The 264,332-nt window shown below is 46.2% G+C and overlaps 4 protein-coding genes, 1 non-coding gene and 1 pseudogene across 8 annotated transcripts; 5 read left to right on the top strand and 1 right to left on the bottom strand.

Annotated features, from left to right (window-relative positions):
- Positions 1 to 32,690: 32,690 nt before the first annotated feature.
- Positions 32,691 to 32,832, top strand: LOC135269874 (U4 spliceosomal RNA). Its single transcript, XR_010338113.1, has one exon. It is a non-coding gene; the product is annotated as a U4 spliceosomal RNA (small nuclear RNA).
- A 33,106-nt stretch (positions 32,833 to 65,938) lies between these two features.
- On the top strand, positions 65,939 to 106,090 carry DNAJC27 (DnaJ heat shock protein family (Hsp40) member C27). 3 transcript variants are annotated; one of them, XR_010337894.1, is made up of 9 exons: positions 65,939 to 66,134; positions 70,733 to 70,815; positions 73,570 to 73,639; positions 79,722 to 79,886; positions 80,832 to 80,954; positions 86,820 to 86,980; positions 90,422 to 90,557; positions 101,593 to 101,704; positions 104,322 to 106,090. XR_010337894.1 is itself a non-coding variant. In XM_012453312.3 (8 exons), the coding sequence occupies exons 1-7, from the start codon at positions 66,048 to 66,050 to the stop codon at positions 90,552 to 90,554; spliced, it is 822 nt and encodes a 273-aa protein (XP_012308735.1). In that variant the 5' UTR covers positions 65,939 to 66,047; the 3' UTR covers positions 90,555 to 90,557; positions 104,322 to 106,090. The 3 variants fall into 3 exon arrangements, 2 of the variants coding, with proteins under 2 accessions (XP_012308735.1, XP_012308734.1); XM_012453312.3 differs by lacking the exon at positions 101,593 to 101,704; XM_012453311.3 differs by lacking the exons at positions 101,593 to 101,704; positions 104,322 to 106,090 and having other exon boundaries at positions 90,422 to 94,501.
- Positions 106,091 to 118,537: 12,447 nt separating this feature from the next.
- Positions 118,538 to 224,509, top strand: ADCY3 (adenylate cyclase 3). Of its 2 annotated transcripts, none has more exons than XM_021677049.2 (22): positions 118,538 to 118,607; positions 119,102 to 119,978; positions 169,514 to 169,663; positions 200,155 to 200,285; positions 200,847 to 200,958; positions 201,127 to 201,254; positions 202,783 to 202,941; positions 204,105 to 204,282; positions 205,954 to 206,082; positions 208,046 to 208,188; positions 208,335 to 208,496; positions 211,294 to 211,381; positions 212,275 to 212,391; positions 214,869 to 215,128; positions 215,413 to 215,475; positions 217,099 to 217,180; positions 218,637 to 218,795; positions 219,784 to 219,930; positions 220,508 to 220,627; positions 221,798 to 221,924; positions 222,620 to 222,744; positions 223,322 to 224,509. In XM_021677049.2, the coding sequence occupies exons 2-22, from the start codon at positions 119,304 to 119,306 to the stop codon at positions 223,502 to 223,504; spliced, it is 3,438 nt and encodes a 1,145-aa protein (XP_021532724.1). In that variant the 5' UTR covers positions 118,538 to 118,607; positions 119,102 to 119,303; the 3' UTR covers positions 223,505 to 224,509. The 2 variants fall into 2 exon arrangements, with proteins under 2 accessions (XP_021532724.1, XP_064219973.1); XM_064363903.1 differs by having other exon boundaries at positions 221,801 to 221,924; positions 223,322 to 224,508.
- A 1,187-nt stretch (positions 224,510 to 225,696) lies between these two features.
- Positions 225,697 to 248,301, bottom strand: CENPO (centromere protein O). Its single transcript, XM_012453314.2, has 7 exons — positions 248,233 to 248,301; positions 247,794 to 247,906; positions 240,449 to 240,618; positions 229,217 to 229,334; positions 227,936 to 228,195; positions 226,902 to 227,073; positions 225,697 to 225,868 (listed from the first exon to the last, which is right to left on the bottom strand). The coding sequence occupies exons 2-7, from the start codon at positions 247,837 to 247,839 to the stop codon at positions 225,732 to 225,734; spliced, it is 903 nt and encodes a 300-aa protein (XP_012308737.2). The 5' UTR covers positions 247,840 to 247,906; positions 248,233 to 248,301; the 3' UTR covers positions 225,697 to 225,731.
- LOC105717896 (zinc finger CCHC domain-containing protein 9-like) lies at positions 235,050 to 235,924 on the top strand (annotated as a pseudogene).
- Positions 248,302 to 248,380: 79 nt separating the features above from the next.
- Positions 248,381 to 251,834, top strand: PTRHD1 (peptidyl-tRNA hydrolase domain containing 1). The gene is made up of 2 exons (XM_012453315.2): positions 248,381 to 248,632; positions 250,802 to 251,834. Exons 1-2 carry the CDS (start codon positions 248,381 to 248,383, stop codon positions 250,970 to 250,972), a joined length of 423 nt encoding a protein of 140 aa, XP_012308738.2. The 3' UTR covers positions 250,973 to 251,834.
- Positions 251,835 to 264,332: the final 12,498 nt, after the last annotated feature.

Raw genomic sequence — 264,332 nt, 5'->3', positions numbered from 1 at the left:
GTACCCAGTACCCAGTGCCTGGTGCGTAGGAGGTGCTCAGCACATACTCATCGAAGGAAGCATCTTTCTCCCTCTAAGCCTCAAAACAACCCTGTGAACTAGATTGGAATTAGGAAACGCATTTTTAAAAGAGCCATTTCCAGAGTCACACAATAAACGGCAGAAGCAGGATTCCGGTCTAGGGCTGCTTTTCTCCAAGCTCTCTTCTCTTTCTTCTGTTTCTCACCAGATTGCAAGTAGCTAAGCCGCAGGTTGGTGATGTGGCAACAGACGAGGCAGCAGATGAATCTGGCCAATGTCACTGTTCAAAGAAGGTCGCTGGGGAACTGAAGGTGATTCACAGAGGGCTTCCCTTCAGCTTGTGCCAGCAGCTCATGGGGAGCTCGCTACAGGGCAGATTCTTGAGCTCCATGGAAGAAGGCTGGGTTCTGCAGGGAGAGGGAACTGGCGGACGTGGCTGGGAGGAGTTGAGAGTGGGCAGCATAAGAGACCCAGACTATAGAGCAAGGAGGAGGCTGTCACAGGATAAAGATGGGGAGTTTCCTTTAGTGGTGGTTAAGGGGACATCGCTAAGGGGCAACAGAAATGCGTGCAGCATGAGACTCTAGAAAAGGAGATGGGAGCTGGTTTTGTAATAAACAGATGAGAACTCGCGGCACATCTGAATATAATGATGAGTGTGTGGTTAAGGGCAAAGTAATTCACAACTTCAATTGACACAGTAACTGTCAGTGAAAGAAGCCAATGGAGGAGGTAACTATTCACAATGGGAGTCTCAGGCATTGGGGAGTACCAGGGGGACAGAGTGTGTGGATGTTGTCACACTTTCAGAGGACAGTATTCACATATCTCCGGCTCAGGCTTGGCCCTCGTCTACTATGTTGTACTCACACTTCTTTGTTGTGTTGTGTTTTTTTGAGACAGGGTCTCACTCTGTTGCCCAGGCTGGAGTGCAGTGGCACGATCTCGTCTCACTGCAACCTCCACCTCCCAGGTTCAAGCGATTCTTGTGCCTCAACCTCCTGAGTACCTGGGACTACAGGCACATGCCACTACACCCAGCTAATCTTTTTTATTTTTGTATTTTGTAGACATGGGGTCTCACTATGTTGCCCAGGCTGGCCTTAAACTCCTGGGCTTAAGTGATCCTCCTGCCTTGGCCTCCCAAAGTGCAAGGATTATAGGTTAGAGCCAGTGTGCTGGGGCTGTACTCACCCTAAAAGAAAATGCACCTTAAAATAATGCGGATGGTCAGACTGAAGCCTGGGAAAGGAGTGCTCAGGGAGCCTGACTTTGGCAATGAACCTGAAACAAACACCTTTCTGGGGGACAGACATCCCTGACCAGCAGACCCAGGTATTTCAGTCCCATTGCCAGGTATGTTCCCATAGATGGATGCATCAGATGATCAACCTTAATACCTTTAGATAAACCTGCTAATTGTCTTTGTTCTTTTCCCTGGTTCACCACGATCTTCTGGTTATATTTTAGCTTCTCTATGTGGCTGGCAAGCCAGCCAATTTGAACATTTCAGTCCTGTATGTAGTTATATTTCTAACTGTACGTGGGCACTCTGGAAACATCCGTTTCTTGTGAATCTGCTTGATATAGCCCCAAGAGTGTAGTCACACCTGTCCACTGCTGACTTCACTGAAGCCTACCCCCTGAGGATGTCCTGACTTTCAAATATTCAACTCTATTTCCTCTACTTCCTGTTTCTGTCTCTCTAATGAAGCAATAATTACAAAAAGGGATCTTGATGAGATATGAGTGTGATTCAACTCAAAGAAAATCAGATGAGGGATTCCTTATATCTTGTTTTTGAAGATGGAGTCTTGCCCTGTCACCCAGGCTGAAGTACAGTGGTGTGATCTCTGCAACCTCCACCTTCTGGGTTCAAATGTTTCTCCTGCCTCGGCCTCCCAAGTAGCTGGGATTACAGGTATGCGCCACCAAGCCCAGCGAATTTTTGTATTTTTAGTAGAGGTAGGGTTTCGCCATGTTGGTCAGGTTGGTCTGGAACTCCTGACCTCAAGTGATCCGACCACCTCAGCCTCCCAAAGTACTGGGATTACAGGTGCGAGTCACTGCACTTGGCCAAGAGTGTAACTTTTGAAAACATTTCTGACCAACTTATCGTAACTATGGAAATTCTAGAAACATTTACTTACTTATTTATTTTTTGAGACAGAGTCTTACTTTGTCACTCAGGCTGGAGTGCAGTGGCATGATTTCAGCTCACTGCAACCTCTGCCTCCTGAATTCAAGCTATTCTCATGCTTCAGCCTCTCGAGTTACTGGGATTACAGGCACGCAGCACCATGCCCAGCTAATTTTTGTATTTTTTAGTAGAGACAGGGTTTCAGCATATTGGCCAGGCTGGTCCTGAACTCCTGACCTCAAGTGATCCACCTGCCTCAGCCTCTCAGATTGCTGGGATTACGGGCATGAGCCACTGCACCTGGACCATTTTACTTTCTTCTTCCCCAAACGTCTTGCTCCAAAGTGACAATATCATTTCTGACCAACAGGGCATTAAAAGTACCTCTTCCCCAAAATTATTCTGCAGTCTTGTCCCAAGTCACTTGCTATACAACCGGACACTGCCAGACACTCACTGTAAACTCTTACCTCAAGTTATCAATTCTTCAAGACAAAGTGGACAGTGAGATGGGCTATATGCTCTGCCCACAGAGAGGATGCCCTTTAGAACAAATCTGAATGGGGTTGTTAATGGATGTGGCTGGTAGGATGCTCCACATGAGGCCACACGTGCGGGCTGAGGAAGCGGCAGGAGCTGGTGTATGAGACGTGTGAACAAATTCTCTTTTATTGTGCCTCCAGGACCTACTTGAACCTGTTCTCACTGCTTTCTAGTAAGCTGCTAACCACACTCAACTTTACGGCCCTGTGGCTCAGACATTACCAAGTCCACGATGGGTAACTCAACATCTCACCGGGACCGGATGCTCCGTGGGTGACATTCCATCTTTTTCAAGGCTCACTAGCAGGCCAAGAGTATCTCTTACAAAGGTAACAGCTGCTTACTGAAGAAGTCACAGATTGACGCAAAACAATAAAGGTCTCCACAGTGATTCTCTTCATCAGGCTTGCCACAAGCTATGTTCTGCAGCCCAGTTTGCCATTGTTAACTCAAGCACTATTTGGATCCACTGGGTTGTTAAGGTCAAGTGGCTGAATCACACATGCTGCAACCTGGAGATTTTCTTTCTCTGGCCCCTGCTGAAAACCGGGAAGCTTTCAAGTCATTTGGCAAATGGATTGGAGACGCATACCAAACTGTGGTATGTGTTACCTGGACAGTCTAAAACGGATCTGGCTGGGCGTGGTGGCTCACACCTGCAATCCCAGCACTTTGGGAAGCCATGGCAAGTGGATCATTTGAGGTCAGGAGTTTGAGACCAGCCTGGTCAACATGGTGAACACCCATCTCTACTGAAAATACAAAAATTAGCCGAGTGGTAGTGGCAAGTGCCTGTAACCCCAGCTACTCAGGAGACTGAGTTATGAGATTCGCGTGAGCCTAGAAGGTGGAGGTTGTGGCGAGCCGAGATTGTCCCACTGCATTCCAGTCTGGGCGAGAGAGTGAAACCCTATCTCAAAGATAAATACATAAATAGGGCTGACTCTATGACTCACGCCAGTAATCCCAGCTCTTGGGGAGGCCAAGGGAGGAGCATTGCTTGAGCCCAGTTCAAGATCAACCTGGGCAACATGGTGAAACCCTGTCTCTACAAAATTACAAAAATCAGCCAGGGATAATGGCATGTGTCTGTGGTTCCAGCTACTTGGGAGGCCGAGGTGGGAGAATTGCCTGAGCCTGGGAGGCTGAGGCTGCAGTGAGCTGAGATCACACCACTGCACTCCAGACTGGGTGACAGAGGTAGACCTTGTCTCAGGAAAAAAAAAAAAGTCTAAAAAGGCCCAGCAAAGCTTGTACCTCCTTTTTATCTCCCCTTTTTTTTCTTTTTTTGAGATGGATTTTGCTCTGTTGCCCAGGCTGGAGTGCAGTGGCACGATCTCGGCTCACTGCAATCTCTGCCTCCCAGGTTCCAGTAATTCTCCTGCCTCAGCCTCCCAAGTAACTGGGACTACAGGCCCCCACCACCACACCTGGCTAAATTTTTTTTGTATTTCTAGTAGAGACAGGGTTTCACCATGTTGGCCAGGCTGGTCTCAAACTCCTGACCTCAGGTGATCCACCCACCTCGGCCTCCCAAAGTGCTGGGATTACAGGTGTGAGCCACCGCACCCAGCTGCTTATGCCTCTTTCTTAGTGAAGAGATTAAAAGGTGCTCAACCTAGTCTTCATTTTGTATGGGGTGTTCTGATGGGAGTTAGACCCCTACAACCTCTAGAACCATCACTGAGGTGACAGACGCCTGCGTCTTCTTAGAATCTCTCTCCTTCCCATCCTCCTTTCCTTACTCTGGCATGTGTTTTATCAAGGTATTTTGGGTACCTGGAACTTCCAGATCTTCAGATCCTATCATCATGGTGTAGGATCAGTCTTGTAGACTAGCGTGATGCCTAATGGGATAAAAAGACAATCAGTGTCCTGTGAATTTCATTCTTGTCCAGAGACAGAGAGATGATAATACCGAGGAAGATGGCGTGTTGCTCTAATATTTCTCTTCCAGGTGAAAACAACCTTGTTCCTGGCGTTTTCTAATTCCTGAGATAGAGAACAAAGGCATTAGGGTTATTGCAGTCTTTCAGGTGCCACAGGCTCTATTAGGAGACCCCATCTGGAAGAGCAGATACAAGAGCACTGAGGACCCATGTGATTTTTCAAGATCCAGCCAGTTTCTGTAGCAGCCAAACTAAATAGTTAATGGAAATGTAATATAACTCTGCACCTGGCGCTTAATAAGATCCTAGTGATGATTTCCCTGGGGATGTAGTGTTGTTTTGACTGATTTTGGATAGGTAGGGGGAAGTACAGTACTTTCAAATGGCCCTGTTTACATATAGGCTTATTCCACAGGTCAGGAGGCCATTTCTGTGATTCCGAGGATGTCTAGTGGCTAATCATTTGTTTTGGTACTGAGGCCTCATGATCAAAAAGCCTTGAAGGGGCTGGGCATGGTGGTTCATGCCTGTAATCCCAGCACTTTAGGAGACTGAGGTGGGCAGATTGTTTGAGCCCAGGAGTTTGAGACAGCCTGAACAACAGGGCGAAGCCCCATCTCCACCAACAAATATGAAAACTAGCCAGGTGTAGTGGCTTGAGCCTGTAGTCCCAGCTACTCTCTGGAGGCTGAGGTAAGAGGATCACTTGAGCCCGGGCGATGAAAGCTGCAGTGAGCCATGATTGTGTCACTGCACTTCAGCCTGGGCAACGAGCAAGATCCTGTCTCAAAAACCAACCAACCAACCAACCAAAAAAATAAAAAACAAAAAAACACCCAGAACCAAAAAACAAAGAGAGGCTTGAAGGCCTGAAGTTTCTGATCACCATGCTGACCTTGCTGCCTAAGAGGAAAGTCACATCCACGCCACCGGCAGTTAAGTGCCACCATTTAGCCTCTGCTGACCTGGGATCTATCCACTGCCGTTAAAATAAGGGGAACCATGGCAGCTGCAGCATCTCCCATCGGCATTCCTGGCCTACTTAGACAGTCACTAAAGCATTCTCAAAGATGCTGATATTTTCTTCACTGGCTTTCTGGGCCACCTTGGGGACATAAAAAGAGGACATATGAACGCCCTCCAGTATCTCTGTCTTCCCGCGCCTTCGAATTCCTTCCTCAGCGTGACACCACTTTGTACCTCCACTGCATTTGGCACTGTCCTCCCCAGTGACTAGGTTTCAGGCAACCAACCAAGAAAATATTTAGAAACATTTCCAGCTACTTGAGTCAACCTGCTAAATCTGAATTTCTAGAAAGTATATCTGCATTGATACATTCAGCCTGAATCTAAAATTTTACTTTTTCCCTCAGAAGATCCATTCCTATGTATGTTCCTCCACATTACTGTAAATTAGCAAATCTTGGGTGTGTGTGTGTGTGTGTGTGCACGTGTGCGTGTGTGTGTGTGTCTTGTCCAGTGTATGCTAATCATTAACTCTCTGGTTGTACTTTATAATTGGCCCTCCTGGACATGCCGGTACCTAATTCTAGTTATAAGTTTGGAGATAATGAGGAGTGAGGGGAGTCAAACAGGAAGATAATTGGCTTCCTTTTGCAAGATAACTCTCTTAGGTGCATCTTCATGTAAAGCAATAATAGCCTCATTACACATAGGGGCAGGCTGTGTTTTGGCTGGTGATGAAGGCTTAGTGAGGCTTGGGGGCTCAGAGTTCCCTGAGTTTTTCAGATGTCCTCCTATTTTCTCATTCCAGTTCTCGAGCGGTAGTGCGGTCCCAATCAATGCTCTAACTTTCACATATGGGTCCTAGTGAGGCTAAAAATTCAGCTGACTTTGTAATTTGGTAATTCATGGAGTTTGGCTTTCAGTTACCTCTGTCCTGTAGCTGTGAGAAATGAGATTCTCTTTAGTATGATCTTAGAAAGTGCCTGTGTGTTCATCTGTATTATGATCTGAGAATTTAAGGAGCTGAGCTTGTCATCTATTTTTGTTGAAGCAGACTAGAGCCAAGAAAAGGAGTTAACACCACTCTGAAGGTTTCGAATTTCTTTTGACTTTCCTATAGTTTGCAGGGACAAATAATTGCTTTTCATAAACAGTGATCTGGAAAATATCTTTTAATTTTTTTTCTACTACTATACAATATCAAGCACATATTATGCCTACATACTAACTAAATTTTTACTGCTCTCAGTCCTAAGTAACTAAGTAGCCAGCTCAGATTCCCTCCCTCATCCATTTCTCCAGGGTTCTGTCATCTGCAACCATCTCCTTCTACCAATTTCTCTGTACCAGTCAAGGTTTTTGGTCCAGATATCAGAAACTGACTCTTACTAACTTCAGCACAAAAGAAATTTGCTGGAATGGTGTAAGGCAGTACACAGAATCAAGGGGAAGTCCACAACACCAAGATCAAAACCTAGCCAGGGGCCAGGTGTGGTGGCTTAGACTTGTAATCCCAGCACTTTGGGAGGCCAAGGTGGGCAGATCACCTGAGATCAGGAGTTCAAGACCAGCCTGGCCAACATGGTGAAACCTCTCTCTACTAAAAATACAAAAATTAGCCAGGTGAGGTGGCAGGCACCTATAATCCCAGCTACTTGGGAGACTGAGGCAGGAGAATCGCTTGAACCCCAAGGGCGGAGCTCGCAGTGAACTGAGATCGAGCCACTGCACTCCAGCCTGGGCAACAGAGTGAGACTCCTTCTCAAAAACAAACAAACAAAAAAGCCCCATCCAGGGACCAAGAGAGGTTAGGCAGCCAAATTCTATCAAGGTCCTGCCACCAGAATAGGGCCACCATGGCTGGAACTTCCATCAGTGGCTACTGGTCCTTCTACTTTAGGTATCACTGGCAACGGATGCCCACTCCCACACTCCTCTCCACTCCTCTACTGCTGCAGTGAAAAAACGCCCACCTTTTTTGTCTTTACGTTATTCCCCCAATATTCAAAATCCTGATTGACCGAGCCTGGGTCACATGCTCTGTTGCTAGAGGACAAGGAGAGAGAATTTCTACCCCTTTGGTTTTCATAGCGGGAGGTGGAGCCCTGTCTCCACATATGTTTGGACTCCCCCTCAGATAAGAAGGGTGTTTAGATGCTAGGCAGTCCCACTTTTCCCAGAAAAAATCGAGTGCAGTCTTCAAACTAAAAAGCCTTAGGACAAACATTGCAAAAAGAGGATTCAAGCCTACAGTAGGTGAAGCAATTTATTTAAAGTAATTATTTTAATAAATAAATAAAAACCTCATGTCTAGACAAATTTATTTATAAGAAGCTAAGGGGACTTGGAAAAGGGATTGCAAAGTAACTATCAATAAGCTTTAAAATTTCATGAGAAACTAGAAAGGAATTGCAATTGAGTTGACCTTGTATGAAGGAAAATAGTGGGTTCTGCTCATCACCAGCTTGGTGTTGAGTATTGACAATGAATAGGATCACCTGGTTAAACAGGGTTGCTTGTTGTGAACACCCAGAAAATAATCAAGTGAACTCAATGAATTTATTAAGGACAAATCATAGTAACCGTCTTTATTTCCTTTTTGATTTGACCAATAGGTTTGTAGATTACTGGTAGACAACAAACAAATGTTATAGGACTGTGTCTTCATAAAGTTAAAAATACTCCTATTTGTATTGAATATAAAAATAAAACACGGTAACTCCAGAAAAGGTAGAGATTTCTACTGAAATAATGAACCTAACTATTATCTCTACTTCCTTCTCACTAAAAAACACTAAAATCATATGAAAGGAACAAGAAAGATAAAAATCTGCAGATAAAGAGATTAGGAGAGGAGACGACAGGGCCAGCAATGACAAGGCATTTTTGGAAGGTGGAAAATAAATGGATGAGTGGTAACTGACTTGGCAGAACAGAGAAAGCCGGAAGCAAGTGACTACAAAAGGAGATGCCAGCGGAGGAAGACGATTTGGGCAACAGAACACCAGGAAGTCTCAGGAATCCGAAGCACCAAGGACCTCAGAAGCAAGGAGGTGGAATTGAAAAGAGGAAAATTGGGTACAAGCCCTGCCCATGTACATTTCTGATAATCATTTTACTGGGTTGCTTTTAAATAGAAACTGAGAGCCAAAAATCGTCAGACATTTGGAGAAAGCTTCTAACATGAAAGACAGGACAACACACATAACAAACAATAAGACTTGCAGGAAATAACAAGTGAACTCTTTACACTTAGCATCACCAGAGAGGAGAGGAGGCATTCCATTCTTGAAAGGTGACTTCGACTTTACACTGCATTCGTAGAGCTCTGGGAGTTTATTGTACAGGTAAGAGGTGGCCAAATGGATAGACTAGCCACGTGCAAGAGCACTCTGTTTTTTTTCTTTATTTTTCTGTTTGGGTTTTTTGTTTGTATGTTTTTGTTTTGTTTTCTCGAGACGGAGTCTTGCTCTGTCACCCAGCCTAGAGTGGCATGATCTCAGCTCGCTGCAAACTCTGCCTCCCAGGTTCAAGCAATTCTCCTGCCTCAGCCCCCTGAGTAGCTGGGATTACAAGCATGCACTGCCATGCCCAGCTAATTTTTGTCTTTTTAGTAGAGACAGGGTTTCACCATGTTGGCCTAACTCATGATCTGCCCACCTTGACCACCCAAAGTGCTGGGATTACAGGTGTGAACCACCATGCCTGGCCTGTATGTTTGTTTTTTGAGTCAGGGTCTCACTCTGTCACCCAGGCTGGAGTGCAGTGGCACAATCTTGGCTCAGTGCAACTTCTGTCTCCCGGGCTCAAGCAATCCTCCCACCTCATCCTCCTGAATAGCTGGGATTATAGGCACGTGCCACTACCTCTGGCTAATTTTTTTTTTTTTTTTTCCGCAGATATGAGGTCTCACTGTGTTGCCCAGGCTGGTCTCAAACTCTCAGACTCAAGCAATCTGCCTGCCTCGGTCTCCCAAAATGCTGCGATTATAGATGTGAGCCATTGCACTTGGCCTGCACTCTGTTTTATATATTGGAATTTGAAAAGCAGTTCTAAAATATATTAAGGGACTTCACTAAGCCAATTAAAGTTTTTTATCATAAGCAACAGAAACTAACACTGGATGATTTAAGCAAAATGCCCTTCATTGGGAGTTCACCACATCAAAGGGAGAGACGGAAAATCCAAATCAGAAAGAGCGGGACACGGGGCAGCTCTGGGCTCTGGCAGCAGGGATTTACAGCCAGTTGGATCAGGGCACAAATGCTGTGACACATCAGTTCCAATTTTCTTAGTTCTTGAAGTCCTTGAAGAGACAGGTCAATATCTTAGCTTGGGCCGAGTATCCTCCCTCTGGTTAGGGAAACAAGAGTTGCTTTATTAGACAATTTCACTAGGGGTAACCCAGTGAGAAAGGGAAATTCTCTCCACCCAAAGAAAGTTAGAGTGATATTACCAGAAGAGAGAAGGAAAACTAGGGAACTAAACCCCAAATAGCCACACTATCTATGGCCAAAAATAAGTTTAGGCAACATGAATGTACAGAATTTTAATTTTTTTTTGAGATAGAGTTTCACTCTTGTCACCCAGCCTGGAGTGCAGTGGCGTGATCTGGGCGCATCGCAACCTCCACCTCCAGGGTTCAAGCCATTCTCCTGCCTCAGCCTCCTGAGTAGCTGGGATTACAGGCATGCACCACCATGCCCCGCTAATTTTTGTATTTTTAGTAGAGATGGGGTTTCATTATGTGGTCCAGGCTGGTCTCGTACTCGTAACCTTGTGATCCACCTGCCTCAGACTCCCAAAGTGCTGGGATCACAGGCGTGAGCCACTGCACTCGGCCAGAATTTTAATTTTTTTATAATGCAAAAGCTGTCCACTGAAAATATGTACAAACACGGATGCAATCAATCTATTCTTGTTGGACATTAAGGTGTTTTCTGTTTTTTGCTGTTAGGAACAAACACCCTTAGAGCCCATATTTTTCAGACATCTTTAAGAAATGGTAATTTGGGACCTTTATCATGATATCCGTATAGACAGAGATAAGGAATTGCAGGCTGAAGGACTGCATGTGAAGAATGTTGCTGGACTGTTGATTGCTGTTGACTTGAACAGGCTTTGCTAGAATTATGTTGCTTTTGTCCTTGGCCTCCTTCTGTTCAGCAACTTTATGAATGAGTTAGGCCGGGCGCGGTGGCTCATGCCTGTAATCCCAGCACTGTGGGAGGCTAAAAAGAGCGGATCCTTTGAGGTCAGGAGTTCAAGACCAGCCTGGCCAACATGGTGAAACCCAATCTCTACTAAAAATACAAAAATCATCTGGGCTTGGTGGTGGGTGCCTGTAATCCCAGCTACTTGGGAGGCTGAGGCAGGAGAATCGTTTGAACCTGGGAGGTTGCAGTGAGCCAAGATCACACCACTGTACTCCAGCCTGGCCAACAGAGGGAGACTCCATCTTAAAAAACAAAATAAAAAATATTTTTTAATATTGATTGCCCAGATACAGGAAGGGTAAGTGCTATTTGGACAGAGAGTCACACTAAAAGGTCTGAGGGGTTTATTAAATGCAAGGTCGCTATGACTCCACAGTATGATACGGTTGCTTAGAAAAAAAAGTCAGTGTAATTTTAGACTGCATTAAAAGAAGTAAAATTTCTAGATCTAGAGCAGTGCTAGAACCCTGTACCTTTTGCTCTGTCAGACAAAATAGTTTTGGGTTTAATTTCGACCAGTTACACTTTAAAAAAATATTAACAAACTGGAGTGCATATAGAGAGATCTATCTGGAAGCTATAACGATAATATACTCAGCACTTACTATGCCAGGCACCATGCTGAAAACACTCTAAAAACATCTATGAAGGGCTGGGCACGGTGGCTTATGCCTGTAATCCCAGTACGTTGGGAGGCCAAGGTGGGCAGATCACCTGAGGTCAGGAGTTCAAGACTAGCCTGGCCAACATGGAGAAACCCTGTCTCTACTAAAAATACAAAAATTAGCTGGGTATGGTGGCACATGCCTGTAATCCCAGCTACTTGGGCTGAAGCAGAAGAAAACCCAAGAGGTGGAGGTTGCGGATTGCAACACTGCACTCCACCCCGGGCAACAAGAGCAAAACTCCATCTCAAAAAACAAAAACAAAAATTAGCTGGGTGTGATGGCACATGCCTGTAATCCCAGCTATTCAGGAGTCTGAGGCAGGAAAATCGCTTGAATCTGGAAGGTGGAGGTTGCAGTGAGCCAAGATCGCACCACTGCACTCCAGCCAGGGCAACAGAGCAAGATTCTGTCTCAAAACAAAGCCAAACACCTATGAAGTAAGCATCATTTTTTACCAGTTTTACAGATAGGGAACCTGAGTCGTGGGAAGCTAAATAACTTGCTGAAGTCTAAGTGAGAAAGCTGGGATTTGAACCCTGGAGTTCAGTCCTTGCGACTATGTGGTCAACTGCCACATGACATTGCTTGTCTGAGTAATACGAAGCCAAACAGGTGACTTCACCACCTAAGTGTGGTTTGAGGGACTCTGAAAGGATCCTCTACAGAGAAATATCTCACTGGCCAACTGGACCATACAAACAGGCCAATTATGCATTTGCTTTATATAGTTCATTTATATCTAGATGCCTAAATACTCTTCAAATTGAAAGTCAGGCCAGGCATAGTGGCTCACGCCTGTAATCCCAGAACTTTGGGAGGCTGAGGCAGGCAGATCACCCGAGCTCAGGAGTTCAAGACCAGCATGGTCAACATGGTGAAACCCCCTCTCTGCCAAAAATACAAAAATTAGTTGGGCGTGGTGGCAAATGCTTGTAATCCCAGCTATTTGGGAGGCTGAGGCAGAAGAATTGCTTGAATCCGAGAGGCAGAGGTTGCAGTGAGCCAAGATCATGCCACCAAACTCCAGCCTGGATGACTCAGTCTCAACAACAAAAAAAAAATTCAGCTGAGAAAACATTTTTGTAACAGAGATTTTGATAAATATTATCCCAGGGACTAGACAGTGGGATTCATTCATTCAATAACCATATACTGAGTTTTACATTGTCCTTGGCACAGTGGTAGTCCCTGATAATATGATGAAAAAGTCTGTTTTCTTGCCCTGGCAGCGTTCTCCAGTGGAGGGTTGAAAATAATTAATAAAGCACTAGCAGCAAGTATGGGAAGTGATAAGGAACAAAGGGGAATTACGGAATCAGATGGGAGGGAAACCTTCCCCAGTCTAGCTGGGTGGGAGTTTAGCGGGTGGAGGTGCAGTTCCTTCAAAAGTGAAGGCCAAATGGAAACTTGACATTGAATCAGAGTTTGCCCAGAGAAGGGAATGGAGAGGAGGGGGAGAGTCTGGGGGCCACATGTTCAAAATTCTAGATGTATGAGATGAGAGGTCATAGCTGGCTCTAGGGGCGAAGCATATCTTGACACGAGGTGTGCATTATGGACCAGGGAAAGGTTCAGCCCTGGCCGTAGGTAGGACCTATCCAGAAAAGGCCTCGAAAGCTATTTTACCCAGGCCATTACAGATGCTCCTTGATTTACGAAAGGGTTGCATTCTGATAAACTCATTGTAAGTTACAAATATCATGAAGTTGAAAATGCATTTAGTCCTCCTAACCTCAGAACACTTACAGTATCCTGCAGTTAGGCAAAACCACTTAGCACAAAGCGTATTTTATAATAAAGTGTTGAATATCTCATGTAACTTATCAAATACTTCACTGAAAGTGAAAACCAGAATCACTTACTGTTCTTCCCAGAGGCTCATTGTACCACATTTTGCCAGCAGAGGAAAAGATCAAAATTCAAAGAATGATTTCTACTGAGTGTGCAGAGGAGTGGAATGTGTAATACAATGGAATGTGTGTCGCTTTTGCACCATGGTAAGTTGAAAAGTCCCAAGTCCAACCATAGTAAGTCGGGGATTGCTTATAAAGTTTTAAGCAGGGACATAACATGATCTGGTGTTTTAAATTCCAATTTATGCACTGCTCACAGTTTCAAGAGGCAAATTGTAGCCTGGGCACGGTGGTTCCTGCCTGTAATCCCAGCACTCTGGGAGGCCGAGGCAGACAGATCACTTGAGTTCATGAGTTTGAGACCAGCCTGACCAACATGGTGAAATCCTGTCTCTACAAAAATTGAAAAATTAGCTGGGCATGGTGGTGCATGCCTGTAGTCCCACCTACTGGAGGGTGGGGGGCGGGGGGTGAGTCTTGGAGGGGGCTGGGGGGCATTGGGGAGCTGTAGGTTGAAGCAGGAGAATCACTGGAACAGTGAGCCGAGATCACGCAACTGCACTCCAGCCTGGGCGACAGAGTAAGACTCAGTCTAGTAAAAAGAAAAAAAAAAAGAGGCAAATTGTTTCATACTCTTACTTCCTCCCCACAGCCAACCACTTTCAAACACTTCAGCTTTTCAGTTTCAGGTATCTCAAACATGGTTTTCCAGTTCCCTCATTATCCAGTCACTCCTGCCATGGAGATGAGCACTGGCCCCTTGCAGCCTCTGACCTGTTCTCACTTCCTGTCCCCTGCTGTTCACATGCTGGGCTCCAGACTGCAGTCAGCCCCACCCTCCCTGGGGCCTATTCACAGCTGAGCCGTGTCATGCACTGTAATCACTTTTCCTATACAGCATTCTGTCTGGAGTTAATGACTGTTATTTTATTGGTTGTCCACTTTTCTGTGTGCTAGCACAAATTTGAGAATCCTCTGGTTGTGGAAAGCTCCTCTCAATGTGTGTTTTGTTTGTTTTGAGACATGGTCTCACTCTGCCACCCAGGCTGGAGTGTAGTGGTGCAATCACAGCTCACTGGAGCCTCAACCTCCTGGGCTCTAGTGGTCCTCCTACCTTAGCCTCCTGAGTAGCTGGGGTGACAGGCATGCTTCCCCATTCCTGGCTAATTTTTTAAAATGTAGAGGCCAGACATGGGGGCTCATGCCTGTAATTCCAGCACTTTGTGGGGGCCAAGGCAGGCTAATTACTTGAGGTCAGGAGTTTGAGACCAACCTTGCTAATATGGTGAAACCCCATCTCTACTAAAGATACCAAAAAAGCCAAGCAGCTCGTATTGTGGCTCACACCTGTAATCCCAGCACTTTGGGAGGCCAAAGTGGGCAGATCATCTGAGTTTAGGATTTCAAGACCAGTCTGACCAACATGAAGAAACACCATCTCTACTAAAAATACAAAATTAGCCGGGTGTGGTGGCGCATGCCTGTAATCCCAGCTACTCAGGAGGCTGAAGCAGGAAATCACTTGAACCCAGGAGGCAGAGGTTGCAGTGAGCCTGAGATCACACCATTGCACTCCAGCCTGAGCAACAAGAGCAAAACTCCATCTGAAAAAAAAAATAGCCAGGCATGGTAGTGCAATCCTCTAGTCCCAGCTACTCGGGAAGCTGAGTCAGGAGAATCACTTGAACCCAAGAGGTGGAAGTTGCAGTGAGCCAAGATCGCACCACTGCACTCCAGCCTAGGTGACAGAGAGAGACTCTGTCTCAAAAATAAAATAAAACAAAGAAAAATAAAAGGTTTTGTAGAGACGGGCTCTCACTATATTGCCCAAGTTAGTGAACTCCTCCCACTTTGGCCTTCCAAAGTGTTGGGATTACGGGCATGAGCCACTGTGCCCAAGTCTCTCAATGTCTTCAGACACCTCAGGGATTCTCAGTGTCCTGTTTTTTTTTTTTTTTTTTTTTTTTTGAGACGGAGTTTCGCTCTTGTTACCCAGGCTGGAGTGCAATGGCGCGATCTCAGCTCACCGCAACCTCTGCCTCCTGGGCTCAGGCAATTCTCCTGCCTCAGCCTCCTGAGTAGCTGGGATTACAGGCACGCACCACCGTGCCCAGCTAATTTTTTGTATGTTTAGTAGAGACGGGGTTTTACCATGTTGATCAGGATGGTCTCAATCTCTTGACCTCGTGATCCACCCCCCTCGGCCTTCCAAAGTGCTGGGATTACAGGCGTGAGCCACTACGCCTGTCCTGAGTCAAGGGTATTTTCTTATGCTGAGAACAGAGGATTCAGGTATTAGGTTTTTTGTATGGGTGATGGAGTTTCCAAGGGCTGCAGAAATTCTTGGAAGAGTCCATGAGTGAGTCCCGTTACACTCCCTCTATAACATCCAAAAATACATCATAAAAAATAATGCAACTGAACAAAGTTTAAAAAGAGAAGGACACAGAATGTGAAGATGATTCATGACAAATATAACTCATAACAGCTTATATTCCTTTAAAAAAATCTAGATTTAATAAAAAATGTATATGGCTTATCCTTAGCTTCTACTTCACAAACAGCCAGAGTGTAAAATAATAAGAATAGACAATTTTATACACAGGAAAATAGAAGCCATATCCTAAACCATTGATAGAAATTAGGCAAATACGAACAGCCTAGCGGTTCTGTTATCTACCTTTTATTATTATATGCTAGCAAAAGCCAGCATCAATGGGACTCAAGGATCCAAAAAGAAAAATAATATTTTGCACAAGGGGCTGGGCGCGGGGGCTCATGCCTATAATCCCAGCACTTTGGGAGGCCGAGGCGGGTGGATCATGAGGTCAAGAGATAGAGACCATCCTGGTCAACATGGTGAAACCCTGTCTCTACTAAAAATACGAAAATTAGCTGGGCATGGTGGCGTGCGCCTGTAGTCCCAGCTACTCTGGAGGCTGAGGCAGGAGAATTGCTTGAACCCAGGAGGCGGAGGTTGCGGTGAGCCTAGATCGCGCCATTGCACTCCAGCCTGGGTAACAAGAGCGAAACTCCGTCTCAAAAAAAAAAATATTTTGCACAATGATGCATTCATATTACTTATGATGTTTCAAATAATTTAAAGACAACCCCAAAAGCTCTCGCAATAAAATAATTGTGTAAACAATGACATACTGAGACAATGAGATGCTATGCAGTCATTAAAAATAACAAATGTGATGGTCACTGAAATGTGTATATTTGGAAAGAATACAGAGAGACAGAGAGTATGTAGGCAACACTTTCAAAGAATGCCTCCAAGCTAATGAGGGTTAAAAGTGATTTCAGAGAGATGCACCTAGTTTATGGGATTTCCTTTCCTGTAAAGTTAAGTGTGTAATAAAAATGTAAGTGTATATGGACATATATCATATAAAAGAGGTGGTGGAGAGTGATTTCCTCTTTCTCCTTGCTTCCCAGGAGAGCCATGAGGATGAATTAAGTGGCTTGAACTTTTCAGATCAAAATATGAGCTGCTAGAATGAGCAAATGGTTTAGGTTCTTCCTTGGAGACATTTAAGAATATCCATCTGTCAAGCGTTATGATGTTTTTGAATTAATTTAATGACATTAGAAAATTGCTCTTCATTAGTGCTGGTTCTGTTTTTATTTTAAACAGACTCTAGGATGCATTCTCCCCGTGAGGTCTGTCTGTCCCTCCGCTTAGACACGAATATACCCATGACATTAAAATTAGCCTTTGTTATTTGGCATTAGTAACAAAGGAAGAGAAAAAATCCCCAAAGTAGTTTCCATGCCTCACTCAACACCTATCCGATTTAATTCATTTCCTTACCCTCTCTACTTGCCTCTCCCCTACCACCAGCTCACTGCATACATGCCCTACAAATGCCATCACCACCCAGATGTATCCCTATGGATCCACCATTAACAAAGTAGCATCGTAAACTAAGACATCTTCCCCTTGTTTTTTCTATATCCTGGTATTTCCCCAATGGTATTGATGATGTAACAGGCCAGGCTTACAGCAGAACAAGAGAATGTGGAAAGAGTGTTGCCCAGTTATTTGGAAATTTTCCTTTTTTTTTTCTAATTGAGGTCTCACTTTGTCACCCAGGCTAGAGTACAGTGACACGATCACAGCTCACTGTGAGCCTCAACTTCCTGGGCTCAGGTGATACTCCCATCTCATCTCAGCCTCCTGAGTAGCTGGGACCACAGGCATCACCACCACACCCGTCTAATTTTTAAGGTTGTAGAGATGGAATCTTGACATGTTGCCCAGGCTGGTCTCAAACTCCTGGGCTCAAGTGATCATCCTCCCACCTTGGCCTCCCAAAGTGCTGGGATTACAGGCATGAGTCACTATGCCTGGCCTGGAAAATGCCCCTCCCTCCCTCCCTCCCTTCTCTCTCTTTCTCTTTCTCTTTCTCTCTTTTTCTTTCTTTCCTCTCTCTCTGTCTCTCTCTCTCTCTCTGTCTCTCTCTGTCTATCTCTCTCTCTCTCTTTCTTTCTATTTTTTTTTACCGAGTCTTGCTCTGTCACCTAGGCTGGAGTGCAGTGACTCTATCTTAGCTCACTGCAACCTCTGCATCCAGGGCTCAAATGATTCTCATGGCTCAGCCACCTGAGTAGCTGGAATTACAGGCAGGCACTCACAACCATGCCTGGCTAATTTTTGTACTTTTAATAGAGATGAGGTTTCACCATGTTGGCCAGGCTGGTCTTGAACTCCTGTTCTCAATTGATCTGCCTACCTTGGCCTCCTGAAGTGCTGGGATTACAGGTGTGAGCCGCCGTGCCTGGGCTGGCCTGGAAAATTTCTTATATGAAAATATTGAATATTTTAATATATAGAAAAAGATACGATAAAGAAACACATTTTAACATTACATTTCTTGGGTACATAATGTGTTTCATATATATGGAGGGCTGTTAAAATGAGGTGCCATCATGACATTCCAAGCTCATAACATTCTGAAAAAGAAATTATAGAATGCTGAGATTCAGATGCTTCAGGTAACGGAGGCAAAATAAAGAAAATAAAAAAAAAAAAGAAATTATAGAATGGGAGTCTGTCCCATTCTCTCCCAAGAGAGTGTGCAACATATATTATTAAATGAAATAAAACAATACAAAATTTTGTATATGTTAAGAGATGAACTATGCAACACACACACACATACACACACATACCAGTTACAAAAAAAATTTAATAGTGCTATCTGCAAATCGGAATTGTGAGTAACTTAAGTTTTCTTTTACAAGGCCGGGCACAGTGGCCCACACCTGTAATCCCAGCACTTTGGGAGGTGGGCAGATCACCTGAGGTCAGGAGTTCAAGACCAGCTTGGACAACATGATGAAACACCAACTCTATAAAATTGAAGAAAAAAAAATAGCCAGGCATGGTGGTGTGCACCTGTAGTCCCAGCTACTTAGAAGGCTGAGACAGGAGAATCACTTGAACCCAAGAAGCGGAGATTGCAGCGAGCTGAGATTGCACCACCGCACTCCAGCCTGGGCAACAGAGCAAGACAAGTCTCAAAAAAAAAAATTTTTTTTCTTTTACAGAGTTTCCCAAATGTTCTAGATTTTCTATCATAAGTATGTGCTAGCTCCAAAACAAAGAGAAAATCAGATGCGTTATTAATAAAAAGCAGCCTCCAAGAGTCCAGGAAGAAACCCTGTCACTAAATCTAGGGCAGACACAATGAGGACCTGGCAACGATTACAGCTCCCCCGTAAAGCGCAGCGTTCAGTGAGGACCTCATCTAGTCAAGGACAGGCTCTCATGAGAGGGAGGCCAACAGCGTTGGAGGAATAAATCAAGACGGCAAGAATGAAATAGCGGACACCCCAATATCTCACTAACACTTAGCTCAGATGACTCAGTGACATCAGGAAGGAAGGGTGACTACAGCTGTGTACTTGAGCAAGGCCTTGGGGACCGTCTGCTCCAATCTTCTCCTTTTTCAGAGGAAGAGCCCAGAAGAGCTCACCTCACTCACAGCTGCTCAGTGGCAGAGCCGGGATCAGAACCCCAGCGTCCTGATTCCTGACTCAGCACTGTTTACAGCTCTCTACTTGGTGTGGTAAGGTAAGCATTGCAGATTTATGGTGATTTTTGGCACTGTTTGCCTTAAAAAAGTGGCCAGGCACAGTGGCTCATGCATGTAATCTCAGCACTTTGGGAGGTAGAGGTGGGTGGATCACAAGGTCAGGAAATTGAGACCAGCCTGGCCAACATGGTGAAACACCATCTCTACTAAAAATACAAAAATTAGCTGGGTGTAGTGGCGGGTGCCTGTAGTCCCAGCTACTTGGGAGGCTGAGGCAGGAGAATCGCTTGAGCCCAGGAGGCGGAGATTGTAGTGAGCTGAGAGCATGCCACTGCGCTTCAGCCTGGCAACAGAGGGAGACTCCATCTCAAAAAAAAAAGTATGTCATATAATCTATGTCCAGGACTGGAATCCCTGACTGGGCTGGTTTTCCTAACTTCACTGTAGCTGAATCTCCAGACATTATTCCACATGGGGACAGATTCCCGATATTCCTGTATTTCTCTTAATCCCCTACAATGAACCGAACCAAATGTTTGTGTCCCCTTAAAATTCATGTACAAAATTCTTTTTTTTTTTTTAAATTTGAGACAGTATCTCTCTCTTCCCCATGCTGAAGTGAAATGGTGTGATCTCGGCTCACAGCCAACTTTGTCTCCCAGGTTCAAGTGATCCTCATGCCTCAGCCTCCGAGTAGCTGGGATTACAGCTGCTCACTACCACACCTGGCTAATTTTTGTATTTTTAGTAGAGACAGGGTTTCACCATAATGGCCAGGTTGGTCTCGAACTCCTGATCTCAAGTGATCTGCCTGCTTCAGCCCCGCAAAGTGCTAGGATTACAAGCATGAGCCACCGTGTCCGGCATTTTTTTTTTTATGGAGTATCTCTCTGTTGCCCAGGCTGGAGCACAGTGGCACGACCTCAGCTCATTATCATAGTGTTTAAACTACCAAAAAGAAAAAAACCTGAAAGAATCAAATAAGACTTCCGATGTATCTTTCATGCAAACAGAAACGTTCTTAAAATTTTGCCACATTTGTAAGAACACCCTTAGCTGTCATATATATGATATTTTCCATTTATCATACATATGTAAAAGCATCTATACGTCATGTAGGTGCATAATAACGTGCATGTTTTCCTGAGTCATTGGGACGTAGGTTGGCAGCATCACTACACCTCCCCGCTCAATTCTGCAATATCACCTAAGCATAAAGTCATTCTCCTGCATAACTACGTAACCATCACACCCAAGAAAACCAATACCTCACATTTAGTTCAAACTCAACTGCCCCCATTGTCCCCGAGTGTCTTTCATGCTGGTTTTTTGTTTGTTTGTTTTTTTGTTTTGTCTCTGTTTTGAGACAGTGTTCGGATTACAGGCATGAGCCACTGCGCCCAGACACCTTCAGGATGCTTTCAGCGTCTGACCAAGGATCTCATCAGGGTTACATATTTCATGTGGTTGTTGGGGCTCCTTCTTTTGATTTAGAACACTCTCCTCCCATTTTGTTTATATTTTTGTTTTTTATGACACCGAGTTTTTGAACGGCTCTAGCCTGTTTTCCTGTATAACCTCCCACATTCTGGATTTGTCTAGTGGTTTCCTCATTATTAGATTCAGGCTGAACCTCTTTGGAAAGAATACCGTACAGGAGATGTTACCCATCTCTTATCACATCCCGTGGAAGTTCCATAATGTCAGCTTGTCCCACTACCTCTTGCTTAAGATGATGGCCACCAGATCTTGCCACTGCAAAAGTACAGTAGTACAGTTTCCACTGTGTAGCTAATAATCTGTGGAATGGCCAGTCACGATGGCTCTAGCCTGTAATCTCAGCACTTTGGGAGGCTGAGGCGGGTGGATGACCTAAGGTCAGGAGTTCGAGACCAGCCTGACCAACATAGTGAAACTCCATCTGTACTAACAATACATAATTAGCTGGGCATGGTGGCACATGCCTGTACTCCCAACTACTCGGGAAGCTAAGATAGGAGAATCCCTTGAACCAGGGAGGCGGAGGTTGCAGTGAGCTGAGACTGCACCATTGCACTCCAGCCTGGGCAACAAGAGCAAGACTCCATCTAATTATAATAATAACAATAATACTAATCCATGGAATAAAAACATAAATGCTTGAGGGGATAGATACCCGTTTCCATGATGCAATTATTATGCATTGCATGCTTGTATCAAAACATCTCCCATACCCCATAAATATATACACTTACTATGTACCCACAAATATTAAAAATAATTTCTTTTTTTTTTGAAATGGAGTCTCACTCTGTTTCCCAGGCTGGAGTGCAATGGCAAAATCTTGGTTCACTGCAACCTCCACCTTCCAGGTTCAAGTGATTCTCCTGCCTCAGCCTCCAGAGTAGCTGAGATTACAGGTTCGCACCACCATGCCTGGCCAATTTTTTTGTATTTTTAGTAGAGACTCAGTTTCACTGTGTTGGTCAGGCTGGTCTTGAACTCCTGACCTCAAATGATCCGCCTGCCTCAGCCTCCCAAAATGCTAGGATTATAGGTGTAAGCCACCGTACCTGGTCAAAAAAATTAAAAAATATTTTAAACAATCTGTGGAGTGATTCTTTAAGACCATGTGAATATCTTAGCATCTGCTGATAATCCCAATCCTTGCCTGAACTGGGTTGCAGAACAGTGATTTTTCTAATTATCTATTTTATCAGCTGACATTGCCTGCACAGAAGGAGTCCCCTGCACGTCTCGAGTGCCCTCCCACGGCAGTCTCCCGACTCTCCTTCCTGCCTCTCGCCTGGCTCACTCCTCTCACCTGCTGCCAGAATGAGCATGCTCTATTGCAAATCTGGACACATCCATGCCCTGTTCGAAATCAGGGGCAAGCTTACATCTGTAAGCCTGACACAGGACCCTTTGTGATCTGGCTCCTGCCTACTGCTTAGGGTTCATCTCTCCCTGTACCCGCTCATGTACTCCATTCAAACTACAGCCAAGTGCTGCCTAATGACATTTTGGTAAACAGACCTCATATACAACAGTGGTCTCATAAGATTAAAATACTGCTGCGTCTTTTCTTTTTTTTGAGACGGAGTCTTGCTCTGTCGCCAGGCTGGAGCACAGTGGCGCAGTCTCGGCTCACTGCAACCTCTGCCTCCTGGGTTCAAGCAATTCTTCCACCTTAGCCTCCCGCGTAGCTGGGACTACAGGTGCGTGCCAAATGCCTGGCTAATTTTTGTGTTTTCAGTAGAGATGGGGTTTCACCATGCTGGCCAGGCTGGTCTCGAACTCTTGACTTCAGGTGATCCACCCGCTTCGGCCTCCCAAAGTGCTGGGGTTACAGGCGTAAGCCACTGCGCCCGGTCTTAATGACATTATTTAAATTCCTAAACCCAGTCACATCTGAAGAGTCATGTTTTAAACTTCCTGGTGCTGGAGTCAACAAAGCCCTTTCTTCTTGCTTTGGAAGCTGACAAAATCCTGACTAATATACAAGAGATGCATTCTAAAACATTCCACATTTGACTAAGCAGGCAAATTGAGATGAGGAAGAATTTCACTCCATGTAGTCCTTTGCTACTTTTTGAGAAATGATGTAGAGACAGCAGTCTCAGCACCACCTCTGCCACCCTTATCAGCCAGGAAGAGGGCTTTCATCTGCGCTGCCTCCCACCTGCCTCAGAAGGAACAAGTGTATTTGGGGGCCCCATTCTCATGCTCCTGCCCCCTAAGTCTCTTCCAAAGGAGCAAAGCACACCTAGAAAACATGCTGTACATGAAAGACTGGCCTCATCTTCATTATTTCTGCTCCAGGAGGTTACTGAACCCTCCTCCTCACAAATGGCCGACTACATCTGTGTTCTTCTGAGGTCAGCAACAATCTGCTTTACTCCAGGCAGCTCTCAGTTTCCAGGGACACAAGGGGGCTGGGCTGGAGAGCTAAGGACCTTCTGCCTCCCAAGACAGAAATATGGATATCTGCCCAAGGACCCTTGGAGTCAGAAATTAAGTACAGGGCGGGCACGGTGGCCCACACCTGTAATCCTAGCACTTAGGGAGGCCGAAGCAGGTGGATCACCTGAAGTCAAGAGTTCGAGACCAGCCTGGCCAACATGATGAAACCCTGTCTCTATTAAAAATACAAAAAAATTAGCTGGGCATGGTGGCATGCACCTGTAATCCCAGCTACTCGGGAGGCTGACGCAGGAGAATCGCTTGAACCTGGGAGGCAGAGGTTGAAGTGAGTTTAAGATCATACCACTGCACTCCAGCCTGGGCAACAGACAGAGACTCTGTCTTAAAAAAAAAAGTCAAGTGCATTTTAGAGAACAATTACTGAGTATATTTTCCAGCTTTCACCTTAAATTTCTGGAAAATTTCTCAGAGGCACGAAAGGAAGTAAGAAAGCCCTGCCTTCTTTAAAGGAGCCTACAGAGCTCATACACTACAGGCAAGGGAGAGAGGAGCGTGTTGGTTTAAAGATGATTCCCTCGTGTCAGCCCACTTGGGTATCCTGTGTGGCTGTTTTCAGGAGTAAGGGGAAATAGCCAAGCTCTTTAAAAAGAGTATTTTCCTGGCTTTAATTTGAATTAGCTTAATTGGATGCTTTTCTCCTAACTACTAGCCAAGATAAACTGCACTCTCCAAGGAACCAGAGTTGCGATGAAGTGCAGAAGAAGGAGAAAGAGAAGTAAACTTACAGCATGAGCTCCTGCCCAGAGGCCTGGGTGGGGCATTCTGGAAAGAGAACATAATCCCCTGGACAGAAATAAATAAATTGGAAGAAGAGAAGAACAACAGGAAGGGATGAAAGAGAGGCACAGAAAAAAAAAAAAAAAGAATGACACTCACGACCAATTATAATATAATTACTTGGCAACTTCACTCAAGAGTAGGGCTGTGGGTCTTCCCCAAGTTTTCCCTTTCTAGAGATGCCAAGGTGAAAACTAAGGGTCCATCTTGGCCGGGCGTGGTGGCTCACGCCTGTAATCCCAGCACTTTGGGAGGCCGTGGTGGGCAGATCACTTGAGGTCTGGAGTTTGAGATCAGCCTGGCCAACATGATGAAATGCCGTCTCTACTAAAAATACAAAAATTAGCCGGGCATGGTAGTGGGCACCTGTAGTTCCAACTACACAGGAGGCTGAGGTTGGAGGATCGTTTGAGCCTGGGAGGCCAAGGCTGTAGTGAGCTGAGATCGTGCCACTGCACTCCAGCCTGGGTGACGACAGAGTGAGACTACATCTCACGAAAAATAATAATAATAATCCATTATTTCACCTTTTTAAATTTGGAGAAAGGTAGACAGCAATTTGCACCTTCATTCCCTAGGAACCTGTGCCAGCCTTGAACTTTAATTTTTCTGGCGCTTGCTACCAAACTTCATTCCTAGGGAGGAGGCAGAACCCTGGCTTAGAACAATGATGGGAGATGGAGAAGAACAGACCTTCTCTCTTCAAAGCTGTTTCCATGGTCCACCCCACAGCCACAGCTACACGTCTTGCAGTTCCAGGAATCCATAGCCTTCTGGGTATTTTCAGCTTTTGTGTGCCCCCTTTTTAACAAAGCAGCTACTTGGGTGGCAGAGGTGGGAGGATGGCTTGAGTGTGGGAGGTCCAGGCTGCAGTGAGCTGTGATTGAACTCCAGCCTGGGCAACAGAGTGAGACCCTGTCTAAAAAAAAAAAAAGAAAAAGACAATATGTAGATGAATGTGTGTAGCTATGTTTCAGTAAAAGAGTCCGGTTCTCACATGGACTCTAAGTTGAAAATATATGAAAGGCGCAAAAAACCCAGCGCCTTGGTTTCAAACAGCCTGATGAAATGAAGGAGGGAAGCCCTTCCTGCTTGGCTGCAGCACTGGAGTCCGACAGCACCGTCTCTTCCTCTGAGTCCCCTGGTTTATATAATTTGAATACCTGGGAATTCCAGAGCATTACCTCATAGCAAATGCTAGAAATGCCAGAATGCTGTTTCTCTAGAGGGAGCGGGAGGAGGGATGAGGACCGAGGCAGAGGAGAGAGAAGGGAGGTTAAAGGCTGGTCCCATGTGCAGCTGCAGGTGGGGGAACTCTCACTCTGTGTCATGCCTATCCCTAGTGACACCCCAGGGAGATGACCAGCTTACTGTCGGCACTCGGGGTCCCATTCGGTCAGAGGTTTCTCCTCAGAGACCAGGCAGGCAGGTTGACCCCTATCTGCCACGCCATCTGTGCCTCTGCTGAGTCCCCAGATGGCAACACTCCCTCTCTACCTCCCCTGCACAGCCTCCATCAGTGTCCAGCACTGACTCTCCTGTATCCCTTCTATCTCTGGTGCTGTCACTGCCCTTGGTCTCAGCAAAAACTCCCGAGGCGCATGGGCTGTGCCAGCAGCCCTGGTCTCCCTGAAGCCTCCCAGATTCCCAGATGTCCACAGAAAGCCCGGGGAAGGCTGATCCTGCATCCCTGACTAATCATCATGCCTTCAAGACAGGATGCAGCCTGTGACTCAAACTGTGGAGGCTCAGCAAATGCAAGAGAGTGGGAGGGAGAAGAGAGGAACACGGAGGAAAACAAAGATGAAGAGGGGAAGAAGGCAGATAAAAAGCAAAGAAAAGAAGGGTTTGGATTCTTGCAATCTGTAAAGCTGCCCTGCCCCCTGTGGCCTCCGTGGTGATTAAAGGATAAAATGATGAGATACACATCTTCATACAACAGTCCTGCATCTTGTTGGATATTACTCCAAGGGAAGAGAGGGTGAACGTTTTTTAAGGATGTTTGCGTAATTGCAGCTATTGTAACTTGCACTACAATATCATGTATACTGAATATCTAAATTCAGATGTATATAGACAGTGAAATCTTAAGGACAAGAAGCATGGCTCTTTTCAAGCTGCGGAAGTAATAATGTATGCTGGAAGTAATAATGTATGCCAAAATTGTTTGAGTTTTGTCCTGTTCCAAGAATATGAGTCTGACCAGGAAGGATATTTAAAGACAAGTTAGGTTCAATCTTTCCATAGGAAGTTATGTCCCTGGGAGGTGGTTATGACATACGTTATATGTGATGGTTTATAATAACAAACTGTATTATAAAAAGAGATTTGCTTTCTATGTGCGGTATATATGGACACATAGGGGTTTGTATGTGTAGACTATAGGTCTGCAGCTATATTTAAAAGTTCATTTGGCTGTGCACAGTGGCTCACCCCTAATAAGCCCAGCACTTCGGGAGGCCAATGTAGGCTGATCACCTGAGGTCAAGAGTTCAAGATCAGCCTGGCCAACACGGTAAAACCCCATCTCTACTAAGAATACAAAAATTAGCCAGATGTGGTGGTGCAAGCCTGTAATCCCAGCTACTCAGGAGGCTGAGGCAGGAGAATTGCTTGAACCCAGGAGGTGGAGGTTGCAGTGAGCCGAGATTGTGCCACTGCACTCTAGCCTGGGCGACAGGCAGACTCCATCTCAAAAACAAATTAAAAAAAAAAACTTCATTTAATGTTCCAGGACAGGGGTTCTAATCCTATAAAACCCACCATTAGCTCTTTTAAAAAGTATTTCTAACTTGCCAAAATGAAATTTACAAGTAATATAGCCTATATAATCACACAATTTCTTAAAATTCATATTTACCTACAATATAAAAGAGAAGGAAAAATAATTTATAATGAAATAAATTGTATTTTAATACATAATGCTAAGGTACAGCTAAACTTAAAGACATAAAAAGCAGGCAGATGCTTCTGCCTACTTATAATGAATAAGTTTGGATTTAAGAAAAGATGATAGTCATCATTTATATATATATTTTGAGACAAGGTCTCACTCTGTTGCCCAGGCTGGAGTGCAGTGGAGCAATATCGGCTCACTGCAACCTCTGCCTTCGGGGTTCAAGTGATTTTTGTGCCTCAGCCTCCTGAGTAGCTGGGATTACAGGTACCTGCCACCACACCTGGCTAATTTTTGCATTTTTAGTAGACATGGGGTTTCACCATATTGGCCAGGCTGGCCTTGAACTGCTGGCCTCAAGTGATCTACCTGCCTCGGCCTCCCAAAGCACTGGGATTACAGGTGTGAACCACCATGCCTGGCCTCATTATTTATCTTTGTATTTGATATTTAGAAATAAAGGTTAAGGTGGGGTACAGTGGCTCACACCTGTAATCCCAGCATTTGGGAGGCTGAGGCAGGAGGATCAGTTGAGGATAGGAGTTTGAGACAATCTGGGCAACAAAGCAAGACTCTATCTCTATAAAAAATAACAAATTAGCAGGATGTGGTGGCATGCACCTATAGTTCAGCTATTTGGGAGGTAGAGGTGGGAGGACAGCTTGAGTGTGGGAGGTCCAGGCTGCAGTGAGGTGTGATTGAACTCCAGCCTGGGCAACAGAGTGAGACCTGAAAGAAAGAAAACAGAAAGAAAGAAAGAAAGAAGGAAGGAAGGAAGGAAAAAGACAATATGTAGATGAATGTGTGTGGCTATGTTTCAACGAAACTACTTACAAACACAGGCTAGATTTGGCCCATGAGCCATAGTTGCTGTGCTCAGTCTTAGTCTTTAAGATTCACACACTAAGGATGTGTGCCTTGTTTATAATTAATCTTCAGCACCTAATACAATACCTGTTAAGTAAGTAGGTATTTGATAAATGTTTACTGAATGAGTGGATGAATGCTTTGTTATCCAACATGGAGCTATGCCTTTAGAGAGTACCTTGGTGACATTCTCTCTGGCCTATGCATAAAGCCATGTCTAGTTCCATGCTCTTGGGCTTTGATTTTTAAACCACACAACCACTCCTATTTTTTATTTGTATTTTTATTTTTTTGAGATGGAGTCTTTCTGTGTCACCCAGGCTGGAGTGCAGTGGCTTGATCTTGGCTCGCCACAACCTCCATCTCCTTGGTTCAAGTGATTCTCCCGCTTCAGCCTCCCAAATAGCTGGGACTACAGGCACACACCACCATGCCCAGCTAATTTTTGTATTTTTAGTAGAGATGGGGTTTCACCATGTTGGCCAGGCTGGTCTTGAACTCCTCCTGCTTTGGCCTCCCAAAGTGCTGGGATTACAGGCATGAGCCACCACACCCATCCCACTCCTATTCTTTGTTTCAATCCAGTCTCTCATTCTCCAAGAATAATGAATCCACTTGCCTATTTACTATACTACAGTCACCTTTCAGGAGCCTGGTGTGACCCAAAGAGAGACCTGAGCTCCATGGTCCTATGTCTCTGCATGAAATCACAGTCAAATAAACAGTGGCCAGCAACGAAAAGTATTTAAAAAGATTTCCAGGCCAGGTGCAGTGGCTCACACCTGTAATCCCAGCACTTTGGGAGGCTGAGGCGGGCAGACCACCTGAGGTAAAGAGTTCAAGACCAGCCTGGCCAACATGGTGAAACCCCATCACTACTAAAAATACAAAAATTACCCAGGCATGGTAGCCCATGCCTGCAATCCTGAGGCAGGAGAATCACTTGAACCTGGGAGCTGGAGATTGCAGTGAGCCAAGATTGTGCCATTGCACTGCAGCCTGGGCAGCAGAGTGAGACTCCATCTCAAAAAAATTAAAAATTAAAATAAAATAAATAAAGGAGTTCCAATTCTATTTACATCCTTCAAAGTCTGTTAATAAAGACCTATCCATGACTCACAGTTACACTTCACGGAAATCTCCTTCTCCCCCATTCCTCTTGATCTTGGTGTCTCTTTCTCATTACTCTCGCCTGTTTTCCTTTTTCTCTAGTCAAACACTTGTGGCTCTTTACAAAGCGGGACACATATTGATTCAGGCCATCCGCTGTTCTTTTCTATTTACACTCCACCCCCTGCCCCACTGTTGCTGAAGTGCAATTCTCTTTGGAGGCTTCTAGAGCTGCTGTCAGATTCTTCGTGATTCATAGTTTGTGCCTGAAATCCTTAAGGTTGAGGAATGGGGAAATTCTCTAGGAGAAGTGGCATTGTCACAGGTGAGAAGGGCAAGAATCCTCAAGCCTCTAGGCTCCCACTAGATGGTCTTCTTTGCCACAGCAAAAGAAAATGTGGGGTCATCTCTCATCTCCCCAGGCTTCAAATGTGGTCAATAAATTCTCGTGTGAAAAATGCCAAAAAATAAGTGGCCAAATATTCACAGTGATAGTTTGCGACATACTCTCTCACACTGAAAGCAAATCAGGCTGTGAAGTCACTCATCTGAGCCCAGCTGGCTCACCAGAGCCCCTTGATTGGGGCTGGAGATCAGCTGGCCCCCATGCACTGAACTCACTGGTCAGAGATCTGGATAAGCGGCAGAGGCCTGTCCGTACCATTTGCGTGTTGCTACTCCAGACCTTAATTCTGCCATGTGTTCGCTTTTTCTAGGGGAAATTCTGGTTTCTTTTTCTCTTCTTTAGCCATCAATAATTCACCAATTCTGAGAATCCACTGGGATTGTGGAGGTTGTTATAATGTCTTCATTAATACTTTTAGTATAAAGAATCCTTACCTTATCCTGATTTAAATGTTGAGATCCTCCAGACCGTGTGCCATGGACCCCTGTTAATAGCCTACTCTTGATCAACACATCGGTGAACCTGCTTTCCTATCCTTGCTGAAGAATATAGTTATGAATCTGACATTTGAATCCCAAAGTTATCCATCCATCCTGCCGTATTTTCTTTAGAAAGTAAAGAAGCTACAGCCAGGTGCTGTGGCTCATGCTAGTTAACCCAGCACTTTGGGAGCCCAAGGCTGGCAGATCAGGAAGCCGGAACCTTGAGGTTAGGAATTTGAGACCACTCTGGCCAACATGGTGAAACCCCCTCTCTACTAAAAAATACAAAAATTAGCTGGGTGTGGTGGCACACACCTGTAATCACAGCTATTCGGGAGGCTGAGACAGGAGAATCACTTGAACCCAGGAGGCGGAGGTTACAATGAGCTGAGATTGTGTCACTGCACTCCAGCCTAGGTGACACAGCAAGACTCTTGTCTCAAAAATAAATAAATATATAAATGAATAAATAAAATAAAAAATAAAACAGAAGCCTCACAGCAAACTAACAGTTTTTCTGTTTTGAAGCCCATTAATACCTTTTTTGTTTGTTTGATTTTGTTTTTTCAGTAATACCTTTTCAAGGGAAACCCTGGGGATTGTCAATGGTTTAGTGGCATTTCTCAGCCTTCAAGCCTTGTCATGCCTACGCCATTGCATTGGCAGGTGTTGACCATGACTTAAGTCTTGTTCTCAGATCTTTGACCTTGCCCTCTCTATAAATTCCCTGGGTTTCTGGTTACCATTCACCTGAAGCAGCAGTTCCAACGCCTACTTGATTTGGTCTCCATGGTGGAGCTGAGCAGAAGTCACAGACCTCTTCTCTCCTTCCAGCAGGAAATGGGTTTAAAACTAGCATGTGGGCTGGGGGCGGTGGCTCACCCCTGTAATCCCAGCATTTTGGGAGGCTGAGGTGAGCAGGTCACTTGAGGTCAGGAGTCAAGACCAGCCTGGCCAACATGGTGAAACCCCGTCTCTACCAAAAATATAAAAAGATTAGCTGGATGTAGTGGTGCACACCTGTAATCCCAGCTACTTGGGAGGCTGAGGCAGGAGAATTGCTTGAACTCAGGTGGCAGAGGTTGCAGCGAGATTCTGCCACTGCACTCCAGCCTGGGCGACAGAGCGAGACTCCATAAAACAAACAAACAAACAAGCAAACAAACAAAACTAGCACGTGGTTTGCAACTACAAAGGGTTATTTTTTGGCTTTTTCAATTTAATGTATTTATTAATTTGGTTCTCTTTCTGGAATAACCAGTGCTAAGCAACCCCTTCTCTCTCAAATGTAATTCTGATGCAAGTATCTTTTCAGAGGTATTGAATTTTGCAGCTGTAGCTTGGCTTTGTCCTTCTTCCACGTCACACTTTAGCTGAAAGTCTTCCTGGTCTGGATAGAAGGTCGTCTTAATTTTAATGAGGAGCGTGCTGTCCTGGCTAGGCATTACTTTTGGTCTTCTAAGATGTAGTACAAAAATCAAACTTCTATCCTTTGACACCATCTAATTTGCTGGTTTGTTTCCAATATCTTTGTTTCCTTTTATTTCCTCTTCAACATATATGTGTTGAGTAGTCAAGAGCTACACAGGGTACGAAATACAAAGGGTGTAAACAGATTTTCAGTGGAAAGACAGTCTTCTACTCTTACCTTATCTTCCAGTCTCTCTCCTTGGGCACACACAATTACCGAAGTCTCTTCTCTGTGTGTTCAAAATCACGAGTATTAAACAAACAAACAGACAAGAAAAGCCACACATGGCGACGCTGTCTTGCACCTTGATCTTTTTTCTCTTATCTCTCTCGTTGATAATTCCCTGTCAGTGACATGGAGTTGTCTCATTTTTTTTTGTTTAAACTAGCTGCCTGTGGTTGCCCTGTAACGTAGCCAGAACACGTGTTGGTGGACGTTCAGGTTGGGTCTGGGTTTTTTGTCTTTTTGTTTTCATAGATAAACTGTTAACCAGATGAAGAGAGGTAAAAATAGCTCCTATTCCTGAAAACAACTTCAAGGTTGCCACCGATTATGTAAGTTCCTATCAGGCTATAAGACGTTTCTCACATAAGCCAGCTGGTGAGTGTTTAATGGCACTTGGCAAGCTTTCTGTCAGAGCTTGGATCCATGCTCAGGGACACTGTAGACCTACTAATCAACTGTATTAGGCTTACATATGGCTATTTCTGAATGCCCAGCTCTGTTTTCCCCTCTCCCTTTTCTCCTCTCTTTCTATGCTATCTATGAGAAAATACAAGAATAAATAGCAGAGACAAAAAGTGGCATAAGAGTTTGGAGGATGACTAGGCATGGTGGCTCACACCTGTAATCCCAGTACTTTTGGAGGCCAAGGGGGGTGGCTCACCTGAGGTCTGGAGTTCAAGACCAGCCTGGCCAACATGCTGAAACTCTGTCTCTACTAAAATACCAAAAATTAAGGCTGGGCATGGTGGCTCACACCTGCAATCCAAGCACTTTGGAGGCCAAGGTGGGTGGATCACCTGAGGTCAGGAGTTCAAGACCAGCCTGACCAACATGGTGAAACCCTGTCTTAAAAAAAATAAAATAAAACAAAATACAAAAAATTAGTTGGGCATGGTGGCGGGTGCTTGTAATCCCAGCTACTTGGGAGACAGAGGCAAGAGAATCACTTGAACCTGGGAGGCAGAGGTTGCAGTGAGAGGAGATAGTGCCATTGCACTCTAGCCTGGGTGACAAGAACGAAACTCTGTCTCAAATAAATAAATAAGAGTTTGGAGGAAAGAGACTTATATAAACTGAAGAACCAAAAATATATAAATATATTGGAGGTAATATTTGAGTAGGGCCAGGCCAGGGGATGACAGAAAGGAGGAGTAGCTTTGTGCAGTGGCAGTATCATCGTAGCCAATGAGGTTTATCTGAGGCGCGATTATTGCTAATTGAAAACTTCCCAATACCTCGTGGTGACGACTTGCAATATAGTTGGCATTGGTGATTTTTGACAGTCTCTACGGAGACTGAATTAAAAAAAAAAAGATAAGAGGAGTTAGTTAGTAAATTAAAGGCAAGGAAAACAGAAATAGCAAAGGCAAAGGGAGGTGGCCACAGCTCAAATTTAGCAGACTGTGAGATCAATAAACGTTTCATGCTGAGGAGTAGAGGCAGATGAGGCAGGATAGATAAGGTGGAACGTGATCTGGAGGATCTGAATACATGGATGGCAAGCTGATATTTACTCTTAGAGGGTCTAAGATAAGTCTGGATATCTGGTATTCCCAAATTGTTCTTTCTCAGGAATGTCTTAACTATTACTGATCCTTTGTTCTTCCACATAAAATTTAGAATTATCTTGTCAAATTCTCTTTGGGATTGTACGTGTAATAGCACTGGTTTTGCAGATTAATTTAAGGGGAACTGACATCTTTACACTTTTATCTAACAATGAACATGGTATATCTTCTCATTTACTTATGTATTCTTTTTTTTTTTTAGACAAGAATCTCACTTTGTCACCTAGGCTTGGAGTATAGTGGCATGATCTCAGCTCACTGCAACGTCTGTCTCCCGGGTTTAAGCAATCCTCCTGCCTCAGCTTCCTGAGTAGCTGACATTACAGGCCTGTACCACCACACCCAGGTAATTTTTGTATTTTTAGTAGAGACAGGGTTTCACCATGTTGGCCAGGCTGGTCTGGAACTCCTTATCTCAAATGATCCACCCACCTCGGCCTCCTAAAGTGCTGGGATTACAGCCGTGAGCCACTGTATTGGGCCAGCTTAGATATTCCTTAACAGCTCTCAATACAGTTTCTTTTCTTTTAGAGGTTTTACTAATCTTTTGTATGATATATTTGTTGTGGCTTGTTGCTACTGTAAATTATATTTTCAAATTGTATTTTCTGTCTATTGCTATTTTAGAAATATAATCAATTCATAAATATTGATTTTATATCTAATAAATTTACCTATAGACTTTGGGGGGTTTCTATGTAGAGAATCATATAATCTGAAAATAATGATACTTTTGTACAGTCATTTTTAATCCTTATACATTTTTTCTTTTTCTTTTCCACAGTTTCCTGAACTGGCTCGGTTCTTCAAGACAATGTTAAACAGAAGTGGCAATATTGGGTACCATTGTCTTTTTTAAAGGGAATGCTGCTAATGTTTTATCATTAAGAATGGGGTTTGTGGTAAGTTTTTAATAGATTGCTACTTTGGTTACATTTAGTTTTTAATTGTATATGCCAAAATGTATGCTTGGTTTGGTTAGCTCCCTTGGTCTTATTTTCTCAAACAAATTATACCAAAAAATGTATAATTTTGGTGTATGCAATTATGTATAATGTTGGCATCTGCAATTAAATTATTGCATTAAAACTATAATCATTTTTAAATGGAAGAAATTTATTAAGGGCAGTAGCTCACAGAATCAATGGGTGGGATGAAGAAATAAAGAGCTTTTTGAGGTTTCACACAAACAACTTTCAGAACAGTCCCACTGACAGGAGCTGCTACTTCCTCCATGATCACAAAACTGCAGAAACAGAAAACTGTTGCTACAAATGCTGGCCCCAGAAGACACTGCCACAGAAAATCCCCATGACAGCAGCTAGCTCCAGAACCATGCCAATTCTCTCATAATTTATACCAGGAAAACGCATGCCCCGCACCCTGCCTCTTTCCCCACATGACTCAGTTCCAAACAAAAGTGTAACATAAATTCATCTCAGGACAGAAATTAAATCACATTAGGAAGATTTCTGATAACCATGGACTGGATTATTTGACCAGTATTTCTGCTGAAAACAACAAAAATGCTAAGTAAAACATTTTGAATATCTTCATAAAAGCACCAAACATATCAAAATCTAGAAAGAATTCATTAAGTAAAAAATCTAAGCAAAAGCTAGAACCCAAAGAAGCAAGCAGCCATTTTATACTTTGAGAGTATTTGTTTACATAAACTATGAAACTGAATGGTAATTTTGACAGATTCATAAGGGAGAGGACAAAAAAAATCAAAGCCCAATGCAACGTAATAGACCCACATATAAAGCTGGACCCCAAAGGGCTACACCATTAGGATAAACACATAGAAGTAAACTGCCTTCTCCTGCTCACATCCAGAGAACTATAGGAAGAGTTGCCTGCATGCTGAAGAAAGCAGGCGAAGATAAAAAAAAGAAAATCATTTCTGATTGGTGGAAACCATGAGCCAGTCCTCACACAGACTTGAAGCCTAATTCACGTCTCTAGGGTAGACCAAGTAACTACAAGCCTTGGAATTAAAGGCATCTAAACTGGCATAAACAAAAACAAGTAAATCTTTTCTAGAGAAAGATAGCTTCATTTTATTTCTCAGGAGACCCCTACGAGTAAAATGTATATCCAAACTCAAAACTAACCAAGCATGCAAGGAAATAAGATCATATGAGTGAGATGCAGCAGAAACAACAGACAGCAGAAACAGACCAGCAAAGACTTCAGATACAGACCTTTTAGATACAGATCATAGTATAACGATGCTTACTATATGTAAGTAAATAAAAGAATAGCTGAAAAATATTTTCAGAGATGAGGAAACTTTAAAAGTTGATAGAAACTTTGTTTTGTTCACTGCTATATGCCCAGTACCTAGACCATTGTTGAACACATAATAAATATTAAGTTTTGAGGGAGTGACTGAATGTTTGCACCCGAGGCCTCCTATCTGTGCTCATCTCAAATATCTAACTGCCTACTGACCATCTTTAATAGGATGTCCTTTTGTTTGCTAACTTCAATTCCTATCCAACATTTACTGTATTTTTCCATTCTCATGCTGCTATTGACACAGAATTTTTCTCGGCCACTTTGCCAACTGGTGACCCGGACCTGCTACTGGAGGTAACCCACCCACTCCGTCCATCTGTGTTATGGCTTGTATCTGTGTTTGGCAGTTCCTGAGCTTATGTCCTGCATCCAAGAAGAATGAGGATACACTGACAATTCAAAGGGTGAGGTGGGCAGAGAAGAATTTTTTGAGTGATGGAACAGATTGCAGCAGAGAGAGGATGTGGGGGTGGTTTCTTTCCCAGTGTGAGTGAGTCTGGGGTTTTTATGGGCTCAGAATAGGGGAATGCATGCTAATTGGTTTGTGAGTATGCAAAAAAAAAAAAAAAAGTTAAAACAAGGGCACCACTCAGAGGTGGGCATGACAGTGTAAAAAACCAACTAGGGGCCAGGCATGGCGGCTCACACCTGTAATCCCAACACTTTGGGAGGCCAAGGTAGGCGGATCATGGAGTCAAGAGATAGAGACCATCCTGACCAACATGGTGAAACCATGTCTCTACTAAAAATACAATAATTAGCTGGGCATGGTGGTGCACGCCTGTAATCCTAGCTCCTCAGGAGGCTGAGGTAGGAGAATTGTTTGAATCCTGGAGGTGGAGGTTGCAGTAAGCCAAGATTGCACCACTGCACTCCAGCCTGGTGACAGAGTGAGACTCTGTCTCAAAGAAAAAGAGAAAAAAGAAAACCAACTATGGAAGGCTGAAATAGGTGAAGGGTGGAGATCAATCAGAGGAAAGTGTCCAGGTTCTCAATCCAGTCCAAGGATTTACCCGGGACTATCTTCGACTTGAAGGTCAGGTTTCAGTTCCCTCCTCTGAAGTGGTACATCTAATTGCCATTAGGATAAGGATGGTGACTGATCTTAACTGACAGGGAGTGCTGTTTTCGGAAGGCAGCAGTCAGATCTCTCTGAGGTCTAGCTAAGGATTGCTAGTAAAATGGAGCCATCATCTGAGGCTCCAGTTGGATGACTGTTTCGAGTTTGATGGTCTGAAGGCAAGAGACAAACTGGTTATTAGAAGACATGTACCAAACGTACCAAAACGAAACAAGGGGGTAAGGACAGCTAAAAAATCCCAAGGCTGCCAACATGCCCAGATAACTGGTGGCTATAGTTACGCCTGCTAAGATTTGGGTGGATAGGGATTGGTTTTGTTAGCTCCCGTGATCTTATTTTCCCAAACAAAGAAACCTCTGGGTTATGGGTAATCTATGTACTCCTATCACCTGGCAGGATTTGCAGGAAAATTGCCCAGAACTAGAATATTGATCCATATTTTTACATTATGCAGCCCTTTTGTTTCTTCTTAGCTGCAGCTGGAGATCACTGGTTGGTTCATAGGAATAAGCAGGGTTAATCTAAAATGTAGACAAAAACATTTTTTTTTTTTTGAGAGGGAGTCTCTCTCTGTCACCCAGGCTGAAGTGCAGTGGCACGATCTCGCCTCACTGCAAACTCAGCCTCCCAGGTTCAACCGATTCTCCTGCCTCAGCCTCCCAAGTAGATTGGATTAATAGGAGCCTGCCAACACGCCCGGCTAATTTTTGTATTTTTAGTCAAGATGGAGTTTCACCATGTTGGCCAGGCTGGTCTCAAACTCCTGACCTCAGGTGATCTGCCTGCCTCAGCCTCCCAAAATGCTGGGATTATAGACATGAGCCACCACATCTGGCCTGGCAAAAATTTAAAAACAACTAATGAGCCTAGAATTTAATGACAAGTGTGTGATAAGTTTTCTCTCTCCATTCTTCATTTTTGTTAAAAACAAATGATAATAGAACCAAGTTATTTGCAAAATAAACTTTAGTGTTATACTTGGCCTGATTATTTGCATAAAGTACAACAAGAATAACTATTTTTCACATAAGCTTTTTAAATTGGCTTTGATGGAACTCTGTTTCACAAGGAATCTCAGATAAGACATTTTAAAGCTGAGCCCAGCCATGGGTTAGTACCCTCAAATACCTATGAGTTGGGCAAATTTCTCTCCTCTTGAGATCACAAGATGACTTGGGGATCCTGGACCTGTTAGAAAGTGACATTCTTTACTCACTACGGGTTAGGAAACCTGTACAGGGACTGTATAGACACGGTATGAGGCCAGATTTCCCAGGGGCTTTTATTAGCTCTACAAGTCAAGCTTGATTCCATAAAGAGGAGCACACCCTTCCTGTCAAAGCTTTGGTAAAAACAGCCAGTTTCTCCAATTGCATCCTGTTGCAAAAGAAAATGGATTCTTATTGCACTGATGCAAATAAGTATATTGCCATCAGTTAAGAAAACTCACAAATAGGGCAGGGACGGTGGCTCATGCCTGTAATCCCAGCACTTTGGGAGGCCGAGGCAGGTGGATCACCTGAGGTAAGGAGTTCAAGACCAGCCTGACCAACATGGTGAATAAGGAGTTCAAGACCAGCCTGACCAAGATGGTGAACCTCTATCTCTACTAAAAATACAAAAAATTAGCCTGGTGTGGTTGTGGGTACCTGTAATCTCAGCCACTCAGGATGCTGAGGCAGGAGAATTGCTTGAACCTGGGGGGTGGAGGTTGCAGTGAGCCAAGATCGTGACATTGCACTCCAGCCTGGGTGACAGAACAAGACTTTTTAAAAAAAAAAAAGGAAAAGAAGAAAAGAAAAAAGAAAACTCACAAATAGTTTCCAAATTCTGGAAACCAGGCATAGAGAAGCAAATTTTGTTCATAAGAGTATATCTTACTCAAGTGTTAAAAGCTGTAAATAGTTCAAAATAAAAAGTTTTCCTGACGTTGAAAAACAAAACAAGGATCAGCAATGTTTTAAGCAAAAAGTTTAAAAAGATTACTTCAGTTTTCTATTAGTTCAGCCCATTCCATCAACTCTTGTTCTGCTTGATATTCATGAACATTTCAGCTCTTTGTGAGTCCTGTACGTTTTTCCTCGATTACAGATCTCCAAAGTTATCAGAAACCTGCAATTAAGAGCACCTGTCAAAGCCCTATAGCTGATTATAAACCATCTTTTGAAGAGGATCAAAACAAGATTATAACAATTGTCTGAGAATGACAAAATGTCTTCAGGTAGTCACAGTCAAAAACATGACTGAAAAAGAAATTTGGTTATTTCTGTGGTTTACAACAACTTAACGTAGTAACCTTAATTATGATTGACAGCATATACTCAGACATTAGAACCTTAGATATACCATATAATTTTGGAACATATATTAATATTATTCACTAAAATATAACCTGAAGAAGATTAAACCTTATTTTTATTTTGGCAATCCCATGTAACTAAGCATGTCAAATAATCCTGTTTACCTTTCTTGTGGATGCTCCAGGGGCCCTCTGTAGCATTCAAAAGACAGAGGTCAAAAAAGACAATTTTTGAAGCTAAAATTTCATTTTGGGAAGCATGTTAAATACATTAGAGGTTTAAAACACTTGATACTATGAAACAGAATTCCAGATTAACATAAGTAATTTTATTTAGCTAAAATGATGACTCAAAAATTTATAAAAAGGCAAAAATCTTTACTCATTAAGAGGGAAGACTTAGCTTTCCAAACAATCTGTCTCCTGTCTTCTTCTTCTTTTTTTTTTGGTAGTTTATTCACAAGGCAAACAAAAATCTTTCATTATTTTTTACCATTACATGAAATCTTGTTCAAGGGAGAGAAAGTCAAATTTCACCCTTGCATTAGTCTACTATTAATGTCAACAAACCCCAATTTTTTAAAATGAGTCCTCATAGATAATTCTATCAAATCTTAACCAGTTCAACTGTGACATCAGATTCTTATAAATATCTTATAACCCTGTACAAATTTTTGTTAAAGAGCATATCAGTGCCTTAAGAAAACCTTGTTGAGTTTTTATTCTAATGCTCAATTTATGGAAAAACCATATAATACTCTTTTGAATTTAGTCAATATGATCATACACATAATTTCTTTTGTAATATTAATTTTTTCTTTTTTCTTTTTTATTCCCCTCCCCTACCTGTAATATTAATTTTTACAAACCTCCCACAACTTGTTTAAACCTTTAGCTTTATCTTATTTAATCAGAAACAGTCTTTTAACCCTCTAAACTAGGCAAAAATTTACATTCCCATGCCTTTTTATAACCTAACTAAAAACATATTTTACTTCCCTTACACACCTTGCATGTAAATCTATTTTCAATAGTCTCAATTACATGTTATAATGGTAACTGTTAATAATTTTTAATTTTAATGTAAAACCTGGTAAGTTTTTAATTATGTACTAGGTACAGATAAGATCTGACTCTTTCCAGAATAGTTTCAGGGCATGGTTAATTTCATATGTCCCCAGGCCTTACCAAACTGTAAAGCAAGCAAGTTAAACAATTTTTTTTTTAAGATGGAGATTCACTCTTGTTAACCAGGCTGGAGTGCAATGGCACAATCTCAGCTCACCGCAACGTCTGCTTCCTGGGTTCAAGCAATTCTCCTGCCTCAGCCTCCCGAGTAGCTGGGACTACAGGCGTGTGCCACCATGCCCAGCTAATTTTTGTATTTTTAGTAGACATGGGGTTTCACCATGTTGACCAGGATGGTCTCGATCTCTTGACCTTGTGATCCACCCGCCTTGGCCTCCCAAAGTGCTGGGATTATAGGCATAAGCCACTGCGCCTGGCCTTAAACAATTTTCAAAAGCCAAATAAGCAATTCATGATCTTAAAGCATTTAGCAAACCTAATATCTGAACACAATTTAGACTACATGTTTACATTTGAAGACATTTATATTTTGCCAATAATCTTTAAAACTGTTTTTATTTCTCAAAGATAAATGTCACATGAACTAAAAGGCAATTTTTTCTTCAAAAAATATTTGATCTAAGCGCTTACTTTTCTCTAAGCCAATTAATTAGAGCTCTTTTTTAATATAAATATCACATATATACACATATATAACTACACAAACAGACAGAAGACGATCCAGTAGTTGTAAGATTTTTCATCTGCTGGTTTCTTAATTGGATTACTGGCCTCTGGGTGGAAGCCTTCAAGAAGCAGGGATAGGAAATCATGCAGTTTCTAAGGTGTAATAAGCAGATATAGCTGGAAGATAAAAACAGATTTTGAGATGGATTTATTTGCTTTTAATTCTTGGGGTTTCATGAGGAAAACAGAGGCTTCCCAAGCAGTCCCAGGCTATCAGAAGTTATCTTAGAGCCTCTCATACATGCATTAAGAGTGGCAAGGCAAAATGGGAAAAATAATTCAGTCGACTGAGAAGAAAAAACCCTTGCCCAGCAAAAAAAGATCCAAGAAGAGAAAAAAAACCATAAAGGCCTTTTAGATATACCTATAGCTTGGAGAGATATATACATATATATATCTATATATGCATCCACTTTTAATTAAGCTGACTTTTAACCACAGTGCTCTTTAAAAAAAAATCCTTTAAATTCCTATTACCTGACTTTCACCATGCCAAACAGCCAATATTTCTGACTTTTGAACTTTACCAAAAGTATCTCACAGATGAAACCAATAAGCCTCAACTAAGGTTATGATTTAACTGTAAGTGTACAAGGTATTGTCAAACAGGTAGTAAGCACTTTTAACAAAACCTAGAATCTTTAAAGGTAGCTCAGGGAAAGGAAGTTTTAAGAAAGGAAGCTAGAAGTTGTTCACGGAGGAAAAGAGAATCAGCAAATGGTAACAGTCACACAGGTATTAACCAGAAAGTACTCATTCCTTAAGCCAGGACTGAACTCAGGTCGCCACTGTAAAATGGCAGAGACCAAAAGAAAGGACTGCTACGTGGTTACAAGGTCAAGTTCCCAAGGATGTAAAACAAGATGGAGACCTCATTCAGTTGTTGTTTTTTTTCTTCAGAGACCTGCAACAAAATTTGTTACTGAGCAGTTTGGTGGGCTGGCATGAGCAGTAATCCACATTTTATCCCAAGGTACTCCTCCTTATGACAGAACCATACTGAAAACACACAAAGCATACCAGATTGGCTACAGTTTAAGATCCGCCTCATTAATCCTTTTTTTCCACTAATTGAAACTTTGCAGAGGATATAAACAGTGATTTTTATCATTCATTCAACCAGTCTGCACAGAGAGAAAGGCTAGAAGCCTGACTGGTAAAAACTTTTACCCTTTTTCTGGCAAGTCAGGCTTCTTGGTTCCCTTCCCCTGAGTTATGGAGCCCTTTTGACCCTGGAGTCACATAAAGGGGGAGAAAATAAAGAGTTTTTCCATGCTGTAAAAGTGGTCCCTCCTCAGGAGATTTGCCCCGTTTGATCTGTAATTTCTTCCTGGTTTATTTTTAAGCCAAACAGTTTAAGGTTTGAGGAAATTAAACTTTTCCCAGTTTGAGGGACGCATCTGTCATATGGGGGCACAAGTACCCATCCATGAAGAGAGGAGAGAGGAGGAAAAAGAAAAAGAAGGCTTTTTTTCCCGAAGGAGTCCCAGTGATTCAGGATGCATTAGAGAGAAATACAAACCGAAGATGGTTGGTTACCCATCTGGGAAGAGGGGAAAAAGGAGTCCCTTTGTCCTTTCTCTTCCCAGTGAATACATGGGGCTTGTAAGGGAGAGAAAGAAAAGGCATCCCCTTTTTTCTTTTCTCCTTATAGTCCCAAGTTCTGGTAACCTTGGCAGAATGCCACCCATGGGTGCCAAAACGGCTTTCACCCATGTAACAGGGAGGCCTAAAGGGTAGGAACTATCTACACTCACCTACATGCTGGCCTGCCCTCCCTGCCGTCAGTAACCTCATCTATGCCATGGATACGGGTATGACTCTCATCCATGAAAAGGAGGGAGGCCTAATTGGCAGGAATTAAGCCCACCTGCACTGTGCCCCTTGACTTCCATTGTCATCTGTTTCTGGATCCCTCAGGTCCAGTTTTCCTTTCTAAGACTTCAACGCAAAGCTTGGAATTGAGTTTGGGAAAAAAAGGTGCTTCAGGAGGGTGCATAGACTCTTAAGCCCCAGGTGGCCATTGCTAGACTGTAGCCAGCAGCTGCAAAGGCCACTCCTCCGGTGATTCCTTATTATTATCCAAATGTTAAAGTGAAGCTGTGGAATGGGGTCCTCCTCAAACAAGGCAGTGAAAAAGGAATCCCATGAATTGGTGTCCTGGCCTATGCCTTCCCCTTTCCAAAAAAAAAAAAAAAAACCTCTTGCATAGAAAATCTCCCTGTATGCACAGGGCTGTGTTACCTCCTAACATTGTAGAGAAAAGGAAGAAAAAAAAAACAGCTTAAGGGCAGGGAGGGGAAGGTGTCTCGGGAAGAAATCCTCTTGCTCTTCTGCAAATGGGTTCCCCCAATAGGGAAAGAAACTCCTAATCACTGCTTCCTCCCACTCGTCTAAGAAGACAGAAACTGCATTGTCCCGAATTACATTTTTGATGACTGGGCCAAGTGCCCATTCTTCCCAGTAATATTTCTATAGTTTGCAACAACACTGTCAGCATTGTAAAAGGCAGAGTTGGGTGCCATGACAGCCACAATAGAAAGAAGAAAAATGCCATAGAAAAGACTGGATTGGAATGAGGCTGACATTCTCAACTCCCGAGAGCAACAGTGGGGGTTCCTTTTCAGCATCCTGTCCTCTGTAGTTGCACCATTTGTTGGGTTTTGTTTATTTATTGTTTGTTTGTTTTGAGATGGAGTCTTGCTCTGTCACCCATGCTTGTGTAAGGTGTCATGATCTCAGCTCACTGCAACCTCCTCCTCCTGGATTCAAGTGATTCTCTTGCTTCAGCCTCCAGAGTACCTGGGATTACAGGTATGCACCACCACACCTGGCTAATTTTTTAAAAATACATATTTTGGGTAGAGTTTGGGTTTTACCATGTTGGCCAAGCTGGTGTTGAACTTCTGACCTCAGGTGATTCACCCACCTCAGCTTTCAAAAGTGCTGGGATTATAGGCATGAGCTACCACACCCAGTCACACCATTTGCTCTTAACTAGCTAATCAGAGGTTTAGTGCTTTGTCTGCCTTCAAAAAAAAAAGTGTAAGGACAAGAAGCCTCAGAAAAAAAGTGAAGTTATATGTTCACATTCACTCACCCTTCTGACAAATCTCAGATGATTCCCCAATATGATGCAGGGTTTTTCTTGGCCACTTTGCCACCCAGGGAGCTCCATGGCCAGTGACACCCCCACCTCCACCCTCAGCCTGGGCCTTGCTGGGCCTTGGGCCTGCTGTTGGAGGTGCCCCACTCACTTGGCCTGCCTGTGTTATAGCTTGTACTGGCATATGGTGGTTCTGGAGCTCTTGTCCTGAAACCAAGAAGAATGAGGATATGCTGATGATTCAAAAGGTGAGGAGGGCAGAGAATAATTTTATTGAGTGATGGAATAGCTCTCAGCAAAGAAGGGACATGGGGTGGTCCCCCAACCCTGTAGTTGGTGGTTTCTCTACCAGTGTGGCTGAGTCCAGGGCTTTTATGGATTCAGAATAGGGGAGGGTATGCTGATTGGATTGTGAGTATGCAAAAAAAAAAAAAAAAATTAAAACAAAGATACCACTCAAAGGTGACCACAACATGTAAAAAAACCAATTAGGGAAGTGTAGGTATATGTAAAATAGGTGAAGGGTGGAATCCATCAGAGGAAAATGTACCAAAAGGGAAGACAGGTTTTTGATCTGGTCTGAGGATTTACCTGGGACTGTCATTGGCTTGAAAGTTGGGTTTCACCAGGCACCCCACCCTATCTGCTTAGGCATTGTCTGCCTCCCGTCACTATCAGTATGAAGAAATAACAGACTGGGTAATTTAGAAAGAAAAGAGGTTTAATTGATTCACAGTTCCCCATGGCTGGTGAGGCCTCAGGAAATTACAATCATGGTAGAAGTACCTCTTCACAAGGCAGCAGAATAGACAATAAGTGCCAGCAGGGGAAATGCCAGACACTTATAAAACCATCAGATATTGTGAGAACTCACTCACTATCATGAGAACAGCATGGAGGAAATTACCCCCATGATTCAATTACATCCCATCAGGTCCCTCTCATGACATGAGGGGATTATGGAGATTACAATTCAAGATGAGATTTGGGTGGGGACATAGCCAAACCATACCATCCTACTCCTGGCCCCTCCCAAATCTCATGTCCTCACATTTCAAAACATAATCATGCCTTCCCAACAGTCCCTGAATTCTTAACTCATTCCAGTATTAACCCAAAAGTCCAAGTCTAAAGTCTCATTTGAGACAAGGCAAATCCTTTTTGCCTATGAGCCTGTAAAATCAAAAGCAAGTTAGTTACTTTCTAGATACAATGGGGGTACAGACACTGGGTAAATACACCCATTCAAAATGGGAGAAATTGACCAAAACAAAGGGGCTACAGGCCCCATGCAAGTCCAAAATCCAATAAGGGCAGTCATTAAACCTTCAAGTTCCAAAACGATCTCCTGTGACTTCATGCCTCACATCCAAGTCAGGCTGATGCAAGAGGTGGGCTCCCATGGCCTTGGGAAGCTCCACCACTGTGGCTTTGCAGGGTACAGCCCTCCTCCCAGCTGCTTTCACAGGCTAGCACTGAGTGTCTGCAGCTTTTCCTGGTGCATGGTATAAGCTGTCAGTGGATCTACCATTGTGGGGTCTGGAGGACAGTGGCCCTTTTCTCACAGCTTCACTAGGCAATGCCCCAGTGGGGAGTCTGTGTGAGGGGCTCCAATTCCAGATTTCCCTTCCGCACTGCCCTAGTAAAGATTCTTCATGAGGGCTCCACCCCTCAGCAAACTTCTGCCTGGACATCCAAGTGTTTCTATACACCCTCTGAAATCTAAGTGAAGGTTCCCAAACCTCAATTCTTGACTTCTGTGAACCACCCAACACCATGTGGAGCCACCAAGGCTTGGGGCTTGCACCCTCTAAAGCAATGGACCAAGATGTACATTTGCCCCTTTTATCCATGGCTAGGACACAGGGCACCAAGTCTGGAGACTGCACAAAGCAGCAAAGCCTCAGGCCTGGCCCACAAAACCACTTTTTCCTTCTAGGCCTTCAGACCTGTAATGGGAGGGGCTGCCATGAAGACCTCTGACGTGCCCTGGAGACATTTTCTCCATTACCTTGGTGATTAACATTTGGATTTTCATTATTGCAACTTGTCATGTGGGCATAGCTGGTATTGATGACTACCTTCTACTACCCATTCTCTATTACCTTTGTCTTCAGCAAGCACCTCAGCAGGTCATAGTTTTTTACCCGGTGGAGTGACTCAAACTTTCATTCCTGAAGGGTCTGGGCCATTTGTAGTCCTTCCTGGATTGGGTTGTTGTAGTTTCTGATTGACCGTAATCACGGGGCATGGTAATACTAAGAGATGCCCTAAGGGATATCCTGTAATTCTATCCATACTCTTCCTTATCTCCATTGTGGAGTAGTAAACTGATTTCATCTTGATAGTTTGGGTCAATCACCCCAGCCAGCACTGTAGCCCTTCTTAGCCTGTTTACTTCGAAGTAGGAGGAGCCCAAAGTGTCCAGGTGACAATCTTCCAGTTTAATGGAATCATTGTTGTGTCTCCTGGTGGCAGCATTCTTCCCTCTAGAACTAAGACCTCTAGGCCAGCAGAATGCAATGTAACCAGAACAGGAAGCAAAAATTTTGCTAGTGGGCCACTAGGGCTGACAATGAGTGGTGCCACTTACACTTCCACCCCTTGATTTCTCGACCCCTGAATCCTGGATATGAGAGAAACAGTACCACATATTGGATGCTGATTCAGGGCTTATATAGCCATCTGGAGAACTTTGCCCCAGCCCTGCAAACTACTGTCACTTAGTTGGCATTGTAATTGTGACTTCAAAAGGCTATTTCACTGTTCTATCAATCCAGCTGCTTCAGGGGAACATGGTAAGACCACTAAATTCCATTAGCATGAGCCCACTGCTGCACTTCTTTAGCCATAAAGTAAGTGCCTTGGTCAGAGGCAGTGCTGTGTGGAATATAATGAAGGTGGATAAGGCATTCCATGAATCCACAGATGGTAGTCTTGGCAGAAGCATTGCATGCAGGATAGGCAAACCCATATTCAGAGTAAGTGGTTATTCCAGAGAGGACAATCATCTTTCCATGATGGAAGAGATTCAATATAATCAACCTGCCACCAAGTAGGTGGCTGATCACCCCAAGGAATGATGCCATATTGAGGGCTCAGCATTGGTCTCTGCTGCTGGCAAATTGGGCACTCAGCAGTGACCATAGAAAGGGCAGCATTGGTGAGTGGAAGTCCATGTTGCTGAACCCATGCAAAACTTCCATCTCTGCCACCATGGCCACTTTGTTCATGAGCCCATTGGGTGATGACAGGGTTGGGTGGGGAAAGACACTGAGTGGTGTCCACAGAACAAGTCATCCTATACACTTGATTATTAAAATCCTCCTCTGCTGAGGTCACACTCTGGTGAGCACTCACACGAGATACAAATATCTTCACAGTTTTTGACTACTTACCTCTTTCTGACCATCCACATACCTCTTCCTCACATTTCTTTGTCACCAATTTTCCAATCATGCTTCTTCCAAGTCCCTGACCATCCAGTCAAACCATTGGCTACAGCCCATGGATTAGTACATAACCACTCATTTGGTCATTTTTCCTTCCAAGCAAAGTGTACAACCAGGTGTACTGCTCAAAGTTCTGCCCACTGGGAAGATTTCCCTTCACCTCTGTCCTTCAGGGATGTCCTAGAAAGAGGCTATAGTGTTATAGCTGTTCACTTTTGGGTGGTTCCTGCATATCGTGCAGAGTCATCTGTAAACCAGGCCATAGTCTTCTCTTCCTTTGTCAATTGATCATAGGTTACTCCCTATGAGGGCATTAGTGCAGGCTTGGGGAGAGAAGGCAGGGTGGCAGGAGTGGAGATCTGGGCATTTGAGCCACTTCTTCATGTAATTTATTTGTGCCTTCAGGACCTGCTTGAGCTCGATCATGTATGCCACTTCTGTTTGATGCCAGAACGCTGCTGTGCATGCCTCACTTTATGACTAGATGGCTCAGAAAGCACTCAGTGCATGATAGGGAGTTTAGGTCACATGGTGACTTGATGATCCATAATCAAATGTTCAGTTTCCACCAAAGCCCAGTAACAGGCCAAGAGCTGTCGCTCAAAAGGACAGTATTTATCTGCAGAAGATGGCAAAGATTTGCTCCAAAATCCTAGAGGCCTCCACTGTGATTCATCTATGGGGGCCTGCCAAAGATTCCAAACAGCATCCCTATCTGCCTCTGACACCTCAGGCACCATTGGAGCTGCTGGGTCAAATGGCCTAAGTGTCGGAGCAGCTTGCACAACAGCCTGGACCTATTGCAGAGCCTTCTCCTGTTCTGGACCCCACACAAAACTTGCAGCCTTTCAGGTCACTCAATAAATGGGCCGGAATAACACCCCTAAATGGGGAATGTGTTGCTTCGAAAATCCAGTTAGGCCCACTAGGCATTGTGCCTCTTTCTTGGTTGTAGGAGGGGCCAAATGCAGCAACTTATCCCTCACCTTAGAAGGAATATCTTGACAGGCCCCACACCACTGGAGGTAGAAGGTCCCTGAATTTTAGTCAACTTTATTTCCCATTCCCTGGCATACAAATGTCTCACCAACAAGTCCAGTGTGCTTGCTACTTCTCGCTCACTGGATCCAATCAGCACAGTGCCATCAATGTAATGGACCAGTGTGATATCTTGTGGAAAGGGAAAATGATCAAGATCTCGTGAGAACTCACTCACTATCACGAGAACAGCATGGGGAAACAGCCCCTGTGATTCAATCACCTCCCACCAGGTCCCTCCCACAACACGTGGTGATCATGAGGATTATGATTCAAGATGAGATTTGGATGGGGACACAGCCAAACCATATCAATATCCAAAACCTACAATGTGTTCAAAACAGATCTTGTCACTGTTAAGATATGTCTCCTTTGGGATCTCCTTATTTCTGTTGGGGTGACTGTCATTATCTCAGCCGCTCAGGCTCCAGAACTTGGGATCAGCCTTCACTCTACTTTCTGTTTGCCCCAAACCTAGCAGTCACAAAGAAGCTGTTTCTATTGCAGTTTTTTCATCTCTCCCTTGCTGTCCATTCCCATTGCCATTGTCATCTAGATATTTATTACCACATGCATAGGAACTACTGGGCCTTTGATGGCTAACCATAACCTACATGACCTACTTCTTTCTATTCCGTTTTTTGTTGTTGTTGTTGTTTTTTAGACAGGGTCTCACTCTGGCAGCCAGGGTAGGGTGCAGTAGTGTGATCTCAGCTCACTGCAGCCTCAACCTCCCTGGCTCAAGTGATCCTCCCACCTCCGCCTCCTCAGTGGCTGAGACTACATGTGTGTGCCACCATCCCTGGCTAATTTTTTTTTTTTTTTGAGACAGAGTCTGGCTCTGTTGCTCAGGCTGGAGTGCAGTGATGTGATCTTGGCTCACTGCAATATCCACCTCCCAGGTTCAAGCGATTCTCATGCATCCCAAGTAGCTGGCATTACAGGCATGCACAAGTGGGTAGGATGACTTATTTTGTGCATCACCATGCCTGGCTACTTGTAGTATTTTTTTTTTAGTAGAGACAAGGTTTTGCCATTTTGGCCAGGCCAGTCTCAAACTCCTGACTTCAAGTGATCCACCCACCTCAACATCCCAAAGTGCTGGGATTACAGGTGTGAGCCACTGTGCCTGGCCTAATTTTTTTATTTTTTGTAGAGATGGGGTCTCCCTGTGTTGCCTGGGCTAGTCTTGAATTCCTGGGCTCAAGTGATCCTCCTGCCTCAGCCTCCCAAAGTTCCAGGATTACAGGTGAGAGCCACCACACCTGGCCTTTATTTTTATTTTTTTAAGAGACAGGGTCTCTTTATGTTGCCCAAGCTGGTCCTGAACTGCTAGTCTCAAGCGATTCTGCCTCAGCCTTCTAAAAATGCTGGGATTACAGATCTGAGCCACTTCGCCTGACCTACTTCTGTCTATTCTTGATACCACTCCTAAATTAGTATTTTTAAATGATGTTTTGTCCATGTTAATTGACTCTCCAAAATGTCTGTCAGTTGCCAAAGAACTGATAGTCACATGTATTGGCCAGAACAAGTTGTACTCCTTAGCCTGACGATGCACTGCTTTATCAGGAGACCTGGCTTTCAGCCATCCGCTTCTTCAACAAATGCTAGCTAAGTTTCCATTCTGTACCAAGCTTTGTCCTAAGTGTTGGGAATATAAGTGAACGAGAGAGACAGGCATTGCCCTCTGTGAACTTGCTGTGTGGTGGGGAAGACAGCCAACTAGATGAACAATTATAGCTCAGGGTGACGACTATTGTCATAGAGTCAGTTCATGGGGGTTGTAGAAGGCCCGAGGCAGAGGCAAACCTGGGGTGCGTGGATACAAAACAAGTGTCAGAGAAGGCTTTCCTGGGTAAAGAACTTTCAACTTCATCTCCCATTATTTCCCTTTTGCAACTTTCTGTTACATTATTCATCATTCTTTCCATATCTTATCTTTCCCTCAAGGTCCCTGTTAAGTTTCTTCCCAGATCTCACACTCCTGGTGGTCATCTTCTTCTCAGCTCTGATCGTATTACTAATTGGTGCAGGGACTATGCTAACTTGAATTTACGTATGTGTGCATACACATGTACGTACACACCCATTAATTTGAATCATACAAAAATTACAGAATATTTAACCATTTTTAGCCCACAAAAATGGTAATTCCATATGGTTCAACCATATGACTTGAAAACTTTCCATAGAGCTATCCCTATATAAATCCCCATACAAACTTAAGAGTTTAGCTTGAAGATACAAACTTATAAGCAGCCCCACAAATGCTCTGTCATATTTCCTACAGAGTCAAAAAAGCGTAAATTCTCATTTACATATTTTACATCTGATCACATGTACACATATAAACCCAAAAAATGACAAACTCATTCACAAATGTCCTCATCTAGTATACACCCAATATGCACATACGAAACCGACAGATGCACGAGATGCTAATCCACACTATCTCACACACACTCATTATAACCAACACATGAGTGTACACAGAGACCCCCACACATATGTTTGCATACACACATTCGTACCCAGATATAACCAGAACAATTCTCAAACTTAACAAAGCCAGGCACGTGGGCACCCTCAGGGGAGAATTTCACCCATTCACTTCTACCCTGTGTTTTTGCAGATCTAAGAAATCAGGTAACAGGCTGATATGACTCTGCGTAAAATAGGGATGCATAAGCTCTGAGCAAGAATCCAGAGAACTCTCCTGTGAGTAAAGAGCTTATGCTCTAATGCACAGAGTCTGTAACATTTACCATGGCTACTCAAAGGCCTTTTAGGACTTTTGCCCTCATAAGGTTAATGAGGTATTAGTGTCCCCTGATCCAGGGAAGACCTTTTTTTTGTTGTTTTTAGTCCCTGGCAGGCCAACTTTCCTGCTGGATCGAGGAAGATGAAAGCCAGGATGGAGAAGGTGGGCTGGTAGCAGTTATTGATGTAAATTACGACAAGCAGCAGCCAGAGTTGTCTTAGGTAGACACTGCGGTGGCAGGGAACTGGCTGTAGCTGATTGAAATCTGAGAGTACAGGGAGGGAAGACTCGTTGGGGGGTGGGGGGCTCTGTTCCTCTGTTGCATGAGCAAAGCTTCTCCAGCTCCAGTTTCCCTCTGGCTTGTTTCCCCACCACGCTGTCTTCGTCTGGTTTCCATGGACACCAAGAGCTATCACAGGCACAGCACAAGAAACCCTGAGTGGAGAAAAACATCAGGCAAGGGCTGTGTTTTTAGCTCTTAGGCCCTGTGAAAATTAGGAAGGAACTGTTTCTGTAAACTTTTTCGAAGTGTGACATACTACAGAAGAGCATTATACAGGTCATCGGTGTGTGGCCCTCTGAATTCTCATGAAGTGAATACACCTATGTAACCCCAACTCAGATCAAGATCTAGAACATGACCAGCTCCCAGACACCTCCTTATATCCCTCTTCCATCCCTATCCCTGAAATAACCAGAATCCTGACTCCTCACTCACTGATTAGTTTGATCTGGTTTGAACTTTATATGATTGGAATCATACAGTAATACTCTTTTGTGCCTACTTTCTTCAACTCATCATTACATCTGTGGGATTCCCAGCAGAAGCATAGTATTGTATAGCAATGATTTAAAGTTCCATTGTTTAAGAATATATCACTATGCCGGGAGCGGTGGCTCACACCTGTAATCCCAGCACTTTGGGAGGCCGAGGTGGGCGGATCACGAGGTCAAGAGATCGAGACCATCCTGGCCAACATGGTGCAACCCTGTCTCTTAGTACTAAAAGTACAAAAAATTAGCCGGGTGTGGTGGTGCATGCCTGTGGTCCCAGCTACTCGGTAGACTGAGGCAGGAAAATTGCTTGAAACCGGAAAACGGAAGTTGCAGTGAGCCAGGATCACACCACTGTACTCCAGCCGGGCGATGGAGCGAGACTCTGTCTCAGAAACAAAAAAAAAGAATATATCACTATGTATCCATTCCTCCACTGCTGAACAAATGAGTTGTTTCCAGGTTTTACTATTACTAATAGTAGTGCTACAAATATTCTGGTGCAAAGTGTATATCTTATAAAGAATATATATGTAGACTATATAAAGATTTTTATGAATCAATAAGAAAAAATAAGCAACTCAATAAAACATTAGATAATTGAACAGATATTTCTTTTTTAGACTAATGAGGTTGAGTGCCTTTTCATATTTTCACATTCCTAAGAGGTATAGACCTAAGAGTTGAATTGCTTTGTACATCCAGGCTGGAGTACAGTGGTGGAATCATGGCTCATTGCAGCCTCAACTTCTGGGCTCAGGTGATCCTCCCACCTCAGCCTCCCAAGTAGCTGGGATCACAGGCCCACGCCACCATGCCCAGCTAATTTTTGTATTATTTGTAGAGATGGGATCTCCCTAATGTTGCCCAGGCTGGTCTTGAACTCCTGGACTCAAGTGATCCTGCTCGCCGCCTCCCGAAGTGCTGGGATTACAGGTGTGAGCCATTGTGCCAGGCAACAGGTACTTCATATAAGAAACAACCCTTAAATATATGAAAAGGCACTCAACCTCATTAGTCACCAGGGAAATGCAAATTAAAACTACAATTAGATACTACTACAAATGTCTAAGGAAGGCTAAAATTAAAAGACTAGCAAAATTGAGGGGCCAATGAGAATTTGGAACAGCTGGAACTTTCATTCACTGTTGGTGGGAGTGTAAGTTGACAGCCACTTTGGAAAACTGTTTGGCAGTACCGACCAAAGCTGAACAGACCTACCCTATGACAAAGCAATTCAACTCCTAAGTTTATACCCCTTAGAAATGTGAATATTGTATAAGTAACATTGATGGACTTTAACTGCAAAATGTTAAAACTGAGTCAAGCTGCTAATATGCATAATCAATCAGCAGCAGACTGATCACTTAAAATCTTCTTTCAGGGCTGGGCACAGTGGCTCATGCCTGTAATCCCAGCACTCTGGGAGGCCAAGGCAGGTGGATCACCTGAGGTCAGGAGTTCAACACCAGCCTGGCCAACACAGTAAAACCTTGTCTCTATTAAAAATACAAAAATTAGCCAGGAGTGGTGGCACACACCTGTAGTCACAGCTAGTCAGGAGGCTAAGGCAAGAGAATCGCTTGAATCTGGGAGGCAGAGGTTGCAGTGAGCTGAGATCATGCCACCACACTTCAGCCTGGGTGACAGGGTGAGATTCTGCCTCAAAAAAAAAAAACCTTCTTTCAGTTATCCATTATAAGCAACATTGTTGGCTAGATGTGGTAGCTCACACCTGTAATCCCAGCACTTTGGGAAGCTGAGACAGGAGGAAAACTCAAGACCAGCTTGGTCAACATAGCGAGGCCTTATCTCTGCAGAAAAGAAAACGAAATTAGCCTGGCATGGTAGCATGTGCCTGTAGTCCTCGCTACTCAGGAGACTGAGGTGAGAGGATTCCTTGAGCCTAGGAGGTTGAGGCTATGGTGAGGTATGGTCATACCACCACACTCTACCCTGGGTGACTGAGTGAGACCCTGGGTCTAAAAAAAGTAAAACAAAAATCAACATTGTTCGCAATTTTGAATTGTTATCCACAATTTTTTTTTTGAGACAAGGTCTTGTTCTTTCACCCAGGCTGGAGTGCAATGGCTCAATCCCAACCCAGTGCAACCTCTGCCTTCTGGGTTCAAATAATCCTCCCATCTCTGCCCCCAGACCAGGTGGGACTACAGGTGCCTGCTACCACACTCAGAAAATTATTGTGTTTTTTGGCAGAGATGGTGTCTCATCATGTTGCCCAGGTTGGTCTTGAACTCCTGACCTCAAACAATACACCAACCTCGGCCTCCCAAAGTGCTGGAATTACAGTGTGCACCTGGCCAATCCACAACTTTTGAATATTATCTCTGCTGTATATTTACCCAAATTGTTAAAGAGAGCTGGGTTAAAAAGTAGAGCCTGTGCCATAGCTCTAAAGATTTCCCTCCTTTCTTTTCTTTTTTTTTTTCTTTTCTTTCCCTTCTCCCTGTCCCCTCCTCTCCCCTCCTCTCCCCTCCACTTTCCTTCCCTTCCCTACATTTTTATTAGGCATTTGGGTGCCATTAACTACAACTAGATATGTAGGTGGAAACACTGGTTTGTGCCAAAATCTCCTCTCCATGAGGAGCCAGAATGGTATGGCTGGAGAACCTCAAGATCTAGAGAAGGGCATTTTAGGAAGAGGCCTGTATACAAAGGCCATGAGCTGCATGTGAACTTGGCATTCAAAGAACAGAAGGAAGATAGCATTTGAGCACTTTCAGTAATCCTCTAGGTACCTCAGGATGTCTCCCAAGAAATTGGCACCTTGCTCTGAGCTCAAATTTTTCTTGGTTGGGTTAATAATAATTTCCTTTCTTTCTTTTCTTCTCTCTCTTTTTTTTTTTTTGAGATGGAGTCTCCCTGTCACCCAGGCTGGAATGCAATGGTGCAATCTCGGCTCATTGCAACCTCCGCTTTCTCCTGCCTCAGCCTCCCGAGTAGCTCGGGTTACCTGCGTCCGCCACCATGTCCAGCTAATTTTTTGTATCTTTAGTAGAGACGGGGTTTCACCATGTTGGCCAGGCTGGTCTCAAACTCCTGACCTCATGATCTGGTTAATGGTAATTTTCTGCCTGTCCATATTACTGAATATCACTTGTTATGTGTTCCTTATTGCTACATTCCACTGCTTGTTGGCATCTTTGCTTCATTGTCTTGGCACTTTCAAGATGGCTCAATCCCAGGGCTGGCAAGGTGGTGCTGCTTGTCATATGGGAGCTCAGCTGTGGTTGTGGGTGTGAGTGGGAAGCTCCTGTTTCTCTCTCCATGGTCCTCTCCATGAAGAGCTGGAATCTTCAGTTTGGTGGCTGGATTCCAAAAGTGAGCATTTCAAGAGAACCAGAAGGAAATTGCATTGCCTTTTATGACTTAGTTTTGGAGGTGGCATAACGTCACTAACACCATAGTTACAATTCCACCCAGATTCAAGGTAGAGAAACATAGACCTATGAAGAGGAGTCTCAAGCCCATTCTTAGAATTTCATATGGGAACCTTGAAGACATTATGCTAAGTGAAATAAGCCAGCCATTCTACTCAAATGAGGTGGCTAGAGTACTCAAATTCACGGAGACAAAAGTAGAATGATGGGTGCCAGGGGCTGGGGGGAAGACAGAAGGAGGAGTTAGTGCTCAGTGGGTATGGAGTGTCAGTTTGGGAAGATGAAAAAGTTCTGGAGACAGATGGCAGTGATGGTTGTACAACAATGTGAATGTTCCTAATGCCACTGAGCTATGCATTTTTAAATGGTTAAAATGATACATTTTATGTTATGTGTATTTTGCCACTATGTAAAAAAGTTCATATGGAATGGGAGATGTTGTCACAGCCATTTTTGGAAAAGATGAACCACTACACACTCTTTGGGATGGTCTGTAGTAGGATGAGTACATGGATGTCTACATGGAAGCATAATATGCCTGCAGACTCAGAACTAAAACCCTCTACCCTAACAAGGAAGGCAGAAAGTCTCAGCTGAGTCAGGGGTCCAAGGTTCTCACATTGCTCAAGAGACTCATCCTCATGCCAGGTGCTTCTCCGAGACTTTTACTCCCCTTTACCATCAGCCTGGTTTCTATGACTCTTCAGAATCTCCCAGTAGTTTTTTTTTTCCTTCCTTCCTTCCTTCCTTCCCTCCTTCCCTGCCCTCCCCACTTCTTCTCCTCTCTCTTTCTCTCTCTTTCTTGAGGAAGAGTCTCACTCTGTTGTCCAGGCTGGAGTGTGACGGCACAATCTCAGTTCACTGCAACCTTTGGCTCTTGGATTCAAGCGATCCTCCTACCTCAACCCCACTAGTAACTAGGATTACAGGTGTGCACCATCACACTCAGCTAATTTTTGTATTTTTAGTACAGATGGGGTTTTGCCATGCTTTGCAGGCTAGTCAACTCCTAACCTCAAGTGATTTGCCTGCCTTGGCCTCCCTAAGTGCCGGAAATACAGGCATAAGCCACTGCGCCCAGCCCTGTTATTGTTTTTTAATCAGTGGGAGAGTTCATCTAAAGGGTTTACACTACCATACTGGAAGCAAAACTTAAAAAATTGAATTTGTAGTTAAAAACTTTCCCACAAAAACTTGGTCACTGAGAGGAATCGTTACCAACTTTTCAGTGTGTATATTAGTTTTCTATTGCTGTATAACAAATTACCACAAATTTAACAGTTTCAAACAATAGACATTACACATCTTGAAGTCCTATAAGTCAGAAGATCAGGCATACAGAGGCTGGGTTCTCTAGCCCAGAAATCTCACAAGGGGCCAGGATGGTGGCGCAGGCCTGTAACCCCAGTACTTTGGGAGGCCGAGGTGGGAGGCTCATGTGAGGCCAGGAATTTAAGACTAGCCTGGGCAATATAGTGAGACCTTCCCTCTACAAAGAATAATTAGCCAGGCATGGTGCTACACACCTGTAGTCACAGCTACTCGGAAGGCTGAAATAGGAGGCTTGCTTGAGCCCAGGAGGTCAAGACTGCAGTGAGCCATGATTTTGCCACTGCATTCCAGCCTGGGCAACAGAAAGAGCCTGTTTAAAAAAAAAAAAAAAAAAATAGGCTGGTGCAGTGGCTCATGCCTATAATTCTAGCACTCTGGGAGGCCAAGGCAGGTGGATCACTTGAGGCCAGGAGTTTGAGACCAGCCTGCACAACATGGCAAAACTCCATTTTTATTAAAAATACAATAATTAGCTGGGTGTGGTGGTGCACACCTGTAATCCTAGCTACTGGGGAGGCTGAGGTGGGAGGATTGCTTGAATCCAAGAGGCAGAGGTTGCAGTGAGCTGAGATTGCACCACTGCACTCCAGCCTAAGCAATGGAGCGAGACTGTCTGAAAAAAAAAAAAAAAAAGTCTCGCAAGGCTGCAATGAAGGTAACAGACAGCTGGGTTCTCATCAGAGCTCAGGACCTCCTTCCAAGCTCATTCAGGTATTTGGCAGAATACAGTTATTTCTGGTTGTAGGACTGAGATACCCATTTTCTTGCTGTTGGCTGGAGTTACTGGCGTCAGCTCCAAGAGGCCACTCTTAGGTCCATCCTGGAGAACCTTCCTCCTATCCATCGCTTCTCACATCGTTAACATCCCTTGCCAGGAAAAGCCCTATCCTACTTAAGGACTCACCTGATTGGGTCACACCCATGGAGGATAATATCCTTAGTGTAAAAAAACTGATTTGGGAGCTTAATTACCAAAATCCCTTTGTAGCAGCACACAAATTTGTGTTTGATTAACTGCGAGAAGGTACGTGTGTACCAGGAGCCAGGAATCTTGGAGGCCATCTTAAAATTCGGTCTACCACAGTATGCCAGTTAGATTTCATTTGTTTGTATTTTAAGAGCTTCATCTTCTAAAGTATATAATAAGATATGGATGGTTATAGTATAACTATAGTTACAGTTTGCCTCAAAAATAATCTGGGATGAGAGTGAGGTATAGATGAAACAAGATTGATCCATGGTGATAAGGTGGAAAACGAGTGTTCATTATTTTCCCTACTTTTGCTAATGTTCATTATTTTCCCTACTTTTGCTAATTTTGGGCCAGGTGCCACTGCTCATGCCTGTAATCCCAGCACTTTGGGAGGCCAAGGCAGGAGGGTCACTTGAGCTCAGGAGTTTGAGACCAGCCTGGGAAACATGGTGAAGCCCTGTTTCAAAAAAAAAAAAAAAATTGTCACACAAATTATTCAAGAGTATAGAATTTTTTAAACTTCCAAATATGTGTGTGTTGGTGGGTGTTTTTGGGGACAAGGTCTTTGTCTGTCACCCAGGCTGGAGTGCAGTGGTGAGATCATAGTTCACTGTAACCTTGAACTCCTGGGCTCAAGTGATTCTCCCACCTCAGTCTTCTAAGTAGGTGGGATTGTAGGCATGTGCCACAACAACTGGCTAATTTTTAAGTTTTATTTTTGTAGAGACAGGGTCTCACTACGTGGCCAGGGCTGGTCTTGATCTCCTGGCCCCAAAAGATCCTCCTACTTCCACTTCTGAAAGTGCTGAGATTACAGACATGAGCCACGCATGGCACCTGACCTATAATGCAAGTATAACATTAATATCTAAACCAGGTAAAGGTAGCATAAAATTACTTTACTATTAATAATATTACTTACTTCCAACATTATTTAAGAATATAAATGCAAAAATTCTCAAAATGTTACCTTACAGAATTTGGCAATATATAACAAAGTAAATGTACATTTACCTTTGATCCAGTAATTCCATTTTTTAAAAGTAATTTACCTTAAAGACATATCCACAATAATACAAAAATACCTAAATGCCCCTAAATATATTGACAGAAAAAAAATGTATATCCACACAATGGGATATTGTGCCATGCAGCTGTAAAAAAAGGAGAATGATCTTTTTTACATAATAGTGAAATAGCATGTGGTTGGTCCTTCCCAGAATATATTGTTAAGTGTAAAAGCAAATTTCAAAATTGTGCACACACACGTTACTTTTTTGTGTCAGAAAGAAGGAGAAACGAGAAAATATACATATAACTGTTCATTTTTTATGGAAAGAAACACAGGAAGGAGTAAACCACAGTCTACATGATTGGTTGCCCACAGGAGGTAGGTGGGAAGGGGTGAAAAGGATTGGAATGAAGAGTGAAAGTGACACTTGTGTGGGTATACAGATTGTATTGCTTTAACTTTGAATCTGTTAATGTTTTACATACCCAAAAAACTTAATAAAGTCAATAACCATGAGGGGCAAAAAACTGAAACTAAAATACAAAAGAAACAAATGAGCTTAATTGTATATTGAATGGAAACCATAATCACACTGAAGAAGGAAAAAATGGATTAACCCAACATTTGAACACAATATTTATACTACATGACAAACTATATTTGTCAGTTTTGGACAAAAAGTCATAAACAAATACTGAACTCTAGTTCAAAGAGCTTTTGCTTTTTAAAAATGGTATGGGTTAGCAACTCCAAAACTACTTCATATTAGTAGGATTGAGCAAATGAGTAAATATATTGAGGATAAAAGGAGCCAGGTTTCTCACTGTTGAAGCAAGGAGTCATAATATGGAAAGGGAGAAGACTAGAACAAATCCTGTTATGCTAAAATGCATTGGTATTATCCATGTGAACTAAATTTTAATAAATGGATTTAGATGCATGTATATATGTATATGTGCTTCTTTTTTGGCTCAATCAACTGAAAGGTCTAAAAGCAAAGACACTCTAATACTATTGAGCACACCTAGCACCCAGATCTTGGTTTCTAAATACCATCCTCTATTAAAAGGATCCTTGGAAGCAGGACTTGTTGCTGTGCTAAGAAAGAAAAAGTGCTAAACAAACAGAAACAAAAATAACAAAAAAGGTGGAGACATATCAAAAGGACATAGGAGCCAATCTGAGTATCAAAATAAATAATATTCACAGAGTAAAATAAGCATATATAAGGTCATACTGATATAAATGAATGAATGAGAAAAGAAAACTTCCCCTTTTGGTAGAATACCAAGTAATAAATACAAATGGAATGACAGAGTTGGAAAATCACCATATTGCATCCATCATAGTAATAATCTCTTCAGCCATAAGTAATCACTGGTTCTAAAAATTTGTGGGTGAAAATTCAGTGAAGAAAGGATAGCCATATTATCTCCAAGTACCCCTTTACAAATTACATATTACAAAGGGAAAAGTCACTTGGGATTAGCCTCATGAACCCCACCTTAACCAATGAACTAAAATAAGTATCATTAATAAATGGAAAAAATTGGCATCTCAACTGATATAATGCCCAAAAAAGAATGCAATATCTTTTTTTTTTTTTTGATGGAGTCTTGCTTTGTCACCCAGGCTGGAGTGCAGTGGTGTGATCTCAGCTGACTGTAACCTCTGCCTCCCAGGTTCAAGCAATTCTTGTGCCTCAGCCTCCTGAGTAGCTGGGATTACAGGTGCATGCCACCACTCCCAGCTAATTATTTTGTATTTTTAGTAGAGACAGGGTTTCACCATGTTGGCCAGGCTGGTCTCGAACTCCTGACCTCAGGTGATCTGCTCACCTTCACCTCCCAAACTGCTGGGATTATAGGCATGAGTCATCAAACCTAGCCCATAACATCTTTTCTGTAGTATACCAGTCAAACACAACTAAATCTAATTTCAAGAATACACCAGACAAACACACATTGAGGAATATTCTAAAAATAACTTATTTTGAAAGAGAAAGAAAAGCTGAGGAACCATTCCAGCTTAAAGAAGATTAAAGATACATGATAACTAAATGATCCTAGATTAGATCCCAGACCAGTTGACTGAGTCAAATATAGCTATAAAGAATATTATTGGCTGGGTGCAGTGGCTCACGCCTGTAATCCCAGCACTTTGGGAGGCCAAGGTGGGCAGATCACGAGGTCAGGAGTTCAAGACCAGCCTGGCCAACATGGTGAAACCCCGTCTCTACTAAAAATACAAAAATTAGCTGGGCATGGTGGCTCATGCCTGTAATCCCAGCTACTTGGCAGGCTGAGGCAGGAGAATTGCTTGAACTGGGGGACACAGGAGGCGGAGGTTGCAGTAAACTGAGACTGCGCCACTGCACTCCAGCCTGGGCTACAGAGTGAGACTCCCTCTCAAAAAAAAAAAAAAAAAAAAAGAGTATTATTGGGACAAATGGTGAAACTTGAGTATTAACTGTGGGTTAGATAAAAGTTTCCCAGATGGACATGGTGGCTCATACCTGTAATCCCAGCACTTTGGGAGACCAAGGCGGGCAGATCACGAGGTCAGGAGATCAAGACCATCCTGGCCAACATGATGAAACCCCGTCTCTACTAAAAAATACAAAAAACTAGCCAGGCATGGTGGTGCATACCTATAGTCCCAGCTATTCAAGAGGCTGAGGCAGGGGAATCACTTGAACCCGGGAGACAGAGGTTGCAGTGAGCCAAGATCGTGCCACTGCACTCCAGCCTGGCAACAGAGCAAGACTCCGTCTCAAAAAAAAAAAAGTTTCCCAAGTTTTCTTTGTTCACAGTGCTTTTAGTATCTCAGTACTTTTTTTTTGACATGGAGTCTGTGTCAACCAGGCTGGAGTGCAGTGGCATGATCTCGGTTCACTGCAACCTCCACCTTCCAGGTTCAAGGTATTCTCCTGCCTCAGCCTCCTGAGTAGCTGGAATTACAGGTGCCTGACACCACGCCTGGCTAATTTCTGTATTTTTAGTAGAGACAAGGTTTCACCATGTTGGCCAGGCTGATCTTGAAGCCCTGACCTCAAGTGATCCACCCAGCTCGGCCTCCCAAAGTGCTGGGATTACATTCATGGGCCACCACGCCCAGCCTCTCAGTATTTTACAATGCCCCTTGGTGAAAAGAAATACCTAGGTCCAAACTTATTAAGTATTTATGCCCTAATAATTTAAGTAACCATTTGAAAAAAAATACATGCAAATTAAAAGGAAAACAACGTTTTTATTTCATTCTTAAATAATCACACTTACTAAAGGGATGTGTGTAGGGCACATACTTCTTAAAACCTTGGAATCAGATTGGGCGAAGGCCACCCTCATTTCCTGTTCCGCATTGATTTTTGCACTGTACTCACTTTTCATCACAACCAACTGGAAAATCCAGATCAAGATACGACATAGCCAAGGAATTTGGCACCATCTGTTGCTGAAACTGTAAACAACCTCAAGCTAGGAGTTTTACATAGTCTAGATTTCATTTTGTTTGCCTTGAAAATTGAGAATGCAAGATATTCCACAGATATCTCCCTGTGCATTTACTGTGGAGCTGTGAGGTACCTCAGTGCACCGTTTGATTCAAACCACAGGATTTTATAATAGTGCAGTATAAATGCTGCATTTTCTGATTTTGATAAACAGTTGCCATGTAGAGAAAAAACTCCTTTTTCTGAGGAAACACACATTGAAGTATTTATGGATTAAGAAACCTATTGGCTGGGTGCGGTGGCTCATGCCTATAATCTCAGCTCTTCAGGAGGCTGAGGCAGCAGGATTGCTTGAGCCCAGGAATTCAAGACCAGCCTGGTCAACATAGTGAGACTCCCTCTCTAAAAAAAAAAATACATACAGTAGAAAATGTAGCTATACATATGAAAATGTGTGTATATATATATACATATACACATACATATATATACACATACTGTATGTAAATGTGTATATTATATATGTATATGTGTGTGTGTGTGTGTATATATATATATATTTTTTTTTTTGAGCTATTCTGCTTTAGCCTCCCAAGTCACTGGGATTACAGGCATCTGCTACCATACTTGGCTAATTTTTATATTTTTAGTAGAGATGGGGTTTCACCATGTTGGCAAGGCTGGTCTCAAACTCCTGACCTCAAGTGATCTACCTGTCTTGGAATCCCAAAGTGCTAGGATTACAGGTGTGAGCCATGGAGCTGGGCCTGTGTTTATATGTCTATCTATCTATCAATCTAAATCTATCTATCTTAATCTATCTATAAAAGAAAGATGCCTGCAAATAAACCTCAGACTACTCAGAAAAATGTGAATATACATGTACATATAGACAGCACAGTGATATAGTAAATGGGACAAAATGTTAACAATTGATGAATTTGGATAAAGGGTAGACAAGATTTTTTTGCTACCATTCTTGAAACTTTTTGTGTAAAATTATTTTAAAATAGTCTTGAAAGATGAAATGCAATACTACATTTTAAGGTATATGTTCTTATGTAGTAAAACAATTTTAAATGCCTGGAAATTAAAGCAGCATTCAGATTGTTGCAACTGTTTGTAGAGAGGAAAGGTGTATCGGGAAAAGCTACACACAGTATCAGTGATGTTTTCTTCTTTCTATTTGAGACAAGGGCCTCACCTTGTTGCCCAGGCTGGAGTGCAGTGCCATGATCACAGCTCACTTCGGCCTCAACCTCCCAGGCTCAGGTGATTCTCCCACCTCAGCCTCCTGAATAACCGGGACTACAGGCTTGGGCCACCACATGGCTAACTTTTTTTTTTTTTTTTTTTTTTCAAGAGAAAGGGTTCTACCATGTTGCCCAGGCTGATCTCGAACTCCTGGACTCAAATGATCCACTGGCCTTGGCCTTGGCCTCCCAAGGTGCTGGGGCGTGGGCTACCATGCCCAGTGGTGATATTTTATTTCTTAAACTGGCTGGGGGATACATAGCTATTCATTCCATTATACTTTATATCTTTAAGTATGTCCAAAATATTTCATACTTTTTTTTTTTTTTTTTTTTTGAGACAGAGTCTCACTCTTGTTGCCCAGGCTGGAGTGCAGTGTCCTGATCTCAGCTCACTGCAACCTCTGCCTCCCAGGTTCAAGCGATTCTCCTGCCTCAGCCTCTCGAATAGTTGGGACTACAGGCCGCACCACCACGCCTGGCTAAGTTTTGTACTTTTAGTAGAGATGGGGTTTCGCCATGTTGGCCAGGCTGGCCTCAAACTCCCGACCTCAGGTGACCCGCCCACCTTGGCCTCCCAAAGTGCTGGGATTACAGGCGTGAGCCACCACGCCAGGTCCCCATAATTTACTTTCTAAAAATACACATTTTAAAAATGTAGGATTTTTCTTAATACATAAAAAAGGTATGAGCAAATGAAAGCATGTAGCTGCTGTCTGCTGGGAGGCCACTACCCCTTCATATGCATTACCTCCTACAATCCTTACCACCGCCTCATGCCTACATCATATGCCAACATTAAGTATAACAGGCTGGCTCCAGAATCCATGCTTGAACCATACCTCCCAGGTCTATAGAGCAGCTAACTCGTGCTGATTTTTATTTTTTTTATATGCAAAGATGCAGGACAGGGGGGACTTTCTTGCTCTTTCAATTCCAAACTAATTTAATACATACAATAGAAAATGTAGCTATACATATTAAAATGTCAAAAGAATCAATATGGGCCGGACGTGGTGGCTCAGGCCTGTAATCCCAGCACTTTGGGAGGCCAAGGCAGGCGGATCACCTGAGGTCCGCAGCTCAATACCAGCCTAGCCAATAAGGAGGAACCTGGTCTCTACTAAAAATACAAAAATTAGCTGGGTGTGGTGGCAGGCACCTGTAATTCCAGCTACTCAGGTGGCTGAGGCAGGAGAATTGTTTGAGCCCGGGAGGCGGAGGTTGCAGTGAGCCGAGATTGCACCATTGCACTCCAGCCTGAGCAACAAGAGCAAAACTCCGTTTTAAGGGAAGAAAAAAAAAAAAGCATCAATATGAAAAAATAGTAATCAATTTTAATCTCTAACATGTTTTATTGCTTAGTCTCAACAGTACCATTCTTAATCAGTCGTTTAACAGCTACCCTATTATGGGGTCAAATGTGAACTGTAGAATAAATTGGATGTTTAGTAATTTAATTTATTAAATCATACTGAGAAGCTAGCATGTGGATTCTTTTAAGCTTTAAAAGTATCCAAATGCTAACCAGGACCTATTTCACATTTGTAAAGAATTTTAGAACCTTCAGTGAATTAAGTTATATTATTTGATTATAAAAACAATCCAGAATAAACTCGTCTTTAAAAAAAAAGTTTGAAAAACACATTTTAAAATTAAAATGTCTGAAAATCTGACCTTTACTATGAACTGTTGAGCCTTTGTTCATTGCCTTCCTGTAATGCACTTCCTTGAAGATGTTTAAAGTTAGGTGAGAAAAGAGGCAATGCTACTTTTGTCTTTGTAATATACAGGGAAATTGGCAGCCATTCTTTTTCAGGGCACTATAAACAATCATTGCCAAGTTGTATTTATCTTCAGCAACTGAAGATATTGGCTGAAAAAAAATTATCGTTCCTGTCAGACTGACTTTTATTCAACCAGCTGCTTTTCCATCCCCTGGAATGAGAGCAGAAAAGTGGTTATCTTAGGACTCATTATTCTTCCACTGTTACATTGTCAGCTAAAGGAAAGGCGAGAGCAGAACTCGAGGTAACGTTAGACGTGAACGGCGGGCAGCGGAGGAAACTGACGCCCTACAGCTCCAGCCCCGCACCTCGGCGGAGCGTTAACACCTGCAGCAGGCCGAGCCTTTCTCCGACAGAGGAGTCAACAAATCCATCACAGCTCTGTAACAGGAGGGTCAAGACTAAACTAACGCTCTTGCCTTGACTCCAAATGCACAAGTCCATTTAAAAAGAAAAACGATGTGAACGAGAATCAGAATCGCTTCCCGCCTTGCCCAAGGCCCTCTTCCAGAACCAGGGTTCCGACCCCCCCACTTTACTGGCTCCGGTGCCTGCCTCTCGGGGATCTCGAGCAAGGGGAACATAATATTGGACCGGTGAAACGGACCAAGGAACCGAAGAAGAATCCAGAAAAAAAAAACAAAACAAAAAACACCAAACGGACCAGATACTACCCGACCTGCCCTGAATAGCCAATACATTTCCACCACTTGGCTGCAAAAGCAACAAACGTCTCCCGTCCAGGAGCTCCTGAAAACAAGGCCGCGCTCACCCCGAAGGGTAAACCCAGCCACCCTCCAACGCCGCCTTCCTGTCAGGGCACGCGGCCCTAAAGACCTGGTAACTGCAGCCGTGTCTCCAGGGCCTGCCGATGACGTCAGCCGCCCTGCGGTAGCATCGCGAGACTCCCGCCTCCCTTCCGCAGCTCCCAGCGCTGCCAACCGCCAGCGCCTGCTGCCAGGCAGCGGCGGGGATGGCGAGCCGCGGAGCCGAGGCGGTGACGAGAGCAGCGGGTCCGCCATTGGACAAGGAGGGCTGAGGGACGCGCCAGCCGTGCACAAGGAGAGACCAAGACGGGTTGCCCCGAGAGAGCCAGGGCCATGGAGGCCAACATGCCGAAGCGGAAGGAGCCCGGCAGGTCCCTGCGCATCAAAGTCATCTCCATGGGCAACGCCGAAGTGGGTAAAGTGAGTACCGCGCGCCAGGAGGGGCGGGCCCCAGCGCAGTGGGGCGACGTGCCTATTGGCTGCAAGGGCCGCCACTCAACAGCCTGGGGCCCGGCCTCCTCTCCTCCCCCGAACAGGCCCGGGTCTCCGCCGAGGGTTGCGGCTCCGCGAGCGAAACTCCCTGACCTTTTTGACCTTTGCGTTGCCCCCTCCTCCTCCGATGTCACTCTTCCGGAGAAGGTGTCTGGGGTGGCCTCTAAGCCTTGAATGTGCCCCCCAAAAGAGTAAGGAGGCCTGGGTCTCCATGCAGGGCCCTTGGCCTAGATACCGTGCCCGCGTTCTAGGGGGCCGTCTGGGACCGGGAGGTGGAGGATGAAAGTTTAGTTCCCCGAGCTGTGCCTGGGAGCCGGCGGAACGTCATGGGGTGCGTGTGAGAATTTGGGGTTCGCGAAATGGTGCCCGGCAGCCCAGATTCTGTATTCCCGTCACGAGAGAGCGTAATGACGCTGACGTGTTTCACAGGGGAGGTGCAGTGGATGGCTGGATCTAGTGGTGTCCCCGAATCTGTTAGTTCCACTGCCCGTCTCTCTACCCTATCTATGCATCAGCTATAAACTCTCCTTTAGTGTCAGGAGGGAAGGCCAGAGGTAACCTGAGGCCTCTTCGCATATAGATTCTAAGACGGCCTCCTCTTCACCCAAATTCTCTCCTGCTGGGCAGGTGGAAGCTGTTGGTTAAGAACTTCCCAAGGTCGACAGATCAGACTGAGAAACGGTTAGAACCCAAGTCTTCACATTCCCACTGCAGTGCTCTTTTCCATCACTGTATGCGGTCAAAATCAACTCCAAAAGAGCTGTTAAGGCAGTGTTTAGGCCAGTGCCCGGCACCCAGGAGATGCTCAGTAAATGTTTGCTAGTGTTTTTTATTTTATGTTACTACTTATGTATCAGTGTGCATGTATTAGCATAACATTCACTTGAAAGTCAACGTTTTTGAACGTCAGCTGTGTACGTTTTTGTTTTTAAGAAAAAAAAAAGCCTCTAGGGACGGCGCAGTGGCTCAGGCCTGTAATCCCAGCACTTTGGGAAGCGGAGGCGGGTGGATCACTTGAGGCCAGGAGTTCGAGACTAGCATAACCAACATGGTGAAACCCCGCCTCTACTAAAAATACAAAATTAGGCAGGCATGGTGATGCACGCCTTTAATCCCAGCTACTCGGGAGGCTGAGACAGGAAAATCCCTTAAACCGGGGAGGCAAAGGCTGTAGTGAGCCGAGAATACACCATTGCACTCCAGCCTGGGAGGCAGCATGAGACTCCATCTCAAAAAAAAAAAAAAAGTAATTTTACTGTGCCCAATGACATAACATTGGAAGCAGCTCAGAATGCCTGGTGTCACCACATCTGTTTAACATTTTTCTAGTTTTATTAACCAATTCAATTGGGCAAGACTAAGAAAATATGAAATATTAGAAAGGAGAAGGTAAAATTATGATTATTTGCTAATAATGTGATTGTTTACCTGGAAATCCAAAGAGAATTAACTGAAAAACTATTAGAAACATTATAAAAATTCAGTAAAACAAAATTAATACCAACGAATTAATGATTTTATTGTGTCCAAATTATATTCAGTTAGAATGTGTATTGAAAAACAATTTTAATTTACAGTAACAACAAAAATAAAGTGTCTGGGTTTAAACTTAACATGAAATAGGTAGACAATATGAAGACAAGTTTCAGACTCTACGAAGGGACATAAATTACTTAGGCAAATGGAAAGATACACTTTTTCCTTAGATAGGATCATGCAATATTGTATAGATGTGAATTACTCAAAATAACCTACAAATGAAAATCAATTCCAGTGAAAACATCAATAAGGGTTTTCTTTTTCAGAACATAATACAAGATTATTAAAGTCTTTATGAAAAATTAATGTGAAAACAATTAAGAAAATTGGGGCGGGGGGGAAGAAATGAGGGAAGACTAACTGTATCTACCATTTTAAAATATTTTTCAGGCTGAGTGCAGTGGCTCACGCCTGTAATCCTAGCACTCTGGGAAGCTGAGGTGGGCGGATTGCCTGAGCTCAGGAGTTTGAGACCAGCCTTGGCAATATGGTGAAACCCCATCTCTACTAAAATACAAAAAGTTAGCCAGGCGTGGTGGGCGCCTGTAGTCCCAGCAACTCGGGAGGCTGAGGCAGGAGAATTGTTTGAACAGGAAAGGTGGAGGTTCAGTGAGCTGAGATTGCACCACTGCACTCCAGCCTGGGCAACAGAGCAAGACTCCATCTCTAAACACTTTTTAGAGATGAAGAAAAAAGAAAAAAAAGTTTTTCACTGTGATGATGGTTTTCCAACATTCCGTTTCCACCAGAAAAGTTTTCCTTAGTGTCGGGGCTTTTTATGCATTCTCATATCTGTTTCTGTGATGTATAAAAGTAGACTCCCATCTTACAAATAGGAAACTCTGCTGTGATACCTGAGCCTTCATGTCATCACATTCTCCAGTTTGTCTTTGGTGTTGGAAGTTAAAACGTGATTCCTTTTTCAAGTGTGATCTTGAGAGACTCACATGGTGTTGCTCAAGTACGTTTTGTGACAGGCAATAAAATCTTAAGAATTCTTAAGTCCAAGAAGGGACTTGTTCCTGATCTCCCTGAAGATCTCTACCCTTTAATTAAAAAGTAGTTGTTGGGCCTGGTGTGGTGGCTCACGCCTGTAATCCCAGCACTTTGGGAGGCCGAGGCAGGTGGATCACCAGAGGTCAGGAGTTCAAGACCAGCCTGACCAACATGGTGAAACCCCATCTCTACTAAAAATACCAAAAATTATTTGAGCGTGGTGGAATGCACCTGTAATCCTAGCTATTCAGTAGGCTGAGTCAGCAGAATTCCTTGAACCCAGGAGGCAGAGGTTGCAGTGAGTGGAGATCATGCCATTGCACTCCAGCCTGGGCGACAAGAGTGAAACTCCATCTCAAAAGAAAAAAAAAGTAGTTGTTTGAAAGCATCTTGAGATTAACAGAAAGGTTAAGGATACTAAATTCCGTCTAATTCTGAAAGAGTTGGATTGACCCTTTGGCTCAATATTGTAAGACCAAGTGAGTCCTCCCTCCCAATTGGAAATGAGTCATCTACAGCCTCTGCCCTGGTCATATAAATTAGTCTATGTACTCAAGCAATAAAATGATAATTTAATTTAAAAATTTTTGTTTTCAAGCTACCAAACTTTTCTTATTGGTATTGGGAAGGAAATATGGAGACATCAGTGGAACAGAGTAGAATCCAGAAATAAACCTAAATGCATAAGGAAGTTCAATTTTCAACAAATGTAGTAAAATTTTAGGAAAATAGACATCATTTAGTAAATATTGTTGGAACAACTATCTGCTATTTGGGAATAGGTTGGATTCCTATTGCATTTCTTTCTCAAAAATAAATTCTAGATGAATAAAAGATTTAAGTGTAACTTTTTAAAAAAAACTTACTATTTTGCCTTAGTTGTAAAAGTAGCACATACTTACTCATTTTAAAGGATTTGGAAAATATAGGATGATATACAGGTAAAGCATTTTAAAGTTAAAAATTAAGGAATGCCTTAGTAAATAATCCTTGGCTCAAACAACAAATCAAACGACAAAGTAATTAGCAAGCAATGAAAAGGAGGGAAATTTGTGTATCATGGACTCGCTATTTTAAAGTTAACTTGGGAACCGTAATTTATCATTCTTAAGAGGGAAAAGCAAACTCCAGAAGTATGTACAATACTCTATGAATTGGGTACTTTTTACTGCGAGTAGGACAAACCCAATTCAATTGATTTAACAGAATTTTTTTCTTCTTTTTTTGAGACAGGGTCTCCCTCTGCCATCCAGGCTGGAGTGCAGTGGCACCATCTTGGCTCACTGCAGCCTCGCCTCCTGGGCTCAAAAAAAAAAAAAAAGAAAAAGAAAAAGAATGAATTTAATAGATATTTGGAGACGTAGATCTGGTCTTGGCAGTGAGGTCAAAGCTAGACAGGTATTTTGGTGTTGTCATTGAAAGGATAAGAATAAAAGAGATCTTCAAAAGAAAAGAGCACAAGATTGAGAACTCAACTGAAAACATATACATATTTAGTAATAAGGGAAGAATTTAAAAATAATTTTTCTTCAAATCTTTTAATAATTGTTTCAGTTATTTTATAGTTTTGTCTTTTTTTTTTTTAAACAGAGTTTTACTCTTGTCACCTGGGCTATAGTGCAATGGCAGCAATCTCGGCTCACCACAACCTCCGCCTCCTGGGTTCACACGATTCGCCTGCCTAAGCCTCCCGAGTAGCTGGGATTACAGCTGCCCACCACCATTCCTGGCTAATTTTTGTATTTTTGTAGAGACAGGGTTTCATCATGTTGGCCAGGCTAATCTCAAACTCCTAATCTCAGGTGATCCACCTGCCTTGGCCTCCCAAACTGCTGAGATTACAGGCCTGAGCCACTGAGCCCAGCCATTTTTTGTCTTTTGAAAGTGCTTTTTCATAGTGATGAATGAAGGAACCATAATGAAGAAATATACTTATTTTCTGTGTGTTCTCAGTGTATATTTACTAAATGCCTGTATATTTACCTTTTTAGAGCTGTATTATAAAGCGATACTGTGAGAAAAGATTCGTGTCTAAATACCTGGCAACAATTGGAATTGACTATGGAGTCACAAAGTAAGTATATTGTTTCCCTGGGTTTGTAAATTACATAGAAGTTCAGAACTTTCTAAAATGATCTCTCTTTGCATCAGTGCCCTTGTGCAGGTAATCTTGAAACAGAGACTTTGAAGATAAGTTGGGAAAGATGGGAATAGGAGGCTTTTACAGGTATCTAGTGATCACATCATTCATTCAGCCCACATACTGGTATTGAGCACACCCTATTCGCCAGGCCTTGTGTTAGGTGTAGGCTGCAACGATGAACATATCAACACAAAACCTAACTAGCAGGTGTAACTTTCTAGGAAACATGTTTCTATATTAACAGGTCCTTTCAGCAGGTGTGTTTTTAGAGCATTTTGAAATATTCTCTCTAAAAAGTCTATAAATATTATGTGGAAAAATTTCTACCAGAGAACTTTTCTTATTGGCTTATGATCTTCATAGCTATTAGAATCCAACAAAAATGGTCTGGAAAGAGTAAAGTTGGATCTAATTGGGGATTTACCTGGAGATGAGTCAGGAGGGGGTTGAGCTTGAAGAGCTGGATTAAATTAGCAGGAAATAGCCATAGAGTAGAATTGGGGTAGATGGCACACTTCCTAAACATGAAATTTCAGGCATTCACTATCTTAGCCTCACTCTGGCCTTCCCCATTTTCTCTTTCTGTTATACACTTTACTTTCCATCCACACTGAACTGTTACCCTCATACTTTTACCTTAGTGCCATTATTCACTCTGTCTGCTTGGAGTACCCCTGCCAATTTCTTCAAGATATAAAAATTCTCCTGTTCCCATAAGGTCTTCTAAACATGCCCTTTATTGGTCAGGACTCTTTTTGGTTGCAAATGACAGAAATCATAACATTGTTTATGCTATTTATGATACTTACCATAAATTGCCTTGTATAGTTATTATTTGTATATGTTTAATGTCTCCTTCTAGATTATAAACTCCCTGTGCCTGGCATAGTGCTTATACCCAATAGGTACTCAACAAATATTTATTGTTAGGTAAGATAGCTACATTTAAAGAGGAAGTTTGCCAGATTAGACTATGAGGGTGGTATTCAAGAAGGTAGACTAAAGTTGTGATGTATAGCTAGCAGAATGTCGATTAGGTGAAGAGTGGAGTCAAGTTTAGATGTATCCTCCATGAGTTTTTATAGTGGCCTCAGTAAATGGTAAAGTAAAACTCAAGAGTTCTGTGTAATGTTCTTATAGCACCATTTTTCAACTAACAGCAGCAGGGGGTATTTCTGTAAATTTTCCTTAAAGAATGAAAATTGTAACTCTTGGCGGTGAAATGTATGAAGCTTTTCATTTGAAATTCGCATTTCTGGCCGGGAATAGTGGCTCACACCTGTAATCCTAGCACTTTGGGAGGCCAAGGTGGGCAGGTCACTTGAGGCCAGGAGTTCGAGACCAGCCTGGCCAACATGGTGAAACCTCGTCTCTACTAAAAATATAAAAATTAGCCAGGCGTGGTGGCAGGTGTTTGTAATCCCAACTACTTGGGAAGCTGAGGTGGGAGAATCACTTGAACCCGGGAGGTGGAGGTTGCAATGAGCCAAGATTATGCCACTGCACTCTGGCCTGGGCAACAGAGTGAGACTCCATCTCAATAAAATAAACAAATAAAAATAAAATTCACCTTTCTAGTTTTATTTTCCTCTTTCCTACTTCAAAGCATAGAATTTCATCAGTGACAGAATAGGACATCCTATTTAAGGTCGTTTTGTTCTGAATTCATGTAAGTAGCTAGTTTATTTATCTAAGATGTGAGAATTACCATATTATGCCATGGGACCATGGTATATTCAACAGACTATTCTTTTTCTGCCAGAAATTTTTTTGGAAGAGATGTTTGTCCCATGATGAGTCAGGAGGATATAATTGACAGAAACCTATTTCAAACCAACTTAAGCAAAATAAAAGAAAAAGGATATCAATCAAGTCACAAAATCTAGTGAGAAGGATGCAGCTGGGCCTCAGAGATGGCTGGAATCAGGGAGGGAGTCTAGACGGGTCATTTCACTACGTCTCTCTCCCTACCTGTTGGCCTGGAATAACTTTTAAGCATTCATCTTTGTGTTTTTCTTTAGTGTTTGAATTCTAATGTTCCTTTATCATTTTTCTTTTTTTTTTCCTTTATCATTTTTCAATGGTGATTTTTCATGGAAAAAAAAGACTAAAAACAAATACGCTATGATGTTAACAGTAGTTACTTCTAATATGAGTGGTTATATCCTTTATTTCCAAATTTCTGAAAACAAAGTCACTATTGCCCTTGCTCAAATAAAGATCACAAGAAAATTAAATAGACATCATTAATATACATCTTTGTTATTCTACTGTATGGTAACCAAATATAACCAGTGGTAATTAAGATGTCTCTTACTAAGTGAAATAAAACTTTTCATTTTCCTTCATCTTGCTCCTATTTATCCCAAATCAATTTTTCTTAATACCATAGTAATAATTACCCTTTGTTGGTTGGGAGCTGTGGACCAAAGAATCTAGAGGTGAAGGTGAAGGTGACATAATTAAGAATGCCTACTCCATGTGGGTTCAGTGTTCTTGAGATAAGAAGGCAGGATCATCTGTCAGGTTGCTGACTACTGTTGTAAAGATGATCTGGAATCAAGAAGAGGCACTAAGAAAGCTTCTTAAATTGCATGCACATACCCTTTAAAATTTATAAATGATATTAAGGTAAATGGAGAAACCATGACCTTCTTTGGGATTATTTTCATTTGAACATTTCAGGGTACACGTCAGAGACAGAGAAATCAAAGTTAACATCTTTGATATGGCTGGACATCCCTTCTTCTATGAGGTAAGAAAGCCTTTTTAACAAAACCTATATCCAGTATTGTTAGTGGTTTGGGAAAGATCCAGAATTATCTGAAACAACCAATATTGAAATCATGTGTAAAATTAGATAAATTTAGCTTGATCGTGGCTTGCCTTCAGAGTCTTAAGTTAATAGACACCTGTTAATCTTTTAGGTTATCCCGTTAAATAGCAGTAGGAACTTTCATTGCTAATATTTCAGACATTTTGATAAAACATTTTGACTTTCAGAGGACTTTTGCTTTTTACCTCATACATTAGCCTAAAATGTGAAAAAATAATTACATTTATGCTTGGACTTAAGAACTCAGTGATGTGACTTATTTCACATTAGGATACTGCAGTGATCGTTCCTGTTCATGCCTAGTCATGTGCACTCTTTGCAGAGAAGAAGCTAAAGCAACCACTTGGTTTACTTTCATCTGCTTATCACCCCTAAGTAATCCCCAAATGAATCTCATGACCATTCTTTTCTGTTTTTCCTTCCTTGGGCTTTTTCATTTTTCCCAAGGAGGTTTTTTGTTCTTTTTTGTTTGGCCATTTTACTTCTGCTCTTATCTTTATCATTTCCTTTTCTCTGCTTGCTTTAGGCTAATTTTGCTCGTTTTGTTTTAGATTCTTGAGGTGGGAGCTTAGATGATTGATTTGAGACTTTTTTCTTTTCTAATAAATTCATTTAATGCTACAGATTTCCCTCTCAGCACAGCTTTAATTGTGTCCCACAAATTCTGAGATGTTGTATTTTCATTTTCTCTCAGTTCAATGTATTTCTTTTCTTTTCTTTTTTTTTTTTTTTTGAGACAGCGTTTCGCTCTTGTTACCCAGGCTGGAGTGCAATGACGCAATCTTGGCTCACCACAACCTCCGCCTCCTGGGTTCAAGCAATTCTTCTGTCTCAGCCTCCCGAGTAGCTGGGACTACAGGCTTGCGCCACCATGCCCAGCTAATTTTTGTATTTTTAGTAGACATGGGGTTTCACCATGTTGACCAGGAATTGTCTCGATTTCTTGACCTCATGATCCACCCACTTCAGCCTCCCAAAGTGCTGAGATTACAGGCGTGAGCCACCATGCCCGGCTTCAATGTATTTCTTTAACTTCCCTTGAGACTTTCTGTTTGACTCATGAGTTACTTAGAAGTGTGTTATTCAGGCCAGGCGCGGTGGCTCACGCCTGTAGTCCCAGCACTTTGGGAGGCTGAGGAGGGTGGATTACCTGAGGTCAGGAGTTTGAGACCAGCCTAGCCAACATGGTGAAACCCCATCTCTACTACAAATACAAAAATTAGCTGGGCATCATGGTGAATGCCTGTAATCCCAGCTACTCCAGAGGCTGAGGCAGAAGAATCGCTTGAACCCAGGAGGCAGAGGTTGCAGGGAGCCAAAATCACGCCACTTCACTCCAGCCTGGGTGACAGAGTAAAACTCCATCTCAAAAACAAAGTGTGCTATTCAAAAACAATTTTAAAAAACACAAAAAAGAAAGAAAGAAAAAATTATGCTGTTTAGTTTCCAAGTGTTAGGAGATCTTCCTGTTATCCTTCTGTTACTGATTTCTAGTTTGATTCCATTATGATCAGAGGCTGCCTCAGTGATGATGGCTGCTGACTGCAGGGTGGTGGTTGATGTGGCAGTTTCTTAAAATAATACAACAATAAATTTTGCAACACTGATTGACCCTTCCTTTCATGAAAGATTTCTCTGTAGCATGCAATGCTATTTGACAGCATTTTCACCCACATTAGAACTTCATTCAAAATTGGAGTCAATCCAGTTAAACTCTGCTGCTCTTTATCAACTAAGTTTATGTAATATTCTACATTCTTGGTTCTCATTTCAACAATGTTCATAGCATCTTCACGAGGAGTAGATTCTATCTCAAGAAACCACTTTCTTTGCTCATTGATAAGAGGCAACTCCTTATTTATTTTTTATTGTGAGATTGCAGCAATTCAGTCACATCTTCAGGCCCCACTTCTTATTTTAGTTCTCTTCCTATTTCTGTCACATCTGCAGTTACTTCCTCCACTGATGTCTTAAACTCCCCCAGAGTTATCTGCAAGGGTTGGAATCAACTGCCAAACTCGGTTAATACTTTGACCTCTCCCCTGAATCATGAATGTTCTTAATGGCATCTAGAATGCTTTCCAGAAGGTTTTCAATTTACTTTGCCTAGAGTAATCACTATAGCAGCTATAGCCTTGCAAAATGTATTTCTTAAATGGTAAGATTTGAGAGTCAAAATTATTTCTTAATCCATGGACTGCAGAATGGATGTTGTGTTAGCAGGCATAATAAAAACAGCTTTAATCTCCTTATACATCTCCATCAGAACTCGGGTAACTAGGTGCATTGTGAATGAGCAGTAATATTTTGAAAGGAATCTTTATTCTGAGTAGCAGGTCTCAACAGTGGGCTTAAAATATTCAGTAAACTATGCTAAAACAGATGCGCTGTCATCCAGACCTTGCTGTGCCATTTATAGAGCACAGGAAGAGTAGATTTATCATAACTCTTAAGGGCCCTAGGATTTTCATTATGGCAAATGAGCGTTGTCTTCAACCGAAAAGTCATCAGCTCTGCTAGCCTGTAACAAGAAAGTCAGCCTGTCCTTTGAAGCTTTTGAAGCCAGGCATTGACTTTTCCTCTCTAGCCTTGAAAGTCCTAGATACCATCTTCCATTAGATCTATCTATTCTAAGGCTGTTTCATCTACATTGAAAATCTATTGCTTAGATTAGCCACCTTCATCAATGATCTTAGCTAGATATTTTGAATAACTTGCAGCACTACATCAGCACTTGCTGCTCCATGTTGCACTTTTATGTTACGAAGATGGCTTCTTTCCTTAAACCTCATGAACCAAGCACTGCTAGCTTCCAACTTTTCCTCTGTAGCTTCCTCATCTCTCTCAGCCTTCATGGAAATGAAGAGAGTTAGGGACCTGCTCTGGATTAGGCTTTGGCTTACGAGAAGGTTGTGGCTGATTTAGACTTCTATCCAGACCACAAACACTTTCCCCATGTCAGCAATGTGTTCCTTCACTTTCTTATCATTCATGTGTTTACCACAGTAGCACTTGTAATTTCATTCAAGAAGTTTTCCTTTGCATTCATAACTTGGCTAGCTGTTTAGTACAAAAGGCCCAGATTTTGGCCTATTTCAGTTTTCGAAATGCCTTCCTTACTAAGCTTAATCATTTCAAGGTTTTGATTTAAAATGAGAGATATGTGACTCTTCCTTTTTACTTGAACACTTAGAGGCCATTGTAAGGTTATTAATTGGCCTACTTTCTTTTTTTTGAGACAGAGTTTCACTCTGTCACCCAGGCCAGAATGCAGTGGCACGATTTCAGCTCACTGCAACCTCCACCTCCCAGGTTCAAGCGAATCTCCTTCCTTAGCTTCCCAAGTAGCTGTTATTACAGGCATGTGCCACCATGCCCGGCTAATTTTTGTATTTTTAGTATAGACGGGGTTTCACCATGTTGGCCAGACTGGTCTCAAACTCCTGACTTGTGATCCGCCCGCCTCAGCCTCCCAAAGTGCTGGGATTATAGGCGTGAGCCACTGCACACAGCTGGCCTACTTTCAATATTGTTTTGTCTCAGAGAATAGGAAAGCCCAAGGAGTGTGAGAGAGATGGGGCAATAGCCATTCAATGGAACAGTCAGAATATATACTACATTTATTAGGTTTGCCTTCTTAAATGAGCTTATATGTTCATGGTACCCCAAGACACTTAAAATAGAAACAGATATCACTGATCAGAGATCATCATAACAGATAAAACAATGATGAAAAGTTTGAAGTGTTTTAAGTGTTACCAAAATGTGACACAGAGACATAAAGTGAACACACACTGTGGAAAAATGTCAGCGATAGATTTGCTTGACTTAGGGTTGCCACAAATTTTCGCTTTATAAAAAACACAATATCTACATACCTTGCAATAAAGTGAGGTGTGCCTGTGTGCCTTGCATAAGTGCAATAAATATCTACATACCGTGCAATAAACTGAGATGTGCCTGTATCAGCTAGGCCTTGTGAGTGACACAAGGGTAGATGCATCAAGATGCATGTCTTCATGTTTCTTCTAGCGTAGGAGGGAAGACAGCTGGATATGCTACAAACTGCAAAACTGGGCAGGAAGTGATAGCACTATTAGAAGTACAAAACAGTATGGTACAGGGGACATAGAGATTACATTCTGTTTGGCAGGAATGGGGGCTGGATGGTGAGGAATAGGGCAGAGAAAACTGCATGAAAGATACAGCATTATAGCCAGGGCTTGAATGATTAAAGATAAAGAGGTGTCTGTTTCCAGATGGAGTTAGGAAGGCATGGGACAGGTTTGGGGAATGAGAGATCACCCAGTTTGAAGGTCAGAGGATAGTGGGAGGATAAGACTGGAAAGGTTGGTGGAGGACTGATCAGAAACTTTTAACATCATTTGAGAGAGTTAGAACTTTGGAGAATAGTTTAAGAAGAAAGAAGTTGAAGGGTTTCGTGTTGTGCATATTAAATTTGAGATTCCAACAGGACATTCAGCTGGAAGAATCTGGTGCTAATTAGAAATGCAGGTCTGGAAACTCAGAGGAGAGGGCTCATCTTGGAGATTCTCATGGTTGAAACTGTACAAGTGGTTCATATTGATTTAAGAGGAAGGATTCAAAAAGAAAGGAAGAGGGCACAGGACATTTTGTTGGTGGGCTGGAGTAGGAGCAACAGAGAGAAAGGAGTTGGTGAAAGAGAATGTAAGAGCCTAGGGAATATGATGTACAGGAGCCAAGGCAGCGGGAGTTTTAGGAAAGAAGAGAGAGTCCATTGTTAACTGCTATAGAAGGGCCAAGGACCACGAGTACTGAGGGAAAGGACTGGTGGGCTTCATCATCTTCAGTTCTTTCTGATTTGGTTGGGTTTACCTTTCGGGGATAGTTTCTTAGATTTCTATAAACAAATAGGAGCACTAAATCCTTGGTCCGGGTATCTGCCTATGCCCAGAAACCCTACTTGATGTGTATAACATGTTTTCATTTCTTACTACATAGCCTGTGTGGGTCTGAGTACATTTGGGAATTTTGTGAAAAGAACATATAATATATGGCTTTTGTCAAGGTTCTTTCTGGAACTTTGTCCCAGAATCCCCGTCTGTCAATGCTGCTCCTCACCCACCCAACCTCTCTCTGGCCCTAATGCTTGAGTATGCCCCATACTTCATGCTGCCTCTTCCCAGATTTGGAGCCATGCCCCAGAGGCAAGCTGCCATTTCTAATGAAGCATCAAAGGATAATCAGAGAATGGATGCCAGGAAGGAAGGAGAAGGTGTTAAATAGACATTGTTTTTCAGGCACCATGCTAAGTACTTTGCCTGCATTATCTCATTTAACCCTCATAATAACCCTGTGAAGTAAGTAGTATTATCCCCATTTTACAGATGAGGAAACTGAGACGCAGAGAGGTTAAGTGACTTCCCCAAGATCATACAACTAGTAAGTAAGTGTGAACCCAGATCTGTCTGACTCCAGAGCCTGTGCCCTTTTCCATTGTATTACACTGAGGCTCTGAGTTTGGAGTTCTAAAGCTGGTGTGCAGACCCGAGAGTCAGGGAAGCTCTGCCTCGCACCCTGGGGGAAGCCGGCTTTGGGATGTGATTTATAAATGGCTCTAGCCATTGCTAATGCTTATCTCATTTTTGCCTTAAGTTCTTTTGCATTGCTCACTCATCTTCCTAATTCTTCCTAAGAAGAACTTTATATAATTGGTATTCTTTTAAGGTCTACTAATAGTTAAAGACCAATTGCCTCTGGGGAGTGGAACTGGAGGTGGGGCGGAGTGGGGCAGGAGTCTGTTGTTTTCCATTATAAGTCCTTCTGTACTAATAACTTTTTAGAATGACATTACTTTGATTCTATTAAAAAAAACTTCTAGAGACCAGTAGAAACTGCGATACAATAGCAAACACTATAAATACACAAAAGAACACATTTTGCCAGGTTAATGACTATGAGATATAGTCTTATAACATCACAAAAACTACATTTTGTGCATCTGTCCTTTTATTTGAAGGTTCGAAATGAGTTTTACAAGGACACACAGGGTGTGATACTGGTCTATGATGTTGGGCAGAAAGATTCCTTTGATGCCCTTGATGCATGGCTGGCAGAAATGAAGCAAGAGCTTGGACCTCATGGAAACATGGAAAATATTATATTTGTAGTTTGTGCCAACAAGGTAACCCCTTTGGAAATGGTGTGTTCAGGTTTCTAGGGGAAGAGTGGAGCTTTGAGTGTTGGGGAGCAAATAAAAAGAAAAATTCCTGGGCGGGCCCAGTGGCTTACTCCTGTAATCCCAGCACTTTGGGAGGCCAAGGCGGGTGGATCACGAGGTCAAGAGATCGAGACCATCCTGGTCAACATGGTGAAACCCCGTCTCTACTAAAAATACAAAAAATTAGCTGGGCATGGTGGTGCATGCCTGTAATCCCAGCTACTCAGGAGGCTGAGGCAGGAGAATTGCCTGAACCCAGGAGGCGAGGTTGCGGTGAGCCGAGATCGCGCCATTGCACTCCAGCCTGGGTAACAAGAGCGAAACTCCATCTCAAAAAAAAAAAAAGAAAAGAAAAGAAAAATTCCTTATTGTGTAATATGGGAATCAATAACCTTTCAAAACATAATGTCCCTAAGACAAAAACAAAACAACACAGCAACCTAAAACCTGCTCTATCAAGATTTGTATACTTTTTTTTTCTGGTGCCATACTTGGGGAAGGATGTTGGTGACTGAGCAGGAGCCATGGGTAATCACACTTTGACCTGATTGGAGGAGGGGCATTAATTAGGTGATGTGGACTGGGGAAAGGTATGAAAAGCAGACTATGGCCCCAAAGGTATGGCAGATATCATGAAGCCAACTTTCACAGAACTGAGTAACAGCTGTTTTCCCAAGGGGTCAGGTGGGGCATTGCAGCAACAGGCACTAGTCCTACTGCTATAGAATATCAGTCTACATTCAATATTAGAATTTGTTTCTGTCTCTTTAGGTCCTGGTAATTTTACACACTAGTACAGGCATTTGCTAAGAATAGCTTTGCCTTAGTAAAGGATTGAAAAAGACCACACTGGGTCCATTCTAGTAGGACAAGGTTGTCATCTTCTCTCTGCCTGCCCCCACATTTCAGATTGACTGTACCAAACACCGCTGTATAGATGAAAGTGAAGGACGTCTTTGGGCTGAAAGCAAAGGGTTCCTGTACTTTGAAACTTCAGCACAAACTGGAGAAGGCATTAATGAGATGTTCCAGGTAACCTAGCATTTTGTTGTTTTAAGGTTTGTGTCAAGGCCAACTGTGCCAATTTTTAATTTAAATTATAGGAAGCAAAAAAGTAACAGGAATTTCTCGTTAAAATAAGCTCTTTTTTTCAAAGAAGCTATCTGTCTGCTCTCTATTTTGGATGAGACTTAGCTGATCATGAGAATTACCTGAGGAGATTCTTCAAAATACATACTTCTGGGCTCCAGATCTGCTGGAAACTTATGTTGCTATGGAGCCCAGGAATCTATATTTTAAAAAAATTCTCCAGGTGATTCTGAAGATCATCAAGTTTAACAACAATTATACACCGCTTAAGCAGGACAGAGATTTTCTGCAAAGCCACCTTTGGCTAATGGTATTACATTTGTATGCATAATCAAATAGAAGCATTACTGTGGCAAAATTGCCTTGCTACAGCTAATATAATCCTATATTGTCCCACAGGGGTGCAGTTAGAGAACAGGAGACTCTCAGTATAGACTCCAGCTAATCACACATAAAAATAAGGCCTCACCAATCAAGCAGGAAATGGAGGCGCTCATGTTGCAACCTGAATAGATGGCCACTTTAAAAAACCTCATCTTGAGTAATTTTAAGGGAAATAGGCTGTTTAAAACAATAACTTACAAAGTCAGCCCTTAATTATAGACACTTTTGGAAGTAAGTGGTAGTATGAATAATGTATTTTTCTTCTTATGAATATATCTGATATTTTGGGAATTTTTAGCATTTCAAATAATGTAGTTACACTATAAAGAGTTGTTCTTAATTATTGAGTGGGATTGTACTTAATCTTTTATGCTGAATTTCCTTCTCACAAGATGTCACTCCTCCTACTAGAAGACAGATTTCTTCCTTGGCTGACAGGCTGAATTGGCCAAAAGTAGTTTCTATTTCAAGATCAAATCAAGTTGATGCTGGTATGCCATGCTTTCTATTCTTTTGAGTACATAGAGCTATGTGAGTTTGTACCTATATGTGTACAATAGTGATACCTAACCATTTGAATAGTACTTCACCATTCTGGAGAAGTTTACACATTTCGTCTCATGCAGACTTATGAAAACAATGTGTGACAGGTGTTGTTATCATTTCATATATGACAGCATTTAAGGGTAGTAATGTGATTCATCCAAGGGACATAATGGTTAGAAATGAAATTTCTTTCAGCACTTTAAAGATGCTGGTCCATTCTCTTCTGGCCTCCATTGTATCTCATGAGATGTCAGCACTTATTCTGACTCTTACTAATTTCTGTACCTAATGTGCTCCTTTATCCCCCTGGCTGCTTTCGATAGTTTCTCTTTTCTTTGGTTTTCAGCAGTTAGACTATGATATGCCAAGATGTGGTTCTCTTCATATTTATTCTATTTGGAATTTACTGAGTTTCTAAGATTGGTAGTTAGGTGTTTTTCATCAAATTTGGGAATTTTTTTGTTTGGTTTTTGTTTTACCATTATTTCTTTAGGTTTTTTATTTGTTTGTTTGTTTGTTTTTTGGCCACATTCTGACTCTCTTTACCTTCTTGGGCTCCAATTACATGTATATTAGACCATTTGATTTTGTCCCAGAGTCCCTGAGGCTATATTTATTTTTCTTCCATTTTTTTCTGCATTTTTCAGATTGCATAATCTCTCTTGATTTGACTTCACCACTGACAATCTACTGTTAAACTCACCAAGGGAAGTTTTCAGTTCAGTCCTTTACAGCTCTAGAGTTTGCATTTGGTTCCCAATACAGTTCCCAGTTCTCTATTAAATTATCTGCTCACTCATTAAGAGTATATTTTCTTTTAATTCTTTGAATGTATTTTCCTTTACCTCTTTGAAATATTTATAATAGCTGTTTTACTATCTTTGCTAAGTCCAACATTTGAACCATCTTGGGTTCAGTTTCTATTTACTACTTTTTTCCCTATGGATCACATTTTCATGTTTTTTTTGTATGAGCAGTGGTTTTTGATTGAACACAAGGCATTGTGGATAATATACATTGTAGAGACTATAGATTCTTTTATCTTCCTCAGAAGACTGTTGATTCTTGATTGAAGAAGGTTGAATGTTGATTTTTGATTCCTCGGGAGGCAGTTCAATTATTGACAAATTAAAGTGAATTTGTGTTGGCTTGTTTTTTTGCCTTAATAGCAAGGATTTGAAGGAAGCCCAAAGTGTTTCCCAAGCCATTCTAATTTGGCAGGACTCAGCTTCCAAATTCTGCCTCTTTTCCGGATCTTGTCAGCTCTTGGTTTTAGGTTTTGTTAGGATGAGTCTATAACTTTTAAGGCACAGCCTTTCTGTGTTGCCTCAGTAGATGGTAGGGCTATCAATGAGGGGTTAAGGCAGTATCTCCACTCTGACAAGACTAAACCCTAACGTTCTCAGATAGCTCTTCCTCTGGCACCACTAGACCTCAGGATATTGGTTTTATTCTCAACCCCGTACCAGCTGTTATCTGGTAAGCCTTGGGTGATCTCACTCTATGCATATATAGCCCAGCCTTTGACTACAGACCTATGAGAGACCCCCATATGGACTTGGTGCTCAGCTCTGCCCAGCTGTCGCCTCTCCTGTGGCCTGCTGTGCAGATTCTAGCCACCTCAGCAGCCTCAAACTCCTACCTCTGCCTCTAAGGAGAGGAGAGACTTAGAGCTAGAGTCTGAGCAGACACAAGTCTCACTGAGCCTTAGAGGTAGTCTAAGGCTCAGTGAGACTTGTGTCTGCTCAGACTCTAGCTCTCTGTGGTGTTGTCAGGAAAATGGACTCCAAGTAGACAGCCAGGTGATTGTGGGACTTACCTCTCAGGGAGCAGTCTTGCACTTGCTGTTGTCCACTGCCAACAGTTTTCTTCTCAGTTCAATCGTAGTTGATGGCAGGAGGTCTAATCCAGTATTCATTACTCTGTCATGGCTGGAACTCAGACATGAAATTTAAACAGGCTTTGATCTCAATCCTAGTATTCTGTAACTTACACCATGGCTTGTCTTCTACAACCATGTGTATAGTGAATGGAATCCTGTGCCCTCAGAAATTTGTGAGTATTCATACTTCAGGTTAATTCATAGGCTAGACAATAACCTTACTGATACATACCACTAGCAAACATCCATGAACTGTGATCCCTTTTATGTGGCTTTTATCCTTTTAGATACATCTTGGATAGAACTAATGGATAAATTAGTCTGTTAAAAAAAAAAGGCTAATAGAAAGAGAATAATTACACTATTCTATAAGTAAGTACTTAAAAGTAGTGCTTTCCTGCTGGTTCAATTCAATAAATATTTTCTTTGTTTCCTATCTATTTAATAGATATTTTGTGTCAGGAAGGAACTTGGTTTTTTATACTGTTACTAGAGAGAGCAATATTAAAATAGAGTAAAGCCAAGCTAATACTTCTTGTGTCTTGGTCTCTAGTGGTATTCCTTTGACACCCCTTTTCAAACATCAAGGCTTCTTGTTAGGTTACCAAGTTGATTAGCTATTACTAGAGATAAGAAAGAAGAGTTGAAAAGAAAGATAAAAATTTTAGAAGGTAACAGGAACTATAGAAGAATCTGAAAAAGAAGAGAAAAAGATTTTTAAAGAAATTAGGAGAAGAGGAAATATGTCTATTTAAAAGTAGCTATGGTGTGGTAAATGAGTATTATTCAATAATAATTACAGTACGCAGAAGATGAAACATGAGCAGGTTCAAAAAAGCTTTCACTTAAAAAACCAGAAAAGTATAGCCAGGTGCATTGGCACATACCTATAATCCCAGCTGCTCAGGAGGCTGAGGCAGGAGGATCACTTGAGCCCAGGGGTTTGAGACCAGCCTGGCCAACGTAGACCCTGTCTCAAAAAAAAAGAAAAAACAGGCCAAGCACAGTGACTCATGCCTGTAAGCACTTTGGTAGGTTGAGGCGGGCGGATCACGAGGTCAGGAAATCAAGACCATCCTGGCTAACACAGTGAAACCCCGTCTCTACTAAAAATACAAATAATTAGCCAGGTGTGGTGGCACATGCCTGTAGTCCCAGCTACTCAGAAGGCTGAGGCAGAAGAATCGCTTCAGCTTGGGAGGCAGAGGTTGCAGTGAGCCAATATCGCACCAGTGCACTCCAGACTCCAGCCTAGGCAACAGAGTGAGACTCTGTCTCAAAAAAGAAAAAAAGAAAAGAAAAAACAAAATTGTAAAAGTGGGCAAAGAGGCTGGGTGCCGTGGCTCATGCCTGTAATCCCACCACTTTGGGAGGCGGAGGCAGGCGGACCACCTGAGATTGGGAGTTCAAGACCAGCCTGACCAACATGGAGAAACCCTGAAAAAAAAATACAAAATTAGCCAGGCGTGGTGATGCATGCCTGTAATCCCAGCTACTCATGAGGCTGAGGCAGGAGAATTGCTTGAACCTAGGAGGTGGAGGTTGCAGTGAGCCAAGATCGCGTCATTGCACTCCAGCCTAGGCAACAAGAGCAAAACTCTGTCTGAAAAAAAAAAAAAAAATGGGCAAAGAATATGAAGTTTGCAGAAAAAGAAAAGACCATAAGCATTTGGAAAAATACACACTTTCACTTACAATTAAAGACATGCAAATCAAACTATATTAGATGTGTATCAGATTGGCAAAAATTAAGATGTTTGATAATGGCCAGTGTTCATGAGGATTGGAGAAACAGGCACTCTCTCTTACACACAGTGATGGGAATGTAAACTGGTACAGCTTTTTTTGGACAACAGTTGTCAGATTCAAAAATTAAAATGTGCATACACTCTTGCTCAACAGTTCTGCATTTAGGAATTTATCCTAAAGCAGTATCTCCACAAGTGTACGGAAATGTATACACAAAAGAAAAATTTACTAAAGCACTGTTTGTAGTGGGGAAAAAAAAAAAAACAAACTAGAAACAACTGACTTGTCCAAGAATTTATGTTGGTTACATAAATTATGGTACAACCACACAATAAAATACTCAACAGTCATTTAAAAGAATAAAGAAAGTCTCTATATGTAGCTATAGAAAGATTCCAGGATGTATTATTATGTGGAAAAAAATGCAAGGTGCTAAGATGTGTTTAAGCTGATCTCCTTTAGGTACATGTTGAAAGAGTATGGATCTGTGTGTATACTGGCATAATGATGGTAAATTTTTCTGCAAGGATGTTCAAAAAAAATTAACAATGGTCACCTCCAGGAGAGGAACTTGAGGCACAGAGAGACACAGTTTTCATTTTACACTTTTCTTTACTATTTGTATTTTTCTAACAGTGTTCATCTATTACTTTTGTGGTTTTGGTTGGTTGATTTGTTTTTGAGACGGGGTCTGTCTCTGTCACCCAGGCTGGAATACAGTGGCATGATCTGGGCTCTCTGCAACCTCTGCTTCCTGGACTCAACCCATCCTCCCACCTCAGCCTCCCGGGTAGCTGGGACTATAAGCATGCACCACCACACTCAGCTAGTTTTTGTATTTTGTGTGTGTGTGGAAATGGGGTTTTGCCATGTTGCCCAGGCTGGTCTGGAACACCTGAGCTCAAGCAATCTGCCTGTCTTGCCTTCCCAAAATGCTGGGATTAGAGGCATGAGCCACCACGCCCAGCTCATCTATTACTTTTTAACTTCAAGTGTGGTTATCTGAAAGTAGGATTATTAGCCACTTTAATTTCATTCCTTATACTTTTTGTGTATTAAAACATGAATATATATATATTTATATTTAAATAGTATAAAAGAAAAAAATCTTCCAAAGTATGTATTTGCTTTATACACGACTTCCAAGAGTTGCTGGAATATACTAAAAGTCTCTTAAGTTGATACTTAAAAGGAATTCTTATTTTCACCAAATCATTTCTACACTGGGATGTGTTTTCTTTTTGCAGACCTTTTATGTATCCATAGTTGATTTATGTGAAAATGGCGGGAAACGCCCTACTACAAATAGCAGTGCTAGTTTCACCAAAGAACAAGCAGATGCCATTCGCAGAATTCGAAATAGTAAAGACAGTTGGGACATGCTGGGAGTCAAACCTGGGGCCTCAAGGTAAGCACTCTGGGATACTCAGTGCTGACCTCTATCATACAGAAAGACTCCACCACCAAAATTATGGGTGTGGTGTATCTTCTTCCAATTGGCTGGAAATACAAAGATGTATAAAAATATATTAGAATGACTCTGTTTCACTGAATTAGCTGAATACCAGAGACAAAATAGAGGACACAGTCACCTGCTAAGAAAACTGTCACATATATAAATGCTTTATATGGTATGCTCTGCTTTTATCTGTTTTGAACAAGAAGAGCCTTGAAGCTAGTGCACCTTAAAAACTTAACAAAAGAGAATCCTTAAATCATAGGATGTTAGAAGAGGAAAGCATGTTGGCAATCAACTTGTACAAACATTTCATTTTACTGGTGGGAAACTGGGATTCAGTGAGATTAAACATGTTCAAGAATCCCAGGAGTTAGTGGTATCATTGGTTCTTTACCCTGGAACACTGTATATTCATCTGTCTCTGTCTTTGTCTCTGAAGCCCTGCAAGTTCCTCATCTATGTGTGTATTTTTAAATTTAATTTTATTGGCCGGGCGCGGTGGCTCAAGCCTGTAATCCCAGCACTTTGGGAGGCCAAGGTGGGTGGATCACAAGGTCAAGAGATCGAGACCATCCTGGCCAACATGGCGAAACCCCTTCTCTACTAAAAATACAAAAATTAGCTGGGCATGGTGGTCGCACGCCTGTAGTCCCAGCTACTCGGGAGGCTGAGGCAGGAGAATTGCTTTCAGTGGTCTGATTCTACCATTACTACGTATGTTGTAATTTATATGTCTTATTTTGTACCTTGGCTCCCCACATTTACTTCACCCTTCCTACTTTTTCACCTTGGTTCCCACAAAAGAAAAAAGCATGTCTTGACATTGCCATGCAGCACCCAAAGCACTAAATATCTCTTCTCCATTCTGGCCTCACAGCATATCTTCAAGTCCAGAAGGAAAGAGGGGAAGGGAAGGGGAAGACTGCTACTGGTCACACTCACTCACCAGGTGATATTGAGGATGCATTAAACCTGTCAGGGAGTTCAGGTGACCTCATGTGTAGAGCACAGAGTATATTGAAATCTTCTTTTTTGTTGTTGTTCAGTGCTATACCCTTGTTTATTGTAGATTTTTAGTGAGTTTTGAAATTGGAAAACGTGAGTCTTCCTATTTTGTTTTTTTTTTCCCAAGATTATTTGACTATTATGGATCTGTTGTAATTCTATATATATTTTCAGATCAGCTTCTCTATGAAAAAAAAAAAAAAGCCAGTAGGGTTTCAGTAAGATTGCACTGAATCCGTATATCTGTATCTTTTAAATTTCTTTTTAGACCTTCATAGTCTCTTTCTGAATTCTTCTGTGTCATCTCCAAGGGATACTGGCTCTAAACTTAAGAAATGGTTACTTTATCTACTTACTAGTAGACTTAGAACAATATTCATTAAGGAAGAAGAAAGTTTGGGTTCCTTATGTATTCACTTCGCTTAATTGGAATTTACTAGAACTTACAGAGCCCCATAGGGTCCATATCCTTAACCAATAGAAACATGAGCTTCTCTTACCTTTGTTCCACTGGGCCTAGCAAACTAATTTTGTATGGCACCAAGTACATTTGGGAAAAAAAACCTTAAAACATTTTTTTCTTAAGTTGTAGAGAGTTTTGATATTTATTGAGTGTTAACTGCGTTTACTGTTCTTGAACTTTAAGAAAATCCTCGTCTTCAGCAGAATTGATGTATTTGTTGCATCTTGAGAGTTTCTGCTGCTACCTGCAAATCTTGAAAGGCCCTCTTAATGCAGAGGACCAGGTGTAACTACTGACCCAGTGTGGACACCCTCTCTCGGGAGGCAGAGTGGCTGGAAGGGCCCTTCCCAGGACTCCCTCATGGAAGAATAGAATGCTATGCCTTCCTCAAGGACACAGGGTCTTTAGGACAAATAACAATTCTGACAATTCAAATTGCTTCAGAGAGGGAGAATGTCATTCTTGTTAGCAAAATTATCAAAGTTACACATGTAGAAAAACAACACACAGGGCACCAGGAAGGCCCCCACAGAGCAGCCTTCTGAAAGAATGGGGTTCTTGCTAAAACAAGAAAATTCAGAACCACTCTAATAGCAGAAAGCAGAAAAGGCCCTCAAATGTATACCTAAGATTTGGAGAACTGTTAACATGACCCTATGACTTCAGTCTCTCCAAGTTGAAACATAAAACTTGCCATCATAGCCAAGGTATCAAAGGCCATCTCCCTGATTTAGAGAGCCACATTAGAAATCCTTCTAATAAAAAATAAAGGAGAAAGCCTAGGGCATTTGGCTATAAGCATATCCATGCTTATAGGATCACTGGAACCCTGAATTACAAACGGAAGGTGGGAAATAAAACCATCTGGTAGAGACAGAGTTTAATCTGACCAGGGGGGTGGTTGGGTACTTAGATCCCTCTGGGAGGCCTGACACCTGAGGGTGATGACCAGTGGGGACGGGGACAGGAATATCCAGGCCCCACCCCAGCCAGTTTCTGCTCTTTGAGGAGCTCAGAAGCCTGCAGTTCTCTCCTGGAGCGCTGCTGGTTTATGGGAATTGCTGGATTGGAGAGGCACTCTTACAGCTCCTTTCCTCTCCGGGTAATACTAATCTCTGTCGTGTTTCTTCTTTGATCTCAGTGAGCTCATTGTCACTCTGGTCTACCCCTTTCCAGCATCCCTTGCTTGCTCAATGGTATCACCTTCTTGGGCCTCAGATTCCTCATGACCTTGACGCTGGAGCTCATTTCAGCCTTTTCCTTTTATCCTCTCCTCCTGGATACTCAGCTCATCATCCACTCTGCTATTTCGTTCTTTATCTTTTATCTTCCCTTGTTTCCTTCCACAAACACCTTAATCTAAACTCTTATACTCACGCCTGGGTTATGTAACAACCTCCTGTATCCTAACTTCAAGAAACAGTTTTCCCAGCACATGCTTGTCATGAAACACCTACTGTTGTGACATCAAGCCCAGGTGTCGGGGTTGTTTTGCTTTCCGTCTGTGCTGTGTCCAGGCTCCATTCCAGGCCACTGTCAGCTCTCTCCCAGACCCCTTCTTTCAGAAGGTAACTCTGGTGCCTTCCTTGATGCCCAAGCCCTTATTCTTTCAATCAGCAAAGATATGTGGAGTGCCTGCAAGGTGCCAAATACTGCCTGTTTTCATCTGATCATGCTTTTACTAAGTGTTTCATTAGCATTTATATACTTTTTGCATTTTGTACTACTTTCTATTTGTATTATATTTTGCATATTATTTATTGGTTCAATGTCTGTTTTCTAGTCTTTTAATCTTGCCTTTGAGAAAGGGTAATAATTTAGGGTATGTTTACTGCAAGAGATATTATGTGTATCCGAGCAGCTAACATGCAGTGGGTTGGGCTAACTCTGTTACTAACACAGATCTTGGCTTCTTTTCACAGGGATGAAGTCAATAAAGCGTATCGAAAACTTGCTGTGCTTCTTCACCCTGACAAATGTGTAGCACCTGGTAGCGAAGATGCCTTCAAAGCAGTTGTGAATGCTCGGACAGCCCTCCTGAAAAACATCAAGTAGAAGGTAGAGAAAAAAGCCAAGTGTGGGACTCAAGCGCCAACAGACTTTCCCTAGAGGTGAAATAACCAATGTGGAGTTTTCCTTCCCAGAATCTCACTGCTCTTTTTATTCATTTGTGTATTAGTAATTCAGGTGTCTGTTGCCATTTCATAGGCATTTTACTGAGAGATGATCTGCACTTGTATGAAGTGAAGAGAACTGAGCGTCACTTATACCCTATACTTCATTTCATATTTCTAGATAATCTGATTTTTTTTCTCATTCATCAGTTCTGTAATTGTAGCATCCCTTAGACATTTCACTTGGGGAAATCCACGAGGTTTCTGGAGGAAGGGAAGAGAGGACAAGAGGACCCTTTCACTTTTTCTTTTTTACTCAATTCATCATCAGAGAAGAAAATAACAAAAATGGAAGCAAACAACATCAGATCCCCCGTATGTTTAGTGTGATCTTACAGACAAGTTGCTGCTTTTACAGTGAGTTCCTTAGGTGGTATTTTAACTATCGATCTGTAATGATGACTCTTGGCAGCCCCTTGGGAGTTTGTAAAATGAGGCGATTCAGTTCTGAATTGAGCAGTCCTTTATGACATTCACTCTGTTCCCCTTCTGCAGCCACCAGGGGGAGAGACAAGCCTTTCCTAAGAGAAAAGGTGGTGGCAGCCACAAATTCTAGGTACATTGGCTGCTGCTCATCCTGCCCCTGGATCTGAGGGCTTTCCTTTGCCATAGAAATGGTTGCTGGTAGCAGTAGAGAGCACTGTGCACCTGGGAATGAGGAATCAGACCCCAAGAAGAAGTACTTGCAGAAGCCAGGCGCAGTAGTATCCACCTGTAGTCCCAGCTACTCAGGAGGCCAAGACAGGAGGATTGCTTGAGTCCAGGAGCTTGAGTCCCACCTGGGCAGCATAATAAGAGTTTGTCTGTTTAAAAAAAAAAAAAAAAAGGTACTTACAGGTCACACTTGAAGATTCTGCACATGTCGGCAGAGAGAAAGGTCAGCCGAGCTTGGGGCAAGCTTGATGTATGCAGTAGGAGAGACTTCTTAAGAGGCTTAGCCCTTGTCTTATTGCCAGCCTTTGCCTCAGGCAGGTGGGAAAGGCAGGGTCACTCCTCTGCAAAGCTGGCCTCTTCTGCACTTCCTCACCAGTGTTGTTTCTTCCTTTTTTTCTTCTTTTCCCCTTTCCCTCTTGTGTTTTTTCTGAACCCTTCATCTGCCATCATTTCTCTCCTCTTGAGTCCGTGGCTTCTGGCCACTGCCTCCTCCCTTTTCTAAGCCTTGGCCAGGGCCTGGTTGACCAGAGACAAGTATGGATCCTTTGGCTGCCAGTCGGGGGAGATCTCAGGGCCTCTGTGGGGAGGAATCTCTGTAATTCCTGCTTGGGCTCCAAATCTCTAAAGAGTGGTATTTTTAAACTATAGCTTACAAAATACATTCTCTGGCCACAGTCTCCTCCTCCTTGGTATACAAGGATAGATGAAGTTCACATATTAGGACTGGCACTCCTTACACTGCTTATAGAACCAGTCTCAGCACTTGACTCATTACATCACCACTCTTGTTACATCACTCATATTTTGAGCTGCAACCACACTAATTCACATTTTTATATACTTTCAATTAGCTAATTGGGGCTTGAAAGTATATAAAATATTCTCATCCTGTGAATTGTAAAAAGCTATCCCATATCAATTGCCAAAGAGTGTCTACCTTACCACCTAAGAAGAAAAGCCACTTTCTTCCAATCCAAGCCCACCGCAGTCTCGTGGATTTTCCACACAGCAGCTTTTCACTGTGTGACTGTACTTGGGCTACACTGGGCTTGTTATCAGGAAACCAGAGCATTGCTTTATCCTATCAGTTTTCATCTTGGCAATATCGAAACAACTTTTTAAATGAACTGTTTGATATATGTCATTTCTTACGAGGTTTTCCTCTGGCCTTTAACTGGCTTCTGAGGCTATAGAACTTCAACCCAGAGTTCTTCGGGACCTAAATTTTCCTTAAGGAAGGCCATTATCATGCTGAAAGCACTCAGATATGTCTTCCCTCACAATAGAATGCAGAAGTCATATGAATGAGGGATGTGCATGGTAGCGTTAGCCCGGATTGACATGATAACTCAATGTGAGGCGCTATATAAAAGCTGGTGCCAGTTTTCATCACTGTTATTAAATACCAGATTGGTAACCTCATTCAACTGTATTGCGCAGATGAACAATTATAGCAGAGAACATTCATTAGTGCTTCCATTCATATCCTTACTTGTGAGTTGCTGAAAAATTCCTGAGCTTGATTCTTAAGTCTTGGAACTCAGTTTCCAACACTTTCATTATTAATGTTAAGAATGGCCATAGACCACTTCATTTACATAAAAGGAATAAAATAAGCAAGTTAAGCTTCAGGGTCCTACAATTTTTGATTTCTATAACCCTTCAGCAGAATGTGAAGAAATAACAAAACATGATCTGTAATAAAAAGGTTTTTTTGGCACTAACTTCATGCAAATTTCACAGACCTCTATGCATTAATTTAAATTCTTGGTGCAGATGTGTGCTTTGCAGTTCAACTTTATTAAAAATCCTTCAGCCAGTTAGGATTTCAAAACACATTAGCTAGAGTAACAGCTAGCAGAATAATTACAATGGCTAAAACGTTTTTATAGAGAATCTTGTTTTTCAAAAAAGAATAAAAAGCTTGAATAGCTATTATTGAAGAAAAGCCATGTCTTCAACATCTGAGTCACCAAGAAGTAACACTTTTTAAACTTGTTAGAAATCCCTGGAGGCATTTCAAATTCATTGTCTAACCTACCTAAGCACTTTAAAATACAGCCTCCTTTTGTTCATCTGTTCCTATTCATGCTTCCTTTTGGATTGATATCTCAGCTGTCAATATTTCTTTGACTCCAGCATTGTCATTTTTATTTCTACATATAAATGTGTCCTTGGTTTTATTAGCCTGTTAATTTAAAAGTACAGACTTGGGAGTCATTGTGTTGCTACCTAAGAGAAATTGCTACAGTTCTGTAGACTGCACATCCTTCTTTAAGGCATACATTTACCTCAGGAAACTTACTCTAGTAGGTTCTGATATATTGAATTCTAAACTAAGTAACTATTTCTTTATACCTATAAACTAGTACCTGATTCACCGTTAGTTAAACGAGCCATAGATAAGGCAGCTAAATTTCCGAAAGATAGTCTGAGTAAGTAGGCAGCCACTGCAAGCTCCGAATCATAGAACAATGACAGCATCACAAGGGGGAGGGAGGGATTTTGCTCTGAAGTTAGAAAGGGTGGAGCTGTAAGCCATGTGCATGTTGCCTTTGAGAGTAACAGTGTCCCTCTTACAAGCAATTCCACTAGGCATGGGAATGCCACCTCCTTTGCTACTGTACCCCATCAAGCTTACTCTGAATCAAAGTTTTTGTAAAACTTTTGAAAATGAACTTAGCTGCAAAATATAGCTAACCACCTTCCATTGAAAGCTTTGTAAAGTGAAGAGAGGTTCATACTTCTCATAATTGGTATTCAGCACAATTGGAAGACACAGTTACATTGTTTGTATATTGTTTTTTCCATTAAACTTTTCTAGAGAAGACAAAAGCTTACACTTGTGACATGGATAAGTGAGATGGCGACTAACGAGCAGTGCAATATTAGGCGGTGCAATAGAGGCCCTATTGGCGAGATGAGTTTTGCTGGGGAGCTGGACAGTGTTGGTTAGCTTCCTGCATTGATTGCTCCTGGGCATTCTTCCCCCTTAACTGTGAAAGCAGCGTTTATCAATGAGCTCTTTGCTCTTACAAGGTAATTTACATATTTTCTTTCTGTTGAAATAACTGAAAATGTTAAATCTACCAGTTGTTTATGTCTTGTAAACAGAGTGTCATATGTATTTAAGTTGTGTATTTTTATAAAGTAAAGCCAAATATCAAACATCGGTCTGTGGGCTGCATTTACTTGTGGAAACACTGATCTTTAATGGAAAATATACTAGGCTAGAAGCCAACTGTGACCCTCAGTAAGACATTCCTTAGAATGGCCCACCTCTCTTTCAGGGGAGCTACTCTGTCCTCTTTGTCCTGCTTATCATGGTCTAAAGGGGAGACGTTCAAAATGTTCAATTCTTTTTTTTTTTAGATAGAGTCTCACTCTACCACCCCAGCTGGAGTACAGTGGTGTGATATTGGCTCACTGCAACCTCCATCTCCTGGGTTCAATCAATTCTCCTGCCTCAGCCTCCCAAGTGATAGCTGGGATTATAAGCGCCCACCACCACGGGTGGCTAATTTTTGTATTTTTTAGTAGAGACCGGGACAGGGTTCCATCATGTTGGTCAGGCTGGTCTCAAACTCCTGACCTTAAGTTATCCATCCTTCTCAGCTTCCCAAAGTGCTGGGTTTACAGGCATGAGCCACTGCACCTGGCCTCAAAATGTTCAAGTTCTTTCCTATCCTTCCTTTCTGGTCTCAGACACCAGTCCGCAGGACAGGACTGTGACCCAAAATAGGTCACATAGGTGTCCCTCCCTAGCATCTCTCTAACTGGAGCTAGGAAGATACATTTTCTCTCAGGAAAGGAGAATAGGAGTCCCAGTGATGCCGACAACCTTGATTCCAACCTCATGGAAAAAACTTGAGAATGAAGCAGCCATCCAGAGAGAGGCAGAGTCCTGATGGTTTTAAGGTTTTCCTTCCAGTGCTTGAGGGGGGTCCCGTGAACTTGTTTGTCAAGTTCATCAGCCACCCCAGAGTCCTTCCACTTGTTTACTGCTTCAGTTTAGTTGGACTTTGCTTTCTGTTACCTGCAACCTAAAGATGTTAGAGAATAAAAGCCAACAAGGATGGTGAGCAGGGCTTAGAAATCTGTGGTCTATAGACTGATAATAACATTTGACAAGTGTAACATTTTATATGTGAAAATATATCCAATTACTTGGTTTTTCTCAACTGGGGTCTTTGGCTACTTTTTAAAACCATAACCAATTATAAATGGAAAAGAAAAATTGGACTCAGTTTGTTTCAGGGGCAATTTAAGATGCAGAATTATCTGGCTTTTTAGTATCCATTTGATCCACTGCCTGTCAAGGGCAGCTGTAATTTCTTAAATTGTTAATGAAACTTTGCTGTTAAAATATTCATTCACCATGTATTTACTGGGCATCCACCATGTGCCAGGCCCTGTTCTAGGCACGGGAGATCTCGCAGAGCACAGAAGTGACAGAAACCCTGCCCTGTGGAGCTTACGGTCTAGTGTTGTTTTTTAAAATTTGTGTTTTAAAGAGTTTCTTTTTTTCTATAATTTATTTCTCAAAAGCAAGTTTGCATTTTTTAGAAATCTTCAAGATATACAATTTGAGAAATAATACTCTTATTGCTACTGTTTACTGAAGATCATGTAGGTTGTTAAATGCTTTTATTAATTTTTTTGAGAACTCAACCATTATCATGCCAAGCTCAGTTTTTCAGGTTGGCCTAAAGGAAATAGTTCCAGCCATGTGTACTGGCTCATGCCTATAATCCTAGTGCTTTGGGAGGCTTGCGGGGAGGGGGGCGAGGATCACTTGAAGTCAGGAGTTCAAGACCAGCCTGGCCAATATGGTGAAGCCCCCCTAAAAATACAAAAATTTGCTGGGGGTGGTGGCGCACAACTGTAGTCCCAGCTACTAAGGAGGCTGAGTGCTTGAACCCCGGAGGTGGAGGTTTCAGTGAACAGAGATCATGCCACTGCACTCCAGCCTGGGCAACAGAGTAAGACTCCGTCTCAAAATAAAATAAAATAATAAAGGAAATAGTTCCAACTTTAGTTAGGGATTTCTTTATATACAAGTTTGTATATTTATCATGAAAACATTAACATATTCTTCCAAAGCAGTTGAAAGGTGGGTTCATTTTGAGGGAAAATATCTAAAATCTGTTATTTTAGTTATATAAACAAATGTGTACCTATAATATCACCTCGTTAAAATTCTGGTCAGTTGACTGTTCTAAATGCTATGACTTTAAGAAAATGTCTCTTTGCATTCAAAACAATTCATTGATAATTATAAAATCAGCAGCTGTAACCCATGAAAGCATTTGAATTAGGAAGTGAATGTAAAAATCTGCTATGATTGAGAGAAATTAAGATGAGAGGGTCTTATATCCTCAGATGTCAGGATATAAACATTCTGCTAGTTTTAGAGTATGAGAGAATGAAAAGTTAATTGAATAAATAAGAAAGAAAGAAGGCGTCTTAGTGGTTCAAAAGGAAAATAAGGCCAGGCATGGTGGCTCACGTCTGTAATCCCAGCACTTTGGGAAGCTGAGGTGGGTGGATCACCTGAGGTCAGGAGTTCCAGACCAGCCTGGCCAACAAGGTGAAACCCCGTCTCTACTAAAAATATAAAAAGTAGCTGAGAGTGGTGGTACATACCTGTAATCCCAGCTACTCGGGGGGCTGGGACAGAAGAATTGCTTGAACCCGGGAGGCAGAGGTTGCAGCGAGCCAAGATCGTAGCACTCCAGCCTGGGTGACAAGAGCGAAACTCTGTCTCAAAAAAAAAAAAGAAAAGAAAAATAGAACCAACGGTCTCCCTCTAATTAGCAGGGAACGAACAGAAAAGCCCCAAGTCAGTGGTTGTCAACTGTTTTTTTAGTGACTGAGCCCTCTATTTCTAGTAAATTCCAACATGGGACCCCTATATATAAAAGAGTTAAAAGCAACATTGTATCAGGACAAATCTATTAGTTCACATTGGTAACTTCACCCCTTCTAGAAGCAAGCGAATAGGCAGCTGTGCCTCCTGAGGAAGATGGCAGGGTTTATATTTGAAGATAGTAATCTCCCCTGCTCACAGATGCTGGTGGAGGAGAACACCTTGCCCAAGAAAGTGAATCGTGCTCAGGGAAACTGGGTTAAGAGCTTCTGCCGGGCCTCGTGCTGAAGGCAGTGCTGGGCAGAGGCTCTGTTTAATGTTAATTCCTGAAGAGATTTTAGCTATGAGGGAACTGTGCTGTGAGACATTGTGCTTAAGGCACAGAGTTAAGCTGCTCTTCCAAAGAAATGAATACGACTCCTGGAGGTTGGGGACTGCCTAAAGGAAGAGAAAAATTTGATTAGATGGAGTAGAAGACTGGGGTCTTGAGAAGGGTAGTTAGAAAGATGCTGGATGGTAGAAATTATGAGATATTAAATCATCTTAGAAAGATAGCCAGGGAGAAGTTCCAGAAATAACCAATGACTCCTAAAAACATGTATGGCTTTTATTTTTATAATGTTCTCCCCATTTTACACATGAGAACATCAAGGCTCAGAGGAGTTAAATGCCTTGCCCGAGGACACATAGAAAACTAATCATGCCGGGAGAGGTGGCTTACACCTGTAATCCCAGTACTTCAGGAGGCCAAGACATAGCAGATTGCTTGAGCTCAGGATCACTCTGGGCAGCATGGTAAAATCCCGTTTCTATAAAAAACACAAAAATTAGCCGGGCATGGTAGCACACTTGTAGTCCCACCTACTCGGGAGGCTGAGGTGGGAGGATAACGTGAGCCTGGGAGATCAAGGCTGCAGCGAGCTGTGATTGTGTCACTGCACTCCAGCCTGGGGGGAATAAAAAGCTATTCAAACCTAAGACTGCCCATTTGCAGAATCCAGACTCCCACCGTACACTCTGAGGTTCAGGATCCAAATCTGAAAATATTCTGCTTCCCACTCATAAGTCATATTGTGCCTGCTTTCCCAGGTTGCTTAGATGGACATAAAAAGGTCTATATATTTTTAAAAGACCACCATAGACAATTTTCCTCATCAAATCCTGTACGTATGCAGAGGAATGACAGAAACTTCTTTCTGAGGTGAGCCTAAACCAAGAGGGAGTTAACATGAATACTCTAGAACATTGCATTTAATACATTTGGCTGGATGTACTTACTGCATTTTCTTTTTCTCTCTCTCTCTCTCTTTTTTTTTTGAAACAAGGTCTCACTCTGTCACCCAGGCTGGAGCGCAGTGGTGCAATCTCAGCTCACTGCAACCTCCGCCTCCTGGGCTTAAGTGATCCTCCTACCTCAGCCTCTTGAGTAGCTGGGACCACAGGCACATGCCACCGTGCCTGGCTAATTTTTCCTAGTTTTTGTAGAGACAGTGTCTCTCTATGTTGCCCAGGCTGGTATCAAACTCCTGGGCCCAAGCAATCCACCTGCCTTGGCCTCCCAAAGTGCTGAGATTACAGGCATGAGCTGTCATGCCTGGCCATTTTTATTTTAACGAAATTTTAAACTCTTACAGAACCTCTGATGCCTCCAGAATGACTTGAAAATCGTATCTTAAGGGACATCCACCCAAGCCAGCAACTGAGAGTTCAATAACCTATGAGGCGGGAAGACAGGGAGAGACCCACTCTAAGGATTTTGTTTCTGAGTGATTTTCATGTTCCTAACATTCTTTTGTCACAGTTAAAACCCAGGAAGCTGTAAAAGGGCTGTTGCCTGCCCCATCCTTGCCCCTAAACCTGGCCGGGCATTTTGTGTGGAATCACTAGCACTACACAAGGCAAAGGTGGTTTATATTCACCAAACTCTAAAGCTTGTCTCTGAGAAGTGCAATTTAGGTAATGGGGTTAGGATAGTTTCACTTTTCGTCCTATTCCTGTCTATATGGCTTGAGTTTTCCCAATAAATATCAACTACAGTGTACTTTGGTCATCTAAAAAGCTATACAAAACCAAAAACTAAGCATAGCACCAATTTTTTTTTTGTATTTTTTAATTGCATTTTAGGTTTTGGGGTACATGTGAAGAACATGCAAGATTATTGCATAGGTACACACATGGCAATGTGATTTGCTGCCTTCCTCCCCATCACCTATATCTGGCATTTCTCCCCATGCTCGCTCTCCCTAACTCCCCACCCCCTGCTGTCCCCGCCATTTCCCCCCAACAGACCCCAGTGTGTGATGCACCCCTCCCTGTGTCCGTGTGTTCTCATTGTTCAACACCCACCTATGAGTGAGAACATTCAGTGTTTGATTTTCTGTTCTTGTGTCAGTTTGCTGAGAATGATGGTTTCCAGGTTCATCCATGTCCCTACAAAGGACATGAACTCATCGTTTTTGATGGCTGCATAATATTCCATGGTGTATATGTGCCACATTTTCCCTGTCCAGTCTATCATCGATGAGCATTTGGGTTGGATCCAGGTCTTTGCTATTGTAAACTGTGCTGCAATGAACATTCGTGTGCATGTGTCCTTATAGTAGAACGATTTATAACCCTTTGGATATGTACCCAGTAATGGGATTGCTGGGTAAAATGGAATTTCTATTTCTAGGTCCTTGAGGAATCACCACACTGTCTTCCACAATGGTTGAACTAATTTACACTCCCACCAACAGTGTAAAAGTGTTCCTATTTCTCCACATCCTCTCCAGCATCTGTTGTCTCCAGATTTTTTAATGATCGCCATTCTAACTGGCGTGAGATGGTATCTCAATGTAGTTTTGATTTGCATTTCTCTAATGACCAGTGATGATGAGCATTTTTTCATATGTTTGTTGACCTCATGTATGTCTTCTTTTGTAAAGTGTCTGTTCATATCCTTCGCCCACTTTTGAATGGGCTTGTTTGTTTTTTTCTTGTAAATCTGTTTTAGTTCTTTGTAGATTCTGGATATCAGCCCTTTGTCAGATGAGTAGATTACAAAAATTTGTTCCCATTTGGTTGGTTGCTGAATTTTTTTTTTTTAACTCATTCTGAAACTTTGTGGGAACCTCTTACAGTAAAGCTGCCATGAAATCCTACTTCTTTTTACATTAGTAGAAATTTCAGACTACAGGGGAAAAAAAGCTTTTAATCACTTAGAAGTTTTTCAGGAAGCTAACATAGCAATCAGTGCTCCCTGGCTGGGATTTCAAATCCACGTAAGGTAGTTACATATCCGTAAACTCCACTCTCATATAACACAGTAGCAGCAGCAGCAGAATTGAAATGAGAAGATTTGGGATAGTCTTATCTCTCCTGTTAATTAATAGAGTAGCCTTGGGCAAGTGGATTCACCTTCTGAGGTTAGGTTTCCTCCGTTATTAGATGAGGCCATTTAATTAAATAACACCTAAGGTACTTTTTAAAGACCATTATTTTATGAAATTTTACAAGGCCAGTAAAAACCAGGCTTTGTAAAATTTCTTTCCCAAACTTCTTGCATATAATTCCACTGCAACATTAACTGAGAGTTAAATAATCTAAGAACAGATGAGGAGGCTGGGAGAGGTCTACCCTTTGAGGGGATTTCTTCAACACAGCCCCCCCCAAAAAAACAGGAGAGAAGAAAAATAAAAATTAATTTTTAAAATATTAGTGAATTGGCCAGGCACGGTGGCTCACACCTGTAATCCTAGCACTTTGGGAGGCCAACGCTCGTGGATTGCCTGAAGTCAGGAGTTCGTGACCAGCCTGGACAACATAGCAAAACCCCATCTCTACTAAAAATGCAAAAATTAGCCAGGCATGGTGGTGGGCCCCTGTAATCCCAGCTACTCAGGAGGCTGAGGCAGGAGAATCACTTGAACCTGGGGGTCAGAGGTTGCAGTGAGACGAGATTGCATCACTTCACTCCAGCCTGGATTTAAGAGTGAAACTCCATCTCAGAAAAAAAATATATATATTTATGTATATCTTATATATTATATATTTTTATGATATATATTTCATATTTTATATATATTTATATACATATTTTATATATAATTTATATATTTATGTATATTTACATATACATTTATATATATTATATATATATATATTAGGCTTTTCCTAAGGTTTGGAATAACAGGCATTGTTGAACTCATTTTTTTAAAACAATTGTATACAGAGATAGATATGGATTTTTTTTTGCGACAGAGTCTCACTCTGTCACCCAGGCTGGAATGCAGTGGTGCAGTCTCGGCTCACTGCAGCCTCCGCTTTCCAGACTCAAGTGATCCTCCCATCTCAGCCTCCCAAGACTACAGGTACATACCACTACACCCAGCTAATTTTTGTATATATTTTTTAGAGACGGGTTTTGGCCATGTTGCCCAGGCTGGTCTCAAATTCCTGGGCTCAAGCGATCCACCTGCCTCAGCCTCCTAAGGAACAGGGCTATAGGTGTGCACCACCATGCCTGGGTAAGTCTGCTTTTTTTTTAATTAAAGAAAAACCTTAAATTCTTACTACATGAAATAGTGATTATGGCATCTCATTTTACAAAGGTTTGAGATGATATCACAGGTTTGAAATTTTTAGTAGTATGGGTGTGGTGGCTCACACCTGTAGTCTCAGCACTTTGGGAGGCCGAGGTGGGAGGATCACTTGAGGCCAGGAGTTTGAAACCAGCCTGGGCAACATAAAGATCCTGTCTTTATAAAAAGTTAAAAAATAAAAATTTTAAAAATTAGCTGTTTGTGGTGGTGTGGTGGTATGGACCTGTCATCCCAGCTACTGGGGTGGCTGAGGAGGGTTGATCCCTTGAGCCCAGGAGTTTGAGGCTGTAGTGAGGCATGATTGTGCCACTGCACTCTAGCCTGGGTGACAGAGTGAGACCCCAACTCAGAAAGAGAAAATAAAAGAAAAATGATTCCTGGAAAAGCGCTAACCCTGACTTGATTTTGATGGGGTTGGGGGAAGCAAAAAAAACTTTTTCAGTAGCAAGTCCATAAGACTCTATTGTTAAAAGACATTCTTTTATGAAACAGAAGTTATCTTAGCTCTCACGCTCACATTTTCACCAAGGATGGGAAAACTTAAAATTTACCTCTTAAGGTAAGTTAGTCACTTCTGGTTTTAAACACAATTAACTCAAGATTGAAACTCAGTAAATGCAAGATCATCTCCCCCTCACATTTCTGCTCCCCTCTTTCTTCCCAGGGGAGATCTAAAGTTGAGGCGGGAGTGAACACCACACCATAATGCAAGCATTACAGTAGTCTTAGAAAATTTACTTAGAAGTGCTAAAACTAAGCACTTTTCCTTACCCAAAGTATAGGGATAAAATATTTATCGTAAGGGGTTATTGCGAGATTCAAATGCAATGCTTTTTCACTGCTTAGGAAGTACTTGGTCTATAGTAAGTGCTCAATAAATGATAGGAATGTGAATATTATCCCATAGGCAACAGAAAGCTTCATAAAGTAGGAGTTTGAGGAAAAGGAGTTGCTTTCCAAATTTGCCCTCTTTTTTTTTTTTTTTTTTTTTTGAGACAGAGTGTCTCACTGTGTTGCCCAGGCTGGAGTGCAGTAGGGCAATCTCAGCTCACTGCAACTTCTGCCTCCTGGGTTCAAGTGATTCTCCTGCCTCAGCCTTCCGAGTAGCTGGGATTACAGGCATGCACCACCACGCCCAGCTAATTTTTGTATTTTTTAGTAGAGACAGGATTTTACCATGTTGGCCAGGCTGGCCTCGAACTCATGACCTCAGGTGATTTCCCTCCCTCGACCTCCCAAAGTGCTGGGATTACAGGCATGAGCCACCGCACCCAGCCAGGGATGTGCATTTCTAACAAGCTTCTCAGCTCTCATCCTGCCAGGAGAACCGTTTTCTGTCCACTTGCCATGCCTTACCCTCACCGCCTTGGTTGCCCTCTAGCTGGTCCTACTGGTCGATCTCCCACTGATGTCATTGGTCCCTCCATGGCCTCCAGGCTGGAGGTATGAGCACTGATCCTCCTAGTTGTCCAGGCCTCCCCTGCTTTGCCTCCTGCTTCCTGGTGGGTTGGTAACTCTGGGCCACTTTCCCTATCCCAGCTATGAGGCCTGTCCCCTCAGGCCTCTCTTCCAGCCATCACCACTCTGAGGCTCTGGTGCCATATCAGACCCAATTTCATGTCAGGCTCCCCTTGAAAACTGCAACTACAACCTTCCAAGCTGTCTTCGAGTTTTTTACTAGGACTGAGGACTGATTGTTCTGCTGGCAAACTGGCTCCCTGGGGAGGGGGTTGGGGAAACCCTGATTTGTAGCTTTTGCTTGATTCCCATGGTATAAATACTCACTGTGGTTGATTTCATGTTGAAGAGAAATAACACCACCGACCAATAAGATCTCACAAGCTGTGACATCAAACTCCAGCTTGGCACTTTGTTGACTCCAGGAAAGGGGGAAAGTGGGCTGGGCTCTAATGCAGCCTCCAGCAGCCAAGCTTTCCTCCCAGACCTCAGGAGCCCTCCCCTGTGATCTCATCTCCTCAACTACATTCTTAGCGCTTGGAGGGATGATGTCTCAAAGTCTTCTCTCTTAGGATTCCTCACAGGGCACTTGAGGAGGCACTAAGTATGTTGACTGATGACTGTTTTAAAATATTGCTGTTAGGCTGGGTGTGGTGGCTCATGCCTCTAATCCCAGCACTTTGGGAAGCCGAGGTGGGCAGATCACCTCAGGTCAGGAGTTCGAGACCAGCCTGGCCAACATGGTGAAACCCCATCTCTACTAAAAATATAAAAATTAGCCAGGTGTGGTGGTGGGCACCTATAAGCCCAGCTACTCAAGAGGCTGAGGTAGGAGGATTACTTGAACCTGGGAGGTGGAAGTTGCAGTGAGCTGAGATCATGCCATTGCCCTCCAGCCTGGGCAACAAGAGTGAGACTCCATCTCAAAAATATATATATATATATATGTGTGTGTGTGTGTGTGTGTGTGTGTGTGTGTGTGTGTGTGTGTGTATGTATGTATATTGCTGTTAAAGACAAAACGACACCATTTTTCACTATCAGAGGCATAAAGGTGACTCACCGCTTATAATTTTCCCTACAGACCTGATGAAGTTAACCAATGCCTCAAAGCTCCTCAGTCTTGCACCAGAGAGTATCTCTACCACATTGCCAAGGAATGTTTAATGGAACAAGGTTTGGAGTTTTGTAAAGTGTATTTGTTGGGATGGATTTGGCTGAAGTCTTATTAATTGATATCATGATTTGAAGTTGTAGGCAGGAAGACCTGACAGCTCACCAGCAGCCTGCAATCAGCATTATTAATTGGTATTAAGTCTTGGATAGTCTTTGTAGCCCTAAGACGGAAGCTTCATTTTAGAAAGTGTAGGATTCATTGCAACAAGGACTGATTGAGCACCTACCATTTACCAAAGCACAGCAGATGGTCAGGAACGGAGCAAATGTGCAGGACAGTGATTTTCAAAGTGGCCTCAGCATCGTCTGGGAGCTTGTTAGAAATGCACATCCTTGGCCGGGCACAGTGGCTTATGCCTATAATCCCAGCACTTTGGGAGGCCGAGGCAGGCAGATCATCTGAGGTCAGGAGTTCAAGACCAGCCTGGTCAACATGGAGAAACCCCATCTGTACTAAAAATACAAAATTAGCCAAGCGTGGTGGTACATGCCTGTAGTCCCAGCTACTCAGGAGGCTGAGACAGGAGAATCTCTTGAACCAGGAAGGCAGAGGTTGCGGTGAGCTGAGATTGCGCCATTGCACTCCAGCCTGGGCAACAAGAGCAAAACTCTATCTCAATAAATAAATAAGTAAATAAATAAATAAATAAAAATAAAAGCATAATAAATATTTGATACATGAATGAATGAATGAATGACTTCTGTTGCTGAACTGTGAAATAGATTGTAGATTCCTCAACCACATAATTCCCAGCCAAATGAAAAAAGTCACAGAATACAACTGAATGTTGAAAACAGGGGTCTCCCCGAGAGGAAGCAAGAAAAGTAGGGGTACCTTTAGCACCTAAATGTAGTTATCATTAGCTGATCAAATCTTGGTGTAGCTTTCTCAATGAAATGTGTTTTTTTTTTGGAGATGGAGTTTCGCTGTTGTTATCCAGGCTGGAGTGCAATGGTGTGATCTCGGCTCACCGCAACCTCCGCCTCCTGGGTTCAGGCAATTCTCCTGCCTCAGCCTCCTGAGTATTTCCCTGGTTTGTAGAATCTCCTAGGAAAATGACTAGAGCTGGCTTTGTTGGGAATCAGACCTGGCCTTTGAGGGGCGCCAGAGCCAGCACCATAGATGGCCCGTCCAATAGTTCTTCCTCCCTTTTTCCTTGCTGGAAGGGTCCTAATGTGTTCAGGTGTCTCTGCCTCTGCTATATGGCTTAACTGTAAATCATGAATGATTGAAATTGTCCACAGTGGTACCAGTTCTTTTGCCAGTGATTAGTTTGGAAGTGGGCATGTGACCCTACACTTGCCAAAAAGATATAGGGAACTAGGTGTGGTGGCACATGCCTGTAGTTCGAGCTACAAAGGGTGGCTGAGGTGGGAGGTCGGGAGCACTTAAGCCCAGGAGGTCAAGGCTGCAGTCAGCTGAGATCACACCACTGCACTTCAGCCTGGGTGACAGACTGAGACCCTGTCTCAAAAAAAAAAAAAAAAAAAAAAAAAAAAAAAAAAGCCGGCACGGTGGCTCACGCCTGTTGTAATATTGGGATGCGAGATTAAATAATTCACCAAGACAAAAGTATGCCAAATTGCAGGGTCTTTATTGCCGGCGACCGCGGAGGACTCACGTCTCTCTAACCCGCGGCCCTGAGGGGAGAGTGTCAAGGCTTTTTATACCCGAAAGACCACCTTGGGAGTGGGGTTGAGGAGTGGGGAGGGGGATCAGCGGGACCCAGACATTCCGAGGGCTGGTGGGTTCTGTAAATCATCTCCTGGGCAGGGATGGGGGTGGGGGCCTCTGGACATTCCGAGGGCTCGGGGGATTATTGTCACTCTAATTGCTACATAAATGATTCACAAAAGTCAAGACAAACATTAGTTTACACATTATCTGGGTAGCAGTGGAATTTACAGATCTTAGTTCACAGGGGCCAAGATGAGATTAGCTTGGGCTGCGCATTCTGATAAGCAAAGGCCAGCAATTCTGTCAGTTACTGATGAGAAAGGTAAACAACTTCACCTGGTGGACATTATCCAGAGCAGACTAGCAGTCTTATTTACAGAAACCAAGTCAGCAGTTATTGCAAAGAGAATGGGGCAGTTATTACAACTCATTTTTGGAGATTCATCTTTGTCATATAAAATGGCATTGCTCAGGTTCTGGCTCCAGGCCAGCTATAGCACACTGTAATCCCAGCACTTTGAGGGGCCAAGGCAGGCTGGATCACAAGGTCAGGAGTTTGACACCAGCCTGGCCAACATAGTGAAACCCCGTCTCCACTAAAAATACAAAAATTAGCTGGGCATGGTGGTGCACGCCTGTAGTCCCAGCTACTGGGGAGGCTGAGGCAGGAGAATCCCTTGAACCCGGGAGGTGAAGGTTGTGGTGAGCCAAGATGATGCCACTGCACTCCAGCCTGGGCAACAGAGCAAGACTCCGTCTCAAAAAAAGAAAGATATAAGGGACATTTTTCTGGGGAGCTTCTGGTAAAATATTCTGAAGTCCTGAAAGAGAGGCATGGGAAGAAACTGTTCCTCCTGTGTTGAACACTGTCATGCCTGCATGCGATGCTGGAGTTGTGGCAGCCACCTTGCAACCATGAGGACTGGGAGCCTGTGACAGCAAAGCTGCTACCCTCGAGGCAGCTGGGAAGAAGTGGAAAGAGCACGGACCTTAAAGTCGTTATGGAGCCACTAGAATAACTAACCTTAAACCTGTCCTATCCAAAAACTGCTTGTTTTAGAGGGAATACATTTTCTCTACTGGTTAAGCCATTTTAAATTGAGTATGGGGTGACTTAAGACAGAAATCATCCCAACAACTGTAATAAAACTCAGTTGCCTGGAACATTTCTGGTGCCACCCCTGGGCAGACGCCTGAATACTACTTGCAATTTATTAAAGAAAAGTTCTGCATGTTAAATTACAAGCTTCACCCTTGAGAGGGATAAATCACCAAGCTATTAACATTTTAGAATTTATTCATTTATTCCTTCCTCCATCAAGCATGTAAGCACCTTTTCTGTGCCAGTCACTTGGCTATATTCTGGGATTAGAAGTGATGAAGAGTATCATCAATTTACAGCTAACATTTAAATCCTTCTTTATATCATTCTCTCTAAAGTTATTTAAATTCAGTTATTTTTAGTTTAAAAGCATGTTTGAATGTAGACTTGACTTTTAAAAAAAACCGATTCCCACTTATAGCTACATTAATGCAACATTGTAAACAAGAGGAAGGGCCTCCAGCTCTATCCATGTTAATGTGCATGACTTGTGGGGAGGCTTTTAATGAGAGCAGCAAGAAAATGTGGACCCCTAAAAGGCTGCCCTTGTTCTAGGAAGGTGATAAAGATGGGGGTGCAGACCAAAGCTGAGATGGGCAGGGAAAAGAGAGGCGACGTGCTCACTGTCTGAGGATGTGAGCCCGGGGCTCCTGCTGAAAAAGCAGACAGCCCGAGAACCAGCGAGCAGAGGGCGTGAAGCCAGCAGAAAGGCTGACTCAATGCGAGCGCTTCCTAAAAATAGCACTGCAGGGTTGTAAGCCTTCCTGTCCAAACAGATGTAAAACTGGCAGGTAGCGTGGACTGAGGGTGGAGGGCTGTGAATGAACGGAGACTGGGGGCCGCTTGACAGGAGACCCCAATGCTGGGGTTCCGGGTGCACATCCGGCTCTGCCGCTTGCTTCCCATTCAGCAGGGGATGGCTGCAAAGCACCAGCAGTATCTTAGAATGGGTGACAGACAGAATTGCTCAAATCACTCTCAACTCATTTCACGGAGATGAATTTTAATGGAGTGAAAAAGAAATTTTTAAAATGAAAATTAAAAGGTGTAACTTTTTTTTAAGGCCTAGTTTTGAAAAAAGCTTAGCACATATTCTACTGAAGAGAACGCTTCCAGAAAGGTGCCCAGCAGTGCCTGGCATCCCCCTTGGGACTCAGCAGGATTGGAAAGGGTGGGGAAGCAGGTGGCTAACTTATTTTCGCCACTGCCTGTGCGGCAAACAGCATCTTTTTCAAAGAACACAAGAGGGAAGACAATGTCAGCACGAATTATTTAATAGTTACAAACACTACTATCTGCCAACACTCATTTAGATGGATATGCACAACCCAAAACCTGAATGTATTTAGTTTGAGTGTCAGCCTAAGATTTCATGAGAGACCTGAGACCTTTGTGGAAAGAATACTAGAGAGCATTACTTAGATTTGGACCACTGTCTTCCAGGAGTGATTAGTTTGCATCTTCTCACCGGCTTTCTCTTTCTTTCTTTCTTTTTTTTTGCGATAGAGTCTCACTCTGTCACCCAGGCTGGAGTGCAGTGGTGCCATCTCGGCTCACTGCAACCTCCAATTCCCAGGTTCAATCAATTCTCCTGCCTCAGCCTCCTAAGTAACTGGAATTACAAGTACATGCCACCACACCCGCTAATTTTTGTATTTTTAGTAGAGACAAGGTTTCGCCATGTTGGCCAGGCTGGTGTTGAACTCCTGACCTCAGGTGATCCACTCACCTCAGCCTCCCAAAGTGCTGGGATTACAGGCATGAGCCACTGCGCCCAGCGCAGTTTCCTCTTGACAGTCTTTCTTTTTCAAACCATCTTTTATTCCAAATGAATCCTCTGAAAAAATGTAGCTGGTCAGGACATGTCATCTGCTCAAAGAATCCTCAACAACTCCTATAAAACACAAAGCCCAAATTTGGATGTTTTACTTAGAGATTCAAGGCCTTCTGTGATCTAGCCCCTTCCTACCATTCCATATTCCCCAGGGCAGGCTCCACCTCTCCAGGGAGGCCTGTGGCAACCCACATGCCTGTGATGGGGTGAGGGGTTCAAGTCCAGAGTGAAGCATTATCCCAGGCTGTGGCCATACAGCCTTCAGCTCAACTTTCTTCCATCTGAAACTGATCTGTTGCGCTCCAACTGCCTCATTTCTGGATCTACTTCCTAAGTGGTTCAGGATGAAGAAACGGAATTAATGATTGTCCCAAGACCTCAGCCTTAAAATTCAAATCATTGTCACCTCCAGGTGGGGCACTCTCTGGGATCTGGTCCAACACTGTTTTGAGAAGGGAGAGAGGGAAGAAGGCAAGAACTGGGGAGACCTGGACACTGGCCAGGGAACAAGGAGAGGGTGCCCTAAATGACCACGGTGAGCAGAGAAACCTGTTTCCACAAACACTGGCCTCACTCTGCTCTAACTTGATAAATACGATAGCCGGAGCTTGTACTCTTGTTTCTAATTTTAAGATATGAAAATGGGTCAGCAGTAGGTTAATCGAGCTGGCCTGAGCCCTTCCAGCCAGGCTGCAGACCTCTCCTGGGCCAGGGTCAGGTGTTGCCCTGTTGCGGATCTACCATCCAGGGCTCCATCTCTCTATCTGGGCTGCTTTCCTGCCTCCCAGGGTGGAGAGGTTATCTCTGGATTTGAATAGACAGAGGCGCTTTAAGATAGAGGTCCTGCCTCCCCTCCAGTACTGCTAACTCCTCCCGCTTTGCCTTTCCCATGGCCCACCCCTTCTGGTCCACAGCTAAGTTGGCCCCTACCCAAGAAGAGGAGAAGGCACGAACCCCCCACCCCATTCCTCTAGCAACGACCCAGGATGTCGAGCAGGCCACAGTGTCTAAGTGTCGGGCCCTGGAGTCAGAGGTGTGGGTGTAAATGTGGGCAGTGCTTTACCAGCTATGGAACCCTGGGCACATTATGAACCTAATCTCAGTTTTTTCATCCGTAAAATGGACATGGCAATTGTACTTACCTCATATGACTGTTGTACAGATTATATGAGAGAGTAAGCAAGCTGGGGCCTAACCAAGGAGAAGCCTCGATGCTAAAGAATTGGGAAGTCAGACAGTCTGAACTGTTTCTGAGGGACAATTCCAGTGGCAGCAGAAAGGGAGCTTGGAAAAGTCTTAGAAAGGATCCATGAACCTCAGGCATCCATTCAGCTGCTGGCTCCAGATGGCCCCTTGTTCCCAACCAGCCTTCCTGGAATAAGAGATCTGTCCTGTTGCAGCTGAGCATAATTTGGAAGGGGTGAGGGTGGCAAGGAACCACAGGTGGGAGTTCTTTCTACAGCATTCTCTTGCATTAAAAGATTTCTAGGGTGGCCAGCGCATTGGCTCACACCTGTAATCCCAGCACTTTGGGAGGTCGAGGTGGGCACATCACCTGAGGTTAGGAGTTCGAGACCAGCCTGGCTAACATGGTGAAACCCCAACTCTACTAAAAATACAAAAATTAGCCAGACTTGGTGGCACATGCCTGTAATCCCAACGACTCAGGAGGCTGAGGCAGGAGAATCACTTGAACTCAGGAGGTGGAGGTTGCAGTGAGCGGAGATTGCATGATTGCATTCCAGCCTGGGTGACAAGAGTGAGACTTCGTCTTAAAAGATTTCTAGGGTGTCCTTCTTCTCAAAAATCACCATTTCACAGACCTTTAAGATGATTTCCTCTTCTCCGATTTAACAGGTGATGGCCCATTTATTACAGCATCAAGATTAAAAACATTAGAGGAAGTTTTAATTGGCAGAATTAAGATGAGTCCTTCCTCGAGTCAGTATTACCAGGATCTATATCACATTAGGAGCCTGCTGTAATAGGCAGAATAATGTCCACGCAAAATGTCATCATCCTAACCCCCAGAAACTGTGACTATGATGCCTCACACGGCAAAAGTGACTTTGCAAACGTGATTAAGTGAAAGACCTCGAGATGGAGAGATTCTCCTGGAATATCCCGGTGAGCCCGATCTAATCACATGCGTCTTTAAGACCAGAGAACCTATGCCAGCTCCCCAGGCTCTCTTAGCTTTGCTCTTGTGGGTACTGGTGACTTTCCATCCATGAGGGAGACCATGGGGTGGGGCCCTTCGTCTCCTCCCAGCCTGGGCCTTTTTTTTTTTTTTTTTTTTTTTTTTTTTTTTGAGACAGTCTTGCTCTGTCACCATGCAGTGGCGCAATCTCGGCTCACTGCAACCTCTGCCTCCCAGGTTCAAGCAATTCTCCTGCCTCAGCCTCCCGAGTAGCTGGGACTACAGGCGCATGCCACCACACCCAGCTAATTTTTGTATTTTTTAGTAATGACTAGGTTTCACCGTGTTGGCCAGGATGGTCTCTATCTCTTGATCTCGTGATCCGCCCACCTCGGCCTCCCAAAGTGCTGGGATTACAGGCGTGAGACATGGCGCCTGGCCCCAGCCTGGGCCTTTTCTAGCCACTCTTGTTCTGAAAGCTTCCTGCTCTCTTATCCCCTGCAGGCCGCAGGGAGGCTCCTTAGCACACATTTCTATGGTGCCTCTTCCCGGAGGGGCCCAGGCGCTTTTGGAAACATGACTTCCCACGGAGGCCTCGGGATTACTCAGCATTCACATACACGCTCCGTGGGCACGTGTCCTTCTCTTCCCAAATTTAACCCTCAGGCCTCAATGTCTCCACCTGGGCTGGAGCAGAATGGTGTTTGGAGTCTCTTTCAGCTGCCACAGGGAGCCGTTTCTCCAGGATTCGCTGAGTCCCTGAGGTCAAGGGCGCCCTTGGCTACAGTGAAGCAGTGACAACCAAAGGAGGCTTCCTGAGCCTTCCGGGTACGGCCGGGCTGCTGGGTGGCTAAGGCCTGGGCCTCCGCCACTTCCTAGCTGGGGCCGGAGCAAGTTACCGCCTGTCTCTGCGCTCCCGCTTCCCCACCTGTAAAAGAGGGAAGCCGGCAGTCCCAACCTCGGAAACCAAAGGCCTTGCGCAGTGCCTGGAGGGTGGGCGCAGAAAGGGAGCTGCTGCCGCTGTCTGGGGATTGGGCCCACGGGTGTCACTGGCACTGTGGCTAGTGTGCAGGTGACATTATTTCAATGACAGGTTATGTAATAGCCACTCTGTTTCAAAGACTCTCCTTGCTCCCGAGGAGACGCGGAACCTGCGAGGGGCACAGACCCGCAACCACGCCCAGCCCCGGAACCACGCCCAGCCCCAGCACAGCCCAGGCCTGGAGGTCTTCACTGCGCACCCTCGGCCCGCTGCCCTCTGCCTGTGCCAGGGCCTAGAAACAGTGCCCGAGCGCAGCCAGCAGAGTCCTGCGGGGATGGCATCGAGCAAGGAGAGGGGAGGAAGAGGTGAGGCGGCACCCAGCAGGACGGACGAGGCAACTGCCAGGCACACGTGTGCATGCGCACACACACACAAACGTGAAGGTTCTCACACTCACAGTCATACACACGGAAACGTGAAGGTTCGTTCACACACACCCACTCACAAACGTGAAGGTACATTCTCACACTCACAGTCATACAAACGTGAAGGTACATTCTCACACACAATCATATACACAAACGTGAAGGTATGTTCTCACATGCTCACAATCACACACCCACTCACATACAAACGTGAAGGTACATTCTCACATACAATCATACACACAAACGTGAAGGTACGTTCTCACACGCTCACAATCATACACAAACGTGAAGGTACATTCTCACACACAATCATACAAACTTGAAGGTACGTTCTTACACTCTCACAATTATACACACACAAACGTGAAGGTACGTTCTCACACGCAATCACATACACACCCACACACACAAACGTGGATACATTCTCACACACAATCATACAAATGTGAAAGTATGTTCTCACACGCTCACAATCACACACAAACGTGAAGGTACGTTCTCACGCTCACAATCACACACACCCACTCACAAACGTGAAGGTACGTTCTCACATGCTCACAATCATCCACACACACAAACGTGAAGATTCGTTCTCACAGTCACACACTCACTCACATACAAACATGAAGGTACATTCACACACACACATACACACAAATGTTGAAGGTACATTCTCACATGCTCACAATAACACACCCACTCACAAACGTAAGGTACATTCTCACAATCATACAAACATGAAGGTACGTTCTCACACACTCACAATCACACACACATACACATACAAATGTGAAGGGACATTCTCACACACAATCATAGACACACAAACGTGAAGGTACGCTGTCACATGCTCACAATCACACACACCCACTCATACAAACGTGAAGGTACGTTCTCACAGACACAGTCATACACACACAAATGTGAAGGTACATTCTCACAATCACACACATACAAATGTGAAGGTACATTCTCACACACAATCACACACACCCACTCACACACAAACGTGAAGGTACATTCTCATACACAATCATGCTCACACATCCACTCACACGCACAAACATGAAGGTACATTCTTACACACCCACTCACACACAAACGAACATACATTTTCACACACATAATTACACACCCACACACACAAACATGAAGGTACATTCTCTCACAGGCACTCACACATCCACTCACACACATTCAAAGTATGTTCTCACAATCACACACATCTCACATGGAAATGTGAATGTACATTTTCACATGTGCATTCACACATCCACACACATACAAACATGAAGGTACAGTTCTCACACACACAGGCAAACGTGAACGTGCATTCTCAGACATGCACTCACACATTTACTCACACACGCAAATGTGAAGGAACACACACACACACCCCACTCATACCCACACACACCCCTCACACCCCTCCTCACATTCACACAGTCCTGACATTCACACACGCTCTACACCCATCCACAGTGGCCCAGTGAGTGACCCCGCGAGAATCAGGGAGACTCCAACGTGGGACAGAAGAAGGGAAAGAGAGGGACAGAGACAAAGAAGTGAGGACACGGGGACAGATTGGCCGGTGCTGTCGATGCTGTCAGAGAAAGACTGTGCTGAAGTTGAGGGACCCCGAGGCAGCCATGGAGAGGCCTGGGGGGCAGGCAGCCGGCCCAGCTGTGCAGGCCACGCGAGGGCAGAAGTGCTCAGGGCTGCTCAGCTGTCCTTCGAGTTGACCACAACTCCGGTTGACTTGTTCCGTTGAGATCCGCCCACTACTTTAGTACCCAGGAATCTCCTTCTTCCTGACAAGGATCCTGACTAGGGGTTAGTGCTATCACTAACCACCACAGGGACACAGGCTTAGGAGGCTGAGTTGGTCCGAGGTCCTCTGCGCTCATCAAGGCCATGCTCAAAGCTGAGCTCTCTGATTACAGACCAGCCAGCTTCCCCTACATACCGCACACCTCTCCTCCAGGTGACCGAATCCAAACTGCCGAGCCTCTGAGCCAGCAGAAGTGGATGAGGGGTCTGGGCCTGCACAGGATGCTTGAGTGTCACGTGCCACATCCCCCCCTGCCCCGTTCTCTACTCCGGTTCCTGCTGCAGGCACACCCCGGCAGGACTTGCCAGGCGTCTGCACTGAGGATCCCTCGTTTCCTGCCCAGGCGCTCACTGCTTAGCCTCCCTTGCACAAACCTGGAAGAACCAGCGAGAGAACACCCCAACTGGTGACTCTTAACCAACAGGAGGATGAACACCAGTGGAAAGCTCTGAGGTGGCTTCTGCAAGGCTCCTCAGAGGGTCCCAGCAGGATCAAGGCCCCCCCAGCTATGTCACAAACCCTCATATTTACCTTCTCTGTTTTTTTTTTGGCGGGTCGGGGGGAGTCTCACTCTGTTGCCCAGGCTGGAGTGCAGTGGCACGATCTCAGCTCATTGCGATTTCCACTTCCCAGGTTCAAGCGATTATCCTGCCTTAGCCTCCTGAGTAGCTGGGATTACAGGTGTGCACCACCACGCCCGGCTTTTTTTTTGTATTTTTAGTAGAGACAGTGTGTCACCATGTTGGTCAGGCTGATCTCGAACTCCTGACCTCGTGATCCACTCCCCTTAGACTCCCAAAATGCTGGGATTACAAGCGTGAGCCACTGTGCCTGGCACCTTCTCTGTTTTGAGCTTCCCAGGCCCCTACTCTGTTTCCCTGGAATCACTTGCCCAGTTAAACCACCTGCATGCAGGCCTTATCTCAGGCTCTGCTTTCAGGCCCCAAACAGGGCTCTCCTGGTGCCCAGCACCAGGGGAACTAATGATCTCTCTCCCACTTCTGTTTTCCCCCAGGACACAGAGTTCTGCTCTGATCTACTGTTTGCTGGATTCAGGAGCCACCCCATTCCCAGGAGGGGTCAAACCATTCTTGTTTATCCAGTAACAATTAATTCTCAGCCATCATCTCTAGTCTTGAACCACACAAACAAAAAGGTGCCCTCAGCAAAGAGGTATCCCATCTAGGCAGGTGCTGGGTGGAGACTAGGGGGTCAGGATGTCCTCCAAGCTTAACCTAAGTCCATGATTCTGTCTTCCTTTTAGGACAAGCCACAGGGGCAAGTCACCCATGCAGCCATCTGAGGTCCTGTGTTGAGTGTGTTTGAACAATAGATTTCCTGTATTGTCTGATTATAAAAGTGAAGCATACCAGTCATCCAGGTTACATCAATACAAAATGTAGAGCTTGGAAAGTGAAAACAGCTCCCCCATAATCCCATCCTTTTCACTCTGAGGGTGGTTATTTTCATTGTCCTGGGGCCAGGACATTCTCGGCATCAGAGAATGAGGCCATTGGTCCCTTCAGGGACAGCCAATGCCTCTTTATAAAGTACCCTGGGTGCGGTGGCTCACGCCTGTAATTCCAGCACGTTGGGAGGCTGAGTTGGGCAGATCACAAGGTCAGGAGTTTGAGACCAGCCTGGCCAATATGGTGAAACCCCATCTCTAAAAAAAATAGAAAGAAGGAAAGAAAAAGAAAAAGAAAGAAAGAGAGAAAGAACCGTTTCTTCTTAGGGAGACTTCCATCCATTCAATGACTATGTTTTGAGTAGTTACTAGGTGCCAGGTACTGGGGAATCCACTGTGAGTGAGACGGATGAGACCCTTCTAGCATTTTCCATCTTTGAGGCAGGCCCTAGAGGCTGAGGCAGGCAGATCAATTTAGGTTAGGAGTTCAAAAACAATCTGGCCAACCTGGTGAAACCCCTGTCTCTACTAAAAATACAAAATTTAGCCAGGCATAGTGGTGGGTGCCTGTAATCCAAGCTGCTTGGGAGGCTGAGGCAGGAGAATTGCTTGAACCCAGGAGGTGGAAGTTGCAGTGAGCTAAGATTGCCACTGCACTCCAGCCTGGGTGACAGAGTGAGACTCTTTCTCATAAATAAGTAAATAAATACCTCCCTTAAAAAAAATTCCCCCCAAACCCAAAAACCTCCAGCAAATTAAAACAATAGGGCAGCCGAGCGTAGTGGCACTATAATCCCAGCACCTTGGGAGGGGAAGGTGGGCCGATCACTTGAGGTCAGGAGTTCAAGACCAGCCTAGCCAACATAATGAAACCCTGTCTACTAAAAATACAAACATTACCCCTTGGTGCTGTGTACCTGTAATCCTAGCTACTCAGGAGGCTGAGGCAGGAGAATCGCATGAACCCAGGTGGCAGAGGTTGCAGTGAGCTGAGATCACGACACTGCACTCTAGCCTGGATGACAGAGTGAGACTCGGTCTCAAAAAAAAAAAAATAAATAAAATTTAAAAAAAATGGGGCTAAGTTTTACTTTATTTAAATTACCATCCTCCTCTATCTAATGTCAGGTCCACTATCTTTAGAATCAAAGCCCTGAAAAGTTTGGGTTGGGCTGAAGTTGGCGCCTTTTCAGACGGAGTGTGAGGGAATGGTAGAAACAGCAGTGGCAGGATCGATTCTTTAATGGATCCATTCCCTGAGGGACTGAAGGTGCTGCCTGAGGTTCTGGAAGGGGTGCCCGCGGATAACTCTCAGGGGCATGGGATAGCCGAGTTTCTCTTCCCTCTGCTCATTCCTTCAGCTCTCCCCAGGGAAGATGACCCCCTAACGCTGCTGGTTGTCCTCAGCACCCACCTCCCCACATGTGCTTTTGTTCCAAAACATCCTATCTCTCTCCTCTTCCTTTATTTAAATTCCCAAAGCCTGTAGGTGATCTTAGCACGGTGTTCTGTCAAATGCAAGGAAAATAATTTATACTATGGTGTAAGAGACTGATACATTTAGCCATTCAAAGGAGCATTTGCGTCTTTAAGGGAGAGTTTTTGAACTCAAACACGTCTCAAACGGGTGGAATGTGCACAGGCAATCTCTTCGATGGAGGGTCTCTTCCAGTTCTACGTGCATGATGCCCACTGGGCCACCGCCACCCGCCACCTGCGAGCAGGACAGGCCTTCACCGCGGGCCCCCTCTGCGGAAAGCTGAGGCCCGGCGCTCCGGAGTCTGGGCTCCTAGGATGGGCGGGGATCCTTAGGCCCCAAGCGCTCCGCGGCGGAGCGGTCCCCAAACATGAGCCCCAGACTCTCCCGGCCCGGAAGGAAGCTGCGGAGGAGGAGAAGGCAGCAGGGTGCCCCAAGCGCGCCTCACCTGCGGGCGGGCGCGTCCCGGGCTTCCACCCTCCAAGACCCGGGGCCTGCCCGCGGGAAGGCGTGGATTCGCCCCCATCCTTCCCGCCCAACGCCCACGCCCATGCTTCCACGCAGCCGTCGCCCCAGCCCGCCACCAGTGCATGATCGGGGGCCGCCCGGGCCCCTACAGCTCTCGCCCGCGCGGGTCCCCGGACCGCTGCGGGGCGCATCCCCCGCCGCCCCACTCCGGGACGCGCCGCCGACAGGGCGGCGACTAGGGCGAGGGAGGGGCCGGGCCCGCCCCGCCCGCCTCCAGCCTCCCGGGGCTTGGAGTGCGCGTGGCCCCTGAGCCGCCGGCGCCGCGCGGGGAATTGCTGTGCAGCGCGCCGAGCCCGGACTCGGCTGGCTCGGCTCGGCGCAGGCGGGTGGGCGAGCGAGAGGATGCTGGCGGGCTTCCCCGGGCTCGGCCCGCGCTCCCGCCGGGGAGGGCCCCGTGCGCGCCCCTAGCCGCCGCCGCCGCCGCCGCCGCCGCGGTTGCAGGGGAGAGGTCCAGAGAGCCTCGCTCGCCGCCGCCCGCGCCTGCCGGCCCCCGAGCCGCACCCCCAGGGCGGGCGCGCTGGGCAGGCGTCCCTGGATCTCCCGGCCCCCGTCGCTGCCGCCTCCTTCCCCCTGCGGCCGGGCGCCCGCGGATGCTGAGGGGCAGCGCTGCGCCTCTCAGGGCCGGATCCCGGGCCTGACGGCGGGAGATCGTGCTCCGGCCGGGGCCCCAGGCGCTGGCGGGGCGGCGCGGCTCTGCGGGGAGCAGCCCTCTGGCGCGTTGAGCCCTCCCACCCCGGCCCGGGCGGGGACCGTCCCGGAGCACGCGGTGGCCGAGTTCCCGCACAGGTAAACGCAGGGGCCGGGCTGGGCTTCCGGGGAAGACGGCTCCCCGAGCTTGGGAAGGGGGCCGGATCGGAGCCGGAGTCTCCAAGGGCTTGGTGGAAAAAGGAAGTAAACAGAAGGAAGGCTCAGGAATCCCCACGATGGTCCTGGTTTCTTTCCGGCACGTTTTATTTCCAGCTTCTAAGGACTGGGCCTGGAGGGAATTTCGGTGAGGAAGTCAGGGACTGAGAGAGAAGAGATAACTGAGAGAAACCGGGTGCCGGGGATGGAGAGGCGGCTAGGCCCTTCCACAAGCCAGGGACAGGAAATTGAGTGTCTGGCGTGGACAAGACCCAGTGTGAGTGCGGTGGGCGGCGGTGTGAGCCGGGGGTGGCAGGGAAGGCCCAGGATTGGGAGACTCCTGCAGCAGAGATTCTTTTATGAGGGTTAGGTCGGGTCATGGGGAAACCGCAAGGTAGGAGGAAAGAGGTGCTTCTGCTCAGCAATGCCCTTTTCAGCTCTAGATGATCAGCGCTACCTGTTCCCTGGAAACCCGCTCTGCGTTCCTGCTAGAGGTGGCTGCCCCTCGGTCCAGCCAAGAAGAGGCCCTCAGACCCCCTCCCCCCCAGGTCTCAGAGAGCCCTGAGAGGTGGCCCCGGCGGGAGCTCTTCCTCTGTTCCCAGTCCACTTCTCTAGGGCCAGCAGCAGACGCCAGCCAGAATGCCGAGGAACCAGGGCTTCTCCGAGCCCGAGTACTCGGCCGAGTACTCAGCCGAGTACTCCGTTAGCCTGCCCTCCGATCCTGACCGCGGGGTAGGCCGGACCCATGAGATCTCTGTCCGGAACTCGGGCTCCTGCCTGTGCCTGCCTCGCTTCATGCGGCTGACCTTCGTGCCAGAGTCCTTGGAGAACCTCTACCAGACCTACTTCAAAAGGCAGCGCCATGAAACTCTGCTGGTGCTGGTGGTCTTTGCAGCCCTCTTTGACTGCTACGTGGTGGTCATGTGTGCTGTGGTCTTCTCCAGCGACAAGCTGGCTCCCCTCGCAGTGGCTGGAATTGGACTGGTGTTGGACATCGTCCTCTTAGTGCTCTGCAAAAAGGGGCTGCTCCCGGACCGGGTCACCCGCAGGGTGGTGCCCTACCTGTTGTGGCTGCTCATAACCGCCCAGATCTTCTCCTACCTGGGCCTGAACTTCGCGGGTGCCCACGCGGCCAGCGACACGGTGGGCTGGCAGGTCTTCTTCGTCTTCTCCTTCTTCATCACGCTGCCCCTCAGCCTCAGCCCCATCGTGATCATCTCCGTGGTCTCCTGTGTGATGCACACGTTGGTACTGGGAGTCACTGTGGCCCAGCAGCAGCAGGAGGAGCTGAAGGGGATGCAGCTGCTGCGGGAGGTGAGTTCTGCCCACCGTGCCCCCCGTGGGTCCTCTCTGGCAGCTCTCACCAACGTGGGACCTGTTGGAGTTGGTGTTTGCTTTGCCTTTGAGTCCAAATATGTCCTGGGGGCTTCCGGGGCTCTCACCTCTCCCCCTAGTCCCTGTCTTTGCCCCCGGAGGATATCAGGGCATTGGGCAGGGCCACTCTTCACCTGTGCCCAGCCTGAGTGTCGGCACACGCTGTGTCCACCCAGGGCTGGTCTTGAGACAGGTTGTCCTGGCCACTCCCTGGCAGTGACCCTGGCAAGGAGGACCTCCCGTGGGAAGAGGGCTCCTCGATTCCCATCTCTCCCCTGACACTGACTAGCTGTGTGGACTCAGTGCCCCTTTGTCAAATGGGGATAATGTCCACCCTGCCTGCATGACACAGTTGTTGTCAGGATCGCAAGAGATGTGGGGGATAGCACTTTAGGATACGTGAAGGGCTGCCCAGAGGAAAGACGCAGTTATCATATTTCCTTCTTCTGGGGAGCTCGGGGTGCCTGGGCAGTTCTGTGATGTGGAGAGTGGCGGTCTCCCCACTGAAGCTGTGGGGTAGGGATGCAAATGGGGATAGTCATGGCCACTGCGACACAGGGTCTGCTGGTCCTGGAGCATGAGTGCTACTGGAAGGGGTGGAATTTCGTCCTCAGCTTAACTATTCATAATAGTATTGTGTTCCCACCAAGTGTTGGGCCCTGAGGAGCTGCAGAGACCAGGGGACCTGAGGGACAGTCGGCAATGTGTGTCCCTCGGGAGCCAGCAAGCCAGTGACCAGAGCATGAGGTGGAGACGTCTGCATCTGGGTTTGGTGCCCAGCCTGCCAGCCTCGTGCTGATGATGGTCCAGAGGCTCCCCAGCTTCCTGACCCTGTGGTGGTCCAGCTGGTAGAGACGGCCTACCTTCCACGCCAGCTCTGTTCTGCGGTTAGTGGGGCTGGGGTAGAGTCAGCTCTGAAGCGGTGACCTGCTGGGTGTCAGGAGAGGTAGGGCATGCCCAGGATCCTTGCTGATGGCCATGAGCCTCTAGCAGCTATGGAGGTCCGCCTGGGCCCTGGAGACCAGGTGCTGTGGGCAGGCCCAGGGTGGATGGACAGAACCTTCTGTTCCTCTGCTAATTTTTCCACCCATGCCTCAGCCTGCTGATTTGTTCTAGAAACGGTTAGAGGATGTTGACATAGGCAGGGGCCTGGCAGGGCATCTAGTCCAGACTCCGCATTTGACAGAGGAGGAAACAGAGATGGGTGGTAACTGGTTCACTGTCACCCAGAACTTTGGTGGCAGAAACAGGACGGGACCCCAGGCGTTGGCTCCCAGCCCAGGCGTCGGCTCCCACCCCAGGGCTCATTTGTGTGTGTTCCATGGAGCACCAAGAGCTCCCTGAGAGCAGGAGCTTTGCTTCCCATCCCACCTCCTAGGGATAGTGGCTGTGTGCTGCCTTGCCGTCCCCACCCCAAATTTCTGTAGAGGCACAGCTTGGAGGGGGCTGTGAGTTTCTGGTCATCGGCTAGGTGGAAACACCAGTCATGTCAGGCCATGCATTAGCCAGTCCCAGGTTCTTTTTAAGCTTAAGGTCTGAGGTCTGGGATGACTGGTCTCTCTAGCTCCATCTCCCCAGGTGGACAGGGAGCTTATTTTGAGACTCCTGGAGCTTCCAGGGAAAAGGATTGTGAGGGTGTGGCTGCAGGCCTGGGCCCAGGCCTGGGCTCCCCACCATGTGGCTACTTGGAGATCACTTCTGAGCTCATGATTGCTCTCCTTTGGGTACTGCTAAGATACAAAACCCTAAAACTTAGAAAACAGAAACAAAAAAAGAAATCAAGAATAAAAATATTAGCATCCCAGGGGAACTGACCTTGGCATGGAAGCAGTGCCTGGGAGGCAGCTTTTGGAACAGAGCAGGAGGGGCAGAGGGCTCCCAAGGTCCAATGGGGAGCCTGAGATCGAAGGCAGGAGGCCCCAGCTTACAGTGGGCTGTATTCCAGAAGCTTCTGAGTCACTAGTTTGGGACTAATGTGACTTTTTAAAAGGTGCCTGGGTTCCCAAGCCCACCCACCAGAGTCTGCCTCAACTCACAGCATCCTTGCATTTGGCCTCTGAAGACTGTGGGAACAGGGTTGGGTGTGGTGGCTAAGGCCTGTAATCCCAGCACTTTGGGAGATAGGCAGATCATCTGAGGTTAGGAGTTCAAGATCAGCCTGGCCAACATGGTGAAACCTCTGCCTCTACTAAAACTACAAAAATTAGCCAGACATGATGGTGTGCATCTGTGATCCCAGCTACTCAGGAGGCTGAAGCAGGAGAATCACTTGAACCCAGGGGGCAGAGATTGCAGTGAGCCAAGATTGCACCACTGCACTCCTGCCTGGGTGACAGAGCAAGACACTGTTTCGGAAAAAAAAAAAAAAAAACACCACAGCGGCTTGCGTTGCTGTGGGGAGGGCCACCGGGGACAGCAGTCTCCCCTGAGCCGTGGAGTGAGGCGTCATTCACCTGCCCTGCTGCTGTTGCCTCCTGGGATGTGGGCCCCATCAAAGATGGGGGGCGGGGGCTGCTGGAGGATGGGGTACAAGAACCAGGTGGCCAGGCCCCTCCTAGTCAGGGTAGGTCCTGGAACCTTCTCCAGACCCCAAGCCCCGGGCACCGTCTTTCTCCTGCCCATGTACTTCCCCTCATCTTCCTCTCTCCCATCCCATTGGCTCTGGCTGGGAACTCCCTCCAGGGCGGGTGGGGGATGAACGCAATTCCCAGTTTGAAGCAGACACCTGGATTTCTAGGGGCTTGTGAGTTTTGTGGTTTTGTTGCTGCTGTCACTGGCAGCATGAAGAAGCATTGCCAATGTCAAAAGCCCTCTTCCTCTGCAGCTCTTATCCCCCCACGTCCATGCTCGGGTCTGTGGAGGAGGACGGAAGGTACACCTGGGTCTGCTAGTAGCCTGAAAGGTCGGAGGCCAGGCGGACAGTCTGTCCTGGGCTCTTCTCAGGAGGCCAGCAGGTGGGGTCTGACAGGAAGAGCAGGTGATCAGGGAGTGTGGGATGGGGTGGGGCTAGGGCTTCCTGATGAGTTAGGGAGTGAATATTGCCGCGCCTCAAGGGCCTTGCTGCCTGCAGGGTCTGGGGATGAGGAGGGTGAGGCCATCTGACAGTCAGGCTGTGCTGGGTGGGGAGGATGTTCTGGGAGCCACCTTGGATGGGCAGGGACCTGGCCAATGGTTCTCACAACCCATCCTCTAGCTGGAGTACCATGGTGCAGTTTCGGCTCACTGCAACCTCCACCTCCCGGGTTCAAGCGATTCTCCTGCCTCAGCCTCCCAAGTAGCTGGGATTACAGGCACCCGTCACCATGCCCAGCTGATTTTTTTTTGTATTTTTAGTAAAGACGGGGTTTCACCATGTTGGCCAGGCTGGTCTCAAACTCCTGACCTCAGGTGATCTGCCCACCTTGGCCTCCCAAAGTGCTGGGATTACAGGCGTGAGCCACTGTCCCCTATTCTTGACGGGTCCTTCATCCTAGGAGGCTCCCAGAGGAGCAGGAAGGGAGGACAGATGGATCAGAAGGAGCCGAGGCTGGCAGGGTTTGCCCATGTCACTCCCCTGGCCTGGGTCCTTCCCTAGGACCTGTTATGAAATAGCTTGCCCTTTCCCACCCCTAAACTGCCTCTGGGCTAGGCGAGGAGACAGGAGGGGTCTGGGCTCAGGACCAGGACCCACAGGACCAGCAGCTGATGGGTACAGATGATGGGGAAGGCAGCCAGGATGGTGGCTGGGGGGGTGTGCCTTTAGCTTGTGGCACAGTAGGGACTAGGAACCGCTGACAAATATTTTGTACCCTTACTTCAGAGAAGAAAGGCTATTTGGGAGCAGAATTCTCTCATGGCATGAAGAACCCGTTAAGACCTTTATTCACCAAGTAAAACTCGGGGAAGCTGTGGCTGTACGGTTCCTTTCACACCTACAAATTACACAGCAAGTCATTCACCCAGCGAAGGAACATTTGCTCCTCGGGGCTGGAGGGAGCTGCCGTAGGGAGGGTGAGAGGAAGCTGAGGCTTCCAGAGACACCCTGTCTGCAGACTGCACATAGCTGTTGCATGCACCTCACCCCATTTAATCCTGGATGTTACTGGCTCCATTTCACAGGTGAGGGGACCGAGGCTCAGTGAGGTAGCGGGGCTGGATTATAGGGGAGGGGTCACCAGTGAGTTAGAAGGTGGGATGGGGGTTTCCCTGAAAGTGTCTCTTTCTCCAGAATCCAGGCATCTGGGCCTTCTGCTTTTCTGGCTGCCCCCAAATGTCTTTGCTAAGCAACGTGGCTGAACAGTGCCAAGAGATGGGAGCCCCCAAAGTATAACACGAGGCACCCCCTTCTCCCCATGGGAATGGGATGAAAAGGGGGGGGAAGCCCATGCCGATGTTCCCTGTGGGCACGTGGCCAGGCTTACGTGAGAAAGGCAGGGGGCTGAGTCGGGACAGGAGCTGGCGTGGGGGGCGGCAGGCAGGAAGCAGCAGGCTTGGGGCTTTCAGTCTTCAGGAAGCAGGCTGCAGGGAGAGGCGTGCAGGACGCAGGGCAGAGGAGGCAAATGCAAGCCAGTCCTGGCTCTTTGGCCCTGGGCATCAGCGGCGGGACCAGGGACCGGAACAATGAGGACCTGCGTAGACGGGGACCACAGGGCCAACAGACCTGGCTGCATGTGAGGAAGAAGAATCAGTCATTGAACATGTAAACAGCTTTGCAGAAAATCACCCCCTCCATGCTTTCCCCGTCTGGGCTTTCTGTGGCCTTTTCTGACCCCGATCTGTGTGTAAACAGAACGTCCGGGTTTGCGCACCATCATCGTACATATGCAATTTAGGCCCCACTTTTCACCCACATTATTTCCCTGACATTTTGCTCTGAACGTTGGACTCCTCGTGTTTATTATTTTAAATCAGCGCTTTATAGTCAGCGGGTTTTTCTAGAGAGGAAACGGAAGCCCAGGGCTGGGCCAGGGGTGGGTGACTGAGTAGTTTTATGCCCACATGCAGGCACACACACACACACACGCATGCTCACTCCTGGGCTTGATCTGCCCAACCCTCTGGTAAACCCTCCGTGAGATGGAACGGCTGGGATGCCAGGTTATTGACATTCTGCAGTTTCTTCATAAACAAACAGCGAATTGCACAAGGGTGGGCCGACCCTGGGTTAACATTCCAGTGCCACCCTATGCCCCTGGCTGCCCCCTCACCAAATTACACATTCTTTTTTTTTCCTTTTTTCTTTCTTCTTCCTTTTTTTTTTTTTTTCCAAATAGAGACAAGATTTTGCCAGGTTGTCCAGGCGGGGCTCAAACTCCTGAGCTCAGGCGATCCACCCACCTCGACCTCCTAAAGTGCTGGATTACAGGTGTGAGCCGCTGCGCCCGGCCATCACCAAATTACGTGTTCTTGATAATAGACTCCACGGTTTTGTGCTCTCACCAACACTCAGACTCAGAGGCACATCATGAGTAGGTCGAGGCCCATGAGCAGGGACAGTGAGGAGGTGGCTGTGTTTGCTGAACTCTTGCTCTGTTACAGTTTAGTGTCTTCTGGCAAGAGCCAAATATTATTTCCATTTTACAGATCAGGAAACTGAAATGTGTGACAACTGAAATGACTTGTCCAGGGTCACATAGCTAGTAAGCAGCAGAGCAGGATTTGAACATAGGGCAGTAGGATTTCAGAGTTCCTTCTCATCTGCAGTCATAAAAGAACCCCTTAGGCGAGGCACAGTGGCTCATGCCTGGAATTTCAGCACTTTGGGAGCTGAGGCAGGAATATCATTTGAGGCCAGGAGTTTAAGACCAGCCTGGGCAACATAATGAGACCCCATCTTACACACACACACACACACACACACACACACACACACACACACAATTCAGTGGGCTTGGGGGTGTGTGTCTTTTTTTTTTTTTTTTTTGAGACAGAGTGTTGTTCTGTTGCCCAGACTGCAGTGCAATGGCGCTATCTTGGCTCACTGTAACCTCTGCCTCCCAGGTTCAAGAGATTCTCCTGCCTCAGCCTCCAGAGTAGCTGGCATTACAGGCACCCACCACCACGCCTGGATAATTTTTTTGTATTTTTAGTAGAGATGGGGTTTCGCCATATTGGCCAGGCTGGTCTCGAACTCATGACCTCAGGTGATCCACCTGCCTCGTCCTTCCAAAGTGTTGGGATTACAGGCGTGAGCCACCACACCCAGCCTGGTGGTATGTGTCTTGTACAGGAGGCTGGGGAGGAGGATGGCTTGAGCCCAGGAGTTCAAAGTTACAGTAAGCTCTGATCACACCAGCCCACTGCAGCCTGGGGAACAGCGAGACGCCATCTCAAAAAAAAAAAAACGCTTAGCTCTTCCCTCAGAGCCTGTTGATATGGTTCCAACAAGGTTAGGGTTTTGGTTTCTCAACCCACAGCATTAGAAGGAGCAATCTAGGGGATGAGGAGGTGTTTTGGGGGGCATCTTTAAGGAGCAGAGATGTCTGGGTTGTTGAGTGTTACAACCAGCAGCCTTCATCTGCACCTCCTGTGGCTGTGGGAGGCGTTGTTACATTATAGGACGGTGTAGTAACTGATGTGCATAATGGTGACCAACTCATCAAGAAAATATTAAATTGCATTTAGTATAAAGTGGAGTGTGGCTGGGCGTGGTGGCTCATGCCTGTAATCCCAGCACTTTCGGAGGCTGAGGTGGGAGGATCACAAATTCAGGAGTTTGAGACCAGCCTGTCCAATGTGGTGAATCCCCGTCTCTACTAAAAACAAAAATTAGCCAGGCATGGTGGTGCACACTTGTAGCCCAACTACTCGGGAGGCTGAGGCAGGAAAATCACTTGATCCCAGGAGGTGGAGGTTGCAGTGAGCCGAGATTATGCCACTGCACTCCAGCCTGGGTAACAGAATGAGACTCCATCTCAAAAAAAAAAAAAAAAAAAAAGTGGAGTGTAGTAGCCAAAAACGTTTTCCTCAGGAATGGATAACACAAGTTTGTACAAATAAGGATTATATTTGGAAATTCAGTAATATGGGATGACTCATTACTCAAGGTGTTACTGAATATATATCGATTTATTCACCGTGTGTTTCAGTTATTCACTGCTGTGTAACAAACAGCCCCAAAACTTAGGGGCTTAAAAGAATAACAGTTTAAACCTGGGCAACATGGCAAAACTGTCTCTACAAAAAATACAAAAATCAGCCAGGCGTGGTGGCATATGGCAGTAGTCCCAGCTACTTAGAAGGCTGAGTTGGGAGGATCATGAGCCCAGGAGGCAGCAATGATCCATGATCGTGCCACCGCACTCCAGCCTGGGTGACAAAATGAGACCCATCTCAAAAAAAAAAAAGATAATTTATTGTTTTTCCTGATCCTGTGAGTTGACTGTTCAGGTAGGTGGTTTTTGTGCTTCACGTGGCATGGGCAAGGGTCACTTATTTGTCCACCTGCACAGTTTCATTCACCTGCAGCATTCAGCTGTCAGCTATGCTGGCAAGTTCTAAGAAGCCTTTACTCAAGTGTCTGGAGCCTTAAAGCTCCTCCTCCTGACCTCTCCATGTGGCTAGCTTGGGCTTCCTCATAGCATGGTGGTCTCAGAGAGAAAGTGAAAGCTATCAGTCTTTAAAAGTTAGGCTCATCACTATTGTCTACAGGAAGTCAAGGCTAACTCAGATGCAAGAGGAAATTTGTTCTATTTTTTGATGTTTGAGTGGCACATGTACAGGGAGGGAATGAATTGATCACAGCTGTCTTCTGAGGTTGTCTGAGAAACCAGGAGGCACATAGGGGATGCTGGGGAGACCGAACTAATTAAAGCTGTGAGTTTGGGTAGGGTCCAAAATACTCTGTGACCACAGGATGCTTCAAGAGTTAGAAATTTGGCCCAGAGCCCAGTGTATTTAACTCCTTTAAGGTATTGATTCTCTGTAGGGTCCAATATATCATTTCTAAGATTTTTAGAAAGTTTCAGAAACTGCATTACATAGAGAGAAATGATGGCTCAGAATTCATCTGTATGGACTTTGCCTTGCCTTATCTGGGTGAGAAGTCATTCTCTTACCTTCTCAAGCATGCAGCGGCCCCTGTGTCCTGGACACTGCCCTAGGTGACAGGGTGTGTGGCTTCATCATGGACGCCAGCACCAATCCTGCCCCTTTCTCTCCTCAGCTGGCATTGGCAGCTTGGCTCTGCTGTTTGTATTCTTTCCCCAGAAGGTGGATATTTGCATGTGCACAAGCTTCAGAAGCACCAGATAGGATTGGGTTTGCATTTAGGAGGATCATCTTGGTGGACCTGAATGAAGCTAACGCTATGCAGGAGGCTAGTGAGGGAGTCTAGGTGTGGCGCCATGAGGGCCACCCACCAGGACGGAAGTAGGGGATGGAGAAGATGAGTTTGGTTTGAGGTGCCTGTGGGACATTTAAGTGGAACTGTCAGATTACTCAGTGGAAAGTTACTGAAATCTTCTGTGTACCAGACCTTGTACTTAAGATCTGGAGAAGAAAGGTCTAGAGTTGCAGATTTGAGAATCATCAGCATTTAAGTGGCACCTGAAACTGTAGGGAAGCTGAGGGGTTGCCAGAGAAGAGTGTGTAGAATCAAAAGGGAGGGGGTCTAAGTTACGGATGTCCCACGCTAAGAACCCTCCCAACACGTGGAGCAGGCCGACATGTGGGGGGATCCTCAGCATGGGACATCTGTAACCCGCCCCTGCCTCTGCTTCTTGCCTAAACTCCTGCTTGTCCCAGGTAACCTGTGCTGGGTAGATCGGCCATTAGAAAGCAGGAAGCAGTGTCTGTCTGATGGTGTTTTGTTTTGCATGATTGATGCTGTTTTACTGGGTAGACTTAAGCCTAGCCAACGTGGGGCCATGATGCCAGGTGAGGAACCGCTCCCCACAGCTCTGCCGGGCAAACAAGGGCAAGAGAGTGTGACTGTGTTACCTGGTGAGAGGGGGATGGGCAAGGTGTGCAGAAGCACCTTAAACCACAAAGTGCTGTGCAGATGCTAGTTACTTATTTATTACATTTAATCTTGGCAGACCATCTCTGATCTCTGAATGAATCAGACCAAGTTTCTTCATTACCCTTTTTAAATCTCTTTCTGTGTAATCAGCTAGCTCTTTTTCCTCAGTGTGAAAGGATTATTGTTAAGAATATTTCAAATTATCAAATGCTGAATAATATTGCAGAATATTATACTATTCCTTTTCTGTAGGGCATTTGTCTCCTCTTAATTTTTTTATTTTTATTTTTATTTTTTCTTGACATACTGTCTCGCTCTGTCACCGAGGCTGGAGCGCAGTGGCATGATATCGGCTCACTGCAACTTCTGTCTCCTGGGCTTAAGTAATTCTCCTGTCTCAGCCTCCCAAGTAGCTGGGATTACAGGTACTCACCACCACGCCCGGCTAATTTTTGTATTTGTGTAGAGATGGGGTTTTGCCATGTTGGCCAGGTTGGTCTCCAACTCCTGAACTCAAGAGATCCCACCTCCGCCTCCCAAAGCGCTGGGATTACAGGTGTGAGCCACTGCGCCCGTCCTTGTCTACTCTTAATTTATTGATTTTATTTATGTGTCACTTGCACTTTATTTACTAACTATTGTTGTTTCAGCAGGCCATTCCCACCCTCCTTTCCCCTCCTGGCCATTTTCTGTCTGATGCTTCTTCCTTCTTCTGAGCAGGTTTTCAGTCCTTTCTTCCAGGAAATTCTTCTTTGTGGTTCCTAAGGAATTCATTTTGATTAGAGATGAAACTTTCTTTCGTTTTCCCTTTCCTCTCCTCGACAACACTTTCCTTCTTGTAAACAGAAAAGTAAATGACCTGTTTCAGAGTAAATCTACCCCTCTCTTGAGCTCCATTCAAAACCCCAACATAAGCGACTGGACTTGAACTTTCGTACGATCCATGGCTGAACTGTTGTTCACGTGTCGCTTCAGGACTGGTCTCCAGGAAGCATAGTTTGGTGTTGGCTGAGTCAGATCTGGTAGCTGAAGAACGTGACAGCTGCCTGGCCAGCTCTCGGTGGGCTCCTGGACTGCCCTTGACGGCAGTTTCTCACCCAAGGGGATTGGGCCCTGAGGAATTTATCCCCATGAGCCTGATTCTTTTTATTTTTATTTTTGAGATGGAGTTTCACTCTGCCGCCCAGGCTAGAGTGCAGTGGTGCGATCCTGGCTCACTATAACCTCCGCCTCCTGAGTTCAATTGATTCTCCTGCCTCAGCCTCCTGAGTAGTTGGGATTACAAGTGCATGCCACCATGCCTGGCTAGTTTTTATATTTCTAGTAGAGAGGGGGTTTCACAGTGTTGGCCAGGCTGGTCTCAAACTCCTGATCTCAAGTGATCCATCTGCCTCGGCCTCCCAAAGTGCTGGGATTATAGGCGTGAGCCGTCATGCCCAGCCTTGAGCCTGATTCTTATAAAACGGTTTGCTCCCTGTAATCCCAGCACTTTGGGAGGCCGAGGCAGGTGGATCACGAGGTCAAGAGATTGAGACCATCCTGGTCAACATGGTGAAACCCCGTCTCTACTAAAAATACAAAAAATTAGCTGGGCATGGTGGCGCGTGCCTGTAATCCCAGCTACTCAGGAGGCTGAGGCAGGAGAATTGCCTGAACCCAGGAGGCGGAGGTTGCGGTGAGCCGAGATCCCACCATTGCACTCCAGCCTGGGTAACAAGAGCGAAACTCTGTCTCAAAACAAACAAACAAACAAACAAAAACGGTTTGCTCAAGGCCTGGTCACCAACCTGATCATGGTAGGTGGACCTTCCACCTTTTCTGGAGGGCAGTGGGGTGGGAGTGGGGGAAGGTAATACCATGTGTGCCATTTCCTAAGAAACCGAATCAGTAATTTCCCAAAGGGGAATCTGAACAAAGCGCATGGCACGGTGCTGAGGGTTGTTCATCTTCCCATGTGGGCCTGGGGGCCGACCCCACTGCCCAGAGGCACATTGTCTACTGCAGGCAGTCCTGTCAGCTGGAGATAGCCAAGGAGTGACACACGGCCTCACCCTTCAGCGCCTTTTGCTCTACTCCTGCCCTGCTTACAGCTTACCTTTCGTTCGTGTAGCACTGAGTGCTCTGGAGCACACATTCACCCACCCCGCCGGAATTGGGCTTGTAGTTGTTAATATCATATGGCCCATCTCCGGGGACAAATTTGGGATAGTCCCTCTTTATTTCAGTAAAAAGCCCAATCTAGGGTGGTCTTTTTTTTTTTTTGAAACAGAGTCTCACTCGCTCACCCAGGCTGCAGTGCTCTTCGCTCACTGCAACCTCTGCCTCCCGGGCTCAAGAGATTCTCCTGCCTCAGCCTCCCGAGTAGCTGGGATTATAGGCATGCACCACCACCACAGGCTAATTTTTGTAGTTTTAGTAGAGACTGGGTTTTTTACGTTGGCCAGGCTGGTCTTGAACTGCTGACCTCAGGTGATCCACCCACCTCGGCCTCCCAAAGTGCTGGGATTACAGGTGGTAGCATTTCCTATCCCTTCCATTGTATCTCAGACCTGCTGGCCTCTACAGCAGGCATAGTGAATTATGGCGTAGTGAAGGGACCTTGTGAGTCTTGGTCAAGCCTCACTCCGGGTGGCTTTCTGCTTTGGACCCTGGGTCAAAGCACTGGAGTCATAGTCATTCGACTTGAATTGCTAAGAGCTCCCCCACTTATCAGCTGTGAGATCTGGGTAAGTTATTTAATCTCTCTGATTTCTCCCTCTGCAAAATGGGGGTGATAATAATACCTTCTTCACTAAGATAGGCAGCAGGCACTAGAAATGGCTGTTGCTCTGGCTGTTACTGTCATTGTTATGATTATTGGCTCTGATAAGAATTTTTTTTTTTGACACAGTCTTGCTCTGTCGCCCAGACTGGATTGCAGTGGTGCCATCTCGGCTCGCTGCAACCTCTGCCTCATGGGTTCAAGTGAGTCTCCTGCCTCAGCCTTCCAAGTAGCTGAGATTACTGGTGCCCGCCACCACACCTGGGTAATTTTTGTATTTTTAGTAGAGACAGGGTTTCACCATGTTGGCCAGGCTGGTCTTGAACTCCTGATCTCAGGTGATCCACCTGCCTCAGCCTCCCAAAGTGCTGGGATTGCAGGCATGGCCTGATAAGGAATTTTAGAAAAGCCTGGCCCAGCTGCAAGGGAGGGAAGAGCAGTCCCAGGATTTTTCCAGGATGTCACAAGGGCACCTGGGTGGCTTCAAGCCCTGCCTTTGCCTCTCTGGTTGGGGTGGCCCCGACATCCCTCCCCACTTGGCCATATTCACCCTATCTTTGTTTCCCAACCCCTGACTGGGGTGTCGGACCCTCAGCCCCTGTTTAATAAATACCCCTATTCAACTTTCCTAGACAATTTTTGTCTTAAAAAATGCAAAAACACACTTTACAATTATTCAGCATTTCCCCACAGTAACTAAGAAAAAACAAATGGTACCTTCCTGTCTCACTGTAGTGATCATGGCTTTGCGTGCTGGACAGGGCTTCGCTTAATAACTCTAATAATCAGGGAAAAAGCAAAAACAACACAATAGAGAATGGAGCATAGGAGGCAAAAGAGAAGAATGGCCAGGCGCAGTGGCTCACGCCCGTAATCCCAGCACTTTCAGAGGCTGAGGCAGGCAGATCACCTGAGGTCAGGAGTTCAAGACCAGACTGGCCAACATGGTGAAACCCTATCTCTACTAAAAATACAAAATTAGCGGGACATGGTGGTGTGTGCCTGTAATCCCAGCTACCCTCCCTCCCTCCCTCCCTCCCTCCCTTCCTTCCTGATGGAGTTTTGCTCTGTTGCCCAGGATGGAGTGTGCGCCTGCCTGCCTGCCTGACTGCCTGCCTGCCTGCTTGCCTTCCTTCCCTCCCTCCCTCCCTCCCTCCCTCTCTCCCTCCTTCCTTCCTTCCTTCCTGAGTTTTGCTCTGTCACCCAGGCTGGAGTGCCTGCCTGCCTTCCCTCCCTCCCTCCCTTCTTCCTTCTTCCTTCCTGAGTTTTGCTCTGTCGCCCAGGCTGGAGTGCCTGCCTGCCTGCCTGCCTGCCTGCCTGCCTTCCTTCCTTCCTTCCCTCCTTCCCTCCCTTCTTCCTTCAAGTTTTGCTCTGTCACCCAGGCTGGAGTGCAGGGGCATGATCTTGGCTCACTGCAACCTCCGCCTCCCGGGTTCAAGCGATTCTCCTGCTTCAGCCTCCCCAGTAGCAGGAACTACAGGCGTGTACCACCACACCTGGCTAATTTTTGTATTTTTAGTAGAGATGGGGTTTTGCCAGGCTGGTCACAAACTCCTGATCTCAAGTGATCTGCCCTCCTGGGCCTTCCAAAGTGCTAGGATTACAGGAGTGAGCCACCGTGTACAACTAGAAGAGTGTACTTTTGATCCAGATTTCCCTCCCTCCCTCCCCTCCTTCCTTCTTTCCTTCCTTTTCTTTCTTTTTTTCTCTCTTTCTCTCTTTCTTTTTGCATTTCAGCAATGGCCTTTCAGTTAATATCGTTTCTCTTTATGCTGCATTTTTGGGAAGAGTGAGTTCAGAGTAGGTTGTGGGTGGGAGACACGGTGAAGAGGGCCGCTGGCCTGACTGTTGTGGAGGAAAGCCAGCTATACCCTTTCATTAGGTTAGATCGTGGGAGCTGCACGAGCTCGGTTCCTTTCATGTTGAGAACCTGGGGTTAGGATGTCCCTGTGGCCCTGGATGGCTTCGCTTTGTCCCCCTGAGCTTTAGAATCCTTCCTCCTTGCCAGGGTTAGTGACACACAACTCCTGAGGCTTTGAGTTGCATTTAGGGGAGAAAGGGATCGTGCACTCCCCGTCCAGCTGAGGGATCATGGCACCCCACTGTCCGGCTGGTGAGCCGTGCTGGAGCCCTGCCCCGTGCCCCCGCGCCCTCGCACCCCTGCTCCATTCCTCCCCATCCCTCACCCACTTTCCTTCACCACAGCCTAACGGGGCTGAGGACTCTCCTAGGACTAGTTACAAATAACATTTGCATGGATCTTTGAAGCACTTTTTATCTCATTATGTCACTTAGTCCTCACACCCACTCTGTGAGGTGGATATTCTTGTCACTGGCATTTTACGGAAGAGAAAGTGGAGGAGGAACAGTGAAGGTGAAGAAGGCACCCAGGATGCCCCCAGGAAGCGCAGAGCCGCTGGTCTCAGGGCCAAGTCTTCCAGATCCAAATGCAGTCAGAAGTCGTCGTCTCTGAGGAGAGAGATCGAGACGGGCGGTTGTGGTACTGGTGACATGACTGTGTGTCAGAACACGGAACTGTACACCAAAAAAGTGAATTCTACTGTATGTGAAGAAAGGGAATAATAACAAAAGATAGATGGTGGAAAGCACAGGCAGTCAAAAGGTGGCCTCAGCATACAGCTGACCCTTGAACCAAGCAGGCATTAGGGGTGCTGCCCCCAGCACAGTCAACATCTGTGTATAACTTTTTTTTTTTTTTTTTGGAGATGGAGTCTCTGTCACTCAGGCTGGAGCGCAATGGTGTGATCTCAGCTCACTGCAACCTCCACCTCCCGGGTTCAAGTGATTCTCCTGACTCAGCCTCCCAAGTAGCTAGGACTACAGGCGCCTGCTGCCACACCCAGCTAATTTTTGTGGTGTGATCACGGCCCACTGCAGCCTCAACCTCCTGGGCTCAGGTGATCCTCCTACTTCAGTCTCCCGAGTACCTGGGACCACAAATATATGCCACAATGCCCGGCTAATTTTTTGTATTTTTAGTAGAGACAGGGTTTCTCTGTTGGCCAGGCTGGTCTCGAACTCCTGACTTCAGGTAATTTACCTGCCTCTGCCTCCCAAAGTGCTGGGATTACAGGTGTGAGCCACTGCACCCGGCTGAGAAAATATACTGACTATTCAGTAAGTGGAAGTGGATCATTAGAAGGTCTTCAACTGCATCTTCACGTTGAGTAGCTGAGGAGGCAGAGAAAGAGAAAGGGTCCATCTTGCTGTCTTGGGGGTTGCCGAGGTGAAAGAAAATCTGCAAGTAAGTGGACCTGTGCAGTTCAAACCCTGTTGTTCAAAGGCCAACTATGGTGTGGTAAGAGCTATGGTACCTTAACAGATACTCCATGGAGCTGGGAGAAGTTGACTTGGATGGGGCACCATGGAACATTTTGGGATGATGGCAGTCTTTCACATCTTGATGGGGGATGTAGTCACATAGCTGTACATATTTGTCCATCCTCATCAAAATATACACTCAAGGCTGGGCGAGGTGGCTCGTGTCTATAATCTCAACACTTTGGGAGGCCAAAGTGGGAGGATTGCTTGAGCCCAGGAATTCGACACCAGCCTGGGCAAAATAGCGAGACCTCATCTTTACACAAAATTTAAAAATTAGCCAGGCATGGTGGCACACACTTGTGGTCCCAGGCACCCGGGAGACTGAGGCAGGAGGACTGCTTAAGTCCAGGAGGTTAAGGCTACAGTGAGCCATGATCACACCACTGCACTCCTGCCTGGGTGACAGAGTAAGACTCTGTCTCAGGAAAAAAACAACAACAACAACAACAATATATATATAATGTGTATGTATATATACACACACTCAGTTAAAATGTGTTTCATCTACTAAAACTCAGTAGATATTACAAAAAGTCAATAAAATCCAGGAATCATAAAAATTGTGCATCTATGTATACATTTATATGTATTTTAAATAGCTCATTTTACTTGAAACCATTTAGCTGTGTAGTCATTTGCTAATCTTTTGTTGAAGGGAAAGTTCTTTCCTTTAAATATAGGTCCTCTAGTTGGTATTCCTTCTGGCCTTCTATTTTTTCTTCTTCTTCTTCTTCTTTTGTTTTTTTAAAGATGGGGTCTTGCTATGTTGCCCAGGTTGGGCTTGAACTCCTGGGTTGAAACGATCCTCCCACCTTGACCTCCCAAGTAGCTGGGACAACAGGCATGAGCTACCGCCCCCTCCTTATGGCCTTCTTTTGTAGCTAGGATGTATTGTGTATAATTTACAGTTTCCTTAAAGTGGAGTAAGAATTAAAAGTCACTTGGAAGGAACCTGGGTACAGAATCCCCTTAGATTTTTGTTAGTTTTCTTTCTTTTGGGCCAAATTTTTACTGTTTGTCTACCTCAAATTCAACGGCAATTTCTTTTTTTTTCTTTTTTTCTTTTTTTTAAGGAGGGAGAGAGAGAGAGGGAAAGAGGGAGTGAGGGAGGAAAAGAAAAAGAGAAGAAAGAAAGAAAGAGAAAGAGAAAGGGGGAGAGAGAACAGGAGTCTTGCTCTATGGCCCAGGCTGGAATGCAATCTAAAAATAGGTATTGAAAACCTCTTTTATACCAATAATTGTGCTTAACAGCAAAGACAGGAAGGAATAAGGGAAGAAAATAACAAACAAACAGCCAACCAATATTTCATTTAAGTCTGTGAAATGCTATGCAAATGCTGAAGAGTGATTTACTTCCAATTATGTAGTCACTTTCAAAATAGGTGTGATGTGATACTGACAAAAATATATGTTCTATGGACCTGGGGTGAAGAATTCTATAAATATTCACTGAGTTTACTTGTTCCAGGTCTGAGTTCAAATCATACATGTCCCTGTTAATTTTCTATCTCGTTGATACTTTGAATATTAACAATGTGGTGTCAAAGTCTCCCACTATTATTGTGCGGGAGTCCAGGTCTCTTTATAAGTCATTAAGAACTTGTCTTATGTATCTGGGTGCTCCTGTATTGGGTGCATATATATTTGTGATCATTGACTCCTGTTGTTGCATTAATCCTTTTACCATTATGTAATGTCTTTCTTTGTTTCTTTTAGTCTTTGTTACTTATTAAAGTCTATTTTGTCAGAGATGAAAGTTACAACTCCTGTTTTTTTCCTCTCCATTTGATTGGTACGTCTTCCACCAATCCTTTGTTTTAAGTCTTAGTATGTCCTTGCTTATGAGATGGATCTGGATACAGCGTACCGATGGGTTTTGACTTTTTGTTCAATTTGCCTGTCTGTGTCTTTGATTGGGGCATTTAATCCTTTTAAATTTAGGATTAATATTGATATTTGTGAGTTTAATATTGTCGTTTAATGCTAGCTGGCTATTTTTCCCATTAGTTGATGTAAATTCTTCATTATGGAGATATTTTTTACCTTTTGGTAAGTTTTTGGGATGACTGATACTGGTTGTTCCTTTCTGTGTATAGTGCTTCTTTCAGAAGCTCTTGTAAAGCAGGCCTGGTGGTGATGAAATCTCTGAGTCCTTGCTTGTTTGTGAAAAATTTTATTTTTCCTTCATTTATGAAGCTTAGTTTGGCTGGATATGAGATTCTGGGTTGAAAATTCTTCTCTTTAAGGATATTGAATATTGACCCCTACTCTCTTCTAGTTTGTAAAGTTTCTGCTGAGAGATCTGCTGTGAGTCTGATAGGCTTCCCTTTATGGGTAACCTGACCTTTCTCTCTAGCTGCCCTTAGAATTTTCTCTTTTATTTCAACTCTGGTGAAAACGATTATATATCTTGGGGTTGCTCTACTTGAGGAATATCTTTGTGGTGTTCTCTGTATTACCTGGAGTTGAGTATTGTCCTGCCTTACTAGGTTAGGAAAGTTTTCCTGAATAATATCCTGAAGAATATTTTCCAACTTGGATTCATTCTCTTCATGACATTCAGGTACACCTATCAATCGTAAATTAGGTCTTTTCACATAGTCCCATATTTCTTGGAGACTTTGCTCATTCCTTTTTACTCTTTCTTCTCTAATCTGTCTTCTCGTTTCATTTCATTAAGTTGGTCTTCGACCTCTGATATGCTTTCTTCTGCTTGATCAATTCGACTGTTAAAACCTGTGCATACTTCCCGGAGTTCTCGTATTGTATTCTTCAGTTCCATTAATTCACTTACGTTCCTCTCTAAGTTGTCTATTCTCATTAGGATTTCGTCAAACCTTTTTTCAAGGTTCTTAGTTTCTTTACATTGGGCTAGAACATGTTCTTTTAAGTCACTGAAGTTTCTTGTTATCCACATTCTGAAGCCTAATTCTGTTATTGGAACGCACTCGTTCTCCATCAGGCCTTGTTACCTTGTTGATGAGGAACTGTGATCCCCTGTAGAGGGAGAGGCATTCTGATTTTGGGCATTCTCAGCCTTTTTACACTGGTTTCTTCCCATCATTGTAAATTTATCCACCTGTCCTCTTTGTAATTACTGACTTTCAAATTAGGTCTCTGAGTGGACGTCAAACTTGTTGATTCCCAGCGCCGGAATCTGAGCAACGCACTGCGCCGGCTAAAACAGTTGTGTTAAGATTCATGGTGCTTTTCTGCACTGGAATCTCTGGTCTGGCTTCCTTCTTGAGTCCCTTTTTCAATCAGCTGGACAGGTGACTCTGCCTTCCCGGTGCTCCAAACATCGACCAAAAGGGAACCCAGTCCCGTTTACTCTGCACCGGGAACCGCCACGCCGGCCACAAGAGTCGCGCTGGCAACCTGTGGGGCTCCTCCACTGGGAATCTCCTGGTCCGTGAGCAACAAAAATTCGTCTGAAAGTGTGGCGTCCTCTCGTTCTCTGTGCTTTCACTGGGAGCTACAATCCTGAGCTGTTAGTAATTGGCCATCTTCGGCAATTTCTTTTAGCTACTCATATTTATCAAAAATTTCCAGAATATCCACTTTGCATTTCTTAGAAACAATGAGCTTTCTTTCACATCCGTATTTTATCTGTTTAGGTTATATTTAATTAATTTACATAAATATAATACCAAAAAACAACTGGCATAAACAGGTTTGGGGCTAAACATAACTGATTCTTGGAAAACATTCCGAAAGTTGGAGCAGAAATAAATGCACAGGCTTCCTAGAGAGGAGCTTGCCTGCTGTGCATGTAACGTCAGTTGATTTCTGGAGGGGGTGGACTATCTTGGTGGATCCGGTGTTTCGGCTCTGGGGGCTCCAGTGCTGTCCTGTGCCCCTGCCCCTTCCTGCTCAGCTTGGACCTGCTCCCTCCTAGCTTCCATTCCTTGTTCTTTTGTTTTGTTTTGTTTTTTTGTTTTTGTTTTTTTTTGAGATGGAGTCTCCCTCTTGTCACCCAGGCTGGAGTGCAATGCACGATCTCGGCTCACTGCTATCTCTGCCTCCCTGTTTCAAGCGATTCTCCTGCCTCAGCCTCCTGAATAGCTGGGATTACAGGCGCCTGCTATCACGCCCAGCTGATTTTTATACTTTTAGTAGAGACAGCGTTTTACCACGTTGGCCAGGCTGGTCTTAAACGCTGACCTCAGGTGATCAGCCTGGCCTCCCAAAGTGCTGGGATTATAGGCATGAGCCATGGCGCCCAGCCTTAAGTTATTAATAATATAGAGAAACTCAATGCTGTCTGGATGCCAGGACAGAGACTGCGGAATGTTTCCCTGCCTGCCAGGATGTGCTGCCTAGGGAGTGAGGCAGGGGAGACCTTCATAGGGACCACGCAGCCAGAACTGCTTCTCAGTGCTGGAGGGTGTGTTAGTCTCCCTGGGCTGCCTGCTGACCACGCCGTGTCCCTCCACAGTCTGCACACCCCTGTGTCATCTCCCTTCCTCCCTGCTTTTCTGTCTTCCTGCCAGATCAGCCAAGATCAGCATGATTATCAAGTTCGTCAGAGTCTGACATATCCCCTTTTTGGTCCACAGTGCTCTTTTCTCACTGAGATGCTGTATTGTCATTGATGTTTAAAGGATGCATAATTTTATTTGTATGCCTGCTTATTTTCCAACTATCTACTTACTTGGTTTTTCACTCTGCTAAACATGTGGGTCTGGACACAGGTTTGCACACATTGCTAGGTGCTGGGGATACAGAGACGGGTAACCCGGGGTCCCTGCCTGCAAGGGAGGCCCTGCTCGGTCTATTTACTTCCTTTAAAAAAAGAGAGACAGTTTATTATTATCTGGATATTGGCCTGGTACAGAGCAATCAGTCGATAAATACTTGTTTAACATTGATGCATGAGTTATTATTAGGTCCAACTGCATGGAATTGCCAATATCCAATCACTTGCAACTTGTAAAACTGGCAACTTAGGCTGGCATGGTGTCTCACGACTGTAATCCCAGCACTTTGGGAGGCTGAGGTGGGCAGATCACTTGAGGTCAAGAGTTTGAGACCAGCCTGGCCAACATGATGAAACTGCATCTCTACTAAAAATACAAAAATTAGCCAGGTGTGGTAGTGTGCGCCTGTAATCCCAGCTACTTGGGAGGCTGAGACATGAGAATTGCTTGAACCTGGGAGATGGAGGTTGCAGTGAGCTGAGATCTTGCCACTGATCCAGCCTGGGTGACAGAGCAAGAATGTCTCAAAAAAAAAAAAAAAAGGCAGCTTCATTTCATATGGTTCAATCTAACATAAAAGTAACAAATATATTCACTATGGAAAGCCTGGAAAATACTACAAAGTATGGAAAAATATTACCCATAATATTATTTCTCAAAGATAACTACTGTTAGCATTGAGCCCTCTCTGAAAGATAGATGTGAATATTGATTTTCTTCTATATTATTCAGCACTATTGTAAGAAAATAATTCAACCTGGACAGGAGGATAAAGAGTAGAAGTGAAAGTTCTCCTTCCTTCCCTTGCTCCCCTTCCCTTAGGTGCCCATTGCCAAATGTTTGGTTGTGGATACTTCCAGAGATCTTTCTGTGAATTGCATATTTATGTGACTCTATGCACATTTAGAATGGATAGATTATTTATATAAGTTTATGCAAATCGAGGAAGCAAAGCTCTACACACCACTCGATGGTACGTGTAGTTTCCTCTTGAGGGGATGAGATGCCTCGGCCGTCTGCAGCCCTGCCTCCTTCAACCAGGTGGTGCCACTGGAGGTCTATACTGGTGGCCTCCTTGAGGAGCCGGAGCCACCCCTTGAGCTGAGGAAGGGTCAGGGCTGGTCTAGAAAGCTGTGTCTGCTTGCTTCCCTCTGCAACAGCAAGATGGCATCTTTCAAGGGCCTACTGGGCAGAAAACCCAGGGACAGTTTGGCCTGGCAGGCTGGTGGCAGAGGTGGCTGGGGTGACAGCAGCATTCCAGCCAAGTGCGAGGTCCTGCTCGAAGACTGGGCATGGGCTCTGGTCCCAAGTGAATGGTTTATTTATTGGGATTGGAGAAGCATCAAAATCAATACAGCTGTCACCTCGCGGGGCAGAAGAGCGATGGTGGTTTGGGGAGAAGGAGGCAGTGTGCCAGGAGGAAGGAAGCCTGGCCTGGAGTTGGATGCCAGGGGCCCTGGGCAGCGCAGCTAACCTACCTGGGCCTCTATGGGAGGGTGTGGGGCTCCACAGTCTCCATGCCCTGCCGAGTACTGACATTCTTTGCATTTCTTATTTTTTCTGTTTCATAGTTGTTTTGTCAGTGAATAGGGGTTGAGTTCAAATTCTACCCATCTGTGGGTGCTGGGGTCTCATATAGACTCACTGAGACTCAGATAATCTCACTGAGCTGTGGTTCCCTCTCTGTAAGTGGGCAGGATGGAGGGGCGTGGACATGCTGAATGAGAGCCAGACTCGGGGCCAGATCTCTGGGTGTCCTCGGCTGGATCTGCCGTGAAGCAGCTCTGTGATCCCGAGTTGCAAGGGAGAGCTCTTAGAATAGTGCCTGCCTCACAGGTTTGCTGTGACAGTGATGGGGATGCCAGCTCTCCCAGGGTTGTGGGGAAGAATACATGAGACAGTGAGTGAAAGCACTTTGTAAGCCACAAAGCCTCATCCAAATGCAAACGTTATTATTATTTTATGTTTGTCTCTAACTATGTAAAGCCGAAACCCATACCTCTATTGACAGGTGCCAAGTTATGTGTTGCTTGAGTGGAATTTACCAATAGTGATGAGCAGGGGTTTGTCCCCAAGGGGATCTGGTTTTTCCTGCTGCTCCCTCTCCTCCTCTGCCCACTGGGGGATGGCCCTGGAGAGCCTGAGCCATCAGGAGACATTCCGAGCTTTCCAGAGAAGAGGACGCCCAGGCCCAGAGGGGAAGTGACTGGCCTGAGGTCACACAGAGAGACAGGGGCAGAACCTCGATCTGTGGCCTCCATCTCCCAGGTCCCAAACTGGTGCTCTTCCAGCCCCTCCAAGAGGGAACTGATGACCATTGTGGCGCCAGCTTGTGTGGTAGGGCAGGGACCTGCGACAGGTACAGGAAATAGAAAGGGACAGGAAACCCAGAGACTTTCCCTCGGACATTGCCAGCGCCTGTTCCTAGCGCCCTGTGGCTCTCCTTAGGGAGCGGAGGTGGAGACAACTGGGAAAAAGGTGTGGGTGGGAGGGGTAGGTGGGCGTTGTAAGCCAGTGACGCCAGGATTCGGGGTGACAAGGGGCATGAGGTGACAGTGGAATGTGCAGAGGCTGTTAAGTGTATGGTTGTGTCACGAGGACGGGGAGGATGGTGGTGGAGCTGGAGGGAGGGCAGGTGACCTGCCGTGGCCATGCTTGGAATCCATGCTGGAGTTCTCAGGTGGTGAAAGCGTTTCCAGTGTGAGTGCTTTCTATCCGCAGGCTGCAGACCTCCCACTGCTGAGCTGCTGTTGGTTTCATGGTAAATTTTGCTTTCGTTCTCCCAGTGTTAGGAATTCTGTTTGCTTCCCTGAACCTCCCGGTCTTCCCCAGGCCAGGGTTGTCTCCCCAGAGACCTGGAGCCGGGAGCTGTGCGCTTTCCTGGGACCTGTTGCCTGCTTCTGCTCCTCTGCTTTATGGAAAGGAAGTCAGAGGTGGGAGCGGGAGGGCTCCTTTCCAGAGAGGCTGATCTGAGAGTGAAGATCGTTGGCTATTTCCTCTGGCTGAGTGTAATTCACTTAATATGTGGTGTGGCTCATTTTTCCCTTTGGAAAAAGGAGAGATGGTGCCTGACTCACCCCTTCATGAAGTACTGTGTGAAATGCACACAGCCCCTCTCTCTGAGGAGAGCCCTGCATAGGCAAATCGAGTCATTGTTCCCACTCCCATCCCACAGACACCAGGTCCACTCCCTTCCTTTCTTCTGGGTGCGAGGGTGGGGCTCACCCCACAATGATGGGAAGGAGGTCCTTGAGCCCCTGCCTTAGGGGCCTCTGTGGTGCACAGACTATGAGAGTCAGGAGAAAAGCCTGAGGCCAGGCACAGTGGCTCATGCCTGTAATCCCAGAGTGTTGGAATTACAGGCATGAGCCACCCCGCCCGCCGAGGCTTGGGATACACCTGAGGTGGGTGGATCACCTGAGGTCAGGAGTTCGAGACCAGCCTGAACAACATGGAGAAACCTCGTCTGTACTAAAAATACAAAATTAGCTGGGCGTGGTGGCATCTGCCTGTAACCTCAGCTACTTGGGAGGCTGAGGCAGGAGAATCGCTTGAACCCAGGAGGCGGGGGATTGCATAAGCCAAGATTGCATCATTGCACTCCAGCTTGGGCAACAAGAGCAAATAAAAAAAAAAGGAGAGAGAGAGAAAAGCCTCGGGAAGAGGAGTACTGAGCTGGGCTGTGAAGGGCATGTTGATTTGGAACCCAAGGTTGGTAGGGGAGGGGCAGCAGCAGTGGCTTGTGAACAGAGGTCTGGGGGATGAACATAGACGGGGTAGCGGAGAACCTTGGACTGGAGAATTAAGTGCAATCAGAAGAAAGAAGCCTGGAGGGTAATTTGGGATCTGAAATGGAGGGAGTAAAAGCCATATGAGACAGCTCTGGCTCCATCTTGTAGACAGCGGGGAGCCATTGAAAGCTTTGGAGCAGGCAGGTGACCTGAGCCGAGCTACCCTTCAGGAAGATGATTCTGGCAGCAAACTGTGACAGCTGTGAGCAGCAGAGTGTGCAAGGACCTGCCTGAAGTGGCAGGATACAGGTAACTGACCTGAGCCACCTAAGCAGGTGTAGGAGAGACAGGGCTTCATTCAGCCAGCGTAGACAGAGGGCCTGCTGCTGCTTAGTGTATTAGAAGGTGCAAAATGGAAAAATCTGGGTTGTTGTCCTTGAGGAACGTCCCACGTGAGTGTAAAGATTTTAGCACACTCCCCATAAACTGACGAGAGATTATTTCAAATGACCCATGAGAAGGTGAAGGAAGAGAAGAGCAGGCCACGTGGCATTATGATGGTGGAGTTTGGAGGAGCCCTGACCAAGCAGCTGTTTCATTCGGGCATGGTGTCAGGTGCCCTGATCCTCTCCCCAATCCTGGGGAGATTTCAGAGAGACTGGGGTGCTTTGTCAGGGACACACAGGCCCTTGGCAGGCGGGGCTGGTGTTCAGCTTCTGCTCTGTCCACTTTCAGAGTCTTGGCTCTTTATGCCAAGGGCAGGGGGCTTTGAACCAGGCCTTAAAGTTAGTGGTAGCGATGGAGGTGAGGGCACATTCTATAAAAAGTCCCAGAGAGAGAGAGAGGGAGAGAGAGACAGAGAGAGAGAGAAGAGGGAGGAGAAGGAGGAAGAAAGGAGGAGGAGTAAAAGGAGGAGGGGAAGGAGGAGGAGGGTCTGGCTGGATTAGAGAACAGGAATGGCAATTAGGGAAAGATGGGAGCGGGTATGGTAGGCAAGAGGGATACGGTTGAGAGAGGGTGGGTGGCTATTCTCTTTCTTCCTCTGATCTACCGTGATGTCATCTTGCAAAAACATGATGAGACTTCTGCTTCCAGTCAAGAGTAAACAGGACAACCTGGAATTATTCTCCCACTGTGAACAACCAGGAACTAGATAAAATATGGGGAAAATCTGTGCCCATTGTTGGGGACCAGGCAATGGTGGACTGTGATTCTTTGGGAAAAGAATCTAACCGAGTGAGAACTGTCATTACCTAGGCTTTCTACCTGAAGATGATTCTGCCACAGGGAGGGAGAACCCAGAGACTGGTGAGATTACTAAATGGAGGGGACAGAGATCAGAATTTGGAGACACCAAGTTCTAAGGTTTCTAGAATTTGTGGGACAGAATCCCAAAAGGAAGAAGCTGCAAAGAGAAAGATCTCCAGAAATCTCGATAGAGGGCCCCTGGAATCTTTGGCTGAATATCAATCTGCTCATGCACAAGGCAGCCCTCTAGGCCAGAAGAGAACAACTGCAGAGGGAGCTGTAAGACAAACAGGATAGAGCCAGTGCGGGACCAGGGTTCATTGGAGTCCTCTTTAAAAGAATATGACAAAATTCTGCGTTGAAAAATAGTAGTTTGCAGTGTAAGACATCCAGCAAAAAAAAAAAAAATTACTAGATAAACAAAGAAGGAAGTGTGACTGACCCAACAAACAAACAAACAAATAAAAAAGGCCAATAGAAGTAGACCTAGCAATGACAGAGATGTGATGGAATTAGCAGTAAAAAGACATGAAAATAACCTTTTTTTTTTTTTGCAACAGAGTCTTGCTCTGTCTCCCAGGCTGGAGTACAGTGGCACAATCTCAGTTCACTGCAACTTCTCCCTCTTGGGTTCAAGCGATTCTCCTACCTCAGCCTCCCGACTAGCTGGGATTACAGGTGCACACCACCATGCCTGGCTAATTTTTTATTTTTTAGTAGAGATGGGGTTTCACCATTTTGACCAGGTGAACTCCTGACCTTGTGATCTGCCTACTTCGGCCTCCCAAGGTGCTGGGATTACAGGCTTGAGCCACTGTGCCTGGCCTGAAAATAACTTAAATGAACACATCAGGATGATGATGAGAGAAATAGAAAGTATAAAAAGATCCAGTAGATCCTCTACAGATGAAAAATCAAAATATCAATCACAAAATCAAAGATGAAAAGCTAAATAGATAGTTTTAATAGTAGACTAGACAGTGCAGAAGAAATGACCAGTGAATTGAAGCTAGAACAATAAAACTATCTAAAATTAAGCACACAAAGAAAAAATATTCCACCCTGGGCAATATGGTGAAACCGTGTCTCTATGAAAAATACAAAAATTAGCCAGCAGTGGTGGTATGTTCCTCTGGTCCCAGCTACTCAGGAGGCTGAGGTGGTAGTATCACGTGAGCTCAGGAGGCACAGGTTGCATTGAGCCAAGATTGCATCACTGCATTCTAGCCTGGGCAACAGAGTGAGACCTTGTCTCAAAAAAAAAAAAAAAAAAAAAAACAGAAAAGAAAAAACATGGACAAAAGATAATACACAGAGCATCCTTGGCACGTGGGACAATATAACATATCCTAATATGTTTAATTGGAGTCTCAAAAGAACAGAGAGGGAGACAGAAAAAAAAATTGAAGAAATAATGGTGGGAAAATGTCCAAATTTGATGAAAACTCTAAACCCATAATTCAAGAAGCTCAACAAAATCCAAACAAATATAAGGAATAAAAATAAAGAGAATCACACCAAGGCACATTGTAATCAGATTGCTTAATAAAGATACATTCATAAAAGCAATCAGAAAAAAAATAAAAGAGGAAAAAAAAGACACACCACGTAGAGAGTAACAAAGATAAGAATGACAGTAGATTTCTGGTCAGAAATTATTCAAGGCAGAGGATGCTAGAACTGAAAAAGAAAGTGGGTTAATCTAGAATTCTATACCCAACAAAAATATCCTTAAAAAAATGAAGGTGAAATAAACACTTTTTGATGGACAAACTAAAGTTGAGAGAATTCATAACCAGTGGGTATGTAGTACAAAAAATGTTAAGGCAACTTTTTTAGGCAGAAGAAAATAATACTAGATAGAAATTTGGGCTGCACAAAGGAGTGAAAAGGCCTCCAAATGGTAAATATGTGGAAACACATGAAAGTTATCTTTTCTCATTTTTAATCTCTTTGAGAAACTGTTTAAAGCAAAAATATAAATAAGGCACTTTGGCATTTATAACATTCATAGAAGCAAAATGTATGACAAAAATAGCACAAAGGACAGGAGGGGAGAAATGAAAGTATATTGTTATAATTTTCTTATTTATCTTTATTTGTTATTATTAGTTTTTAGAGACAGGGTCTCACTCTGTTGAGTCTCACATACAGCCCAGGCTGGACAGCAGTGGCACAATTATAGCTCACTGTAGCCTCCACCTCCTGGGTTTAAGGTATTCTTCTGCCTCAGCCTCCCAAGTAGCTGAGACTATAGGCATATACCACTATGTCTAGCTAACTCTTTGTAGAAACAGGGTCTCACCATGTTGCCCAGGCTGGTCTTAAACTCCTGGCCTCAAGCGATCCTCCCTTCTTGGCCTCCCAGAGTGCTGGGATTACAATGTGAGCCACCACACTTGGCTGTAATTTTCTTATATGCAGAGTAATAGAATATTTGAAATAGACTGTACTAAGTTAAAGACATTGACTGTAAGTTCCAGAGTAATCACTGAAAAAGCATAACAGAGAGGTATGACTTATAAGCCAATAACGGAGATAAAATAGAATGGTAAACAAAATCATTCAAAAGATGGCAGAAGAAAAGGGAAAAAGGAGCAAAGAACAATGAGACAAGTAGAAGACAAAAAGCAAGATGACAGTTTTAAATACAGCCATATTGATAATATTAAATGTAAGTGATAGAAATATTCAGTTTAATAGGCAGATATTGGCAGTGGCTCACGCCTGTAATCCCAGCACTTTGGGAGGCTGAGGAGGGCAGATTGCTTGGGCTCAGGAGTTCGCGACCAGCCTGGGCAACATGGTGAAAACCTATCTCTACAAAAAATATGAAAATTAGCCAGAAGTAGTGGTGTGTGCCTGGAGTCCCAGCTGTTTGTGAGGCTGAGATGGGAGGATCACTTGAGCCTGAGAGGTCGAGGCTGCAGTGAGCTATGATGGTGCCACTCACTCCAGCCTGAGCAACAGAGTGAGACCCTGTCTCAAAAAGGAAAAAAAAAAAAGAGAGATACTGTGCAACGGATAACAAAGCAAGAACCAACTATCAACTATCATAAAGAAACTCATTTTAAATATAAAGACACAGATAGGCTGGGTGCGGCAGCTCATGCCTGTAATCCCAGTGCTTTGTGATGCCCAGGTGCAAGGTTTGCTTGAGGCCAGAAATTCAAGACCAGCCTGGGTGACAGAGCGAGACTCTGTCTCTACAAAACATTTTTTTCTTGCTCTGTCACCCATGCTAGAGTGCAGCAGTGTGATCTTAGCTCACTGCAACCTTGGCCTCCTGGGTTCAAGTGATTCTCTCTCAGCCTCCCAAGTAGCTGGGATTTCAGGTGCCTGCCATCACGCCCAGTTAATTTTTTTTTTTTTTTTTTTGTATTTTTAGTAGAGACGGTGTTTCGCCATGTTGACCGGGCTGGTCTGGAACTCCTGACCTCAAATAATCTGCCCACCTTGGCCTCTCAACATTCTGGGACTACAGTTGTGAGCCACCACATCCAGCCTCTACAAATTAAAAAAATAAATTAGCTGGGGGTGATGGTACGTACCTGTAGTCTTAGCTACTTTGGAGGCTGAGGCAGGAGGATGGCTTGAGTCCAGGAGTCTGAGACTACAGTGAGCTGTGATTGCACAACTGCACTCCAGCTTGCGTGACAGAGCGAGACCCAGTCTCAAAAATGAAAAAGACATAGATTAAAAGTAAAAGGATAGAAAAAGACATTTTGTGCAAACACTAATTAAAAGAAAGATGATGTGGCTGTAAGTACCAGACAATATACACTTTGGAACAAGAAACATTACCATGGATAGCGACGGACATTTCATAATGACAAAGGAATCAGTTCATTAAAAGACATAATAATCCCAAATACATATGCACTTAATGACAAAGCTTCAAAATACATGAAGGAAAAACTGATGAAACTAAAAAGAGGAATATACCAATTATAATTATATTTGGAGATTTTAACACTCATCTCTCAGTTATTGCAGACAAAGAAAAAATGCCTATATAGAACACTTGAACAACCTGAGCGGCCAGCTGCACCAAAGGAATATTTATAGAACCCTGCACCCAAGAACTAGAGAACATAGAGTCTTTTCGAGTGCACTGAAATGTTCTCAAAGACACACAATCTGCTATAAAACGATACTCAATACATTTAAAAAGACTGAACTTGTATAAAGTATGTTCTCTGACAAAAATGGATGGAAGTAGAAGTAACAGAATATATCTTGAAAAATTCCAAAATATTTGGAAACACATACCTAAAGAAAGGGAAAAAAAATCACAGGACATCTTAGAAAATATATAGAATTAAATGAAAATGAAAACAACATGCTGAAATTAGCAGATGCAAGCAAAGCAGTGCTTTGAGGATAATTTATAGCCTTAAATGCTTATACAGTAGTTCCCCCTTATTTTGGGGGCTATGTTCCAGGACCCCCAGTGGATGCCTAAAACTGTCAGTAGTTCTGAATGCTATATATACCATATTTTTTCCCATATATACATATCTGTGATAAAGTTTAATTTATAAATTAGGCACAGTAAGAGATGAACAACAACTGATAGTAAAACAGAACAGTTATAACAGTTGGTACACATTTTCTGTTTGTGTCTTTCACCCACAAACTTAATAACTTTTTTTTTATCTTAACTAAGCCCTTTACTACACACTGTAGCAGTTACTTTTGCAGTTTGAGGTGCACCAGCAAAATTCACACAAATTTATCTTTCTTTCTTCACAAGTTCACATATAGAAGATTTGCTCTTACCTTAGATCTTAGCAACCTCAACATATGATTTTTTTTTTCCCTTTGGTTGAGAAATTTTACATTTTCACTTAAAGGAAACACTTTATGGCTTCTCTTTGTCGTATCTGAATTGCTAGCATCACTATTTTTATACTTTGGGGCCATTATAAAGTAAAATAAGGGTAACTTGAACAGAAGCACTGCAGTACCTCGTCAGTCAGTCTCATAACCGAGACAGCTACCAAGTGACTCACTGGTGGGTAGCATGGACAGTGGGGATACGCTGGACAAAGGGATGACTCACATCTCTAGTTTGAGAGAGTGAAATGGTGCTAGAGTTCATCACACTACTCAATTTAAAGCTTATGAATTATTTATTTCTGAAATTTTTTTTTTTTTTAATTGCATTTTAGGTTTTGGGGTACATGTGAAAAACATGCAAGGTTGTTGCATAGGTACATTTGTGACAGTGTGATTTGCTGCCTTCCTCCCCTTCACCTATATCTGGCATTTCTCCCCATGCTATCCCTCCCCAACTCCCCACCCCCCTCTATCCCCCCCTCTCCCTCCCAACAGACCCCAGTGTATAGTGCTCCCCTCCCTGTGTCCATGTGTTCTCATTGTTCAACACCCACCTATGAGTGAGAACATGTGGTGTTTGATTTTCTGTTCTTGTGTCAGTTTGCTGAGAATGATGGTTTCCAGGTTCATCCATGTCCCTACAAAGGATGCGAACTCATCGTTTTTGATGGCTGCATAATATTCCATGGTGTATATGTGCCACATTTTTCCTGTCCAGTCTATCATCGATGGGCATTTGGGTTGGTTCCAGGTCTTTGCTATTGTAAACTGTGCTGCAATGAACATTCGTGTGCACGTGTCCTTATAGTAGAACGATTTATAATCCTTTGGATATATACCCAGTAATGGGATTGCTGGGTCAAATGGAATTTCTATTTCTAGGTCCTTGAGGAATCGCCACACTGTTTTCCACAATGGTTGAACTAATTTACACTCCCACCAACAGTGTAAAAGTGTTCCTATTTCTCCACATCCTCTCCAGCATCTGTTGTCTCCAGATTTTTTAATGATCGCCATTCTAACTGGCGTGAGATGGTATCTCAACGTAGTTTTGATTTGCATTTCCCTAATGACCAGTGATGATGAGCATTTTTTCATATGTTTGTTGGCCTCATGTATGTCTTCTTTTGTAAAGTACCTGTTCATATCCTTTGCCCATTTTTGAATGGGCTTGTTTGTTTTTTTCTTGTAAATCTTTTTTAGCTCGTTGTAAATTCTGGATATCAGCCCTTTGTCTGACGGGTAGGCTGCAAAAATTTTTTCCCATTCTGTTGGTTGCCGATTCACTCTATTGACTGTTTCTTTCGCCGTGCAGAAGCTGTGGAGTTTGATCAGGTCCCATTTGTCTATTTTGGCTTTTGTTGCCAATGCTTTTGGTGTTTTGGTCATAAAGTCCTTGCCTACGCCTATGTCCTGAATGGTTTTGCCTAGGTTTTCTTCTAGGGTTTTTATGGTGTTAGGTCTTATGTTTAAGTCTACACCACCAGCACAGCCACCCGCAGCTATGTCTTCTGAAATTTTTCATTTAGTATTTTTGGACTGTGGTTGACCTCAGGTAGCTGAAACTGCAAAAAGGGAGGCTGCAGATAAGGGGGACTATTAATAAAGAAGAAAGGTCTAGGCCAGGCACGGTGGCTTGTGCCTGTAATGCCACCACTTTGGGAGGCCGAGGCAGGCAGATCCTTGAGGCCAGGAGTTCAAGTCCAGCCTGGCCAACATGGCGAAACCCTGTCTCTACTAAAATATGAGAAAATAGCTGGGTGTGGTGGCATGTGACTATAATTCCATCTACTTGGGTGGCTGAGGCATGAGAATTGCTTGAACCTGGAAGGTGGAGGTTGCAGTGAGCTGAGATGGTGCCACTGCACTCCAGCCTGGGTGACAGAGCAGGACTTTATTTCTGGAAGAAAAAAAAAAGAAGAAGAAAGGTCTAAAGTTTGTGATTGATGCTTCTACCTTAAGTAGCAAAACTAAATCCAGAGAAAGAAACAGAAAAAAAATTAGTGGGCAAACATTACAAATCAGTGACTCCAAAGCTGGTTGTTTGCAAAGGTCAATAAAATAGATAATCCTCTAGCTGGATGATTGGGAAAATGAGGGAGGACACAAATGACCAGTACCAGGATGCAGGTGAAGCATGAATACAGATCCTACAGACACTCAGAGAGTCATGAGATGATGTCATCTACAACTGTGTGCTGATACGTTGGACAACTTAGATGAATTGGACAAATCACTTGAGAGACACAAACTATCAATGTTGAATAGCCCATATCCATTGTAGAAATTGAATTTTGGTTTAAAATCTTCCACAAAGGAAACTCCAGCCTCAGATGCCTTCAGTGCTGAATTTCATCAGACATTTAAAATTATGAAATGCCAAATCCACATAAACTTTATCAGAAAGTAGAAGGGGAGGGAACATTTCCCAGCTTATTTTATGAATTCAGTACTGCCCTGACATCAATACCAGACAAAGACATTACAATTAAAAAAAAAAAAAAAACTACAGATGACTATCCCTCATGAGCATGTAAGCAAAAGCCTTTAACAGAATATTAGCAAATAAAACCTGGAAAGATATAAAAAGAATCATGTATAATGACCAAGTAGGGATTTGCAGTGGAATACAGGCTGGTTTTAACATCTAAAAATCAGTGCAATTTAACATTAGCCAACTAAAAAGGAAAACCCATATGATCATCCCAATTTTGTCAAATGCACAAAAAAGCATTTGACAAAATTCAACATTCATTCAGATAATAACTCTTAGCAAACTAGGAAAAGAAGACAATTTCTTCAACTTGAGAAAGAGCATCTTTGCAAAACCTACATCATATTTTATAGTGAAAGTCTGAATGTTCTCTTTTTAAGGAAGGTTGGCTTTATGAGCATATGACTTGTGCAGTCCAGAAATTCTTAACTATTTTATTTTATTTATGTATTTTTTTGAGATGGAGTTTGGCTCTTGTTGCCCAGGCTGGAGAGCAATGGTGTGGTCTCGGCTCACCGCAACCTCTGCCTCCCCGGGTTCAAGCAATTCTCCTGCCTCAGCCTCCCAAGTAGCTGGAATTACAGGCGTGCACTATCGCGCCCAGCTAATTTTGTAATTTCAGTAGAGATGGCATTTCACCATGTTCGCTAGGCTGGTCTCAAACTCCTGGCCTCAAGTGACCCACTTGCCTCAGCTTCCCAAAGTGCTGGGATTGCAGGCGTGAGCCACTGCACCCGGCCAACAATTTTATTTTTGAACTTACGTTTTGCAACTGAAGTCTGCTGAGACAATGGAATGTGCATGTGTGCTAAAGAAATACACACAGTGTGAGTGTCTGCCATTCGTTGCTGTCCCATTTGCATATTGTTCTGGTGAATTCACGATGTCTAGGAGTTCAGCACGAGACAACATGTTGCATCCACAGCAGAGTAAGTGGAGGTGCTGACAGCTCTGAGATCTCATGCTTTCTGTTCAAACTACAACTTGCTTCCAATACAGAAAGAAGACAGTGACATTCTGAGAAACACGAGCATCCCAAGAACTCCATCATCTCTTTTTCATCTTGCTTCCCTGTATTAGCCAACCATTTAGTGCTGAAATTAATGACGCAGAAAGCGGAGAAGATAGGTCACACCCTAATAGCTTTCAGTCCTTCCTTACTCATTATAAACTGAAGATAGTGTTAGTATAAAGTGCGTGTATCAATAAATGAAATAAAAACAGTTGAGTTTTCTGCAGCCTATCCACTTTTTTTTTTTTTTTTGAGATTGAGTCTCGCTCTGTTGCCCAGGCTGGAGTACAGTGATGTTACCTCGGCTCACTGAAACCTCCACCTCCCGAGTTCAAGCAATTCTCCTGTCTGAGCCTCCCGAGTAACTGGGACTAAAGGTGCATGCCACCACGCCCAGCTAATTTTTATATTTTCAGTTAGAGACGGGGTTTTACCATATTGGTCAGGCTGGTCTTGAACTCTTGACCTCAGGTGATCTACCTGTCTTGACCTCCCAAAGTGCTGGGATTACAGGTGTGAGCCACTGCACCAGGCCCTTTCCACCAATTTGGTAAAATAAAATACATATATATGAGCTAAGACATACTAATAGCCACTAATTCTCACGGTTTTCCATGTGAGAAGGTTGCAGAGGGAGGTTTTAAGAGATTTTCTAAGGAATCATAGAACATGAGCCAGTTTGGCTCCAAAGCCAGTGCTCATTCCACAGCATCGCACTGCCTCCTCTTACAGGGGCTGGAGGAGGACTTGTTGACTAATGGTGTGGAGGTTAATCAGTGTCCCCAGACACCAGGCAGCCACTGTGGGCTGGGAGGTAGTCAGTCAGTTCAGCACAGGCAGGTGGCTCTAGCAGGTGCTGGCATTGCCATGAGGGGCTTCCCAGTATGAGACAGGGAAAGGGATGGGACAGGAGCTGAGCCGTCCAGCTGGGTGGCAGGGTCCTGGGGCCAGGATGTGGAGCTACACTGCCAGCCAGTGCACAGTGTTGCAGGCAGCATTCCATCTCAGAGGTCAGATGGGGAGTGGGGAGGACCAGGGGGCGGGAACGCAGTTGAGAGCTGTTGTGGTTGGAATGTTTTTGATGTTCCGAATGTGTTTGAATGTTTGTGATCAAAAGAGTTTTGTTGAATCTGTGTACATAGAGGACCTACTGTGTACAAGGCAGTGTTTGAGGGTGGAGCCTTGAAATGTCAGCACAGCCAAATTTGGGGACCATTGACACACATCGCCTTTCCAGGTGATTGAAATGATCTTGACTCATTCAAGGAGACTTGGAAAGCTGGAGAATTGGGAATACAGCTCAGGAGTAACCTTGGGAATTAATAATATGCCTATTCATAATAGGTAACACTTAGACGTATTGTGTGTTTGGCACAGTCTGATGCTGGGCTCTTTACACACATCGCAGAGAATTCTCCAGCCCACCCTGAGATGGGCCTGTGGTTATTTGCATTTCGCAGAGGAGGGAGTGAGCTTAAAGTGTGGCAACTTCCAAGGCCCAGGCCCATGATGGAGATGGAAATTCCACTCCAGCCTGAGTTTGGGGCTGCATTCCTCATCGCCGTGCTTTCCTGTCCCGAGTGTTGGCCTCACTGAGAGGAGGTGTGTTGGGGGAACAGAGTGGGCTGGGGACACGTGGTCATGGGAACCCACAGAGCCAGATGCCGGGGGAACCGGACCCCTGCAGGAGCCATCACTCCCATCGCTGTGTGATGCCGGTGAACCCCTCGGGACTCTGGGCCTGGCTTTCGACCTCTTGGCAGCCCCGAGTGTTCCCAAGCTGTGAAAATCCCCGCAGGTGCAGTGGCTGGGCTGGTCTGAGGGAAAGGAACGTGGAGCTCGCAGGTGGAAGGCTGGAGAGAGTAAGTGATAGTTAGGCTTTGAGCCCCACCCAAGTCTTATCTTGAATTGTAATCCCCATCATCCCTATGCATCAAGGGAGAGACCAGGTGGAGGTCGTTGAATCATGGGGCAGTTTCCCCCATGCTGTTCTCGTGATAGTGAGTGAGTTCTCGCAAGATCTGATGGTTGTATAAGGGGCTCCTCCCCACTTCACTCGGCACGTCTTCCTGCTGCCTTATGAAGGAGGTGTCTTGCGTCCCCTTCGCCTTCCATCATGCTTGTAAATTTCTCCAGGCCTCCTCAGCCATGCTGAACTGTGAGTCAATTAAACCTCTTTCCTTTAGGAATTACCCAGTCACAGGCAGTTCTTGATAGTGTGAAAGCGGACTGATACAGGAAAAAAGCTGGGGCTGCTTGGGGAAGTTAGACCAAGAATGAGCCATGGGGTGACACTTGTGGGGGACTGTCGGGCTGGTGATGTGCAGCCCTTTGTGTCAGCTGGGTCCAGTGTCCATTAAGCAGAGCCCGGGGACCAGCTTGCTCTGGCAGCAGCTTACCTAATCCACTCGGGGCAAACGGCAGCCTTCTTGCCAGCTGGGCTTTTCCCCTCCCCTCCCCAAGGCAGGCTCATCCTAGTGAGTGAGAGCAGTGAGTCCGTGGGCATCGCCCGGAACCAGCTCTAGTTTCTAAGGAGAGTAGAGCTTTTGCGCTGCTGGGAGCTGGATGATGAGTGACAGAGGACTGGGCTGGCAGCACGGCTCACACTCATCTCAGGGCAGGGGTCTTCTCCCTTCACTCCTGCTGGTCGTGACCCTGAGCTTTGGAATTTCTGTGTCAAGGTGGAGCAGGAGGGCAGAGAGTGAGGTGATTGGGTTCCGTGCCCAGGTCTTGTGGAAAGATCTTAGGGAGGTTTATCTTCCCACCTGGCCCTTTGCAAGGTTCAGGTGGAGGTGAGGCATGTTTACCAAACACAGTGCAGAGAAGGAGGCTCAGGTGGGCTTGATGGGGAAGGCGGGGTTCAGCTAGATTTCGAGGTGGCGGCAGAAGGTGGCCAGGTGGGGAGGGGCATTCTAAGTGCATGCTTCCCACATTGGGGGCTGTGAAGACACAGGAAGACCATGGAGTTGGCATTTCCTTTCTTCCTCCTTCCTCCATGGATTCATTCCTTCACCCAGCGGTCATTGTGGCGGGTGTTACTGAGTGCTGGGAACACAGTGGGGATCGGGACAGATGTCCCTGCCCTCGTGGGGCTTATACTGTAACAGATGGACACATCTGTTTGGCAAATACTTTTAAACACTTAAAAATACTGATAATACAAACATGGATTTGATTGATTAGAATGCAGGATCCACATATATTACCAAGTAAAATGAGAGGCTTCCTCGCCAGGCACTTTCATGGGAACGTTTAAGGGCTCTCAAAATACGGGCTGCTGCGTGTGCTGAGGTCAGAGGGGCACTTGGTGCTATGCCAAGGACGTCAGCTTGGCTAAAGTAGATGGTTTACCTCAGGGAGCAGCTGTTGGTGGTGGGGGGGTGGGGGGGGTGGTTTAGTTTCAAGTTCATGATAAAGCCCAGAGTATACAGGACCCCAAATGCCAGAATGAAGATTTTGAACTCTTGGACACTTGGCAGCTATTGAGGTGTTTTGAGCAGAAGGTGGTACTTGCAAAAATATTATTTTGGAAGATTAATGTTGTTCCAGGGTGGATTGGCAGGACCAGGGAGATGAGTCTGTCCCCAGCCCTCTAGGAGGGGAGGATGTGAGCCAGGTGGTGGCAGCAAGAGTGAGGAAAAAGAAGCCCCAGGGGCTTTTACCTGGGAAGACCAGATGGGACAAAGGACCCGCTGGAGGTACAGAAATGAGCCCAGTGAGACAGAGCAGGTGGTGCAGGTTCAGGCCTTCAGCCAGTGTCACTGAGGACCCGCGCCATGTTGGATGCGGTGTTCCTAGCTGGATGGCAGGACTGGGACCTGCGGATCAGGGCTGGTTGGGGAGACCGTGACAAGCTTAGGTGTTCACATTGACTTTAGCGTTTCCCATTCCTGGTCACATTGTAAGTCTCCTGGAAGCTTTTCAGCAATACCAGTGTCTGGGCCTCTGGTTCCACCTTTGTGGGTGCTGCCTGGGCATAACTCCCCAGGTCACTCTAAGGCACAGCCACAGTTGGGATCTGCTGAGCAGGGGTGGGGGCGCACCGCAGGTGATGCTCATCAAGCTGGCAGAGGCTGAGGAACTGGAATTTAGGAGAGCTGATAGTTCTCCAGGGCTTCGAACCTGAATTTTGGAATATGGAAGTCTCTGTCATGTGACTAGGAGGCTGCATTGAGAGGTCTGGTCCGTGACCTGCCAGACTAGAGTCTCTCGGGACAAAAAGGAGGAAACTTGGAAAGGAATTTAAATCTGAATTGAAAACCAGGGAACGGAATTAAACGCAGGAGACATGAAGCAGCATCAACAGGTGGGAAACACCGCTGTGGATGGAGCTTTGAATGTGTAGGGGAGATGCTGGTCAGAAGGTAAAAGGATGGTAAGGAGGTACCTAACTCCAAGTGGGGGTGAACCAGGGATCAGACGATTGTTAGAAAATGAGGGCCAGGTGTGGTGGCTCACGCCTGTAATCCCAGCACTTTGGGAGGCTGAGGCAGGTGGATCATTTGAGGTCAGGAGTTCCAAGATCAGCCTGGCCAACATGGCGGAACTCCGTCTCTACTAAAAATACAAAAATTAGCTGGGCATGGTGGCAGGTGCCTGTAATTCCAGCTACTCAGGAGGCTGAGGCAGGAAAATCACTCAAACCTGGGAGGCAGAGGTTGCAGTGAGATGAGATTGTACCACTGCACCCCAGCCTGAGCAATAGAGCGAGACTCTGTCTCAAAAAAAAAAAAAAAGATGGCTCATAACTGTAATCTCAGCACTTTGGGAGGCTGAGTTGGGTAGATCACAAAGTCAGGAGTTCAAGACAAGCCTGGCCAAGATGGTGAAACCACCCCCACCCCCCACCCCCCACCCCACCCCGCCGACTAAAAATAGAAAAATTAGCCAGGTGTGGTGGTAGGTACCTATAATCCCAGCTACTAGGGAGGCTGAGGCAGAGAATTGCTTGAACCTGGGAGGTGGAGATTGCAGTGAGCTGAGATCACTCCACTGCACTCCAGCCTGGGCAACAGAGTGAGACTCCATCTCGGGGGAAGAAAAGAAAAAAATGCATAGAAGAAAAAAACAATAAATGCATAGAAGAAAAATAGGCGTAGGATGATGGCCTAAAGCAGCAGCATGAGTGTTTAAAGACCCAGGAAGGCTGGAAGCTCTTGCCTTGTTTTCATATCTAGACTCCACCTTGAACAGTGATTCCATAGAAGAGAATCACCTGGAGAAGGGCACAGATGCAAATGCTGGGGATTCTGTGGGCTAGGACCCTGGAATCTCCCATTTTAACCAGGTCACCTTGGGATGCTGGTGCGCCTGGCTTAGAAACACTGAACTAGAAAAATAGGAACTCGGAAGCAGTGCGGAAGGGTTGCATCCGAACCAGTGACTGGGAAAAAGAAAAGGGCCAAATGTCCCCGAGAAAGCTGCGAGAGGCTGTAGGGAAGAAGGAAATTGCTGAGAAACCCCTAGAAGGACTAAAGGGGAGAAAAAAGCGGAATCAAACCCTAAGGAGGAAGCTGTGATTCAGGAGAGCACATAGTACGGTTTTTGCTGCAGAGGGTGTGCAAAAAATTTTACTCTCAAAATGTCATTTTATGAATTGAAAGGTGTAGGGAGTTTTAGAATCCAAAGAGTTTGCTCTGTTGCATGTGCACAAACACGAGAGAAGGCCTTGGTGTTTTTGTATCACCAGTGATCTGTTCCTTTCAAGTTTTTACATTTTAAGTTTGTGTGATGCTGTATCTGGATTCCTAAATATCTTCTGTCTCCAGATTATACACTTGTCTTCCTCCGAGCTGGTACATTTGTTTTCAAGTTCATCTAAAGGCAGTTCCAGACGGTCAGGGGATCTGTGCAGTGAATGTACCCAGTGTTGCTTACAGGTGGGAAAGCATGCGCGAAAGCGTGGAGCCCTGTTCTCATCCGGCCTCACTTCGTATTGGCCGTCAGCTAGAAATTGGTTTGAATTTTCTTTATCATCCAGAATCTATATGCTCAAATATGTGTGAAAGCCCTGTGTCTTCAGAACGTGTGAAAACTGCAACTGAGTGGCCAGCCCAAGCTTTCCTCCCTCGTGGGGGCTTTTGCTGGCTTCTCCACTCTCCCTCAGAATGGATCTGCTCATGCTCTGTTCACTGCTAGCTGCTGCTTTTTTTGAGACAGAGTCTCACTCCGTCACCCAGGCTGGAGGAGTACAGTGGTATGATCTTAGCCCACTGCAACCTCCACCTCCCAGGTTCAAGCAATTCTTGTGCCTCAGCCTCCCAATAACTGGAACTACAGGCGTGTGCCACCGTATACCCAGCTAATTTTTGTATTTTCAGTAGAGATGGAGTTTCACCAAGTTGCCCAGGATGGTCTCAAACTCCTGACCTCAAGTGATCCACCTGCCTCAGCCTCCCAAAGTGCTGGGATTACAGATGTGAGCCACCAGGCCCGGCCACTGCTACCTTCTTTACTGTCAGTAGATTCCGCTCCTTGAGGTAATTTTATAATCTCCAGGGCCCAGTGTGGGGTCTGCCACTCACCAGAGTACTCAATAGGGTTGAATTGATCACTTTTAAAAAAGACCTGAGACCAAACATGATTTGGCATTAAAATGGACTTCAAGTAGAATTGGAATTATTTGGCCTGGAGAAAGAGACCAAGGTGACTACTGAGGTCACATCAGTAAGAGGAGACAGGAAATGCTGTGAGCAGATGTTTGTGTGTCTAGTGAAGCAGTAAGAGGATGGGGGAGCTTTTGAGGAGTTTTGTGGTTCTCAGTCATCTGGGGTAATTAGGAGAATCTGATGAGAGCAATGGACTTGCTTCCCAGAGATGGGCAAAGTGTGATTTCTCCCCTACTTTTAGGGGTTCACCAGCTCCTCCAAAGCCTAGTCCATAAAGTTCAAGTGAATAATCCCTAGGTTAGGATAAGATGCTACATCTCAGCTGCCCATTCCTGCATGGAAACAGGGAAGTGGACCAGATGGTATTCTCTGGTTTTGAGCATCGACACCCCTGAAATGTGGGCCTTCTTGGTGGGTGCATTGATCAGGCTGCTGTGTCTTTATGTTCAATAAGCAGCATTCTCCTCTTAGCCCACAGACTCTACAATTGACATAAAAATCAATCTGCTTGTGCACACCATTGCTTCAGAGTTCATTATTCTGCAGCAGAAAAGCTTGAGCAAGTTCACTGTGAGCATTTGGGAACTAGAAAGGAAGAAGGCCTTGTTCCAGGCCAGGGTTTCTCCTCGTTGGCTCCACTGACATTTGGGGCTGGATGGTTCTTTGTGGTGGGGCTGCCCTGTGTGGTGTAGGATGTTCAGCTGCATCCCTGGCCTCCACCCACCAGGGGTCAGTAGCACCTGCTTTCCCAGTCATGACTGTCTAAAATGTCTCCAGACACGCTGCGGAGTGGTCTTGGTGGTGGGCTGACCACCTCTGGCTGAGAACCACTTCTCTATATTTATCTTCATTTTGGCTCTCTTATCAAGGGGGAACACTTCGATGGAGAATGCACTGTTCTTTCAGCTTCTTTTTACCACCGTAGCTGTTCACACAGCTCATGTTTGCTGTGTCCCAATAGCTATGCAAGGCCCTGGGGCTACAAATGTAGGTGACACGCGTGACCTCAGGTACTTACTGTGTCCTCTTGGGGCAGATACACACAGATGCATCAGGAGCTGGACTGAGGGAAGGCAGTGCCTCGTGCTGTAGGGGTCTCCTTTGCACTGCGAGTGTCTTCTCTGTCTAGAATGCCCTTCCAGCCTCTCCCATGGCTGGGTCTTATTTGGCATTCTCATCTCAGGTGAAATGACACTGCTTCCAGGATACTGGTCCTAACATCGGTGTTAGCTGTTTTCACCTAATGCTGCATAACAGCCCAAAACTCAGTGTGTCATGACATGCGTTCCTCACTCGCACATCTGTGGGTCAGCTGGGGTGGTGCTGATCTGGTCTGGGCTCAGATGGCTTTGGCTCTAAGCTTTGGGATCAGTTCTGCTGAGTCAGTTTCTCATTCTGTTGTACCAGCAAGCTTCTTGGTGTGTGGTGTTCTGGTAATGGCAGAAGCATAAGAGGAAGAGCCAGCCGTCACATGCATTTCAGAAATGTGCTGCTGTTACAGATTGCTAACATCTTTTTGGCCAAAGCAAGTCACATAGTCAAAACCAGCAGGAGGGAAGGAGACTTTTTTTTTTTTTTTTAGTTGGAGTCTCATTCTGTCACCCAGGCTGGAGTACAGCGGTAAGATCCTGGCTTATGGCAACCTCTGTCTCCTGGGTTTAAGCGATTCTCCTACCTCAGTCTCCCGAGTAGCTGGGATTACAGGGATTACAGGTGCCTGCCACCACACCTGGCTAATTTTTGTATTTTTAGTTGAGATGAGGTTTTGCCATGTTGGCTAGGCTGGTCTCGAACTCCTGACCTCAAGTGATCCGCCCGCCTTGTCCTCCCAATGCTGGTGATGGTGGAAGCACAAGAGGAAAAGCCAGTCCTCACATGCATTTCAGAAATGTGCTGCTGTAGGGGGTGCAGCATGAGGGGCTGCCTTGGGTGCAGCGTGAGCCACCGTGCCTGGCTGGAAGGAGACTTGATACTCTGCAAGGATGTGGCTGCCTGATACTTCTATGGGGGAGTGAAGAACTAGGGCCAGCTGTCTCCCTCATACCACATCTAAAGCAGCCAGCTAGTCACTGTCTACCATTTCTATTCTCTTCTGGGCTCTGATACTCTTAGGTTTGAATCATTTATTATTTCTGCTACATGCTTGACAAGGGTGAGGTCACAGACTCGTCATAACATGACCTCCACAGGCAGCAGGGGCAGGATGTTTCGGTTGAAGCCTTGGGTCCCTGAAATAGCACATCTCGTAGAGAGGACTGGAGAGAGGCCCATTGTGGTTGGCAGGAGAGGAGGCTGTTGAGGAGCAACCAGATTCAAGACAGTAGAGCCTGGGGCCAAGGCCGCCACGTTCCACGTCTCTGGGGAAGCCTTCATGACAGATCTGTGTGGTGGTGCCCCTGGCAGTGTGCAACCTGAGAAGCTGTGCCAGCTGCCTGGCAGATCATGAGGGACCTTGCATAACATGTCAGGTTGGCTGGATGCCTGTCCTGGAAGTCCTCTTTGTTTTGGAAGAGGGTCAACATTGAGCATCTTTTAGCAAAGGCATGCACAAGTCATAAAATAAGTGGAACGCTTCTAGAGGCCCCTTTGTTTGGAGGCACATAGTGGAAACGTGGCAGATACCCAGTGTGGAAGGGCATGGCAGCAGCACCCCAGGCTTGAGCCTCGTGTTGTGTTGATTAAAGTTGTATTGATTAGAGATCCCAGAATCTCTCTTGGTGCAGTGATGCTTAGAATTTGCCCAAGGCAGCATGGGAGAGTTGCCCACTGTCTGCAGACCTTGTGCCTCTTCCTCCCCACCTGATGCGCCAGGCCCTAACTGGATCCTTAGCTCTTGGAGAACCCCCTGTTCCCCGCCTGTAGCCCCACCTTGGCAGACACCATCACTGTTCAGCTAAGGAGATGGTAATGTAGGGAGGGGTGCCCTGGACCCAGGGGTGGAAGATCTGGGTTTCAGTCTCTGCTCTGTTAAGAGTCTGGGGCTCATAAATGTATTTCTCTGGCTTTAAGTCTTTTTTGCAAAATGAGAATAAGAAAACTCTGGCCTGCCTCCTCTTGTTGTAAGAAACAAATAGGAAGATGATCATGAGGCTCTTGTAAAATGCCCTCAAAGTATTATTATTTTGTACTAATTTGCCTTCTGTGGAAGCAAAGAAAAAGTCATGAAGGGCGTATTTTGTGCCAAGCCCTGTGTGAGGTGTATTGCACGTGATCTCTTTCAGTCTTACTGGAATAGCCTGCGGGGTCGCTGCAAGGGTAGGGAGCCCAGTCAGAGAGGCGAGGTGACTCCCCAACTGTTCACACCTCTCTTCCTGCCTCTTGGTCTGCTCTGTCTGATGCTCTGATGCTCTAGATCGCTCCCAAAATGTACCTACCCCTGCCTGCGGGCAGCCATGTGCAGGCCTGTGTGACCACCAGGCCTGACCTCTTCCCGCCCCTCCATCTGCCAGTTGTCCCCTGTGGCTTCCTGTGTGCCACAGTCCTGGGTGCTGGGGAGCCAGCAGGGAAACTACCCATGCCCTGGTCGCATGCATGGAGCTTGCTTTCCAGTCGAGGAGGTGAAGGAGTAAGGACAGAGAAGGGCAAGTGCAGAACATTCTGTGCTAGGCCTCAAAGCCAGACTCAAGGGAGAGGGAGTGGGGTGGGCGGGGAAGGCCTCTGAGGGGAGGGGAGATTTCACAGGGACTTGGCCGAGGAGGAGCCACTGCAGCGGCCTCTACAGGGGTCTGCAGAGAGAGTGGCCCCAGATACGGGACCCATCTGTGCTGAGTGGCGGCCTCACAGGTTCTGGCTGGGCCTCCTTGGGTGGGAGAAGGCTGGCTGCCTTTGGAGGGGCCAACTCCCCTGCTCCTTCCTGCCCCATGGCTGCTAGGAGACTTTTTCCCAAAGCATCTGAGAAGTTTTAATGAAGAGGCTCCCATGCAGCTGGTCTCCAGCCACAGAACATCATAGGTCTCTGGGCGACATGGGCAGTGCACCCTGAGCAGCTTTCTCTCGCTCAGCTTCTCCACAGTTCTGGAGTGTTCTGGAATCTTCAGGCTGGAATGAGCTTATAGGGAGAGATTGGTTTGGGTAAGAGAGCCACAAATCACCTCCAATGGGATGACTTCACTCTGCAGTCCCACTCAGAGCAGCCTGTTTCCCTGCAGGTTGTTAGCAAATGCGCAGGATCTTGAGATGCATAAACTTCCAGGAGGGAGGATTTTGGAAAGGAATTTTCTCATGGTTGCATTCTGAGCCAGGGTATTAGAAACACTGTATCAGACTGTCATGGGTTAGATGACACTCTAGTCCGAGTGTTTATCCATTTGGGAGATGCACTTTATTATTTTTTAAATGTTGTGTATTTTAAAAAAGCAGAGCAATTCTTTTGAAATAAGTTATTTCCAGGAAAACTTGAGGATCAAGAAAACTTTTAAAAAGATCTATAAATAGAGACTCCAATGGCTGTGCACCTGACACACAGAGCCTGACCATGCTGTGCAATCTGAAGGGGGCCATGGGGCAAGAAGAGGTGACCTTGGTGGTGTCCAAAGCAGGCTTCTCAGCCTCATGGGTTTGGGGAATCACCCTGGGGCCCAGGTCCTAGACTGGGCAGTGCAGCCAGCTCCTGGGTGCAGCTGCTGCCCCTGGGCCAAGGACCACACCCAGGAGCAAGGCTTGGAGCGCCAGCTCTCTCTTCCTCTGTGTCTGGTGCTCAGATGGTGCCTGTGTGTGCAGAGCACTCAGAGCGGAGCCCTCGGGATATGTTCTCCATGATTCCAGAGAGGGAGGAGTCTCCTGTGTGCCGCTCACCCAGTATGGTGTCTGAGCTGGTCTTTGTGTTTCAGAAATACCCTGCATCTTTCTTTAATGCCCATGTCTTTGTGAAGCCGTCCTCGGCATCACCCTGATTGGATGTGATCTCCCCAGCTCTTCACACCTCTCTTCCTGCCTCTTTGTCTGCTCTGTCTGATGCTCTAGATCGCTTCCAAAATGTACCTACCCTGTCTGCTGTCCTCAGGGGAGTGACTGAGCCTCATTCCTCTTTGTTCTTAGGGCTGGGATGCGTTGGGGTAGGTAGGGGATGCTCATTGCAAGGCCGGAAGCAGTGAAGCTGGACCCTGGGAAGGACTTGGGGCCGGAAGCTCGTGTTTACTGATGGTTTCTGCTCTGTTCGCCTGCTGACCACAGGCTGAAGGGGTGAGGGGGTGGGTGGTGGGTGAGTCATAACCCACATCTGTGCCTCCTGACAGCGTGAGGCTTCCTGGGCACCTGGGGCTTAATGGAGCCAGGATGGGCTGAGGACACAGGCGTGAGGACAGTGCCCAGCTTCCCGGATGCCCCATCTGGTAGAGTAGACGGGTCTGTCAGCATACTGTGGCAGGGCACAGGGAGCAGGAGGGGCTGCCTGAGGTGCAGCGGTGCGGGTGTCGGAGCAGATGGGAGGTCTCTGCAGGGCTCTCAGGTGGACAGAGCCTGCCAAGTGGGCCAGGTGGGGTGGAGTGGGGCGAGGGGTTTGCAAAGTACTGGGTGTGGGTGCGGCAGCCCTGGAGGGAGAAGAGTTCTAAAAAGGAGGCTCTCTTCTCACCCTTGCCTGGGAGTGGGAGCACCAGAAAATTAATCCCAGATCAGCAGAGCTCAAGGCCTGGTGCAAAGAAACCCATGTGTCATGGTGACGTGAAAGACCTATTTCAGAGTCTCACTAGGGTTCAGGTTTTCCCCAGAGGCCGAATTTTTTCCTGGGTCTCCAGTTCTGAAGCTGTGATGAGAGGCGGTCCTGAGGGATGGGTTTTAGAGGGACGGCAGCTGCCCGCCTACCTACTGTCAGGTCTTTCCTGCGGCCACACCTGCCTGTCCTGGGGACAGGGACAGTGTCATACCACTGCGCTTCCCAGGGCCAGCTCAGTGCCCGGCTCACTGCTGAAGGAGTGAGACTCGCTTTTTGCAGACATATTTTGAGGGGCACATTCATTTTGCTAAGTGAGATACACATTTATAAATATGAAGCAGGAAATTTCTGAACCTTAATAGCTTAGAGATGATGACCCCCACTGTGTGTGGCAGCTGTGGAAAGTCTGCAAGCTTTCTTGTTTGTTCCAGATTTAAAATGTGTGCAGCTCACACCTAAGTGCTGTAGGGCTGGCATCTTCGTGACCATCTAAAATTTCAGTTTAAAAAATCTGTATGCCAGATACAGTGGCTCACGCCTGTAGTCTCCCCATTTTTGGCAACTGAGGCAGGAGGATCACCTGAGCCCAGAAGTTTAAGACCAGCCTGGGCAATATAGCAAGGCCCCATCTTTACAAAGAATAAAATTAGCTGGGACTAGTGGTGTGCGCCTGTAATCCCAGCTACTCAAGAGGCTGAAGGGGAGGATCCCTTGAGCTCAGTAGTTTGAGGCTGTGGTGAGCCATGATTGCGCCACTGCAGTGCAGCCTGGACAACAAAGTGAGACCCTGTCTCTCTCCACCCCCCGCCAAAAAAAGTCCACACTCTTTTCTGGAAAAAGCTGGGGTTGTGAAATCTGTAAATAAACTGAGGAGTGCTTTAGGGCAGGGTTTTGAACCACAGAATGAGATTTGAATGCGGAGGAGGTCTCGTCCTCTAGTTTTTTTGTCTTGTTTTGTTTGAGACAGTCTTGCTCTGTCACCAGGCTGGACCGCAGTGGTACAGTCTTGGCTCACTGCAAATTCAGCCTCCCAGGTTCAAGGATTCTGCCTCAGCCTCCATAGTAGCTGGGATTACAGGCACATGCCACCACACCTGGCTAATTTTTGTGTTTTTAGTAGAGATGGGGTTTCACCATGTTGGCCAGGCTGGTCTCAAACTCCCGACCCCAGGTAACCCATCTGCCTCAGCCTCCCAAAGTGCTGGGATTACAGGCGTGAGCCACTGCGCCCAGCCTGAGATTGGAATGTGGGAGGAGTTCTCACCCTCTAGTTGGAACACATTGTTTAATCTCAATTCCTTTCTTAAAACCAGAATGACATCACCTACCTCAGCACTGGTTGCAAAGCTAGAGGAGATGAGGCTGATAAAGTGCCGGCGTCTAGGATGGCACGCATTTCTCTGTGGGCAGGTCTTCTCCTGGCCTTGCCTTTGCCCTCGGAAGTGAGGTGGGTGAAGACCAGACAGTGTCAGGACTAGGGGGAGCATTGAGGGGAGTTGATTCTCAGCTCAACGCTGAAACTGGAGCTCAGAGTGGTGGTTGGACCTGGAAAGTTGCCAGCTGGTGAGGGGCAGGGTCAGAGTCCAGGGTTCCCCTGAATTTATGTTCCCTACTGTATGTACCTACAAGTTGAGTCAAAAAGCAGATTTTATTTTTTAAAAACTTGCAGAGCAATGAAAGAAATACTGTCCTGCATAGAGGAGCACCAGGCATGAGCCAGACCTGAGCCCTGCTTCCAACCTTGGGTCATGATCTTTGGTGACTGGTGTGAAGTTTTTCTGAGATTGTTGTTCTGATGGTCTGCACAGCAGGCCTTGGGTAGACAACCAAGGGGTAACGTCAGCAACTCTTTGCACAAGCTCAGCACTGCCCACTTGAAAGAGCCTGTCCCATCTGTTCTCATGAGATGGCCAGGCAGGGCATGTCCACTGGAAGCAGGAAGACCCAGAGTGCAGAGCTCTTTCCTCAGCCCAGTGAGATACTCAAATGGTTGTGGCCCCAGGGCAGCCTGCCTTGTGTGTGTGTGTTGGGGCGGGGGGGTGGTCTCGACGTAGGGTCGCCAACCCTAGCAGTGCGGGGCCCAAGTGCTCGGTTCCCAGTTGGCCTCCACCTAGACGTGTGTCTTCTCCCTTGGTCTCCGGGACCCAGAGCACTGAGTCCAGGAGACCCTTGGCCCTGGGTGCTGATGTATGGCTTGTAAGGAAGGCTGACCTTGTCACCCAGCTCTCCTGGCTTCTGGCATCATGAGCTTGGGGGCAAGCAGACTTCAAAGGCCACACAGCCCCCGCAAGAGAGCGGCCTCTGGGCTGCTGGAGGTGCTCTTGAGCCCAGCGTGATCTGTGGGTTTTGCTTTGACTCCCTCAACACCTGCTGGCAGCTTTTTGGCCAATCAGGTGTTGACTGAGTGGCCTGAGGCCATACTGGTACTGACCACTCAGACAGGGGTGGGTTGTCCTGCCCCTGCAGACTTGCCCCACAGACGAGGTAGGTGACTAGGGCTGCCCAGACCCAGGAGGTCAACAGGTCATTACAGTCTGGAACCAGAGGCCAGCAGAGCTTGGGAATCTACACGTGGTGACTTGCTGACCAGCACTGAGACTTGCCTGAGCTCCTGATTCGTGATGCGGCAGACCAGGGCCCTTGTTGAGGGCCACAGAGGCTGCAGGAACATTCTGCAGGGTGTGGCAGTGGTGGGTCCTCAGAGCAAGTACTGATCAGCTCTGATGAAACACAAGACAGTTCAGAGGGGATATGGCATAAACAAGAGAACCCAGAAAACTCATGTCAGAACCAGCCTCCCTTGTCTATTAGACCATCTTGTTTAAAATCTGAAATTGATTTCCCTGCAGTTTCCACCTACCTCAGAATCCATTCTACTCTGAGGCCAATCTTTCCTCCCCTGAGGTCCAGAAACTGATAAATTCTTCCGCTTCTCTTCCTATCGCATTTCTCAACTCCAGACTCAGTTCTGAGAAACCACACCTAGCAGGCGGGACATCGGGGAACCGGAGCTGGGAGGGTGGGCATAGCCTCAGGGGAAGGGCATGGAGCTGGCACCAGAGAAGCTGGAGGAGTCAGACCAGGACAGGGGCCTTGCTTGAGAAGGCTTACCGAGCCCAGTAGTCTTGAAGTAGGAGAGATTAGCACTCAGTCCAGCCATGTGGGGGCCCAGTCATGGCCAGAGGTTGGAGTAGCAGCAGCCAGGCCTGGATGTCAGGCATGATTGGGATGTTCAGGTCTATATCCAAGGTTACCCCAGCAGGAGACCATCAGATCTGCAGTCTCTACAGCCTGTGGAAGTGGGCGGGGACACCTGGGAGTTCTTCAGGGTGCCAGACATGGGGAACGGGCACTTGATGCCCCAGAAGCCCTTTGAGCTAGTACACTGACCTTGCAGGCAGTGGGGGAGACCTCAGGTCCCAGGAACCCCCCTCAATAGCTTGAGACCTGAGTATTGATACTGGGCACCCCTCACCTGCTGGCAGGTGGGGTCAGCTAAGGGGATACCTGTGAATCCCAGAAAACTAGAAACCTGTGACACATGTGTAAGGTCAGCGCTGTGGCTACCGGATCAGCCTGGGACCTCTTCAGGGCTTCTGCGGCAACCCAAACCATCTGAGCTTTTAGAATTACACAGTCCTGCCCAGTGGGACCTGGGATTTGTGCATCCTCCTCCCCAGTGAGTCAGCACAGCACCTGGGAGCGCCTGAGTGAGTGCTGCTTGAGTAAATGTGGGAAGGAATGAATGGGTGGCAGAGGGTCTACTCAGGCCCCATCTGTGGATGGACTGGCCAGCCTTGCTTTGTTGGGAAACTGGAGGGGGAACCACAGCCCCTCAGCCAGCTTTGCACGCCTGCACCCTGCTGCTCATGGAACCCTTGAGCCTTTCAGGCTCTTGAGCCATGACGCTGGGTGAGCCACCCATCTGTGGTGCGTGCAGTGGTGTCTGAGGCTCTCGAGCCGTGCCCCTTGGTGGGCCACCATCCATGAGGTTCTGAGGTCCCAGGCCCTGCTGGGCCCCTCCCTGGACTTCAGGCAACTTGAGGCTTGGTTTTGGTCATCACCCACCCCACCTCCTCCATCCCCTTTTCTGAAAACATGCCTTCACCACTGGCCTTTTCTCTCTTCTTCTTTGGGGTACAGATCCTGGCCAATGTCTTCCTCTACCTGTGCGCCATCACTGTGGGCATCATGTCCTACTACATGGCCGACCGCAAGCACCGCAAGGCCTTCCTGGAGGCCCGCCAGTCACTGGAGGTGAAGATGAACCTGGAGGAGCAGAGCCAGCAGCAGGTGAGGCTCTCGGGAGGCCACGGGCCTGGAGCTTGGGCTCAGGAACTGTGGCCCTGTCAGAGGGAGAGGAGCCAGAGCGACAGCCCTTGACTCTCTGGAGTTTGGCGTTTATCCGCCCAGTTCAGGTGTTTGCCTTTGAACTTGGTCCTCTGGGCTCCTCTGCCATCAGAGGGCAGCTTCTGAGCTTCAAGGAGCCTCTCACTCCTAAATCTGCTTCTGCTTGACCCAGATCTCTCCTTTTCTGCCTTCCTGCTCTGTTTTGTTTTGTTTCTGTAATGTAAAATTTTTCCGTTTAAAGAAATGCATTGCCCAAGCAACCAGCTATGACTTCCTGCATTCCTTTCTCAGATGACCTTCTCGGGGCCAAGGTCAGGGGCATCATGGGCATCCCTTCATGTCATGCCTCCCCCGCTGCTCTTGCTGGTCCCACCGCAGATCCACCCTGTGCACCTGCTCATGCCACAGGTGGGGCCTTGACTCATCCTGCGGCCTCAGGGTCCTGCTGGGTGAAGTTCATCAGCCTCACACCCCCCACCTCCCAGGGAGCTCCTCCCTCCCTTACCTTCCCACCCTAGGTCACTGCTGAAGGAGGAAAACCAGCCCGTTCCCCAGGGATGCCCCTGTTGACATTCTCCATCTGGAGAGAGGCCTGGCTGTCCCTGCCTCGGTGTCCTGGCTTTCCTTCAGGCTCCTCCATGGCAGAACCATCCTTCCAGTTCCCATGTCACTCAGACTTTTACATAGCTTTGGCCTGGATTCATCTCACATGCTTTTTGAAGGTCTCCAGAAATTACATCCACCAATTTCCTGTTATCCATAGGTTTATTTCCCCTTCAAAAACAAACTCAATAGGTTGATGCTATGATTCTCTGCTCTGGGAACAATGTCATTTTTGTTCAGGAGGTTCTCTGTGCTCCTGATTCACTGAAATTGCTGTTTTCATAGCTGCTGCCACTCAGATGGACAGGGCTTTGGTTTTGGGGCCCACTCTGGAGCCCTTGGCCTGCAGGGGCTCCACCATCGGGCCTCACTCACGTTGCAAGTCATTTAGCTGATAGGTCCCTCATTCCACTGTCCTGGGGATGTTTTTCCTCCTCATTTACCAATCTCATTCCTTTTGGAAGGCTCCTGTGGGATGGGATTTTCCCTGGCTGCCATTGTGACAAAGGCCCAGGCTTAGTGGCCCATTGTATTCACCCCTTCCCCTGGGCCCTGGGACCTGAAGTTATTGAAGAGCTGCCGTGGCCTGTGTGTGTTTAAAGAATTCTCCTTTCCTGGCTTATAAAGCCTCTTGAAAGGCATTCTTCAATTTCTGTTTCTTTTATACTGTCTCATTTCTTATTTGTGTCTGATCTCTCACTGTGGTGGCATCCCTCTGGGTTCTCTACACTTAAAAAAAAAAAAAAAAAAGCATGTGTCACCACTTAGCTAGGCCAAGCGTTCTTTTTATACAGCATTTGTGCAGTTTTCAGCATGTCTGTCTGCGTCGATCTTGTCTGTCTCATACTGTACAATCGAGGACATCTTAACTCACACTGAACGGGGCCCCCGGTGTGATGAGGAAGGCCCTGTGTTTCACCCTGGGGCTGTTGTTCTCTGTGTAGATAATTTAGATAAGTTATCCACCCTACAGAGCCTCGCTTTTCCTCATCTGCAAAGTGGAGGCACTGACATTTGTCTGGCAGGTTTCTTGAGGGTCAAATGAGAAACACAGAAGTACTCTAACCCATAGAGCTGGGAAATGGTTAGAGGTAGGCTGAGGTGCACAGGGCCTTTCTAACACCCAGGGCCATATGCTCCCTCTGGGCAGGGTCAGCTTACGGAGCCTGGGGACCAGCAGAGAGGGTCATCCCTGGGTGCCCCAGGGCTCCTGAGGGTGCTAGCAGCTTGCCTGGGCAACACTACTGCTTCTCTGCATTGCCTGCCCACTCTGCAGCGGCAGAGCAGACATTGGCCCCAGGACAAGGAGGTCCAGGTTAGGTGGAAGGGAGGTGCAGAGGTGTGGGGGGAGGAGGGGGAGGGGTAAGGTGCATCCTCCCACCTAGCTGGGTGCGTAGCCAGGGCCTATGAATGTCCATCAGGTGGAATGAATTTGTCTAGCCAGGCTCTGTCCTGAGTGTGGCCTTGGGCTCATTGCTGCCCCTCTTTGGACTTCAGTATCCCCATATGTAAAACCTTCTTTGAGAGATCGTTTTCAGGGTGAGAAGGAATCTGTGTGAATCCTCCTCGGACTGCGAAAGCACTGTTACCATTGGAAGGGTTGGAATCCTGGCCCTTGTGAGTTTCCATTTACTCACATTCTCCTTGCATCTTCTGTGACCGTTCGAGAGAAACCTGCCTGCCATTTTCCTTCCTTTCCATGTGCTTGACAGGTTTTGGTATCGCGGTTATGCCCAACTCATTAAATAATTTGAGAAGTGCTCCCTCTTTCTAATCCCTGATAATTTGAAAATAATTTGGGTTATTCCTTAAATTTAGAAGTCACGGCCAGGCATGGTGGCTATGCCTGTAATCCCAGCACTTTAGGAGGCTCAGACAGGAGGATCACTTGAGTCCAGGAGTTCAAGCCCAGCCTAGGCAATAAAGCAAGACCCCACCTCTACAATAAATTAAAAAATTAGCTGAGCATGATGGTCCCTGCCTGTAGTTCCAGCTACTTGGGAGGCTAAGGTGGAAGGATCACTTGAGGCCAGGAAGTTAAGGCTGCAGTGAGCCATGATTGTGCCAGTGCACTCCAGCCTGGGCGACAAAGTGAGACCTGTCTTAGAAAAAAGCACTAATGAAGTCCTGTGGGCCTGGAGTGTTCTTTAGGGGAAGATTCTGTTTCCCTCATAGATATAAGGTTGTTCAGTTTTTATATTTCCTTTTGTATAGGTTTTAAGAGACGTTTTTTCCCCCAGAAATGTGTCCATTCAAATTTTCAAAATTTTGGCATAACATTCATAATATTTTCTTTTTATCTTTTGTCTGAAATGTGTAGTGATGTTCCTTTTCATTACCAAAGATGATTTGTGCCTTTTTAAATTTTTCTTAATCTTGCTAAGGCTTATTAATGTCTTAGCCTCTTCAGCAGATCACCTTTAATCTTTGTTGCTTTCTTTGTACATTCCTTATTTCTAATTTATTTATGCTTTTAACTTCGTCATCCTTTTTTTCCTTTGGTCTTAATTTGTGTCCTTTTTTACCTTAAAATGGAGTTTTATTGTTTTTGTTTTGTTTTTTTGAGAGAGAATCTCACTCTGTCTTCCAAGCTGGAGTTCAATGGCGCAATCTAGGCTCACTGCAATCTCCACCTCCTGGAGTGAAGGGATTCTCCTGTCTCAGCCTCCAAATAGCTGGGATTACAGGCGCACACCACCACGCTGGCTAATTTTTTTGTGTTTGTAGTAGAGACAGGGTTTCACCATGTTGGCTAGGCTGGTCTCAAATGCCTCAGCCTCCCAGAGTGTTGGGAGTACAGATGTGAGCACAGCCAAACAGAACTTTAGATGACCAATTTTCAGCCTTTCTTTTCCTAAACCATGTATTTAATGCTACAGATTTCACTCATTACATTGTTTGAGCTTTATTTCACAAGTTTTAATATGCCCTATTTTCAATGTCATTTAATTAAAAATATTTACTAATTTTCATTGAAATGTCTTTGATCTGTGGGCGATGTAGAGGTGCACTAAGTTCTAAACATTTGAGGATTTGTTCACAATTATGTTGATTTGTAGCTTTATTCTGGTTAGAGAACATACCCTGATTTCAAGCCTTTGAAATTCGTTGGAACTGATTTTGGCCTAGCATATGATCAGTTTTGATGCACTTGAGAATAATGTATATTCTACAAAATGTGTCAAATCTTTCTTTTTTTTTTTGAGACGGAGTTTCACTCTTGTTACCCAGGCTGGAGTGCAATGGCGTGATCTCGGCTCACCGCAACCTCCGCCTCCTGGGTACAGGCAATTCTCCTGCCTCAGTCTCCTGAGTAGCTGGGATTACAGGCACACACCACCATGCCCAGCTAATTTTTTGTATTAGTAAAGACAGGGTTTCACCATGTTGACCAGGATGGTCTCGATCTCTTGACCTCGTGATCCACCCGCCTCGGCCTCCCAAAGTGCTGGGATTACAGGCTTGAGCCACTGCGCCTGGCCGTCAAATCTTTTAAAAATGAAATAATATAAACATTTGCATCTGCCTCAAATTAGTACTTACCTTTTTTTTTTTTTTTTTTTTGAGACAGAGTCTCCCTCTGTCACCCAGGCTAGAGTAGTACAGTGGCATGATCTTGGTTCACTGCAACTCCCGGGTTCAAGCAATTCTCCTGCCTCAGCCTCCCGAGTAGCTGGGATTCCAGGTGTGTGCCACCATGCCAGGCTAATTATTATTATTATTATTACTATTTTTTAAAGTAGAGACAGGCTTTCACCATGCTGCCCAGGCTGGTCTTGAACTCTTGACCTCATGATCCTCCTGCCTCAGCTTTCCAAAGTGCTGGGGTTACAGACATGAGCCACCACACCTGGCCAGACCTCACAGCATTTTAACTTCATTTAACAAGCCTCTGCTCCCCACTTTCTGGCTACTATTGTAATGTGTTTTAGTTCAACATATTTTAAACCCCGTAAGCCCTTATTTATTAATATTCTTATATTTACTCACGGTTTTCCCTCTCAATTGCTCTTAATTTCTTCATTTCTTTGCTTCATTTTCTTGAAGAATTTCCTTTAGTATTACCTTTTATGCTGATCTCTTGGTACCAAATTCTCTCCATTTCTGATTACCTTGGAGTGTGTTTATTTTGCTTTCACTTTTGAAAGACACTTGTCTTTGTTTTGTGCTGCTACAACAGAATATCTGAAACTGGGTAATTTATAAAGAACAGAAATTTACTTCTTACAGTTCTAGAGGCTGGGAAGTCCAAGATCAAGGCATCAACATTTGTTCTGGTGTCCATACATGGCAGAAGGGCAGGCTAGCTGAATGTTGTGTGATGCCCCTTTTAAAAGGGCCTTAATCCTACAAAAGAGGGGTGGCCTGATCCCTCCTTAAAGGCCCCATCTCTTAATACTATTACATTGGCAACACCTGAATTTTGAATGGACACATTCAAACCATACCAACACTTTTTGCAGATTAAGAATTCTAGGCTGGCCGGGTGTGTTGGCTCACGCCTGTAATCCCAGCACATTGAGAGGCTGAGGCGGGTGGATCACAAGGTTAAGAACTCAAGACCATCTTGGCCAACATGGTGAAACCCCATCTCTACTAAAATACAAAAATTAGCTGGGCATGGTGGTGCACGCCTATAGTCCCAGCTACTGGGGAGGCTGAGGCAGGAGAATTGCTTGAACCCGGGAGGCAGAGGTTGCAGTGAGCCAAGATTGTGCCACTGCACTCCAGCCTGGCACCTGTCTACAGAGCAAGACTCTGTCTCAAAAAAAAAAAAATCTGCCATTTTTTATTTCTAGCCCTTTATAGGCATCATTCCACTCTCCTTCAGCTTCCATCATTCCTGTTGAAATACCAGTTGTCAGATAGACTGTTGTTCCTGTTACATTCAATGCATACTTTTTCCTCTGGTTGCTTTCCCAGTGTGCTTTGGTTTTGGTCTTGGTAGTGTTACGATGCTGCACCTGGGAGTCGTCTTTGCAGTTGCTCTGCTTGGTATTCAAAGAGCTTACTGAATGTTGGTTTGATGTCCCTCGTCAGTTTGAGCATTTTCAGCCCGTATCTTTTTATTGCTTCTTCCCATTTGCTGCTTTCCTCTAGGACTCAATATCCCTGTTAGACATTTTTACCATGTTCCAGAAGTGTCTCTTCTTTTTTTGAATCTTTTTTTCTTTCTGTACTTCAGACTGAATATTTTTATGGACCTAACCTACAGTTTACTAATCCTGTCTTCTCTGCTTTGTCAGATCAGTGGTTTATTGAGTCATCAATTTCAATTACGATATGCTTTTCTGTTCTGGAGTTTCCATTTGATTTTAAAAACTGGACTTCAGTTCCCTGGCTATGTATTCCCATGTTGACATCTATTTTTTGAAATATATTACATTGATTTTAAAGTCCCTGACTGACAACCATATTATCTGGAATACCAATGGGTATGCATTTTGTTGTTGTTGTACTGAAATTTGGTCCTGTCTCCTGGCATCTTGGTGGCTTTTTTTCTTTTTTTTGAGACAGGGTGTTGCTTTGTCACCCAGGCTGGAAGTACAGGTGGCTTACTGCATCTTCGAACTCCTGAGCTCAAGCAAAATTCCCACCTCAGCCTTCTGAGTATCTAGGACTGCAGGTGTATGCCACTACACCCAGCTAATAAAACAAAAATTTTGTAGAGATGGAGGCTTGCTATGTTGCCCAAACTGGTCTTAAACTCTTGACCTCAAACGATCCTCCCACTTTAGCCTTTTGGCATTTTAAAAATTAAATACTAGATGCTGTAGATGGGAAATAGTAGTGGCTCTGAATAATGTGTCTCTCCAGAGAGGATTTGCTTTTCTTGTGGCAGATGGTTAAAGCAGGGGCAGATAGGAAATAGCTTTTCAGGGATCTTAACTGAAAGGCAGGTCCTTTTCTCGTGGTGTCTGAACTCCTCAGCAGTGTGACTGCAGAAGCCATCCTTTGTCCTTAGCCTCTTAGCTCTCACTTGCTGCTTGGATTCTTGGTCTCTCACTGCATGCAAATACTAAAGGGTAATAGTCTACAGAAAGTTGCGCCCACTGTTGTGTGGTTCTCTTTCCCAGGGGTCTTAGTGCCTCTACTCTCTCTGCCTTGGAATTTGCTCACAGTTGTCGTTTCTCCAGCCCCATGAAAGCCCTCGTCATTGCTCTCTCTCCAGCCTCTCGACCCCGGTTGCAGGGGAAAAATGGCGGAGTGTGTTGGGCTCACTTAAATGTGTTTCCCTTCCCCTGAGATCTTGGCCCCTCAAGTCCTGGCTGCTTTGTTTGTTTCCATAGCCTTTAAAGAGCTGGGTTTTTATGTATTTTAACCAGCTTTTATAGTTGTTCTTGTCTGAAGGGTTGGCCTGCCATAAGATCCTCTATAGCAAAAGTATACATGTATAAAATTATAAAAGTAGGAGGAAAAGGGTATACTAGGAAAAGTAGGTCATCCTGCCTACATTTCCCTTAACCATCCAGCCCCAAACATCAGACAGTACCAATCACTGTTATCTTTTTAATGTACCCTTTCAGAGGTTTATAGAATTTTCACACACACACACACACACACACACACACATACATACAAACACACAGATGGTAGCCTATTCATGCTCTTGTACTAAATCTTTTTTTTAATCGTTTAAATTATTTTTATTTCCAGAAAACTCTACAGTGTACATTTCACCCCATTCAGTTTCAAGTCCTTTAGCCTTTGCTTTTTCGAGGCGTGGTGATGTGAGCCACAGATTTGGGACTCAGGACGTTGCCTCCCCAGTGACGGCGGATCTCATCATCTCTCACTGTAATTGGTCCTGTTAGCTTCCACCAGCTTAGCCAAAGCGCCTTTGTCCTCCGCATTAACCTGGGTGAATGCGACAGTGGTGCAGGTCTTCCTGTGGACTAGCCGTCCCAGTCTTGCCTTCCCCTTGATAATACAGTAAGGGACTCCCATTTTCCGACACAGAGCAGGCAAGAAGACAGCCAGCTCAATGGGATCCGTGTCATGGGCAATCGCCACCAGCTGAACCTTCTTGTTCTCCACCAAGGCAGTGACGGTGTTAACTCCTGCTCGAAGGACAGGTGGTCTCTTAGTGGGGACGTCCCCTTTGTCAGCAGCTTTCTTCTCGGCCCGGGCCAACAGCCTCTGCTTCTTCTCTTGCTGTGTCTCTGGCCTATACTTCTGGGCCAGCTTTAGCAGCTCAATAGCTGTTTGGCGGTCCAGGGCCTGCGTGAACTGGTTAATGGCAGGAGGCACTTTCAGCCGCTTATAAAGGATGGCTCTCTGCCGCTGCAACCTGATACAGCGGGGCCATTTCATAAAGCGGGTGAGGTCTCTTTTCGGTTGGATGTCCTGTCCAATGCCAAAATTCTTCGGCCTTTTCTCAAACACGGCATTCATCACTTTCTTGGCCTCCTGCTTCTTCACAACAGCAGGGGCCGGAGCCACCTTCTTGCCCTTGGCCTTCTTTCCTTTCGGCATCTTGGGCAGCGGGAAGACCTTTTTTTTTTTTTTTTGAGATGGAGTTTTGCTCTTGTTGCCCAGGCTGGAGTGCAGTGACACAATCTCGGCTCACTGCAACCTCCACCTTCCAGGTGCAAGTGATTCTCCCGTCTCAGCCTCCTGAGTAGCTGGGATTACAGGTGCCCGCCACTACACCTGGCTAATTTTTGGTATTTTTAGTAAATATGGGGTTTCACCATGTTGGTCAGGCTGGTCTTGAACTCCTGATCTCAGGTGATCTGCCCACCTCGGCCTCCCAAAGTGCTGAGATTACAGGTGTGAGCCACCGCACCCAGTTTTTTTTGTTGTTGTTGTTTGTTTGTTTGTTTTGAGACAGTCTCACTCTATAGCCCAGGCTACAGTGCAGTGGTGCGATCTCAACTCATAACTTCTGCCTCCTAGGTTTAAGCTATGCTCCTGTCTCAGCCTCCCGAGTAGCTAGGACCACAGGCGTGCACCGCCACACCTGGCTAATTTTTGTATTTTTAGTAGAGATGAGGTTTCGCCATGTTGGCCAAGCTGGTCTCAAACTTCTGACCTCAAGTGATCTGCTTGCCTTGGCCTTCCAAAGTGCTGGGATGACAGGCATGAGCCACTGCGCCCAGCCTCATGTAGAGTTTCAAATAATTTATACTCCACCAGCAATGAGTGAGAGTACACTTAGGCACTTAGGTCTTCCTTATTTATCTAGAAAATACCTCCATGCTTTTGGAAACCCTCCCTGAAGGATTCCTGTTAGAAAACCCCAGCCCCAGGGAACTGGCTTTGAGGCGGGAGTGACATCCTGTGACCTGTTTCCTGCCTTAGCCTCATTTGGCTCAAGCCACAGCCTGGTAAACTGAAGTTTGCAAGAGTTCCTTTGCTTTCTTGGCCTACATTGTATAATATTTGGCAAGAATATACAATTATAAAGAAAATAAAAAGAGGCCAGCACAGTGCCTCACGCCTGTAATCCTAGCACTTTGGGAGGCTGAAGCAGAAGGACTGCTTGAGGCCAAGAGTTCAAGACCAACCTGGCCAACGTGGTGAGACCCCATCTCTAAAATAAATAAATAAAAAAGACTGACAGATTCTGTATTAGTCAGGGTTCTCTAGAAGGACAGAACTAATGGAATAGATACATATTCCATATACATACACATATATATGTATGTATATGTAAAGGGGAGATTACTAAGTATTAACGCACACGATCACAAGGTCCCACAATAGGCCGTCTGCAGGTTGAAGAGCAAGTACAGCCAGTCTGAATTTCAAAACTGAAGAACTTGGAGAAGCATCCAGCACAGGAGAAAGATATAGGCGGGGGGACTAGGCCAGTCTCTCTTTTCACATTTTTCTGCCTGTTTATAGTCTAGTGAATTGGCCACTGATTAGATTGTGACCACCCAGATTGAGGGTGGGTCTGTCTTTCCCAGCCCTCTCACTCAAATGTTAAAGCAACCCCCTCACAGGTACATCCAGGATCAGTACTGTGTATCCTTCAGTTCAATCAAGTTGACACTCAGTATTAACCATCACAGAGGCCTATTCCTTCAGGCCTTTTTTTTTTTTTTTTTTGGTCCCAATATTTGAGAGTGTCCTCGCCGTGTTTTATCCTGATTAAAAGATTGTAACCCCTTCATCTCGTATAGCATAGCAGCCAGGAACCAAGTACCCGAGTCTCTGCCTGTTTCCTATGGCATGAGGGGAGGTGGATGTTCAGTGGTTATTAGCACAGCATCTGGACATAGCCGCTCAAACTGTCTACCATCATACGATTGTTGGATAAAATTTTGAAGGCATAGGAAAGTAGAAGAGACCAGCAAAACTCCCTTAATCTGGGAGTCTCTTTGAAAAACAATTTTAAAAAACTATTATGGTATTATAAATTAGGTTTGTAGCTAGAAAAACTCAGGTTTGCTTGATTTTTTTTTTTTTTTTTCTTTTTTATAGAAGTAAAATGCACATGAACTAAAACCCCTTCAAAGCGATTTAGTACACTCACAATGTTGTGCCGCCACCACCTCTAGCTGGTTCACAACATCTTTACCTGAAAGAAAACCTGGGACCTGAGTTTGATACTTGTTTTTTGTTTTTGTTTTTGAGATGGAGTCTCACTCTGTTGCCCAGGCTGGAGTACAGCAGCACAATCTCGGCTCTCTGCAACCTCTACCTCCCAGGTTCAAGCAATTCTCCTTCGTCAGCCTCCCAAGTAGCTGGAATTACAGGTGCTGGCCACTGTGCCTGGCTAATTTTTGTGTTTAGAGACGGGGTTTTGCCATATTGGCCAGGCTGGTCTCAGACTCCTGACAGGTGATCTACCTGTCTCAGCCTTCCAAAGTGTTAGGATTACAGGCATGAGCCACCGAGCCGGGCCCCGAACTTAATTTTTAAAACCAGATAGAAAGGGACCTGGTGAGCTCTGGACAGGCCTTGCACGTGAGAACACGAGACCCAGACCCTAGCACGCTCCCACCGTCCTATGCTCGTCCTCACCTTGTGTTGGACACCAGAGTCTGTACTAGGGGTTGGTGGGATGGGGGAGGATGCCCCCGCTGGCCGTTTTGGACCTGGATTTGCATCCACTGCCTCTGCCACCCTGGCTTTCTCTGTGTGGTGTTGGCATTTCCCCTCTCTGGCCTTCAGTTTAATTTTCTGAAAATATGGGATTAAAAATAATACCATTGTCAGGGGCTAGTTTGTGAATCACATGAAATGTAATTACGTGGTCTAAAAACGTGCTCTAAAATCCATGAAGCCCTTTGGGGCTCCGAGCTGCCGTCATGCTGCTCCCCAGCCCCTGGGGAGGCACCGGCTGGAGTCAGGGCTGTCACATGGGATGGGAGCTGGCTGGGGCCCGTCCCCTTCTCTGTTCCAGCCAGGACAGAGGTCCCTCCTGAGGCACTGGGGCTGACGTTGAGAGTGGTGTGGGCTCTGGGCTGATTTGACGTTTCAGGAACATCAGCTGACGGGTCTTCAGAGCTGAGTGCAGGCCAGGGCAGAGGCGGTATGACCCCGTCTCCCTTTCCTCCTGTGAAAGCCCCTCACGAGAATAAAAATGAGATAATGGATGGAAAAATACTTCGGAAAGGGCCGCAGACAGTTCTGGTAGGAAAGGAAACAGAACCTGGTTTGCACGTGGCTCCAAAGAGCCATTTGAGGTCAGTGTCACGGCAGGCCATCCCTTACTTACACGTGTGCTTAGTGTCTTTAAGAAAATTCTTTATTTAAAAAAATTGAGTGTCGCCTACAAAAAAAATTACTATTCTACCCTCTGCAAAAAAAGGGGCCTCCTTCCAGAATCGAGTGCTCAGGGTCCGTGTCTCACTTTTTATTTGGTCAGGTGCTCTTATCTTGTTTTTGTTGTTATTGTTTGTTTTGGTTTTTCTTGAGATGGAGTCTCTGTTGCCCAGGCTGGAGTGCAGTGGCGTGATCTCGGCACTGCAACCTCCGCCTCACAGGTTCAAGCAATTCTCCTGCCTCAGCCCCCAGAGTAGCTGGGACTATAGGCTTGTGTCGATAGGGTTTCTCCATGTTGGCCAGGCTGGTCTCGAACTTCTGACATCAAGTGATCTGCCCACCTCAGCCTCCCCAAGTGCTGGGTTTACAGGCATGAGCCACCGTGCCCAGCCATTTATCTTGTTTTCTAAGCTGCCTTAAGAGTGTGTGGCCGAAGGGAAGCACTGACCACATGGCTGTCCCAGCAGGGGTCTCCTCGCTGGGCCTCATCTTCTTCCACTGCTGTGAAGTGAGGTGGAGGGATGTGCCAGTGACCTGAGCCCACTCTCTCTGTGGCTGTTCCCCTAGGAGGTTATACCTTCTATTATGAAGATGACCAGCCTCCTGCTAATGACAATCAACTCCCGGATGGCTGGGCAGCCAGCCACCGTCCAGGAGGGCGAACCAGCACAGCCCCTCAAGCAGAGGCATCCCTTTCTGCCTCTTCACCAGGTGCGCATGTCCAAGTGTCAATGGGTATATTGAGGCAACAGAGCATTTGAGTAACGCAAGGGTCTCAGATTCCAATGACTTTACTGCTTTAACCTCTCTGGCTCCAGCCTCCTGCACAGAGGTAGTGAGGCCTGCCCTGCCTTGTGGATTTGGAGCTCTCTGGCTGCAGCCCTGGCATGTGAAGCACCCTCTTTGCATCTGCCAAGCACGTATCTGACTTGGTAGGCCGTGCCATGGCGCGTCCCTGTGGCGCGGGGCCGCCGGGATGCACGCTGGCCTTGGTCCAGCCTCCCTGCTCTGTGGGCATGTGAGCGTAGAGCAGGAGGCCCAGAGGAAAGAAGTGGAGTTGTTTGTCTTTATTACCTCGTGACCGCGCTCCAGGGGTTAGTTGGGGACCTTGAGGGTTGCTAAGCACCCCAGCTGCCACCTGGCAACAGGCAGCACCCAGAAAACCCACTCAGCTCACACCTGCTGCCAGGTGGAGCTGTAGAACTGAGCCCCTCTGACTTGTACTCGGAATCACTTCCCAGGGATCGGAACATGGCTGAGTGAGGGTGTGGGGGGTTGGAGGGAGGACAGGGACAGGCTTGTGCTTCCTTCAGACACAGCCTGCGCCGTCAGCTGGCCCTGTGCCTGGACCTCCCTCAGGGAGGAGAGGACTGTCCACAGTGCCCACCCTCAGACAGGAGGCTGCAGCCGGGGCACATGGAGAGAGAAGCCAGGGCGGACTGCACGGGGTCTAGGGTGGAAAGCCATCCCTGTCTTCACCCATGGACCCCTGGGGAGTTGGCTGAGGTGGTCGCTGGGTGGGCTTCCATTCAACTCTTGGGGACTGCACAGACAGCACAGCTGCCTCTCCCCACCTCTCCTTCTGCTGTTACCCACGCACAGGGTCACCTGTGACTAGGGATGGGGTTTTTCCTTTGTGCCAGTCTTACAAGGAAGAACTCCCCACTGACCACGAGCATCGGGCTCCCCTCTTGGGAGCTGTGGAGCTTGGGATGCTGGGAGGCTGCCATTTCCTAAGCTCGGATTTGATCTCTTGCTTTTCTGAATGTCCCTCCTCTGTGACCTTTCCCCAAGCCTGGTCACTGTTCCCCTCGAGACCTTTTGCTATGCGGACAAGGAGTCATCAACCCTGAGCCCTGTTCTGATGGGCACTTGGCAGGGGAGAGGGGAATCGGGGCCAGAAGCCAGTCGCCTCTTGGCCTGGGGTTGGGCTTTTAGTGCCAAGCCCTATCGTGCCACTGTTATCCTGGCAACAGTGAGGTTGGGGCTGGGGGACCAATAAGTGGGAAGAGGAGACGAGGCTGGTGTCAAGGAGGAGGGTTATGCCTCTGCCTCTCCATAGATGCTCTCCGTCATGATATTCTCAGCATGTAATATAATGGATCAAACCCATCGTCTGTTTCACAGACACAGACATGTCCCACTCCCAACACCAGCCTTGCATTGTACTCACTATCGTAACTTCTTCACAGAACCACCCGCAGAGATATCTAAATATTTTTAGGTTTTCTTTTGGCCTCAAGTGCCTCTCAGTGTGAGAAAAGCCAGGTGCATCCCCCGTGACGTGGAGTGGGCATTGGTCCTTCGGTTTCAACTCCTACCTCTTGCATGTCACAGAATGTTTTTCAACATTCCAGGACTTAGCAAAACAGATCCACATTTTAGATAATGCAGATGATGAACGCACAGAAAACAGGTTGTCCTAAAGCCAGTGCTGGGTTCCTGGTGGCAGTGGGAGGACGCTGGCCTTGTCGGGATGGACCCAAGCAGAGCTGGTGAGGACGGCACTGTTGATGGCCCGTGCGTGGCTGTGTGGCCTCTGACCTGGGCTCTGCTGGGCTCCGGCAGGTCTTGAGCCTTTGCCACATCCTCCAGCAGAATTTTTCTCCAAACAGTTGTAGAATTGCTGGAGAGTTGTAGAATTGTCCACTGTGGCCAGTGTTGTGGTGCATTCTCTGTTTATTTGGCTGTAAGAATGAAGTTTTGTTAGTAATCATAAGTGTAGTTTTATTGAGCGTTTACTTTGCGCTAGGCCCTGGATAGTGTTTTTATTGGATTGTTTCATTTAATGAGATATCTCTTTTACTAGCTGGCACTTCCTCCCGGCTCTATTTGGGATATGTGTTAACATGAAGAATCAGTTAGGTAATCCTTGAACCACAGCTGGCCTGCGGGTATCTGTTTTGTTTGACCTTCCCAGAGAGTTAACATTTTCTAATATTTAAAAATTTGTGTACTCTACGTAAAAGCCTGTATTTCTGACTCGCTTAGAAATTGGAAAGATCTGGTAACGAAGGCTGTGAGTAAGACTTGCATTCACATTCTAGCTAGGTCGCTTAGCTAAGTTCTTATCCCCTCTTGAACCCGGGAGTTCAAGATCAGACATGGCAAGACCTTATCTCTACAAAAAATTAAAAATATACATATCCAGGCATGGTGGCGTGTACCTATAGTTCCAGCTACTTGGGAGGCTGAGGCAGGAGGATCACTGGAGGCCAGGAGATTAAGGTGCAGTGAGCCGTGATTGCACTTCAGCACTCCAGCCTGGGAGACAGTGAGACCCTGTCTCTTAAAAAAAAGAATGATCAGACCACAGGCATTTCAGGCACTGGGGATATATATAGTTGTGAGCAGAACAGATTCTGGCACAGGTGACACACTGAACAGACATGCTATGTCAGGAGCTGGGAAGGGCTGTGGAGAGAAACGAAGCAGAGGAAGGAGCTTAGGGAGTGCTGCGGGTAAAGGTGGAAATTTTGTCTATTTAATTTTCTTGGGCCTTTATGCCCAGGGTGGTACTGAGCTGCTGCATCTGGGTCAAGGACAGAAGCAGTTGGTGTTTGCTTCTGCCGCAGACATTGCAAGCGCGGTTCCCACCAATCACAGATACGAGCCTTCCGCATCCTTCTCGACACCGGGCTCCAGGCAGCTGCTCTCTGCCAATCAGAGTTGGCACAGCACTTGTTACTACAGAGTCCTAGAGCTGCGCTGTTCAATATGGTAGCCACTTGTCATGTGTAGCTATTTAATTAAATTTGGTTAAAATAAAAATACATAAAGTCAGTCTTTCAGTAGCACTGGCCATATTTCATGTGCTCAATAGCTAAATGTGGCTGGTGGCTACCATACTGGACCGCAAAGATACAGAGCATTTCTGTGAGTGCAGGAAGTTCTGTTAGCACTATTCTAGAGGATGGTGGCTTGGCCCTTGGGCCAGGTCTCCTAGTTGACAGCTCATTAACTCACCAAACCTCTAAGGAGTACCAGCTCTTTGCCAAATATTCATGGTGAGGGCTCCAGGTACCACACACATGACCATCTTTGGGGCCAGTGTGCTGTCTCCTGAGACTGACGTTACCTTGGCCCACACAGTGGCCCCTGTCTCTAGGGACTGCACCTGAGGCCAGGCCAGTGACCAGAAGTCCCACATGTTCATCGTCCCCTCTCCCGCTCTGGCAGGGTGAGAGCTCTGGGCTGACCCTGGGTCTGTGTGATTTCCGCACTGTTGCAGATGACATGGCCTGGTGGCTCGTTAGTCTGGCTCCACCAACACTGAGATTAAATGTGGCCCTGCTTCTCTTGGGGCCTGTCAATCTGGGGACACTGGCCTGGTGCCTGTTCTCATGCTGGAGGTCTTGTTTCCAAATATGCTGATTTTTAAAGTTATGCCCCTCCTCCCTCCTCTAAATTCCCACAGCATTTGGCTGAAGATGCGAAGCACTCCTACTCTGGGGGACCAGTCACTCCCATGCATGACCATCGCCCCACCGTCCAAGCTCTTTGGAGTACTATTTGCCTTTGACCTGCCCAGCATTTAGCTCGGGGACATGTATAGACGACGAGTGACTGTTCTTCAAGTCACTGAGGTTGTGAACATGTCTCTTGGGTAGGGGCAGCACACGTGGGCCCCCTAGTCTAAATGGCAGCAGCATTGGAGTTTCCAGATTTCACACATTGTGGTCCTTCGCCCTTTATCAGGGAGAGGTGAGCTGTTTAGGCTCTGGCCTCCCAAGGTTACTAGGCCTGGTCCTTCTTCATTTCCTGCCTCCCACAGCCACCTCTGCTCAGGTAGTCAGGCCATTATGGACACTCTGGTGGGATCCAGCTTCCAAAGTGGACACTCTAAGAATCTGGATGAATTAGGACCAGAACAGACTGGTTTGTGAAGTATCTGTGGGTGTGCTCACAGCCTATGATAGGTTACAGTGACATGCATTTGTTGTGTGTACTTAAGCACATGGCACTTAGGACACACATGGACACACCCACCCCACAGACAAGCAGACTTCCTACACATACCTCATGCAGACACTGCCGGCAGTGGACATGTACATCCAGATGCATGTATGTACATGTGCAACTGCTCGCATGTGGACACACACATATACACATACACACACACACTCTCTCACACACATGCACTCCCAGCCACCTGGGCACTGTTGGTCTCTTTCCACTTCACTGTCTCCCTCTTATAAGGATGCTGGAGAAACTTAGCATCTCACCAGCCAACCTCATTTATCCAAATCCCTCCTGGCCTCCTTGCTGTAATTAACTCCTGACTGCCTCATCAGAGCCTCAGCTATAACAGCTCAGAGGCCCCTGGGAGCAGTGCTGGCTGGCTCTTTCCATCTCAGTCCTGAGCCAGTGCGAAGCAAGGTCTGGCATGACTCACCCCTGAGTAGAAGGGGGGCTTGGCTGGTTTCTTCTTGGAGCCCTGTGGAGGCCATGCTGACAGACCGCCCTGGCCGGGGAGGCAGGGGACTCGCAGCCCACCTGAGCAGCTCAACAAATCTGCTCTCAGCCGAGATCCCAGTCCAGGAGTCCAGTATCTCCCCAGGCCCCTCCCAGCCCTCCACCCCACTGCAGGCCTGCACATTGCCCAGGGCAGGCCTGGGTGCTTCTCCCCAGGATCTGGGCAGGCTCTTGCTTTATCCAGGAAACCTACTAGGAACTTCTAGGGCTTGTTGTTTTCCTCTGGACTTTGATTCTTTTCCCAGAGAGGGTTAGGGCCTTGACTTGTATTACCATGTTGTATTTTTAGGATAACCATTAAGGACTTGCAGGGCTAAGGAGACGGAGAGACTTTACCCTCCTTCCTCTCTGTGCAGAGCTGCATCTCGGCACCCAGGCCTCAGCATCCAGGGTTTGGCCATGTCCCGCTCCTCCGGGCCAGGCTTCCACCTGTGCTCAGCTCCTCCTGTGGTCTCTTTTCTCAGTTTCTGGGAATGGGAGTTCACCACCTCTCAGGGCAGCACATTCTTTGAAGTGATTGACTCTCGAACTGTTTGACTCTTTAAAAATTCTCCCTTCTCTGAAAGCAGCACTCTGTTCCCCAGCAGCCTTTCCTCATTAGCTTTCTCTCTTGGGGCCTCCAAAGCAAGTCTTGTCCATTTTCTACACAACAGCTTTCCTCAGACTTAAAGACCGCTCTGTGATCACACAGAACCCCCTGTCCTCCAGGCTGATTCCCAGCCCCTCAGCATCGGCCCACCCTCGGATGCTGGGACTCAGGCTCCCTCACCCCGTGGTCATTCCGTGATGAAGCCCTAGGTGATTGGTTTCTTCCTAAGGTTGGGGCGGGGGTCCTGGGGCTAAGAACCAGCCTGGTTGAGCTGGACCAGGGCTCTTATTTTCTGTCACACAGCACAGAGCCACGAGGCTTGTTCAGGAAGCTACTTTATGCTGGGAATTCATTTTATTTTAATTTTTTGAGGGGGACAGTCTTGCTCTGTTGCCCAGGCTGAAGTGCTGTGGCATGATCTCAGCTCACTGCAACCTCTCCCTCCCTGGTTCAGGCGATTCTCATGCTTCAGCCTCTTAAGTAGCTAGTACTACAGGTGCCTGCCAACCACGCTTGGCTAATTTTTGTATTTTTATTAGGGACAGGGTTTCACCATGTAGGCCAGGCTGATCTTGAACTCCTGACCTCAAGTGATCTGTCTGCCTTGGCCTCCGAAAGTGCTGGGATTACAGGCATGAGCCACCATGCCTGGCCTGAGAATTCATTTAAAATCTAACAGCATCTCAAATGGTAGCTGTCCCCCCTCTACCCCTGGTAATATTGGTACACTGTGCCCCTCCCACTCTGTTCTCCTGCAGTTGTTTTTCATTTTGGGGATTCAAGTAGAGACTCTGACCTCTGTCCCTTCTGAATTTCATTCATCCTGTACAATTCACCAGATCACCACAGAGCAAAAGCCACATGAGCCACTTGTCCCATGACATGCCGGCCACACATTTCTAAATACAGCCTCCATGTCTTCAGAGAAGTTCTCCTTCTGGAATGATTTACACTTTAAACAAAGAAAGAGGCCTAAGAGACACCCATTTTGTAGGTGAGGAACCAAGCCCCTGGGGTGAAGTGCTTGCTCAGGCCTGGGGGCCTTTGCAGCAGAACCCCAGATCAGTGAGCTTTGCTTTACCCCCCAAAACCCCTGGGTGATGTGGCTGCTCCTCTGAAGATGTTATGATTTGAAACTTGCTTTGTTTCTTCAGCAAAGCCACCTTTGGCATTTGCTGAAGAAGTCATTACTATCTTCATATCTGTTGCCTCAACCTCAGTGGACACTTTACCAAGGCAGCCGGCAGTCCATTTCTGTGAGGAGAACCCACCTGGAGGGGCTGCCTGATTCCCAAGCTGGGGCAGCATGGAGCCCTGAGGAGGGTGTCGAGACACAGGGTCAGAGCCACACACTCAGGGCCTCACTGTGTTACAAAACACCAGGGGTTCAGTCTGGGTCCGGCTGCTTGCACAGAAAGCCAATCACTGTGACAGCAAGTATTGCCGAGGAGGAAGGCTTTAATTGGGTGCTGCACTAGAGGAGATGGGTACTCAGTCTCCAATCCATCTCCCTATCCTAAATCTGGGGTTTATAAAGCAGGGAAGAAATGGAACAATGTATAAGAAAGCAGGAATGAGAGGTCCTGAGTCTCATTGTCTGGTTGTGGTGATCTGGTTGGTAAGTTTCAGTTATTTGATACTTCTTTTTGAGAGGCCTGAAGGTCCTTTCCTGAGGAAGGAACTCAGATAAAACAAATATAAGTTTCAAGCTTTAAGACAGAGGGATCAATTTCCATGTTTACTTTAAAGAACAGTATATGGGACCTATTGGAAAAGTTTCAACCGATGTTCCTGGGCACTGGGAGGACCATAACATCTGTAGCAGAACAACATGAATGCAGGTGAGAGAACTGGGGTGGGAAGAACATGAAAACCCATCCCAGGAGTCTCAGAGCGCTGGTTTCAGGGTTCAGGGCCTGGTACTATCCCTTTGGGACATGCAACAGACAACTTCATCTCTCCGTCCCTAGGTTTTGTCACCTGCAAGATTGAGACAGTATTGTACATATATGATAATACAGGGTTGATGCAGTTTTAGCAAAGAAGAGGAACAATTTTGACTGTGGGTGGACAGTGTCTGTCACCTTGTGGGTGCTGTGTTCATGAGAGCTACAGAGTGAAGCCAGCCCAGGGTGAAATTCTGTCACTTGGTTCCCCAGGAGGGCCACTGCCTTCCCCTAACCCAGTTTTGGCTGTGGGACTGTGGATCTCCTTGCTTCGTGCCTGGTCATAGGTTCTGCCTTCTCAGGTTATTTCCAGGCTGACCAGGAAGTCAGGAGCCAAGCCCAAAGGCCTTGAGGGATATTCCCTTTCTAAGAAAACTGTGATCCTTCCAGAGAAGCCGAGGTCAGGGCTAGGATCGCAGCTGGAGGCAACAGGAAGTTCCATGTTTATTTTCAGTTTAAAAAGTGTTTTAAAAACAACCACCAGCACCATAGAGCAACTTTGAAAAACATTTAAGGTTTTCCCTGAATTCGGTCCCCCCAGTTAAATGAGTCTTTTCTCTTTGCATTTATTCCTTGGCCTTTATTTATATGCACACAGGGATCCCAGCATCACCTTCATGGAATACAATTTTATCCTGCTCTTCTCTCTGTCACTTTATTGTTGCAATGATAAACTATACTGTTGTTTCATTATGGTCATTCTTAAGGTTGTAGAATCTTTCATCCAGAGGATGTGTCCATTTAATCAGTCGCTTGCTGGGCATTTGGGCTACTTGCAGGTTTTCTACAAGTGTTAAGTCACGCTGCAATGCAGATCATCTTCTACATATATCTTTTTTACTTCTGTTGGATTTTGGGGGATAAATTCTCAGAAGAGCTTTTAATGGGTCAAAGGCTCGGAACATTTTTATGACTCTCAAAACATATAGCACCTGCTGCCTTTGGAAGAGCAAGCTCTGCCTCCATGCTGGGGAGACCAAACCACATCGATCAGCCCTGGGACCCTGAGCAGTCCTGGGCTGCTATGGATGGCCTCTCCCCTGCACCCCTGTCCCCCGCTGTGGGACACATTTGACAAGTCACCGGGATCTCAGCCTCCTTCCTTCCCCAGGGACACAAATGAAAGGGTGTTGGAGTCTTTAGCCAGGCCCTGGAATGGTAATAGGGGATCTTCTGTGTGTGTGTGAGCATTCTAGAAGGTCCGAAGCTAGCACCACACAGTCATGAAGGGGGCCAGGATCTGGGAATGGGTTTAGAACCCCTGAAACTCGAAGGGCAAACAAGGTCAGCGCCAATAGAGAGGCACCAACAAAGTGGGTATCAGTGAGGAAGGAGGAAGAGGCACCCCTGGGCCGGGGCCAGGGCCTTTCTGGAGAGGTGACATGTGAGGTAGGTGTTGAAGGTGTGGGGAGGGAGGGACATTCCACAGAGAGTGATGCCAGAAGCAGGGGATGGGGTGGGGGGCAGGTACCAAGAAAAGGAGATAGTCTAGCTCGTCTACCCCGAAGGGCCACAAGGAGAGCAGTGGGGGATAGCATTAGAAAGGTCAGTGGCGTGGTGAGGGGGGCCGGGGCTCCACTGAGGGTGCTGGGCGCCGGTGTCGCACAGCTTAGAGGACATCCAGACACTGTGCCGAAGGCAGACTGAATCAGAGGAGCTGGCTAGCACCTGGGAGACACGTTCAGAGGCGGTCGCCAGAGGCCCCGAGGCTTGGGGGATGGCAGCTGGCGGAGGGGACTCTCCCTCCTGTGGGCCTTGGCCTCCGGGACCCTCCTCCTCCTCTCCCCGCTGTAGGTTCCATGTCTCCTTTCTTCTGCACATGCTGCTGTCTTGTTTAAGACCCGTCTTTTTACAGAATGACTCCAGGTGGACTGTCCACCTGCTTCACTTTTCGAGGTTGACTCCAAGGTTTCCTTCCACAAACCACACCGGGAATTGGCAGCCTTAATTTACAGCCATAGCTCCCTTCTTGTTATTTATTTATTTTTTTGATACACACACACACATGCACACACACACACACACACAGAAATATTTTACAGACAATAAAAACTGGAATATTTAATGACATGAGAAGGGACATACGTAAACTTACTGAAAAAAGATGCTCTTAAGCAATATATGCACTTTGATTCTGTAATTACTAAAATAAAACTATATGTATATATAGATATTTATACAAGAATGCATCTGCATATATTAACTTTAATTCTAGATAGTACAGCTATGGGTGATTTTAATTTTATTTTTATTTACCTGCATTTTCCAAAGTTGTATAGTAAAAATGAATTACTTTTTTTTTTTTATGAGAGAAAGAGAAATAAAAAGGGGGAGAGAGAACAGGAGTCTTGCTCTATTGCGCGGGCTGGAATGCAATCTAAAAATAGGTATTAAAAACCTCTTTTATGCCGATAACTGTGCTTAACAACGGAGACAGGAAGGAAGAAGGGAAGAAAATAACAAACAGCCAACCAATATTTCATTTAAGTCTGTGAGATGCTATGCAAATGCTGAAGAGTGATTTATTTCCAGTTATATGGTCACTTTCAAAATAGGTGTAATATGATACTGAGAGAATGTATGTTCTGTGGACCTGGGGTGGAGAATTCTATAAATACTCACTAAGTTTACTTATTCCAGGTCTAAGTTCAAATCATAGATGTCCCTATTAATTTTCTATGTTGTTGATCCGTCGAATATTAACAATGTGGTGTCAAAATCTAGTCCAGGTCTCTTTATAAATCATTAAGAACTTGTCTTATGTATCTGGGTGCTCCTGTATTGGGTGCATATATATTTATAATCATTAACTCCTGTTGTTGCATTGATCATTTTACCATTATGTAATGTCCTTCTTTGTTTCTTTTAGTCTTTGTTACTATTAAAGTCTATTTTGCGAGGGACGAAAGTTAAAACTCCTGGTTTTTTTTTTTTTGGCTCTCCATTTAATTGGTGACTCTTCCTCCATCCCTTTGTTTTGAGTCTTTGTATATCGTTGCTTATGAAATAGATCTGGATACAGCGTACCAATGGGTTTTGACTTTTTATTCAATTTACCTGTCTGTGTCTTTGATTGGGGCATTTAATCCATTTAAATTTAGAATTAATATTAGTATTTGTGAGTTCAATATTGTCATTTAATGCTAGCTGGCTATTTTGCCCATTAGTTGATGTAGATTCTTCATTATAGAGATACTCTTTACATTTTGGTAAGTTTTGGGGATGACTGATACTGGTTGTTCCTTTCTGTGTGTAGTGCTTCTTTCAGAAGCTCTTGTAAAGCAGGCTAGGTGGTGATGAAATTTCCGAGTGCTTGCTTGTTCGCAAAAAATTTTCTTTTTCCTTTGCTTATGAAGCTTAGTTTGGCAGGATATGAGATTCTGGGTTGAAAATTCTTTTCTTTGAGAATATTGAATATTGACCCCCACTCTCTTCTAGTTTGTAGGGTTTCTGGTGAGAGGTCTACTCTGAGTCTGATAGGCGTCCCTTTATGGGTAACGTGACCTTTCTCTCTAGCTGCCCTTAGAATTTTCTCCTTTATTTCAACCCTAGTGAATCTAGCGATTATGTGTCTTGGAGTTGCTCTACTTGAGGAATATCTTTGTGGTGTTCTCTGGATTAGCTGGAGTTGAGTATTGTCCTGCCTTACTAGGTTAGGAAAGTTTTCCTGAATAATACCTGAAGAATATTTTCCAACTTGGATTCATTCTCTTCATGACATTCAGGTATACCTATCAATCATAGATTAGGTCTTTTCACATAGTCTCATATTTCTTGGAGACTTTGCTCATTCCTTTTTACTCTTTCTTCTCTAATCTTGTCTTCTCGTTTCATTAAGTTGGTCTTCGACCTCTGATATCCTTTCTTCTGCTTGATCAATTCGACTGTTAAAACCTGTGCATACTTAGTGAAGTTCTCGTATCGTGTTCTTCAGTTCCATTAATTCACTTCTATTCCTCTCTAAGTTGTCTATTCTCGTTAGCATTTCGTCAAACCTTTTTTCAAAGTTCTTAGTTTCTTTACTTTGGGCTAGAACATGTTCTTTTAGCTCACTAAAGTTCCTTATTATCCCCTTTCTGAAGCCTAAATCTGTTAATGGAATGCACTCGTTCTCCATCAGGCCTTGTTCTCTTGTTGATGAGGAACTGTGATCCCTGTAGAGGGAGAGGCATTCTGATCTTGGGTATTCTCAGCCTTTTTACGCTGGTTTCTTCCCATCATTGTGAGTTTATCCACCTGTCGTCTTTGTAATTGCCTACTTTCAAATTAGGTCTCTGAGTGGACGTCCAACTTGTTGATTCCCAGCACCGAAATCTGAGCAACCCACTGCGCCAGCCAAAACAGCGGTATTAAGATTCGTGGTGCTTTTCTGCCTGGGAATCCAGTCTGGCTTCCCTCTTGAGTCCCTTCTTCAATCAGGTAAATGGGCAACTCTGCCTTCCCAGACCTCCAAACGTCAACCAAAAGGGGACCCAGTCCCGTTTACTCTGCATCAAGAACTGCCGCGCCGGCCACAAGAGTCACGCTGGTGACCCGTGGGGCTCCTCCGCTGGGAATCTTCTGGTCCGTGGGTAACAAAAATTCATCTGAAAGTGTGGCATCCTCTCATTCTGTGTGCTTTCTCTGGGAGCTACAATCCCAAGCTACTAGTGATCAGCCATCTTGGATCTCTCTCCATGAATTCCCTTCTTGTTATTTTCAAGATTGACAGTCATTGATTTTCTGCTTTCAGAATTCGTATGTGCTCTTAGCAAAGGTGATGGAAATACATAATGGAAAACATGGAAATTCCCCCCGTCCCACCCCCAGAGAGAAGCTCACAGCTGTTTCGCTGATGTGGCCCTTCTGAGGTGCCTGTTTTGGGCTCCAGGGCTGCCCTGGTTTTGTGCCTTTGCTGTCCCTTTGTTCTGGGTTGGTAGACAGTTTCAGAGACCTGAGCCTTGCCTGGAGGAGGCCCAGCGGGGTCTGGAGGGAACCAGGATTGTGGTCAGGGGCATGGAGCTCCCACAGGACTGGGTTGCACTCTGGGTCCCCAAGGTTCCAAGGGAGCCTGAAGAAGCTTTTCTGAAGGGACAGAGCTCTGAGGTAGAGCCAGGAGGGCAGAAAAAGCCTGTGTGGGCTGTGGCTGCTGGAACCATGGCATGCAGTTGGGAGGGAGTCCAGCATGGTGCCGCGACATTCCTAAACCTCATGTGCCACGCCCCTCCTGCCTGCATACCTGACCGGGCCTCCCCACACACCGCTGCGCTCTCCTTCCCCAAGCAGCAGCCTGAATGCACATGTGGCCGGGGGTGCTGAGACTCAAATGGAAGGCAGGACCCTTCCTTGTGTCCCTTTCATTGTCCCACCTACAGTAAGTCAAGCTCACGAGGTCAGGCTGAGCAACCCAGAGGGTTTGTGCCGATCCTGTCACATCTCACTGAAACTCAACCTAAACACTCTGGCCAACTTTGAAGCCCAGAGGAGAACACTAGGCTCTATCTTTCTGAGCCACCTGCTGTCTCCACACCCTCAGTCACACTTCATAGCATGTGACAGTAGGAGCAGCTAGACTACACTGAGCACTTCCTGTGGAACAGCGCTGTTCTCAGTGCTTGCCGGCAATGAATCACGTGGCGCCCCTGCTTTCCTGCCCAGGAAACCAAGGCACTGGGAGGTTTAGAAGCCTACCTGATAGCCACAGTGAGGACGGGCAGGGCTGGGGCTGAGCCAGGCCAGCACCCATCATCCCGACAGCAGCATCCTCCTGCCCCGTGAGCCTCAAGCACACCTGAGCAGCACACTCCAGTATGGTGGGACCCCTGGGATTACTAAGCAGAGAAACCCACCCCAGTGGACACTGCCTCCCACCCACCTCTAGACTCCTCAGCTCAGCCTGCCCCTCAGGACTCTAGCAGCTGTCTCCCTTAAGAGGCTGTCCTCAAGAACTGGTGGGGCCCCATCACTGGCTTTTCTTGAAAACCTCCCAGAGGCTCATCTCTTCTGCAAGCCAAGAGCTTTTTCTACCATATCTGTTTAGTTAGGTTCCAAGAGGGGTCCTCGGGTCCCGCCCAGCACGCCTCCACCCGTTTCTTTGCATCGGGCATCCTCTTGCCACACCCGATGGGCAGAGAGGGGAATTTCCAAACACCAAGTTTGCCTAAGTTGCTCTTTCTGGGCTCAGGGCCTGGGAGAACCAGGTGCTACCTCCCGGGCTTAGGTGGAGCCAGGGCAGGGCACGCAGTGGGGTTACTTTGGTTTCTCATTACTGTGCTGTAATGCCATGCTTGTGGTTCTTAACAGTGCAGAGACATCACTGTGGAAATGGAAGAATAAGAGTATATTAGTCCATTTTCACCCTTCTGGTAAATACATACCCAAGATTGGGAAGAAAAAGAGGTTTAATTGGACTTACAGTTCCATATGGCTAGGGAGGCATCAGAATCACAGCAGGAAGTGAAAGGCACTTCTTACATGGTGGTGGCAAGAGAAAATGAGCAGGGAGCAAAAGCGGAAACCCCTGATAAACCCACCAGATCTCGTGAGACTTCCTATCCATGAGAATAGCACGGGAAAATTGGCCCCCAGGATTCAATTACCTCCTCCTGAGTCCCTCCCACAACACATGAGAATTCTGGGAGATACAATTCAAATTGAGACTTTGAGTGGGGACACCAGCCAAACCATGTAATTCCATCCCTGGCCCATCCAAATCTCATGTCCTCATGTTTCAAAACCAACCACACCCTCTCAATAGTCCCCCAAAGTCTTATTTCAGCATTAACCCAAAAATCCATCTAAAGGCTCATCTGAGACAAGGCAAGTCCCTTCTGCCTATTAGCCTGTAAAATCAAAAGCAAACTAGTTACTTCCTAGATACAGTGGAGGGTACAGGTATTGGGTAAATATAGCCATTCCAAATGGAAGAAATTGGCCAAAACAAAGGGGTTACAGGCCCCATAAAAGTTTGAAATCCATCAGGGTAGTCAAATTTTAAAGCTCCAAAATGATCTCCTTTGACTCCAGGTCTCACATCCAGGTCACACTGATGCAAGAGGTGGGTTCCCATGGTCTTGGGCAGCTCCACCCCTGTGGCTTTGCAGGGTACAGTCTCCCTCCTGGAAGCTTTCATGGGCCAGCACTGAGTGTCTGCAACTTTTCCAGGTACACAGTGCAAGCTGTCAGTGGATCTACCATTCTGGGGTCTGGAGGATAGTGGCCCTCTTCTCACAGCTCTATTAGGCAGTGCCCTAGTAGGAACTCTGTGTGGGGGCTCCAACCCCACATTTCCCTTCTGCACTGCCCTGGCAGAGGTTCTCCATGAGGGCCCCGCCTCTGCAGCAAACTTTTGCCTGGGCATCCAGGCATTTCCATACATCTTCTGAAACATAGACAAAGGTTTCCAAACTCCAGTTCTTGACTTCTGTGTACTCACAGGCTCAACAACACGTGGAAGCTGCCAAGGTTTGAGGCTTCCACCCTCTGAAGCCACACAGCCCAAGCTCTACATTGGCCCTTTTCAGCCATGGCTAGAGTTGCTGTGACACAGGGCACCAAGTCCCTAGGCTGCACACAGCATGGGCACCCTGGGCCCAGCCCATGAAGCCACTTTTTCCTCCTAAACCTCAGGTCCTATGATGGGAGGGGCTGCTGTGAAATCTCTGACATGCCCTGGAGACATTTTCACCATGTCTTGGTGATTAACATTGTGTTCACCGTGACTTATGCAAATTTCTGCAGCCAGCTTGAATTCTCCTCAGAAAATGGGATTTTCTTTTCTATTGCATAGTCAGGCTGCAAATTTTCCAAATTTTTATGCTGTTTCCCTTTTAAAACTGAATGCCTTTAACAGCACCCAAGCCATGTCTTGAATGTTTTGCTGCTTAGAAATTTCTTTCACCAGATTCTGTAAATCATCTCTCAAGTTCAAAGTTCCACAAATCTTTAAGGCAGGGGCAAAATGCCACCAGTCTCTTTGCTAAAACATAACAGTCACCTTTGCTCCAGCTCCCAACAAGACAATAAGAGACCACCTCAGCCTGGACCTTACTGTTCATATCACTATCACCATTTTTGTCAAAGCCATTCAACAAGTCACTAGGAGGTTTCAGACTTACCCACAGTTTTCTGTCTTCTTCTGAGCCCTCCAAACTGTTTCAGCCTCTCCCTGTTACCCAGTTCCAAAGTCACTTCAGCATTTTCAGCTATCTTTTTAGCAATGTGCCACTCTACTGGTACCAGTTTACTGTATTAGTTCATATTCATGCTGATGATAAAGACATACCCGAGACTGTGAAGAAAAAGTGGTTTAATTGAACTTACAGTTCCACATGGCCGGGGAGGCCTCGGAATCATGGTGGGAGGCGAAAGGCACATCTGACATGGTGGGAGCAAGAGAAAATGAGCAAGAAGCAAAAGCAGAAACCCCTGATAAACTCATCAGATCTCGTGAGACTATCACGAGAATAGCACAGGAAAGACGGAACCCCATGATTCAGTTACCTTCCCCTGGGTCCCTCCTACAACATGGGGGAATTCTGGGAGATACAGTTCAAGTTGAGATTTGGGTGGAGACACAGCCAAACCACATCAAAGAGCAAAACCACTGTAACCACTTCACGCAAGGGCCAGTGCCAGGCATCCTCACCTTGTCCTGATGGTGTGATTCCCTCCAAGAAAGGTGATATATTCTCCCCATGAAGCCACAGAGTGCAGAAGTCAGGGACCCCCATGTGGTGGGATAGGGGAGCAGGGGGCCTCACCCTGTAACAGAGCTGATTGTCCCAGGGGAGGCCTTTGGTTTACCAGGAGCTGCTGGCCTGAGTACAACAGCAGGCTCTGGGGACCTCTTGGCAGCTCCATGCAGAGGAGAGGAGTTGAGGCTTCACCTCCTTCTCCTGCCGTGGAGCAGGTGCATCTGACATGCAGGGTGATCTGGCCTCTCCTAGGCCTCCGGGACCCTGAACACAGCAGAGTCGGAGCAGTGGGGCCCACTCTCCCACCCAGGCCTCAGCAGGAGGCGAGGTCCCTGGCTCCTGCCCCTGTGGCCTGGGGCCTGCAGCTGTCCAGTCAGGCTAGGTGCTGAGGACCAAGCCACTAGTTCTTGGTTTTCTGGCCACCCTGGATCCAGGGTGGCAATGTCCGGGGCCTGTACTCTAGTCACAGAGCTCCTGGGGGTCCCGAGCCCCGGCCCACACACTCCTCACCTTTCAGCAGCCGACCCTCTGGCAGCACTGGCCTGGCCGCCCGGAAGCACGCCACCCTGAGGGTCCGCAGCCACCTGCCCTCCAGCCCCAGCTCTGCCCTCTGGTTCCCCAGCCTCCCCCTGTGCCGGCTGCAGTTTCATTTGTATCTTGGCCCTGCGCTGGACATGCTTTCTCTAGTCACGTCCTCACCATGAGCCACTGTCCTCCTGCCCCCCTGGCCTCTTACGCTTTCCATCCTGCAAAACCTCAACTGGAGGCTCTCCCCCAAGTGCACCCCACCGTCCTTCATCAGATGCCATCATCACCCTCCTCCCCTCAGTGGGGGACGGGGGCAGTGCTCCCCTCTTGACCGGCTCCCTTTTGGGCCTCCCGCCCCTGGCTTTGCCTCCGCATCACCATGTTCTGTCCCTGGTCTCCTCTCGCTTCTTTCCCTGCCCTCATCTAACCCGTGGCTTCCGGGGAGGATGGTTCAGGCTCTGCCTCTCCCGAGCGCTGCCTGCAGGAGCCCGCACAGAGGCCCTGTGGTGCCTCAGAACCAGACCCTTTGCCCTTGCATCTGCCGCTCCTCCTCTGTTCCCTGTTCCAGAGACGGGCACTGTCCCTCCAGAGGCCCAAGCTATAGACCGATCTGACGAGAGCCACAGAGTAAATATTTTCAGCTCTGTGGACCACACGGTCTCCGTTGCATCTACCCTGCTCTGCCATTGGAGCGTTAAGAGCCAGAGACAATATATCAACAAATGAGCATGGCTGGATGCTGGGAAAACTTGATGAAAACAGGATGGCTTGTGCACAGGAGTTCAAGACCAGCTTGGACAACAGGGCAAGACCCTGTCTCTACAATAAAATGTAAAAATTAGCCGAGTGTGGTGATGTGTGCCTGTACTCCCAGCTACTCGGGAGGCTGAGGTGGGAGGATCGCTTGAGCCCAGGGGGTTGAGGTTGCCATGAGCCATGTTTACACCACTGAGCTCCAGCCTGGGCAACAGAGCGAGACCCTGTCTTAAAAAAAAAACAACAAAACAAAACAAAAAAAAATGGCAGCAGCAGTCGCATTGGACCCGCAGGCCACTGTTTGCTGACCCTGATCTAAACATGCCCAGCTTTCAAGCCACGTTTTTGTTTTTACCTCCACGAAATCCATGCGGGTCCCTGGTGTGCTTTGTGTGCATCTGGGCCTTGTGTACATGGCTGCCTCCGATGGGAGTGCTCTCGGCTTCGTGTCTTCGGCTCGGCCAAGGCTCCTTTAGGAAGGCCTCCTTGATGCCTCTTCCCCGGCCGACCTCGGTCCTGCTTCTCTCTTGTGCAGTCCTCTGCTCTCTTCTTTCTGGGCACGAAAATTGTGGGCCGCACTGCGCTGCGTTGGGCGTGCTTACCTGTGTCCCATGAGGCCCTCCGCTCTCCAAGGTGGATGCTCTTGCTGGGTTTGTGTCACTGGTGCCTCGTGTGGCGCCTGGTCTGCAGTCAGCCTTCGATCAGGTCAAAGTGGAGTTTCATGAGCGATGGATCTGTGACCATGGTGGGTGGCTGAGGCAGCTCAGCAGGGCTCCTGCCAGGAGGGCTCACAGAGCTGCAGCCCACGCAGGACTATGGCTCAACCCATGCGTGGCTCTGTGCTCAACTTCTTGTGGCACAAGGATGCTGAGCACAGAGCCACGTGTGGGTTGCTTCACTGCGCTTCTGACTCGCCTCAGTGCTCAGAAGGGGCCGTCACCGCCCTAAGCCTGGTCAGGGCCAGAAGTTGCCTGTCCCAGACCCCGTGCTGCTCCCGAGGCAGGTCTGTGAGGTCCCTCTGGAGGGCAGTGTGGTTCCTGGCTCACGTTTCTTATCAGGATTGGGGTGTTTCTTCCCAGAAGTATCTGAACTTTCCCCTGACAGGCCCTGCCTTTGCCTCTGACCCTCTGCTGCCCCTCACAGGAGAACCTCATGCTTTCCATCCTGCCCAAGCACGTGGCCGACGAGATGCTGAAAGACATGAAGAAGGACGAGAGCCAGAAGGACCAGCAGCAGTTCAACACCATGTACATGTACCGCCACGAGAACGTCAGGTGCGCCTGCCCGGGGCGCGGGCCCTACGGCAGAGCACGCTGCGCAGGGATGCGTCTTTGCGGGACCCATGGGGTGCTGTGGGCTTTGAGAGGTTTCCAGGGACTAGAAGTGAGGCTCCCCATGGCACCCATCAGTCCGCAGGTGTTTTAGCTACAGTGCGCTCTAGGCAGCCTGGTCCCACCCCGTCATAGAACACACATCACCCAGAGCAGGGAAGGGACTCCTGTGAGCTCACCCAGCTGTTCAGGGCCAGCACTGGGGCACAAGCCCTGATCTGCAATTCGAGGAGGAAAGGTAGGTTCAGCCCAGCAGGAGCGGGAAAGTGTGGGGTGGTCCCCGGGCAACCCGGGGAAGGAGGCTGCAGGGGGACGTCCACTAGGGCAAGTGCAGTGTCAGAGCCCTGATTTTACCTGGAGGGACCAGGGTCTCACTGCATGGGGATGAGTGAGGACCTTCTCCCACCCTGATCCCAGCTGCCCCGTGGACTGGGGAGGGGCTGATGGTGGAGTGGGGCGTGCCTGGCCACCTGGAGCCTCACCCTACGGTCCCTTCTCCTGCAGCATCCTCTTTGCTGACATTGTGGGCTTCACCCAGCTGTCTTCTGCCTGCAGTGCCCAGGAGCTCGTGAAGCTGCTTAACGAGCTCTTTGCCCGCTTTGACAAGCTGGCAGCCGTAAGTCCCTGGCCCTGCCTGGCGCTCTAGCAGGGCCTGCCCTCATGGCCTGTGCCTGGCCCCCACCCCCAGCCCCATGGTTTTCTCCCACTGGCCTTCCTCTGCTTTCTCGGCCACTCCCCCATCGCCGAGGTGGGCTCTAGCACAGGCCAGGCCGTCCCCTTTCAGAAATACCACCAGCTGCGGATTAAGATCCTGGGTGACTGCTACTACTGCATCTGCGGCCTGCCTGACTACCGGGAGGACCACGCTGTCTGCTCCATCCTCATGGGGCTCGCCATGGTGGAGGCCATCTCGTAAGTGGGGAGGCTCCCAGAGCAAGGGGCCCCCACCCTGGGCCCAGGGAGAAGCAGGTCCTCTGCGCTGGCTGAGGGCCATGGGTGGGGGGGGTCTCTGGCGGCGGAAACTGCAGCCGCTGGGACACAGTGCTGGTTGATGGGTGGCGCAGGTCCCCGCTCTGGAAGCTGGGACAGGGCTTACCCTCCTCACAGCCCAGGGAACCTGCGAGGCTTCCCCAGCCGGTCACACTTTTCCAGCGTTAGCACACGTATTTTCTTTTTGCTGGAAGTTGCAGTTGTGAAATTCCTCACGCCTCACACTTGCTGGGACCCCCACAGGTGCTCTCCATCACTCCTCCATGTTTTCTCACCATGACCCCTGGAGGCATTGCCAACCCATTTCATGATGCAGTGACTGTGAGCCCTGGCACAGGGGCTCAGGGATGGGGCTGGAGCCCCCCAGCCTGTGCTGCAGCCTAGGCTGTGAGGGGCAAACTCTCCTGCCTCACTGTCCCCACTCTTGGCTTTGCTCCAAGTGGGCTTGCAGCTCTCAGATGGGCGGTCCCTCTGGTTGACTTCCAGCCTCTGGGGGACCCGGGGTGACACCACGCACCTACGCAGAAAAGGAAGCCCCTGCCAAGACCCCTCCCCAACAGGATGGAATCCAGGAAGTTGTACGCTCTTTGCCACCTTCTCCAAGGGGTCAGCTTTGTATTTTTACCATCTTCCAGGTTAAACACCCTCTAGTATTGCCCTGGAAAGAAAGCAATGTGGCCTTTACCCCAGGGACAGTAGTCCAGGATTAGAAAAGCTAACCTCCTCTCCCAGACCTGGCAGACATATTCAGAGAAGGGCTGTTCACAGTTATTTTGTCCACCTCTGTGTCTGCAGCACCTTGAATGTGCCTGGCACATACTCGACGCTCAGTGAAATATTAACTGCACGAACAAATAAAAGAGTGGTCGGGCTAGGTGCAGTGGCTCACGCCTGTAATCCCAGCACTTTGGGAGGCTGAGGCGGGTGGATCACCAGGTCAGGAGTTGGAGACCATCTTGGCCAACGTAGTGAAACCATATCTAAAATAGAAAAGTTAGCTGGGCGTGGTGGCGGGTACCTGTAATCCCAGCTACTCGGGAGCCTGAGGCAAGAGAATCACTTGAACATGGAAGGTGGAGATTGCGCCACTGCACTCCAGCCTGGGTGACAGAGCGAGACTCCATCTCAATTTAAATAATAAAAAAAAAAGAGTGATCAGCAGAGAGACACTGGAGGACCCTTGGGAAGCGGGGGATAGGGAGGAGAGTCGCTCGGTGCCTCCGTCCTGCTGGCCTGTGGTGCCTGACTCTGGGCTGGTCCTGGTCTGCCTCCCAACACCATGGGTTACTCGGCTTCAGTGCAGGAGGAAAGCTGTGGAGAGCTTGCCATGCCCCCTCTCATGGAGGGGAAGAGGCCCACAGTGAATTTCTCCTGCAGGGGCAGGGGCAGGGGCAGCAGGCTGCCTCGAGAGGTCCACGCCCTGACGCTCCTTCCTGTGTGTACCTGGCAGGTATGTGCGGGAGAAGACCAAGACTGGAGTGGACATGCGTGTGGGGGTACACACGGGCACCGTGCTGGGGGGCGTCCTGGGCCAGAAGCGCTGGCAGTACGATGTGTGGTCGACCGACGTCACTGTAGCCAACAAGATGGAGGCCGGCGGCATCCCTGGGTGAGTGCCCTTCCAAGGGGACAGGTCTCAGGACTGGGGAGGGGACCATCCCCTCCACCCTGCAGGGCTGCGGCCCTGATGAGGGACAGGGGCCTCAGAGACAGTCCCTCCACCACCCCTGGGACAGCGTTCCCCTTGTCCTGCTGCTGCCCTGGCTGAGGCCATTCTGACCTGCCCTGGAGTGAAGCCTTTTAGGGCCTGATGTTTGATGTGGTGTCTCCTGCCTGGACCCTGCAGTAGCCTGTCTCCTGTCCCCTTTACCCACTAAGGGGGCTGCCCTAGCTCTCCTGATGCCAGAGCCCAGGTGTCCCCTAAGGGCGTGTAGTGAGCAGTCATCAGCTAACGGGCTCAGAGGCATTGCTTTGCAGGTCGCAGTGCGATTGCACGTCTTACATGAGCTCCTGCACAGGGTCAGTGAGTCATGGAGGCCCTGCCTTTACCAGGGCCAGGCTGAGGGAGGATCAGCCCAGCCTTCCCACCTGGGCCAGGGAGCTGCCTTCAGTGGCATTTAGGATTCTTGCCCTCAGTGGTGACTCTTCAGAAACGGGTTTTATTATCCCTTGGCAGCAGGGGTGGCGACTGAGAATCATGCAAGGTGGGGGATAATTGGATCTCGTGGCTCAGACCTGTAATCCCAGCACTTTCGGAGGCTGAGGTGGGTGGATCATCTGAGGTCAAGAGTTCGAGACTAGTCTGACCAACATGGCAAAACCCCATCTCTACTAAAAATACAAAATTAGGTGGGCATGGTGGTGCGCACTTGTAATCCCAGCTACTCTGGAGGCTGAGGCAGGAGAATTGCTTAGAACCTGGGAGGCAGAAGTTGCAATGAGCCGAGATTGCACTTGGGCCTGGGTGACAGAGCAAGACTCTATCTCAGGGGGAAAAAAAAATCCTTTATCACATTTGATATGGGTCACAGCCCATGAAGAAAGACTGTACTCCTGTGTTTTGGCTCCAGCACCGGGGCTGAGAGGGAAGTAGGTGCCACGTGGCCCACACAGCTAGTCAGTGGCAGAACCGCCTCCACTTGGCCTCTGCCCCACGTGCCCGAGAGACACAGGGCGGAGCAGCAGCTAGTGCGGCCGTGGTCCGTGGACTGTCCCCTGGGGTGTGAGGGCCGCCTCTGGCCGGCGCTCAGGGCCCCTCTCTCTGCAATCCAGGCGCGTGCACATCTCCCAGAGCACCATGGACTGCCTGAAAGGAGAGTTTGATGTGGAGCCAGGCGATGGGGGCAGCCGCTGTGATTACCTAGATGAGAAGGGCATCGAAACCTACCTCGTCATTGCCTCCAAGCCAGAGGTGAAGAAAACAGCCACCCAGAATGGCCTCAATGGCTCGGTGAGTCCCCCGCCCCACCCTCGGACTAGGGGGTTGGAAAGGAAGAGATTAAGGAAAGGTTGCAGAATAGTTGGCAGGACCAGCAGTGGCTGGCTGTGTGCAGTGAGCGGCGGGCTGGTGCTGATTTCTGGAGGAGATGGTGAGTGTAATTCATGGCAAGTTGCAAGGGAGGTGACTGTAGCATGTCCTGAGACCACGTCCAGAAGGGAGCCCCTGGAGACGTGTCGGTGGCGCCCAAGAGAGCAACCGGGCTGGGGATCAGGGTCTCCCGCACGGTGGGAGTGAAGCCACAGAAGTGACGCGGATGCCCAGGGAGACAGGCTCAGAGAGGAGGGTGGGGGTGGGGGGGGTGGATGGGTCAGGGAGAAGGAAGACCAAGGCCAGGAAGGTTTCCTGAGTCGGAAATGAGGAAGGAATCAGATAGAAGCAATAGAGCAGGGGTGCCTGGTCTGTTGGCTTCCCTGGGTCGCATTGGAAGAATTGTCTTGGGCCAAACATAAAATACTGCGGGTTGAACTAAGGTTGCAATGGAGCATCCTGTGGGCCCACCCTCTGGTCTGGTCGCTGTGAGGGGTCCCCCAAATATCTGCAGGTCTGAAGCATTCAGCAGCCTCCCCATGTCTGTTCACTAGCCCCCAAACACCTCCTGTCAGTCTGATTAGAAACCAAGAGCAGCTGTGGCAGAAGCGGACCCCTTTACCATCCCCGCTGAATCCGGAGGTCGCTTCGTTCCTTGTAGTCTCTGATACAAAACCCTTCCCTCCAGTTATGAGAGTCCATCTCACGAGACTTGGAACTGAGGAGCTTGGTGGCTGTCAGGGAAGTCACGTCATTTGAGACTGCTCCGTGGCTGAGGCTTTGCCTAATTACAGCTAAGCCAAGCCCACTCTGGCGAGGCTACAGGAGTGGTGGCTGACACTCCCTGTTGATACCAACCTTGACGTCATTCTCATCCAGTGTCATTTTAAAGGCCGTCCCTGACAACTCCCAAATTTGTATCTCCAGCCCGAGCGGCTTCCCTGCACTCAACATACAGCCACTTGTAAGTCTCCATTTGTACATAGAATAGGCATCTTAAATGCCACCTGTGCAGAGTGCCTGCCCTCCTCCCCACTCCAAAACCTGCTCTCCCTCGCTCTTTCCATCTCAAGTAATGGCAGTTCCACCCTTTTGTTAATAATTGCTGGCCGGGCACCATGGCTTACGCCTGTAATCCCAGCACTTTGGGAGGCCAGGGCGGGTGGATTGCCTGAGCTCAGGAGTTCAAAACCAGCCTGGGCAACACAGTGAAACCCTGTCTCTACTAAAATGCAAAAATGTAGCCAGGCGTGGCAGCGTGTGCCTGTAGTCCCAGCTAGTCAGGAGGCTGAGGCAGGAGAATTGCTTGAACCCAGGAGGTGAAGGTTGCAGTGAGCCAAGATCATGCCATTGTACTCCAGCCTGGGTGACAGAGCAAAACTGTCTCAAAAAATAATAATAATAGGTAATAACAATTGCTCAGACCTAAAGCTTTGAAGTCATCCTTGATGCCTCACTGTGCAATCCACAAGCAAGTTCTGTGGCCTCAGATTGCTCTCTAATCCCACCGCCTCTCACATTCCTGTCACTTCCAGCCCTGTGCACCACTCCCATCCCATGCTTAGGCCATTGCCAAGCTCTCCTTTCCTCCAGGCCCTGCCCAATGGAGCGCCAGCTTCCTCAAAGCCCAGCTCCCCTGCCCTCATTGAGACCAAGGAGCCCAACGGGAGCGCCCACAGCAGCAGCTCCATGTCGGAGAAGCCTGAGGAGCAGGATGCTCAGGTGCGTGCAGGGCTCAGGGCAGGGGCCGCTGAGGGCCAGATGCAGGCAGGTACCAGGAAGCAATACGTTCCTGTAGCAGGAGTCCTGTGCTGGGGGGACCTGGCCACCACCCAGGACCTGCTCCGGCTTAGCACCGTAACCATGGGCAGGTCACCCCTTCAGCCCCGCAAAACCCCGCTGCCTCCTCACCAGTTATGTTGGGGTGAGTAAGGTTAAAACAGGTGCTTAGCTCTGAGGCCCTGTAGCTCTGACAGCCCAGAATCCTGTAGATTTGAGATCAATGAGGACAGCCATGGAAAATTCTATAGCAGCTGAGACCATTTTGGAAGTGAGATTTCAGAGCTGGACTTACCCCTCTGGCTAGGTCCAGACCCCAAAAGTTCCATGCAACATGGGACATTTCTGCAGCACACAAAGGCGAGGAATTAGCAAGCTGTCCTGGAGTGCAGGGTGCCTCTTGGGGAGCATCCAGAACTGGTCCCTGACTGCAGGGCGTTGGGAGCATGCTCACTGATGGAGGTCAGTGCTACAGAGATGGGATGGGGCGTCTGCCGTGCCGGGACTGCCAGGCTCACCGTGTGATGGGGCGGGAGAGCTGGGCCTGCTGCCGTTAGAGCAGATACTATAAAACAAGGTAGACAGGGCTTGGGGGCGATTAGGTTTGTCTCAAGCCCCTCAACATTCAGTAACTTTTCCTTACTGCAGTTTTCTTGATAGGAAGTGGAAGTACAGACTCAGTGCACTCACTAGCAAGGAGGACACAGACACAGCTTTACCAACCTGTGATTTTTGGGCCCCCTTAGCCAGGGCCATGCCGCTCCCAGATCTGCTTCAGGGACAGGTTCCGGGTGCTGCCACACAGCAGAGGAAGCTGGGGTAGGGAACAGATTATCTAGGGTCACACTGTCAACCAGCGGCACACCTGTCACCTGTGCCTGTGCTTAAGACCAGGGAGTCTTTTTTTTTTTTTTGAGATGGAATCTTGGTCTGTTGCCCAGGCTGGAGTGCAGTGGTGCGATCTCAGCTCACCGCAACCTCTGCCTCCCAGGTTCAAGTGATTCTCCTGCCTCAGCCTCCTGAGTAGCTGGGATGACAGGCACACATGACCATGCCTGGCTAATATTTGTATTTTTAGTAAAGGCGGGGTTTCACTGTGTTGGTCAGGCAGGTCTCAAACGCCTGACCTCAAGTGATCCACCCACCTCGGCCTCCCAAAGTGCTGGGATGACAGGTATGGTGACCGCACCCATCCCCAGGAGTCTTGACTCTGGCTCCCAGAGGCACTGTTAGACCCGTTCACACAGCTCTCAGCTATTGAGCGTGCCCTGTCTCAGTGACTATTTAGACTGATGGCTGGGCCATCACAGTCAGGATTCCTGTTTCTGGAGTTGACACTTTTTCTTTAGAACTAGGAATTAAATGGTGGTGGGCGCCCCAGCTCCACCTTCCTGCCCTTATCAGCCCTCTAGTGATGAGGACATTCTTTTCTCTCCCATCACGTTCCCCCTCAGATCTTCCTTTCCAGATGAGCCAGATGCGAGTTCCTTTAACAGTTGCCTGAAGCCCTACAGTTGGGGGGCCATCCATGTCCCGGGGTGCTGACGTATATGGCCCCCACATCCACGCAGTAGGAAGTGCCAGGACTGCCCGGCCCAGCAGCCGTCTCTCATGACAGGTCTACTTGGGAGCCAGGGGCTGCTCCCCTCAAAGCTGTCATTAGCAGGCCCTCCCTGCAGAGCTCTGGTGGGGGCCCAGGGAGCCAGGAAGGACTGGGGCTTTGGGTGGAGACTCAGGCAGCACAGAGCCACGCGGAGCACGGGGACTTCCTGGAAGGGATTTTAGAGCTTGAGGGATTGGTCCTCCCGAGAATGCCCTCTTTTGTTCTTCCCTCCTCCATCTTTCCCAGCTCCTCCCCGCCACTCTGTCCCAGCTGCCTCCCTCACACTGCCTCCCTGGCACACAGGCCGACAACCCCTCATTCCCCAACCCGCGCCGGAGGCTGCGCCTGCAGGACCTGGCTGACCGGGTGGTCGACGCCTCCGAAGATGAGCACGAGCTCAACCAGCTGCTCAACGAGGCCCTGCTTGAGCGAGAGTCCGCCCAAGTGTAAGCGCCACCCGGAGGCGTCCGGGCCCACCACCCCTCTCGAGCCCTGACAAGGGGTTCGGGAAACCAGGCATCCCAAATGCAGCCCCCCTGCGAGGCCCAGCAGATGTGGCATTTGGGATTCACAGGGCTTGTTCCCGCTGCAGAGTAAAGAAGAGAAACACCTTTCTCCTGTCCATGAGGTTCATGGACCCTGAGATGGAAACCCGTTACTCGGTGGAGAAGGAGAAGCAGAGTGGGGCCGCCTTCAGCTGCTCCTGCGTCGTCCTGCTCTGCACGGCCCTGGTGGAGATACTCATCGACCCCTGGTGAGGGAGGGGCGGGGGAGGGCCACGAGTTTCCTCGGCTGCAGCGGTGCGGCGGGGGCAGGTGTCTCAGTGGGAGCCTGACCTTAGGGAGCAGGCCTTGTTTCCGCTCCCTCACCCCCACTGGGATGGCCCCTGCTGGCCGCAGGCAGTGCCCCAGGCTTCCTTCTTTTTCCCAGCCCCAGGTTTCAGAGGAGTCCTAGTATCAGAATGGGGATCTGGCCAGGATGGAGAGAGCTGAGGGACAGAGGCATCCAGAAGGTTGGAGACCTTGGCTGGATGGGCCCTCACTGGTTCTTGGGACAATGATGGGGACACTGCATCAGCCTCAGTCACTGAAGCTGACCTGGCCCCTTAATTGGCTCATCTTGGTGAAGATACATTTTGGGCTCTGGTCATAGCAGCAGGTCCTCTAGGGCTAGGTGGGGCCTCCTGGAGTCCTTCCCAGCTGGTGAAGCCCTGTCTTAGGGCGATGACCACTGTCTCTTTCTCCCTTCTTCCCTCGGCCAATCAGGGATTCCCTGTCACAGAGGAGGGGTCTAGAACCTTGCTGGTATTACAGTTTGTCAAGAGCCTTGGGCTCAGTCACACCATCTTAGGTTGTGGGTGTGTGACCACGTGCAGGCCACTGCAGGCTCTGGGCATGTTTCCTCATCTGTGAAATGAGGAGAACAACCCCTGCCCCAGCTGACACTCAGGACTGTGGTGAGGCTCAGGTTCACTCATTTCATAAGTATTGATTGGTCGTCTGCTTCACGCGTGGGGATGCAGGGCAGGGGCTACAGCCGCGATACGGCATGCAGAAACCCTGCTGTCATGAAGCTTGAAGTAGGGGAAGACATAGGCATAAGCAATTAAACCATTAAAATATGGATCCATGCAGGGGTAAGTACTGCAGATCCAGGAAAGCAAGGAAGGGAGGTGGGTATGCTGCTGGGAGCTTGGTTTTGTTTTGTTTGCATTTTGATGTGGGATGATGAGAGCAGGCCTTGCTGGCAGGGTGATGTTTCAGTAATGCCCAGAAGCGGGTGAGGCAGATAGCCTTCTGCTATCTGGGGGACACCTCCTTCTAACAGAGGTTCGGAGGCTGGTGTGGCCTGGCCCCTGGAGGCACGGTGAGGAGGCAGCACAGTGGGGACAGGGGCCACAGGAAGAGTGGCAGGAGTCCAGCTCAGATGGGGGGCCTCAGACACCACTGAAGGGCGCCAGCTGCCACTCTTAACACGGAGGCCGCTGGAAGGAGGGAGCAGAGGAGTCCTCTGTTGTGACATATGTCCGGAGAGGCTCGCTCCTGCTGAGAACAGCACTCAGTGAGCACAGCGGGAACAGTGAGACCAGAGGAGACCAGGCAGTGACCTGGACAACCCACCGTGGCGGCCTGGCCAGGCCGAGGATCAGTGGTTGGATTCTGAGTTTTCTGGATTGACGGATGGATGCTGAATGTATTTTGGAGCCAGAGCTGACAGGATTTGCTGGCAGACTGGTTGTGGGGCATGAGGATGGAGGACGTCTCCCAGGTTTCTGATCTGAGCAACTGGCAGGATGGGGGTGCCATTAACCAAGATGGGGACAAGGTGGCAAGATGAGAGTGGAGAGGCAAAGATCGGGAGTTCGGTTTGGGATGCGTGAGGTTTGCAATGCTCACAAGCCAAGAGGCCAGAGTGCATGATCTGGAGCTCGGAGGGCGGGTGGGGTTGGAGACATGACCCTGGCGTCGGATGCGTGAGGTTTGCAATGCTCACAAGCCAAGAGGCCAGAGTGCATGATCTGGAGCTCGGAGGGCGGGTGGGGTTGGAGACATGACCCTGGCGTCGGATGCGTGAGGTTTGCAATGCGCACAAGCCGAGGAGGCCAGAGTGCATGATCTGGAGCTCGGAGGGCGAGTGGGGTTGGAGACATGACCCTGGCGTCGGATGCGTGAGGTTTGCAATGCACACAAGCCGAGGAGGTCAGAGTGCATGATCTGGAACTCGGAGGGCGGGTGGGGTTGGAGACATGAATCTGGCGTCGCCAGCACGCAGGCTGCGCTGCAGCAGGAGACTTGCTGAGCTCGAGGGAGAGGGGAGACTGGGGGAGAAGCCGCTCAGGGACCTGGCCCCAGCAGGCAGCGTGTCCAGATGCAGAGACGGAGAAGTACTGGCAGAGACTCAAGAAACCGAGCAAGAAAAGTGTCTCAGGGAGAGGAGAAGGGGACCGAGAATGGGACCTGGAGTTAGCTACCTGGAGGCTTCTGGGGCTCTTGGCCAGGGCGCCTTCTGGTTACATGGGACTGAGTGTGAGCAGAGGGTGTGGAAAGCAGGTTCCCAGGAGCTGGCGGATACAGTGGATATGTTACGAGCGTCTCTGCTGTGAAGCTGGGGGCCGCTGTCTTGGGCAGACTCTTAGCCCCTGGCATTGAGGGAGCTATGCTGCTCTGGGCTCTGTCCTTTCAGTACAGTCACATGGCAGGGGCGCGTTCCTAAGATCCCTGCCCAAGTTTATACTGGGCTGTGCCCAGGCCATCTGTGAGTTGTTCCCTCTCTGGGAAATGTCCCAGGCAGCAGCTGCAGCTGGAGAGTGGCCCGCTCCCAGGCCAGAGCTCAGCTGGTGGCCCCCTCCTCGGGGCCTTTGTCCTGTTCCACATGGCAGGCGGCAGCAATTCTCTGGCGTCACGTGGAACTGTTCAGGCTCGTGCTGCGCTGAGAGGCCTCCCCGTCCCCCATCTCCTGTCCCTTCCTCTCCTAGCCCCTCACCCCATAGCCCCTCACCCCATCTCACTGTTCCCTCCGGCCCCTCCCCAATTGTCTTCTCTCTGTCACAGGCTAATGACAAACTATGTGACCTTTGTGGTGGGGGAGATTCTGCTCCTCATCCTGACCATCTGCTCTCTGGCTGCCATCTTTCCCCGGGTAAGAGGCACTTTTCTGCTGAGCTCAGAAGCCTCTGGAAGTGAGTGGCACTCCCTGTAAAACTGGGTGGTGATGAAGTTATTCTTTCTGTCCAGTCTTGACAAACAGACTGTCCTCTGCTAAGGACGGTCCAGGCACTTGCCCGTCCATTCATTCACCATCAGCAGAGCACTCCCTCTGGCTAGGCCACCAGGCTGTGGCTGGGCCGTGGTGGGCCGTGGCAGGCGTGGCGGGCTGTGGCATGCCATGGGGGGGTTGTGGCACTGCAGCACGCATGAGCACTACAGAGTCAGGTACACAGGAACCTGGGTAGAGAAGCAGTGGAGGCCCAGCTGGAAGATGGGTTGGCCCCGATTGTGAAGGCCCTTAGAAGCCAGACTAAAGGGATTAAACCTTTCTCTTGTAAGGCACTGGGGTAGCAAGCAGTTTTTGATCAGAATGACAAAGCAGTGTTTAGGAACGTGAATCTGACAGGCGGCTCACCAGGTCACTTGGAGCGCTTGGGAATACTGAGCCAGGACAGACGGGTAGCTGGCCAGAGACGACCAGCCCTGAAAACTGTTCCCTGCCCCGGCCTCGCCTCACAGAGATGGACCGGTGGCTGGCGCTGCCCATGGCCTCCTGGAATGGTCACTGTGTCTACTGTGGAAAGGGCTGTGACCTGGAAGCTGTGCTGTCATGCACGCATGTCAACGAGGTCTCATGCAGAGCCACAACTGCCACACCCTCTTCTCAGCTCTGCCCCTTTGTCAGCTGTCAGGTGACTCCCAGGCAGAGCCACTTTTGAGGCTCCTGGGCCTGGAATACAGGGGCAGCCTGAGTTGCAGGCAGTGACATCGGCAAGAGAAAGGGCTGGCAAAGGCTCATGGCCCTTGAAATTCCATTCCTTCTAGGCCTTTCCTAAGAAGCTTGTGGCCTTCTCGGCTTGGATTGACCGGACCCGCTGGGCCAGGAACACCTGGGCCATGCTAGCCATCTTCATCCTGGTGATGGCAAATGTCGTGGACATGGTGAGCACCTGCTGTCCTCATTGAAGGACGCCCCTTTTCTCAGTGGAGCAGGGCTTCTGTCTGGGTCACACGAGCAGTTTCTCCGTCCATCCCTCCACCGTCATGTAGGTTTGGAGTGGCTCTTAGGTTCCTAAACACATCATCCCTGCCGAGTGGAGGGAGTCTTCTCACCGCCATCCAGGGAGCCTCTGGGATGGACTTGTTTCCTTGAAGCTCCTCCTCTCCCAGCATCTGAGAGCCCAGTTCCCTGCGCCCAGGCCTGTGCTCGGGGCCTTATGTGTGTTGATTCATTTAATCTGTGAAACAGTCCTGAGCAGTTGTACCAGTATCTGCAGTTTTCACATGGAGAAACTAATGCTCAAAAAGGGTCATTGAGGCCGGGCATGGTGACTCATGCCTGTAATCCCAGCACTTTGGGAGGCTGAGGAGGGCAGATCACCTGAGGTTGGAAGTTGGAGACTAGCCTGGGCAATATGGAGAAACCCTGTCTCTACAAAATTAGCAGAGCGTGGTGGCGCATGCCTGTAATCCCAGCTACTCAGAAGGCTGAGGCAGGAGAAACGCTTGAACCTGGGAGGCAGAGGTTGTGGTGAGCCGAGATCACGCCACTGCACTCCAGCCTGGGCATCAAGAGCAAAACTCCGTTTCAGAAAAAACAAAGGGATGGGGGAATCATTGACTTGCTCTAGGTCACACAGCCAGGAAGTGACAGAGTCCAGAATGGAGGCAGGTCTAAGTCCTGGTCCTGTGTGTTCTTTCTCCCCATCTCACTCTGTAAGGGATGCAGGACCTGCAAGCCTGTTGCATATCCTAAGTATTCCTTACAGCAAAGCTCCTTCTGGTGCCCTCAGGGCCAGGGAAGTAAACCAGTTCCACTAAAGGAGCTCTCCTCCCTGTTTCGCCTTCACCCACCCACGACAGCCAGTGTTCCTAGAGGTGGGTCAGTGAGGACTGCAGCTTCACAGCCAGATGAATAAGGGCAGACAGAATCATCCTATTCTCTGCTCTCCTCAGTTCCTGGAGAAATTGGGGGTCCCATAAGGGGGCAGCCAAATGCTTTCTTGGGGAGAAGGAACAGGAGTTGGGAGCCCAGATCTGCTGGTTTAGAACCACCGAGCATGTGCTGAGCACTGCCTGCCTGAGCCGTCACCGGTGTTCTCTTGTCACTTGTCTTGGTCTCCTCTAATTGTGGCAGTACCATATACACCCTCTTCCTTTTTTCCAAATATAATGTTATTGTTGTATTTTAACAACAGCAAGGAGGCTTATTCTGGCAGTGGCATAAGTGAAAAAACTCTAGGGCTGCAGCTAATCAGAAGTCCACTGGGGGCCCGGCACGGTGGCTCACGCCTGTAATCCCAGCACTTTGGAGGCTGAGGCAGGTGGATCACTTGAGGTCAGGAGTTTGAGACCAGCCCGGCCAACACGGTGAAACCCCATCTCTACTAAAAATACAAAAATTAGCCAGGCACAGTGGCATGCGCCTATAATCCAAGCTACTCAGGCAGCTGAGACTGGAGAATTACTTAAACCTGGGAGGCAGAGGTTGCAGTGAGCTGAGAATGCACCACTGCACTCCAGCCTGGGTGACAGAGCAAGACTCCATCTGAAAACAAAACAAAAAAATGTCCAGTGGGAATGAGGAGTTAGGGGCTTCAGAGCCTACCATGGCCAGGAGTTGCTGGGGGGGCCACTACCCAGGGGAGAGAAGTCCCAGACCTCCTGCATGTCACAATATACCTGGAACCTGGCGCTCAGGTGTGGGGACCACCATGGCACAGGGTCCTGGACGCTGCACAGGACACCAGGAGATGCCGTCAGCCATAAAAGGGTAAAAAGCTAGGGAGGTACGACAGATGCTCAGGTTAGAATGACATGCTGGGAATCACACAAGCAAGACAAGCCCCCCCGGGTGAAAGTTACAAAAAGGTGGGGTTGATTCCAGTTCTGAAGGGGCTTTCTCTGGGCCACATCTGCCCAGTAGCAGAACCAGTGATGAAGACTCCAAAGGCAGTGATCGTCCCCCAAATGGAAGGGTTTGGGCAGAGAGTGGCTGTCATCACAGGAGGCTGTGAGTGGGGCTCATGGCCCCACAGCCCCTCCTGAAGCAACAGTGTGATGTGAGGAAGAACATGTTGGATTTGAAGCCTAAAGACTTGGCTCCTACTTCTGGCTTTTCCGCTTGCTAATTGTGTTTGGGCAAATCTGGCCTCTCTGAGTTTTCTGTACAATAGGGACAGTACTAAAAATACTCGAGGGAGTTTTTGTGAATGTCAAATGAGGCGACGGCAAGCCTCTTAGCTGCGGTTACTAACTTTCATATGATTATTTCCTGGTCAATGTCCCCATCTTTCCCGCTGTTTCTGGGGGAGCTGTGGGAGGTGGCAGCTGAGCGCACACTGCCACACACAACCCTCTGTGACCAGCGCCTGCTGTCCTCTTGAACGTGTGTCCCCTCCCACCGTCCTGGCCTCCAGCTCAGCTGTCTCCAGTACTACGCAGGACCCGGCAACACAACGGCAGGGATGGAGACGGAGGGGCGCTGCCTGGAGAACCCCAAGTATTACAACTATGTGGCCGTGCTGTCCCTCATCGCCACAATCATGCTGGTGCAGGTCAGCCACATGGTGAAGCTCACACTCATGCTGCTCGTCGTGGGCGCCGTGGCCGCCATCAACCTCTATGCCTGGCGCCCCATCTTTGATGAATACGACCACAAGCGTTTTCGGGAGTATGAGTAAGATGAAGCCCAACTGGGGATCTGTATTGTCTCCTTCCTCCCACCCCCAGAGTTCTCAGTTCAAGCTCATGAGCCTGTGCTGAGGTGGCTTTCTGCCACTAGGGGTCCCCAAAGGCTTGTTCAGGAACCAGGGTTCCTGGCTGCTCACAGATGCAGCACTGGTTGGCTAGGACCTGGGAACAGATTCTTCCCATTCTCCCTGAGTGGAGGACTTGGGATGCTACAGTGTCTGGCTGGGCATCAGGCTCTTGTTCCTGATGGTGCTGTTATCTGTCCAACAGCTTACCTATGGTGGCCTTAGAGAAGATGCAGGGATTCACCCCTGGGCTCAACAGCACTGACAGGTAAGGACCACGGCTTCCCCTCCTGGCCTGTGTGCTCACAGCCCTTCTTTTAGAGACAGGAATACAACAGGGCCAAGCCTTGTGATCTCACCCTCCCGGGAGGGGCATGGCCTGGCATGTGCAGGTTAGAGGAGCTGGGATGGGTTCCTCCAGGAGGGCTGCAGCAGAGGCCGGATGAGTCTAACATGGACCTGGACATCCGGGCCTCTCTGTATCCAGGACAATGAGGCTTGGAGAGCAGCAGCAGTGCAGTGAGGGGGGAAGCAGGAAGGCATTGCCAGGTGGATGCCAGCTGCATGTAACTGGCTGGCAAGACAGACAAGCAGCAGGAAAATGAGGAGGGAGGAACATGCTTTGGCTTTAGACCTGGATTCTGAGCCTGCAGCAGGCAGTAATTCTCTGCGGGTCACAGGCAGGTCAGTTTGCATGAGTCGCAGTTTCTTCTTGAGGAAAATACTGAACCAGAAGTCCTCTAAGGTCCCTGCAGGGCCAAGGTTTTAACATTTTATGATTCAGCAGTTTGAATGGACCTTCAAGGAAGTTTAGAAATAAAAAGATTACCTAATAGAAGAGGGGTAAGACCTGCATAACCCTTCACAAAAGAAGAACTCTAAATGGCCACTAATAAATGACACTCAAGTAGTCAAGGAAATGCCAGTTACACCCTAACGAAATACCATCACAAACGTACCATCGCACCCTAACGAAATACCATCACAAACGTACCATCGCACCCTAACGAAATACCATCACAAACGTACCATCGCACCCTAATGAAATACTATCACACACGTACCATCACACACGTACTGGTTTGGAAAAACTTGATATTGTCAGACTTTAAGTACAGCAGTAACTCTTACACTCCTGGTGGGAGTATGAGTTAGTACAACCGTGTTAGAAAATATTTTGATCTATTTAGTAAGGTTGAAAATAAACCTGTGTCCCAGCAATTCCACTCCTACATACACACACGCAGACGTGTGTGTGTGCGTGTGTGTGTATATATATACACACACGTACATATCTTAGAGAAATGCCTATACATACGCATGAGCTAAGATATATGTATGAGAATGTCCATAGCATTGTTCATAATAGATACACACCCTCCCTCCCCCAAAACAAATGAAAACAATCCAAATAACAAAAGGAAATGGATACATAGCTCTGGTATATTCATGCAGTTGAATACCATATAGTAATGGAAACTAAGCACAGCTCCATGTAAAAATGTGGACAAACGACGTCAACAGCCATGGTGAGACTGTGCCCCAGTCCCATGGCTATAGGGTCCCGTCGCTGATGTCTCTTGCTTCTCCAAACTCCTGTATGGTTGTACCTACCTCTGTGGTCAGTCAGGCAATGCTTAAACTCCTGGGGAGCAGCCCTGATGTGAATGCCAGGTGTAGTCAGGAGGGGCCAGGGGTTGCCTGGCTGTTGGAGAGGAGCCCAGTCAGTTAAGAAAGCTTTGCTGCCCTGGGGGAGCCCAACTTGATGTGAAAGGGCCAAAGGAGCTGGGGTGGCAGGAGGCAGCACCATCTAGTTGGAGGGAATCGGCCCCCCACCAACTAGTTGGAGGCAGATGGCGGCCCTTTCAGTTGCACGTGCTCTGCCCGGCAGGCTGCCCCTGATGCCTTCCAAGTACTCCATGACGGTGATGGTGTTCCTCATGATGCTGAGCTTTTACTACTTCTCCCGCCACGTGAGTGCCTCCACGGCCCCGCTCTGTGCCCACAGCCCACACGGCCTCCCGAGAAGCAGCCCTGGGACCTAAGAGCCCGAGCTCCTAAGGAACGCAGCTTCCCTTTACCAGCCCCACACGTGAGCCTGGTCAGGCCACTGCCTTCTCTATATTCAGGCTCCTTCCTCAGTCACACAGGAAGACAGTTCCTCACCTCTTCCGTCCGACCCCCTCCAGGATGGTGAAGGAAGCATGGGGAGAGGGAGTGAAGGCACAAAAATCCTGAATCAAACCTCTATCCCCTAGACCAGGGGTTCATGGCCCCTGCATTCCCCTTGGTGCTGGGGGACATTAACACAACTGACCAAGAGAAAGGGAAGGGAGCTGATGGATTTTGTTGGGTTAAAGGAAAAGAGAAGGCCGAGCGTGGTGGCTCATGCCTGTCCCAGCATTTTAGGAGGCTGCGGTGGGAGGATCACTCAAGTCCAGGAGTCTGAGACCAGCCTGGGCAACATGGTGAAACCCCGTCTCTACTAAAAAATACAAGAATTAGCCAGGCATGGTGGCACAAGCCTGTAAACCCAGCTACTTGCGGGGTTGAGGCAGGAGGATTGCTTGAACTTGGGAGGTTGAGGCTGCAGTGACCCGAGATGGCGCCACTGCACTCCAGCCTAGGTGACAAGGTGAGACCCCCCAACCCCCCTACTGAAAAAAAAAGGAAAAGAGAGGGAGGAGGAGAGGGAGAAAGATCCTCTGTACTTAGGGTTCAGTGTTAGCTCAAGTGCCCCCCAGTGGCTTTCCAGGGAAAGTACAGCCTTCCCAAGCCTCTTCTGTGCCAAATGGACCCTGCTAGAAACGGGGACTCCACCCTGAGCTGGAAGATCCCCACTACTGCCACCTCCACGAGACAGACCTGCAGCTGAAATTGGGTCCCGGCAGGCCCCACACATGGAAGACCTCCTGAATCTCCGCTGTGTAACTACTGGGGCTGGGATCTGCACTACTATTGGGTGGCCTTTTTGATGAGGGAATCCTCTCAGGGTCTTACTTCCCTTGCCATTTAGCCAGTTTCCCTCCAGCCTTTGCAAGGGGAGCTCCTCCATTCACATTCACAGTCCTGTTTTTATTTTTTAGACGTCTCTGTCACCCAGGCTGGAGTGCAGTAGTGTGCTATCTTGGCTCACTATAATCTCTGCCTCCTGGATTAAAGCGATTCTCCTGCCTCAGCCTCCTGAATAGCTGGGATTACAGGTGCCCGCCACCATGCCTGGCTAATTTTTGTGTTTTTAATAGAGATGGGGTTTCACCATATTGGCCAGGCTGGTCTCGAACTCCTGACCTTGTGATCTGCCTGCCTTGGCCTCCCAAAGTAGCTGGGATTACAGGTGTGAGCCGCCACACCCAGCCGTTCCTATTTTTCATCATTCTATCCAATGGCCAGCTTAGAGCACATGCCTCGCCTTATCTGTGCCCGTAGGTAGAGAAACTGGCACGGACACTTTTCTTGTGGAAGATTGAGGTCCATGACCAGAAGGAACGTGTCTATGAGATGCGACGCTGGAACGAGGCCTTGGTCACCAACATGCTGCCTGAGCACGTGGCACGCCATTTCCTGGGGTCCAAGAAGAGAGATGAGGTGAGGAGTGTGGCCTCAGCCTGGAGCTATGAGGCTATTTGTCTCCATCTGTTCTTGCTTTCAGGGAGCCCCCCTGGGCCCAGGCCTTCTCAGGACAGGGGATTGGGGCCCAGGTAGGGCTGAATCTAAACAGCATACACAGTATCAGCAAGAGGAGCTGCTGTGGCTTGTAAAGGGCACTGCCGTGGGCAGCGTGATGTGGGCCACACAGCTCCGAGGCCATGTGTCAGAAGACAAGGCCTTGGCTAGAGCCCATCTTTCTGTTGACTGTGAACTTCTCACAACAGAGTGGTTCCGAGCTTCACTGTACCCTCTTCTCACAGCTGAGGCCGTTAGAGGAACTAAAGAAGCTGTTTTTTTAAAACTTATTCAAAGTAGTAGCTAGGCATGGTGGCTCACGCCTGTAATCCCAGCACTTTGGGAGGCCAAGGCGGATCACCTGAGGTCAAGAGTTTGAGACCAGCCTGGGCAGCATATAGTGAAACCCTGTCTTGACTAAAAAATACAAAAATAAACTGGACTTGGTGGTACACACCTGTTGTCCCAGCTATTCAGGAAACTGTGGCAGAAGAATCACCTGAACCCAGGAGGTGGAGGTTGCAGTGAGCTGAGATTGCCCCAGTCTAACTCCAGCCTAGGTGACAGAGCGAGACTAAAAAAAAAATAGTGATGAGCTATTTTTAAATTATTCAGAGTTGGGATAATCTACAGCCGTGCCTGTGGTCCCAGATGCCTTGTGTTCGAGGCCACAGTGTGCTTCAATCATACCTAACCATGCTTGTTTACTGCCACTGCACTCCAGCCTGGGAAACACAGCAAGACCCAGACCCTTAAAAAAAAAAAAAAAAAAAAAAACTGGGACAATCTGAGAGATGTGTGAATCCAAAAAGCTGAGTGCACATGTCGTGTGTGGAAGATAGATGCATTTCTCCAGCACATCATCCCGTCAGTCAGATGTGCTTTGAGCCTGCGGCCCTGCTCTTTGTAGGAGCTGTACAGCCAGACGTATGATGAGATTGGAGTCATGTTTGCCTCCCTGCCCAACTTTGCCGACTTCTACACAGAGGAGAGCATCAACAATGGTGGCATTGAGTGTCTGCGTTTCCTCAATGAGATCATCTCGGATTTTGACTCTGTGAGTGCCCATCCCACCCTGCACTCTGGCCACGAAGCTGGCCCATTCCACATCACATAGGCTGCACAAGCCAGGGAATCTGGAGTCACTCTAGAGTGACTACATTTTCCAGATAAGCCCCTTCTGCAGTATACGGATTTCCACAGCCATCCGGAACTGCTGGGCCGGGAAGGGGGAGGGGAGGTGGGAGCCTGGTACATCACCCACAGGGTCACAGGGGATGAAGGCTGGCCAAGAAACATCCTGACACCCCTCTGTTCCTCTCCTCTCAAATTCAGAGGTCAGCATTGATCAGGTAACCTGTATACCAGGGAGAATGCTTTTACACACACGCTCGGCCGCCCTAGGAGACTGGCAATTTTATGTCAGTGTTGAGGTTGTGGAAACTGAGGCCCAGAAAGTCAGGAAGTTTTCCCAGGATCGTGTGGCATATAAGCAGTAGAATAAGTAAAAACTTTGAAAGGAAGGCGTCTCTTGGGTTTTGCGGGGTCCTTGTCAACAGGCACGTGTGTCACTGGGTTGGCTCATTCATCTCCCTTGACTCTGCTGACAATTCTTTCCTGAATCCTGGCCTCAGCTCCTGGACAATCCCAAGTTCCGGGTGATCACCAAGATCAAAACCATTGGCAGCACGTATATGGCAGCCTCAGGAGTCACCCCCGACGTCAACACCAATGGCTATGCCAGCTCCAACAAGGTAGCTAACCTCAGTGGCCAGATAGGAGACGAGGCTCTGCCCCTAGGCCAGAGATTGGCAGTGCAGACCCAGCATGTGGGAAACAAGCACTGTGGGGCAAAGGGGTCCCAGACACACACCAGGAGCACCATGTAAACAAATAAGAAACAGGGTTTATTGAGAAGGTCTGACAAGCAGAGAAACAGAACAGACACAATGCCCCCTGCTGTTCACAGCTCAGGCCTAAGATGGTCGTGTTCTGTGGCCGGCCCCCTAAGGCTCTATGCTTTCATAGGAACCGGGGACAGGAACCAACTATGCAATCATGTAACAATGGAAACTTCCAGAGTGGCCATCAGAACTTTTGTTAAGCTAATTTAGACCTGTATTCAGCTACCAGGATAGAAAACGTGGTGAAGGGGCCCTGGTCCCAAGCTCTGGTCTTAAAACAGCATCATCCTGTTTTACCTCTGTGACCATCCCATGGACCTCTCTACTGTATGGATGAGGTTGAAGAAACATATCCAAGGCCCAGCATGATGGCTCACACCTGTAATCTCAGCACTTTGGGAGGCTGAGGTGGGTGGATCACGAGGTCAGGAGATTGAGACCATCCTGGGTAACAAGGTGAAACCCTGTCTCTACTAAAAATATGAAAAAAAAATTAGCCAGGTGGGGTGGCACATCCCTGTAGTCCCAGCTACTCAGGAGGCTGAGACAGGAGAATCGCTTGAACCCAGGAAGCAGAGGTTGCAGTGAGCCGAGATCGTGCCACTGCACTCCAGCCTGGACAACAGTGAGACTCTGTCTCAAAAAAAAAAAAAAAAAAAAAAACCCATGTCCAAGGTGAGCCATCCCCCTCCAGTGCTTATCCAAACAAGGACAACTTGACAAAACCTAAGGGCAGGGCCAGCCAAGGCGAAGAGGCCCGTCTCAAAATCAGACTCACGGGTCTGTCTTCTCCACCCTCATTGCCCAGTCTTTGCCTAGACCTGCTAGAGGGACACACGTGAGCTTTGTCACAGTGGCAAGCTGGAGCTGGCAAGGCTGCCGACTCCTTTGTGGAAGGAAGGGAAATAGGCTGTGAACATCTAGGTATAGGGAACCCACCCCAGAACACTGCCAAGGAATGCAGCAGAGCAGGCTGCTGCAGTGACTGTCCCCTGATACTTTCTCCACTGTTCCCTGGAGCAGGAGGACAAGTCCGATCGAGAGCGCTGGCAGCACCTGGCTGACCTGGCCGACTTCGCGCTGGCCATGAAGGATACGCTCACCAACATCAACAACCAGTCCTTCAACAACTTCATGCTGCGCATAGGTAAGCACTCCCGGCCGGCCAGCCCTGCGGCAGGCTCCCTTCCCAAGCAGGGGCCCAGGAGAGACAGGAGGCCAAGGATAACTGAGGCATGTGGGTAGGGAGGTTCACGCACTCACAGGGCTAGGGAACCTGAAGGACCTTTAGTCCAGACTCCTCTAGATGACGAAACTGAAAACCTGGCTGACGTAAGGGTCAGGCTATACCTGTGCCTGTTTACAATGGTAGCCTGGCCTGCCTCACTGAGAAGTGAGTTTGTGATCCATTTCCAGAGGGGTTTCTGTGCCTGCAGAGGGCATGGCTTCCCAGACCAGCTGGCTCTTTGAAAGGAGTTAAGATCACCTGCTACTTCCCACTGAGGGGGGGCTTCTCATTCCTGAACAAGGTCACAGGAGACTTGAAATACCAGGTGTGTTAGAAGCTGGCCACTACCATGCAGAGTAAATCTGCATATCGGGTGGGGCGGGGGGGGGGACGGGTGGCAGCTGACACTTGCCAAGCACGTGGATAAACAGGAGGCGTGATTTCCACCCTCCAGTAGCACACAGCCAAGTTAAATGAGGACAGTGATGTGTTACATAATTAGGAGCTTTGTGGTATAGGTATGATGACAAATTCTGTAAGGGGAGTTGATGGCTTCTGAGGCTCAGGACAGGGTTTGGCCTGTGGCTGTGCTGACCTTTATGCCTCCACCCCAGGCATGAACAAAGGCGGGGTTCTGGCTGGGGTCATCGGAGCCCGGAAACCACACTACGACATCTGGGGCAACACGGTCAATGTGGCCAGCAGGATGGAATCCACGGGGGTCATGGGTAACATTCAGGTATGTCCAGCAGCAGAGCTGGTGCGTGCTCAGACTCAGGGCATGGGAACAAAATGAGAACAGTGCTTGCCCACGCGCCCCTGCCTCCCATCCCAGGCCCTGAACAGTAAGTCCGCAGGCAGAGGCAAGGGGCGAGTGGGAAGGAGTTTCTACTAGCCTCAGCACAGGGGCAAACGATTCCACCCATCCGCAAAATCTGGGTTGAAGTTCTGGATGAGCCTGGTCTGCCTCTCGGTATGAATCTTCTGCCATCCTGTGTCTGTCAATGGGGTCTGGCAGAAAAGCTCCACAAAAGGGGCAAAGCGGGACAGAAGAACAGGGAGTGAGTTTCCAGGCAACAGTGCTGCCACCCAGGTGACCCATGCCTTCCTAGGAGAGAGGTCTCTGGGAGAGTAGAGGCCTCCAGCCACTCACTCCAGGGCTCTGCTGCCCACTTGCTGCTCACCACAGGTGGAAGTCAGGGCTTGGCCCTGGGAAGGTGCTAAGGGCCGTATACCGCCTGGGACCCGTGGGCACCGTGTGGATCAGTGCTCGGCTCCTCCTGTGCCACCATGTTCTTGCTCTCCCTCCTCCCCAGGTGGTAGAAGAAACCCAAGTCATCCTCCGAGAGTACGGCTTCCGCTTTGTGAGGCGAGGCCCCATCTTTGTGAAGGGGAAGGGGGAGCTGCTGACCTTCTTCTTGAAGGGGCGGGAGAAGCCCACCACCTTCCCCAACGGCCCCCCCGTCACGCTGCCCCACCAGGTAGAGGACAGCTCCTGAATGCCTCTAGCCTGCGACAGTCCAGACCGGGAGGGAGAATTTATCTTTTGGAACTGAAGAAAGTCTTTGGGAGAGGACACATGACCAAGTCCTGACCTTCCCGGATTGAAGTGCACTCACCGACTTTAGGTTTAGAATCCCCTCAGCCTTTGTGCGTGCGTGGACGTGTGAGCTCTGAGGGTGGCCCTGCTCTTCCTCAGTGTGCCTGTAGCGTCCCCAGCGTAGGGGTCTTAGGTGTAGGGCTGAACGGTCCTTCCAGAGCCTAGTTCCAATCCCTGCCCTCCAAGACCCTGAGGGGCCCTGGCCGCTGTGAGCAGGATGGTGGCAAAGCTGGGACGATGCTGCCTTCGCTGCGGGGCTGACCGGGACTGTGGACGGAGCACAGGCAGAGAAGCTCTGCTTCAGACGGGCTTGGGGAACGGGACACGGCTGGAAACGTTTTGCTCCCATTCTGAAGGGAGCTCAGGCTGGAGACCGGTTGTCTCCACGTGGTCCGAGTTCACTGAGACGGCCCTCGTCCTGATGTTCCTGGTAATCTTGAAAGGTTCTTCTGGAACCCGTCCCCTTAGTCATGAGAGCAGAAAGTGCAATATTTTTCCTTTCACCTGGCAGGGGAGGGGGGGATTTATTTCTGAAAGAAAAATATATAAACAGATCTTCTACATTTATATTTTTAATCTTCTGTTCAATACACTTTCCGATATTGCCTTGCCTTTGAGCTCTTGCTACAGTCGCCTTTGCTACTGCTTTAGGAGAGAATTTACAGGTATTGACAAAGAATAAGACTGTTTTATTAAAAGCTTTATTCAACTTGAAAGTGGCTGTGGAAATTCTGTTAATACCACTTATCTGAGGAGTGCTGATACCTTGCTGACTGACTCATGCCACTGGACCCCACCACAGGCCTGGAGGGCAAAAGCTTGAAGGTCTCACCATAGCTCACTGTACCCCAGAACTCCTGCTGCCCAGCCCCATCTCTATTTTATTCTGTTTCTAAAGGGTAGTCCAAGCCGGCTTTAGTCCTCTGCACTCTCAGAGTTCGCTGGACCTCTCCCACATGGAGGTTACTTAATGACCACGAAGTCTAGGATGTGGCCACTGCAGGGTGAAGTCTGAACGTGGCCCTGGGCCCTGGGCAGTCATGACTCCTATCTATGCCCGGGCAAAGGAGAGCTAGGGATGCAAACTCGAGAACCAGGTCAGCCAGACACAGGTTTTCACATCTGTGACCCACATACCAAGGAACCAGAGGTCCCGGCAGATGAGAGGCCCATGGTTACGGGTAAATCGGGACACTAACCAGAGAGCTGGCAGGAGAGGGAAGATCTGGGGGACACCTGCTTTCCTTTGCGACAACACTGAGTTTACAGGCAGATTTCTAACCGTGCTTTTTCCAAGGGGACTTTTAGTACATTCAGAGCTCTACCAATCTGTTTTTTAGGAAACAAAATCTTAAGACACATTAAACCCTGATTATTTTATCTCTACTGCTTTCTCACACATATTCTTCATAAAGCAGTGGCCTAGAACATGCTGTTCCTGACCAAACACTGAAGAACTTCCTTTTCAAAAGTTTCAAACAGGAAAATGAGGAAGAATTACTTAAAGCTTCCATTAAAGCTAGAAGTACTTTCCTTTAAAAAAAATAAATAAATGATATTGGGTCTTTATTATCTTCATTAGTGAGTGTGGGTTATTTTTCCACTTATTTAGATCAGTGTTTCTCAGCAGAATCAAGCTACTGCAGTTTGAGTGGAGTGCTACATTTCTGTGAGGGCCCTTTCTGAGAATTATTTTAGGATTTTTGGCATCTCTATTCCTGGCATTAAATTAGTAGCAGTTATTGTGACAACTGCCTCGTCTTTCCCAGAACTTAATGCCCTCACTAACTAACTTGATATTTTTCCATAGATATTTTCTTCATAAGTACTTCTTGAGGGATACACCTTTTACAAAAAATGGCTTTTATTGCCCCACAAATGTTTCTGATTTTCAGCTAAAATGTATGATAATACCTTGAAAAAACATGATCTTGAGCATTTTAAGTGACCAGGCAATCATGGGAATTGTTCCAAAACGCCAGTGTCTATACTCAAACCTGCTCTTCCACCCTGATGAAAAGGTAGGCATCTGTTTTCATCAGGAGGGTGGGCCCCACCTGCCTGGTACTGTCTTCAGCTCTGGTTACTTACTTCTGATGTGTTCCCAGTGCCGTGAAAACAATCTATTAGGAGACCAGACTCATATCCAACTTTTCTCCTTTTCTTGCAAATGAAGCAAACACTTGATGCAGGGGCTTCGTACAGAACAGAGTTTCATGGGATGCTCGCTGCTCCTCCCATGAAGTAGATAATGGTTCCACTCCTAAAAAGAAAGATTCCATCAATCTCGTCCAGTGCAACTGGGGGAATCAGAGCCTGGATCGCTGATATTCTGGACCCATACAGCTTTTTTTTTTTTTTGGGTCTGGACTAAGGCTGCCCCTCATTGGACAATCTTGAGACTGGAGACTTCAATCAGACTGCCCAAAGAAGTCAAAGACTGATGGTGTGAAATCTAGGGCAGCTTCAAAATTTCTGCCTCCTAAAAACATTTTACCCAGCCAGGCGCGGTGGCTCATGCCTGTAATCCCAGCACTTTGGGAGGCTGAGGCGGGCAGATTGCTTGAGCTCAGGAGAGTTTGAGACCAGCCTGGGCAGCATGGTGAAACCCCGTCTCCAGTAAAAAATACAAAAAATTAGCTGGGCGTGGTGGCATGTGCCTGTAGTCCCAGCTACTCTGGAGGCTGAGGCAGGAGAATCACTGGAACCCAGGAGGTGGAGGTTCCAGTGAGCCGAGATTGGGCCACTGCACTCCAGCCTGGGCAACAGAGCAAGACACCTTCTCAAAACATTTTACCAATTTTTCGTTATTGCCCATGTCATTTAACTGAAACAGATTCACCAAAAAGTGTCTCTCTCAGCCAGTCTGGAAGAATTTCCATTTAGAGACTGCTCCATAGGGAGGAGTGTGTGTGTGCTGACGCGTCATGTCCATTTGACTTCATAGTGAAATGAGTCTTTGGCTCCATTCACCATAACTGACCCATGACTCAGCCTTATCGTTAGCTATCTTTCCTGAAGCAGAGCCCCCAGTGAAAACAAATCATAAGCTGCAAGAACACCGGCAGTGTTGGGTGGGCAAAGGAGGAGGGAAAATGGGGATGATCATGTTTACCGTTTACAAAGAGGAAGGAAAAGATTGGTAGAAACAAAGAATGTTCTATCTTACCAGTCTGAGTAAATTTACAGTATATAAACAGAAGAAAGTGTCTCAAGAGGTCTACTTCATGGATTCTACCTGTTTCACTCGAATAAACTGGGATATGAGAATTTCTGCATTGAGGCAGCCTTTTTACCTTGATATGTCACAGTGACGTCGGTGGGAAGAGTTGCTGTGAGGTCCTTATACAGCAATCTAGCACAGAACGGGAAGGACTGACCGCCTGGATCCAGTTTATAAGTAAATGACAGCAAGTTACACAGTGGGTTTCTCTGCAAGGGCCCAGTCAGGAGGGCTGCAAAGTCACTCTAGGGGTGAGGAACAAAATGAAGTGGAGGATGACTGCAGTTCCAAAGGTGGTGCTTACTGACACTTGAATTATGTCAACCAAGAGGGGTCATCAATTACATTTTAGAGAAATAAATGAAGCACAGAAAAGGGTCTGAAAAAAGGGCTAATTAAAAAGATGTGTAAGATAACTAAGAGTCAGTGGCAGCCTGGAAAGGCCTATAGGGGTACAGCTCCGCAAGAGACTGTTTCTGCAAAAATTTCACTGGCTGAGGTGCTTCATGACTGCATCCACATTTCAATTTCACTTAAACCTACAACTGAGAGCTTCAGAGTTATTCCAAATACATACAGGGGGAAACACTAAGCTTGTAGGAGTCACTTAGAACCTATTAGCATTCACTTTCTAGCTCCTTTTTTCACCCAACCTTAGCTCAACTGCAACCCAAAAAGGTAGGCTAGAGTTGAGGGAAGATGGACAGCATTCTTCCATGGTACTGCAGAAACCATTGTCCTCTTTCTAATAACATCTATACCCGAGGTTCAGCAAGGCACTTGGTGCGGTACATAGTAGGCACCCCATAAATCCTTGTTGGATCAAAAGTATAACAACTGGACTCTACTATCTTACGAAAAAAGCTTGAAGCCCACCATTGGGAGGTGCATAACCCTTTAACCAGTACCCAAGCTCAACGTCATCCAGAGATTCAAAAGAAAAGAGGGTGGAATAGTGCTTCTATATAAATAAGAAACATCAGAAAGGTAACAGTCAAACTTCTCACTCAGTTACGAAACACTGAAAATACAGAAAACATCCCCCCTTTCCCCTTTTACATTTATCTTGGGCCCACAAATGAGGCATACAACATCCCAAAGAGATACCTGAAGCCGGTCTGCCTGGTACTTCCTCCCAGAGTAAGCATTCAGGTACTCGCAGAGACTGAACAGGAAGTGCTGGATGTTGGTCTGTAAGTATTTTGCAGCTATCTCTTCTAGAGGAATGAAGACTGGGACTGAATGGTGATGTATCTGGAGTGGTTTCTGTATGACAAGGTCCACAAAATAGGAATCCAACAGGGTCCCCTCAAAAGCAGTACTGATGCAGACACAGACTCCTCGGCTGGTCAGTTTACCACTGAGGCCTGAGGCAAAGAAGAAGACACCTGAGCAGACGGCAGGCCACGGTGGTGTCTTCTCATCTGTGCCTCCAGTAGCTTCCACAGTGCCTAGAATACGTACACTTGTGCACAAACGTTTGTTGAATGGGTATCATTGGCTCATTCTTCCCTTTGACTCCAGCTTACTTTGAGACTGAGTTGTTTAAAACCATAGAAGAATGGTAAAAATGAAAAAACATCCTAAATGTCAAATTACTATGAAATTTTTCTCTTTTTTTGAGAGAGAGGATCTCACTCTGTCACCCAGGCTGTAGTGCAGTGGCACGATCTCTGATCTCAGCTCACTGCAACCTCAACCTCCTGGGCTTAAGCGATCCTCCCATCTCAGCCTTTCAAATAGCTGGGACCACAAGCACATACCATGTCACCTGGCTCATTTTTAAATTTTCAGTAGAGATGAGGTCTTGCTATGTTGCCCAGGCGGGTCTCAAACTCTTGGACTCAAGCAATCCTCCTGCCTCAGCCTCCCAAAGTGATGGGATTACAGGCTTGAGTCACTGTGCCATGCCAAAAATTTAAATTATAGCTATACTTTTTTCTTAGTGTGAAATAATTTGTCATAGTCCCCAGTTCTTTCCACAACTATCCTGTGGCATAGATGGGAGAATAAATTCCTATTTAAGGAACGGACTTGGAAAGTTCAAACTATTTCACTAGTAGCATAAAACAAGCCGGTGGTAAAGGGAGTTCTAGTACAGTGTGTGGCACACGACAAACTGATAAAATGAATGGAATAAACCAGCCACCAGCTGACCTGTGGTACAAAGGGGCCAGCCAATCTTGTAGGTGAAGACAGGCTTGCAAATAGCATGTCAGCTCTGTGTGTGTGTGTGTGTGTGTGTGTATGTGTGTGAGTGATGAGGGCAGGAGGTATAAAATACCATAAATATCATGAAATAAGGCCAGGACTGATAACACATCTAGCAAACGAACTCACTAGACACAGACCCAGACTAAATTAGGTTAAAAAAACAACAAATTAAACCTGTAAAACGATACGCCTGCAGAACGGCTTTCACATTTTCCAGTTTCTCTTCCAACACTTCTTGCTCGCTCATCTCCACTGCTAGGGTGGGTTCTACATTAGCAATAGATGCTTTCACCTGCAAGATACGAAGCAAATCAATCTAGGTACAAAGGGGTACACCACAACATCCCCGCCCTCACCGCACTGGATAAAAGCTCAATGCAGGGCATATGATGTAATACATCAAGAAATGCTGAGAGAGAGATCCAAGATGGCTGATCACTAGCAGCTCGGACTCGTAGCTCCCAGTGAAAGCGCAGAGAACGAGAGGACGCCACACTTTCAGACGAATATTTGTTGCTCACAGACTAAGAGATTCCCAGTGGAGTAAAAGTCTCCAGGAAATATGGGACTATGTGAAAAGACCTAATCTACGTTTGATAGGTGTACCTGAATGTCATGAAGAGAATGAATCCAAGTTGGAAAATACTCTTCAGGATATCATTCAGGAAAACTTTCCCAACCTAGCAAGGCAGGGTAATACTCAATTCCAGGTAATACAGAGAACACCACGAAGATATTCTTCAAGAAGACCAACCCCAAGGCACATAATCGCCAGATTTATTAGGGTTGAAATGAAGGAGAAAATACTAAGGGCAGCCAGAGAGAAAGGTCAGGTTACCCATAAAGGGAAACCTATCAGACTTACAGCAGATCTCTCAGCAGAAACCCTACAAGCCAAAAAAGAGTGGGGACCAATATTTAACATCCTTAAAGAAAAGAACTTTCAACCCAGAATTACATATCCAGCCAAACTAAGCTTTATAAGCGAAGGAAAAATTAAATCTTTTGCAAACAAACAAGTACTTAGAGACTTCACCACCACCAGGCCTGCTTTACAAGAGCTTCTGAAAGAAGCACCATACATATAAAGGAACAACCAATATCAGCCTTTCCAAAAATATATCAAAAAGCAAAAAGCATTAACACAATGAAAAATTTACACCAACTAATGGGCAAAACAGCCAGCTAGCATCAAATGCCAGTATTAAACTTATATATATTCTAATTGGATAAAAAGCCAAAACCCATCAGTATGCTGCATCCAGACCCATCTCACATGCAATGATACACAAAGACTCAAAACAAAGAGAAGGAGGAAGATTTACCCACCAAACAGAGAGTAAAAATAAACAAATAAACAAAAAGCAGGAGATCCAATTCTCGCCTCTGATAAAGTAGACTTTAAAGCAACAAAGATCAAAAGAGGCAAAGAAGGACATTACATAATGGCAAAAGGATCAATGTAACAAGAAGAGCTAACGTTTCTATAGATCAACAAGACAGAAAATTAACAAGGACATCAAGGACTTGAACTCAGACCTGGAACCAGTAAACTTAATAAACATTTATAGAACTCTCCACTTCAAATACACAAAACATACATTACCACCTCACACCTATTCCAAAAGTGACTACATAATTGGAAGTAAATCACTCCTCAGTAATCGCATAGCATTTCATAGGTTTAAATGAAATATTGGTTGGCTGCTTGTTTGTTATTTTCTTCCCTTATTCCTTCCTGTCTACATCATTAAGTATAATTATTGGTATAAAAGAGGTTTTCAATACCCATTACTAAATTGCATTCTAGCCTGGGCAAGAAAGCAATACTCCCATTCTCTCTCTCTCTTTCTCTTCCTTTTTCTTCCTCTTCTTCATTCTTTTCTTTCTTTCTTCCAAAAAAAAAAAAAAAAAAAAAAAAAAAAATGATTAAAGAAATACTGGCCAAGATTTCCCAAAAAAAAAGAGAACGGGGCTGTGCCCCTAGGAACACTGTGAGTGGGAGTACACAGTGCCAGAGCCTTCCTGGAGGGTGCTTCACAATAAATATGAATGTTTAAAAAAAAAAAGGAATGCTACCGTGGCCGGTCAGTCAGCAAAGGAAGAATCTCATGGGTCACAATGCCAGGAATCAGAAGTAGAAATTGTGCTGGTCTGAAGAACAATTCAAATTTTGGTGAGAATGGAGAAGACTGAGAGAGTAGCAAGAAAAGGTTGTGCGGAAAGTCTAGGCTAAGCATAGGGTGGACAAAACAGGTGGCTATGAAGAGGCAAGGCTGGGAAAGCTGGGCTTGTCAGACTGTGGGGTTTCAAGTGCCAGTGCTCCAAGATGGATGCTGCTAGCTATCACCCAGCAGAGGGTACCAGGCTGACCCACCCTGAGAACAACTATGCAAGCTGGATAAAATACCAAAAAGAAATAAGCAAAGACAGCATTCCAGAAGGATCCAAAGAAGGACTGAAGGTTTGAAGGCGTTCCAGAAGGATCCAAATAGCCAGGACTGGAGAGTACTGACAAATGCTCCGAAGTCAGCTGGTATCCCAACAGCCTCTGTGCTCAGGCATTTCCTTATTCATGTGCAAGGCACACTGGGCCACAGAGAAAGGCGTAAACTAGACTCTGCAGCCATTTCATTCAGAACAAACACTGGACATTAATGGTATCAAAGCAGACTTTAAAGGGAACTCAACGTTCTGCTTGCAACCTGCCCACACCCCCTGCACCCACATCTGCTAATTCCTAAACTGCACAGGTGTGACTGGGGATCAAGAAACCAAACAGAAAGAAGCTGCTAAAGGGGAAAAAGCCAAGCAGAGATTTTGCGAGAACAAAATGTGGATTTCAGGGCCTGCCAGGAAAGAGGAGCCTTAATAGACCCATCCCCAACACACTCCTAAACTTTCAATTGAATGCCCTAAAAAAGCTACACCCTAGAGTAAGGGCAAACTGGAAACAGACCACTGCAACTGAATGAAAGTGATACGCCCATACACTACCTGCCAAAAAAAGCCTAACACTTCCCCTGGAGAAGATAACATACTCAAAACCCATATATTTTTCTTTTCTTTTTTGGGGGGACGGAGTTTTGCTTGTCATCCAGGCTGGAGTGCAATGGTGTGATGTTGGCTCACTGCAACCTCTGCCTCCCAGGTTCAAGCAATCGTCCTACCTCAGCCTCCCAAGTAGCTGGGATTACAGGTGTGCACCACCACAGCTGGCTAATTTTTGTATTTTTAGTAGAGACAGGGGTTTCACCACGTTGGCTAGGCTGGTCTTGAACTCCTGACCTTGGGTGATCTACCCACCTCAGCCTCCCAAAGTGCTGGGATTACAGGCGTTAGCCACTGCGCCCGGGCTCTGTAAATTTTTTTCATACACAATACTCATAAAAAATATATATAGGCATACCAGAAAAGAGAAACAGATGACTGAAAACTGAGAGGAAAAAGAAGACAACAGAACAGATGTCAGGGCATTCAGCTATTCAAATAACGGCATGGTCATTAAAACAGGCTAAAAGATGGAAACTCAGACCAAAGAGCTGGAATCTATAAAAAAAGAACCAGATGGAAATCTTAGAACCAAAAAAAATACAGTAACTCAAATTAGAATTTTAATAGATTTAAAAGCCAACTAGCCAAATAAGAAGAGATCTTACATGGAGTGGAAAATAGGCATATTGGCATATTTTCATATCTAGATTAAAGTATAGAGAAAAAAATCAGATTAGAAAATTAGTAAGACATAGGTCACACACACACACAAAAGAAAACACCATACATGGGAGCCCCAGAAACCCTGTCTCTACTAAAAATACAAAATTAGCTGGGCGTGGTGGCAAATGCCTGTAATCCCAGCTACCCGGGAGGCTGATGAGGCAGGAGAATCGCTTAAACCCAGGAAGCGGAGGTTGCAGTGAGCCGAGACTGGACCACTGTACCGGCCTGGGTGACAAGAGCAAAACTCCCAACTCAAAAAGAAAAAAAACTTACCCTGTAAACGTTAGCCTAAAAAAGTTACTGTTGTACTAACATTCATCAAAGTAGATTTTTTTTTTAATGTTTTAATTTTTGTTTAAGATTGGGGGGCTCTCACTCTGTTGCCCAGGCTGATCTCAAATTCCTAGGCTAAAGTGATCCTCCCACCCCAGTCTCATAAAGTGCTGGGATTATAGGTGTGAGCCACCACACCCGGCCAATGTCAAAGTAGATTTTAAGGCAAGAAGTTTAATTAAAAGTTAAAAGGAAGCCGGGCGCGGTGGCTCAAGCCTGTAATCCCAGCACTTTGGGAGGCTGAGGCGGGTGGATCACCAGGTCAAGAGATCGAGACCATCCTGGTCAACACGGTGAAACCCCGTCTCTACTAAAAATACAAAAAATTAGCTGGGCATGGTGGCGCATGCCTGTAATCCCAGCTACTCAGGAGGCTGAGGCAGGAGAATTGCCTGAACCCAGGAGGCGGAGGTTGCGGTGAGCCGAGATCGCGCCATTGCACTCCAGCCTGGGTAACAAGAGCGAAACTCCATCTCAAAAAAAAAAAAAAAAAAAAAAAAAAGTTAAAAGGAATATATCATAATAATAAAAAGCTAATTAAATCAGGAAGCTACAGTACTCCTAAATTTGTTTGCACCCAATATATACAGGAACGTAGAATGAGAGGGGAAAAATTCATCTACAATCACAGTGGGAGATTTTAACACATCTATTTCGGTAACTAATAAAACAAGTAGACAAGTAAATCAGTAAGGATATAAGTTTTTTTTTTTTTTTTTTTTTTTTGAGACGGAGTTTCGCTCTTGTTACCCAGGCTGGAGTGCAATGGCGCGATCTCGGCTCACCGCAACCCCGCCTCCTGGGTTCAGGCAATTCTCCTGCCTCAGCCTCCTGAGTAGCTGGGATTACAGGCACGCGTCACCATGCTCAGCTAATTTTTTTTTTGTATTAGTAGAGATGGGGTTTCACAGTGTTGACCAGGATGGTCTCGATCTCTTGACCTCGTGATCCACCCGCCTCGGCCTCCCAAAGTGCTAGGATTACAGGCTTGAGCCACCGCGCCCGGTGGATATAAGTTTTTGTTTTTTTTTTAAGCCTGTTGCCCAGGCTGGAGTGGAATGGTGCAATTTTGGCTCACTGCAACCTCTGACTCCCAGGTTCAAGTGATTCTCTTGCCTCAGCCTCCCAAGTAGCTGGGATTACAGGCATGTGCCACCATGCCCAGCTAAGGATGTAAGATGTTTAAACAACATGATGAACACCCTAGGTCTATTTGATATATATACAATACAAGAGTCAACAAATGCAAAATCCACATTTAATGCACATGGAACATTTACAAAAACTGACCACAAACTGAGTCATATTCTCTGACCATATGGAATTAAGCTATAAATTAGTAACTTTAAAAAAAATCAAATATCCAAATTTTTGGAAATTAAGCAGTACACTTATAAAACAAACCCATGGGCTAAAGAAGATAACACAATGGAAATTAACACTATTTGAATTGAAGTGATAATGAAAATATATCACAACTTGTGGGGTATAAAATTAAAAAAAATACTGAAAATAACAGAAAAAAATACAAACAAACAAAAAGAAAAAGAAAATTTGTGGGACACATTTAAACCCATGCTTAAAGGGAAAATTTTTAACCTTTTGTGTATTTAAGAGAAAAGAAGACTAAAAGATATCAATAGGTATTCATCTCAAGAAGCTAAAAGAACAACTGAAATTCAGAGTAAAAGGAAGGAAATAATAATGAACAGAAATCAATGAAAATATAAAACAAATGAACAAGACAGAAAATCAACAAAGCCAAAAGCTGGTTCTTTGAAAAAAAAAGAACAAAAATGAGAAAACATACCAAGACTGATAGAGGAGACAGAAATAGAGTGAGAGCAAGCACAAATGACCACTATCAGAATAAAAAACAAGACATCGGGGCTGGCTTCTCTGGCTTGCTAACTCGGCTGCTCTGGGGAATTCGTGCATGGTAGCACAGTGAGGTACCTCTGATGAAATTATGACCAGGTGGGCACGAGTTAATACTACATATAACAAAAGACCTTTGCCTGCAACATCATGGGAGGACATGAAGAAGGGATCCTTTGAGGGAACAAGCCAAAACCTACCGAAGTGTAAACCACTTGAAGTCAATAGGCTATCCCTTAAAAATGATGCACCCCAAGCAAAACATAAAAAGAACAATAAGAAAAAAAGAGTACTTAAATGAAGATGTGAATGGATTCATGGAAAACCTAAGACAGAATTCACAGATGGTTCACAATGGGCAAATTATAGCAACAGACAGTAGGAAGTAAGGGAAGAAACTGCAATTGCTTTAAAGAAAGACAGTCGACGGGAAGGAAGAAGATTACAAAGAAAACCGGCAAAGAAAAATGCAATGGTGTGTTTGCATTGTAGAAAACCTGGTCATGGAATTGCAGATTGCCCTGCCACCCTTGAAAATCAAGATATGGGCACTGGAATATGTTACAGCTGTGGGTCCACAGAGCATGAAATAAGCAAGTGTAAGGCTAAAGTAGACTCGGCTCTTGGTGAATTTCCTTTCGCAAAATGTTCTGTTTGTGGAGAAATGGGGCACCTGTCTAGAGCTTGTCCTGATAATCCCAAAGGACTCTATGCTGATGGTGGTGGTTGCAAACTTTGTGGCTCTGTGGAACATTTAAAGAAAGATTGCCCGGAAAGTCAGAATTCAGATCGAATGGTCACAGTTGGTCGCTGGCCAAAGGGAATGAGTGCAGATTATGAAGAAATTCTGGATGCACCTAACTACAAAAACCCAAAACAAAAATACCTAAAGTTGTAATTTTGATAATAACTAGCACTATCATTAGTTACCACCTCATTTTTACTTTCTAAACAAGCCCACTTCACAAGTTAGAATTGGGCTCCCTTGTAGCCAGGACTATACTGTAGATATCAAGCATGATCTGAGTGTGGTCAAAAACAATTTTCTTTATTCTGTTCATCAAACAGTACTTCTACCACTGTTTGGAGAAAACTGAAGAAAAGAATAAGATGGTTAAATGGATTCTCTAAACGAACATATTTTAAGAGACAGAACTTAGGCATAACTAAGTGGATGTATACCTAATTGTAACAATCCTCTTTTATAAAAGCAAAATTATGCATAAATGTGAAACACCTCTAAACAAAGGGTACAAATGAACTTTTGGTGATACTGTTTTCTTGGCTCAGAGTATCAATTTATTATTATAATAGAAATGTACAAGTTGCTAGAAAGTCTGTATTTTTAAAATATGGAATAAAAATGCATTTTCTATTGCTTGTTAAAAAAAAATGAGACATCGGGCCGGGCGCAGTGGCTCACACCTATAATCCCAGCACTTTGGGAGGCCGAGGCGGGTGGATCACGAGCTCAAGAGATCGAGACCATCCTGGTCAACATGGTAAAACCCCATCTCTACTAAAAATACAAAAAATTAGCAGGGCCTGGTAGCACGTGCCTGTAATCCCAGCTACTCAGGAGATTGAGGCAGGAGAATTGCCTGAACCCAGGAGGCGGAGGTTGCGGTGAGCCAAGATCGTGCCATTGCACTACAGCCTGGGTAACAAGAGCGAAATTCTGTCTCAAAAAAAAAAATAAATAAAATAAAATAAAATGAGACATCACTGATCCATCCTAATCACAAGACAGTAGGTTATTTTTTAAAAATTTCAAACTTTAAATGTGAGAGTGTACATAAAAAGGACAAACTGCAAAATGCAACATACCAAAAGTGACCCAAGAAGAAAACGGAAATCTGAACAGCTTATGTTGATCAAAGAAATTGGATCAGAAATTAAAAACCCTTTCCACAGAGATGGTCCAAAGGGCTTCAACCAGGGAATTCCTTATCAAAATGTAAGGAAAAATAACACCAATTTTATATAAACTCTTTTAAAGAACAGAAAAAAAGGAAAATGTGTTAACCTGCTTTCTGAGACCAGCATAAAACTTGATGCCAAAACCTGACAAAGTCACTACAAAAAAAATCACAGGGCAAGCTCTCTCATGAATTTAGATGCAAAAGTTCTAATAACTAACATCAGCAAGTCAGATTTAGCATTATATTAAACAGATAATACATCAAACCAAATTAGGTTTACTTTGAGAATGTGAGGGCAATTTATCATTTAAACAGCAATCAATATATATCACAAATTAATAAAATAAGGGAGGGGGCCCTGGCACGGTGGCTCACGCCTGTAATCCCAGCACTTTGGGAGGCCGAGGTGGGTGGATCACGAGGTCAAGAGATCGAGACCATCCTGGTCAACATGGTGAAACCCCGTCTCTACTAAAAATACAAAAAATTAGCTGGCCATGGTGGCGCATGCTTGTAATCCCAGCTACTCAGGAGGTTGAGGCAGGAGAATTGCCTGAACCCAGGAGGCGGAGGTTGCGGTGAGCCGAGATCGCGCCACTGCACTCCAGCCTGGGTAAAAGAGCGAAACTCCGTCTCAAAAAAATAAATAAATAAATAAATAAAATAAGGGAGAAATATGATCCCCTTAATAAATGCAGTAAAAATATTTGATGAAATTTAATATCATGATTAAAACTTTTTAGCAAAGTAGAAATAAAAGAGCATTTCCTGGCCAGGTTAGGTGGCTCACATCTATAATCCCAGCACTTTGAGAGGGTGAGGCAGGTGGATCACCTGAGGTCAGGAGTTCAAGACCAGCCTGGTCAACATGGTGAAATCCCATCTCTACTAAAAATACTAAAATTAGCCGGGTGTGGTGACACATGCCTGCAATCCCAGCTACTCGGGAGACTGAGTCAGAAGAATCGCTTGAACCCAGAAGGTGGGTTCAAGCCTCCTGGAGTGCCACCGCACTCCAGCCTGGGTAACAGAGTGAGACGCCGTCTCAGAAAAAAGAAAATACCAGGAAAGGATCAGCATAATCTTAAGTTAGACAAAGATTTATTAAACAAGAAACAAGGGCACTAAGAATAAAATTTAATTACCAAATCAAACTTCATTAAAATAAGGATTTTCTTTTCATCACAAGATACCATTAGAGGTGAAAAGACAAGCCATAGTCTAAGGAAGACCCTAACACAGATACCCAACAAATAACTCATTCAAAATATGTAAAGATTTCTACAGTTTAATAGCTGGACAATCTAATAAAAATTTCACAAGAGCCTTGAAAAAAGCACACTTCACAACAGAGTATTTTCAAATGTCCAATAGGGGGATTCACCATCAGTGGTTATGAAGCAAATGCAAATTCAATCCAAAATGAGATATTATTATACTCCCATCAGAATGACAAAATTTAAAAACTGACAATAGCAAGTATTGGTATGGGAATGTTAAACTGGTATAATCACTTTCGAAAACTGGCAGAATTTAGTAAATCTAATATGCATATCCTATGACCCAGCAATTTGACTAGGAATATACCCAATATATATGTGTATATTTTTATACCAAAGGACAGGAAAACACAGATGTTAATAGCGGCAACATTCATAATCATCCCAAAGTGAAGTAACCCAAATGACATCAGAGTAGAATGGGTAAATATACTGTAGTATACTCATAAAATAGAATTGCTGTATAGTAATAAAGAAAAAATGACCACAGGCCAGGGGCGGTGACTCACGCGTGTAATCCCAGCACTTTGGAAGGCCGAGGCAGGCAGATCACGAGATCAGGAGTTCGAGACCAGCCTGGCCAACACAGTGAAACGTCTCTACTAAAAATATAAAAATTAGCTGGGCGTAGTGGTGCATGCCTATAGTCCCAGCTACTCGGGAGCCTGAGGCAGGAAAATTGCTTGAACCTGGGAGGCAGAGGTTGCACTGAGCCAAGATCACGCCACTCACTGGACTCCAGCCCGGTGACAAAGGGAGACTCCGTCTCAAGAAAAAAAAAATGACCACTATAAGCAAAGTGTAGGTGAATCTCACAGTCCTAAGATTCATCAAAAGAAGTCAGACATAAGAGTTTGTACTTCCAACATCTATATAAAGTTCAAAATCAGGTAAAACAAATCTATGGTGACAGAAATCAGAATAGTGGTTACCTTAAGAGAAGTGACTAGGAAGAGGCAAACTGGAGACTTCTAGGGTATTGGTAACGTTCTATACTTGAATCTCTGTCGCAGTCACCTGGCTGTGCTAACTTTGTAACAAAGTCCATCAGATTTATGCACTTCATATATATAACACTTAAAAAAAAATGAGGGGAAGAAGGGTGGAAGGAAGAGAGGCATAGATGGAAAAGGAAGAGAAGGAGGAAGGCTGACCTTATCCCATAGACAATGAATGGTTGTTGACGGTTTTAGAGCAGAGAAATGGTGTGATGCTTCATGAAGCATTTTCTTGGCTGTGCAGGATTTATTGGAAAAGCAGAAATACTAGAAGATGCACCAACTAGCAGACTACTGTCATAATCCTGGCATCCAAATCACCTGATATTTATTCCAAATATGGCTAATATTTGAGCTGTGGCAATGGAGGAAGGACAGAGACAATATAAAAGAAAAATCTGATAGGTCTTGCTGACTGAACCTAAGCTAGAGAGAAAACTGAAAAAAGGGAAGGGTCAAGTTCCCTGTGAGGTTCTGAGTCTGGGTGACAAATGTCACTAATGACAAAAGTATCAACAACTCAGGTCAGGTCACTATAAGTATTGGTAAAAATGCAAAACAATGGAAATCTTATACAATCTTGCTGGGAATGTCAAACTGGTACAATTATTTTCAAAAACTGGCAGTATTTACTAAACCTGATATACCTATCCTATGAGCCAGCAATTCCACTAGGTATATACCCAATATGTATATGATTGAGGTAACAAACGTAGCTGTTTATTAGGGCAGATTAAGAATCTCTCAGGAAGAACTTGCCTGGCTTACCAGTAATGCCTGACAAATGTTAGGTGACAATGATATTCACTGCAATTCTACAGGATTTTTTTTTTTTGAGACAGATACTTGCTCTGTTGCCCAGGTTGCAGTGTAGCGACTCGATTTAGGCTCACTGCAACCTCCACCTCCCAGGTTCAAGCGATTCTCATGCCTCAGCCTCCCAAGTAGCTGGGATTACAGGCATGCACCACCACGTCCAGTTAATATTTGTATTTTTAGTAGAGACAGGGTTTCGCTATGTTGGCCAGGCTGGTCTCGAACACCTGACCACAAGTGATAGGCCCACTTCAGGCTTTCAAAGTGCTAGGATTACAGGCATGAGCCACCGCGCCCGGCCAACACTACAGGTTTGATCATTTGAGGGATCAGGGACTGCAATCAATCCAGTAAGATCACAAGTAAAACACATTATAAAAATTTGCCAATTCACCAATTCCCAAATCACGTTTGTTCATGACAATCTAAAGGAACGGTCGATGCTACCCTTCTACTCACGCTGGCTTGCCGGTGCCGTACCGCTGCTCTCAGCTCATCTCGCAGACGCCTCAGTTTATGAATCTTGGTTCCAAGAGCACCTTCCTGGGCCTGCACGCTCTGCGGCTCTTCAGACTGTTTACAGGATTTGCTCATTTGGGTCTCTAGCCTTTCCAAGTGAGCTAAAACACCTAAGGAGAGTAAAACGAGAATTTCACAAGAAGCCAAGGATTTCTCACTGTGGCAACAAGACTCCTCTCCGGGAAGAACAGGTGACTCTTTTTTACCAGAACTTTGTGGCCAGCTGAATTGTTAGATATCTGTCAATTTATAAAACCAGGGAAGCTAACAACTGAAATCAAAGATTATCAACCTTGTAGGCTGAAGAGTGATGTAAAACCGGATCCTCTGCAAAGAGAGCCTGAGAGAGGACATGAACTATCACACGCTGATTAGGCAGCAATGTCTCATCTAGGTCTGCAGTTTATCGCAAATCCACATCTCTAGTGTGTAAAGGATGACTCCCTAGCTTTATAATGGGCTGGAGAGAAACTCCCTCAAGGCCGGGTGCGGTGGCTCAAGCCTGCAATCTCAGTACTTTGGGAGGCCAAGGTGGGTGGATCACCTGAGGTCAGGTGTTCGAGACCAGCCTGAACAACATAACGAAACCCCATCTCTACTAAAAATACAAAAAATTAGCCGGGCATGGTGGCATGGGCCTGTAATCCCAGCTACTCAGGAGCCTGAGGCAGAAGAATTGCTTGAATCCGGGAGGTAGAGGTTGCAGTGAGCCAAGATTGTACCATTGCACTGCAGCCTGGGTGTCTTGCTCTTCTTTTTGTTTAAAAAAGAAGTCCCAGACTTTATTTAATTGAGCTTCTTAAGTACACCTGGCATCTATTTTGTAGGATTCATACAGATAAATGTATGAAAATCTTAATCTTCTTTCCTTGCCTTGGGACAGAATCCAAAAACTTATTCACCCATCTAATTAAGACTAGAAACCTCTTATACAGTTTTTACGGCTAATAAAACCATTAAAAAAATTGTGTGAGATCAAATAGAAACAGATACACACTATATGCAGAATTATCCTATTTTACTCATTGAAGCCTATCCCCTCTTGCTTTCTTAGAAACCCTCAATGATCAGTTACCCATTTTCTCAGCTGTGTTCATTTCCCTTCCACATATGCTCAAGTCTCAAATGTCTTCAAACACACACACTCATACCCACACTCATTCAGACACACACACACACACACACACACACACACACATTCATTCACTCACAGGCCTATTCTTGCCCACAAATCCCCTTCAGCTACCATTGCCCTTTTCTCTCCTTTCCTTTCCAGGAAAACTACTTAAAAGAGTTGTCCATGCAAGTTGAGTATCCCTTACCCGGAAGTCTTGAGTCTAGAAGTGTTTCTGATTTCAGAATCGGGAATATTTGCATTATACTTACTGGCTGAACATCCCATATCTGAAAATCCAAAATCAGAAATAAGCATTTCCTTTGGGCATCATGTCAGTGCTGAAAAAGCCTCCGATTTTGGAGTATTTCAGATTTTGGATTTTCAGGGCTCGACCTGTACTCACTTTCTCCATTTCCTTGCCCGTGACTCATACCTCAACCCACCTGAAACTCACTTCTGTTCCCATTATTTTACAAAACGGCTCTAAGATCAACAGTGATGTCCATGCTGCTGAACCCAAAGAACATTTTTCAAGCGCCCTTATCTCACCTCCCAGTGCTATATGCTTCTACTGATCACCACCTTCATGAAACTCTCTTTTCCCTTGAATCTTAGCATACCAGCCTCTTGGTTTGCCTTGTTGAATTGATGTTTATTAAGCATCTATTTTGTGCCAAGCACTATTTTAGGTACTAGGAACACAGTGATGAACTAGAGATGAACGCCTCGTTTTTGTGAAGCTTACATTTTACCGCCCTGACCCCTCTTTCTGCTTTGCAGGCTGCTACTCTCCTCCTTGACCATTAAATGCTGAAATTTTCCAGAGCTCAGTCCTAAGACCTCTTTTCTCCAGAAGAAATCTCATCAGTACCCACAGCCTTAATGGCCATATATGTCAATGCCTCACAAATATGTATCTCTAGCTTATACCTCTCTCCTGCTCCTGAGAAAGCAGAATATCTACCTGTCTTCTTAGTGTATCTACTTGGAAGACTTACAGAAACCTGAGAATCAACATGGCCAAGACTAAATTCATCATCTTCCCCTTCTAAACCCCTCCATGACTAGAACCATCATCCATCTAACTGTGTAAGCCAGGTACTTTTTTCCTTCCTTACACCTTCTCCTGCTCCAGTCCCAATCTGTTACCAAATCCTACTGAATACATTCCTAGTATCTCTGAAATATTTCCATTTTCCCCATCTGCACTGCCACCATTGTAGTTCAAGCTACCATCATTTCTGGCCGATTACAAGTTTCCTAGGTGGCTCATACAATGAAGGCATATTTCAAAACCTAAATTGCGGAGAGAGATCCAAGATGGCTGATCACTAGCAGCTCGGGATTGTAGCTCCCAGTGAAAGTGCAGAGAACAAGAGGACGCCACACTTTCAGACAAATTTTTGTTGCTCATGGACCAGGAGATTCCCAGCAGAGGAGCCCCACAGGTCGTTAGCACAACTCTTGTGGCCGGCGCGGCAGTTCTTGGTGCAGAGTCCCCGGCAGAAAAGCACTATCAATCTTAATAACGCTGTTTTGGCCGGCGCAGTGGATTGCTCAGATTTCGGTGCTGGGAATCAACAAGTTGGACGTCCACTCAGAGACCTAATTTGAAAGTCGGTAATCACAAAGACGACAGGTGGATAAATTTACAATGATGGGAAGAAACGAGCGTAAAAAGGCTGAGAATACCCAAAATCAGAATGCCTCTCCCTCTACAGGGGATCACAGTTCCTCATCAGCAACGGAACAAGGCCTGATGGAGAATGATCCATTAACAGAAGTAGGCTTCAGAAGGTGGATGATAAGAAACTTCTGTGAATTAAAAGAACTTGTTCTAACCCAATGCAAAGAAACTAAGAACTTTGAAAAAAGGTTTTACAAAATCCTAATGAGAATAGACAATTTAGAGAGGAATATAAGTGAATTAATGGAGCTGAAAAACACAACACAAGAACTTCGTGAAATGTGCACAAGTTTTAACAGTCGAACTGATCAAGCAGAAGAAAGGATATCAGAGGTCAAAGACAAACTTAATGAAATAAGAAGTCAAGATTAGAGAAAAAAGGATATAAAGGAATGAGCAAAGTCTCCAAGAAATATGGGACTATGTGAAAAGACCTAATCTACGTTTGATAAGTGTACCTGAATGTGACGAAGAGAATGAATCCAAGTTGGAAAATATTCTTCAGGATATCATTCAGGAAAACTTTCCCAACCTAGTAAGGCAGGACAATATTCAACTCCAGGCAATACAGAGAACACCACAAAGATATTCCTCAAGAAGACCAACCCCAAGGCACATAATCGTCAGATTCATTAGGGTTGAAATGAAGGAGAAAATACTAAGGGCAGCCAGAGAGAAAGGTCAGGTTACCCACAAAGGGAAACCTATCAGACTTACAGCAGATCTCTCAGCAGAAACCCTATACGCCAGAAAAGAGTGGGGGCCAATATTCAACATCCTTAAAGAAAAGAACTTTCAACCCAGAATTACATATCCAGCCAAACTAAGCTTCACAAGCGAAGGAAAAATAAAATCTTTTGTGAACAAGCAAGTACTTAGAGATTTCACCATCACTAGGCCTGCTTTACAAGAGCTTCTGAAAGAAGCACTACACATATAAAGGAACAACCAGTATCAGCCTTTCAACTAATGGGCAAAACAGCCAGCTAGCATCAAATGGCGGTAAAAGCCAAAACCCATTGGTATGCTGTATCCAGAACCATCTCACATGCAACGATATACAAAGACTCAAAACAAAGGGACAGGGGAAGATTTACCAACCAACCAGAGAGCAAAAATAAATAAATAAATAAAAAGCAAGAGTTGCAATTCTCACCTCTGATAAAATAGACTTTAAAGCAACAAAGATCAAAACAGGCAAAGAAGGACATTACATAATGGTAAAAGGATCAATGCAACAAGAAGAGCTAACGATCCTAAATATACACGCACCTAATACAGGAGCACCCAGATACATAACACAAGTTCTTAATTACTTATAAAGAGACTTAGCCTCCCACACAATAATAGTGGGAGACTGTAACATCACATTGTCAATATTAGACTGATCAACGAGATAGAAAATTAACAAGGATATCCAGGACTTGAACTCAGACCCGGAACAAGTAAACTTAATAAACATTATAGAACTCTCCACTTCAAATACACAAAATATACATTCTTATCAGTACCATATCACACCTATTCCAAAAGTGACTACGTAATTGGAAGTAAATCACTCCTCAATAATTGCATAGCATTTCATAGGTTTAAATGAAATATTGGTTGGCTGCTTGTTATTCCCTTATTCCTTCCTGTCTCCATTGTTAAGCACAATTATTGGCATAAAAGAGATTTTCAACACCTATTTTTAGACTGCATTCTAGCCTGGGCAATAAAGCAATACTCCCGTTCTCTCTCCCTCTTTCTCTTCCTTTTTCTTCCTCTTCTTCATTCCTTTTTTTTTTCTTTCTTTCTTCCATTTTTTTCTTCTAAAAAAAAAAAAAGAACCTAAATTGCATCACATCATCCAGCTGGCTAAAGCCTTTTGATGACTTCATACTGCCTACAAAGCCTACTGGCTTCTGTTTCTCTCCTGCCCTCGTCAGTATCATGCTGCTCCTTCTCAATGCTCTTCCACACAGCCCTCCTCTCAGCCTCTCAAACCTGCCCCGCTTCTTTACCAACCTGATTCTCCCTATACCAAATGCTCTTCCACAGCCCCTTATCCACCTTCACCTGCAGTTATTCTAGCTGGTTAGCGCTCAACGCAAGCAGCAGTTCCTCAGGGAAACCTTTGTAGCGCCTTCAGAACAAGGTCAGGTGCCAGCACATAAGATCTCAAAGATCCTGAGACAATATTATAGGTTTTTTTTTTGTTTTGTTTTAAATAAGAAATGGGGGTCTCACTATGTTTATCAGGCTGGTCTCAAACTCCTGAGCTCAAGCGATCCTCCCACCTCGGCCTCTCAAACTACTAGAATTACAGGCATGAGCCACCGCACCCAGCCACTATAGTTTTCATTGCATATTCATTAGTGTGATTATTTGATTGCTTATCTGTCTCGCTGAATCTTAAAGTTCCAAAATCAGGGACCATGTGCATTTCTGTTCACCCATGTATCCCTTATACCTGGCACAATGCCTGCCACATGGTAAACACTCTGGAAATATTTACCAAAACATGGACAACCAGGCATGCTGCTGTTGGAGATTAGTTCACTTGGCGTATGTCCACAGGAAGATCCCCATTACCCCAACAATATTAGTGAAAAACCAAAATTTTAAATAAATTAGTCCTAACAATTAGCACGTGATTAATTGCTTTATTAACAAATCTCTCTGTCCAACAACTATGTATCGAGAATCTACTATAGACCAAGGACCATGCTGGAAACTATTCATACTGTGGTAGCAAAATGAAGTCCCCGTCCTCATAGAGCTTACAAAAATTATTTAATGTCCAACCAGGAGGTGCTCTGAAAAGCACATACACACGGTTTAATTTAGGGTGGTACAGGTGATGCCTGACCAAATTCTATTTTATGGAAATTCTACATTACTAAAAGAGGAGCTATCATTGTTCCCGAAGTTTCTGAGATAAGCAGGTGTTCAAAACTATGTTAGCTTGTTGTTTAGCATTGCTACTACAGAAAAGAGAATCTATCTGCTAAGCCTGCTTTACCTTGGAAGTTACAATTGCATCTCATGCTCGCCAGTCAGCTTTGTCAGAAAAAAGGTTACAAAAAAGGTCAAAATCCCTGCCCATTTGAATAAATCATCTGGTTGCAACTAAAATTCCATGTCCTTCCTTCTCAAATGAGTGGGAGATTTCAAATCATAAGCAAAAAGCTGAAATCACAGAAGCAGAGGGATAAAACCAGTATGGGTAACAGCTAAATGTTTAAACATTGTTTTGGGTAGAGAATAAGGAGACTGGTCTAAGTCTCTTGATAATCCAAAACTTCCACCTCATCGCTTATTTTAACAGAAACAAAATTAGGCCTGGACTAGAGAATAGGTTACTCCTGAATGTGTAGCATGTTTCTACTACATAAAGTTACCAAACTTATTTTTAGTCTTAAAGTAACAATAAATCTTACCCCATACCCTTTTATTATCTAAAGTCTCAGCTTAAGTCATCTTAAGCTGAATATAGCTACTTCTCAGTTATCAACGATAATGACCCAGAGAAAAGTAGGTTGCCAAATTCACTGAGACACTCAGAAATTCTTTTTAAAACTGTAGAGTAATTTTTAAAGTTGGGTTTTATGGCAAGCTTTCCCAAAGTACTAGTGCAGAACCCTTTGGATTTAGGCATCAGGCTTAAGTATTTCAAAGTTTTAAAAAGTATTAGTAGCACAGGACATAAAGTCATACAAAACCAAACTGTCCACAAATATTACTGGGCACTAGAGAGGAAAGCAACTTTACTTCTGGACAGAAATTCAGATGTAAATCTCAGTTTCCAAAGGACCGACTAAGGACTAAGTAAAAGTAATAGTTCATAATTCTAGACAACTCTAACAATAAAGCATTCTTTAAACACTTTCTACATCTTAAGATACTTAGAGAGTATGTAAAGAATTAAACCTTTTATTGAATACTTCCCATATATTAGACACGTGCTAAATGCTTTACTTGAAAAGTTTTTAAATTAAATACCTTTCCACCACAAAAGAAATACTTTTTCCACAACCACCACAACAGTGCTATTTTCACTTCCATTTTCCATATGAAGAAACTGAGGCAGAGAATAAACTGACTTGCCTGAGATCACAATATTTAAAATGGCAGAGCCAAGACTCAAACCCAGTTCTAACCAACACCAAAGTCACGGCCCTGCACTGGCCCTCCCTCAGGAGTAATGCATAAATGGCCCAAAAAAATCCAGGGAGAGGAAAGAGACCCCTGGCTAGAACCGTAGTTCAGAATATAAACACTGAGCATATGATGGATGCAACTTATGGGTTTCAAAAGGAGTGGGAACCTAGAAACGAAGCCATTTTTCTTCCTCTAATTGTCTTGGCTGCCTGTCCTTTCACCATTCTGCTCCCAAACGGGCCAGGTCTCACGTCAGTTCCAAAAGGAAAGGGCTCTCTCAGACTGCGGGTCATGTTTGGGCAGCAGCAGGAAGGGGAAGGCGGCGACCCTCTGAATACCTCCTTTGGACTCGCCATCTGGACGTAAAGGGTTCGTCTGCTCCATCTCAGATGCCCAAGGACCTTCTCAAGAAGTTGTCCAGCAAGCGGTGACAGGAATCTCAATGTCCTTGCTGGTATTAAAAAAAAAAAAAAAGCAACAGCGTCATATCATATCTATTCCCATTCAAAATCAGACGGCAGGGCACACGTCACTCAGGCATAACCCCTGGGCCGCGGATGACAAATGTCACCGCTAGGACCCCCTGCCTTGAGCCGCCCGCCCGCTCCCAGCGTCGGAGCCAGCAGAGTCCACGCCCACCCCCGCGCCCCCTGCGCGCTCCCGAAGGTACGGCTCCTCTCGTCCAGCGGGCTTCCCAGCCACGAAAGGAGTTTTAAGAAGACTGTTCAGTCTGCCACCCTTGCCACTGTCCCGTCCGACACTGGGTCGTTCCCCTACCTTTTTTTTTTCCTTCTGGCTCACCCAGGCCAGGGGCGAGAATTCCCGCCATCCACGTCTTCAAAACCAACTCAACCGGTCCCGCCGTGCTTTGCGATTCTGCCGTACAAAAACATGGCGGCGCTCAGGGCCCCGCCCTGATCCCAGCATGCTCCGGGGAGTAGGTCCGGTCTTTCGGGTGGTTAGGAAGATGGCGGCCTCAGGGGCGGAGCCGCAGGTTCTGGTACAATACTTGGTGTTACGAAAGGATCTATCACAAGCTCCGTTCTCCTGGCCGGCGGGCGCATTGGTAGCGCAGGCTTGTCACGCGGCCACCGCGGCCTTGCACACTCACCGCGACCACCCGCACACAGCAGCTTACCTCCAAGAGCTGGGACGCATGCGCAAAGTGGTCCTTGAGGTGAGGCACTCGGGCTGAGGGGGAGGTTCTGAGACGTCGAGGGCTCTCGCCGTGGAGTCAGTGCAAAGTGAAGTCAAACTATTTACCTGGGTAGGACGCCAAATTATTTGAAAATAAATATTTTAGTATAAATTGAACCTAGCTTCAGATAGACCAGGCACCGGGGGTGTAAATCGGTACACCTTTTAAAATAGCAGTTAGGTTCTTTTTGCAGATAACCAAGCAAATCTCACCCTTACCCTTTGACTCTGTCTCTCCTGCTGCTTCGAGATATAGCCTAAGAGGCCGGGCGCGGTGGCTCACGCCTATAATCCCAGCACTTTGGGAGGCCGAGGCGGGTGGATCACGAGGTCAAGGGATCGAGACCATCCTGGTCAACATGGTGAAACCCCGTCTCTACTAAAAATACAAAAAAATTAGCTGGGCATGGTGGTGCGCTCCTGTAATCCCAGCTACTCGGGAGGCTGAGGCAGGAGAATTGCTTGAACACAGGAGGCGGAGGTTGCGGTGAGCCGAGATCGCGCCATTGCACTCCAGTCTGGATAACAACAGCGAAACTCCGCCTCAAAAAAAAAAAAAGAAAAGAGATATAGCCTAAGAAAACAATCAGATGCACCCAACGAGCTTTGCACAAGGATAATCATGGGAGCCCTTATGGTTTTGAAGCATATTTAGTGGCTTGAAAGAGTGCTCATGATGCGAAGCTAACTGAACTATATATACAGAATGATCCAGGCTTCGAAAGGAAAAACTAAGGAAATATATCTAAATATTAAGTAGTACATGGTGAGATTTTGGTTATTTCCTAATGCTTCTCTATATATTTTTTAAATTTTCTACCTTAAGCACATATTTTATAATAAGGAAAAACGGCTTTAATTAAGCCAGAACTCAGGTGGAGGGGTAGAGTAATCCCTTCATGGGTAACTGGCAAAGAGATTATCTTTCAAGAAAATTGCTACTGGGTAGTGAAACATCAAGCGGTAACCTGTAGGAAAATGTCTCGAGAATCTGAGTAGGCAGGACAGAAGCCGCTGGCTTTTCACTTAGATTTTCTTCCTAGGAAGAGGCCTCAGGAAATCAGGTTCAGACTCCTCTTGTCGCAGATGATCTGAAGCCCACAGAGATTAAGTGACTCCCCGGAGTTTAAAAGCCGTCTGCTGATTCTTAGTTGTTAGGCATGACTCAAGAAAGGGACTTAGGAGTTGCTACTGGTTAAATTGAGGTGCTGCTGTATAGTCAGAAAGGCCAACAAAATATAAGGCGATACCAGGATTAACGACATTTATTGGGTGCTTAGTATGTGCCAGGCACAGGGCTGAGCCTAATTTCATTAATCCTCCTATTTTATAAAGGGAAGAAGAGAGGCTGGGTGCGGTGGCTCATGCCTGTAATCCCAGCACTTTGGGAGGCTGAGCCGTGTGGATCACCTGAGGTCAGGAGTTGGAGACCAGCCTGGCCAACATGGTGAAACCGCGTCTCTACTAAAAATACGAAAATTAGCCAGGCGTGGTGGTGGGTGCCTATAATCCCATCTACTCGGGAGGCTGAAGCAGGAGAATCGCTGAAACCCGGGAGGCAGAGGTTGCAGTGAGCCGAGATGGCACCACTGCACTCTAGCCCAGGCGACAGAGCAAGACTCGGTCCCCAAAAAATAAATAAATAATAAAACAAAATAATTAGCCGGGTGTGGTGGCAAGCACCTGTAATCTCAGCTACTTGGGAGACTGAGGCAGGAGAATCGCTTGAACCCAGGAGGAAGAAGCTGCAGTGAGCCGAGATCGCACCCCTGCACTCCAGCCTGGGTGACGGTGCAAGACTCCATCTCAAAAAAAAAGAAATCCTTCCACTAGGCAGCTGTTAAAGTCAGAGGCACTTAAAATTATGGGCATAGCCATAGGAGAGCTAGAAAACGTGTAGAGCAGAATTACACATTACACGTGTATGTTGGGCATACAGCATCTCACGAGGGAAGATACAAATCTCCATTTTCTAAACAGGAATATGAAGCTTCTCTCCCCTCCCCAGTGCAGCAAGGAATGACATTGCAGCTCCTTCTTTGGTAAAGCTGTTACTCCATTTTCAGTTAGGAGGATTCCTGAAACCTTTTTTGGCCTTCTGACACTTCCTAAATGGGCTATTCGGTTTGTGTTCTGTGTTCTCCTTTAGGCCCCAGATGAGACCACCCTAAAGGAGCTGGCTGAGACCCTGCAACAGAAGAACATCGACCACATGCTATGGCTTGAGCAACCAGAGAATATTGCCACGTGCATTGCTCTCCGGCCCTACCCCAAGGAAGAAGTGGGCCAGTATTTGAAGAAGTTCCGACTATTCAAATGACTGCTGCTTTGATATGCTTGAATATCAGCTGGATCCAGAAACAGCAGGCCACCCATTCCTAAGCATCCTGTGCTCCCTGCAGTGTCAGCTTGCTCCCCTCTTTCAGCTGTGACAATTTCTTGAGGGTTAAGCACGTGTTCATATTAAAGTTGTCACTAATAACTACTTCCTCTTATTATTAATAATAAGTTCAAGTGGGGAAGGTGGGTGAGCAGTATTGTCTGGGGATCATTACTCAAATAGAAGATTTGGTTATACTCTCCTGTGGGGATCAAGGAAACTCCCTTCTAATCATCCAGGTTTGGCTGGGCGCAGTGGCTCACACCTGTAATCCCAGCACTTTGGGAGGCCGAGGCAGGCAGATCACCTGAGGTCAGGAGTTTGAGACCAGTCTGACCAACATGGAGAAACACTGTCTCTACTAAAAATACAAAATTAGCTGGGCGTGGTGGCACATGCCACCAAATGCTACTCGGGAGGCTAAGGCAGGAGAATGGCTTGGACCCAGGAGGTGGAGGTTGTGGTGAGCCCAGATCACACCACTGCACTTGAGCCTGGGCAACAAGAGCAAAACTCCATCTCAAAAAAAGCAAGACAAAAATCACCCAGGTTTGAAACTTTGCTTTTGAATTCCATATTTCTTACTCACAGCCAGGTATCATATTTCATTGACTCTAAGACAACATGACCTTTATGATGCAGTAATATTTTACGTATTGTTAAAAAAAATGCTGGCAATTAAAGCATGCAATTGATTGTATTTCAACAAAGATGTTAAAATTTGTCTCTAAAATAATAAAAAGTTAAAATTTGTGTGTCTATATATATGTACATAGATACAGATTTATTTGATTGGATGAAATCTGCCAAGTACTACAGCTGTTTTCTTGTCATTTCAGTGCCACTGCCCTGTGTCAACCTCTCATTTTGCTCACTGGAGTGCCCCATGGTCTGTTCACCTCCAGTGTGGCGCTCCAATCCAGCAGCCACTCTGCCACCAGATAGGACAGCTAAGCACCTGTGAAGTCTAGGCTCCTCCCTGCCTACAGAGTAATCCCAGCACTCCTTAGCTTAGCCTTCAGGCGGTCCTCATGTTTATTTCCTTTTTCTTTTTCCCGAGACAGAGTCTCTGTCGCCCAGGCTGGAGTGCAGTGACGAGATCTCTGCTCATTGCAATCTGGGTTCAATTGATTCTCCTGCTTCAGCCTCCTGAGTAGCAGGGCGTGTGCCACCATGCTGGCTAATTTTTATATTTTTAGTAAAGACGGGTTTCATCATGTTGACCAGGCTGGACTCGAACTCCTGACCTCAGGTGATCTGCCAGCCTCGGCCTCCCAAAGTGTTGAGACTACAGGTGTGAGCCACCATGCCCAGCCTCCTACCTATATTTTTAGTTGAATCTTCTGTTCCCTTTTTCAAACTTGATGTTTCCACAGAGTCACTTCAGTTGCTGTTCTCATCTCTGGCATGGGAGTTTAATGTTATTACTCCTCCCTCCCTTTTCTGCCCCTGGACTTGACTGAAACTATTTCCAGCTCAAGTGCTATCACTGCCAAAAATTCTTACCCAGCCAAAAATGATAGTTCCCTTTGAACATCTGTAACACTCTGTACGATGTTTACAATATTTCTATAAACATTTGGACACATCTACAGAAATTGCTTAGGTATCTGTGAAGCAAAGTTTATAAGGGGTAATTTGCTAAACAGATATCTATTGTTTGCCTATTGTGGCAGGCTGTACATAAAATAGTTTTTACCCTCAGGTAGTAAGAATCTACATGAGTATTACCCTTCCACCTTAGATAACTTTGTACTAAGATCCCAGATAAGGCCAGGCGCGGTGGCTCACGCCTGTAATCCCAGCATTTTGGGAGGCTGAGGCGGGTGGATCACGAGGTCAAGAGATTGAGACCATCCTGGTCAATATGGTGAAGCCCCGTCTCTACTAAAAATACAAAAAATTAGCTGGGCATGGTGGTGCGTGCCTGTAAGCCCAGCTATTCGGGAGGCTGAGGCAGGAGAATTGCCTGAACCCAGGAGGCGGGGGTTGCAGTGAGCCGAGATCGCGTCATTGCACTCCAGCCTGGGTAACAAGAGCAAAACTCCGTCTAAAAAAAAAAAAGATCCCAGATAAGATTTCCCTTTATGGGCCCTGTGTGGGGGCTCACACCTGTAATCCCAGCACTTTGGGAGGCACCTGAGGTCAGGAGTTCGAGACTAGCCTGACCAACATGATGAAACCCTCTCCACTAAAAACAAAACAAAACAAAACAAAAAAACAAAAAACTCAGGCATGGTGGCTCACGCCTGTAATCCTAGCATTTTGGGAGGCTAAGGATGGTGGATCACCTAAGGTCAGGAGTTTGAGACCAGCCTGGCCAACATGGCAAAACTCCGTCTCTACTAAAAATACAAAAATTAGCCGGGCATGGTGGTGCGCGCCTGTAATCCTAGCTACTTGGGAGGCTGAGGCACGAGAACCGCTTGAACCTGGGAGGCGGAGGTTGCAGTGAACTAAGGTTGCACCATTGCACTCCAGCCTGGGTGACAAGAGTGAAACTCGGTCTCAGAAAAAAAAAAAATTACCTTTATGACAGGTGGTCACCTAAATCAAGGAGAGTGGATGGGTCCTCACAGGGAAAATGGGTAGAGTGCTGAGGGGAGAGCCAACCCCAGGAAGCGAGTGAATGAAAAGTTCGAGGGTAGAGAGCAATCGTGCAGCGTAGAATTTCAGGAAATAAAACGTGGAAACATTTAGCAACTGGGAATGTACTGGTGAGCTTGGCGAAGTTTAAATAGCATAGTGAGGGTGGAAATCAGATTGTAGTCTGTTGAGACAAGAATCTGGGGGAGGTAAGAGGTGAGAAGTGTCCCTTCCAGAAGCTTGAAAGCGAGGAGAGAGGATAATGGTTGAATAGGGGCAGGAAAGAGCAATGCTGGGTCCCCTAGTGGGGATTTTCTTAGATCTTGAGCAAGTTGACGGGTGAAGAGGAGAAAGAGAGTGAGGAGAGGAGAGATTAAAGTTACCAAATAGAATAATTGATGAAGTCCAGAGCAAACAGGAAGAGGTGGGGTCAAAGGCATCAGGAAGAATTGGCCTTGAACTGAGAGAGGGGAAACTTCTTTTCTGACTGGAGGAAAGGCAGATGGTGAAGATACAGACGTACGTACGTTTATAGATTGGAGGAGAAAGAATGTTGAAGTTGACCATATCTGCTTTTTTTCTATTAAGTAGGAGGCATATACATTATTCTCAGCAAACTAATGCAGGAACAGAAAACCAATCACTGCATGTTCTCACTTAAAAGTGGGAGCTAAATGATGAGAACACATGGACACACAGAGGGAAACACACTCGGGGAGCAATTTGGAGGGCGGAGGGTGGAGGGTGGAGGGTGGAGGGCGGAGGGTGGGAGGAGGGAGTGGATCAGGAAAAATAACTAATGGGTTCTAGTCTTAATACCTGGGTGATCAAATCTGTACCACAAACCCCCATGACACAAGTTTACCTATATAACAAAGCTGTACGTCCTGCACGTGTACTCCAAACTTAAAAGTTTAAAAAAGTAGGATGCATGGCCAGGCATGGTGGCTCACGTCTGTAATCCCAGCACTTTGGGAGACCGAGGTGGGCAGATTACCTGAGGTCGGGAGTTTGAGACCAGCCTAGCCAACATGGTGAAACGCCGTCTCTACTAAAAATATAAAAATTAGCTGGGTGTGGTGGTAGGCGCCTGCAATCCCAGCTACCATGGAGACTGAGGCAGGAGAATTGCTTGAGCCCGGGAGATGGAGGTTGCAGTGAGCTGAGATCATGCCATTGCACTCCAGCCTGGCCAACAGAGTGAGACCCTGTCTCAAAAAGAAAAAAAAAAGTCGGAGGCAACCACTCTTCCAGAACACTGAATAAACTTCCCGAGCACCGTATTGGATAGCATAACTGGGTAGGAGCCTAGGCTTTGGTGTCAAACTGCTTGAGTCCAAATCTGGATCTCAGACTTTCAAGCGCTGTGCACTTGGGCAGTCACTTAATTTCCCTGGGACCCAGTTCTCTTATCGGTAAAGCAGGGATTTGCAGTGTGCTGCATGGATTAAATGTGTTTGGATGTACACGCCCCTTTGAGCAGTGCCTAGGATTTGGTGCTAGAACCTAAACTTAGGAAGATGCAGACAGCACAGCCCTCAGAGCTGCCCCTAAGGGTTCTCCGTCAAGTAGGCCATTATCTACCCCTTTCTGTTAGGAAGCGATGCCATCCAAGAATCAGCAAGTACCTCCTGATACTTCCATTCAAGCCAGTTAGGAAAGGGTTTCTAAGTGACACTACATCTTAAAAAAAAATTGAGTTCTGAATTCATCAGTAAGACATAGTATAAAGCTAGACAGAAATGAGACGCAGCTGGGAGATGGCAGATTTAGGCAAATCCCTAAAGCAGAGATCTCAGCACAAACAGCATAAACGTCTACCCAAGCGGGAGAAGAGCAGGCACTCATGCACTGACGCTGAGTGACAGCAAGGCGGTAAGTAGCAGGGAAGCAATAGATATTCTTATTGGTATCAGCTTAAGACCATTACCATTTGAACCAGATCAGTGGCTTTCAAAGCGGTGGTCTGGTCCCTAGCTCAGTACCACTTGGGTACTTACTAGAAATGCAGATTATCAGGCCCCACCCCAGATCCACTGAAGTGGAGGCTCTAGTGCTACCTAGAAACAGCCTGGGCCCTGTAGACAGCCAGCCTAAAAGGGGAACAATAAATGTGTGTGGTTTAGAATCAACACATTCTAAGAGGGTATAAGTGCGCACAGGAAGAAGTCAAATAGCTGAAGTCTGGCACCAAGTACACTGTATTTGGCCACGCATAACCTTAGTACAACGCATAACCTTAGTATGTGTGGCCAAATATAGTGTACTTGGTGCCAGACTTCATAATCAAAATTATGAATTCTTCAACACAGCAAGATTGTGCTACAAGCCCTAGAATAGACACTACATCCTTGAAAATAATCCCCTATGCTTTGGTAGGATTTTTTGTTTCTTTTGAGACAGAGTCTCACTCTGTCGCCCAGGCTGGAGTGATCTCAGCTCACTGCAACCACCACCTGCCAGGTACAAGCCATTCTCCTGCCTCAGCCTCCCAAGTAACTGGGACTTGCACCACCATACCTGGCTAATTTTTTGTATTATTTTTAGTAAGACAGGTTTTCACCAGGTTAGCCAGGATGGTCTCAATCTCCTGACCTCATGATCCGCCCACTTAAGCCTCCCAAAGTGCTGGGTTTACAGGCGTGAACCACTGCGCCCAGCTGGTAGGTTTCTTATACGTGAAAAACATTTTATAATTAACAAAGTACTCCCATATGAATCAATCCTGACAATTTTTGTGATGCAGGCTGTCTAGTCTCAGTTTACAGATTCAGAAAGGCTTTGACTTGCCACGATCAAAGACAATGGCAGGACTGATATTGAAAACCAGGTCTTTTGTTAGTTCAGTTTTTCTTTTTTTTTAGACAGAGTCTCACTCTGTCACCCAGGCTGGAGTGCAGTGGCACAATCTCGGCTCATGCAACCTCCACCTCCCAGGTTCAATGAATTCTTCCGCCTCAGCCTCCCTAGTAGCTGGGATTACAGGTGCGCACCACCACACCCGACTAATTTTTGTATTATTAGTAGAGACAGGGTTTCGCCATGTTGGCCAGGCTGGTCTCAGACTCCTGACCTCAAGTGATCTGCCCACTTCGGCCTCCCAAAGGGCGGGGATTACAGGCGTGAGCCACCACGCCCAGCCTCAGTTTTTCTAATCTCTCATAGTTGGTTACCAGTTTGGTTTTCCAGCCATCTGGATACTGGAGGGTAGTTTGAAAAGGGGTCACGAGTAGTTCACGTGCTGAAAAGTTGTATCTTCCCTTTTAAATTGGTTGACATTCTGGATTACAAATCAGCCTCCTGTGACTGTAAATTTTGTGACTCAATACCCTAGAGCCCAATTATCACTGGATGAGCTGACAAAGTTGAGTTTTTGAACTTGGAAAGCTGAGGGTCAAAGCCTAGGTCACCGCTTCTCATGGCGCTGGCAGAGCAGGGAGGGCTTCCCTCCAGGGGCGGGTTAAGAATTGCCTGTTTTATTGTTTAATTAACACAGAACTTTCCCACAGATTCTGAGATTCTGTTCTAAGGGCGTGAATTCCTTCTTGCTTCCTGGTTGAGAATCTTGGCAGTAGTGAGCCATCGTAACTCATGGGAAGGCGTTAGTGTGGAAAGATGGTTGAGAACCACTGTCCTCAGCTATGACTGCCTGACAGGTTTTATCTGTCCTCTGAAGTCAGGCTTAGCACAGCACCAGTGTGTCCTTCTTTAAGATCCAGATATGGTGTGTTTTGACTGCTGGCTTAAGGCTGGATTTCAGCTGAGGGTTTTTTTTTTTTCGAGACAAGAGTCTTGCTCTGTCGCCCAGGCCGGAGTGCAGTGGCACCGTCTCTGCTCACAGCAACCTCTGCCTCCTGGGTTCGAGCATTTTTCTACCTCAGCCTCCCGAGTAGCTGGGATTACAGGTGCCCACCACCATGCCCAGCTAATTTTTGTACTTTTAGTAGAGACAGGGTTTCTTCATATTGGCCAGGCTGGTCTTGAACTCCTGACCTCAGGTGATCTGCCCACCTTGGCCTCCCAAAGTGCTGGGATTACAGGCGTGAGCCACCGAATCTGGCCCTATTGTCGCTACCTTTTTTTTAAAATTTTTTTTCTTGATTTATTAATTACAATTCAAGATGCCTCTCTACCTTTAAAACAGATCCAGAATCTGACCACTTCTTCTGATTTCCACTGCTAGCCTCCTAGTCCAAATCACCGTCTCTTGCCTAGCTGACTGCAGTCGCCTCCTAACAAGTTTCCCTGCTTCTCCATCTGCCTGCTTCATAACAGCTCTTCACACAAAGCCCAGCATAGCCCTACTAAAACCCAGGCAAGAGCATGCCACTTTCCTGCTTAAAATCCGGCAGCACCTTGCCATCTCAGCAAAAGCCAAAGAATTGATTTGAGTGCAAGGCCCCACACCATCCTGTCCCTCATTACCTCTTTGACTCCTACAGTTCTCAGTCGCTCTGCTCCAGCCTCAAGGCCTTTGCACCTCTGCTTAGGAAGGTCTTTCTCCGTATTGCCATGGCTCACTAGCTCACCTCTTTCTGGTTGTCACTCAAATGTTACCGTCTCTGAAGGCGTGTTCTGACTTTCCTGCTGTAAACTGTGACCACTCCACTCCACTACTTCCTATCCTCCTTCCCTACTTAACTGTTTTCCACAGCCCTTGTCATCTGACACACCATATATTTTGCTCATTGGTTTGTCAGCCAACCTTCGTTAGAATGCAAGCTCCAGGAGGGCAAGGACTTGTATTTTCTTCATTGAGGTAGCCTCAGTGCCTGAAATAGTACCTGGTAAATAGTAGGTATTCAATTAATATCTGTTGGTTGAAAAAATATATATCCTGTCATTACTATTAAATTACTTGTGATAGTCATTATTTAAAACAGCTATTGCCGGGCGCGGTGGCTCAAGCCTGTAATCCCAGCACTTTGGGAGGCCGAGGCGGGTGGATCACAAGGTCAAGAGATCGAGACCATCCTTGTCAACATGGTGAAACCCCGTCTCTACTAAAAATACAAAAAATTAGCTGGGCATAGTGGCGCGTGCCTGTAATCCCAGCTACTCCGGAGGCTGAGACAGGAGAATTGCCTGAACCCAGGAGGCGGAGGTTGCGGTGAGCCGAGATCGCGCCATTGCACTCCAGCCTGGGTAACAAGAGCGAAACTCCCTCTCAAAAAAAAAAAAAAAAAAAAAAAAAAAAAAAAAAACAGCTATTGTGCAATTTTTAAGACAAATTCTTAGGTCTAAAGATTCCCAAGATGACTAACCACAACTTACTTTTGAGCTGGAAATGAATAAAGTGACTGAAGTCATCTCTTTATTTGGGGTTATAAAAATCACATACCAAAGACTGATTAAAAACCTAGAACTGGTTCATTATACTATTGTTTCTACTTTCATAGACACGTGAAAATGTTCTTAATAAAAACCTTTTTAGAAGCTTTCTACCGAAGGTAGGATGAAAATTTAAAGCCTAAGCTTAGAGTTGCACGAAGTCTTTACATAGGGTGTGCTCTATAGGGAGTTTTTCCCCAGTTGGTTTTACTTGAACTTTAAAGTCTAGCTTGCTAGTAATTATTATTTGAAGTATAATTGCTAACATTAGCAGAATGTTAAAATGGAAAGCTAATTTTTAAAATCTATGCTTTTTTTTTGAGACAGAGTCTTACTCTGTGGCCCAAGCTGGAGTGCAGTGGCGCAATCTTGGCTCACTGCCACCTTCACCTCTGGAGCTCAAGCAATTCTCCTGCTGCGGCCTCCCAAGTAGCTGGGACTACAGGTGTGCACCACCACACCTGGTGAATTTTTTTTGTATTTTTAGTAGAGATGGGGTTTCACCATGTTGCTGTAGGTGGTCTTGAACTCCTGAGCTCAGGCGATCCACCTGCCCGGCCTCCTGAAGTGCTGGGATTACAGGCAGGAGCCACTGTTCCTGGCCAACTTATGCTTTCTTAAAAAATAAAAGTTTGCAAGTTAAAAAGGGAAATGATCAGAAAATATGCAGCCTAAAGTTAAGTATAGGCAGGTATGTGATAAATTACTCTGGACTTGAAAAAGAAGCAGAACTGAGCAGGGCTGGACTGCTTCATCAGGAATGAGGAAAGAAACCCCAGGCAAGACCTTAGTTCCTGTTAGAGGAAGGTCAGCCTGTTTGCTGACGTGTCCCTTCTGTCCACTTTCCGAGTTAAGTCACTCAGCTTTCAGAGACATTGGTTTTAAAGGCAAAATTGATAGAAATTTCACAAGGAGTCACCTTATTCTTGTTTAATTTCAACATGAATTGCTTCTCAGCAGCATTTTATTGTAGGTAAAAGAGAGAGTAGGACATACTATTTTGAAAAGAAAAGAAAATCTTGGGCCCCCCAAACTCACTGTGCCAAAGGGAAAGTTAAACTTGGGAACTGAAGGACACAAAAACTTCCTTTTATTCCTGGATAGATGTGATTTCACATGCTGACTTTATCTTATGTGTAAAATGAATGGCTGGGCACAGGCTCACACCTATAATCCCAGCACACTGGGAGACCAAGGCAAGCGGATCACTTGAGGCCACAAGTTTGAGACCAGCCTGGCCAACATAGCAAAACCCCATCTCTACTAATGTAGGAAATTAAATAAAAGGTTCCTCTTCAAAGCTTTCCTCTTAGTTCATTACAAATAAATAATAGTTTCTTCAAAGGTTAATTTACTTTAAAGCTTTTGCTAATAATCTTAAAGTCGCTGTTAGTCATAATAAAGAAATAAGTGCCTCACGTGTTCTTAGTTCTTACACTGTAACCTAGATATTTGCCCTGACAGGCCTGGACAAGCCCAGGCAAGTCTTCGGTCAAAGCTTATTCTCCTTCCTTATTTGAAAATATCACTGCTTCTCTAAGCATTCCTCAAGTTACTTCCTCTTTCCTTTTGTTCTCCTCTGCCTTTACTTCTTTAGAAAATTTCCATGTTTTTAGCCAATCAGGTCAGGAAAGAATGTAAGGTCCCGTTCCAGCCAATGGAAACTGGACACCGCAGTGGGGCGATTGTGTCAGGTTATGAAAGGTATAAATGTCCCTGTCTCCTTGTTCAGGAGTGCACCCTTCCTGCAGGAAGTAAACTAGCCTTGCTGAGTCATCCACTGTCTCCGTGTGGATTTTCCCCGACGTTATAAACCCGTTTTCAACAACTGAAAACACAAAAAATTAGCCAGGCATGATGGCACATGCCTGTAATCCCAGTTACTTGGTAGGCTGAGGCCCAAGAATTGCTTGAACTCAGGAGGCGGAGGTTGTAGTGAGCTGAGATAGTGCTACTGCACTCCAGCCTGGGTGACAGAGCAAGATCCTATCTAAAAAAAAAAAAAGAAGACTTACTGAGTACAGGAAAAATGCATAATTGACTTTCCCCTACTCCTGTCTTTTCAAATGTAAAATGTGGATTCAGTGAGTGCTAATCAAAGCCTCACAAGAATGTAACCATTTGCATTATCACCTAACCTCCCCCATCTCTGTCCTCCTACCCCTCCTGTCCACTCTTTGCCCTTTAAATACTGAAGTCCTCAAAACAATCTTTGAAAAAAGCACAGGCCACAGATTCTATTGTAACTTGCATTTCTTTTTCCCCATGCACAACCTTAACTGTGGCAAAATAAACCTCTAAATCAGTTGAGATCTGTCTCAGACACTTTTTGGTTTATACTCTATATTCATTTTTGTAGGGAAGACTGGAAGTTTTTCTCCCCGATCTGGCTTTTCTACTTTCTTGGTTAAGATGGTCATCAACTCAGTCAGCTGATTTTCAGTGAGAGGGTAATTTGGGAGAAGTGTCAAGGGTTTAACCGAAGCATGTATCATCTACAAAGCTGAGAGCCTGATGAAGTATTGCAGATAACTGCTAACATTCTGCAAATTCTCCAATGATGTGGAGACTCCTAGAGTGTGAGAATTTTGAAACTTTTAGTGAAAAGGACCTGTCTTCATTCACCTTTCATGAAACAAGAAAACAATTGATATAGGAGCTAGAAAGAAATGATTTAGGCAGATAGTGAGAGTCCTTGACGGATTTTCCCTTTTAACAAAAAGCAGCCCCCAAATAAATTCTTTTCTAACAAACAGCAGCCTGAAAAATCAAACGGCTGTCATAGACAAGTGAGCTGGAAGCTTGCATGGATGAATGCTGCCAGCTGTGCCAATAGAAAAGGGCTACCTGAGGGCCAGGCATGTTCAAGACGGAGGCTCCAGCTTCTCTTTGTCACCACGGGTACAGTAAAGAACCAGGCAATGTGGCACCACCGGGTAGAGAACCATCTGCATAATACAAGATTAGTGTGGGGCCACCACTTTCTTTGCATGCTATGCAAATGACACACCTAGTTTTAAGCAGCTTTTCGTGCACTATGTAAATGGTACACCTGGTCCAACCAATCTTGTGCACCCTATGTAAATCAGACACCGCTTCCTCAAGCTTATCTATAAAACCTTCTGCATTTCACTGTGGAAGTGGCACCCCTTTTCCCATTTTCTCCAGGACCCCTCTCTCTGCAACAGAGAGACCTTTTCTCTTTCTTCTGCCTATTAAGCTTCTGCTCTGAACCTCACTCTTTGCGTGTCCACATTCTAGTTTTCCATGGCCATGAAACAATGAATCTTGGGTATTTACCCCAGACAATGATGCCATTTCACAGTCATCAAGATAAAATTAAAATCCTATCTTGAGCTTGTAGACAAGTTTGCAATCTTCCCTCAGCTCAGCAATCCAGACTCTAGGGAGACAATTTCGGTGTCGGTCTGCCCACAGCCACTTTCCCTTATTTGAAATATAGCCTTTGAGTCTATTTCTTCAATCAGCATTTAAGATCCTACTATGTAGAAGGCTCAGCGGGAGGCTGGGGGTGGTAGGAGTGTGTGTGCATCTCTTCTTTAAGAGGTTTACAATTTAGTGAAGAAAAGAAACAGATGTGCATCTAACTGCATGCCAGTGGAGGCCCAAGCACTGCAGCAAGGCAGAGCAAAGGAAGGGCTACTCAATGTGGGGACCAGGGAGGGCTTCACAGCAAGGGGATATCAACTGCAGTCTTGAAGGATGAGTAGAAGGGAAGAGCATGCAGGCTGAGGGAAGAGACTGGGCATGGCAATGAAAGTGAGAACATGGTTAATTCAAGAATGAAGACTGGATCATTTTTGTGGCTCGACCTTTTTGTTTAGAGAGGGTGTAGAGGGCAATGAAACTCAAAAGGTCACTTGATTTCAGATCAACTCTAGGCAGAAGCAGTCACTAAGATTCTGTGTTTAGATTTCTCTGATGTTTGGGTGAAGGATGAATGTAAAAGGCATGAAGGTGGTTATTGGAATCATCCGAAAAAAGATAATGACGTCCAGAATTTGGTCAGTAATAGGCTAGAAAGGAGGAGATGGCTACGAGGCGCTACAAAGTGGGACTTCTTGCAATTTAGTGAAATGAGTGGGAAAAAGTTGTTGAAAATGACCACTAGCAGGACGATGATGCAATGAATTTGGATGGGGACATAAGAACATATTCATGGGGAATAAATTACTTGGTTGGGGACTTCAGTTTCAGTGCTGGATGTGGGAGGGTAGGATCTATGTGGTAATGCTCACCAGTTGAAAAATTTAAAACTGGACTATGAGAGAGACGTTGAAGAGTAGACTTAAGATGTATACACAGTGTAAGTGCTACTGAGTTCAAGGGAAAAAAGATGGAGTTGCTCAGCGAGAGTACAGGGCCCTGCCTGAGAAATGTTACCCTCACACACATTTAAAACATGTATACTTAAACAAACTCAAAATTAGCTCTGTTGGCCAGGTTGGTCTCAAACTCCTGGCCTCAAGCTATCCCCCTGCCTTGGCCTCCCAAATTGCTAGGATTATATAGGTATGAACCACTATGCCTGACCTAGTTTTGTTTTCAAAGTGGAAACCCCTATAAGCTTGTAAGGAATTTGAATTCCAGAGAATAATTAACTCATCAGAATTCCCACAGTCATTGTGTCATCGTCTAATGATTTTTTTTTTTTTTTGAGATGGAGTCTCACTCTGTCACCCAGGCTGGAGTGCAGCGGTGTGATCTCAGCTCACTGCAACCTCTGCCTCTCGGGTTCAAGCAATTCTCCTGCCTCAGTCTCCTGAGTAGCTGGGATTACAGGCATGTGCCACGCCCGGCTAATTTTTGTATTTTTAGTAGAGATGAGGTTTCACCATGTTGGCCAGGTTGGTCTGGAACTCCTGACCTCAGATGATCTGCCCACCTAAGATGATCTGCCTGCCTCAGCCTCCCAAAGTGCTGGGATTATAGGTGTGAACCACTGCGCCCGGCCAGGTGCTTTGATCTCTAGTTCTTGTATTGTGCAGTGGAAACACTGGCAGGTTTCATTCCAAAATCCAAGGATTGAGTCTTGGGCCAAGCACTTGTCACCTGACTATGAATCTGAGCTTCAGTTTCGCCATCTGTAAAATAGCCTACTGTAATTGCTTTATAGGATTTTGCAGATCGAATATGTGAAAGTGCTATACAAATGTAAGAAATTATTCACACAAAAGTGGGTTACTAGCCTAGTACATTGCCTGGCAGAGTAACTGATTAATTGATGTAGACCCGGCTGGGCGCGGTGGCTCACGCCTGTAATCCCAGCACTTTGGGAAGCCGAGGCAGGTGGATAACTCCTGACCATCCTGGTCAACATGGTGAAACCCCGTCTCTACTAAAAATACAAAAAATTAGCTGG

The sequence above is a fragment of the Aotus nancymaae genome, unplaced genomic scaffold, assembly GCF_030222135.1.
Source record: "Aotus nancymaae isolate 86718 unplaced genomic scaffold, 86718_ANA_hifiasm-v0.15.2.pri h1tg000057l, whole genome shotgun sequence".
NCBI lineage: Eukaryota > Metazoa > Chordata > Mammalia > Primates > Aotidae > Aotus > Aotus nancymaae.
Note: the sequence above shows the minus strand (reverse complement) of the source record. Positions and strands in the feature narration are given on the sequence as shown.

Bases quoted from the DNA above. Each gene is read 5' to 3' on its own strand.
- ADCY3 (XM_021677049.2), top strand. From the start codon at position 119,304: ATGCCGAGGAACCAGGGCTTCTCCGAGCCCGAGTACTCGGCCGAGTAC. The intron at 200,959-201,126 runs GTAAGTCCCTGG...GTCCCCTTTCAG, and splicing joins GCTTTGACAAGCTGGCAGCC to AAATACCACCAGCTGCGGAT. The intron at 208,497-211,293 runs GTGAGGGAGGGG...TCTCTGTCACAG, and splicing joins GAGATACTCATCGACCCCTG to GCTAATGACAAACTATGTGA.
- CENPO (XM_012453314.2), bottom strand. From the start codon at position 247,839: ATGGAGCAGACGAACCCTTTACGTCCAGATGGCGAGTCCAAAGGAG. The intron at 240,619-247,793 runs GTATTCAGAGGG...TACTCTCCTTAG, and splicing joins AGATGGCGAGTCCAAAGGAG to GTGTTTTAGCTCACTTGGAA. The intron at 225,869-226,901 runs GTAAAAAGGCTG...CTTTCTTTTTAG, and splicing joins CGTCACTGTGACATATCAAG to GAGTGGAACCATTATCTACT.
- PTRHD1 (XM_012453315.2), top strand. From the start codon at position 248,381: ATGCTCCGGGGAGTAGGTCCGGTCTTTCGGGTGGTTAGGAAGATGGCG. The intron at 248,633-250,801 runs GTGAGGCACTCG...GTTCTCCTTTAG, and splicing joins TGCGCAAAGTGGTCCTTGAG to GCCCCAGATGAGACCACCCT.
- DNAJC27 (XM_012453312.3), top strand. From the start codon at position 66,048: ATGGAGGCCAACATGCCGAAGCGGAAGGAGCCCGGCAGGTCCCTGCGC. The intron at 79,887-80,831 runs GTAACCCCTTTG...CCCACATTTCAG, and splicing joins TTGTAGTTTGTGCCAACAAG to ATTGACTGTACCAAACACCG. The intron at 86,981-90,421 runs GTAAGCACTCTG...TTCTTTTCACAG, and splicing joins GTCAAACCTGGGGCCTCAAG to GGATGAAGTCAATAAAGCGT.